At 40.5% G+C, this 288,358-nt stretch overlaps 3 protein-coding genes across 7 annotated transcripts; 2 read left to right on the plus strand and 1 right to left on the minus strand.

The window, feature by feature from the left end:
- Positions 1–8,419: 8,419 nt before the first annotated feature.
- Positions 8,420–9,164, plus strand: LOC126095218 (60S ribosomal protein L22-like). Its single transcript, XM_049909957.1, has 2 exons — positions 8,420–8,563; positions 8,647–9,164. The coding sequence occupies exon 2, from the start codon at positions 8,665–8,667 to the stop codon at positions 9,076–9,078; it is 414 nt and encodes a 137-aa protein (XP_049765914.1). The 5' UTR covers positions 8,420–8,563; positions 8,647–8,664; the 3' UTR covers positions 9,079–9,164.
- A 1,959-nt stretch (positions 9,165–11,123) lies between these two features.
- Positions 11,124–133,350, minus strand: LOC126095217 (serine/threonine-protein kinase ULK3). Of its 3 annotated transcripts, XR_007521930.1 has the most exons (10): positions 133,170–133,350; positions 92,432–92,583; positions 73,596–73,810; positions 61,813–62,039; positions 57,048–57,309; positions 56,626–56,781; positions 43,783–43,967; positions 40,177–40,264; positions 22,349–22,505; positions 11,124–11,566 (listed from the first exon to the last, which is right to left on the minus strand). XR_007521930.1 is itself a non-coding variant. In XM_049909955.1 (9 exons), exons 1-9 carry the CDS (start codon positions 133,254–133,256, stop codon positions 22,486–22,488), a joined length of 1,392 nt encoding a protein of 463 aa, XP_049765912.1. In that variant the 5' UTR covers positions 133,257–133,350; the 3' UTR covers positions 21,114–22,485. The 3 variants fall into 3 exon arrangements, 2 of the variants coding, with proteins under 2 accessions (XP_049765912.1, XP_049765913.1); XM_049909955.1 differs by lacking the exon at positions 11,124–11,566 and having other exon boundaries at positions 21,114–22,505; XM_049909956.1 differs by lacking the exon at positions 11,124–11,566 and having other exon boundaries at positions 21,114–22,505; positions 92,432–92,603; positions 133,170–133,301.
- On the plus strand, positions 132,914–233,794 carry LOC126095216 (E3 ubiquitin-protein ligase ariadne-1). 3 transcript variants are annotated; one of them, XM_049909954.1, is made up of 11 exons: positions 132,914–133,069; positions 133,749–133,992; positions 139,541–139,702; positions 170,712–170,780; positions 183,180–183,395; positions 191,401–191,622; positions 193,068–193,198; positions 197,047–197,251; positions 215,193–215,306; positions 215,831–215,943; positions 233,002–233,794. In XM_049909954.1, the coding sequence occupies exons 2-11, from the start codon at positions 133,780–133,782 to the stop codon at positions 233,081–233,083; spliced, it is 1,527 nt and encodes a 508-aa protein (XP_049765911.1). In that variant the 5' UTR covers positions 132,914–133,069; positions 133,749–133,779; the 3' UTR covers positions 233,084–233,794. The 3 variants fall into 3 exon arrangements, with proteins under 3 accessions (XP_049765911.1, XP_049765910.1, XP_049765909.1); XM_049909953.1 differs by lacking the exon at positions 132,914–133,069 and adding an exon at positions 133,519–133,649; XM_049909952.1 differs by lacking the exon at positions 132,914–133,069 and adding an exon at positions 133,562–133,655.
- Positions 233,795–288,358: the final 54,564 nt, after the last annotated feature.

The raw sequence follows: 288,358 nt of genomic DNA on the forward strand, positions 1-288,358 counted from the left end.
CCTGTGCCTTTTTCCAAGAACCAGGCGTGGTCTTTTGCTAGAGGGATCTACGATAGAGTACACCTACAGGGTGTTTCAAAAATTACCGGTATATTTGAAACGGCAATAAAAACTAAACGAGCAGCGATAGAAATACACCGTTTGTTGCAATATGCTTGGGACAACTGTACATTTTCAGGCGGACAAACTTTCGAAATTACAGTAGTTACAATTTTCAACAACAGATGGCGCTGCAAGTGATGTGAAAGATATAGAAACCAACGCAGTCTGTGGGTGCGCCATTCTGTACGTCGTCTTTCTGCTGTAAGCGTGTGCTGTTCACAACGTGCAAGTGTGCTGTAGACAACATGGTTTATTCCTTAGAACAGAGGATTTTTCTGCTGTTGGAATTCCACCGCCTAGAACACAGTGTTGTTGCAACAAGACGAAGTTTTCAACGGAGGTTTAATGTAACCAAAGGACCGAAAAGCGATACAATAAAGGATCTGTTTGAAAAATTTCAATGGACTGGGAACGTGACGGATGAACGTGCTGGAAAGGTAGGGCGATCGCGTATGGCAACCACAGAGGGCAACGCGCAGCTAGTGCAGCAGGTGATCCAACAGCGGCCTCAGGTTTCCGTTCGCCGTGTTGCAGCTGCGGTCCAAATGACGCCAACGTCCACGTATCGTCTCGTGCGCCAGAGTTTCACCTCTATCCATACAAAATTCATACACGGCAACCCCTCAGCGCCGCTACCATTGCTGCACGAGAGACATTCGTTAACGATATAGTGCACAGGATTGATGACGGCGGTATGCATGTGGGCAGCATTTGGTTTACTGACGAAGCTTGTTTTTACCTGGACGTCTTCGTAAATAAACTGGCGCATATGGGGAACCGAAAAGCCCCATGTTGCAGTCCCATCGTCCCTGCATCCTCAAAAAGTGCTGGTCTGGGCCGCCATTTCTTCCAAAGGAATCATTGGCCCATTTTTCAGATCCGAAACGATTACTGCATCACGCTATCTGGACATTCTTCGTGAATTTCTGGCGGTACAAACTGCCTTAGACGACACTGCGAACACCTCGTGGTTTATGCAAGATGGTGCCCGGCCACATCGCACAGCCGACGTCTTTAATTTCCTGAATGAATATTTCGGTGATCGTGTGATTGCTTTAGGCTATCCGAAACATACAGGAGGCGGCGTGGATTGGCCTCCTTATTCGCCAGACATGAACCCCTGTGACTTCTTTCTGTGGGGACACTTGAAAGACCAGGTGTACCGCCAGAATCCAGAAACAATTGAACAGCTGAAGCAGTACATCTCATCTGCATGTGAAGCCATTCCGCCAGACACGTTGTCAAAGGTTTCGGGTAATTTCATTCAGAGACTACGCCATATTATTGCTACGCATGGTGGATATGTGGAAAATATCGTACTATAGAGTTTCCCAGACCGCAGCGCCATCTGTTGTTGAAAATTGTAACTACTGTAATTTCGAAAGTTTGTCTGCCTGAAAATGTACTGTTGTCCCAAGCATATTGCAACAAACGGTGTATTTCTATCGCTGCTCGTTTAGTTTTTATTGCCGTTTCAAATATACCGGTCATTTTTGAAACACCCTGTAGAAGAGATGTTAACTCAGCCGCAAATTTAGTATAGAATCTGACAGGGATTCCATAGAGGCCTGGGACTTTGGTCAGATTGATTTCAGCTGTTTCTCAACGCCACTGACACTAATACTTATTTCACTCATCTTTTCAGGGTACGAGGATTGAATTGCGGCAAATCTCCTGGGTTTTCCTTAGTAAAGGGACATTTGGAAACGGAGTTGAGCATTTCATCACGCACTGCTCTCTTGATAGACACACGTGTTTCATTCAGTATCTCTCTATCTATAGACCTACGCTTTGTTTTGCACCTATTATGCAGTAATCTCTGTTTAGAAATTTCTTTACAGTCACTGTATGCCATGGAGGTCCCCCCCCCCCTCCATAATGAACTGTTCTACCGCGTACATATCTATCCAGTGCCTGGTCAACTATTCTTTTAAACTTGAACCATAGTTCCTCTACATGCTCCTGGCCTGTGCTCAAAGTTTCAAGTTTCTCATTGAGATATGACGCTACTGATTTTTTATTTAGTTTACTGAACATATATATCTTTCTGCTTGTTTTAGTTGTACTTTGATAATCGTTGTTACCACAACCGCGTTATGGTCACTAATACCAGTTTCGATGTGGACATCCTCTAAGAGGTCAGATTTATTTGTTGCCATTAGGTCCAATATACACTCATGGAAATGGAAAAAAGAACACATTGACACCGGTGTGTCAGACCCACCATACTTGCTCCGGACACTGCGAGAGGGCTGTACAAGCAATGATCACACGCACGGCACAGCGGACACACCAGGAACCGCGGTGTTGGCCGTCGAATGGCGCTAGCTGCGCAGCATTTGTGCACCGCCGCCGTCAGTGTCAGCCAGTTTGCCGTGGCATACGGAGCTCCATCGCAGTCTTTAACACTGGTAGCATGCCGCGACAGCGTGGACGTGAACCGTATGTGCAGTTGACGGACTTTGAGCGAGGGCGTATAGTGGGCATGCGGGAGGCCGGGTGGACGTACCGCCGAATTGCTCAACACGTGGGGCGTGAGGTCTCCACAGTACATCGATGTTGTCGCCAGTGGTCGGCGGAAGGTGGACGTGCCCGTCGACCTGGGACCGGACCGCAGCGACGCACGGATGCACGCCAAGACCGTAGGATCTTACGCAGTGCCGTAGGGGACCGCACCGCCACTTCCCAGCAAATTAGGGACACTGTTGCTTCTGGGGTATCGGCGAGGACCATTCGCAACCGTCTCCATGAAGCTGGGCTACGGTCCCGCACACCGTTAGGCCGTCTTCCGCTCACGCCCCAACATCGTGCAGCCCACCTCCAGTGGTGTCGCGACAGGCGTGAATGGAGGGACGAATGGAGACGTGTCGTCTTCAGCGATGAGAGTCGCTTCTGCCTTGGTGCCAATGATGGTCGTATGCGTGTTTGGCGCCGTGCAGGTGAGCGCCACAATCAGGACTGCATACGACCGAGGCACACAGGGCCAACACCCGGCATCATGGTGTGGGGAGCGATCTTCTACACTGGCCGTACACCACTGGTGATCGTCGAGGGGACACTGAATAGTGCACGGTACATCCAAACCGTCATCGAACCCATCGTTCTACCATTCCTAGACCGGCAAGGGAACTTGCTGTTCCAACAGGACAATGCACGTCCGCATGTATCCCGTGCCACCCAACGTGCTCTAGAAGGTGTAAGTCAACTACCCTGGCTAGCAAGATCTCCGGATCTGTCCCCCATTGAGCATGTTTGGGACTGGATGAAGCGTCGTCTCACGCGGTCTGCGCGTCCAGCACGAACACTAGTCCAACTGAGGCGCCAGGTGGAAATGGCATGGCAAGCCGTTCCACAGGACTACATCCAGCATCTCTACGATCGTCTCCATGGGAGAATAGCAGCCTGCATTGCTGCGAAAGGTGGATATACACTGTACTAGTGCCGACATTGTGCACGCTCTGTTGCCTGTGTCTATGTGCCTGTGGTTCTGTCAGTGTGATCATGTGATGTATCTGACCCCAGGAATGTGTCAATAAAGTTTCCCCTTCCTGGGACAATGAATTCACGGTGTTCTTATTTCAATTTCCAGGAGTGTATTTCCATCATGAGTGGGGTTCCTAACTATCTGATCTAGATAGTTTTCAGAGAACGCATTTAATAAAGTTTCACAGGATATCTTAGCACTCCCACCATTAAAAAAATTGGAATTTTCCCAACTGATTGTTGGATGTTTAAAGTTTCCACCAATGATTGCAGTATGGTTGTGTAACTTATGTACCCGTGAACTGAGCTTTTCTCTAAAGTTTTGGGTTACAGCAGGAGATGAGTCTTGTGTGCGACAGAAGGATCTAATTATAATTTCATGCCCACCCCTGATACTATGTGTTGTCCAAACTATGTCGCGTGCTGCTTCTATTTCTATCTCAGTGGATTTGAGTTTCTTGTCTTCTGCGACAAATACACCACCTCCATTTCTCATCTGTCTATTCTTCCAATATGCACTTAAATTTTCAGCAAAAATCTCACTCCTAACAATTTCAGGTTTCAACCAGCTTTCTGTACCGTGTATTATGTGAGCTTCACTGCTTTTCATGAGCGCTTCAAACTGTGGCACTTTGTTTCGAATGCTTCGGCAGTTTACCATTAGGCTTTTAAAATTCTCACCTGTAGGTTGGAAGCATTTCTTTCGCCCTTACGCTGATACTTCTGGGTTTCCTAGAGCCATCGTTATCCTACAATTATTGTCATCATTATCCTTACAAAGTTCCAGGAACCAGTATTAAGTGAAGAATGTAGTAATATGCTACAGTGTCTTACGTCTAGCTCTCATAGGGAACGCAAATACACGATAAGAGTGCACGTAAGCATTTAAACAATCACTTCCTGCACTCCAGACGTGCCCGGAATGGGAAGAAACACTAACATATTGTTCACTGGGAAGTATCCTGTGCCGTGTACTTCACAGTGGATTGCAAAGTATGGATGCTGATGTAGATTCTGCCATTTGAGCACCAGATGTGTAAAAGTAGATCTAGACTGAAGAAAACGCCGGCCATCCTTCAGAGCCTGGGCTGCACTGGCGGCTCCCTCATCTTTATCATTTATCAGATTGTTTAAAAACTGCAGTAATGAAATTTCGCCTCCTCTAATATTGCTATTGGCAGAACTAAATGACCACATCACAGTTTTTGAGCATTTTTGCGAAGGATGGGACATTGCTTCTCTGGCAAAAAGTGTAGATCCCTCAAAGAACCAAGATTTTACTCATTAACGTGACACATCGTAATGACATGAAATACAGCTGCAGATATTCTCAAGAACTGCTTCATGTCAGCGTTTCTTGGACAGTGTTCTGCACAACCATGGGGATCCGTGAGGATCACACAGGAGTTCCGTGAGACGTACAAGCCTTTTTTAATGACTTTCAAGAAAGTATTTTTGAAAAACAACAATTAAAATTAACGCTTCCACGAAACTAAAAAAAAAAAAAAAAAACAGACTATTCAAACTGTTACCGCCGGCCGTCACAGTAGATCCCATCCACAGCGGTCTATATGACCCTATCGTATTTCGTGAGAAAGATGAGTAGCTTTACACTTTGTAACTTCATACATAGAGGGTATGTTAGATTATCACAGAAATTTACAGTTTTATATCTTGCTTATGAAATGTTGTATACTTTATCCCAAAACAGGAAAGAAAGAAATGAAGGTCACTCTCAATGCACCATTAAAAAGAAATACCTTTTTCATAAATTTAACTAAATTATATAAAAGGGAATTGTTGTGTTTATAAGTAATTAAATGTTATCGGAAAACCTGTAACTGCCACTTTTGTTGCAAAGAATCATTTACTGAATGGTGCTGTAAAATAATTCTATACTAACAAACCTGGGGTTCGAAAATAAAAGTGGTTCCACTTGTCGACAAAATTAAGAAACGCTGATTTAGGTGATCTAACAGTAGCTCTTGTATAGGACTAACGCTCCCTTACACGAAAGTGATTTAGAGCACCTTTCAGATGGAGATCAGAAAGTAACTTCTGTGAAAGTCGTTGGATTATTGTATTTGTAAATGAGAGTGCAATGTCGACACTCATATACAGTCACGATGTTTCCTTGAGGCATTGCTCGAGTCCTTGCCCGTAAGAGACACTGTACTGCAAGACTGTTTGTCTTTTGCATTACATCAGGACGAAGCTAGTTGATAAACTGCTGTGGTAAAACTAACGTGAGGAGCTTGTGCATTTTATTGCAGCTCCTGCATACATAGGTGTAAATAAAACACGTGTACCGTACCGGTATTTCAAAGCAGTGGTTATGAAAATGTAAAAGCAGTTCAGCACTGTTATTGTTTGAGACAGAACAGTGGCTTCAATGGATGAGGGAGAAAATCGTCTGTGCCTTTCAAACCATTAATACAGGGTGATCAAAAAGTCAGTATACATTTGAAAACTTAATAAACCCGGAATAATGTAGATAGCCGGCCGCGGTGGTCTAGCGGTTCTGGCGCTGCAGTCCGGAACCGCGGGACTGCTACGGTCGCAGGTTCGAATCCTGCCTCGGGCATGGGTGTACGTGATGTCCTTAGGTTAGTTAGGTTTAAGTAGTTCTAAGTTCTAGGGGACTTATGACCTAAGATGTTGAGTCCCATAGTGCTCAGAGCCATTTGAAGCCATTTTGAATAATGTAGATAGAGAGGTAAAAATTGACACACATGCTTGGAATGACATGGGGTTTTATTAGAACAAAAAAAAAAAGTTCACAAAATGTCCGACAGAAGGCGCGTGAAAGATCTCTTGCGCGCGTCGTTTGGTGATGATCGTGTGCTCAGCCGCCGCTTTCTACATGCTTGGCCTCCCAGGTCCCCAGACCTCAGTTCGTGCGATTGTTGGCTTTGGGTTTACCTGAAGTCGCAAGTGTATCGTGATCAACCGACATCTCTAGGGATGCCGAAAGACAACATCCGACGCCAATGCCTCACCATAACTCCGGACATTTTACAGTGCTGTTCACAACATTATTCCTCGACTACAGCTATTGTTGAGGAATGATGGTGGACATATTGAGCATTTCCTGTAAAGAACATCATCTTTCTTTGTCTTACTTTGTTATGCTAGTTATTGATATTCTGATCAGATGAAGCGCCATCTGTCGGATATTTTTTGAACTTTTGTATTTTTTGGTTATAATAAAACCCCATGTCATTCCAAGCATGTGTGTCAATTTGTACCTCTCTATCTACATTATTCCGTTATTTATTCAGTTTTCAAATTTATACTGACTTTTTGATCACGCGGTACATCCAGCCTTTTGCGGGTAGGCTATAACTTCATCCAAGATTTGTGTTACGCTGACATGTAGTTCCCTTGGAACACTATGCAATATGCGTTCTGTTATATTCTTTCAATTCGTGATTTACAGGTGCATTACAATCCTAAATTCACACCTACGGAACGAATATCAGGCTAGATATTCCGTGTTGGGGGTCCTAAATCTAAATTTTCTATTGAAATCAGCACATGTCACTTCCCTTAAATATTCAAAATAATATTTTCATTTATACCATGAATCAACAACATAATCTCACATATACTGCAACAGAAATTGTAAAAAATAATGCTGAATAAACAATTAACTACAGTGCAAATACTAATTTAACTGCGAATGTCACCCTGTAATTCCTTACAACACTGATGAGAAACGAAAATCTTCTTGTATAATATTTATTATTCTCATTACCAAAGTTTCGTCTTGAGCACACACATACATACTTTTGGCTTCCCGTTCGTCAATGTGCTTTGGAGTTGGACGCATTACGTTTGCTGAGTAGTTGAATAGAATTCCCTGCAAGCAGTAAAATGATACGCCAGCACCATCTAGCGCGTAACCCTTTCACTACTTTCGTTCAGCAGTCGACTGTCGACATTCAGTTGGAAATCAGAAAGGCAGAGACGTAACGTTGGGTACAATGGGAAGGAAGGAAAACGCTGATAAATAACATACTACTGCAATCGGATAACTTCAAAAATATATTTTTATGATTTTCAACAGAAACTATTTTTTTTCATACGATGATTGCAGCCAGAAATCTAAATTTCGTGATGTTCAGCCTTCTAGGATGCCACAAATGTCAGCAATTTTATTTAACGAGTTCTTCCAGCGAAGTCACAAATGTGTAGCTTCGAGTGCTCCCACATTAAATTTCTGAAAGTTAATGACGCAACGTAAGTAAACCAATTGTGCTGAAGCTGCGTCAGCAGATTGTATAGTCGAAGTAGAGAGACCCAATAGTTTAGTTTCGAAGAAATGTTTCTAACTGTGTTTCAAATTTATCCGTTTCTCAAATTATAATGTTTGCGGTAATTCCTTGACGAAGAGCTAAACGGCGTTTACAACGCTACGCTTTAAATTTAATATTTCACTAGCAGGGTCACAATCATGCAACAAATGTATTTTACGTTCGCTATCCAACGAAAATCTACTACCTTCTGATGTGCCGACAGAAATATTCTGGGATGAGTCCTCAATCACGATATGTAGATAATTAATTTTTTCTGATCTCTATCCGGTGGAGAGTGTTGAGAGATTGTCTATGAAATTTTAAAGATTCCATGAATGAAGTGCAAAAATTATTATTTTAACACCTCCACGTCTTGGATATAGTAATTATTAGAATCGTTAAAAGCAACAAATGTTTACAGAATTTTGTTTGGTGAAATAAATAACAGAAATATGCTATTTAAAACATAAGCGTATGAATTTTTCTGCTCAATGTTGGCTGCAGCAAGCAGCAACTATTTCATTCATCTTTGTACACTTCCTATAGAACTGTATTTCCTGTAGCTCTTACGAAGGTCTTTGGAGTGGTGAATTTGTGGTGTGTCGGACACACGTGGTGGTTGATTGTGATTTGTGTTTCAACGCATTTTAATTTTTTGTAATTATTCTTCGTAAGAGCAGGTGAGTGTTTCCGCTAACAGGTTGAGGTAATTAATCCTAATTGTGTATGGAGGGATAACTAACGTTACATGTCTTTTGCTTAGTGTCAACACGTTTGCATAATGGCTGCAGTGTCTGCTAAGAAGCCCTCGTCAAAAAAACAACATATTCGAGGTAAAGGCATAAAGAAGAAGAAGGTTACTCTTAAGTTCACTGTGGATTGTGCCCACCCTGTTGAGGACAATATCATGGATGTCGCAAATTTCGAGAAGTACCTTCAGGAACGCATTAAGGTCAACGGAAAAACTAATAATTTTGGGAACAACGTGTCTCTGGAGAGAAACAAAGCAAAAGTTTCCATTAATTCTGATGTACCCTTTTCGAAGAGATACTTGAAGTACCTCACCAAAAAATACTTGAAGAAAAATAATTTGAGGGATTGGCTGAGAGTTGTCGCCAACGGCAAAGACACTTATGAATTGAGGTACTTCCAGATAAACAGCCAAGAAGACGAGGAAGAAGAAGATAACGATTAAATGTATGTGTAAATTTTTGTAAGATCAATATTGTGAGTGCCACGGTTTTCCCTGGCGTTAAAGTGGAATAAAGTATCTAATGTGAATCAGCTTCTTTACTGATTACTTTAGAAAGTTCTTTAGCGTTGTGCGAAAATGGAATTTTGTTCCTGCTATTTTTGGTACGTGTTGAATAATAACAGTATCTCTTGTTTGTGTCAGTAATGTCTCGTTGTTCTGGGTTTCATTAGAACTGTTTCCGGCATTCCTTTTATTTGGTCACACGTGTGTGTTATGTGGTTCGAAGGAAGATCAGTCAGCTTAGAGGAAGTAAGGTGTTCAATTCCATTCAATGTACAGGGTGACGTAGCTGTATAATGTGGTACAGTTTCATTTTGTTGTAGCCTATTACAAACTTGTTGCTGTGGGGTTGACCTGTATTTAAACGTAGAATTTAAGGCCATGGCTAACCACTTTCGGACATTGTTTTGTATTAAGATTTTTCGGCTTCAAATTAGCAGTGGCAGGAAAGTTATGATACAAATAACTCATTGAGCCCAAAAATTTGTGTATTCAAAATAGTTGTCAAGATAATACTATATGTGGCATCAAAATTTTGACCAAATGTGAGGGGTTTGTGATGGTGGTGTGTAAAAATTTGGATGAAATGTAAGTTGTGGGAATGAGACATTTGAAGTATAACCCTAGACATTTGGAAGAGAGAAGCTTTTGTTAGGAACCCACTTTCTGCATTAGTTTGCCCAAGTACTCCTAAAATGCTCTGCCTCTTTTAGTCACACATAGGCTATAGTGCAGGTTTGATATTGTGAACATTGATATTTGTTTATGCATTGTTAATTGAGAATATAAAGGTGTCTACAGTATGAGCATCCCTCTGCTTGTCCAGTGTTCTTTATAATTTATTTTCCATCATTGCTAGTTTGGAAATGTTGTATTGAACTGAATTTACAAATCATATACACAATGTAGATAACCAAAATAGTCAGAGAATTACAACAAAGTGTCACTTGCCCCTTGAATCTTCTGAAAAAGTTTATTATTGAAGCAGGTTGCATTTGAGATTGACTTTGCTTGGAGGAAAATGTCCTACAGTAAGTTATATTTATTTTGGCAAATATTACGTATAACATTGCAATATGGTTTTTTCCTATTCTGATGTGTAAGCTTGGTGGCTGTGCAGAAATAAGTTTAATCATTTACTCCATTGAGGTAATGTCCTGGTATCAGATTATATTTCAGAGAAATGATGGATTTATGCTTCATTCTATAAATTTGAAGATGGGAAACACTTTTGTTTTGGTATGTGTAAATTTCAGGACATATTAATTTAGTGGCAAGGCAGGAAACACACAGCCCCTTCCCCTCCATGAACTAATCTTGCGATACATTTAAAGGGTAGATGACCCATCACACTGGAACATTCGTTATGAACGTTTGGATGTGCTATGTTTGACACCAATACTGGGGAGAGGGAACAAAAAAAATCTAAAATAATTTTAAGGAATTCTACAAGAATGAAGAAGCCTGGAAGGTTTATGCTTGGTGTAACAGCCTGGTGTAAGTATGACACTTCTGCCATTTGGAATTGGAAATACTTTTATCTCGAACTATTTTAATGGAAAAGTTCATATCGTTTACTGTGTTTTATAGATATCCTCAATAGTTTATGCACATAACATTGCTCATATGTTGTATTAGCATAAGCAGTTGTTTGAAACCCAAGTGTCTTAAGATCCGTAACTTTGAACGCAAATTATAACCTTAACTGGCAGTGCTCGGTTGCTCCAGCTGAAGAATGTGGTATGTCGGAGAGAAAAACCTTTTATGATACGTATGATGGACAGCCAGGATACAACTTGTTATGGTTTATCCTGGTAAGTGAAAGCAATTTGTAGTTTTATGTTGTCAGGTGGGGATATGATTGATTTTAAATTGTTGTGAGGAAAAAAGTCTGGACTGGGAGGAGCTGATAACAAGTAATGGTTGGTAGGTCCTATGCAGTAACAAACTCAATTTATGCGATGAAAGCTTACAGTGGAATGAAGACACATTTATTGTACAAAATGTAATCCTACATGCTCAAATGATATAAATTCAGTTCATCCATGACTCTTGCAATTTGTTGCTAATAATTTTAATGCTTGAATTAGTCTGTGAATGACATTAATTTGTTCTAATCTACATGTATATACTCAAGCCACATTACAGGACATTTCCAGAGGTTTCCCACTCTGGTGGATGATTCTTAAAATGTTCTGTGTTTTTAGCACTGAAAAGAACATATTCCACCACTATTCAAAGTGTTGGCGATGGTAATACTTCTTCCAAAAGCTTGTTTTTCTTCGCATGGAGTGCAGCAGTGCAGAAGATTAAGCATAGCATAGCTAAGTGTACAAATACCAATGCGAAAGTGCTAGTGTTTCCATTTTCATTACTTTCCCTTCATGTTATTGTTGGGTTCATAAATATGTAAGTATTACGCAGGTACCTGAAGAGAAAAAGTAAACAAATTATTACTCATAATTGAAATTCCAGGATGCAAAATGATACACAGTATAGTGTGAAAGGTACAAGCTACCACTCACATTCTAGTGGTTTATTGGAAATATGTAAAGAACAATCACTAGCATTTTAAGTTAAATTTCTGTTCCTATTGTGATTAGCTGATTTTTTTGTACATGCCATTGTCACATAAGTGTTTCAGACTGAAGAAATACATTTAATGATAAACAAGATACTTGACAGTTAAAAAACGGCATACTAATTATGAATGCACACTGTAACAGTTGCCATTCAAAAGGGTATTGTACAAAATTTACTATTCTCTTAAGCTTTTTTAAATATTTTCTTTACAAGTCTTCAAGAAATTTGGTAAGTAAGTAAATAAAGATATCGGTTTCCTTGAAGTGGCCCAACTTTCTGGAATTAATATTGCTTTAATTTATAATAAGTGTTGAACAAATAAGAGCTGAGATTGTTAGTTTCTATTTAATGAACAGTGCAAAGGTTTCAACAATGTCAGTTATTTCTAATAATCATAGAGGTATATGTTTGTTGGAGAGGAGAAACTGTAAATAAGAGCAATTAGTTGCTGCTTTCAGGTAAATTTATGAATTCTGTCACTGGGAATGCAATACATAGCAATGCAAGCTTATACAACAGTCCTGCACCAGTTTCTTTGGTCTATACCACCTTCTATCTATAAGACTGACTTCAGTTTGATATATTTATTTAAAGAAGATAATGTACACAGTGGTTAGTCAAGTAAAAACTTGCAACCAGCCAACTGATTGCTGAATGCCAGATAGAGAGATTTGTAGTGTGATTGATACTTTAAGGCAATAGTACCAAAATATGCGAAGAAGGAAACCAGTGATCTGAAGATACCTTTGTGTCCAGTGTTCATACTGGAAATTTTACTTACTGAGGGGGCATAGTTTCAGGTAACAAACCAGTCCTTCCTAATTCCCCACCCTTCAACACTGTTACAGTAGATTTTAGCACAGCACATACTACCTTTGAAGGAAAGTCAGTGGTAACGTACTGCGTGAGTTCATGGCCTGTTTCATGAAAAGGAAAAGTCTTTTGGCTGAGGGCTCTTTTCAAGTTGTCTTGAAAGGATTCCATTGTTTAGTGTCACACTGTTTCAGAAGATTATTCTGGATCATAATTAGTAATTGTGAGTACTAGTTGCATACTCAGCCTTTTGTTTTAATGTCTAGTTTCACTTTCCTGAGGGCTCTGAATTTTGTGTTCTTTCTTTTTCTGCCTTAATTGCAGGGTTACCTGCTAACTGCATCACTGAAAGTGCTTCTTTGGCTCACAGCATTAAGACTTTCCATTATGCATTATTAATGATACAGTATTGTATCGATTGGTTTTGCTTTGACATGGAATTCCAATGCAACAACTAAAGGTCGCTTAGAGAAATTGGTAGAAGACCGAAAAACAGGGTACAAATGTGACTGCAACAGAATATCTGATTTTGATCAATAAATGTGGTATACTGTTTTCATGAGAAATTGCGACATAATAGACAGAAGACTGGGCTTTAATATTCCACCGATGTCAAAGTTGGATTCTAGTGGTAGGTGGGTAGATGATACAAAACATTCAGGAACAATATTGGAGTGGTCTGCTCACTCTTTTCCATGAAATTTCATTTCTTGTGCCCGAATTTTTACGTTTTTGTTTCTTGAGAAAGGACTACATATTCAGTCCCATACAAGAGCATGGGGACAAGTCATCTGTCGTTTCTTTACAAAATTCCTGTTTACTGTTCCTGAATTTTTTGTTCAATGTCTTGATCGTTCATTCACTCACTGTGTTCTGTGTTTCTCATAATGGAGAAACCTGGGATGCAAAGTTAGTCAAAATGTATACATTAACAAAATGAGACAGATGTTAAGCTTAATTACTAATGAACTATTGTTAAATTTATGTGCATTATTTGTGCTTACTAATTGTAAATTTAATAAAATTAAATTGGAAAAAAGAGCTGCGAGAATGAGGCTACTTGGATGACATATCGGAGAAATCTTAAGTCCTAGAATCTAAATAGATATAATCAGATAGTATACCTAAAACAAAGATGATGTGACTTACCAAATGAAAGTGCTGGCACGTCGACAGACACACAAACGAACACAAACATACACACAAAATTCAAGCTTTCGCAACAAACTGTTGCCTCATCAGGAAAGAGGGAAGGAGAGGGAAAGACGAAAGGATGTGGGTTTTAAGGGAGAGGATAAGGAGTCATTCCAGTCCCGGGAGCGGAAAGACTTACCTTAGGGGGAAAAAAGGACGGGTATACACACACACACACACACACACACACACACACACACACACACACACACACACACACACACACACACACGTGTGGATGGATATGTGTGTGGATGGATATGTGTGTGTGTGCGCGCGAGTGTATACCCGTCCTTTTTTCCCCCTAAGGTAAGTCTTTCCGCTCCCGGGACTGGAATGACTCCTTACCCTCTCCCTTAAAACCCACATCCTTTCGTCTTTCCCTCTCCGTCCCTCTTTCCTGATGAGGCAACAGTTTGTTGCGAAAGCTTGAATTTTGTGTGTATGTTTGTGTTCGTTTGTGTGTCTGTCGACCTGCCAGCACTTTCATTTGGTAAGTCACATCATCTTTGTTTTTAGGTATATTTTTCCTTCGTGGAATGTTTCCTTCTATTATAACCTAATCAGATAGTATGTTGGAAGAATAATTACAGGTTTTCATTTGCTTTTGAATTTTTTGGATTCATGATTTCTTGCTGTGAAGTCTCGTTGAAGGTTCATACCAGCATATAAAACCTGCAGATACTATAGTTTTTGAAGAGGTCGTATCAAGATGAGTGGGTACCTGTGTCGTACAGTATTCTTACTGCAGCCATTTTCTTCAAAAAATTATCAAGATTTGGGGATATTCTTGTTAGAAAATAACTGGATTTAATGTACAAGGGTGGTTTGATGAGTGTTACAAATTTCCAAGAAAGAATGGGACATTTTAATTATGACTTGGTATTTGGTAAGCTAGATTATTCCAAGGATCATATAAAGAGTTCCAATAATGTACTGTGTACAGTTCATTGTTGACAGCTGTCTGCCTGGTTAGCTGAATGGTAACACACTTGCTTCCCCTGCAATTGGCTCGGGTTCGATTCTCAGCCGGGTTGGAGATTTTCTCCGCTCGTGGATTGGGTGTTGTGTTGTCCTCATCACCGGCATGCGAGTCTCCAAATGTAGTGCCCAACTGAAATAAGGCTTGCACTTGACAGTTGAAATTCCCCGGGTGGGGCCTCTCAGCCAACAAGGCCATATGATTTTTTTCATTTTTTTCCTTGACAGCTGTCTGAGAATTGCTTAGTGTGTCAATTGTGAAAATGGAGAACAGTTTTGTGTTGTTATTCCATGAGGTTTTCATTGGTAATATAGTTCAAGAGGTGATTCTATCAAGTTTGCATAAAATTTTAATATTCTGCTAAATCAGTCATGCCCAAGAGACATCGCACTTTTTAGGGAAAAACTATTTGTGTTATATTCTTAGGAACTGTAGTTGTTTAATGGCGTTCACTGTTCCTCCTCCCCAGTTATGTATAGTAAGTGTTTTGCTGACTGCTTTTGGTTACAATGTTCCTCTGAAATAGTTTTCTTGCCCTGGCATGTGTACATTCCCTACCCCTGCTTCTGTTTAATTACCTTTGTTTTAAGGCAAAACAGGACTAGTTTTGTTATTTCATATCCTAAACTTTTTACTTGTCCTGTGGTTACATTGTCTTCAGCACCCTACAACATTATCAAGATATTGAAATATTATCACCTTCTTGTACCGCAAAATTCAGCTGATTATTGTAGAATGCTTTAAAAGACTGAAATAACCACAGAAGTGGAACATTTTAGAAAAGTGTATCTCTGCAAATCACATAATTATGAAAGGACAAACTATAGCTGACCTGGTGATAGTTTCCGAGGAACGTTTTAAAATAAGACAGGAAGAGTAATGTTTAACATTCTGTTGAGGCCACTGGAGACAGAGCACATGCTCGGATTGTGTGGAAGGCTGGGGAGGGAAACAGGTGTGCCTTTTCAAAGGAACCATCCCACATATGCCTAGGGTGACATAGGGAAATCATAGAAACCTAAAACTGGATGGTCAGGTGTGCATTTGAGCCACAGTCGTCCTGAATGCAAGTCCAGTATGCTAAGCACTGTGCAACCTCACTCAGTAGTTTTTTAAATGTCATATGAGCATACCATGTCTACTATGGACAAAACAAAGCTGCACAAAAACATGAACAGCATGTTATCCACATAGGTTGGTGTAAATTGTTCCGGATTTATGCAGTCCGAGTTCCCACTGGGTGGCTACTGGTTTGCAGAATAACTGCAAGAAGCCAAAGTCATAAAGTTAATATAATGTTTCAAAACAAGTAACACAATCAAACCACTGTTTTTCCGGACATTTTCATCAAAAGTGTAAGGAACCCAGTGATCCACATGAATTTGTTAACAGCTGGAACACATATCTCTGATTGCAAGTGCTCCTGTAAAGATGCACATGATATAGTTTACTTTAAGTTCTCAGGAAGTTGAAGATGACATTGTCCATGTCACTGGTTAACCCTCACGTCTTCACTAAACCAGAATGTAATTTTTTGGTGAATTGTAAGCAAAAATACACCCCCCCTCTCTCCCCCCCCCCCCCCTCCGCTCTATCTCTCTCTCTCTCTCTCTCTCTCTCTCTCTCTCTCTCTCTCTCTCTCTCTCTCTCTGGAGGGGAGGTGGCAGTGTTGCCATTCAACTGAGAAAAAGGTCACAAAACTAGAGTGTAAAAGAATGATGAAAGGAAACTGGTCAATGATGACTAGTGAAGGTAAAGGCCAGATGGACAGAGGGCATAGAAAATGTGCTAGAGAGAGAATTCCCATTGTCACAGTTTAATGGAATTAAAAGGGGTGTGATTGTGATGCAGGGGGACGGGGGTGCCAGGAATTAAAGTTGCTCCTGATGTCACAACTGGTGTAGTATACAGCTAGTTAGTTGCCTTCCCCAAACAGAATGTAGCATAGTAGCTGCAGCATAGCTGTAATACTATTTTAGGGAGTGCGGGTAGGGTATCCATCAGGTACTATGATAAGACAAGTGTTTTCTCGCAGCTTGGTTAGGAGTGGGGGAGCGCGCCATGCATGCACGTCATGGGAAGACGTGTTTGGAACTAATTGGGCTCTTGTTCAGTCAGTCAGTCATTGCTTTCTTTAGATCCAACCGAAGAGAATATGGAGTAAATCAATCTATACAGTAACAAATGATAAGGGAATCACACTTTTTTATACTGTATTAACAATAAAGTATCACTATACTGCTTAATGTCTATGCCAGCGAAATTTTGAAACTGGAGAGAAAACTGCTGACTCCTCAGTTATATTACATTGGTGACATCTATTGATATTCATAGTATTTAGTTGATTATTTGTGATATCTTTCAAAGACAGTAATTATCTACATGTGTAAATGCTGAGTCCTATTTACAGTACATTACTACTTGCAAATATGCTTCTCGGGTTTGCTGACGGATTGTATTGTGAACTCACACAATATTTCCATCAATGCAACTGCTCAACATCATCAGGTGGTGGTAGCTGCTGCGAGGCGCGACTGGTGATAATCGCTCAGCAGCGTCGATATTTATTGTGCCAAGACCAGGCAATATGCGTGTGCAGGGAAGATGCTCGTAGTTGGAGGGAAGTGGTGCTTCTGGGAGCCGCGGAAAAGCCATCCGCGCGTGCACTATGGGCAAGGACTGTTCTGCTGAATGCTCCTGCGGTTAGAGGCGGAATTAAATGTCAGTAGTGTGTGGTGTTACGTGATTAATCGGAAGTTCTTAATTTCCCTGCTTTGATTGAATGGAAGCCAGTGCTGGATTCCAGGCGGCGCTTAGTTGAAAACCTGCTTCCCTGTTGATAAGATTGTCCGCCTTATGGATAGTATGGCGTCCTTAACAACACAGTCTCAGAAAGATGACATTGGGGATAAAATTTCTGTCTGTTCGTAAAGCATACAATATCCTGTGTCCAGGCAGTGCTCCACTACCACTGATTCATCAGGTTGCTCCACGTGTATGATGCAATGTTCTTGCACGGTTCGGCATGTCTGTCCAATATAAGATTTTCCACATTGGCATGGGATTTTACATGTGCCACATTTCCTAAGGCCAAGATCGTGTTTGACCGAGCACAGTAAATTCATCAATTTATCTGGTGGCCAAAAACACACTTGATGTCATGCTTATTGATGAGCATTTCCATTCTCTAAGACATGCTGCAAAGATAAGGCAAGAATGCTGTTGCAGTGGGTGCCTCCGCATCTTCATTTACATCCCTGCTTAGAGTGTGCTTAGAATGGAATGCATCTGCCTATCAAAATAGCCATTCTGTTGGAATACCGTTCACAGGCATTGTAATTCATCTGGTAGACCGTCGGCATCTGAGACTACATGTGCTCTATGCACCAAAGAGCATAGGCCACTGCTGTGTTGCGCAGGATAACGACAGCTTGTGGCCTGCAAATATAGCTCCATATGAGTTGATCTGCAATAGACACTGTGTCCCAGTGTACCATCAGCTTTTCTTTTGACTATGACGCCCAGGAATGGTACGGTGCCATCCTTTTCCACTTCCATCGTGAACTGTACATTGGGATGGAGCGAGTTCAGATGCCAGAGAAACACATGTAATATCTCTATTCTGTGGCCACATCACAAAAGTATCATCTACATACTGCCAGAAACAGGAAGGATTGAGACTTGCCGACTGCAGTGCTTTTTGCTCGAAGTCTTCCATAAAATAGTTGGCCACAATGGGACACTCACATGACGGCACCATCCACTTGTTCAAAATACTGGGCACTGAATAAGAAATAAGTTGAGGTAAGCACATGTTCAAATAATGCCATGATGACATTGGCTGCTGATAAGCTCTAATGAGTCCTGCAGAGGTACTTTCATAAACAAAGATAAAAAGTCAAAACTTAACCAAAATATCTGACGCTTGTAGCTTAAGGTCTTCAGGCGTCCTATGAATTCTGGATATGGTTGATCACACTTGCCCCATGAGAGAGTTCCCAACAGTGTAGTAAGATGTTTGGTCAGAAAGTAAGTAGGAGCTCCAATGTCACTCACTATTGGGCAAAGAGGAGTCCCATCCTTATGTATCTTATCTTACGTAGGCCGTACAGTCTTGGAGGAACTGCAGCCTGTTGACGTAGGCTTTTATCCTCAGGGTCATCTATCTGGGACTGTGTTGTTAAGGAGGCCATAAATACATATTCATAAGGCGGACAGTCTTGTCAACAGGGATGCAGGTTTTCATCTAAGTTCCACCTGGAATCCAGCAAAGGCTGCCATTAAATCAAAACAGGGAAAATAAGAACTCCCGATTCATTACATGGTGCAATGCGCTACTGAGATTTAGGTCAGCCTTTAACCGCAGGAGTGTCCAGAAGCACAGTCATTGCCCATAGCGCATGTGCGTATGGCCTTTCCGCGGTGCCTGGAAGGGGGCATCAGGAGCACCGCTTTCCTCCAACTATGAGTGTCTTCCCACACACACGTGTTGTTGCCTGCTCCTGGCATGATAAATTTAGATTCTGCCGCGTGATTATCATCAGTCGCACCTTGCAGCAGTGACGGCAGCATGTCATCGAGCAGTTTCATCGATGATGTATAATGTGATTTACACAATATGATCTGGCAGCAAACCCAAGAAGCGTATTTGCAACAGATCTGTTGGGAAAGCGTGAAAAGTCACATTACTAATTGTCATCTTTTGCTAACAGAACTTCCGATCCTTGACACAGGATAATCTGTAGAAAGAGTGGTGAATGAAGAATGTTTTTTAGTTTCCTTTGAACTGGCCGGGTTTCCCAATTTCCTCATGGATGGGAGTTTGTTGAATATCATCTTCACACAAGAGTGCATAACAGTACTACAAACCTTAGTTAGGCAAAGTAGACATCAAAATAATTACATGTTATAGTTTGTGTATATCACAGCTCAGCAGAGACTATTATTGTCAGCAACAAAAACTACTACGGAGCATTTTTTTAGCAAATGAGTAAGAATTCCAACATCATTAGAAAGGCTTCAGCAAGGTGTAAAATATTTTTACTTCTCACTGCTGCTGAATACTTTGGGTATGTTGCATAAGACAACAAAGGGTGAACACATGTTTATTACTGTAAGCCAGCACTTTTGTTTTTGATTAACACAAAGAGGCTGCAAGACTGAAGTTGGATGACACAGAGTTATTGTTATGACATTTTGGCTGACAGTAGGGAGCCATCTTCAGCTGAAGCATTAAAACTGGAAATGGCTGGTGCATGCCACTAAGTTAATGCAAAAAACTGACTTGGCAGTACATGCACCTAGCTCTTGCTACAAGACCACCCTCTATTGAGTGTAGACCTATACATATTGGTATTATTGCACGTACGCCATCTATTGAATTATGGGTCACAGTTCATCAAATTGATAAAATTAATTGTTACTGCACATGGCAGTAGGTGTCAAATCAGCATTTTTAAGGATGCATTTGTGCGCCTTAGCTCGACTAATATTCAACACAGGAAATCGAGCAAGCAGTTATTAACATGTGCCACAGTCTGAAGTTTTGTATAAACCATGTAAGGATATGAAACACAATGATTACATTGGTCTATTTGTGGGTAAAGCAGCTGGTAGTCTTCGCTTTATTGATAGAATGCTGGGGGAAGTGCAATCAGACTACAAAGGAGATTGCATACAGATCGTGTGACTAATCCTAGAATATTGTTCAAGTATGTGGGACCCATCCAAATAGGACTTACAGGGGATATATACAGAAAAAGGTAGCATGAATGGTCACAGGTTTGTTTGATCTGTGGGAGAGTGTCATAGAGATACTGGAGGAAGTGGGCTGTTTGAAGATAGATGTAAACCATCCTGAGAAGTTCTATTAACAAAGTTTCAAGAACTGGCTTTAAATGATGACTCTAGGAATATACTACAAAACCCTGCATATCGCTCACGTAGGGATTGTGAGGATAAGTTTAGAATAATTACTGCATGCACAGAGGCATTCGATCATTCTTCCTGCACTCCATAAGTGAACAGAAAGGAAAGAAACCCTAATAATTGGTACAATGGGATGTATCCTCTGCCATGCGCCTCATGGTGGTTTGCAAGGTATAGATGTAGATATGCAGTTATAATCTCCAGTTATATCATCTCATCATGAAAGCTGTCATGCGAAATATGAAGGCAAGAAGTCAACACTATTTGGCTTCAATCCCAAAATCTAATGGAATTCTTATTACTTATGAACTGGATGCCAGGAGGGAGAATTACACGGTGTGTTTTGTTTAGTGTACAATGGATGATCAGAAGTTAAGAAAGAAGTGCTCATTGGTTGTGGTGAATGTATAGGAAATTATTCAGTTATTAGATCAATAATTGATTTCATTGCCATTTACTGTGACACAGCTGTAACTCCATTAACAGATTCTTTTTATTTTTCTCTGTGTCTCATATTACAAAGCATGTCTGTAAAGTAAGTAAACATTTTTTTTCATACCAAAACTTGCTACATACAGTTTTCTGCCTTGTCATTGTCAAAAGCGCCTTCCTCCAAAATCACACTTCAAGTTCAAAAACAAGTGGTAGTTAGGTGTGAGATTGGGACTGTACGATGGGTGATCGAATGAAGCAATGCTGAAGTTTTCTCAATGTTTACAGTATCGTATCGCATTGACAGTTTCACATCTTGAGAAGGAATTCAACAAGCAGAATGCCCTGTCTGTCACATCACTGTGCACAATTTTTTTGTGCTGACAATGTTTTGAATTTTTGTGTTTTGTAGTGTCATGACTGCCTCCACTCTGTTGTCTGTCTTTTTGATTCTAGAGCGACATTAAAACCCAAGTTTCATCACCGGTCACAATTATGTTTCAGAATTCGTCTCCCTCATCATTGTATCAGGTACTAAATTTCAAAGCACTGCCAAGTCACTTCATTTAGTGGACATCTGTAAGCATTCTCGAAAACCAACAGTACACAATTTGTGACAATCTCAAGCAAAACGATTTTTGAAATTTTAGGAAACTAATCACAAAGCATTCTTATTGTGAATAGTCTTATTTTCATGAATTTTTTTCATTCACTTTCTCAACCAAACCATCACTGATAACAGGAGGCTGTCCACACTGAGCTTAGTCGTGAGCACTGGTTCGTCCAACATTGAATCATTTCCCAGTTTCTCACCATTCCATCAGTCATTACATTTTCACCATAAGTGTCTACAAGCTGATGATAAATTTCAGCTAGCTTAACATTCTTTTTGTTCAAAAACCATATTACAGAATGCACTTCACAGTTTGTGACCTCAGAGACTGTCTTTAAACATTTTGAATGGTCTCTAACAAATGTAAATACAACACAATCCAGTTGTAATGATGCCAGTGGAAATACAATGAACCTGAGAGATACATGGAACTGCAACACTAGTGCTGCAGGGCAGTAGAAGGAAATGGCACTTGCTTGCCGGACACACCTCATAGTAATTTCTATAATATTTCAAATTCTTCATGAAACACACACAATCTGTTACCATTTATAAATAAAACTTTTAGTATTTATTAGTTTTGTATCTTGCAACACAGTGTAGGTAGAAGGAACAATACAGTTCAGCAAACTTCACTTGATAAGTATAAAAGAAACACTGCTTACAAAGAAAATTGTTGTCATCCCCAAAGAATTACCATCAGTGACAATTCTGAAAGCTTTATAAAGTGTCCTACTTTGTGGTATCAACAGAATGCTGGATGTAACTAGATAACACTCCATCGGTTCTCATCAAATGAACTTCATTGTATACTACAGGCTTCTGCAATGACAGAAAAGAAACAGATAAGACCACACAAAACAAATTATTAAAAAATCCTAATTTATCATATTCTTATTATCTTGGACATTAAAGAAATAAAACCCCATTGCAATATATAATATACTTCTTGGCATGTGGTTCATGTAATGAAACTAAGTGAAAAGCTGTTTTTATTGTGCCATACAAATTTCACTTTTTATTTGTGAAGTATCTTCAATTGTGATTTGCGATCTCATTAGTGTATATGTGCCATTCTGGAGTTTTACTTTGATAGTTTGCGTGCTCAGAATGTTTGGAAACCATCTTAGCACAACTGCAGGAAGATCACAAATTGCCACTGGAGATGCTTCACAAATAAAAGGTAGCAAAACACACATGGCACAATAAAAAACAGCTTTTCATGTAGTTGCATTAGATAAATCACATCCTAAGGAGATAGAAGCAACTAAGTATCATTGGAAAACATAAAAATATGATGATAACAAAATTGTACTTCACTTACTTGCTGAAATTTCTCCGAAAAATACAATAAAAATGTCAGTGTCACTGTCCAAAGTTAAAACACAAAGCACCACCACATTGTATCATGGATGATGACGAGTGCTTTGTGCGGCGCTCAACTGTGCACTTATCAGCACCCCTACAAATTCCCAAGCTTTGCTCAAATGATGAGGGCAACACAAACACCCAGTCATCTCAAGGCAGGTGAAAATCCCTGACCCCACCGGGAATCGAACCTGAGACCCCGTGCTCGGGAAGCGAGAAAGCGACCGTGAGATCACGAGCTGCAGTTGTGTCGTGGAGTGTGGATTAGTAACATCCTTACAGTTTCCAGGAATGGAGACATAAAACTCAGTAGATACTTTGTTGCTTTTCAAGAGTAGTAGGCTGCCTCTACTGGCACTATGTTTCAAATCGTATCTTCCTTTCAGTTTGTACTAATCCATTACAACAGTATACTGCATAAGCACTCGTCACAACCATTGACACAATAGAGATGCACACTTAACACTACATGATAGAACTGAGAAAGGTACCAGGAAAACACTTCATCTAGAACTGCAATGTGAAATATTTGCATTGTCTCCACACCTTACTGGTGTACAACAAGACTGGAGGTAACTTTTATTAGTGAACTGTGATTACATTCCAACTTGAGAGTCATGGTGAATGTCTCAAACTTACTTTATAATTAACAAAAGACATTCTTTGTTAATGTGAAATCTACTTTTATCTTTCAGAATAAATTTTCACTCTGCAGCAGTGTGTGCAGTGACTGGAAACTTCCTGGCAGATTAAAACTGTGTGCCACACAGTGTGTCTTTCATGAACACATGCTCTGCTGACAGCTATCCAGGAACGACCCACCCTCACAGTTTTACTTCTGCCATTACATCTTTCTGCCTTCCTTGTATCTTCCAAGGCTCTTCTTTTCTCAGCTCTTTTAGCAGGCTCCATTCCATTAAGTATCTACAGGGTGTTTCAAAAATGACCGGTATATTTGAAACGGTAATAAAAACTAAACGAGCAGCGATAGAAATACACTGTTTGTCGGAATATGCTTGGGACAACAGTACATTTTCAGGCAGACAAACTTTCGAAATTACAGTAGTTACAATTGTCAACAACAGATGGCGCTGCGGTCTGGAAAACTCTATAGTACGATATTTTCCACATATCCACCATGCTTAGCAATAATATGGCGTAGTCTCTGAATGAAATTACCCGAAACCTTTGACAACGTGTCTGGCGGAATGGCTTCACATGCAGATGAGATATACTGCTTCAGCTGTTCAATTGTTTCTGGATTCTGGCGGTACACCTGGTCTTTCAAGTGTCCCCACAGAAAGAAGTCACAGGGGTTCATGTCTGGCGAATAGGGAGGCCAATCCACGCCGCCTCCTTTATGTTTCGGATAGCCCAAAGCAATCACACGATCATCGAAATATTCATTCAGGAAATTAAAGACGTCGGCCGTGCGATGTGGCCGGGCACCATCTTGCATAAACCACGAGGTGTTCGCAGTGTCGTCTAAGGCAGTTTGTACCACCACAAATTCACGAAGAATGTCCAGATAGCGTGATGCAGTAATCATTTCGGATCTGAAAAATGGGCCAATGATTCCTTGGGAAGAAATGGCGGCCCAGACCAGTACTTTTTGAGGATGCAGGGACGATGGGACTGCAACATGGGGCTTTTCAGTTCCCCATATGCGCCAGTTCTGTTTATTGATGAGGCCGTCCAGGTAAAAATAAGCTTCGTCGGTAAACCAAATGCTGCCCACATGCATATCGCCGTCATCAATCCTGTGCACTATATCGTTAGCGAATGTCTCTCGTGCAGCAACGGTAGCGGCGCAGAGGGGTTGCCGCGTTTGAATTTTGTATGGATAGAGGTGTAAACTGTGGCGCATGAGACAATATGTGGACATTGGTGTCATTTGGACCGCAGCTGCAACATGGCGAACGGAAACCCGAGGCCGCTGTCGGATCACCTGCTGCACTAGCTGTGCGTTGCCCTTTGTGGTTGCCGTACGCGGTCGCCCTACCTTTCCAGCACGTTCGTCCGTCACGTTCCCAGTCGTTTATCCGTCACGTTCCCAGTCCGTTGAAATTTTTCAAACAGATCCTTTATTGTATCGCTTTTCGGTCCTTTGGTTACATTAAACCTCCGTTGAAAACTTCGTCTTGTTGCAGCAACACTGTGTTCTAGGCGGTGGAATTCCAACACCAGAAAAATCCTCTGTTCTAAGGAATAAACCATGTTGTCTACAGCACACTTGCACGTTGTGAACAGCACATGCTTACAGCAGAAAGACGACGTACAGAATGGCGCACCCACAGACTGCGTTGTCTTCTATATCTTTCACATCACTTGCAGCGCCATCTGTTGTTGAAAATTGTAACTACTGTAATTTCGAAAGTTTGTCCGCCTGAAAATGTACTGTTGTCCCAAGCATATTGCAACAAACGGTGTATTTCTATCGCTGCTCGTTTAGTTTTTATTGCCGTTTCAAATATACCGGTCATTTTTGAAACACCCTGTACAATAGAAGGCTGCAAGAGCTAAAACTTCACGTAATTCTTGCATTTTTCAGTCTTAAACTGTTTCCTCCTCTCTCACATCTTCCAATTTTCACTATTTTTGCCAGAGTGGTAACAGGTAATCAGTCAGTGCAGTTCCTGACTAAAGCTCATGTGACCACAAAATTCCCACACAAAATTTACCCCTTGAAGACAGTATGTATTTTGCACAATTAATAATTACTTGCTCCCCCCTTTGTTTTATATGTTAAGAATTCTTCAAAAATGGTGTTTGTCAGTTAAGCCTTTTTGCATAAGTAAATGAAAATTACAATCTTCCTTCTTCATAAATCTCAAGGCTTGTTTTCAGATGAAAGCTATTCTCCACAGAGGACCATCTGTTTCTGAAAACATTTTCAATCTCAAGTCAATGCTAGTCCTGTACCCAACCAGTAAGCATTGGTGACGAAACAGAAATCACAAAAATAATGGTGGGGTTGGCTACCAATGCCTTCACGCAACGTGTTCCGAAATGGCAAGTGAGTATCCACACTATGTGGACATGGGAGTAGCGAGAGGAGGGCCACAGTGAATGTTCAAACTCCCTCAGCCGAAATATTGACAAAACTAAAAATGTGTGTGTGGAAGGAGGGGGGAGGGACATGATCTTCAAATCAATTGCAGTGTAAACATTATTTCGAAATTACCGCATTTTTAAACTGCAGTTATTGCCAGTGTGGGTGATGAGCTAGCATTGGCCACAATGTTGGCACCATTGTGTGCACAGAGCCTCAAAGGAACTTTGTTTGTCTGGAGTCCTGGAAAGTCCAGGTATCACTATCCCTCCATGAGAATGCCCCAATTGCTACAGTTGCCGAGGGCTAGTGTGCGCAATATGATATCTATTCTAGGCAGTATAATTATAGTAGGAAAGTCCTGCTGGAATGTAAATACTTTAGAAGTAAGTATTTATATGATAATCTGTGTTTGATTGTATAAATTTAAATAATACGTGCAATATTTCAGAAGTGATCAATTTGACACAAAATTGTACAAGAGAAAAGTTGTATCAAAGCAAATTTTCAAAAAGTCTTGGCAAATATTGCCATGTATCAATTTAATAAAAATCATATCCATCTACTGCAAAAATTAAGGACTGAAGTAACTTTCACGTGATAAGTCCCAGCCAAGTAACCTAACTTGATGAGGAACCATACCTAAAAGAATTGCTGTAGTATAGTATGTAAGGTAACTGAAAGAAATATGCTATGAGATGAACAGATATGACTCTTTATTCAAAGAGAATAAATACTTTGAAGTCACTGTGATTCCCTGGATGTAAAAAAGGGTGGGATGTGGTTCCTAATAGCGTGTGTGACATCACGGACAACAGTGCATCCCCTGCATGTACTCCCATGCTGGCGACAAGGTTGGTAGAGGAGTTTTTGTGGTAGGATGTTCCATTCCTTCACCAGCGTGGTTGACTACTGCTGGCTGGTTGTTGGTGCATGTGGACCTTCTGCAATATGTCTCTCCAATGCATTTTGCGAGTGGTTGAAGGGAATTAAGTGAGGAATGGAGAGGTCAGTCCATTTGTCTCATTCCAAAAGCTCATCTGCTCATTCTATTTGGAGTAATCGTGCATTATCATCCATAAAAAGGAAGTCAGTGCCAAATGCACCCCTGAAATGACACTCATGGGGAAGGAATACAGTGTTGCAATAACACTGACCCAGTGACCGTATCGTGCAAAGATTTGGAGGTCAGAAAACCCACACAACATTACGCATCTCTCCACCATAACACCCGGAACCATCAAAACTATCATGTTCGGCAATGCCGAACGTACCCTCATAAGGCGAGTGGTGAGAACATGTAATAAGCTCAGGGACATTATTGAACATGATCATTTTAGTGGTCCAGGTGTTATGTTGTGGGGTGGCATAATGTTGCAGGGGCTTTCTGATCTCCAAATCTTGGAATGCTTTAGAATTTGTTGAACATGAACTAGATAAAAGAATTGTCTTGAGAGATGCCTACTGCTTTTTCCGTACCGAATACTTCTAAATTGTCTGATATCATTGTAGCGTTAATTCAAAAAGTGATAGCAGACATACAAGATCTCTTGATCCATATTTTTTGTATATCATTTTCTCAAGAGCTAGTTGTGTATTAGAAACAAAGGACCTCAGTCTTACAGCTGAAATAACAGAATGTGGAAGACCATTGACTGTCATCTTTAGCTTTGGACAAATGATAATTCTATGAAGTAATTTCAGTGACTCCGGATGTCATTTTCAGCTTAAATTCGTGATCTAATGTTCTTCAGGATTATGGCATCAGTTTCAACCATTCAGATGAGTTCCTGTTGTTGGCCTCTGTGTCTGGCCTCACTCTATGGAATCGCCAGTCAATAACATTTTAATGCTCTACAACTTTTCTCTCATAAATTTTTTCATAAAATTAACCAGTTCTCAGATAGTGCATGTTTTATGGAGATGAAACTCTTTTATTGACAGGTGAAAAACTAGCATTTTCTGATGTAGCATTGAAGGCAAGGAAATAACAATGTTTAATGTAAGCACATTATAGACATACTCACATTCAAATGTGGTGCTTATTTGTAGTAATGAGTATAAAGTTAAATTAATTCTGTCCAAACACAATTATTCAGTAGATCACTAAGGCTGGAGAGACTTGTCAGAATACAAATGACATAACGACTTCAGACTTCTACCGGCAAGTACTGATAATGAAAAAGAGGAGGCACTGCCAAGAAAAGTTGATAAACTTCATACAGTAGCCCAGTTATTGCCAACTTGAGTTATCTAAAATAATTAAAGCATGCTTTATTTCATTTCATATTCATTTTTATTAATAAGTACTACAATGATGAACGTAAGCGTTCCTATTCTGCACTTTCACAAAACCTTATAATTTTTTTTATGTGTTTTCCGTCCCCTCCGGAGATCCGAATGGGGGATTATTTTACCACCGGATACTGAATGAACATGAGAGGAAGCCATTTTTGTGAATAAAATGGAGACTGCATTATGCAGGGAAGAATCTGCCTTCCGCAGTTCTGGAGGCCGCCCGCTCCGGGTCAGATGCTGCCCTCGAAACCTAATAGCACCAGGGTTGGAAAAGAACAAGAGTTGGTCGAGGATGGCCAGTTACAGTCAGATGAATATGTATTGTACTACTCAGGAGGAGAAGAAAAGGAATGAATGGAGTAGGAATGGTTATGACAAAGGAATTGGCTAAATCTGTGGAACATGTGGACTATGCAAATGACTGGGTTATTGGTGTAAGGCTGAAAGGAGCACAAAAAGATTTACTGATTGTCCAAGCATATATGCCAACTTCAGAAAATGATCACCAAATTGTTGAGGAAATGTACAATGTAATAGAGAGAATAATGGACAAAAATAACAAATACTGCAAAATAGTAATGGGACACTGGAACGCCATTGTGGGAAAAAGGAAAGAGGGAAACATAGTAGACAGTCATGGTTTTGGAAAGAAATGATAGATGTGAATGACTAATTGATTTCTGCAGGGAAAGGCAGCTTATAGTGGCAAACACCTGGTTCAAGAACCACAAGAGGCGGCTCTATACTTGGAAATCACCATGGGATAAATACAGAAACCAAACTGAATTTATACTGGTAGAAGAAAGATACAGGAATGGAATCAAGAAGGTACACACATTACCAGGTGCAGATATTAAAAGCGACCAAAACTTACTTATGGCAGAAATAGAAATAGAATGAAAAAACTGAAGACGGTGACCTTGGTGAAGAAGTGAGATCTAGAGAAGATAAGATCCAACAAATTACAGAAATGCTGTCACTTGAGTTTCTAAACACATTACAAGACAAAAACCACCTGATGTCAACAAGTACTGGAATATGCTGAAACAAGGAATCATTAAAGCAGGACAGCAAAATATAGGACATGTAAAAGGGAAAAGGGCAAAAAACCATGGGTCACACAAGAAATGATTTACAAGATGGAGGAGAGAAGAAAATTCAAAAACAGGAACACTTAAGATGCAAGAAAGATGTACCTAAGATTAAATAATGAACTGCATGAAGAGAAACAGAGCAGGCTGGGAAAAAATGGCTAAAAGAGGAATGAGATGCAATAGCAGAACTGGACAGGAAGGGAAGATATGACTTACTATACAAAATTACTAAGCAAAATTATCCAGAAGTCAAAATGTTTGTATCTGTGCTGCAAAATTAATAAATCTAGTAACAAAATCAAAACTGCGTGGGAAGTGATAATGAGTGAGACTTGCGCAAATTGCCCCAGTAGGTCCCAAAACACTGTTCTCAATAATGAAGATAGACAGGTACGAAATCAAAATACTGTGGCAAAAATTTTCAATGAGCATTTTCTAAGTGTTGCTGAGAAAGCAGGACACAATGGCTCCTTAGAAGAAGCATTAAAAATTCTGAAAGGTCATTTCCCAAACTCCATAGAGCAGATAGGTATAGTCCCTATAACAGTACAGGAAGTAAGAAAAACCATTATTTCTTTAAAAGCAAAAATTTCAACTGGTGTTGACGACATCTCTAGCAAATTGCTAAAAGCCTGCTGCAATGAGTTCAGTGAAGTCGTAGCTCGTATATTCAATGCCTCTCTCAAACAAGGTATCTTCCCTGAAAGTATGAAATATGTTATTGCAAAGCCCCTCTACAAAAGAGGCAACGCCTCAGATGTTACAAACCATCAGCCTATATCTCTTTTGACTACATTTTCTAAAGTTCTCGAAAAGCTAATACACTCCTGGAAATTGAAATAAGAACACCGTGAATTCATTGTCCCAGGAAGGGGAAACTTTATTGACACATTCCTGGGGTCAGATACATCACATGATCACACTGACAGAACCACAGGCACATAGACACAGGCAACAGAGCATGCACCATGTCGGCACTAGTACAGTGTATATCCACCTTTCGCAGCAATGCAGGCTGCTATTTTCCCATGGAGACGATCGTAGAGATGCTGGATGTAGTCCTGTGGAACGGCTTGCCATGCCATTTCCACCTGGCGCCTCAGTTGGACTAGTGTTCGTGCTGGACGTGCAGACCGCGTGAGACGGCGCTTCATCCAGTCCCAAACATGCTCAATGGGGGACAGATCCGGAGATCTTGCTGGCCAGGGTAGTTGACTTACACCTTCTAGAGCACGTTGGGTGGCACGGGATACATGCGGACGTGCATTGTCCTGTTGGAACAGCAAGTTCCCTTGCCGGTCTAGGAATGGTAGAACGATGGGTTTGATGACGGTTTGGATGTACCGTGCACTATTCAGTGTCCCCTCGACGATCACCAGTGGTGTACGGCCAGTGTAGGAGATCGCTCCCCACACCATGATTCCGGGTGTTGGCCCTGTGTGCCTCGGTCGTATGCAGTCCTGATTGTGGCGCTCACCTGCACGGCGCCAAACACGCATACGACCATCATTGGCACCAAGGCAGAAGCGACTCTCATCGCTGAAGACGACACGTCTCCATTCGTCCCTCCATTCACGCCTGTCGCGACACCACTGGAGGCGGGCTGCACGATGTTGGGGCGTGAGCGGAAGACGGCCTAACGGTGTGCGGGACCGTAGCCCAGCTTCATGGAGACGGTTGCGAATGGTCCTCGCCGATACCCCAGGAGCAACAGTGTCCCTAATTTGCTGGGAAGTGGCGGTGCGGTCCCCTACGGCACTGCGTAGGATCCTACGGTCTTGGCGTGCATCCGTGCGTCGCTGCGGTCCGGGCGCAGGTCGACGGGCACGTGCACCTTCCGCCGACCACTGGCGACAACATCGATGTACTGTGGAGACCTCACACCCCACGTGTTGAGCAATTCGGCGGTACGTCCACCCGGCCTCCCGCATGCCCACTATACGCCCTCGCTCAAAGTCCGTCAACTGCACCTACGGTTCACGTCCACGCTGTCGCGGCATGCTACCAGTGTTAAAGACTGCGATGGAGCTCCGTATGCCACGGCAAACTGGCTGACACTGACGACGGCGGTGCACAAATGCTGCGCAGCTAGCGCCATTCGACGGCCAACACCGCGGTTCCTGGTGTGTCCGCTGTGCCGTGCGTGTGATCATTGCTTGTACAGCCCTCTCGCAGTGTCCGGAGCAAGTATGGTGGGTCTGACACACCGGTGTCAATGTGTTCTTTTTTCCATTTCCAGGAGTGTATATGCCAGAATAGTCAGTCACCTAGAAAAACATGCAATAATTAGTATAAACCAGTTTAGATTCAGAGAAGGTATCTCCACAACCGAAGCAATATTTTCGTTTACGAATAACATTTTGGAATACCTCAACAAAAAGACTGCCTGTGGGCATATTTTGCGATCTGTCTAAAGCCTATGACTGTGTTAGTCATAGAATACTGATAAAGAAAGCAGTGCTAGATGGTAACAATAGTCACGTAGGAGGGGTAGAGGCCGACTGGGGAACAGTAAAATATGGAGTTCCACAAGGTTCTGTCCTTGGTCCCCCTGCTATTCCTCATATATATCAATGACCTTCCATTGTCCTCAAGCAAAGCAAGCAATTTTACGATGTTTGCTGATGACACAGGTATTGCAATAGACAGTAAGATACCCTCTGATCTAGAATTAAATGCCAACCATTTACTTGAGGATGTTCTGAACTGGTTCTCAGTAAATTCTCTATCAATAAATCTCAGCAAAACTAATTATATTCATTTCCATCCTGGTGACGAAAGTCCACAGGAAATAAACATTATACATGAGAGCCAGCTGACAGAGAGAGCAGATTGTTTGAAATTCTTGGGCATATATATAGATAGCAGGCTTAACTGGGAACAGCACATCAACCAAACCCTGAAAAGGCTCAGCTCAGAGCAACAATTGCCATTCGGATAATCGCCAAAACTGGATACATCAGTGAGTGCAGGCTTTCTCGGTGAATTTCATATATGAAGTCTTCACAGGTTGTCAGCCGAGTAGCATCGTCATCTCGTAGCAACGTTTCGATGGAATACGTCTCCATCATCTTCAGGCAAAGTGTCGGGATATTGTCAGTCGCAGGCTGATATCTCTGCTGGACTGCTCTCCGCTTCCCGCCGCCGGCCAATCACATGCCTGCGGAATCGCCATATGCGCGTGGAGCAGCCGGTGGTGGGGTGGACACATGTGCAGGGTTCGTGTCCCAGTGTCCATCTCTGACTGCTCCTTCCATGTTCCTTGGTGGAACGGAATGTTCTTCTCTGATTTTCCTGATTGCAGGCTCCCAGGCTGTGCTGAGATGGTAGCCACTGTCGCGGTTGATTAAGTTGTCGTGTAAGCTTTGTACTTCATATTTTCTTTGTGTCCTTGAAATCGAAGGTGTGCTTCTTGTCAATACTATGTTCTGCCACAGCAAATTTGTTGGTCTGACCCAAGCGTACATGCCTGATGTGTTCATTGCGGCACTGTGAGATGCAACGCTGCGTCTGTCCTACATATTGCATCCCACATTCGCATCCGATCGCCGACATATGGTATTGCTAAGCATTTATCACAGATGCTAATACCTGTAGTGGGTTATGGCCCACACCATGTTAAAAACTCGGCTGAGTTTGTGAAGGTACTACAGGGCATGCGGCTGGAAAATGAAGACCTACTAGTCAGCTTCAATGTGACATCCTTATTCACACGAGTACCAATAGAAGACTCCCGGGCTTTACTCGAAGAACACTTTGAGGAGGATATCATCAAGCTTTTTCCCCATGTGCTAACCACCATCTATTTCAAATGTGGTGGGAAGTTCTGCGAACAGATAGATGGTGTAGCTATGGGCTCTCCTCTAGCACCAAGCACAGCCGACCTATACATGGAGCACTTCGAAAAGCTAGCACTGGACACTCCTAAACACAAGCCAAAAGGAGTAAGACAAGGATGGTGTCTATCACCTACCCTTTTCAACCTCTACTTGGAAAATATGATTGACCAACGCTCATTAGATGACAAAGGAGTACAAATTGGAGGAGGAAGAGTAGGGTGTTTGAGGTTTGCTGATGACATGGTCCTTCTAGCCACATGGGAAAAAGAATTGCAAGATTTAGTGGATACTATTGAAGATAATGGAAATAATTATGGAATGAAAATTAACACAAAGAAAACAAAAGAATTGGCACTAGGAGGAAATAAAAAAATAAAAATTATGCTGAATGGAGAAATATTAGAATAGGTGCGAAATTGTAAGTATCTTATAAGCAGGATAGACACTGACTGGAAGTGCAGCACAGAAATTAAAACAAGGGTAGCAATGGCAAAAGAGGCATTTTTATAAGAAAAGGAAAATTTTCTGGAGCAGTCTGGACAGAGAACCAAGGAAAAGACTCATAATATGTTTTGTATGGAGTGTTCTGTATGGTACTGACACATGGACTTTGAGAAAGAACAACAGAGAAAGGCTGAAGGCTTTTGAGATGTGGAGATGGCGGAGGATGGAAAGAATAAGTTGGATGGACAGAGTAAAAAATGAAGAGGTACTGAGAAGAGTGGGGGAGAAAAGACAGTTACTAGATGTAATAAAAAGAAGAAAAAGAAATTGGATTGGGCATATATTAAAAAAGAGCGATGGACTGATAGAAACAGTTTTAGAAGGTTATGTAGAAGGGAAAAACAAGCGAGGAAGGAAGAGATTTCAGTTACTGGATGACGTGATGGACGGTACAACATACAGCAGCCTTAAGAAGGAAGCAATGGTTCACAGAAAATGGAGAGGCAAGACAAAGGACCTGCTAATATAGCAGAAAACTGATGATGAGGAGGGTAGCGTAGTGCCTAATGCATTAGACTCACACGCGGAGACCTGGGTTCAGAGACAGAGATCCAGATTTGGGTTCTGCATAGTTTCCTAGTTTACTCTAGGCAAATGTCAGGATGGTTCCTTGAAAAGCCATACCAATTTGTTCCTCTCCAAGAATAATAGGAAAAAAACTGAGCAAAGACCTGTCGCTAATCATCAGACATAAAACAATGAATTTAACTTCCTGACTTCTACCCTATACCCCAGCAGATGATTGATGGGCCTACAACCATGAATGGGGGGGGGGGGCATCAGCTTTGAGCAAGATGGAAATTCTTTTCCATGTATTTCTCCTCTTTGTGACGATCATTGTGCTGCTTCCTCCACTCACTAACTCATTTTCATGCGGTCCAGACTTAAAAAGCACAAAATTGAGGGAAATTCTAAAAAACCCTAAAATATGAGCAAAACACATACATAATTAAAAATTGAAATCCTCTCCAGTACTTTGTATAAAATCTGTCTAAGTGAAGGAAGTTAAATGTACAATACAATCCAGAATGAGATTTTCACTCTGCAGCGGAGTGTGTGCTGATATGAAACTTCCTGGCAGATTAAAACTGTGTGCCAGACCGAGACTCAAACTTGGGACCTTTGCCTTTCGCGGGCAAGTGCTCTACCGACTGAGCTACCCAAGCATGACTCGCACCCCGTCCTCACAGCTTTACTTCCATCCCCCAGGCTGTGGCTAAGCCATGTCTCCGCAATCCTTTCTTCCAGGAGTGCTAGTCCTGCAAGGTTCGCAGGAGAGCTTCTGTTAACTTTGGAAGGTAGGAGACGAGGTACTGGCAGAAGTAAAGCTGTGAGGACGGGGTGCGAGTCGTGCTTGGGTAGCTCAGTCGGTAGAGCACTTGCCCGCGAAAGGCAAAGGTACCGAGTTCGAGTCTCGGTCCGGCACACAGTTTTAATCTGCCAGGAAGTTTCGTACAATACAATGTTTATACAGCAATTTGTGGTGCTGAATTTCAACAGTAATTAAAAAATCACAGCTGTGTAACAGCAAGTAAAAATTTATCAAAGAATTGAAATTGGTTTCTGGGTACAAGATGACTGAGCTGCTTTCTGACGTGCTGTGACTACAAATTATACTTTCAAAACACGCATTTTTGAGAGATCGCCCTTCGTGCTCACCAAGAAAAAAGCAAAAACTGATGAACATATTGAATTAAACCTAAAACATCACAGCAGGGCTCAGCAAATTTCTGTACACTACGTAAAACGTAAATTTGAAAGAAAGCTCAGGTGCTACAGTATCTCTTCATGCCCTCTATCACTGCTGCCAGTCTTTACGATCCACAATGTGTGATGTGTGTGGTGCAAAGTATGAGTAGTGTATGTAGTTGTTGCAACTGTAACACGTCTTTATAAAATGCGCTATCGCAAAACACCTTTTCTATTTCCGTGCGGCATCTCTGTCATAGCACATCATCAGGATGAAAAATATATTTTCAGCCCTTCACAAAATGCTTTCACCCCTATCTGCACTCCCATCGCTGAAGGGCCTCTACCCCTCTCCACACATCCAATAGATGAGCTCATTTTATGTGTGTTAGTATGGTGTGGTGGCTGTGCTGGCTATTTGGTGACTTAACAAGTCGCCAGCCGATAAGAGTTCACTAGCTGTAAACGGGTGACATTTCCTCACTTATGACCGAGCATATTCTTCAAGACTCAGGGTTTGAATTTGAAAGGTTGACGATTGATATTGTTGCTGAATACAATACATCGGAAATACATGCAAAAAGATGAAACTATGTTATAAGTGGTCCAAGTGAAGGTGGTGGCTGGGCCCCTTCGTCACATATTGGCTCAGTCTGGAACACATTGCTTTGACTGTCCTGTTTTTCCATTACCACTGCAACCTAGCAGTAGTTGTATCATAACTTGCGGTGAAGCTAAATGTTGCAAGTTGTGTTGGCAACACTGATTGTGGATTACATAAGCATTTCCTCTATCATGTTCCCTCTCACAATAGCCTAAAACATTCCCTTAATTCCACCACCACCCGTAGTGCGAACCATCTGTCTTTTGAGCCACTTACAACTTGTTCAGTCACATCAAATGTCAATATGAAGAAAACGGGACGAAGTCAAGCAAGATGTTGAGTAAGAACTTAGAATCAAGGTAAACTTTACTAGTAAGAAATGTAAAATCAGGGAACGGGTTTTTTACTGAGACTACAAATTTATTGTGTAGAATTGTGGGAAACATCAAATCTGAGAATGTAAAAGGTTCCATTGTATACTACTCGTTGGAAAAACATCTATGTGCAAATTTTCACTGCTATCTGCATTTTCTCCCATACTAAAACATATCTCCAGGGAGATTCAATCTACAAAATAATGTTACCAATTGATTTCTGCTTGATGATGAATGTTATAATTTATTAGCTAAATGACCCACAAGAACTTAAAGTTTTTCATAATCAAAGTCCAAGTTGGAATGTCAACAATTATGAAAAGAATAGATTGTTACACACTGTAAAGATGACACACTGAGTTGCAGGCAGGCACAATGAAAAGACTGTTACTCACTAAGCTTTCAGCCAAAGCCTTCTTCAGAAAAGAAAGGGTATTAAAATGTTCATTTGTTGAACCCCCTGGCTATGCCTATGCATGTGGATAACTGTGATTTTTACTTGTGCATTGTTGTGTTGTATTGTAATGAGGAGTATGGAAAGAAAGAAAGTGAACAGGTAAAACTCAATGCCAGCTCATAGCCTATCAAATAGTGTGAAGGGTATCACTCCCCCCCCCTCCCCCATCCCCACCCCTCCTCCACCACCAATGACAGGGTACATAACTTTAATCCATGACACCCTGTGGAGGAGTTGGGTTTTAACCAAGGACACTGCAAGGAAGAAAAATTAAGATGTAACATCTCAGTGACAAAAGAACATTGGAGTGAGATGTAATGATGAGAAACTTTACAACATTACCTCTCCTCCCTATGCCGACCAAGCATCAATAATGAAAATTTCTTCCACGATCACAATTTTCAGTGTCAGGCTCCCAAGCAATATCATCTGGTAACGATGGCAACATCAGCTATAGAGGTGGATTTATATAAAAAGAGATATGATTGTGAACTGTTTTAACTGTATGATTAATATATGTAATAACAAGAATGTATCGAATGAAAAGGTGATATCCTTCTGGTAAATAAAACACCATTATCACAGTAAGAAAAAGGTGTTTTGTTTATAAGAAATATCAATATAATTGCTGCAGAAAATAGCTACCCCACAAAGTTTGTTTTAAAATAGTTGGCCAGAAATGTGCAGTGCCCATAGTTATTATTTTGGAGTGCCATCTCTTCCTTTTCTTTGGGGAATGAAAGAGGAGGGGGGGAGGGGAGGTAGACAATGGTCGTGTTATAAGTCTTCTCTGAATGTTCCATAAAATTCTGCCTCCTTTATTTGGTCTTCTATAAAACTTATTAAAATGTTGTTTCTCTCTCTTCTGAATGCATGGTGGTTGTTGTTGTTCGAATACCTCCAGTGTTCCACGCTTTTAGCTACTTTTCATGATGAGTGACTTATGACTTAATGAATTTTTTTAGCACATATTCTTTTTCTTACATATGTAGTTGCCATGTGAATATGTTGTTCCTCCCTATTTTTTACTTGATGAAAATTTTGCTGTCCATTTATTCTGAGTTCTGATACAATTTTGCTAGTCATCATTGCAGACTGCATAAAATACATGTGTTATTAAGTCCTGATGGACTCTCAATTTTGTGCCCTTGAGAGGTTTTTGAAATGAATAAATAATTTTTTGTTTAAGTGTTTAAAAAGGCTAACTAATCTTCCCTCATATCTAACTACTATTTCATATGCTAAGTGTTCTATTAGCATCATTTTACATTTCTTTTCTTACTCTTTCTAGCACTGAGGTCTCCAACAGAAATTTGAACATTTCTTTGCAGGCTTATAAATATTTAGCTTGCAAGTATCTTGTAGAAGCTTTCTGCTCTCTTATTGCTCCTGTTGTTGCTTCATTGGTATAAGAGGACTGAAGTGTTTCATGAGCATGTGGTTTCTTATATTGTCCTATAATATGGAGAAACCACATACTCAAAAAAGTTATATACAATACATAACATACTTAAAGAAATATTTGTCTTCTGTAATACAGATACTGTCAGTGACAGGCAAATGCTCAAAACGAGTCTGATAAAATGAACTACCATCAAAAATCAGCTTATATCTGAGCATTCTATTTCAAATTTTATACTTAATTTTGTTCCAAATCTCACGTATAGTACCCAAGAGTCCACTCTTACACACACACACACACACACACACACACACACACACACACACACACACACCTACTTAAGTTATAATCTTCTTGCTCACAATATACAGGGATGTCAGGGAATGGTCTGATAAAACCTGTTACATTGAGAACTATTATGTTTATTGTATTGGGAATTACACAACTGGCAAGAACAAGTCACAGAGATCTTGACACAAGTGACATTGGTAGCACTGACTGGGTGTAGGCGAAACTTGATCTCTTGCCACACATCTGCATGCACCACCAGTGTGATAAATCCTACTGCTGCCTACTGCTGCTGTTATCCAGCCATGCAGATTTGCAACATTATTCATTTGCTCTTTCACAAACACTTTTAGAAGTAAGACCAATGCGCTCAGGTCCAGAAAATGTGTTGGCCATGACGTTCACTTCAAATGTGTTGGCCATGACGTTCACTTACTTCCCCAAATCCCTTGCTCAACTCACTTCCCCTAATCCCTTGATCCATAAATCTCGCTCAAAGTAAGGATTGTACAATGTTGACTAATGGGTATGGGCACAATTTTGTTAAAAAATTGTGTCCAGTGCTAACAGTGGACTGTAGTAATTCTTCAGTGTATTCAGGTAAGTGGCAATGGTCACTGTGGGTTCACGAATGAAGAATGGGTTATCCCACTCGCACATAACCATAGCGTGTAGGTTTCCAGGCCCCTCACTCTGTAGTTGTGTCTGTCTGCTCTTCCACAGACAGGAAGTGGGGCCTAACCTGGAAAGACTATCAACCAACAGGAGTCCAACAACAGCTTCACAAACTGTTTCTCATGAGGAAGACCATCTGGCCACATAGTGTGCAGCAGTAGCAGTTTTTGTACATAATCCTGCCCCCTTGGATTTTGGCCTGTTAAATGACATCATCTCGTGGATTGATATCCTAAGGCTACTAACAGATAACACCTTCATACAGCCAATGGCCATCTGCATAACCTGAGATTTTGGCATTTTCATTGATGTCACTCACTGCTACCCATCTGCTGAATTTTCTGGTTCCAGAGCAGCATACTGTTGTGAGGAGGAGCAGGAGGGGGTTGAACTCGGCTTTGCTCTTCCAGAAAAAAGCCACTGCGCACATGTGCCTGAGTGCATTTCAGCCAATCAAAAGATGCACTGTGCCCTCATTTTCACAAAAACATCCTTCACCCTGCTGCTCATAACTCAACTGCCATGAGCAGCTGTGACCCATGGGCATTGTATAAGCTGTGTGTCCAACCTACCACCTCACAAAACTTGCTTTCTCACACACAATGTGTTTTTCATGGTATAAGATGTTTAACTTTCATTTCTGTGCTGAAAGGTCTGTTCTGCTGCTACACACATGTGTAAAACTATGGATCTTTGATGTTCACACATATTTTACATTATAATTACATGGTAACCAAGACAGTTCACTGTGTCCTGTAACATTAAAATTCAATAACATATCATTACAGCTTATTAGCAGGTTTATCAAGAACAAACAGCAAATACCTTGAAGAGTGAAAAAGTACAAACCTTTAGAAAGTGCTGCTGTGTCATCGGTGATACTAATGAGATTTAAGAAAGACTTAATGTTTTCAGCTTGTGTTAACCACTGCTGCACCTGCAAAATTACCAAGACCAAATATCGCTATTAAGAGTAAGTATGAAAATACATTAATACTACCACAACAAAAAAATCTTCAGCATGTCTCTTACAGATCAGCATCAAACTATGAAGAGAACAGAATGGTTGGTTTACTAGCAGTTTTGGATACACAACATTTAAATCTAATATTGTCCAACTGGAATAATAAAAGAGAGCTGCCATGCTCATGTTACTGAACACATGCTTACATGAACATAGTGTGTAATCAGAGGATAAACTGCACACTTGATACTCTGTTCAGTGCAGACACACTCCAGTTTCTCCCCAGTTGTTTTCTTCGTATATTAGTTTACAAATGCAAGCAGTGCCCCTTCACTGCAAGTGTAAGAGCTATTTAAAATACATAAAGTAACTTTATCCTTGAAAATTAGTTCTGCGATGTAGTTATTGCTACCACTATACATAACCTTCCATGTAATGGGATACTGGAAAGTCATGGATCACACCCAAATGTTGTGTACCAGCAGTCTGGCCTCCATGAACAGCTTTGTGGTAATGCTGTGCCAGCCATTCTCTGGTAGTCTTGTTTCCGTCTTTTCTTTGGTGGACTTCTCAAGTGGGAGACTTCTGAGGAAAACAGCACATGGTATGTGGTTATCTCTATTCCTTCCATCTAATGGTTGTGACAACGCAAATTGCCATAGTTTTTAATAGTGCACCATAGGGAAAAAGGCACAAAATTCATCAGGGGATATAGTATACAGCTACTGATGTTGATTGAAAAAAGCACGTTATAAATATTCCATAATAGTCATTTTTATTGAGCGGTATAAACAAACAGCAGGCAAGAATAACATATTCAGTGCTCTAACATGAGAAAATTCTGAGAGTTGGTTAATACAAGGACTATAATTAAAATGATAATGAATCAAGCAGAATTTTCATAGTGATTTACCTTCCTGTCAACAGCAATATAATGAAAGGTGGGGCTGCATTTTATTTTTTGACATCTCAAACACTTCTTACACAAGAGTTGCAGTAACTTTTCTTTATAAATTGGTCCCCAATAAAAATACGTGAAAACGCTCACTTTCAGTTCATTGCAAACTCGCCCTATTGGAACATATGGCAGGTCTTTGTCGTTTCTATCACATCAAATGTAATAAGAGAGAAGATCAGATTACAAAAGAGAAACAATGTTTTATACATCTACAACTACATGACTGCTCTGCAATTCACATTTAAGTGCTTGGCAGAGGGTTCATCGAACCACAATCATACTATCTCTCTACCATTCCACTCCCGAACAGCGCACGGGAAAAACGAACACCTAAACCTTTCTGTTCGAGCTCTGATTTCTCTTATTTTATTTTGATCATTCCTACCTATGTAGGTTGGGCTCAACAAAATATTTTCGCATTCAGAAGAGAAAGTTGGTGACTGAAATTTCGTAAATAGATCTCACCGCGACGAAAAACGTCTTTGCTTTAATGACTTCCATCCCAATTCGCGTATCATATCTGCCACACTCTCCCCCATATTACGTGATAATACAAAACGAGCTGCCCTTTTTTGCACCCTTTCGATGTCCTCCGTCAATCCCACCTGGTAAGGATCCCACACTGCGCAGCAATATTCTAACAGAGGACGAACGAGTGTAGTGTACGCTGTCTCTTTAGTGAACTTGTTGCATCTTCTAAGTGTCCTGCCAATGAAACGCAACCTTCGGCTCGCCTTCCCCACAATATTATCTATGTGGTCTTTCCAACTGAAGTTGTTCGTAATTTTAACACCCAGGTACTTAGTTGAATTGACAGCCTTGAGAATTGTACTATTTATCGAGTAATCAAATTCCAACGGATTTCTTTTGGAACTCATGAGGATCACCTCACACTTTTCATTATTTAGCGTCAACTGCCACCTGCCACACCATACAGCAATCTTTTCTAAATCGCTTTGCAACTGATACTGGCCTTCGGATGACCTTACTAGATGGTAAATTACAGCATAATCTGCGAACAACCTAAGAGAACTGCTCAGATTGTCACCCAGGTCATTTATATAGACCAGGAACAGCAGAGGTCCCAGGACGCTTCCCTGCAGAACACCTGATATCACTTCAGTTTTACTCTATGATTTGCCATCTATTACTACGAACTGCGACCTCCCTGACAGGAAATCACGAATCCAGTCGCACAACTGAGACGATACCCCATAGGCCCGCAGCTTGATTAGAAGTCGCTTGTGAGGAACGGTGTCAAAAGCTTTCCAGAAATCTAGAAATACGGAATCAACTTGAGATCCCCTGTCGATAGCGGCCATTACTTTGTGCGAATAAAGAGCTAGCTGCGTTGCACAAGAACGATGTTTTCTGAAACCATGCTGATTACGTATCAATAGATCGTTCCCTTCGAGGTGATTCATAATGTTTGAATACAGTATATGCTCCAAAACCCTACTGCAAACCGACATCAATGATATAGGTCTGTAGTTCGATGGATTACTCCTAATACCCTTCTTAAACACTGGTGCAACCTGCGCAATTTTCCAATCTGTAGGTACAGATCTATCGGTGACATGATTGAAGAAAGACAGAAGGAAATTAAATAACAAATCAGACTGCATGGCTATCAAAATATTAGCTTGGAGGGACAGAAGTTTTATTAATTTGTCTCAGAATGCTTCCAAAAAACAAGAAAAGTAAAAGCTGCATAATTTATGCTTCCAGTCATCATCAGCTTTCAATACCCAGTCAGGATCAGGCAGTATATCCACAAGAAGAGAATAATTACTTCCAAAAAACTGATTACTTAGTTTAGACAAACCTAATTAAAATGGCTCTAAGCACTATGGGATTTAACATCTGAGGTCATCAGTCATCTAATTAATACGTGGGCACTTCCCAAAATCAGACATTATGAAATTTTGCTGATAGATTGCTTTTGAAGTAGAAAGTAGCATCCAGATTTCTCATTCATATGGGCTGCTATGAAGAAGCAGCTTGAATCAAGTACAGTTACTGAGTCTTCCAACTTAAAAAGTCCACACTGGAATAACAACAACATGTGAAGAATAGACTGTTATTCACTACATAGAGGAGGCATTGGGTTGCAGACAGGCGCTCTGAAAAAGAATGCTAGAAATGTTCACCTTTTGGGCCCAACCCTGCGTGCTCCCACAGACAACAGTAGCCTCTGCCCTCACTTCTACCCTGCTACCTTTCCACACCCCACACCTCTTCAATAGCCCCCACTATCTACTCCAGCTGCTCACCTCAGACACAGCTGCAGTCCGACCTTACTGTGTGTGTGTGTGTGTGTGTGTGTGTGTGTGTGTGCGCGCGTGCATGCCTGTATGTGTTTTGTGAGAGTGTGTGACTGTTTTCTCCTTCTGATGAAGGACATAATTTGAAAGCTGCACATTTCTAGCATTCTTTTTCATGGAGCCTTTCTGCAACTTACCGCCTCTACTATGTTCTGAGCAGAAAGCAGACTATCCTTTCCGTATTGTTGTTGCACAGTTTCATGACTTACTTGTGTATGTAAGAGGTCACGTCTTCTTCCTTTTGGTTCACTGCTCAGCAGTGGCACAAGTAAACCTAGACAAGACTGAAATTTTTCCAGTGCATGTGAGTAATGTCCCTCTTTCAAATACTGCTCTGCAGAAGCACCAATTTCCAGAGCGGTTTGCATTGTGGAGTTTGTCGCACACAATTGCACTGTAAGAAACAAATGGAGAAATGAAAAAGATAAATACTGTGCTTCAGCAAATAACATTCTCATAAAAGACAGATTACCTGCATCAAATATACCATCTAAGAATGGGAGACAGAACTGAAAGTAGATCACTAGAATATCAGTTTGGTTTTAGGACAAGCAGGTGCATTTGAGAAACAGTTTTAACTCTGCATCTAACAACCTAGGCCAAATTTAGGAAAAAAGAGGAAATATAAATTACAGTCATAGATTCAGAGAAGGCTTCATGATAATGTGGAATAGAATGATATGTTTTCCATTGTTAGGTAGTACTTATGATATTAACTGCAGGAATAGAAGGGTAATATTGCTCCATATTACCCTTCTATTCCTGCAGTTAATATCATAAGTACATAAGTAAGGATGATACAGGAAGCCAGAATCTACATCTACGTTATTACTCTGCTATTCACAATTAACTGCCTGGCAGAGGGTTCAAGGAACCACCTTCAAGCTGTCTCTCTACCGTTTCACTCTCGAACAGCGCACGGGAAAAACGAGCACTTAATTTTTTTTGTGATGATAATTTCTCCCTACATAGGTGGGTTCCAACAGAATGGTTTCACTATCAAAGGAGAAAACATGATTAAAATTTCATGAGAAGATACCGTCGCAACATAAAATGCCTTTGTTTTAATGATTGAAACTCCAATTCACGTGTAATGTCTGTGGCACTATCTCCCCTATTTTGGGATAAAGCAAAACGAGCCACTCTTCTTTGAACTTATCAATGTTATCCATCAGTCCCACCTGACGCAGATCCCACACCGCACAGCAATACTCCAGAATAGGGCAGACAAGTGTGGTGTAAGCAGTCTCTTTAGTAGACCTGTTGCACCTTCTAAATGTTCTGCCAATGAATCACAGTCTTTGATTTGCTCTATCCACAACATTATCTATGTGATCGTTCCAATCTAGATTATTTGTAATTGTAATCCCTCAGTATTTAGTTGAATTCACAGCCTTCAGATTTGTGTGACTTCTCGCGTAATTGAAATTTACCGGATTTCTTTTAGTACTCATGTGAATAACTTAACACTTTTCTTTATTCAGGGTCAATTGCCACTTTTCGCACCATCAGGAAAGATGCTAAAACACAGTTGTTGGTTGTCACCAATGATAATTAATTTATATGAGGAGGAGATCATGAAGGAAGTAATGATCTATCTCAATGTGGGAGTTACTTGCAATGGAAAGAAAATCAGCACAATACAGTTTGCTGGTGACAAAACAGTGGTCACTGAAGTAAATACGAATTATGTCATGTGCTTAATGAAATGAGACTTGCACTAACTGATAGCTATAATATGCAAATAAACAAAATAACAGTAACCAATGGTATGTGCAGCTGGTGGACATGCTGATGCCTAAATTATAAACTAGGACAAGAGACTCTTGAGTGATAGCAGAATTTTGCTATCTCAAAAGTATAATAGATAAAGGAGAAAGATGTTAATGACAAGGATAGTAAAGGGCAAAATGGCTTTAAATGTTTAAACATGGAGGCTAGAAAAAGGTTCATGAAAATCTGTTTGAAGCACAGCTCTGGCTGTAAAATATGAACAATGGGAAAGACAGAAATAAAACAGACTGAAACCTCTCAACTGTAATGTTAAGGAGCCTGTTGAAGATCAGATGGACTAACCAAGTAAGGAACAGAGAAAAAGTGTCTAATAAAGAATGTCACGAATCAAATCTTTCAGTTGACGAGCAAAGCATCAACAGATTACTTAATTAAACATGTTGTTGAAAATGGTGCAGAAAACAACAGTTAGTAAAAACACTTTATAGAGCTCTCTCAGACATGTAGTCAATTAACAATTCATTAAAACCTCATTAAGATGCTCCCAAGTAAGATCCTTTATCCGGCAAAATGGTCTTCAGAACCAGTTCTGTGAAGTCTTCCCTAATTAGGAAACATCACCAACCTGACCTCATAATTTAAAGAGAGAAAAGCATGCATGCAAGATATCAGCTCCAACAATGAATGTCACATAAAAATTTGGGCCATACTTCCTGCAGTACACAGTTATGACCTTCTGGAAGCACAATTTTTGGATTTTCATGTGCACCATTTGTTTATCACTCGCTCTGCTCCACCTCAGCCACCTAAAGCCCGAGCATGGAGTGCTGTACATTTGGAGTGACAACCAGTGCTCTTCCTATTTGTGGGATGTCAAAGGCTAAAGAAGAGGGGGAGGAGTACTTATGTGCCAAATGTGTTTAGAAATCTTGTTTGAGAACAGACATTATTTTACATGGACAGTAGTAAGTAATGTGAGTACATAATATATCAACCTCATGCACATATACATTCAATATTATTTTAACAATATTCTGATAATGACATTCTGCAGTTATAAATATGCCTCAAAATCAAAATGAATAAACTTAAGCAACCAAAGAATTATTGTGGAATGAAGTTAATGAGTTTAGATTTATAATTTATTCATGCCAATAAAGTTGAAAAATAGCGCATCTCCTGCATATGCACTCGTCTTTAACAGCGCCAGCTTTAAAATCCAAAGAAAATAATGCACAACAGCTTTGTTGATAGTTAAATTGTGCTATATTACTTCATTAATGACTCATTTATTTTATTTATTTACACTGCATTTGTGACACAAAATGTAGTGTTCTCCACAAAAAAATTAAGTTGTGCTATGTTACTTCATTAATGAATCATTTATTTTATTTATTTACATTGCATTTGTGACACAAAATGTAGTGTTTTCCATAAAAAAGGGAGCAGGTCACTTATCTGTCCCATATGCCGACATGGACAAGGTACAGCAGGCATTTGCAAGGAGGCTGACAAAATTGGTGCGTGTGGTGGCCAGAGAGTTGGAAATCTATACCGCACAATGTCTTACATAAGAGGTTATGGCTATATCCCTATAGCACGTTAGCTGCTTCAGGCATTAAAGCCTATGGACAAGCCTCAGTGCGAACAGTTTGCAGTGGATATGCCAGACAAGATGACTTTTTGAAAAGAATTTGTTTCTCCGATGAGGCATTGTTTCATTTATCCCACAAACTGAATCTCATAACATTCGTATTGGCATTCACAGCAACCTCCTATTACACGTGAAATGGTAAGAGACAATCATTACATCAATGTTTGGTGCAGGATCACTGGTGGTGTTGACGTGTACATGTTACAAGAGTGCTGTGCCACAACTGGTATACATGAATGCTAGTGTCATATTCCAGCAGGATGGTGCATTATCTGACTGGGCCCTAAATGTCCATAAATGCCATGATCCCCTGACCTCACACTACTAGACTCCTTCCCGTGGAGTTTCATAAGAGATCTGGTCTACAAGCTCAAGATTAGAGACCTACAATACTTGAAAGTGTGTATTCGGATTGGATCTGAACATTTGAGTGTGGAGATCTTGAATCATAAGTCGAGAGAAATGGAATTCTGGCTAGACATTATCCATGCCACAAAGGATGCACACATTGATGTGTATGAACGAGGAAACAAAACTTTATGAATTATCTTATCACATGTTAAAAACCACTTGTTAATGTCTGGTATACTTTTAAAGGCATGAAAATCTTAAGTTGTAAAGTTATTTTATGGACACCCTGTAGTTCACTCCACTGTACAGTACTTCACACTCAGGCATTAGGTGGCTGCAGAGGGGCAGACCGAGTTCAGGCAAACAGTGTGCACAAAACTTTAAAAGCTATACTTTCCAATGGTCATAATTGTATACTGTCAAAATTATGGCCCAAATTTTCACACAGGATCAATTGCTTGTGCTGATAACTTGCATGTGTGCTTCTTCCTGCTTGAAATACGCGATGAAGCTAGAGTGTTTCCTTGTAAGAGCCTATACAAAATGTTCCCCTTTAGTTCACTCCTTTCCCACATAAAACACACAGCCCTCTGACTACTCACAGAGACTTGCATTCGTTTTTCTACAGGTAATGGACAACTTAGGAGGCAGTACACAAAGGTAAGTGCCAGCCACTGTTGACAACTGGGCTGGGCATTGGTAACCTCCTTCCCAGCCCCCTTCCTGATTTCCTGTTGCCTGCCATACTTCTCACACCAGTTATCCAGCCACATGCCTAGTTGTGACAAACTGCATTTTCAATAACATTAAGTCTTTAGAGACTCACAAATCAATATGCAGAATAAGATGAAAGTACTTCAAGTAGAGATAAATTGCAAATCATATGGATGTATGAACAAAACAGGACCGTGAACAAAATTACTGGTAAGGACCAATGTAATGTAAGAAGGAGGAAACTGGAAGACATACTGCACAGGAAAATGTTTTAATTCACAAGATAGGTCAATACAAGGCTGTGCCAGTTTGTTGGAAGTGGGCTAATAATTCAGAAAATTACTCTGGAAGTAAAATAAAAGTATAAAATTTAATGTGCCTGCAGGTTGGATATAGAAGTTTAAGGGACACACTAGAATTCTTTATCAAAACAATTGAGAATGAAACTAATCCATTAACAAAATTGATTATATTGCCTGGAGAAATGGTGACCTATTTAATGCAGATAGGTTTGAGCTTTTTTTCAAACTGAACTCACGAGTCTTTCACAGTAAAACAGGAAATGAATTAGAAGACAAAATTACAGAATGGGAAGAGAAAGTAGATGAAGATGAGAAAGGATAATATGATACTGCTAGAAGAATTTCACAAAGTGCACTGAAAGACCTAAGTCAAAACAAGGCATCTGGTGTAGATGACATTCCCTCATCATTAATGAGATCCTTGGGATTGCCATCCATGACAAAACTATCCCATTTGGTTGCTAGGCATATGAGACAGGTGAAATACTCTAAGACTTACACAAAAATGTAAAAATCCCAATTTGAAAGAAAACAGGTGTGAATGCTGTTGAACAAGTCATGGTTTCAAAATACTAATACAGATTATTTACAGAAGAATGGGAAAACTGGTTGAAGCTGATCTTGGGGAAGATCAATTTGGGTACCAGAGAAATGCTGAAATACACAAAGTGATACTAACCAAACGGTTTATCTCAGAAGATAGGTTAAAGAAAAGCAAACCTACATTTATAGTGTTTGTAGATTTAGGGCTAGCTCTTCCAATGTTAACTGGATTGCACTGGTTCAAATTTTGATGTGGCCCAGATAAAATACAGGGGTGAAGTGTTGTCTATGAGCTGCACAAAAGACAGAGTGGAATTATAAGAGATGAGGGACATGAAATGGAAGCAGTGGCAAGAGAGTGGGACAGGATTGGATTCTATCCCCCATGTTATTTAGTCAGTGTATTGAGCAAGTAGTGCATGAAATCAAAGAGAAGATTGACAATGGAATTACAAATTTAAGGGGAAGTAACAAAAACTTTGAGGCTCGTTGATCACATTTTAATTCTGTCTGGGACAGCAAAGGACTTGAAAGAGCAGTTGAATTGAGTGGACTGTCTTGAAAAGATGTTATAAAAGGAACATCAACAAAAGTAAAACTAAGGTAATGGAATGTAGTCACATTAAATTAAGTGATGCCAAAGGAATTAGATTAAAAAATGAGATGCTAAAAGTATTATATGAGTTTCACTATTTGAGCAGCAAAATAACTGATATGGCTCAAAAAAGAGAGGGTATGAAATGCACACTGCCTATAGCATGACACTGATAGTAGTCGTGCAGAACACCACCACAGCCAATGATGCACCTCCTGAGGGTCTGGTCTCCACCGGCTGTTGACAAGAGCAACCTCTGTGGACTGGTTACAGGACAACCACACGGCAGCCAAGCATGATCGGTTCAGTTGGTTGCATACTGGAGAACAGACTACATCACATCCTGCCTCTCCTACTATGTGTTTAGTGTTGATGTATATTGCTTTCAACATTGGACTATGATATTGTATTGTACTTCAGAACTGATCAGAGTAAATTACAAATATATTTATATATTACTGATACAGATTAATTATTTCCCCTAGTGCAGATCTCTGACAGCGACAGTTTGCTGTTCCACTACTCCTGGCCACCTGTCTTCCTACACTGATATCCAACAGAGGGATAAAACAGTATTTTCTGAAGGTATCTGTCTGGAGTGTACCCCTGTATGGAAGTGAAACATGGACAATAAGACATTCAAGCAAGAAGAGACGAAGCTTTTGAAATGTGGTGCTATAGAAGAATGTTGAAAATTAGATGGAGAGATTGAATAACTAATCAGGATGTAGTGAACTGAATAGAAATTTATGGCACAACTTGATTATGAGAGAGAATCAGGTGATAGGACACATGCAGAGCCATCTGGAAATCATCAGTTTGGTGATGGAGGAAGTGTGGGGGGTAAAAAGTGAGGGAGGCAAAAGGACAAATACAGTAGGAAGGTTTAAGTGGATGTAGGTTGCAATAGTTACTCAGAGATAAAGAGGCTCACACATGATAAGAGTAGTGTGGAAAGCTGCATCAAAGCAAGGGTCCAGTCCAAAGACCATAAAAACAACCAGAATGTCTGAATACAATGTAATAATTTACACATACATTTATCATTATGGCCACTCAGCATGAAGTGTGACATTCTTTGATACTGGTAGAAATATTGTGGTGGATGGTGCAGGGCCTCACTGTGCTTTGCATCCAAGGAATATTAGGAACGCCATATAAAACTAATGACTATGGGACCTATGGTTGGCATTTTAAGAAAAGGACATCTGTGTCAGAGGAAAATATGTGGCTGATATGAGGAATGTTTATCAGGAGCCCCCAAAATTCACCACACCAGGCAACCCTTGAAAATTATCTAATGTAGTACATGATACAAAATTTCCTTAACGGAGAGTTGAAATTTCATTTGTGGAAGTAGCATTACTATCAAGAACTGTCTGCAAAAGATTGTGACCATCAGATGTAGTATGGAGAAATCATGCTAGGCTGGTTCAGAGACTTTCACCAGTTGTTTCCAAATGTAACCCAGAGTGAATAATAACAATGGAAATTCCTATGTGGAATAATATGTAAAATAAAGGAAAAGCAATCTTTCATGTATAGCTGACTGATGCACATAGAAACACTCAATACAGTATTTACATTGGCTTTTGCTTTCTCTAGAAAACACACACACAAAAACATATATTCACAGACACCCAAATGCTCTCATCTGAAGCCACAGTTCGAGTGTTAATGTGAATGTGTATACCTTTGCAACAGCAAGAGCTCGAAAGCTAGTTTAAATACTGTATTCTGTTGAGTGTTTCAATGCACCACACATCAGCTATAGGTGTGGTTCCCTTTATTATACATATAATCAGAGGGATAAAAATGTGTTCAACATGGGAAGATTTTTAAATTGCCATAATTCCCATTATTATGTACAAAATTCTACACGACACTGTTGAGAAAATGTAACATCACTGGATGAAAGGCTGTGTGGTTGTTTATACAGCAACACACAAATCAGAAGATGTCACTCAAAAATAACGGAATCAGAATACTTTCTGCAGCCACAAAATGTGTTCTCCCGCATGTGTGCAAAGGGTTGTACTAGCTTGCGCACAGAAGCGGGATACCGTATTGTGACAGCTTATGCAATAGATTATGCTATCTATTGAGAGCCCTGAAGACAGGTTACTGTGTTAATGGCCCAGAGTGGCTGTAAAAGAGTAAATCACACCTCAGCTTTTGGCAAGATCAATGTGTTTTATTTCTTAAAATTATGTATGCACAGCGCAATCACTGGTAGTGGTTTGTTGAAGTATAATATCAAAACAAATTTTTGATCTGTTCCTTCCTTGAAACACAATGAACTCGATCAGCACCTAGACCTACTGGTAAATCAGATTTGGCCAATTGTGTTTATGTACACCAATATCGTTGGCTTTGTCTTTATGCAACATGGTGCCCCAATACATTTTGCAATCATTGTATGCAGATGGCTCAACCATCATTTTCCATAATCTCAGTTGGTTCACAGCAGTTCTCATGAATGATTTGTGTGGAGCCCCTATCTTATGCCATGTGACTTCTTCTTCTGGGGATGGGCAAAGGGTGAAGTTTCTAAAGCTAACATCCTGCATGTTCTCATTAGTGTACCAGAACAGTTCCTTCTGAAGTCAGAGGAGAACATTCTCTAATGATTGGAGAAATTAGTGGAAAATGCTATATGAAATTTGCACTGTAAAAACACTTTGTACCATACTGCTAATCATAATAAATCTTTTTTAATCATTTTGTGAATCTAAATATTATTGTGATAGCATTATAATCCATTATTAATTATGTCACATGCAGTAAGAAATTAGCAGTGTTTTGAAGACAAGAAATAGAGTTTGATCATGACATACTCATATGCACTGTCATAATTAGACCAAAATTTTACAAAAGGAAACAAAAATCAGCTACCAAAACAATGGAATATTGGTATAAAGTCCATCTTTTACATAAATTTTCCACTTACTAGTTGTAGAAAATGTCAGATGCATTAATTAAAGGAAGGTGTGGAACAAGGATGGGAGAATACCAAAAAAACTTATTGAAACAAAAAGCATTCAAAAGTGTCAGCATGAAGGAAAAAAGGCACAGGAAAAGACAACTATGGAGTTGGGAGACAATTTAAAAAGATTAAATGATGGTAAACAAATAACATACAGCTAATAATACACAAAATAAACTGCTTTTGGAAACAAAGATGTTGCAAAATGGGAGGTTAGGAAACTTCACAGCAAAAATTGCGAAATGAAATTAGGTTGCTTTAACCTTTAAAGCATACTGGTAATTTGGTAGCTAAATAAACAGTAGAATTTGCAGTTTTGGCCACATGTTAGTATATTTGGAAAGGTAACCAATCAACAGCTTCACAGCCATCATCAGATCTTAAAACAATAGCAGCACAGACAATGGTAACATAGACATAGAGTTTAGACAAATACACACACACATTGTCCCAGCTGGTTACTCTAAAGGAGGACACTGTTTGAAAACTTAGTAACAACATTTTCAGACTTATTTGTGTGCCTGTCAACAGCTCAACACCTCACACACTAGCTGTTTGGCTATGGAAATAGATCATAAAAGTGTAGGTTCATTGTTTAGTCTTCTATTCTTTACATATCAAGCACAACAGATTTCTTTCATTGTCCTAGTCGAACAAGCAGCCTTCTTGCCAAAATGAAGCAGCACAGATCAAGTTCTGTCACTCACCATCTACAGTGAGGCAGGATTTGAAGACAAATGGGGACACCAACCAAAGATCCTAAAACGAAGATTTCGTGCTTCCCCCTAAATAATCAACTTGCTGGAAGAAATTTAAATATAAAGTTTGAAAACACTACACTTACTAACTACAAAACACCAAAGTAACTGAAGGTAACTCTTGACAGAACACTATCTTTCAGAGATCACATAACAAAAACAGCTGAAAAATTGAAAAAAAAAAAAGATCATCATCATTCAAACAATATGCGGAGAGCATTGGTATCCATTTTTCTGCTCCAAGTCTTATATCCTGTGCTGCTGAATATTGTGCCTCAGTCTGGCTAAACAGCCCTTATGCACAAAATAAATACATCCAACTAAATAATGCCATGAGAATGATCAATCGTGTCATCAAATCGACACCTATGTAATGGCTGCCATACTAATCCACATTCCACCCTCGCCTCCACCCCCCTCAACTATGGCACATAAATGTTCTTGTGGATGAGTACAAAAAGATCATGGATAATAAAAATGCACCAATCCAGCAAGATGTGTTCAACCTTACTAATGCATGGAATTACAGATGGAATGAACAACATAATAACAACATGCTGTGAATCACTCAAAAATCACTGGGATTTGTCTTGCCATGCAAACGTGATCGGTGAAAACAGAATTAGAACCTAACATAGCAGATGTGCCTTTTAAAAAAAATGGGGTATGCAGTCGTCCCCTCTTTGTGACTGCAGTGATCCACTGAACATCAGACACACTGCTGAAGAATGCTCCCTTCAGTATCCCTGTGTGCGGATGTCCCGATTGAGGCAATGTGCTGCCATGGGTAGAACACAGGAGTAGTTCAGAAACCTGCAATGGATGGCACACTCATAGTGTCATATGGGTGGACCCACTGACAGAAATGTTTACTTGTCTGCAGCAGTAAGTGGAGCAGGCCAGTGCCCCTGCGGAGTTAGAGTGCCACAGACCTAGCCTCGCACTCATGCCGACAGTTGTGTGCCTTGTCATCACTAGCCGCCCACACCAGCCACGTGCTGCGTGCGTTGTTGTGCATGTATCTACACGGGTTTGGATGCTCCGCTTTCCATAGTTCAGTTCACACGGTGAGTTTGTTTCACTTAGGGTGTTCCATTCGCCGGCTGTTACCGAGTCACCAGCAGCTGACCATGTTGAGTAGCTGCACTGTCACACTTTCTGCAGATACTAAACCCCACAAGATCATATGATGGTAGGCCAGAAGACTTCTTGCTGGTGAGTCCCAAGTTGATAGATTACATAAATGCTATACATGCTTTTTTTATAAGATTTTATACTGTAAGTATTATGCTGTACAATATATGTATCTCTTCCCAATGTGTCAAAAAACTACATGATAAATAAATAAATGATACAATATGAAACTGCTAGCATAAGTACAACTCTGATGATTTGGATTCACTCATCTGCTGCACAATAAAGCTTCTAAAGTAAAGAAAATCTCTTACAGTTTATCTCTCTTGAATCAGCTGCAAGCATCATTACTTTTGTGCAACCTTTCCTTTCTCTTATCAATTAATCTGCCTACTCAGCCATGTAATCTTCTTGTCATTACCAGTATCATACTATCAAGCCAAGATTCATGAGATTACAATTGCTTTATTACATTAGTCTCTTTTTTGGACACTAATAAAAAGGAGGGTATAGCAAGTGTAAGAAGCAAGTCCCACTAATACACATGCTGTCACAGGAAGATGAGTGGTGAGGAGGAGCCAAGTTATGCCTCACTCACGGTCTACAACTGCAATGGACTATGAACCACCTAATAATTCATTCCACAACAAAGAGAGTGAGAGTATTCCTGAAGAATGTTATAGTGCTGCTGTACTGAGTATAGTTTGGCACCAATGTTAATAGTAATAGGAGGCACAATAATAGCAACCTGAAGTTTTAAGATTTTACTGATTTATGTCACAAAGCTCGAAACAATGGGATCAGATACTAGTTGTGAAAACCAAAGTTAAGTGCTACTTCTCCTTTGCTTGTGTCAGTTAACTTAAGTGACAACAACACCCTAATTTAAAGACTTATACACTGATGTGACAAAAGTCATGGGATAGTGATACGCATGTATACTGATAGTAGCAGTATTGCATGCACAAAGTTTAAAAGGACAGTGCAATGGCAGAGCTGTCATTTGTGCTCGGGTGATTCACATTTAAAGGTTTCCGTAATGATTAGTGATTATGGCTGCACATCAGGCGTCAACAGACTTTGAACGCAGAATGTAGTTGGAGCTAGATGCATGGGACATTCCACTCCTGAAATCATCAGGGAATTCAGTATTTTGAGGATCCCATTGTCAAAAGTGTGTTGAGAATATCAATTTCAGACATTACACCTCAGCTAGGACAACACAGTGGCTGATACCTTCACATAACAACTGAGAGCAGTGGTGTTTGCGTGCAGTTATCAGTGCTAACAGACAAGCAACACTGTATGAAATAACTGCAGAAATCAATGTGGGACATACTACAAATGTATCTGTTATGACAGTGCAGCAAAATTAGGCATTAATGGACTACGGCAGCAGCAGACGACCAATGCAAGTGCCTTTGCTAACAGCACGACATTGCCTGTAGCACCGCTCTTGGCCTATGACCATATTGGTTGGACCCTGCTGGACAACTGGAAAACCATGGCCTTGTCAGATGAGTCTCAATTTCAGCTGGTAAGAGCTGATGCTTGAGTTCATGTGTGGCACAGACTCCACAAAGCCATGGTCCAAAGTTGTCAACAAGGCACTGTGCAAGCTTGTGGTGGCTCCCTAAAGGTATGGGCTGTGTTTACATGTAATGGACTGGGTCCTCTGTTCCAAATGAACCTATCATTGACTGGAAATGGTTATGTTCAGCTACTTGAAAACCAATTGCAGCCAATAAATCATGGAATTTTTATGGATGACTATGCGCCATGTCACCGGGCTGCAGTTGTTCATGACAGATTTGAAGAACATACTGAACAACCTGAGCAAATGATTTGGCCACCCAGTTGCCCGACACAAATCCCACCGAACATTTATGGGATATAATTGAGAGGTCAGTTCATGCACAACATCCTGCACTGGCAATACTTTCACAATTATGGAGGGCTGTAGAAACAGCATGGGTCAGTATTTATGCAGGGGACTTCCAACGACTTGTTAAGTCAAAGCCATGTCAAGCTACTGCCCTACATTGAGGAAAAGGAGGTCCCACACAATACTGGGACGTATTTCATAACATCTGTCACCTCAGTGTAGTTAACTCTTTTACAGTTTGTGTTTTAACAATTCCTTCAAAGACAGGAGAGGACAGAAAAGGAGAGAGGTGGTGTGTGCAGTAATGCATAGACAATAGATTCAACAGTTATAGTAGTGCTATATCTAATATATAACATGCAATAACAAAAACAAACAAATAAAATCAATTCATACTTAGTTCTTCTAAAGTTCCATCTGTGGTATGTTGGCCCTTGGGATGTTTACAGTTGTTTTCTTTCTCGTACAGAAGAGTTTTCAGGTCTTCTGCTCGTCTTATATATTCATTTACCTTATTACGAAAGGCTATTTTTTTCTTGGTATCATCTTCATCTGTTTAATGGAAAACTGGTTTGTGATTAGATTTTCTTTATGTAAACTATTTCAAAACTATAATAGTTTTTTCAGTTGTGCTTAGCAAAAGCACTTATAAAAATAATAGAAAATTTATCTGAAGCACATTTTCTTTGAAACTCATAAAAATATTGTACAGTATCTAGTAATTCTTAACCAAACAAAATGAAAAACAGTCTGAGTACAAAGAAAATGAGAATTGAACAATACAATTGTGAAGCTTCTAAGCAAAATTCGTTTCTTACCATTCACAAGAGGAACAAAATACCTCAAGGATTCACAATAAAGGTCAAATGCCTCACTGAATTTCTGTTCAGCATCACATTTCACTGCCTTTTGTACCAGCTCCACAGCTTTCTGATAGGATTCTGGTGATGGCATGTGTTCCAGGTCAAGGAAAGGATGATTAAAAAAGGACTCATAATCAATCCTCTCAGAGGGATTATGTTTAAGAAGTCTAACAAGCAGGTCTCTGCAGTCATCTGAAATGCACCCACCATGAGGAACCTGTGAATGAAGCACAGTTTAATTAGTCAAAAGACATATGGAAAGTGATCTCTTGTTGTAGTTTCTCTTTCATTCATATTTACTACTCAATACTCTTGTTGTAGTTTCTCTTTCATTCATATTTACTACTCAATATATAACGGAGATGCTGAGTCACAAATAGACTGTCACATTCCATCCTGGATTTCCCACTGTTTTGATATTTACTCCTCACCTACTGCTTCTCTATTACTGAGGCTATTAATCCCAAAATGAAATTGTTTCAGAAATCAAGTCTTTTTTCAACAATGCATTATCAAAGTCTCAGAAATTAAACTTGGAAACACTGAATTTTTGCTATTGATCTCATCCCATCGTACACTGTTATGAGTAATGAGTGATTGGTAACATAGCTGAATTTTTTTGGTAACAGAGTTGATTTTTTTGCTTGTCTGGCACAATACTGGAAATGTAAAGAATGAAGTACATTGATAAATCACTGCTCTAACAGGAATGCCAGTATGTATCCATTGTTTGTACCCTGTTTAAACAGTTTGTGAGACTTCTATTACTCCTAACAAACACAACTATCATACTCGTGAACTTCAGCCACAGATACGACCTGCCTGAATGCTCACCCATAAACAAAGAAATTCGTAAAATAAATGATAAACTCAAGAGCACGTGTAAGATGTTCAGTAATGTGGAACTAATAGATGTCAGCTCACTTGACAGAACATGCTTCACCAGACATGGACTTCACTTGAATCGTAAAGGAAAGTGCAAATTAGGAAAACTGATAAGTGAACTAATTAAAAGTAAGTCCCAAAAGACAGTCAGAGAACTAGGGTGGTATGAACCTTGTGTAAGATCAACAACAGCAGACCCTTCAACAGAGGACAACAGCAGTGCACCAGCTAGAACTGCGGATACAGACACATCAACAGCCACGAGGAACGATAGAGCTGCCACTTGCTTATCTACCAGCAGTAAGAATGTGAGTAGCTGCAGTGAAGATTTTTTTATGGACTATCATCCCCCAGCCAGTGCCACAAAAACTGTAAATATAGAAGCATCTAATTCTTTGCCTATCCTTCTCGAAAACAGAACTTTAATTATGGACCTAAATGTACAATCAATCAATCAAAAACAGAAGTCACATAAAAACAAAATAGATGAAATTGATGTGTTCCTAAATTCAGACCCATGCCATGTTTTCTGTGTAAATGAACACTGATTCACACCAGTTGAAATTGCTCTGTATACCACAGAAGGATTTGAATTAGCAAGCTCATATTGTAGAACCAAAAGTAGTCATGGAGGAGTCGCTATTTTTATAAAGAGAAACTCTAACATTTAATATGTAGCACAAAAAGCTGATGATTTTTGCAAAGAGCAACTTTTTGAAATTGCTGCATTATTGCTTCCCAAACTTAAATTAGTGATCATCTCTATTTATCATACTCCTAGCTCTGATATTCATCAGTTTATTGACCAAATGGAGACTTTAAATAAGTACCTGCTGGTAAAATACAGACACCACAAGATAGCATACATTGGTGACATTAATATAGACATACGACTAAAAACAGTAACTGTCACCCACTTTCAAAACATGTTAAGGTCTAACAACTTGTACTGTATGAATAACAAGCCAACCAGATTAAATGCCTGCCTAGATAACATAATCTCCAATTTGACAAAAGACGAGTGTCAGTACGGAGTGATAAATCCAGTATTATCCGACCATGACAGCCTATGGCTAATGGTCAACTGTGAAAACTATCCTACTCAGCAACCTGAACACATTAAGAGGATCAGATTATTATATCCTGACAACACTACAAAGTTAAGGCAAAAATTATCAGAACTTGAGTGGGACAGAGTATATAATTGTAATAACAATGATAATGCTTTTAACTTATTCATGAACATACTAACGAGCTTAGTTCAAAACTGTTGCCCACAAATAATCAAAAAGATGAAAATAGATGGTGCACCAAATAGAAAAAAGAAGCACAACTGGTTCACTCCTGAACTGCATGACCTGAGAAACACACTTATTGCCCTACATAAAATGGCTAAAACTGGTAACCTAGAATCGAAGCAGAGGTATAAAGAAGCCAGGAAGAATTATAGGACTGAAATACAGACAGCACAGCAGAGAGCCAATGATGCTTTCATTGAAAACTCCAGCAACAAATGCAAAGCAGCCTGGCAGGTAATAAACAAAATAGCAAGGAAGCATAAAAACAGACAAGAAATTCCAATAGCACCAGAAAAATTAAATGAATTTTTTGTTAACAGTACCAAGTTCGAAGCTACTGCTACCTATGCATCAGATGATGCAACTTCTGAAAGTTTTACCTACAACATTCCTGACCTAAATAACTTATCCTTTAAATGGAAACAGGTGACCTGCCAAACTGTATACAAAGTCGTCACAAACCTACATGGCTCATACAGTGAAGATCTCTATGGCATCTCCAACACCATCTTGAAACAAATAATTGACATTATTGTTGCCCCCCCCCCCCCCCCATACCTTTCTGATCAATAGTACTTTTACAGCTGGAAAATTTCCTGAGGTCCTGAAGGCTACTATTGTTATCCAAATCTATAAAAAAGGAGAAAAAAACAAACCTGAAAGTTACCGTCCAATATCCCTCATACCTATAATTACCCAAGATAATAGAATGTTGCATTAAAACACAACTTTGCAACTACTTTGCTGAACAAAATCTTTTTTCCTCCTCGCTCTTTGGTTTTTGGCCAGGATTGTCTACAATAAATGTAGTAGAAACTCTTGTTGACAGACATACTTGATGGCTTCAAGAACAATTCCATCACTTGTGCTGTACTACTAGATCTGAGTAAAGCATTTGATACTGTATCCCATGAAATACTAATAAATAAACTAGAGTGCTATGGTGTCAAAAATAATGAACTGGCACTAATCAGATCATACCTGACAAACAGAACTCAGGTAGTTATTGTAAATAGCCAGCAATCAAATGCCCTACCAGTTGTAAGAGGTGTGCCACAGGGCTCAGTGCTTGGACATTTTCTCTTCCTGGTATACATGAATGACTTGCCTACTTTCATGCTTCACAAGCTAATAATATATGCAGACGACACAACCCTGATTACCTCAGATAACAAATTGGAGGAAGTGAATAGACAAACAAAAGTAATGCTTGAAAAGACTGCCATATGGATCCACAGTAACAAGCTGATACTCAACAGTAGCAAGACTGAAACTATGTATTTCTTCTAGCACAATCTACAGGAAAAATTAAATGAGTCTGACTCTGTAAGACTTCTAGGAATCCACCTGGACCCGAAATTAACATGGAACACCCACACGGAACTGTCATGTACCAGACTACCTAGAGTAGTCTTTTTGTTAAGGAAACTAAAAACATTAGTTAGCAGAAAACAACTTTTATCTTCTTATTATGCCTTCTTTGAATCTCACTCACAGTACAGAATAAAATTATGGGGCAACTCATCTGGTGCTTAGAAAGTGTTCATGTGGCAGAAAAAAGCTATTAGAGCAATTACAGGTATTAAAAGCCAAGAATCATGTCGAAAGCACTTTAAGGAACTTAACATCTTAACATTACCTTCTCTGTATATAAAAACGTGTCTTCTTTCCATAAAAAAACAAATACGTACCTTACCTTCCAGAACAGATGTTCATTCACATGATACCAGATATAAAAACAATCTTGGTGTAGACTTTACTAGGCTGTCTAAGGTCCAAAGTAGCTTTAAACAAACAGGATTAAAATTATATAACAAGTTACCATGATCACTGAAAGACCTACAAGGTGATGCCTTCAAGAAGCAGCTGCACAAATTGTTAGCTGATAAGTGTATCTATGATGTAAAGGAATTGGAATGTAGTAGAAAGTAACTATGATGTTAAGGAATTGGAATGTAGTAGAGAGTAACTATGATGTTAAGGAATTATAATGTAGAGAATAACTCTTTATCCTCATGTAATGTGACCTGAATGTACATAGTTTCCCAATTTTAGATTCACTATCAAATGTAATGTCAAAACTGTCTATTTCAACAAATGTTGGCTAATGACAAGTAAATAAATAAATAAATAAATGGAATAGCAAATTCCTACCATTTTTTTCCGTATTGACTACCAATTATCATTAGCTGATAACATAACATTGCAGATACCAGATTTATATGGATCAAAAGCAACCAACATGTGTGAGACCTCTCATTTCATCCTGTATAATATATGCGATTTTATTTTAATGTGACTTTTAATGTTATGTATTATCATTTTTATAACATAAATAAAGTCTGATGGTCATTTAATGCACAAACAAATTCATTTCTACATATGTACTGGAAGGGTATTGACAGGATTTTGTTTTTAATTTTCGTATGAGTATACATTATAGAACTATAGCACAACTAATCATTTGTTATGTACACTACATTTAGCCATTACAAAAAATATATATTATGAAAAAGCACTCAAAATATAATGCCCACCTCAATAGGCATTTCGCTCTTTATCTTTTCTGCGAGCTCTTTAAAATTACTGGATGAATAAGGTGCACGTCCAAACAGGCACTCATACATTATGACACCGACTGACCACAGGTCAACAGAGGCGTCGTAGTGACGCTTCAGCAGCATCTCAGGTGCCATATACAGAGGTGAACCTCGGAGAGAGCTGTTGTAGTCTTCAGGTGACAAGTACTGGGCAAAACCAAAATCTGTGGAAACAATGAGATGCTTTGTGGAATAACACATTTTTGAGTTTTAAGAATTTCAATGTGCAGCATTATCTTTACATAAGGAAGTATGTAGCATTCATACATCAGCCACCATCATGTTGTGAAGATTTTGAGGATATCAAGGTATTTAAGTGCAATGCATGAGATACATACAGGATTGACTCCAATTCATAAAAGTTACTTTGAAGATTGTTACTTCTGAGAATGGCCTTATACACACTCCAAAGTAAGGCCTTTAATTTATTCCCTGCATAAATGAGCATATATGATAGATAATGAATGTGTGAGTGGGGTGTCCTGGTTAGTACTCCATCATCAGGCCACAAGTGGCCCATAGGGACCATTCGACCGCCATGTCATCCTCAACTGAGGATGCGGATGGGAGGGGCGTGTGATCAGCAAACCGCTCTTCCGGTCATTATGAAGGTTTTCTTTGACCAGAGCTGCTACTACTCGGTCGAGTAACTCCTCAATTGGCATCATGAGGCTGAGTGCACCCCACAGGTGTACTGGTAGAATGTAAATAATTTAGGAGTAAAGGTTTTCAAATTACCAAATAGTAAAGGCAATTAGTTGTCAACAGGCACAAAAACAAGACTGAAAATTTCTTGCTTTTGCCCCCCCCCCCCCCCCCCTGCAAATGCCAACATATGAGAAAGAGAGAGAGAGAGAGAGAGAGAGAGAAGAGAGTTCTACATTGTGCCAACTTCACACACATTGCTAGGACTGCTGTTCTGCAGCTTGACGATTGACTAGGTGGGAGATTGTGTAGGGTAAAGTTGGTGAGGGGAGAAAAGAGGCAGGTAGCAGGACAGAAGGTGGGGAAGGGTAGCTGACAGCTCAGAGGGAGAGGTAGGACTTGCACAGGATAGGAAAGCGACACACAGGCATAGGCACCGATGACTTCGTGCAGCAGACGATAATGAAGGTGGGAGCAGTAGAGTGGGAGAATGCAATAAAACTGTGGAAGGGGAGGCTGTGGGGAAGACAGTGTGAGCACAAGATGAGTTAAATCTGGGTCCTAGGGCTGGGTGGAGGTGGGTGTGGTGCATGGAGCTAGCATCCAGCTAACAACCAGGAGGAACCTCTGCTAGCACCTTGCACCATTCCCTCCTCCATCCACCCCCAGGACCCAAACTTCACTCATCCTAGGCCCACAACCTCTTCCCTAAAGCTCCCCCTTTCTTTGTTCTTTCACATCCATGCCAGTCCGTGTGCATTACTTTGCTACCCCTTGCATGTGTCGCCCTATCCCCCTTGCCGGCCACCCTTCCCCAGTCCTGCGTCCCAATTTCTGCCTCTTTTGTCCCCCTGCCAACTCCACCAGACAAGACCCCCACCCAGTCAATCTGCAGAACTGCTCCCCCAGCTTGGTCTCTTCAGCTGGAATAATGGCAAATTTTCAGTCTTGTTTATGTGCCTGTCAACACCTCTGTTATTCAGTGAGATAATAGTTTATGAGATAGAATGGCTGGTCAGTTCTTACAAAACTCTTAGTACTGCTGATAGACAAATACAAAAGTACAAGAAACAATCCTAGTTTCTAAAACTATTAATTCCTTCCTCAGCGAGAAAGAGGGATGTGCTGGAAAAGGGTAGAAAGGATTGGTACATTACAGAGACCACAGGATGAGAGGGAACCAAATGTTGCAAGGGCAGGGGGAGACAAAAATTAAGGTGTAAACTTGAGGGAGATAAAGAGGCAAACGATAGTATATTGCTAAGTACTGTGCCCACTTAAGTCTCGTGGTGATGACAACATAATAATAAGTAATAATGGATTAAAAGGAAACAAATTGAATACTACAGTTAAGAAGTAGGAGTAAAAGAATCAGAGAGTGAAGGAGAGGGGGTGGGGAATTGGAGAGCAAACGTGAAACAATGAAACTGGTTTGAGCTGGCAGAGTTGGTGGTTGTGTGTGTGAGGTGTGCTTGTTTGTGTGAATGAATTCTTTTTCTGATGAAGGCTGTGGCCGAAAGCTTATGTGTAAGCATCTTTTAATCATGCCTGTATGCAATTTAATGTGTTGTCTTTACGGTAAGTAGCAATCTATCTTTCCTATATTGCGGATATTCCAGCCTGAAGTTTCCATTGTTAGATTTTTTTTAAATAAATGACGTATTAAATAAAAACTATATACAATAATAACGAAAAACCATAAAATAATAAAACAATGTAAGTTAAGTTCAGGAGGGTTGTGGGGGATTGGGGGGGGGGGGGGGAGGAGGAGGAGGAGGAGGAGGAGGAGGAGGAGGAGGATGATGAGGTTATTAGAGATGGAGCACAAGCTTGGATTAGGGATGGATGGGGAAAGACATTGGCTGTGCGTTCGGCAAATGAGCCATCCCAGCATTTCCCTGAAATTATATAGGGAAATCACGGAAAACCTAAATCAAGATGGCCAGAAACTGACTTTGAACCACTGTCCTCTCAAATGTGACTCAACTGTGCTAACCAATGTGCCACATTGCTCATTAGGGTTATGGGATGAGAGGATATGCTGGAAGGCAAGTTCCCATCTCTATAGTACTGGGGCTTGGACAATCCAAGCAGCCCATTTGATGCACTCACTGAGGTCTCTTAAATCATGCTGCAGAACATCTTCAGCATCTGGATACTAAGTGCACCCAAGGTGGACAGTTCTTCTGTGTCTTTTCACCAGCTCAGACAATTTAGTGTTGGATAATTCTACATAAAACTCTGCAATGGAATTGTGACTTTGGTTTATTTGTCTCATAACATACATAATCTAAATCATTTGATTCAGGTACAGGAGACATGTCAAACTGTGGTAGTATTTCGCCATAAACAAACCTACCACGTATTACGGTCATGTGACGTACATAGTACAGTCACCCGTTGTTTGCGCAGCTGTGCTGTGTAAGTCGCATTGTGTAGTGCATCGGCGATAGATCGGTTAGGTATGTAATGTATGGTGTTAACTGTTCATACAAGTGCTCCTAAAAATGTCACACATCTACATTAATCAGGAATACGCAGATATGGTGTATGTTTATGGCTTCTGCGACAGTAATGCTACTGCTGCAAGAGAAGAATACCACAGGTGCTTTCTGACTCAATGATTGCCTGACAGTAGGGTGCTTACCAAAGTGTTTATCACTTTGCATGCAACAGGTTCTCTTCCAAGTAGACGTTTTTCGTACGAGTGTGCACGTCAACAAACTTCTCAAGAAAAGGAAGAAATTATCGCAAGTGTTGAGCAAAGTCCCAGTACAAGCATACGAAGTATGTCCCTGCGTATGAATGTCCCACAGACACATGTATGGGAAACATTACATGTGGAAAACCTATATCCATTTCACATACACATGTCCAAAATCTCCACAATGGCGACAACACCCAACGACTTCAATTCTGTCACTGGGTAATTGAGAATAGACATTTGCCTCCATACAAACTATTCACTGGCGAAGCCCAGTTTTCACAACATGGAATAAACAACACTTGCAATAATCATCAATGGTCACAGGAAAATACACATGCTTCAGTGGATTTGTTGTGATTAGTAATAGTGAGCAAGCAAGCTACTGTATGTGCAATAACATCAGCTGCCGTCACATGTCTTCCTCTTCTGGTAAGCATAGCTGGTGATGTGTGTCCTTCTCTCGCAACCTCTAAGCTGTCTCGATGCATGATGTGTCAGCATGTACAGTGTCGATACCGAGCAGTGCGTACAGAGGGGCATGGGTAGGAGCACACATCTACACATTGTGCTATTAAGTAGCTATACATCACGTAATTTTATGCAACAAATACTGTGAAATTATGGATGAAACACAATGAAGATAGTATAAGCATTGTATTCATTACTTTGAATCATATCACATAGTATATATCAACCAAAACAAGCATTTTCGAAATATGATCAAGATCAAAAGTCAGAGGAGCAAGTTGTTTTCTCAAAGTGTAAATATTTTTCCCTAATTCACATAATAGTCTTCAAATCAGTAAGTATCTTGTACTTCACACTCTACAGCAGCCTATGTTCTTCCTCAGAGTTCAACCTATCTCCACATCAAATTTCATAAATCAATGAAAACACAGCAGATAGAGCTACTTTCATATTTATAGTGTCACTGTGGATCGCTTGATAGGACACATTCTGAGGCATCATGGGATCACCAATTTAGTATTGGAGGGAAGTGTGGGGGCTAAAAATCATAGAGGCAGACCAAGAGATAAATATAGTATGCATATTCAGAAATATTCAATTACTTTTTTTTTCTTTTTCATGATTCAGATTTGATGAAATTAAGACTGCATGGTGCCCCAAGCTATGTTCAAATTAACTGTGAAAACTGCATAAAAGAGATTAGCATGTTCAAAAAGATGCAGGCATATATGGCAGTTTTAGATAAAACTTTAAATAATAACTTTTTTCCCTTGACCAGTATTTGATGAAATAAGGATTATGTGGTGCCTCGTGCTATATTCAAGTTACCTGTGATTACCCCATGAAAATCTGTCAACTATAGTTCAATTCTTTTATCTTGGCGGCTCGCGCATGCCCGCCCAGACGCAGGAGATTGCTGCATTGCCAGTTGCACACGACGCACGCGCCAATAGAAGCAGCACCATAGTATAGCATAGTTCGCAAGCTTACGTTTAGGGGAGAGCGCGCAGTTCATGAAGTAAAGCCACCACGGCCGCATTAACCCTTTCGCTGCTACAAAGACATGCTCCCAGCATTCCGCGCTGTGCGCGATTTTGTCACTGCACTGCTCGCCTGTGCAGACACATCGTGTTCCGACTGCTTTGACACTCTTATCAATCGATTCCAAAAAAAACTATTTGGCCCAAAAATTAGATTTTTACACATCTTCTTGACTGATACCTTCCCCCCATAAAGGACTTAATTTTGTTTCGATGTTCAACGCAGTTGTTATGCAGCATTAAATATAGTAAACCATTGCACGAAATTTTGAAGAGTTTGCAGAGGTAAAAGTCCATAGAGTATACCTTCCGTATGGTCGATTTTAGTTGCCACAATGTTGAGAATGAAATGTGGACAAGATACCTAAATTTCATATAAAATTTACTTTATAACAATAGCTCATTTAAGTACCACATAGGTGTGGTATGTAACATTCAGAAATATTCCGTTTTTCGCAACTGTAACAAAAGTTTTGTTTACACTGTGCATGTTTGGCTCTATTTTAAAGCACTTCAATCAATCAAAAGGAAGTAGACAAAATACATTAAACAAAACTGTGGACTTACAAAAACATTAGGACTTGAATATACCGTCTATCCGTGAAGTGCTCTGAGCTTTGCCAAATATAATTTTTGTGTGTGGCACACACAAACATCATTTATTTGCTAAAACACTGATCTGCCAACACAAACGTTGAATATTGTGTTACCGCAGCACAAAACTACGAAAGGTGACTTGGCAATGGAGGAGACAAAATACTGTCCACTGAAGATGCTTCAAAAGAGAGAAACGTGTCTGGTCTAAATAAGTCCCTTATTACAGTTGCAGAAGAGGAATATATTTCAGTACCATTGGTAAAACTGCGACTGTGGAACAAAAACAAGAAAGAGAACATGAGTACCATTGTGTATGTGGCATACCTTTCCTTGATTGAAGTGCTTTAAAATAAAGCCAAACGCGTCCGGTGTAAATAATACTTTTATTAAGGTCGCGAAAGACGGAATATTTCTCAATATTACATACGACACCTATGTCGTACTTAAATTAAATGAGATATTGTTATACAGTAAATTTTATATGAAATTTAGGTATCTTGTCCACTTTTCATTCTCAACATTGTGGCAACTAAAATCGACTGTACGGAAAGTATACGCTGTGGACTTCTACCTCTGCAAACGCTTCAAAATTTCGTGCAATGGTTTACTACATTTAATGCTACATAATAACTGTGTTGAACATCGAAACAAAATTAAGTCATTTATGGGGGGAAGGTATCAGTCAAGAAGACGTGTAAAAATCAAATTTTTGGGCCAAATAGTTTTTGTGAAATCGAATGATAAGTGTGTCAAAGCAGTGGGAACACCATGTGTCTGCACAGGCGAGCAGTGCAGTGATGATGCGGCGAGCACGTGTCTGCAGCAGCGAAAGGGTTAATGAAGAGACAAAGCACTAGAAATTTCAAAAAATTGCATTCAAACGAATATAATTTGTGAAGTAAGGCACTTCGATATTGTTTTTAAGTAATGAAAGTATTAAGCACCGCACAAGGTTTGAATTCATAACCTTACACGTAGCAGCCCAACACCTTAACAGTTACGCTAACGCACCTCATCTGATTACATACCGCCATGTATGCACTATAACACGTTACGCAAAATACTGACAAACACTGTTGGTATGACTATGGATTACTCACGCTTCGTCGAAGTACAATAGGAAATAAACAATTCCGCTGTTCTTTATTGCGAAAAAGCGGTTCATAAGAGTGATACAAACACCTTTCCTTGCTATCGCCTGAATTAGGAGTCTTATTGCTTGTTTGGTTTAATTAATTAATAGAATATGAAGCAATTGGTATAAAGAATGATCTTTCGAAACTTTCTATAAAAGAATGTCTGCTATCAAGACATTGCTTTTGTTCTATTACTTTATTTATGACTGAACGTTTCTAAAACTGAAGACACTCGTCCATGCGCTGCACTGCAGTCGAGATGTGGCAACGTCGTTCTCTGTTCATTGGCTGACTGCGTTTTGTGACGTCAGATGCGCAGAACGAACCTAAACTCGGCCGTCAACATAAATGACGCGCACTTTAGTTTTGAAGATTAGCACATTCAAACAGATAGACAAGAAAGTTTTAGTAAGACTTTAAATCACAATCCCCACCACTCCATGATCCAATTTTGTTGAAATACAACCTATATGGAGCCCCAAACTATCTAAGTTACCTGCAAAAACCCCTTTAAAATTCATCCAGTAGTTTCGGAGAAGTGTGTTTGAACATACAGAGACAACACTGTTTTACAATGGGAATGACTGCAGAGATATGAATCTTTAGGAAGGATAACGATTTGGGTAAGTCTTACGGTTCAATAAGAACATTAACAAGATTAGGAGTGGGACAGAAAGTAGCATTGGATTTTTTGTGGAAGACACAAAGGAGAGAGGATCTCATTTCATGGACTGACTTGAGAAAACCAAGGACTTTGTGTGGAGTAATCTTTTTGATACATTCAAAGCCTGACTGGTTCTGAGTACTTCTTAATTTTCTTTTGGGAAATGGTAGCTGCCTTAGTCAGAGGAGAATACTACCAAGAATATTTGTTTCTGGATAAAACTGTGACTTAGTTCCAGAAGAGGCTGTTGATGCAGGTGTTGAGGGATTCAGTGATGAAGCAGGTGTATTTGCCTCAGATGCCTAGGCTGCAGGGGAAGGAGTATTTGATGTAGGAAGAGTTAGAACTGTCAAAGTGTAGGTATTATTGCTTACTGGTTGGTTTTTTTATGGACTGAGGTTTGGATGTGGGCTTCATTGATGTGCACATCAATGTCAAGGAAGATGGCTATGGATCTGCATATAACGAAGTAAATTTGAGTTAGGAAAAGGAGTTACCTGTTGCAGGAAGAGGAGGAGTGCTTCCTCACCATTTCAGACCACAAAAATGTCATCCAAAAATCTGTACCATGATAAGGCACTGAGCTTCTAGGGCTTGATGAATGCCTCTTTCATGAGGTCTAATAAAAGGCTGGCATAGGAGGAGGCCACTCTGCTTCCCTTCTGATTTGTATGTATGTATGTCCCTCAGAGGTTGAGTAGCTATGGGTAAGTGGGTTAAAATCATCTATTCATTCACTCAGTGACCGTACTGGCACTGAAATGGAAGATAACAGAGAGAAGGCTGAAATACTGAATTCGGTCTTCTGAAATTGTTTTACCACAGAAGATCTTAACACAGTCCCTCCTTTCACTCATCATTCGAACATTCAAATAGCAGATACTGAGATAACCGATTTCAGAATAGAGTAACAGCTACAATCGCTTAGTAGTGGAAAGGCATCAGGACCAGATGAGACACACAAGATTCCACAAAGATCGTGTAAGAGAACTTGCGCTCCCTTTATTTATCTTAGATCACTTGACCAATGAAGGGCACCTAGTGACCAGAAGAAAGCACATATCATTACAATTTTTAAGAAGGGCCATAGGATAGATGCACACAATTATAGACCTATGCCACTGATGTCAACCTGTTGAAGAATTATGGAAGTTGTTTCATGCTCAAGTATTATGACGATTTTGGAGAATGAAAATCTCCTCTATAAAAACAACACTGGATACACAAACATAGATCCTGTGAAACTCAGCTCACTCTGTTCCTCCATGAGATCGAAACGCCATAGACAACAGCACTCAGGTTGACTGCAGGAGGCATTGGACACTGCCTTGCACTGCCATATAGTGAAAAAAATACAAGCTTATAATCAGAGCAGATTTGCAACTGGATTCAAGACATCCTAGCAAACAGAACATTACATGTCATTCTTAATGGAACAAAATCATCATATGTAAAGGTAATTTGCAGAGTAATCTAAGGAAGTGTGATTGGACCATTACTATTTACAATGTAAGTAAATGATATAGTAGAAAGTGTTGGATGCTCTTTAGGGCTGTTCATGGATGATGTGGTTTTGTATAACAAACTATCAACATCAGAAGATAGTAACAATTTGCAGAATGCCCTCCAGAGAATTGATGAATGGTGCACGATCTGACAGTTGGCACTTAGCATAAATAAATGTAAAATATTGCACATACCTAGGACAAGAAATCCACTGCTGTACAGCTACACTGCTGATGACAAACTGCTGGAAACAGTACCTACTGCAAAATATCTAGGAGTAACTATCCAGAACAACCTTAAGTGGAAAGACTACATATAACAAATAGTGAGAAAAGCAAATTCCAGACTCAGATTCATAGGAAGTATCTTAAGGAAATGTAAAGTCATCCACAAAAGAAGTGGCTTATAAGGTGCTTGTTCAACCAATTCTTGTTCATGTATCTGGGATCCCTACCAGGTAGGGCTGATAGAAAGATAGAGAAGAGTGACATGTTTTGTCACAGGATTGTTTAGCTGGTACGAGAGCATTATGGAGATGCTCAACAAACTCCACTGACAGACATTACAAGAGACGTTTAGTGCAGCATGGAGATATTTTCTATTGAAACTTCGAGAGAGCACTTTCCATGAAGAGTCAGACAACATATTACTACCGCAAGTTGCCGTTCTGGTGTCAAGCATTTAGTGTGTGCTGATGCATCAGCACAACAAGTTGTATATTTTAATTGTGTGTTATTTGTGACATGTCATATGTCCATGTCATATGTCCGTGTCATATGTCCATGTCACATGTCCATGTCATGTTTTATTTGATAACAAATCACTATGTGACTTTCAGTATGTTAACAAGCAAGTACAACTAGTAACGTTACGAGATCCAATGATGACAGTGTAGATATGCTGACACAGGTCATAGTGACAGAAAGAACTGCTACTGATCTTGGCTAGCTTGATTCCTCAAGAATAATATCCTCAATTATTTATTGGTTATATTCCAATCCCCATCTTCTCCTAGAGTTTCTGTCCTCTGTGGTTCCTTGTACCACCATGGAAGTTATTTCCTGATGTCTTAACAACTTGTATCATCCTGTACCTTCTTCTTGTCAGTGTTATCCACATACTGCTGATTCTGTTGTGAACCTTCTTTCTTACCTTATTACTCAATATCATTTTCGGCATTTTGTAGCACAACTTCTCCAATCCTTTGGTTTTCTTCTTTCCAGTTTTCCCAGAACCCATGACTGACTCCTGTGCAATGCTACACAGCAGACATACAGTCTCAGAAGTGTCTTCTTCAAATTAAGGCTTATGTATGGTACTAGTAGACTTATTTTAGCAAGTAACACACTCTTTGCCTTTGCTAGTCTGAGAGATATGTAGCCATGTGAATGAATGGTAAATGAACCACAGAAGTTCTTGGCTCCATTTCAAGAGAAAATGAAAGGCTGAGATGACAGCATGCTGAAAGGTGAGTAGAAGGGACTAGAAGACATGCAGAACAAACAAAGGCTAACCTCACTCCTCTCTTGGATGAATGGTTGTACTGCCCAAACATCTTGGAGAATGTTTAGGAAATTAATAGCTGCCATGTAGTTTCCATAAGTACCTAGAGAAATAGGAAATAGCTGACTTAAGCAAACCCCAACATATCTGAGAAAGATTAATACAACTGAGATGTAGCATGTGGCTCAAGGGTTGTTCTCTAATGACTGTTTAGCCTGGATAGCCATCCACCCCATCAGCAAATAGTGTATCTCGAGGTTGACAGTTGGTTTAAGAGGTTTGTGCTACACAAGAGCCTCATTTATCCTCATTAATCTGGATTTCCAGTTTATCCAGATAATAGCAAAGATCTGCATCGACTGATGTGGAAGCTGTGGCCTGCCATTTGTCACTGCACCACCGAAGTTTGTGAACTTATCAACATGTCTGAAGTCCTTTAAATATTATCAAACATTCCTGGTGTTCAGATGTAGACAACAGTAGATGCCTGGTTGCCGAATGACTATGATACTGGTTATGGCATGATAACTGAAGACAGAACTGTATTGCCACCTCTGTACTACAGGGAATGACAGTGATGGTGACATGTACAAATAATGTGGCATTTCAGGGAAAAATATAATGCCTCAGGTGGAGAAAATGACACAGTTGGAGAAACTAATGGCTGGAAACAACTCCTGCTGAACTGATGTTAGTGAAACATTTATGTGATTGTGCTACACTCAAATGCTACAGAAGTTTGAAACAAAAGAAACTTATATCTTATTCCAGCAAATAAAACTGAGCAGGCTATGATAACCATAAAGTTTAAGTATGAAAAAAGTGTTTTTTGTTAGTGCCAAAATAAACGGACTGCATATTGTAGTACATATTACTGTTTTGGCATTTAGTAGAATATTGCCAGATATCAGGATTTTTGGTAATTCAGATTACATCCAGTCCCACCTAGTCCAGATAAATGAGGCTCTTGTGTACATTTACTTTCCAGAAGGTGAAGCAACTATTACTGTTATTTGTGACAGAAACATTTTACTGTAGCACCGCATAGTGACTGCTGAGGTACGCCCACTGCTTATGGCTGTAGAAAACTTGCGGGGCTCATGAATCCACAGTTTAGAAATTCCACATTCACCAAACTGTTTCCAGCCAAGACTGCCATAAGGTTTCTGCCATTTAATGTGACCCATGAAAAAAACTTTCCCACTCCCCCCCCTCTCCTCCCTCTGTTAGCAACATAGGGTGCTGCTAACAGAATGTTGAATCACCACCTGAGAACATGACAGGTCTGTATTGTGCCGAGGAAGTTTTAGATTACACATCAGTGTTATACAAACCACCACAATGGATGCACAAAATATATAACAGCAAACAACTGCATGTCAGAAACAACACAAATAATCTATTTTATAAAGTTCTAAAGAATATCAATAAATCACATTTTTCTGAGTAAATACCTGCAAGTTTTAAGATTAATTTTGGAGTGGATGTTAGGAGAAGATTCTGTGGCTTCAAGTCCATATGACAGACATTGTGAGATCTGAGAAATTTTAGAGCTACAGCCAGCTGCTGTAGAAACTTCCTGCAAACTGTCTCTGGTAATTTTCTGCGTTTGCGTATGAAACAAGACAAGTCTCCACCATTGCAGTACTCCATGACAATGTAGATGTTCCTAGAGGGAGATAAATAAATTTTTCATCAAAGGAACACTGTTTTTATAAATTAAATCACAGAAAAACAAATGTTGTCAGCTTCCAGTTGGTACGTAGAAAAAACAGAATTAGTTAAAAATGTTATGAAATACCAATCCCGATGAGCTCAATATTTTGTATCTCCTACTTAATGCATACTTTTACCTCACACGATGTTTCTTTGCTATTGTGATTGGCCCAAGAGTACTGAAGGCATTTGTTTTTATTGTTTTTTATTCTGTTTTCATTGTTTTGTGTCCTATTTATGACTCTTAGCATGTGTAATGTGCCACTTACTCTATGCCATTTCCTTATAGAAAAATATGTCCTGCATAGTTAACTAAGAGCATTATTTGTTTAATAATGTATGGAAAGTTCTGGTTGAGAACTACGAATTATTTAGGAATAAAGGACATGACTCACTGAAAGGCACAAGTGCTGCATCATCAATGAGTACACAAATAAAAGGTACAGAGTTTTCCTAGCTTTTACATCTACATCTACATTTATACTCCGCAAGCCACCCAACGGTGTGTGGCGGAGGGCAAAAAAAGCTTTTGAAATGAACTTCCTTTTTCAAGCATGTAGGAGAAACACACACACACACACACACACACACACACGCGCATGCACATGTCTGTCTCCCTACATAGTGCTCAGTTGACTTCCAGCTCTTTCCTGGCCCACAATGTGAGGTGGGGGTGCAGGGTGGGGTGGGGTGGGGTGGTCTGAGGGATGAAGAGAGGTGAGAGGCAGGGAGAGGGTTGGTGGGAAGTGTTTAGTGGCTCGTGGGGGAGAGGGGAGCTGTCTGTGAGCTAGCTAGGGGCACAGGTAGAGGAGGCAGGTGGCAGAGAGCTGGGCATGTGATTTTACAGGCTAGGGCATGAGATAGCAGCACACAACTAGCTGACACGAATTGTGGAGGGCAGGGGTACTGAAGTTGGTACACACACACACACTATTGGGTGGGGGGACGGAGAGTCACCTTAGGTTTAGGCCAGGGAAGTTATGGGAGTGAAAGATGTGCTGAAAGGATAGCTCCCATCTGTGCAGTTCAGAAAAGCTGCTAGTAGTAGTGGTGGTGGTGGTGGGAAGGATCCAGATGGTGGCATGGATTGTGAGGCAGCCATTGAAATCTTTCATGTTGTGCTCTGCTGCATGTTGTGCCCCTGGGTGATCCACTTGTTTTTGGCAACAGTTTGGTGGTGGCTGTTCATTCTAGTTGAGAGCTGGTTGGTTATGATCCCAACATAAAACGCTGTGGAGTGGTTGCAGCAGAGCTGGTATATAAAAATGGCTGCTTTCAGAGGTTTCCCAGCCTCTGTGGGGTAGTATAAGCCTGTGACAAGACTGGAGTAGATGGTGTGAATGGATGGATTGGGCAGGTCCTGCATCAGGGTATTCCACAAGAGTGTGAGCCCTGTGACAGGGGATTGGGGGTGGGTGTGGCATAGGGATGGACTAGGAAGTTGTGTAGGTTGGGTGGGTGGATGGCAGAACACCAGTTTGGGAGGGGATGGAACTATCTTGGGTACGTTTGGGAAAGGGGAGGGGGGGGACTTCTTTGTGGTTGGTTCTTGGGATGGATGTGAGGATCAGGTGTGTGTGGGAATATGGCGCAGGAGATCTGTTTGTGAATTAGGTCTGGGGGGGTATTGCCTGTCTGTCAAGGCCTTTGTGAGGCCTTCAGCATATTGGGTGAGGGATTTCTCATCACTGCAACTTTTCTGAGATGCGCAGATGGGAGCTATTCTTACAGTGCATTATTTGCTCCCATAGCCTCCCTGGCCTAAAGCTAAGGTAACTCGCTGTGTGTGTGTACACCATCCCCTACCCCAATATCGCTGCCAAATCTGTGTCAGCTAAGTGTGTGCTGCTATCACGCCCTAGTGTCTGACATTGCGTGCCCAGTCATCTACCAACTGCACTCCCCCCCCCCCCCCCCCCCAACCTGCACCCCTAGCCAGCCCACAGATGGCTCCCCACTCTCTCACTAGATGCTTCCTTGTCAACTCTCTCTCTGTCTCCCACCTCTCCCCATCACTCATCCCACCCCACCCTGCACTCCAACCTCACCCCAGTACACTCATTGTGTGCCAGTAAAGAGCTGGCAGTCAACTGAGCACAATATGGGGAGACAGACATGTGTGTGTGTGTGTGTGTGTGTGTGTGTGTGTGGGCGCGCGCGCATGTTTCTCCAACAAGATTGAAGAAGGAAGTTCATTCCGAAAGCTAGCAAAGCATTGTGTGTTTAGCAGGTAAATTTTGGATAGAATTTCTACAAGGAAGAAGATTTCAATATATGCATTATGTCACTGGGACCTGAATTTGGCATGGAAAAATGTTAGATAGGACAAAAATAAAATTACATGTCATATTTTATTGTACATAATTACACTTGCATTTTATGTAGTTAATAGATAAACGTGCTTGACTTTGAAAAAACTGGCAATTATATGTCAAACAAAGCTTAATAAGATACAATGAACTTGTAATCTGAACTACTTTTTTTTTATTTTCTACATTCCTTTTGGAGAGAGGTGCTGGGCCAGTGGATAAGACTGACAAAGGGTGGAGATGGGGCCAACAAGAAATCCTGCTACAGAACCCCCAAGAAATCCTGCTACAGAACCCTAGCAAGAAAAGATGCAGGTATTCAGCTTTCAGTTCTACACAGTCAATTCAAAGTGAAAAATCACTCCTAATGTTTAATGCTAAAATATTTCCAGAAACAACAGCTGATTTTTGGACACATACAAATGATGTTAAATAGCAAACTATATACAACTGTTGACTCTGCCGATAATGTGCACACGGTCCGCTGCAGCAACATACAGGTTGATTACACATTTTCTGACGATTTCATGTGTTTAAATTTCTACAGTGAGTGACAAACATTTTGTCGCTCCTCCAGCACTGGAACAGTTGTGGAGACTCTCTCCATCAAAGAGTCTTTCTCACTGTTAGTGTTTGATAACTATAGCTCACATTTCTTTCCTCAGTTGTGTTGTCAAATGCCAAAATTTTATCAGTAATTTGTCAAAGTATTCATAACAAAGTTTCCTAATGTATTGCCCTGATGCCCAAAGCAGAGAGCTCTGAGATGCTTAGTGAGTCATGGAACATATATCAGAAAGACAGATTGGAGATCACAGGAGGGAGAATGTTCATTGCAGTTGACAAAACTATTGCCTCTAATTAGGTCAAATTTGTGTGTGACTTTTAAGTTATCTGGATGCGTATAACATGTCTAGATGAAGTCAAGTTAATTGTTGGCAGCTTTTACTGGCCACACAATTCTGCTGTGACAGTTTCAGTTTCAGTCATTCAAAGAAAGTTTATGTTCAGTAGCACGGAAATAACCATATCATGCAATATCAGTTGGAGGTGACTTCACTCTAACGAGTATAGAGAGTATAGTAAAGTTTGGAAGTTAGGAGATGTACTGGTGAAAGTAGAGCTATGAGGATAGGTTGTGTAGCTCAGTCGGTAGAGAACTTGCTTACGAAAGAACAAAGGTCAGCTGCAGAGTGAAAATTTGTTTCTGGAATAGGTTAGTTATTGACATTACAATTTTGTATTACAGTTAATTTATTTATGGGTCAGATAATTCAAGCTTTACAAAGTGTACCCTGTGTAATCTTAAGCTAACTAATACTATTTTAGTTGGCGTATCCATGCGTATCTGTCTCCTGTTGCCTTCTGCCATTTGAAGCCTATGATTTTCTTCAGTTCTTTTATCACATTGGTTGGGTGGTCACCTTTCTCTGGGATTCCACTATAGTATTGCCTTTGTCCATCTTCAGTCATTTCTTCATGCAATACATCCTGCCCATTTCCAATGTAGAACCTCTACCCCTTCCTTAACATCCTGAACTCCTTTCACTGCTTTTATGTCTTCACTTCCATTCCAATCTTTGTTAGTCAGACCTAGGAGTGACCTTTCTTTAGCTCTCCCAGTTGTTTGTATTTTTATGTTGAAAAACACGTTTAAAATCACAGCCATCTCTTAGTATGGGTGGAACAAACTGTTCAAAAACAACCCTTTTTAAGCTTGTTGGAATATCATATTTATAAATGCTGTGTTTCCTCCATAAGCCCTCCAACCTAGCTTGATTAGGCAAAAAATGTCTGGTTTTAAGTCTCCTTGGATATTAACTGACTGTCCCACATCAATGTATTCATTACTATTTTTAGAGAGTTGTTCTTCAATATTACTTGTTTTGCAGTTACCCACTTGTGCATATATTTGCTTTGGACAGATTTATGTTAAGGCCCACTTGTTTGCAACTATCTGATAAATCCCTTATAGGAGACTGCAATTCTATCATGTTGCTGGCTAGGGCTACTATATTGTCTCCTGACCTCAAGTTAGTGAGTCTTTTACCATTCATTCTAATTCCCTTTTCTTTCCAATTAATTCAGGACATAGCCATCTCAAGGACTGTTATAAATACTTTCGGGAATATAAGGTCATCCTGTTTCACTTCTCTTCCAATAGAAAATTCTCTCGTGTCGTTTTCTATACTGAAAGAAGCCATTGAGGTATCATAGATGTAATATAATTTAGTTTTGTACTTTATTTCCACACCCTGTTTGGTCAGTGCCTGTATACCAGGCATATGACTGACAGAATCAAAAGCCTTTTCAAATTCTATACAAGCTGTGCACAGTGGCATTTCATATTCATTTGCTCAGCTAATTACTTTGTGCAGCATGTGTATATGATCAACTGCGATATAACCACTTTCGAATTCTCCTTGTTCTATAGGTTGTGGATTTTCCACAATAGCACTAATGCGATTTGCTAAGACTTTAAAGAAAATTTTGTAGATCATGAACATTTCCTTTTTTTGTATAGAATGATCATCTTTGCTTTGTTCCAGGAGGCAAGGAGACTGTCTTTTTGTATACAAGAAGTAAAGATTTTAGCCAAATGTTTTTCTATTTCTTCACCAGTAACTTTAAGTATTTCAATTGTCAGACCATTATGGTCACCTTCTTGGTATTCTGCATTTCATTTATAGCTTTTTTTAGTTCTTTTGGGAGGATTTCTGGGGTTTTCTCATTTTCATTTGCATAAGGGGTAAAATATAGGAGTGAAAGGCTATTCACAATGAAAGACTGTTTACAACTTCAAAGAAATCAGACAACAGTTACAAGAGTTGACCAGTATGAAAGGGAAGTATGGCTGAGAAGATCCCCATACTTCTTTTGGAGTTTTAACTATCATTTCTACTAGTTTTCTTCTGTTGACTATTCTAATACCATCCAAAGAGTCCTCTGGAATTCTCTTTCTTTTTCACTTAATTTATTATTAATGTTGGTAGTTTCTTTTTTTCCTCCTTTCTACATGTTTCTGTCTGCTTTTGCTCTTACTAATCTGCAGTTGCTACCAGTATTAAACTGGTTTGAAAAAAAAAGAAAGAAAGAAAGTGTGGATGATGTATAAATTATTCCCTTTAGCCAACTGAACTGGTTCATTTTCTATTATGATGTTTCTTTTTTTTAAAAAAAAAAAAAAAAAAAAGAAAGAAAAGTGTAGATGATGAATAAATTATTCCCTTTAGCCCACTGAACTAACCTTTCACTTCTTTCATTTCTTTCACTGATTCCATGGCAACCCACAGAAACACCTCCTTGTGCTTTGATACCAACTTTGGTATTTAAATCCGCAGTGGTCAGTTTAAAGTGATATATATTGTGAAATATTTTACCTCATCATAAAAAACTTCTAATTCATTGTCAGAATGGCTTGAACTAGGAGCAGATTCTTGCACTATTTGTAACTTAATATTGCATAACCCCCCCCACCATGAACCATGGACTTACCATTAGTGGGGAGGCTTGTGTGCCTCAGTGATACAGATAGCCATACTGTAGGTGCAACCACGACAGAGGGGTATCTGTTGAGATGCAAGACAAAACTGGCTTTCTACGGACCAGAGCGTGGAATGTCAGATCCCTTAATCGGGCAGGTAGGTTAGAAAATTTAAAGAGGGAAATGGATAGGTTAAAGTTAGATATAGTGGGAATTAGTGAAGTTTGGTGGCAGGAGGAACAATACTTCTGGTCAGGTGAATACAGGGTTATCAATACAAAATCAAATAGGGGTAATGCAGGAGTAGGTTTAATAATGAATAAAAAAATAGAAGGATGGGTCAGCTACTATGAACAGCATAGTGAACACATTACTGTAGCCAAGATAGAAACGATGCCCACACCTACCACAGTAGTATAAATTTATATGCCAACTAGCTCCGCAGATGACAAAGAGATTGAAGAAATGTATGATGAGATAAAAGCAATTATTCCGATAGTGAAGGGAGATGAAAATTTAATAGTCATGGGGGACTGGAATTCGATAGTGGAAAAAGAAGAGAAGGAAAAGTAGTAGGTGAATATGGAATGGGGGTAAGGAATGAAAGAGGCAGCCGCCTGGTCGAATTTTGCGCAGAGCAAAACTTGATTATAGCTCACACTTGGTTTAAGAATCATGAAAGAAGGTTGTATATGTGGAAGAGGCCTGGAAACACTGGAAAGTTTCAGAGAGATTATATAATGGTAAGACAGAGAATTAGGAACCATGTTTTAAATTGTAAGACATTTCCAGGGGCAGATGTGGACTCTGACCACAATTTATTGGTTATGAACTGCAGACAAAAACTGATGAAACTGCAAAAGGGTGGGAATTTAAGGAGATGGAACCTGAATAAACTGGAAGAACCAGAGGTTGTAGAAAGTTTCATAGAAAGTATTAGGGAATGATTGACAGGAACAGGGGAAAGAAAGACAGTAGAAGAAGACTGGCTAGCTTTGAGAGACGAAATAGTGAAGGCAGCAGAGGATCAAGTAGGTAAAAAGACGAGGGCTAATAGAAATCCTTGGGTAACAGAAGAGATATACAATTTAATTGATGAAAGGAGAAAATATAAAAATGCAGTAAATTAAGCATGCAAAAAGAAATACAAACGTCTCAAAAATGAAATCGAAAGGAAGTGCAAAGTTCTGCTATACAAGGATGGCTAGAGGACAAATGTAAGGATGTAGAGGCATATATCACTAGGGTTAAGATAGATAATGCCTACTGGAAAAATAAAGAGACCTTCGGAGATAAGAGAACCACTTGTATGAATATCAAGAGCTCTGATGGAAAACCAGTTCTAAGCAAAGAAGGGAAAGCAGAAAGGTGGAAGGAGTATACAGAGGATCTATACAAGGGTGATGTACTTGAGGGCAATATTGTGGAAATGGAAGAGGACGTACGTGAAGATGAAGTTGGAGATATGATGCTGCGTGAAGAATTTGACAGGGTACTGAAAGACCTAAGTCAAAACAAGGCCCCGGGAGTATACAACATTCCATTTCAACTACTGATAGCCTTGGCAATCCCAGCCCTGACAAAACTCTACCATCTAGTAAGCAAGATGTATGAGACATGCAAAATACCTCCAGACTTCAAGAAGAATATACTAATTCCAATCCCAAAGAAAGCAGGTGTTGAAAGGTGTGAAAATTTCCAAACTATCAGCTTAATAAGTCAAGGCTGCAAAATACTGGCAATACAAATGAAAAATTTGGAGTAGGAATTAAAATCCATGGAGAAGAAATAAAAACTTTGAGGTTCGCCAATGACATTGTAATTCTGTCAGAGACAGCAATGGACCTAGAAGCGCATTTGAACAGAATGAACAGTGTCTTGAAAGGAGGATATATAATATAAACATCAACTGAAGCAAAACGAGAATAATGGGATGCAGTCTAATTAAATCAGGTGATGCTGAGGGAATTAGATTTGGAAATGAGACACTTAAAGTAGTAGATGAGTTTTGCTATTTGGGGAGCAAATTAACTGATGATGGTAGAAGTAGAGAGGATATAAAATATAGACTAACAATGGCAAGAAAAGTGTCTCTGCAGAAGAGAACTTTGTTAAATTGAGTATAGATTTAAGTGTCAAGAAGTCTTTTCTAAAGGTATTTGTATGGAGAGTAGCCATGTATGGATCTGAAACATGGACGATAGACAAGAAGACAGTAGAAGCTTTTGAAATGTGGTGTTACAGAAGAATGCTGAAGATTAGATGGGTAGCTCACATAACTAATGAGGTTACTGAATAGAATTGGGGAGAAGAGGAATTTGTGGCACAACTTGGCTAGAAGAAGGGATCGGTTGGTAGGACGTGTTCTGAGGCATCAAGGGGTCACAAATTTTGTGTTGGAGGGCAGCGCGGAGGGTAAAAATTGTAGAGGGAGACAAGAGATGAATACACTAAGCAGATTCAGAAGGATGTAGTGTGCAGTAGTTACTCGGAGATGAAGAAGCTTGCGAAGGATAGAGTTGCATGGAGAGCTGCATAAAACCAGTCTCTGGACTGAAGACGACACAACAACAACAACAACAACAATGTAGAATATGTGGGCAACCAATCAGTCATGCAGTGCTTATTTGAATGCTTGTTTAGATAACTCTTGGACAGTTTGTGAAAGCTTATTAAATAATTTTGACATCTTGGGTTCATAACTGTTAACTGGTTTTGACAGTCTGGGGTATGGAGAATAAATGCATTTATTGCTTCTTGTGTTGTAACAATGTATATTTTCTCTCTGTTTTGCTTTTGGTAACTACTACTTTGTACAAATTAAAACATATGGACATAAGTTTATTACCAGCATGATTTTTTGTTCACAGAACAAAATTTTACAGAGTGCTTTATATGAATTAACAGTAATTACTCTGACAGCTTTGCAATATTAAGATGTCATGCACACAACTAGAGTTTACTCATATATTTAGAGTGATGTAAATGCTTATCTTTACATAATGTGTGATATCTTATCCAATCAACTAATTGCTTGTTGTTGTTGTTGTTGTTGTTCGGGGCCCTTAGACTGGTTTGCTCTCTATCCTGGGCAAGTCTCTTCATATCTCCCTAACACTCTACATAATTCTTGCAACCTGCATTCATTTGAACCTGCTTACTGTATTCAAGCCTTGGTCTCCCTCTACAGTTTTTACCCTGACACTTCCTTCCATTACAACATTATCGATCCCTTGATGTTGCAGGATGTGACCTATCAACCAGTCTCTTCTTTTATAAAGTTGTGCCATCAATTATTTTCTCCTTGATTAGACTCAGTACCTCCTATCAATTACCTAACTGTATAATCTTCAGCATTCTTCTGTAGCACCACATTTCAAAAGCTTCTATTCTCTTCTTGTCTGAACTACTTTCATCCATGTTTCACTTCTGTACAAGGCTACAATCCATGTGAATACCTTCAGAAAAGAATTCCTAACACTTAAATTTATATTATAGGTCAACAAATTCCTCTTTTTCAGAAGTGTTTTTCTTATTAATACCAGTCTGCATTTTATATCCTCTCTCTTTTGGCTTTCATCAGTTATTTTGCTGCCCAAATGGCAAAACTCATCTACTTCCTTAAATGTCTCATTTCCTAATACAATTACCCATTTTTTATTTCTCTTGATGGTCATGTTATAACCTCTTTTCAAGACAATATCCAGTTTGTTCAACTGCTCTTCTAAGTTGGTTGCCATTTCTGAGAGACTTACAATGGCAGCAACAACCTCAAAGTTTTTATTTATTCTCCCTACACTTTTAATTCCCTTTCCAAATTTCTCCATAGTTTACTTAAACACTTGCTTAAAGTACACCAGGGACAGGCTACACCCCTGTCTCACTGTCTTCTCAAACAACGCTTCCCTTTTGTGTCCCTCACCTCTTATAACTGCAGTCTGGTTTCTATACAAGTTGTAGATATCATTTCGCTCTCTGTATTTTATCCCTGCTAACTTCAAAACTTCAATGAGTGTTATCCAGTTAACATTGTCAATAGTTCTCTTTACTATTACAAACACTTTAAACACAGGTCCCAGTCAAACTTAACCAATGCTCCCTCTTAAACTCTCAACAACCTCTGGTTTCTTCAATTTATTCAGATCTCATCTCCTTAATTTCCTATCTTTTTGTTTCTTCAGCTTTAATCTACCGTTCATAACCAATAAATTGTGGTCAGGGCCCACATCTATCACTGAAAATGTCTTAACAGTTTAAAATCTGGTTTTGAAATGTCTGTCTTATCATTAAATAATCAGTATTATACATTCTAGTGATCCAGCTCTCTTCACGTATACAGCCTTCTTACATGATTCTTAAACCAAGTGTTAATGATTATTAAATTATGTTCTGTACAAAATTCCAGCAGATGGCTTCTCCCCCCACCCAGTCCACGTTCTACTAATATTTTTCCTTTCCTTCACTTTCCTACTATTGAATTCCACTTCCCCATCACAGTTAATTGTCTGTCTCCCTTGTATATGAATAATTTCTTTTAGCTCATCATACATTCTTTCATTCTCTGCTTCACCGTCAGAACTAATATGAACCTGTGCTATTGTGAGTGTGTTGGCTTCGTGCCTATCTTGGATATAATGCCAGACAGGGCACACTCAGCAGTTACCATGTCACAAGTTACAGGGAGAAGGGGTCCACTGGTGCAACCTAAGCGTTATGCATACATGACGCGAAGCAGTGCACTTGGCAAAACAGAGGTGCACAAATGAGTATAAATAGGTGCCGCTTTCTAACGAGATTCATTCAAGTGTGGCAGCTCTCCTGGATGGCGAGGCATGTCACACTAGCAGCTTCACACAGCAGCAGATGGAGTGCCAGCATTCCAGTCTACAGTGGGTCATTGGTTTGACCCCCCTGAGGCCAATGCAGGGTCCATAGCCAGCCAGTGGCGGGCCACTCTTCAGCTCACTACCACGGGCAGTCGTCTCGGCTCCCGACACGAAGCGAGGGCCGCAGATTTGGATGCCTGATCACCAGCGCTTGTTGCCGCCGCAATCTCAGCAACATCAGCGAGGAAGAAGCAGCAGTGGCACTGGCCTATGGCTCCCGGTGGAGCAGCACGGAGGCAACGAGGACCGTGGCCGCTTAGTCAGCTGCTGGCACAACCATCCTGACATCATCGGAACTCAGCGGGCAGCTGGGGTGCTTCCTCAGCATTGCAGGGCCCTGTGATGCAGACTAAGAGGAACGAGTGCACTGTAGCTAAAAAACAATAAATCACTTGGAAAGTTCTCACCGAGTTTTAATACGGCACCTCCTGGCACCCACCCACTACATTTGGTGTCAGAATAGTGGACGTCGTCTGTCCAGTACAACGTTCGAGCCCACTGCCTGCATTACCGTCACAAGATGTGGTAAGTTTTTACCAGTTTTCTGTTGAGTATTGGAGGTTTTCTTTCTTGTTTGTGTTTTGGGTATGGCCTGCTAGAAGCCACATTTTAGATGTTTTGCATGGGCATATTATTTTGTTGTCAGAGTAAGTGTTCGTATGTTTAGGAAGTAACATTGTTGCGTAGCGTTTAATTACTTTTGTATTGGTTTGAGCATGATGTTACAGAGTGTGATGATGCGGAGCTGTAGGAAGTCGGGTTATTCTTGTACTAACTGGGAACGAAAGCAACACAATGACAGAGTCAAGGATGCAAGGTGTGTCGGAACCAGAAACGGTGCGGATTTTGGTGGAAAAAGTAGCACAATTGACAGCTGACAATATGCAGTTGAGAAATGAATTAACATCTAGAAGTGAGCGCGAAACCGCATCTGATCAGTCGTTGTTGCCTAGGGAACAGGAGATTGATCCAGCTGCTGTGAGTCTGATTATTCAGTTTTCTGGCAAGGCATCTGAGGATGTGCTATCGTTTGTGGAGGACTTGGAAATTTCAGCTGTGATGAATGGTTGGTCTGATGAACAGTTGTTACATGTAGCCAAGATTAGATTAACAGGTGAAGTGAAGACATATATAAGGTGTTCAGAGGCCTTAAGGAAGGCAGGACAGTTTAAGCAGTTGAAGGAGGAGCTTTTACAAAGGTACAAGAAACAGAATAGCGCTCAGTACTTTAGGGAGAGGTTAAGTACAAAGACAATGAGACAGGGGGAGACGGTGGAGAAATTTGTGGACAGGATAAGGGAAATTAATGAGTATACTTATGAGTTGGGTCAGAGCGATGGAGTGAATAGTGTTCTGTTGCGAGAGGCCGAGCAAAGGGCACTTGATGTATTTTTGAGATGGTTACCAGCGGCATATGTCATGGAAAGTGCGTGAAGGGACTCCGAAAGATTTGTATTCGGCCATTCAGCTGGTGTGCAGAGACGATGTACCCAGTCACCAAGAAATAGAGGAAGGGGTGGAAATCAGCAGCGTGGAGGATGGAGATGTGGAGATAGGAGACGTGGACAATCTTTAAATGGCAGAGGGGGCCCAAGACCCACCTAAGGGAGCTCCTGTTTAATTTCAATGCTACTAATATGTATGCAGAGGTGGAATGTTCAGTGGTAGGATCCATAGGACCTAAAAAGTTTAAGGTTTTGTTGGACACAGAGGTGCAAGTGTCAGTGGCTACTATGAATATAATGGGATGAAGGTAGTTAGACCCACCACATTTAGGTTGCATGGAGTGGGGGATAAGGAGGTCACACCTTTGGGGTCGGTGACAGTTGACTTTCAAACAGAGAATGTCTGATTTGATGCACACACGGAGGTAGTATCATGGGAAAGCGAGGGCTATGACATGATCCTAGGAGTAGATTTCTTGCAACAACATCATGCCAAAATGGACCTTGGACAACGAACTGTGGAACTTGGTGAAATGTTAGTTCAGCTAGGGGAAACTGTTGTCAAAATAGAGCTGTTGCGAGGGGCGTTCAACATAATGAACAAACCAATTGAACTGCATACATTAGCATTAAGGCTTAATTTGCATGAGTGTGTGTCTAGTCGTACCCGGAAGTTGCTTTGGGTAAGTATGGAGTCAAATCTACCTGTGGGTACAGTATGTGTTATTGAACCATTGGAGGATAATGAAGCTTTGGGTTCACTGGGTTGTTTTGTGAAACGTAGTGTTGTACGTGTACAGGAGGGGAATGACTGGTGAGCAGTTCTCGTGAACATGGATAATTTTAGTGCTGTAGATGCGAATTTGAGGACAGGAGTTTTAATAGCCAATTTGGATGTGCCAGATGACAAAGACTGGTGTTCGAGAGGTAGGCGAAGTGATCAACCACTAACTGCCAATACAACTGCATTGTGTGACAAACTTAAGCATTTGAAAGGAGGAGAAAGAGAGCATATGGAAGAATTATTGTGGGAATTTAACGATTTATTTTTTTCACAAGGGCCGTTACCAGCAACTACATTAGTTCAACATGGGCAGATGGTATTATAGAGCATAGTAATAGTTGCTGGGGAGTGGGCATTGTCATTGTGCCTAAAAAATCTATGGATGGAACTAAGAAATACAGGTTCTATTGTGACTACCAATACCTCAATAACAAGAGAATAACGGACGCATACCCGATTCCAAACATATTGGAGACTTTGGATCACTTATGACAGTGCCAATACTTTTCTACGATGGATTTGACAAGTAGTTATCATCGGTTAGAGGTGGCTCCAGAGGATCATCCAAAAACTGCTTTCTCTACACCTGGAGGCCATTACCAGTACATCAGAACGCCATTCGGTTTGAAAAACGCTCCAGCAACATTTCAGAGGTTGCTAGACAGTGTCCTGAAGGGTTTGAAACCACAGCAGTGTCTTGTCTATTTGGATGACATTATAGTGTTTTCAAGTAGTATGGAGCAACATAGACAGTGGTTAAGGGAAGTCTTTATGAGGTTAAGAGCAGCTCGTTTGACATTGAGCCTGGAGAAGTGTCATTTTGCATTAGAAGAAGTATAATATTTGGGTCATATTATCAGTAAGGACAGAGTGCGAACAGGTACGAGGTTGGTACAGGCTGGAAGGGTTTTTCGGGAACCGAAAACAGTTAAGGAAGTGCAGTCATTCATCAGAATCTGCAATTTATATCGAAAGTTTGTGAAGGGTTTTGCAGATTTAGTACAGCCGTTGATGCAATTGTTACAGAAGGATGTGAAATTTGAGTGGACAGGAGTGTGGCAGAAAGCGTTTGACAAACTGAAAGAAGTGTTAACATTAAGTCCGGTTCTTGTGTTTCCAGATTTTGAAAAGGAGTTTATACTAGCATGTGATGCATCGAATCAAGCATTAGGGTGTGTTCTTAGTCAGGAAATTGATGGGAAAGAACATCCTGTAACCTATGCATCTAGGCAGCTGAATGCAGCAGAGAGGAATTACTCACCAACGGAGAGGGTGCTGCTTAGCGTAATCTATGGAATCACATATTTTAAATGTTATTTATATGGGAGAATATTTCGGGTAGTGACAGATCATATTGCATTGAAGTGGTTGTTGAGGTTGAAGGATCCACCCACTAGACTCACTAGATGGGCTGTGAAGCTTAGTGAATTAAACTACGAGGTGGTGCACAAGCCTGGGAAGAAGCATGGTAAAGCAAATGCACTAAGTAGGAAGGTGGCAAAAATAGAAGTCATAGGTTATGACCTAGCAGTATGGCAAAAATTACAGGACACGGACAACAATTGTAAATTGTATTGGACACAGCCACAATTAAATATGTACGACGGTCTTCTGGTCAGGGAAACAAAGTTATGGCCAAGGGTAGTAGTGCTAGCGAAACTGAGGGATGAGGTTTTAAAGGAAGCACATGATCACGTGTTATCTGGTCATGGAGGGTGTAGAGCGATGAATAGGAGTGTGGCACAGAGGTATTGGTGGAGAGGTAGGAAAGCAGATGTGGATCAGTACGTCAAGAATTGTATACTATGTGCGCAGAGAGCAGATTTGAGCCGGAAACAGATACAGCTACAACGATTACCGGATGCAAAATGTCCATTCTCTTTGCTGGGGATTGATGTCTTAGGACTTTTCAGACGAACACCATTGGGGACCAGATTCATTCTCACAATAACAGACCATTTTTCGAGGGATGTGGAGATGGTGGCTATGCCAAATCAGCAGGCACAAATGGTTCTGCAAGTGTTAGTAAACAACTGGATTTTGAAGTTTAGTGTACCAGAGACAATAATTACTGATCAAGGGACCAACTTCATGTCAGATTTAATGAAGTAATTGTGTAAATTGTTGAACGTAAAGAAGTTGAGGATGAGCATGTTGCATCCACAGGCCAATGGAAGGACAGAACGGGTACACAGAACAATTGGGAAGATGCTGAGTTTTTATGTGGATTCTCATCACCATCAGTGGGACAAGTATTTGAAGCATACTGTATGCGCATACAATGCCAAAGTCCATACAAATACTGGTTTGTCTCCATATGAGGTAGTGTATGGGTGAAAAATGCTGTCACTGTTTGATTTAGTGAAGCTACACAAAGGAAGGACTGGTGAATCTGTACGTCAATTTGCAAGGACAATTCAGGATGTTTGGAAACGGGTACAAAAGGTGAATACAAAGGCTTTGGAAAGGCAGGAAGATGCAGTAAAGCAGAAAGGAAGTTTACCACAGTATAGAGTGGGGCAATGGGTAATACTGTCCAGTCCCTACGCACAAAAAGAGAAAATGAAGAAGTTCCTCACGAGGTATCAAAGGCCATACCAAGTTGTTGAAACCACATCCCCCGTTAATGTTAAGCTTCAGTTGCTAACTAGAACAACAATAGTACACACTGGGTGGATACGGCCATTTAAGGGTTGCCTTGATATGATTCCAGGTGTGTCACAGGAAGGAAAGAGGAAGAAAGAGATATGCTAAGCACAGAGAAAACGAGGATGATAGAGTACAGCATGAAGTACCATATGTTTTGCGATCCAGAAAGTAGCAGAGTATTTGTAGGTTTTCTGTTTTCGTGTCATGTATCATTGGGTTTGCATGGAGTAATTAGGCATTGTATTTTATATGTGTTTTCGGGTATTGTGAGCCTGCTAGGGACAGCAGGGTTTTTTTTTTTTTTTTTTAAGAGGGCGAAAGGGTGATGGTGATCCCTGTCCTCAGGTCACTGAAAAGGGAAGTGTAGCATCTGATGTATGTGGAGTGCTGTTGGAGGAGCAATCAAACAAAGTTCTGGAGAAATAAATGTGTCAGAGTAAATTTTGTGGCAAAGCCGTAATAAGTATGTGTTGAACGATGTCAGAGTCGTACGATTTCCTGTTTAAATTTTTAGTTATCGACAGTGCTGGGTCAGGAAAGTCATGTTTATTGCTCCAGTTTATATAATGTAAATTTAAGCATGAAAGTAGTCACACAATCGGTGTTGAGTTTGGATCACAAATAGTGAACGTTGGAGGAAAATCTGTGTAGCTTCAAATTTGAGACACACACACGGTGCAGTTATTTTTAGCCAGAGGGAAAGAAATAGACTGTCCAAGGGACATTGTGGAACCAAAATTGAGCTTGCAACAGGTCGGGATGCATTGGATATTCTCCACCTATGAGAATTTGGTAATAGTAGCAAGTTGTTTTGAGGGGAAGTATTTGCAGAAGTGAAACGTATAGAGCTTGAGGGGAGCGGAATTTTAATCAATGGAACTAAGTGTAACATAATAGGACCAACTTTCCATCTGCCAGTGTCAATTTCAGGACTCATGCAATTGAATGTTACAGAGCCACAGGTGTACTGGCCAGAAGCCACTTTAGAGTTTTTGCCAAGGCAGAATCTGGCCTTGTTAAATCAAACTCTGGAGCCAGGTCTGTTGAGATCCGTAAACCAGTTCATTTTAGAGCAAGAGGGGCACATATCAGCCGAGCAGCTTGTACAACATGTCGCTCAGTATAGGGAAAGGCAACAGCAAATAATGATCATTTTGAGCACCTCTGTGCCAAGTGTCATCGCAGCCTTAACTTTGTTATGTGTTGTTTTCTTTCTGATCAGGTGGAGAGCTAATTCCAAAAGGGAACCAAGAGCAGTCCAAGTCCCAGTGGACTGGATACCAAGGGCGTGAGACGAGTAGGTAAGGGGATGATCGAGCAGTGGCCGTCCAGTAAGAAATTTTTACGTTTTGTTTCATGTCACAGTTTTAAGAGGGCACTAGACCACATTTAAGTTTTCTGGTAGTAAAGAAATATGCCATAGGTGCCGACCCAAACAAGTTAAGAGCTAGATAAGGGTCGACCCGGGGACTGGGTACTTCCGAAGAGGGGAATAATGTAGCAGCACCACTATTTAGGATAGGGAAAGTTAGTTTTGTGCGATATTCTGAGCACAAGTTAAGCCAGGTGTGGGCCGAATTGCACCGAGTTACACATACCAGCAGTTGCGAAGGCAAATAGAGGCCACAGGGGTGTAGAACTGCCAGACAGGGCACACACAGCAGTTTCTATGTCACAAGTTACAGGCAGAAGGGGCCCTCTGGCGCAGCCTAAGTGTTATCCATACGTGACGCGAAGTGGTGTGCTTGGCAAAACAGAGGTGCACAGACGAGTATAAATAGGTGCCGTTTTCTAATGAGATTCATTCAAGTGTGGCAGCTCTCCTGGACGGCGGGGTGTGTCACACCACCAGCTTCACACAGCAGCAGATGGAGTGTCAGTTTTCCAGTCCACGGCGGGTCATTAGTTTGACCCCCTGAGGCCAACCCAGGGTCCCTAGCCAGCCAGCCAGCAGCAGGCCACTCTTCAGCTCACTACTGGTGGCAGTCGTCTCGGCTCCCGATACACGTCAGAGACATCCTGAGGTGAGGGCCACAGATTCAGATGCTGGACTGCCGGCGCTTGTTGCCGCCGCGATCTCAGCTATGCCAGAGAGGAAGAAGCAGCAGCGGGGCCAGCCTACAGCTCCTGGTGGAGCAGCGCAGAGACAACAAGGACGGTGGTCACCGAGCCAGCCGTTGGCGCAGCCATCGTGACATCATCGGAACTCAGTGGGCCAGCCAAGGCCGGCTCGACACAGCACTGTATTACACGGGCCTCTGGGGTGCTTCCTCGACATTGCAGGGTCCTGTGATGCAGACCAAGAGGAACGAGGGCACTGTAGCTAAAAGACAATAAATCACTTGGAAAGTTCTCGTCGAGTTTTAATACGGCACCTCCTGGCACCCTCCCACTACAGTATTCACTATGTTGTTCTAGTTAACTTACTGGCATTCCTGTTTTATTTTCTTATTCCTTATTAGACCTACTTCTGCATTGCCCCTATTTGTTTTTGTATTTATAGCACTGTATTAACCTGACCATAAATCCTGTTCTTCTCGCCACTGCACTTCACTAATGCTCACTATATCTAACTTCAACCTCCCCTTTTTCTTTCTTTCTTTTTTAACATACCTACTCAATCAAGGGATCTAACCTCCACACACTGTGCTACATAATGTCAGTTTTGTTTTTCCTGATGATAACAGCACGATGAGATCATATTGGTTAAAGTTGTAAGGCCACATCATCCAGACAGTTGCCCCTGCAACTACTGAAGATGCTGCTGCACTCTTTAGGAAGCATGGGTTAGTCTGGTCGCTCCACTGATACCCCTCTGTTGCAGTTACACCTATGTTACATCTGTCTGTATCGTTGAGGCATGAAAGCCACTCCACCTCGACAAGGTCTATGGTTCATGGGGGTAGGCAGTATACACAGCATTGAATATTTTAGGTAGTCCTAGTTTTGCCCATAGCCTGTCAGGTTTTGGAACTTTTAACAAAAATGTAATACAATCTAAAATTGAGTACAATTACCTTTCATCCCACATGAAATCTTTCATTTCAACAATATTTTTATGCTTCAGGACTTTCAGCAGTGATATTTCTGTTACCAGATTATCAATGGCAGATCCACTCAGTCTAGATTTATCCACACATTTCACAGCAACTACCTCTCTTGCACCAACCTGAAAAAGAGTGGAAATTGCTGTAACAAAATACAGATTAAGAAAAATTACTTTTGGGTTTGTGTAAGTGTTTGTGTGTGTGTGTGTGTGTGTGTGTGTGTGAGAGAGAGAGAGAGAGAGAGAGAGAGAGAGAGAGAGAGAGAGAGAGAGAGCAGCATAAAGTCAAAGAAATACTTTTAGGTTACGGTTATTATTATGTAGTAAACTTACATCCTAAAATATAATAATGAAAAAGTTATCAATATTTAACTAAATCAATAAACAAATGTATCATCATGTATCATCAGAGATAATAAGCAATTTGACCATCACACTGGAATTACTCTACAAGCGAAATGGATACTTCATTTTTTTTATAGTAGATGGATGGAAAAATGATTTAAACCCCTTATTTATGAGAAGAGTGAATTCTCTAGCTGAAGTTTACTGTAATGACATAAAGACGCTATCATGGATCTGTTTTGTGGGCTAAACCCTTCAGGCACCTTACAACAGGTCTGACATAGACCACATCCTCAACCAGTGTTGAATGTTCCATAAACAAAAGAAAGCAGAATTTTGGCATTGGTTCCAAAGCACAGGAAACACTTGCAGGCTTGTGCAAAGTTGACTTACAGTTACTATTCTACAACGGGACTGATACCTGGCATTAACTGCTTGATGAAATCTAACACACACTTTATGTTCCAGTCGCAGATAAGATAAAAACCGAAAAATGGAAAATCCAGGATGGAATGTAACAGTGTTATGAAAAGGAAAGTTGCTGCTCACCATATAATGGTAATATTGTAAGATAAAAACTGAGGAGACCTTTAATAGTGTTAACAACAAATAGTTAAGGTTAACTTTTATCTGTCTACAGATTTCAAAACTGTCCCAGGAGTTGCAGTTTCCTCACAAATTGCATATCAAAAGCTCAGAACAATTGTTCTGTTTGCAAGAGGTATCTTCCACTTGTGGCAGAGGAGACATGAGTACATTCACTATGGAGTTAGCATCACCAAGATTGGGCAATGAATGAATGAACTGTGAGATGTGCTCTTCAAAGATGAATCCAACTTCACTGTGAAAATTCTCACTGTAAGTTGTTGGTGAAGTGAGCAGGCTCGATTTGTAACATAAATAAGTGACAGTCTTAATGTGAAATACCCTTTGGCTTCACTGAATTATTTTTAATTTTTAGCTCTCTGAATTGATAGGTACTAATCATCTTGACTTTGTTTCTTTCATCTTTATTTTTCAGTTTAAGAGGAGAGAGCCATTAGTGCTAGTACCTTCAAGCTATGTACTTGTAGCTCTTTCTATGTGTTTGTAACAAAGCTATTGGCCACAGCCTTCATCAGTAAAAGAGAGGTGCATGTGTGACAGACACACACACACACACACACACACACACACACACACACACACACACACACAAAAGAGAGAGAGAGAGAGAGCAAGCAAGCACATGTCACACACACATATCAGTCACAGCCTTCATCAGTAGCAGAGAGACACATACTGTTCACACACACAAGCAAGCACACCTAACACACAATTTGAACTGATGAATGTTGTGGTCGAAAGCTTTATGTAAGTGTCTTATTTCTGCCTGTCTGCAACTTGACATGTCTTCTTTATGGCAACTGGCAATCTGTCTTTTTCTACATTGTTGATATTCCACCTGGAGATCCATTGTTCAATCTGTTGTTTGTAACTTAGATTTTTTTCTAGAGTTGTGTATTTCCTTTATTCACAGAAATATCTATTTAAATTTCATTCTCATTCTCCTCAGCCAGGGTAGTGTGGTTCTTGGAAGTACAATATAATTCTTACGCCGGCCAGGGTGGCCGAGTGGTTCTAGGTGCTACAGTCTGGAACCGCGCGACCGCTACAGTCACAGGTTCGAATCCTGCCTCGGGGGCATGGATGTGTGTGATGTCCTTAGGTTAGTTAGGTTTAAGTAGTTCTAAGTTCTAGTCTCATAGTGCTCAGAGCCATTTGAACCATAATTCTTACAAAAATAAGTATCCAAGTTTGAAGACTGTCTCTTGTTATGCAATGGTATTTGTCACTTACACACACTATACGTTCTAGATGCAGTTAAGATAAAAACTGAGCAGACTTGTAATAGGATAACAACAAATAGTTAACTCTTTATCAGTCAACAGACAATGTCTACAAACTGCAAACAATAGTGACTTACAAATCCTAAAGTTATCTATTACCATCACATACTAAATGAAGGTTCTAATGTCAAGTTTATATGTTTCCAGATCGATAACAAAATAAACTGAAGTCAGTACGCCACTTTGCTGAAATCATAACTAAGTTTGCTTTGCAGCTAGGAATATTTTTCAATGTGACACCTTCCATACAAAGGTCCTAATATATTTTACATACTTTCACTCTCTGCTGCTTTACACCATAATATTATGGGGTAATGCAGCAAAAAATCAATAAAGTTTTTGTGAATAAAGTTGTATTTATTAGTCAACAAGAGCTTTTTCATAAAATAAAACTTTATTCACCACTAACTTAGATAAAAAATATCTTAAGGAGACATAAGTTATTGCAGCAGCCTATATGGTATCATTACTCTTGTGTCAATAAAAATAAAATTTAAAAAAATCCTGTGTCTCTGTCAAAAGTATTAACATAGTTAAATAATCATAGCACACCGTACATATTCATGTTCTCTGTCATAAGCTGGAGTGCACTCTGCATACTTAAAACTGTACAGACCAGCTGCAGGCACATATGTTGGGGTACTTACAGCTGCATAGTGTGCCAGGGGCATTTTTGTCTACTTGAAAACCAATTTGCAGATTGTATGAGAAAAGAATCCCTCAGCATAGACCTAAATTTATCTAATTTTATAATCAATGTCATTATACAAGTTTTATGCTGGACAAAGTAGTTTGTCACTTTACTGATGTTGGTCCTCAGAATTTTAAGAGCAAGACTCTCTGCAGTACATGGCATCTCTTTTGTAGTGGCTCGCACTGGAGCTTTCTGAGTATTCCTGTGACTAAACAAACATGTATGCAGCATGAGAAGAATAATTGTTTGAATGCCTCTGTGCGTGCAGTAATTATTCTGATCTTATCCTCACAATCCCTACGTGAGCGATACATAGAGCATTATAGTATATTCCTTCAGTCATCATTTAAAGCCGATTCTTGAAACTTTGTTAATAGACTTTCTTGGGTTAGATTACAATTATCTTCAAGAGTATGCCAGTTCAGTTTCTTCAGTACCTCTGTGACACTTTCCCACAAATCAAACAAACGTGTGACACTCCATGGTGCCCTTCTCTTCTCTTCAATATCCCCTATAGTTCTATCTGGTACAGGTCCCACAAACTTGAGCAGTTGTATGAATGATTTTTAACCAATCACCTTTGTAGACTGACTGCACTTTCCCAGTATTCTACTAATAAACCAAAGTCTACCACCTGCCTTACCCTTGATTGAACCTATGTGATCATTCCATTTCAAATTCCTACAAAGTGTTACCCTCAGATATTTGTAGAATTGGCTGATTCCAACAGCGACTCATTGATGTTACAGTTTGAGGATGCTTAATCTTTTGTGTTACGTGCGCAATTTTCCACTGCAGTATATTTAAAGCGGATCTTGTCAGGATCTGATTGAATATTTATGCATGTTCTTTCAGAAAGTACTTCGTTACAGATAACTGCATCATCTGCAAAAAGTCTGAGGTTACTATTAATCTTGTCTGCAAGGTTATTAGTATACAACATGAACAGCTAGAGTAGCATCACACTTCCCTAGGTCAAACCCAACGTTACCTCTACATCTGATGATGACTCTCCATCTAAGATAACATGCTGTGTCTTTCCTACCAAAAATCCTGAAACAAATCACAAATTTCACTTGATATCCTATATGATGTACTTTTGACAATAAGCATAGGTGTGAGGCTGAGTCAAATGCTTTTCAGAAATCAAAAAATACTACATCTACCTGGCTGCCTTGATCCAAAGCTTTCAGTATGTCACTGAGAAAAGTGCAAGTCAGGTTTCACACAATGGATGTGTTCAGAATCCATGATGGTTGGCACTGAGGAGGTTATTCTGCTGAGGATATTTCATTATGTTTGAACAATGAATATGTTCTAAGATTCTATAACAAATTGTTGTCAAGGATACTGGACAGTAGTTTTGTTGGGCAGTAGGTTTGCAGATCACTTCTACAACCCTTGTTGTAGACAGATGTGTGTTTTTTTCCAAGAACTGGGGCACGGATTTTTGTTTGTGGGATCTATGCTAGATTATAGTTACAAGAGGGGCTAACTAAGTTGTAAATTCATTATATAATCAGACAGGGATTCCATCAGGATCTGAAGCTTTGTTCAGTTTTAATGATTTCAGCATTTTCTCAACACCACTGACACTAATAATTATTTCACTCATCACTCCTGTGGTGCAAGGATTAAATTGGGGCAGTTCTCCTGGGTTTTCCTTTGTAAACGGACACTTCAAAATGAATTTAAGCATTTCATGTTTTGCTTTGTTACCCTCAGTTTCAGTTCCCGTCTCATTCACTAGGGTCTGGACACAGGCTTTAGTGCCACTTTACATATGACCAGAATTTCTTTGGGTTCTGTGAAAGATCATTTGACAATATTCTGCTATGTTAATCACTGAAGCCATCACACACTGCTCTCTTCTATCTATCTATAGGCCTATGCTTTATTTTACACCTATTGTGCAGTAAACTATATCTTTAGAAGTTTCTTTACAGTGACTGAGGTTCTCTCCATTATGAGCTGTTCTGCTGGATACATATCTATCCAGTGCATGGTCAACTATTCTTTTAAAGTTGAGCCATAGTTCTTTTACCTGCTCCTGCCCAGTGCTGAAAGTTTCAAGTTCCTCAGTGTGATGTGATACTACTGATTTTTTATCTTGTTTACAGAACATACATATCTTTCTGCTTCTTTTAGCTGTTTTTATACTCGGTAATCATTGTTGCCACAACCCTATTGAGTCACAGACAGACACAACAAAAAGACTGCCATACATGTTGAACTTTCAGCCAGAAGGCCATAGTAGATAACATGCACACATTCATGCATGCATAATGCACAGCACACAAACACAAGATCACTGTGTTGGGCTACTGAGGCCGGAATGCACGCAACTGTGGCTGATAGGAGAAGCAATCTTGGTGGTGGTGGTGGTGGTGGTGGTGGTGGTGGTGGTGGTGGTGGTGGGGTGGGGGGGGGGGGGAGAGGGTGATGCAGGGTAGGGGGGGGGGGATGTAAACTGCTACTTGCGGGAGCATGTAGGGATGTGGTGGGGTCAGGGTAGGGCAGCTAGGTTAGAGGGTTGGGGTGGCAGGGGGAGCAGAAAAGAAAAGTAGTAGAGGAGGGGGGGAAAAAAGACGGTGGGTGCATGGATACAATAGAAGACTGTGTAGTGCAGGAGTGGTAGCGGGAAAGGTGATAGGTGGATTTTCCCACAGTTTATCGGTGGCCATTCAGGCAGGCAGACATCTTATCGATTTTAGCCGTGTGACTAGGGCCTCCCGTCAGGTAGACTGTTAGCCTGGTGCAAGTCTTTCGATTTGACGCCACTTCGGCAACTTACATGTCAAATCTTGTCGATTGTCATGCCCACATAGAACACAGCACAGTGATTTCAGCTTAGTTTGTAGCTCATGTAACTGCTTTCACAGGTAGTCCTGCCTTTGATGGGATAGGCGATGATTGTGACCAGACTGGAATAGATGATGCTGGGAGGTTGTGTGACACACACCTTGTATCTACATCTATTGCAGAGATATGAGCCATGAGGCTAGGGGTGTCTTATCTCTCGAGTCACCAACGACCTCCCAGAGTCCCACTATCTGACCACAAAGAAGCCCTCATCTAGTGACCCGGTACCACCCAGGGCTTGAGCAACTGAATCATATTCTCCACCAGGGATTGACTTCCTCTCGTTGAGCACTGAAATGAGGAATATCCTATCCACTGTCCCTCCCACAGTGGTATTCTACTGCACATCAAACCTACGCAATATCCTTGTCCATCCCTACTCCACCCCTGCTTCAAATCCCTTGCCTCATGTCTCACACCCCTGCAGTAGATCTAAATGCATGACCTGTCCCATACAACCTCCCATCACTACCTACTACAATGTCACAAGTATTACCTATCCCATCAACGGCAGGGCTACCAGTGAAAGTAGTCATCTCATCTACAAACTAAGCTGCAACCACAGTCCTGCGTTCTACGTGGGCATGATAACCGACAAGAAATATATCTGGACGAATGGCCACTGACAGACTGTGACCAAAAGACAGCTGGACCACCAAGTTGCTACACACAATATTCATTGCTTTAATGCCTGCTTCACAGCCTACACCAACTGGATCCTTCTTACCCACACCAACTTTTCTCCATTATATGGGTGGGAACTCATCTTGCAATATGTCCTACATTTCCATATCCCCCATGGCCTCAACCTTTGTTAATTCCTGTCCTTCCAAGGTGTGTGTGTGTGTGTGTGTGTGTGTGTGTGTGTGTGTGTGTGTGTGTGTGTGTGTTTTGTCTACTTTAGCAAAAGGCCTTTTTACTGAAAGATCAACATGTAGGGCAGTCTTTTTGTTGTATCTGTCTGTGACTCAACATCTCCTGTATACGAGACATGGCCACAATAAAAGAATGGAAAAAAAACACTGCCTGAAGAACTCTGGAATGGACAGAATCTTTCTTTTTCATAATACTGCCATTACTCCATCCTGTATTTTTCATTGTTTAAAGATCTGAGTAGAATACAAGGGACAGAGATGCACTCTCTATAAGGGGTCCTGACTGAGAAGGGACACAATAAGACATGAAACAAAAAGAAACATGCTTCAGATCAGTCACCTAAAAGAGACGATGGAGAGGAATAGATTGACATGGCCACAATAAAAGAATGGGAAAAGAAACGCTGCCTGAAGATCTCTGGAATGGACAGTATCTGAAAAAAGGCCAATTGGAAGACTACAAACAAGATGGAGAGACCAGGAGAATGATGTGAATCAGAGAGGACTACAATGCAAGGAAATGCTCAATGACAAGTCTTCGATAGAAAATAGAAGACTGAAAGAGACTTTGTGGAGGACCTGCATTAATCAGAAATGTTTTAGGAACTAGAAGAAGAATAGTAGTTCTCTTTAATGTCAATATACTTTGTGCAATAATTTTCGAGCCAGTAGATTCTATCCTCACAGTGTAGTTCTGGAAAACCTGATCTGATTTTTTTCCTTTGTAATTTCAGCCTTCTCTCATTTTTTAAAATAATGTTTTCCATGCAACTAGTCAAGACAAACTGCAGAATACCGTCAAATATTGTTTCATCCTTTCCAAGGTAACTAATCAGAAAAACCCTTTTTGCAATACTCACTCCCCCTCCACCAAAACAAAAAATTAAAAATGCTGTATTCTTTCCCTTCCAACACATTGCAGCAACTTTTCCTTTTACTGGTACGTAACTGCCGGCTTCTATCCATTGCTTTGATTTCTGTTACCTTTCTGATGCCAAATTGGTCCATTTATCATTCAAGGTAATAAATCAGGCCACAAAATTTGATGGATAAAAATAATGTTATAAACATTGCTGAGAAAAGTATTTTTGTATTTGCTTTGTCAAGAATTAGAAAGAAAATGCCACATATCTTGCTCAAAGGTTTCTTTTGGCTAATTCTTCATGTGAAATGGACAGTATGCTTCCTTCTTATATGCCTGTGGCACCAGCTACTCTATGCAACTTTAATCAGGAATTATCAAGTATAATACCTTGTTGATGTTTTTAACTGTTGTTGAAATTTTGAGATGTCCTTCATGTAGATTGTTCCTTTAATCCAAAAAAATGTACATGATTATTTCAGCCAGTTACTAATGTGGGCCAAGGAGTCTGAATACCAACCCAATCTGTAAAACCAACTTTTCAGATGGGTCTATACAATAATATGGATGGCACAGGGTCCTGAATTTTTATCCAGATTATTTTTGGACTTCAAGGTTTTTAAATCCATCTGATATACTAGAAACATTGTCCATGTTCTCTATGTAAAATGATTCTGGGTGTAACTGTGACCATATGATGCTCAGTAGATTCCAGCATGCAGACAACTCTGAGATCAATATTGTAAACATGATATGCCAATGCTAAATTCTGACCAGAGTTGCGGAATCTAAAGGACTAAAGAAGGAAATCAGTGTCACATAATGTTGTTATGTATTCAAAAAGCTGACTCGTGGGATATGCAGGACCAATAGAGCAAATAAGGGTAAAATAAAAGTCTGTTGTTTTTGTTAGGAGGGCTGAATTGCACAGTATTCAGGTACCAGTTACTAGCCAATGATAACACGTCAGCTTGTTTCTCCTGTACTCTTTCTAGCCAATATGAAAATGATAGAGCTTAAATTCTGTAGCACACTAATGACTAAAAGCCAAACATAACTGGGAAAAGAGAAAATGGTTGGAAAAAGGAGAGCAATCACTTTAAATGAATGTCAAGATTTTCCTATTAGAAAGTGGGCTTTTATGTATGGAAGGAGAACTTCCTGTATCAAACAGACATGTGAGTCGAAGGTAACAAAAAGCAGTTTCTTTATCATGTTTGTAATTTAGTTGTGAGCAGTGTGTAGCATCTTGGTGGAGTCTTAGAAGTATCAAAATATTTTACAGAGTACTAAAAAAATAATTTTGTGATTGTACTAGATAGTTCTGTGTTGCAAAAATACATATCACTTCATAGTCTGGTTATCTCGAAATGGAATCAAGAAAAGGTTCTTAATAACTGCTGATTTCAAGATAGATTTAGCCAGTGAAGCCAACAACTCAACAAAATTCACCGACATGATTCAAATATCAAGTTTCAGTGATAATTTAACTGATTTTACTCAAGTAAATGAAATGTCAGCAACATGTGTAAATAATATTTTAACCAATTACACTTATAATGAGACAAATGAATTTTATTTAGGTTTAGGACTTTCTGATCATTGTGGTCTATTTATGGAGTACCAAAAACAACAGAACCTTGCTTAAAAAAAACATCTGCATCAAACACTAGTTCTGCACAGAAAATATGGACTTATTCCATCATAGATTAAATAAGGTGGAGTGGGCTATAGATAACAGTATTTCACGTTCTAAAAATTTTGCTTCTTTCTTGGAAAACTTCCAGCACATTTTTAATGAATCTTTCCCCCTTACCATACATCATAAAAAAAGTATGAAATAAAGTAAGTGGATTATTGAGGGAATAAAAATCTCTACTGTAACAAAATGACAGATACACAAGGAACTGAAACATGGCTTTCGTTACCCATATAAAAAATTACAAAAACACTTTTAAAAAAGTTGTAAAGGCAGCAAAAGAACTGGCAAATAATAGATTTATTTTGGAAAGTGAAAACAAATCAAAGGCATTATGGTCAGTGATCAAAGCTGAAACTAGTGACACAGCTAGAGGTCATAATATTTATAAAATCATGATAAGAGAACAAAACTACTGTAAATCCTGCTTAAATTTCTAACAATGGAAAATCCAGGATGGAATGTAACTATATTATGAAGAGAAAAGTTGAAAAGGAAAGTTGCTTTTCATAATATTGCTGAATTATTTAATGAATTCTTCATAAACGTAAACAAGTCAAACATCAATGTGGAGAATTACTCAGATAAGGTAAATTTCTTTAACACTGAGCAATTTGAAGGTGGAGTTTTCAGTACATTTAGCAAAATTACTGTAAAATATTTAGAAAGAAGAAAAACATCAGCAGCATGGGATGAGATACCAACAAAAGTGTTAAAAACAGTCTCTACAATAATTGTACAGGCACTATCTACAATAGTTAACCAGGCCATTCAAGAAGGTTATTCTCCACACACACTTAAGTACACAGTAGTCAAGCCACTATTCAAAAAAGGCACAAAAGAACACATGGTAAACTATCGCCAAATCTCTCTTCTTCCAGCACTATCAAACATATTCAAAAAGGTAGCCACAATATAAATTCGAAATTTCAAAGAAAAAATTTAAAACAAGCTCAGAAAATCAGTATGGATTTCAAAAAGGCAAAACCACAGTATCTGCTATAAACCATTTTGTAGATAAAATTAGCTCCTCTCTAGACAACTCACTGTATGCCACAGGAATTTTTTGCAAGCTATCAAAGGCCTTTGATAGTGTGAATCATTCCTTGCATTACATTACCTTAATACTTATTCCATAGATCATGAATACAACATTTCATAATGATGTAGAACATGTCAATTTAAATGAGTTTTCATTACACACTTTTTTAATTTACTTATTTATTAATTTTTGTTATAGTTACTACTTCATACCTAAAAATTCATCTGATGAGTAGAAGGCATCATCATTTAGAAATTCTTTTAATTTGTTTTTAAATGTTGGATGGCTATCTGTCAGCCTTTTAATGCTATTTGACAAATGACCAAAGATTTTGTGGCAGCATAATTAACCACTTTCTGTGTCAAACTCCGATTTAATCCAGAATAGTGAAGATCATCCTTTCTGCTAGTGTTGTAGCTAGCTATGCATTTCGCTATGATTTTTGAATTGGGGTAGGTTACTAACAACAAATTTCATAAGTGAATATATGTATTGCAAAGATATAGTGAATATACCAAGTTCCTTAAATAAATGTCTGCAAGGTGATCTTGGGTGGTCTCCAGCTATTATTCTGATTACATGCTTTTGTGCAATGAATACTCTTTCTCTTAATGATGAATTATCCCAAAATATGATGCCATATGAAAGCAGTGAATGACAATAGGCTTAGTAAGCTAATTTACTGATATGTTTATCACCAAAATTTGTACTAACCCTAATAGCTGAACGCAAGTGTTTCAGCAGATCATCAGTGTGTTTCTCCCGATTCAATTTCTCATCAGTGCACACACCCAAAAATTTTGAACATTCTGCCCTAGCAACAGACTTCTATTCAAAGTCTATATTTATCAATGGTGTTATGCTATTTACTGTACAGTGCCCTGTACATATCTTGTTTTCTCAAAATTTAGTGGGAGTCCATTTGAAGAGAATGACTTAATAAGTTTCTGAAAGACATTATTTACAATTTCCTCGGCTAATTCTTGTTTGTTATGTGTGAATACTATACTTCTATCATCACAAAAAGAATTAGCTTTGCATTTTCATGGGTGGCAAGTCATTAACACATATTACGAACAACAAGTAACCCAAGACTGAACCCTGTAGGACACAGTTCTTGACACCTCCCCAGTTAGAGGACTATTGATTTCTGTAGACTATCTGTACTGTTAATTTCAACCTTCTGCACTCTTCCAGTTAAAAATGAATTAAACTGTTTGTGCACTATCCCTCTCACACTACAACACTTAAGCTTATTTAGAAGAATTTCATGATTCACATAGTCAAAAGCGTTTGGGAGATCACAAAATATCCCAGTGAGTGCTGTTATTCACAGTATTTAATATTTGATTAGTGAAAGCATACATAGCATTTTCTGTTCAAAAGCCTTTCTGAAAATCAAATTGACATTTTCTTAGTACTTCATTTTTACAAATATGTGAAGCTACTCTGGAGTACAAGCTATTTCTACTCTGTATACTGGAAAAGTGTGGAATTAGGGATACTTTATTACAATGTTTTAAGTCTTACCTAATCAACTGAAGACAAATAGTGGTTCTATCATCATAGAGAGGAATTTTCACTTCAAAATGGAAAACTATTTAACAATGAGCACCCCAAGGTTCTGTCTTAGATCCCATGCTGTTTCTGTTTTACGTAAACGATCTACCACTTAATATTGAGTGTCATTCAGTTTTATTTGCAGATGAAACACCTGTAATACTGAAAGCAACAGTACTGACCAAATTCCACAAACTGTATTAAATACTTTAGAAAAATTAGATACCTGCTTTGATTTACATGGGTTAAAATTAAACATGGAAAACACTTAGTTAATGCAGTATAAAACAAAACAAGCAAAATTAAATGATATTCAGATAAGTTACAAAAACCATAATATGCAGCAGGCTATGTGAAATTCTTGGGAATGCAACTGTATAAAAATCTATCATGGGGCTCACATATAAAGTACCTTGCAAATAAATTAAATACCCTAGCATTTGCAATAAGGAGACTGTACAATTCTACCAGTATGGACATAAGAAAATTGGTATGTCACAGCTACTTTGAGTCAGTAATAAGATCTGGAATTGTATTTTGGGGTAACTCAAACCATATGTATCAAATATTAAAACTTCCGAAAACTATCGTTAGAAATATGCACATTGTAGGGTGAAGAAAATCATGTCACCCACTCCTAAAGAATCTAAGTATAGTAAGTGTTCCCCCTCTATACATCTATGAGCTGATTATCTTTTTACATAGTAACTTGATCTATTTGTAGCAAATAATTTTCAACATGATTACAATACTAGAAATCAAAATAATTTTATCCTACCCACCCACGGTTTAAAACTTTATGCTCAAATGCCACAGTATATGAGTATGATAATTTATAACGAAGTGAAAGGAAGAGAATTGCTCAGTACAAATTTAGAAACACTGAAAAAACCTTGTATGAGAAACTAGTGCATAACTGTTGCCATTCAGTAGAAGAATTCATGGCTGACAACCTGAAAATTTGAGCAGGAGAGAGCACTTAGGACACTTAATTTTTGTAAGAAAAACTATTAACTACTTACTCAATTAATTACCCAGTACAGTACATTACATAAATAATATAATAAGAAAAATTGTGAACCAGTTTTTTGTGTTTTGTTGAGTCTCCTGTATATTAAATCAATGACTTGAAATTGTATGTTATGAAACAATAAGTTATATTCTATTTTATTCTATCCTATTCACTCCTCTCAGCAAATGTGAGCATACTCCAGCAATAAATAAACTATTATTCCCTGCAGTATGATACATCATGTTGCAGCTAGAAATTAGATCTATTAAGGATGTCATCTGGCAGTATCTAAGCCTGTTTCAAAAACAAATTAATAGAGAAAGACAAAAAAGTGCAAAATTATTTCCAAACTAAAACAATGTGTGGTATATAGTTAATTCTGGGTGACATGTCCTACTTCTGTAGCAATACTTTCCTTCTTCACAGTTTCAAAATTATTGAAAACACTTGCCATTGAAGGAAATGTATCTTGAACAAAACCAGTTGTAACCTATTAAAGTGACCAACAATAAGCTGTTTCTGCCCAACTCAGCCATGCATTCCTCCTCCCAGCCACACAGACAGGATAAGGCCCTTGTCACTCGTATTCACAAAGGGCACAGTTGTATGACACATGGCTTCTTGCTCCGGTAAGAGGACATCCAATGTGTAGTGCTTGTGGCGTACAGATCATAGTGCAACACTCTTTAGTAGAGTGTATTTTATATTCAGACATGAGGACAGCAATTCATTTGACGACAGCTTTTGTATTTTAACTGACAGTTTTAGAACATCTGCCCATTTTTGCGTTATCTTAAAGGATGTAAGCTAGTGTTTTTGTGCAGATGAGCACAATTAAGGATGAGAGAACATATATTTGTGTAAGACTTGTCTTTCCTTGTTTTATGATATTTCAACCATATTAGTCCTACTTACATTTGTGAGTATGCACATAGTATCACTGTTGAGCATCCATAAACCACGACCACACACACACACACACACACACACACACACACACACACACACACACACACTCTAAATTGGTCATGCAAAACTAGACGTTTCCAAAATAATGTCAGCAGAGACTTCTGTTGGTTCACAGATATGAAAGCTGTTCACGGAAGAAGCTCTCATGATAAGTTAGTTCATAATTCCTTCCTTCACATACTTCCAAACTTTCCTATGAAGTATAATATATGATTCTAATGGGAAGTATTAAGTGCTAAAACAGATTTGGGTGTAATGTATCTTCCAAGTAACACTTCTTATTTTGTCACTTAGTCTTCCGCCTAAAAGTAGCTTTGATTTAAGTGACTAGTATAAAGTTTTGATGATAGTGAAAAGTAAGGTGGAATGAATCAGTGTTAGCTGATTATCATTGGGCTTTCATCAGAGAATCACCAGTAACAGCCAAGCCTTCAGGGAACTCCCTTTGTGAGAGAACAATAAGATAAATATACACTGAGGTGACAAAGTCCTGGGAAAAGCACATATGCACATATACAGATGGCGGTAGTATTGTGTGTATAAGATATAAAAGGGCAATGCATTGGCAGAGCTGTCATGTGTACTCAGGTGATTCATGTAAAAAGGTTTCCAGTGTGATTATAGCACGAGGGTGGGCATTAACTGACTTTGAACTCGGAATGGTAGCTGGAGCTAGACGCATGGGACATTCCGTTTCACAAATCGTTAGGGAATTCAATATTCCGAGATCCACAGTGTCAAGAGTGTGCTGAGTATACCAAATGTCAGGCATTACCTCTCACCACGGGTAATACAGTGGCCAATGGTTTTTGCTTAACAACTGAGAGTAGTGGCATTTGTATAGACTTGGCAGTACTGACAGACAAGCAACACTACGTCAAATAACCACAGAAATCAATGTGGGACGTACGACAAACATATCTGTTAGCACAGTGCAGCAAAATTTGGCATTAAAGAGCTATGACAGCAGATGAGCGATGCGATTGCCTTTGCTAACAGCACAACATTGGCTACAGCACCTCTTCTGGGCTCACGACCATATCAGTTGGACCCTAGACAACTGGAAAAACATGGCCTAAGCAGCTGAGTAATGATTTTAGTTAGTAAGACCCAGGGTTCAAGTGTGGTGCAGACTCAACAGAGCCTTCGACCTAAGTCATCAACAAGACAATGCGTAAGCTGGTGGTGGCTCCATAAAGGTGTGGATTGTGTTTACATGGAACAGACTGGGTCCTCTGATCCAAGTGAACCAATCATTGACTGGACATGGTCATGTTCAGCTACTTGGAGACCATTTGCAGCCATTCATGGAATTCACGTTCCCAAACAACAATGGAATTTTTATGGGTGATAATGCGCCATGCCACCAGGTTACAACTGTTCACGATTGGTCTGAAGAACATTCTGGACAATTCAAGCAAATGATTTGGCCACCCAAATTGCCCAACATGAATCCCACTGAACATTTATTGCACATAATTGAGAGGTCAGTTCATGCACAACATGCTGCACCGGCAACACTTTCAAAATTGTGGACATCTGTAGAGACAGTATGACTCAATATTTCTGCAATGGACTTCCAACAAGCCGTGTTGAGTTGCTGCAGTGCGCTGGGCAGAAGGAGGTCCGACACGATATTAGGAAGTATACCATGACTTTTGTCAAATCAGTGTAAGCTTTTAACAGTAATTCTAAAAGCTGCAACAGCTAAAAAAAAAAAATAGAGGAAAATATCCATCTTAATGACCATTATCATACTCGGCACCATGAAAAACATGAAGATTAACTGGTATCATGAACATGCTGGGTTTGCAACCTACCTCATCTGCATCCTCAGCTGCCAAGCCTCCCTGCTGAATAAAGACAGTGAATTTGATCTCAGCAAGACTTGGGATTTGTTGCATGACAGAGGGCATACTATGAGGCAGGACACGAACCCAATGAGAGTACAGCAGCAATTGAGGAATTGGAGTACAGGCCCTCTCCCCACTGCTGCTGAGAATTGAAAGTACTCCAATGAATATAAAAGAACACACCAAGGACCAACTGATTATTCCTCACCAGTCACCTGAAGGCAGCAGAGTCTCATTACTGAAAATCTGTGCAGTATCAATGGCTATACCTAGCTGAACACTGGAGAAGAATTTTAATTTAGCTATTGTAATGTCTCTCCCTCTATTTATTATCCAATATTTTACAACTGCTTTCACAGCTTCTGCTGACGGCTGTATTGCATTTTCAGTTTTCATCGCCGCAAGCTGCTTCTTTCAGAACCATGGTGAAATAGGCACAAAAAAGATCAAAGAGTAAAATCAAAATTTGGGGAACAAAATGTTGGTGAATATGTAAAGTTGTACAATTACTGAAATAATCGTGAGAAGGCGGCTTAACATAACAATTTCTTGACCATGTCTGGCTACTATTCTTAGTCCTGTCATGTGTTCTTGTATGGGTAGCAAATTAGTAATTGTGTTTACAATATGCCCACTTTAGGTGGTGGTGTTTTAAACTATGTGGATAAATGTACCGTCACTTGAGCAAATATTTTAATGCATCTCTGCAAATCACACTTAAGTATCTGCCAGAGGGTTCAACAAATCTCCTGCACAATAGTTATCTATTATTCCAATCTCAAACAGCACTCAGAAAAAACTAACATGTAAATCTTTCCATGCGACCTCTGATTTCCCTTACTTTATTACGATGATCACTTCTCCATATGTAGGTCAGCACCAACAGAATATTTTTGCATTTGGAGGAGAAAGTTGGTGACTGAAATTTCGTGAGAAGATTCTGCTGCAACAAAAAACACCTTTGTTTTAATGATGTCCATCTCAAATCCTGTTTCATGTCAGTGACACTCTTTCCCCTATTTCGCGACAATACAAAACTTGCTGCTCTTCTTTCAACTTTCTTGATGTACTTCATTAATTTATCTGGTAAGGATCCCAGACCGCACAACAGTATACCGAAAGAGGACAGACAAGTGTAGTGTAGGCAGTCTCTTCAGTAGATCTGTTGCATTTTCTAAGTGTGCTGCCAATAAAGTGCAGTCTTTGGTTCCCCTTCCCCACAACATTTTCTATGTGTTCTTTCCAATTTAAGTTGTTTGTAATTGTAATCTCCAGGTATTTAGCTGAATTTGGGCCTTTAGATTTGACTGATTTATTGTGTAACTGAAGTTTACTAGATTTCTTTTAGCACTCATGTGACTGACCTCTCACTTTTCACCATTTAGGGTCAATTGCCAATTTTTGCACCATACAGATATCTTTTCTAAATCAATTTGAATTTATTTTGATCTTCTGATAATTTTTCTATATGACAAATGACAGCATCATCTGCAAACAAACTAAGATGGCTGCTCACATTGTCTCCTAAATCGTTTATAAAGATAAGGAACAGTAGGGGGCCTAACACTACCATGGGGAAGACCAGAAAATCACTTCTGTATTACTCGATGACTTTCCATTAATTACTACAAACTGTGACCTCTCTGATAGGTAATCACGAATCCAGTCACATAACTGGGACGATATTCCATAAGCACACAATTTAACTACAAGCCACTTGTGAGGTACAGTGTCAAAACCCTTCTGGAAATCTAGAAATACGGAATCAATTTGAAATCCCTTGTCAATAGCACTCAACACTGCATGTGATTAAAGAGCTAGTTGTGTTTCACAAGGATGATGTTTTCTAAATCTGTGTTAAATGTCTGTCAATAGACCATTCTCTCCGAGGTAATTCATAATGTCTAAACACAATATATGTTCCAAAATCCTGCTGCATACTGATGTTAATTATATTAGCCTGTAATTTAGTGGATTTGCTTTTTAATATTTGCAATTTGTATCCTTCTATCTGATTATGTGTCATCTGCTGCCACTTACGTTAGCAAGCTATACTACAATCTTCTTTTTTTAGTAATTCACCTTGTGCTCGATTGCATCCTTCTGCATCTACATACAAACTCAGCAAGCCATCATATGGCGCATGGCAGAAGGTACCCTGTACCACTACTAGTCATTTTCTTTCCTGTTCCAGTCACAAACGGAGTGAGGTAATATTGACTTTCTGTATGCCTCTGTACGAGCCCCAATTTCTGTTATCTTGTATCAGCACACTGCTGGGAGGCTTGTATTGGTGTTCATAACGACACTTTGAGACCAGATTGATCGCATGGGGGTAATGGTTTCATAATATAGGGATCCACAAAGTCCTCCCAATTCCCTCCAAAAAGAACACACACAATTTTGTTGTATTTTACTTGGGGAATCTATGAGCTGTAGCTTACAGGTAGCTAGTTATCAGTTGGTGCTGTTGACTCCAGCACCCACTACAAGAAAAATCAGTTTCTTATACCTCACAATAGTGGCCGAATGTTCAAATGACATTGCTGTGGTGTATACTGCTTTGGCAGGCAACTTTGTGCGCTGAGAACCCTTTTTGCCTTAAAGTGATAATGTACACATCTGTAACCCTAATCTATAGATCTACTGTGAAGTCCCCACAAGGCAGTTATTACAGCTTTTTCCCATTCCATTCACATACAGAGTGCAGGAAGAATGGTTGCTTAAATGCCTCTTGCGCACTGTAATTAGTCTAATCTCATCTTTGCAATCCCTATGGAAGCAATAAGTAGGGGGTTGTAATATATCCCTAGATTCATCACTTAAAGTTAGTTCTACAAACTTTCTAAGTAGGACAATTTGCGTCTATCTTTAAGTGCCTCCCTGTTAAGTTCTTTCAGCATGTTTGTGACACTCCCAGATGGACCAGCTAAACTTGTGACTGTTCATGCTGCTCTTCTCTGTATCCGTTCAATATCCCTTGTTAATCTCATTTGGTACAGGTACCACACACTGAAGCAATATGCTATGATTGCTCACACAAGTGTTTTCTATGCAGTCTGCTTTGTAGACTGATTGCATTTCCTTAGTATTCTACCAATAAACCATAGTCCATCACAAGCTTCCCCTATGACTGAGACTACAAAAAATGGATGTCTATGATACTGGACAGTAGTTTCGTGGGTCACTTCTGCTGCGCTTCTTGTAGATGGGTATGATCAGTACTCTCTTCCATCCACTGGGCACAGTTTTTGTTTGGGGTATCTTTGGTTTATTGTCTGAGGGTATCTTTGGTTTATTAAGGTTGAAAGAGGGCTTAAAACAGTTGCAGATTTGGTATAAAATCGGATAGGGTTCTGTTAGGTCCTGGAGCTATATTCAATTTTAACAGTTTCTGCTGTTTCTCGATGACACTAGTATTAATGTCTATGAAACTCATATTCGCAATGGTATGAGAATCAAATTGGGGCATTTCTACTGGATTTTCCTTTTTAAAGGAACATTTGACAGCAGAGTCAAGCATTTCTACTTTTGCTTTGCTACCATACGATTCAATTCCTGTATTGCCCATAAATGTCTGGACACTTAACTATGGTGCCACTAACTGCCTTTACATATGACTAGAATTTCTTCAGGTTTTGTGAAAGATCTTTTGTTAATATTTCGCTATGGTAACCAATTATAGCAGACAGGTTGTGCTGACTGTTACTGGGTGATGGGTACTATCTTGGTGTTCATAGGAGGCATTCGACTTCTGTCTGGGATATCCTGTGTTTGTGTGATGGCAAGCAAGACAGAGTGTAGTGGTGTAAGAACAGAAATGAAAGTGATCTTCATCATTCCATTAGGCTCGCTTTGATGCAAGTGTGGCCTGGCTTCATCCTGTGTTTTCCTTGCACAGGAGCAGTGAGTGTAGAAAATGGCCTGTGGCGTACACACACAGCTGGAAAGCAGGTTGCTTACTTGGTGAAAGCCAGCACAGCAATTGCTGGTGCAATGGCAGACGCTAGAGCACTTGACACAGCATTGCTGCAGGCGAGAGGCAGCCAGTAGCACCTTCAAGCGTGGTGGCCTGATGTCCCATGTTGCACCAGATGACAGTGTCACACTAAGTCAAACCCTGGACAGTTGGCTGGAGACCAGTGGTAGGCAGCTGGCAGAACCTGGTGGCCCAGAGCTGAGTGGTCGTCTGTCTGTGCCTCGGACCATGAGGTGGCGGCAGGTTACTCAGCGGTGGTCCCACAAATATGGCTGCCAAGCGCCTGGGTGATCACGCAGCAGTCTGTGGTCCGAGGCCTGGTGATCGCAGTGGTGGCTACATCATAAGTATGCAGTTGTCTGGCACAGTATTGCCCAGTTGTAGTGTTATGACAGTGTCAGTAGAATGTTATCGATCTCACGGCAGGTGTCGTAACTCAGGCCTGCTGTGCTGATTACCTGCTCAGGTGGCCCAGGGGTTTAAATACAGCTATCTAGCAGCTTACCAGGTGGAAAGAAAACTATTGCCACATTCCTCTTGTCACTGAACCATCTGGTTGTCAGAAGCTTCCCAAAAGGAGTTCAGTGTGCTAGGCATGGGTGTTGTCTCATGGAAACGGACGGTGTGGGAGTGTCTGCTTCTGTTGGGGGTGCTGTATCGTCAGATTGTTGACTGAGGTGGTCAGTGCCTGGAACTTAGTGCTCTGGACACTGCACAGGGCACTGGTTGTGCCATTACACACTGAAGGTTTCATAAATTGCCTCCTTGACAGCCAAACGTGTTTCATTCAGGATCTTTCTATCCCTTGCCCCATGGCTTGTTTTACACCTATTAAGCAGTAATCTCTGTTTCTTTTAGAAGATTCTTCACTGTGACTGTATACCACGGAGGGTACATCCCATTAGAACTGTTCTACTGGGTACAAATCTATCCAGCGCATTGTCGATTACTCTTTTAAACATGATCCACAGTTCCTCTACATGCTCCTGCCCTGTCTTGAAAATTTCAAATTTCTCATTGAGATATGACACTACTAATTCTTTATCTACTTTACCTAACACACAAATGCTTCTACTTGTTTTGGTTGCCTTTTGTATTCTGGTAATCACTGTTGCTACAACTGTCTCATGGTTACTGATTTCAATGTGGATGTCCTAAAGAGGTCAGGTCTATTTATTGTCATTAGCTCCAATAAATTTTCACAAAGAGTGGGATTTTGAATTATTAAATTTTCAAAAAGAGTGGGATCTAGAGCTATCAGTTCTATGTTGTTCTCAGAGAAGGTATTTAGTGATATTTCGCACAATGTCTTGTCACGCCCAACACTTTCAAAACTTTAACTATCCCCACTGATTGTTGGGTGATTTGTCTCCTCTGACGATAACAGTATGATTGGGCAACTTATGTACTAGCAAACTGAGGTTTTCTCGAAACTTTTCTGTTACATCAGGAGGTGAGTCTGGTGGTTGATAGAAGGATCTGGTTATAAATCTATGCCAACCTTTGATACTGAATCTTGACCAAACAATCTCACATGCAGCTTAAATTTCTATTTCAATGGATTTGAATTTCTTGTCTATTGTGACAAATACACCACCCTCATATCCCATTACCATTAGCCTATCCTTTTGACACATGTTTACACTTTCCCCAAGAATCTCACTGCTATCAATTTCAGGTTTTAACCAGCTTTCTGTGCCTAATGTTATGTGAGCTTCACTGCATTTTAGGAGCACTTCAAACTCTGAAACTTCGCTGCAAACGCCCTGGCAGCTAATCACTGGAATTTTAATATTCTCTTGAGTGGGATGCTGTTCTTTGGATTTTACACTGATACTTCTGTGTCTCCTCCAGCTATTACTATCTGAACTGGGTGGTGAGGTGCCTAAGAAAAGGCAGTCTTGTGTGCCACATTGTCTTACTCACAACTGTAGAGACACTGGACTACACTGAGAATGCAGGTTTATCTTTAACTCCATTATTTATGAGTTGCCTATTGTGGAAATAGTACTGAGAAACAGCTTTTGAAAGCCGATTGGAAGGGGTACCAAGAAGAAGGGAGTTGGGGCAGAGGGTTGGGTTGGGTAGGGTTGTTTTTGGGGGAGGAGACCAGACAGCGAGGTCATTGGTCTCATTGGATTAGGAAAGGACGGGGAAGGAAGTCGGCCGTGCCCTTTCGAAGGAACCATCCCAGCACTTGCCTGGAGCGATTTAGGGAAATCACGGAAAACCTAAATCAGGATGGCCAGACACGGGATTGAACCATTGTCCTCCCGAATGCGAGTCCAGTGTGCTAGCCACTGCGCCACCTCGCTCTGTTTGGGGCAGAGGGGAGGACAAAAAATGCACACTGGCAAGGGTGGTGCAAAGCTCTTTGTGAGTGGCATACATGGAGAACTTGCAGGGAATGCTCTCAGAGGAAAACAATCCAAGGTTATGCAGTTGATAGATTTGTCAAGTGGGAGAGTTGATTGCAGTTTCTGAAACATGATTTATTTCACATCAGACACATGCTAGGACCACATGCTACAGACAAAGCTTCGGACACTGGTCTTGTTTATCTTCTGAGTGTTTTAATACAAGGAACACTTGATCGTCAGGAGGACATGACATATTTAATGACAGCTGACAAATACACATGAGCAGCAGACATCCAAGATGGTCCTCTGCCAAACTTCAAATAGGTTTAATGAGGTTCTGTCAAATTGTGCTGTAAATCCCATTGCAAAACCAACAGCATTTCCTAATTATCGTAGACTTTCTTTTCCCCTGATAGGACCTACATGAGATGTACCCTTGTATAATTACACGTATGTGTGTGTGTGTGTGTGTGTGTGTGTGTGTGTGTGTGTGAAAGGGGGGAGGGGGGGGGGGAAGGATGTAAAAAAAGTGCACAGATGCACTGTAAGGAACATTCAGCTGGTCTTTCATATTCTGGTGCAAATTTCTCTCACAAACTGTCTCCATACTAATAATGAAAATCCTGAAATCCTTGCAAATTCAAAAGAAAGCAAAAACATATATTAAGTAGTCAATGCACATGCAAGCCTGATCACACACACACACACACAATGTAGTATTCCGTGGTTGGTTGGTTTAAAAGGGGAGGAAAGGGACCAAACTGTGAAGTCATAGGTCCCTTTTTCCCAGTAGAACAATTACCCAAGGGAAAGAAGAAAACAAAGAAGACGTATGGCACAATAACAGGAGAAAGGAAGAACCAGAAGAACAACAGAAGGACAACAAACACTACAATGGACAAAACAGGACAAGAAAACCACAGAGAGATGAAAGAAACAGGGAGAAGACATCAAAACAAAAGAGCAGATTACCATGGCTGGCTGACCGTGAGAATAAAAAGGAGAAGCCATCCACTCTGCAACATATTAAAACCTCCACCTTAAAATCCCTAGGGTGGAGGACACAGAGCGACAAAGGACATGCGCTAAAACTCAGATAAAATGATAGAATCCACCCTCACAAATAAAATGTAAAACTAAAGCTGCTGTTGAGGCATTGTCACCCAACACTGAAGGTAGGGTGCTGGGAAAGTTAAAAGTCTGTCGCAAAGCGGCTAAAAGTGGGCAGTCCAGTAAGAGGTGGATGACTGTCATTTGGGAGCCACAGCAACACTGAGGTGGGTCCTCGTGACGGAGGAGGTAACCATATGTGATCCACGTATGGCCAATGCGGAGCTGACAAAGGACAACTGATTCCCTGGAGAAGCCCACAGGGGAGACTTCCACACATTCGCCGTCTCCTTAATGACACACAGTTTGTTGTGCATACAGTTACGCCACTCCCCCTCCCAAACCCGAAAAACTTTGCTGCGTAAGACAGAACACAGGTTAGTTTCAGAGATGCCCATCTCCAGGAGCAGTTTAGGTGTAGCCTGTTTGGCCAGCCTGTCAGCAAGTTCGTTGCCTGGGATTCTGATGTGTCCTGGGGTCCACACAAACACCACTGAGAGACTGGACTGTTCCAGGGCAGAGATGGACTACAGACGTTCACTACCAAAGGATGGCAAGGGTAGTACTGGTAAATAGCTTGCAAGCTGCTCAGCTGAGAAGAAAAAACTCACCATAACAGGAACAGATGTACTAAGCGCACGAGATATGGCCACAAGCTCTGCAGTGCATACACTGCAGCCAGCGGGCAAGGAATGCTGTTCAATATGGCCTCTGTGGACATAGGCAAAGCCAATATTACCATCAGCCATCAAGATGTCAGTGTAAACCACTTCAGAGCCCTGGAACACGAGTCAAGAATCGAGAGGAAGTGACAGCGGAGAGCGGCGGGGTTAGCGGAGTCCTTAGGGCCATGCAAAAGGTCCAGAGAAAGCTTCGGCTGAGGTGTACACCATGGAGGTGTGTGTGAATGGACCTCAAGTAGAGGTGATGAAGGGAAGGACTCCAGTTTGGAGAGAAGGGATTGCATGTGAACCGCAATTGTGAGGCCTGACCTGGACCGCCGATGCGGGAGATGAACTGTCACGAGTGGGAAAAGGAGACGGTAATTCGGATGCTCAGGAGAAGTACGAATGTGTGCAACATAACTGGTGAGCAACTGTGCACGTCGGATCAGCAATGGAGGGACTCTGGCCTCCACCAGAACACTGGTCACCAGACTCGTTCTAAAAGCTCCCGTTGCTAGGCATGCTGCAGTGGCACACGGGGCTGAGTAAACACATTTCTGAGGGTGCCACCGAACTGTAAACCAGACTCCCATAGTCAAGGCGGGATTGAACAAGGGCTCTGTAGAGCTGCAGTAGCATAGAGCAATCTGCACCCCACTTGGTGTTACTCAGGCAGCGGAGGGCATTGAGGTGCTGCCAGCACTTCTGCTTAAGCTGACAAAGGTGAGGTAGCCAAGTCAATCAGGCATCGAAAACCAGTTCTAAGAATTGATATGTCTCCACTACAGTGAGTAGAGCGTCATTAAGATGAAGTTCTGTTTCCAGATGAACAGTACAACACCGATAGAAGTGCATAACACACAACTTTGCAGCTGAAAACTGGAAGCCGTGGGCTAGAGCTCATCACTGCACTTTGTGAATGGCTCCCTGAAGGTGCCACTTAGCAACACCAGTATGGGAGGAGCAATACGAAATGCAGAAGTCATCTGCATACAGAGAAGGGGAGACAGACAGCCCTGCAGCTGCTGCTAGGCCATTAATGGCCACAAAAATTGAGATACACACAATACAGAGTCCTGTGGAACACCATTCTCCTGAATACATGGGGAACTGTGGGAAGCACCAACTTGGAAATGGAAAGTATGGAGCGACAAGAAGTTTTAGATAAAAATCGGGAGTGGGCCCCGGAGACCCCACTCATACAGTGTGGCTAGGGTATGATGTCACCAAGTCATGTTGTACACTTTACATAAGTCAAAAAAGATGGCAACCAGGTGTTGGCATCTGGGATAGGCTGTTCAGATGGCAGACTCGAGGGACACAAGATTATCAGCGGTAGAGCGACCCTGGCAGAAGCCGCCCTGACATGGAACCAAGCCACGTGACTCCAGGACACAACCCAACCGCCGACACACCATACGTTCCAGCAGCTTACAGAGAACGTTGGTGAGGCTGATGAGCCAATAGCTATCCACATCAAGCGGATTTTTAACGGGTTTTAACACCGGAATGATGGTGCTCTCCTGCCATTGCGATGGAAAGACGCCATCGCACCAGATCTGGTTGAAGATGGCAAGGAGATATCGCTTGTAGTCGGATGAGAGATGTTTAATCATCTGACTGTGGACCCGATCCAGCCCAGGAGCTGTGTCGGGGCAATGTGCAAGGGTGCTGAGGAGTTCCCACTCTGTAAAGGCGGCATTATAGGGTTCACTGTGGCATGTAGTGAATGAGAGGACTTTACTTTCCATCCACCATTTGAGGGTGCGAAAGGCTGGGTGGTAGTTCTCTGATGCAGAGGCTCGAACATAGTGCTCAGCAAAGTGCTTGGCAATCGCGTCTGTGTTGGCAGAGTGTATGCCTTTGATGTTAACGCCAGAGATACCTGTTGGGGTCTGGTACCCAAAAAGACATCTGACCTCCATTCAGACTTGGGAAGGTGACATATGGCACCCAATGGTTGGCACGTATCTCTCCCAACACTCCTGTTTCCATAATTTTATAAGCAGGTGAACACAGGCACAGAGCCGGTTAAAGGCTATTAGGTGCTCTTGGGAAGGGTGCCACTTATGTCGCTGCAGAGCTCGCTGATGCTCTTTTAATTGCCTCAGCGACTTCCGGCAACCACTACGGGACTGTCTTTCACCAGGTGCACCCTAGAGAATGAGGTATCGCGTTTTCCACCACAACAGTGATCTCCGTATAGTCTGTCTGTAAACTCAAGAGCGAGCAGTGCTTTAGGTGGGGGAAGCGGCCTTTCCCAGAAGAACCCTGCCACTGGCCTACAGGGGCACCCAAAATCAGTTGCCCGTTACCTGCCTAGGGGTGTAGATCAGCGAGCAGTGATACACGTCGTTCTGTTTGTGGGATCTTAATTGCCAGTGTCAGACAGTTAATTTTGTATGCTTACTGATATACTTCGGTATCCGGAAGTGATGGATAACCGCCCTGCATTGCAAGAAAATGTGCAGAATATGGAGAAGAGGAGGTATTTATGGAGTAACGAGCGTTCGATTGTCTGTAACGTTACAACATCATGTGTTAAAGAGGCGGCACAAAAGAACTGTGGGCTAATATTACCAGTCCCAATCAGAGGGCTGCAATTTATGCAAACGTCAGCTTTGCCACAATAGGACGCATAAGGAAGAAACGCGAAAATAAACCGCGTGGTTTACTGGAACCGCCACGAAGGAAAACTGATAATTTTGGGAGGAAACTCTTCGTTATAGGCAATTTCACAAAATCGGTCATTCTACAAACGATGGAGGACTTTCACATAAACCAAAAAATAATGACGACATTATGGACATTGCTTACTGCCGTCAAAAAAAAAAATCTGTTTTCTTTGGAAGAAAGATGTTTTACGTAAGACACAGCGTAAAATGAGATTTACCTGGAAATTTCTAGCTTTTAATAGAAACATAAAGTAAGAACAAGGCTTAAATTCTACAGATTGATTGCACCATACGGGGTTCGTTTTGCGAATAGCAGTAGAGGGTACATACATTCACATGAACAGGCATTCGGTTCTGTATTTGTAGCAGAATCCTGACTTCCGTTCCTACGTTAATATTACTTACTCTATAATGTTGTGTTTCGGAAGAAGCTATCGTCTTTTGGATTCATTATGGTCTTAACGCATTTGTTTAAAAATAAACGCTGCCAGGACGTATCTGTACACGGCGTCGACAAAGATTTAAAACGCGCGCCGCGGCACGACCGGTACTAAATTGTGAAACAGCCTGTAGAAGCGCCTCGTGACGTAGCTGCGTAGGCAGAGTGGGGACTCGCTCGCTCGCTCTTCAGTTTACCGACAGACTATAGTGACCTGCTCAATCACAACATCGATGGCTCCATGTGGGGGAGATTCAATGGTGACAGCAGAGGTGAAGGCTACCTAGTCTGCCCATCTGAGTAGGCATCCATGGGCATGACGCCGGGGGAGTGACAGGAAGATGGGGAAATGGTCACTACCACACAGGTCGTCATGTGCTCTCCAGTTGATAGATGGGAGAAGTCCCGGGCTGCAAATTGATAAATCAATGGCCGAGTAACTACCATGAGCCACACTGAAATGTGTGGCGGCCTCAGTATTTAAGAGGCAGAGGTCGAGTAGGGACAGTAAATTTTCGATATCTCTGTCATGGCCCATCTGGAGGGAGGTATACGTTGCAGACAGTTATTACGTGTGTCGTCCACATCCTGACAGCCACAGCTTCAAGAGGAGTTTGAAGGGGCACAGGTTCACTGCACACCAAGTTCAGGACATAAACGCAAACTCCACCTGACACTCAATTATATTCACAACAGTTCTTGTAATATCCCCTGTAGTCACAAAGGGCAGGGATCCGCATTGCCGGGAACCAGGTTTCCTGGAGGGCAATGCAGAAAGCAGGTGTAAAGCTTAACAGTTGCCATAGCTCAGCCAGGTGATGGAAAAAACCGCCATAATTCCACTGGAGGATGACACGATCGTGAGACTGGGAAGGCATGAAACACTCAATGAGGCAGTCTGCACCTCAGGGTCACCTGCTGCCACCGACTTATTTCCTGAATCCTGTATCCATTGCGTCTGAGGATCTGGTGAGATCTAGGTCCTGAGCAGATGCCACAATCTTCACCTCATCCTCAGATGCAGAACTTATAGGCAGCGGTGGTGTCGTCGTCATTGCAATTCCCTGGGTTTTGGGGGTCTTCTTTCTAGATTTCTCTTGCAGATCCTTGGGTTTCTCTGGCTGGGAGGGTGTCATTGATTATGTGTCTGGGATGGAGGATGATCGTGAAGCCCTATGACCAGCTGCTTTTGGGCACTTCAGCCACTGGCTGGTATCATCTTCACCACTACCCTGGGAAGGGAGTGACCCAAGGGACCCCTTCCTAGCAAGAGGAGCCAAAGAAAACTTAACGCTTCTCCGGCTGAGAAGTGGGGACTGGTGTCCCCGATGGTTGGGGGGGGGGGGGGGGGACAGTGCTCCCGAGGTATTTATTTAACCTGATCAGATTAGGGCCATCAGGCCCTCTCTTACATCGGACCAGTGTTTCACACATGCAGCATTTCACACATCAGAGTTACACCATGACAATACTTTAAATAAGAAAATTAGATTACTCTAGTCACAATATGAATAAAGAATAATGACTAAGACCTAATAAAGTAAGTACTGGAAGTATTTTTACGACAGGTACTATACATACAAATTATGATAAAAGTAATGATAGTTACAGTAAAAAAAATTAAATAATAATGATAAACATGAGAAAAATTGGCAATAGTAATGAAGATTTGTGCAGATGTACATTAATATCTTGGTGTGTAAAGTAGATGTTTACTAGTATAGCGAGTTTTGGGGGAGGGAGACTTAAGGAGGGGGAAAGAGGGAAGTAATGAGGTGAAGTGCATTCGTGTACAAAGGAAATAATTACTGTTGCTTAAGTAGATACGTCATTAACTGTTTTTTGAAGCTGGATATGTTTTTAAGTTCTCTGACATACCGAGGGAGGTTATTCCAGAGTCGGGTTCCCGCTACTGTAAAGGACTTGGAGAAGGCGACTGAGCGATGCAGTGGAACAGAGAGGATTTTATTATGATGGGAACGTGTGTTTCTATCATGTTGTTCAGACATAAGCGTTAAGGACGAGGAGAGATATGAGGGACAGTGTACATTTATAAGGCAGTAGATGAGACAGAGTGTATGGAAATCTCTGCGTTTGTCTGCACGCAGCCAGGACAATTTTGCATATGCTGGTGAAATGTGATCAAAAAGTCGAATGTCACAGATATATCGGACACAGGCGTTCATGACCAGTTCCAGACGTTGCGAGTTTTCCTGAGAGAGGCCTTGTAGGATAATATCGCTGTAATCAATGATTGGGAATACAAGCGTTTGTACTAATTTCTTTTTCAGATCGAAAGGGAAGAGTTTTTTATATTTTTGTAGGACATGGAGGGATGCTGATGCTTTTTTGCACACTGCAGTTACGTGCTCTGTCCAATTTAGATTTTCATCTATTATTACTCCCAAACTCTTTGCCGAGGGAGAGAAGTTAATATTTGTTCCATTTAGGATAAGAGATGGTACGGATTCCCGATGTTTTGGGCTAATGAGCTTAGAGTGACCAACAAGTACCACTTGGGTTTTAGATGGGTTTAGTTTTAGTCCTATGTCCTGTGCCCATTTTGATAGTGCATCGAGATCAGTATTGAAGTTTTCAATAGCTTTCTTCAGATTGTTTGGTTCCGCACTTAGATACAACTGAAGGTCATCAGCATACATATGATATTTGCAATAAGTCAGAACCAATGACACATAATTGACATACAGAGAGAAGAGTATGGGACCTAGTACTGAGCCTTGGGGAACGCCTGACACTACCTGCCGCCATTGTGATTTTATATTCCCGGACAGGACGCGTTGCTGACGAGATGTCATGTATGAGCGAAACCATTGCACTGCACTTGGTGCGAAATTTAGACCGCTAAGTTTAGCTAGTAAGATGTCGAGTCTACAGTATCAAATGCTTTGCTGAAATCTAAGAAGCAAATGATAGTCGCTTCTTGTCTGTCCATGGCAAGTTTCAGGTCATCTGTCAACTTTATTAGTGCGGATGTTGTGCTTCGATGTTTACGGAAACCTGATTGGTATTCGTCTAGTAGGTTGTTAGTAGTTAGGTAGTTGGTGAGCTGGTCATGGACTATATATTCTAAGGCCTTTGATAGTGCAGGAAGAAGGCAGATGGGGCGGTAGTCAGAGGGTGCTGTGGCGATGTCCTTTTTAGGCAGTGGCTTAATTTGGCCCAGTTTCCAGGCCTCAGGGAAAACACTTGTGATTAATGAGTCGTTGAAAATGTCTGTTATAGAGGGCAGTAGTTGATCAATAATAAGTTTTACCATCTGGATAGTGATGCCATCATGTCCAGTAGATGCTGATCTAATCCGCATTATGGCTTTCTTGACGGTATTGCAAGTGACGTGCCGTAGATAGAATTTTTCTTTGCTACAGTCGTTCATCCCCATGAAGTAATCAATGATTCTCTGTTTTTTTTTTGCGGTTCAATTGTGGTTTCAGGTAATGTGAAGAATCGGTTTAGTTCTTCAGCTGGGACCATGGGATTTTCTGCAACTTTTATTTTGCCTAAACCGAGACTACGGAGATTTTTCCACAGGATAGCTGGTCTACATCTATTGTCAGCTAATGTACGGGCATGCCTGAGCTTAGCGTTTCTCACCGCTTGACTGACTTTGTTTCGCTTCTGCTTGTATTCAATGTGATTTTCAGGTGTAGGGTGTATCTTGTATGCTCGATGAGCAGCGTCTCTGAGATTCATGAGCTGTTTTAGTTCATCAGTCAGCCAAGGTGCAGGTTTCCTTTTTACTTTTCTGGCCTTTATTGGAGCGTATTTGTCATATAGTTTAGTAATTTTGGTAGTGAAATCTTGGAGTTTGTCATTTATGTCCATGAGGGAAGTAGAGGTCATCCCCCAAACTATTTCTTGTGCCTCAGTTTCGAGTTCAGGCAAATTTATGCGTTTGAAGTCTCGGTATGTAGACAGTTTTTGTTTTTTTCTAGGACATTCTAATGAATATGTCATGAAAATGATGTCATTGGCCGACATGCCAGGTGCAGATATTTTAGACGTGCAGATTATTCTGTTTGGAGATTTCGTTGCGAATATATCTATGAAGGTGTGACTGGTAGTCGTGTGATGAGTAGGTGCCAGCTGAAGTAGCGTCATATTTGAGGAAGAAAGCATCCTCTTAAATTTCCCAGTGGAAGGACTATTGCAGGTAGGTGGTGCAGAAGCAACAGAGAGGGAAATGCCCCCCCCCCCCCCCAATCAAGGGGGCAGGTGTAAAAGGTGCGACAATAATATAATGAGACTGATGTGAAAAAAAATGTAGCTTACTGTTTTAGTAAACTTTAGTGTTTTCTCCTTCAAAGTAGTTTCCTTCTGATTGCACACACTTTTTCCAGTGCTTCTGCCATTGATGGTAACATTTCTGTAACTCATCTCCTGTAATATCCTCCAAGACCCTCGTCACAGCTTTTTGGATATCTTGTGTTGTTTGAAAATGGTGTCCCTTGACCGCCGTTTTGATTCTTGGAAATAGAAAAAGGTCGCATGGAGCGATATCTGGTGAATAAGGTGGCTGTGGTAGTACTGAAATTTGTTTTGAGGTTAAAAATTGCTGTACTGACAGAGCAGTATGGGATAGTGCATTATCGTGATGCAGATCTTCAGTTATTATTAGACGAACCATTTCTCAACTGATGTTCAGTTCTTCTGCAATCATTTTCACGGATAATCTTCGAACAGATCGTACTAGTTGACATCCATCTGCGAGGTTGATGGTCATCCACTGCAGTCTTCATCTTCAACATTCGTTCTGCCTTCACTAATCATTTTATGCCAATGAAACACTTGAGCTCTTGACATAACCTCCTCTCTAAAAGCCTTCTGAAGCTTACCGTAAGTTGTTGCCGCGTTTTCACCCAATTTAACACAAAAAGAAATGGCATACCACTGCGCAATATTATGCGGTTCCATTTCCATGACACGAGACACAAACACATGTTAACTTATTACAGCACAACTCATGACTGAGCAGTTACATCGATGTACCGCTTGGACTAGAAGCAGCTTATACACCAAGGTCAAAGATATTGTGCCTATGCAAGCCTGCAGGGTTGCCACATTTTGCAAAGAAAATCAGTCTCATTACTTGTTGAACCTCATAGTCTTCTGGCTCTGAAAGCCGACTGGAATTCACAGAACTGATTGGGCTACAACTGTCCACATAGCAGTCGAATAAGAGGAGGTCACAGCCACAGGATGTACACGCTAAAATTTCCTCTTAGCCTCAGTGTAGGTCAGTTGGTCCAGGGTCTTTTATCCCATGATTTTCCTTTCCTGCTGTAAAATCCTGTAGTCTGGTGAGCAAGGGGAATGATGTTCTCCGCAGCTTACACAGATGGGAGGCGGGGCACATGGAGTATTGGGATGGGATGGATGTCCACAATCTTGACATGTGATGCTGGAAGTACAGTGGCAAGACATATGGCTGAACTTCCAGCATTTAAAGCACCACATTGGGGGAGGGATACATGGCTTGACATCACAGCGGGAGACCATCACCTTGACCTTCTTGGGTAATATGTCACCTTCGAAGGCCAAGGTGAAGGCACCGGTGGAAATCTGACTCTCTCTCGGACCCGGAGGAAACGAACTCCTTGTCGCTCTAGGCTGGCGCACAGCTCGTTGTCGGGCTGCAAAAGAAGGTCCCTGTGGAATATAATACTGTGAACCATACTTAAGCTCTTATGAGGCGTTATGGTGACAGAAACATCTCCCAGCTTGTCTTGTCACAAGTGAGTAATGCCGGTGACGGGCAGAGGATGCCGGTTTTATCAAGGCTGACCCTGACCGCATTTTGGACAAGCCCTCCACCTCCCTAAACTTGTCCTCTAAATTATCTATAAGAAACTGAGGCTTCATCTAGACAAAGAAGTCCCTATCAGCTCTCGTACATACGAGGTACTGGGGCGAATAAGGTTTGCTGCCATCCTTAGCCTGGCGTTCCTCCCATGGTCTGGCCAGTGAGGGGAACGATTTAGGATCATAGTTCCTTGCATTGTACTTATACTTGGAATGCTTAGAGACTGCTGGAGTTTGATCACCAGCAAGTGATGATGTGGTATGCTTCATCGCACATCATCTGCCCTTATGCCATCCATTCCAGCCAGGGGCCCTCCCCACAGGCACCACCCAGCCACAGAAAAGGCCACATGGCAGGATGACCATTGCCAGGGGTCCTGATACCCCAGGGTGACAGGCATCTACTCCTTGGCATACGTGGGGAGTTAATGGAGCAGGCATCAGCAGAATGATCCCTGTGTAGTCAGGGGGCTACAACCAACAGGATACATAGCAGCCCATCACAATGGACTGGCTACAGTGCTGGATATGAGGTGCAAAGAATTCCATGGTCATCGTCAGTGCAGGAAATGATACTGCATAGCGGGTGGAGGAAAACACACCTAGGAAGGCGTCCTTGCCGAGGAGATGGATGATGAGCGGGACTGCAATGCCTCGACCAGAAAGTGGGCTAAAGATCTCAATGCACGATGGACACGATGCAGCATGTAAGGCACTCTTTCCTAGTTGGCTTCCTCTTTGGGAAAATTTTGAAAAATGGAGGCCAAACCCCACAGGAGACCATCACAACAATGCCAAAAAGTGTGAGACTCCTTTTAGTCGCCTCTTATGACAGGCAGGAATATCTCAGGCATATCAACCTCTGGGCTCAGGGGGGGGGGGGATGTCGTGTTTAAAGTATCAGTGAAACAATGGAAAATTCCAGGATGGAATATCAACAGTTATGGAAAGGACCCACCCCCATGAACCATGGACCTTGCCGTTGGTGGGGAGGCTTGCGTGCCTCAGCGATACAGATGGCCGTACTGTAGGTGCAACCACAATGGAGGGGTATCTGTTGAGAGGCGAGACAAACGTGTGGTTCCTGAAGAGGAGCAGCAGCCTTTTCAGTAGTTGCAGGGGCAACAGTCAGGATGATTGACTGATCTGGCCTTGCAACACTAACCAAAACGGCCTTCCTGTGCTGGTACTGCGAACGGCTGAAAGCAAGGGGAAACTACAGCCGTAATTTTTCCCGAAGACATGCAGCTTTACTGTATGGTTAAATGATGATGGCGTCCTCTTAGGTAAAATATTCCGGAGGTAAAATAGTCCCCCATTCGGATCCCTGGGCGGGGACTACTCAGGAGGGCATCGTTATCAGGAGAAAGAAAACTGGTGTTCTACGGATCGGAGCGTGGAATGTCAGATCCCTTAATTGGGCAGGTAGGTTAGAAAATTTAAAAAGGGAAATGGATAGGTTAAAGTTAGATATAGTGGGAATTAGTGAAGTTCGATGGCAGGAAGAACAAGATTTTTGGTCAGGTGAATACAGGGTTATAAATACAAAATCAAATAGGGGTAATGCAGGAAAAGGTTTAATAATGAATAAAAAAATAGGAATGTGGGTAAGCTACTACCAACAGCATAGTGAACGCATTATTGTGGCCAAGATAGACACGAAGCCCATGCCTACTACAGTAGTACAAGTTTATACACCAACTAGCTCTGCAGATGATGAAGAAATTGATGAAATGTATGATGAGATAAAAGAAATTATTCAGGTAGTGAAGGGAGACGAAAATTTAATAGTCATGGGTAACTGGAATTCGAGAGTAGGAAAAAGGAGAGAAGGAAACCTAGAGGGTGAAAATGGATTGGGGGAGAGAAATGAAAGAGGAAGCCATCTGGTAGAATTTTGCACAGAGCATAACTTAATCATAGCTAACACTTGGTTCAAGAATCATAAAAGAAGGTTGTTTACATGGAAGAATCCTAGAGATACTAGAAGGTATAAGATAGATTATGTAATGGTAAGACAGAGATTTAGGAACCACGTTTTAAAATGTAAGACATTTCCAGGGGCAGATGTGGACTCTGACCACAATTTATTGATTATGAACTATAGATTGAAACTGAAGAAACTGCAAAAAGGTGGGAAGTTAAGGAGATGGGACCTGGATAAACTGACTAAACCAGAGGTTGTACAGAGTTTCAGGGAGAGCATAAGGGAACGATTGATAGGAATGGGGGAAAGAAATACAGTAGAAGAAGAATGGGTAGCTCTGAGGGATGAAGTAGTGAAAGCAGCAGGGGATAAAGTAGGTAAAAAGATGAGGGCTAGTAGAAAACCTTGGGTAACAGAAGAAATATTGAATTTAATTGATGAAAGGAGAAAATATAAAAACGCAATAAATGAAGCAGGCAAAAGGGAATACAAATGTCTCAAAAATGAGATCGACAGGAAGTGCAAAATGGCTAAGCAGGGATGGCTAGAGGACAAATGTAAGGATGTAGAGGCTTATCTCACTAGGGGTCAGATAGATACTGCCTACAGGAAAATTAAAAGAGACCTTTGGAGAAAAGAGAACCACTTGTATGAATATCAAGAGCTCAGATGGAAACCCAGTTCTAAGCAAAGAAGGGAAAGCACAAAGGTGGCAGGAGTATATAGAGGGTCTATACAAGGGCGATGTAATTGAGGACAATATTATGGAAATGGAAGAGGATGTAGATGAAGATGAAACGGGAGATACGATACTGCGTGAAGAGTTTGACAGAGCACTGAAGGACCAGAGTCGAAACAAGGCCCCGGGAGTAGACAACATTCCATTAGAACTACTGACGGCCTTGGGAGAGCCAGTCTTGACAAAACTCTACCATTTGGTGAGCAAGATGTATGAGACAGGCGAAATACCCTCAGACTTCAAGAAAAAAGAAAGCAGGTGTTGACAGACGTGAAAATTACTGAACTATCAGTTTAATAAGTCACAGCTGCAAAATACTAACGCGAATTCTTTACAGACGAATGGAAAAACTGGTAGAAGCCGACCTCAGCGAATATCAGTTCGGATTCCGCAGAAATGTTGGGACACGTGAGGCAATACTGACCCTACGACTTATCTTAGAAAATAGATTAAGGAAAGGCAAACCAACATTTCTAGCATTTGTAGACTTAGAGAAAGCTTTTGACTATTTTGACTGGAATACTCTCTTTCAAATTCTAAAGGTGGCAGGGGTAAAATGCAGGGAGCGAAAGGCTATTTACAATTTGTACAGAAACCAGATGGCAGTTATAAGAGTCGAGGGACATGAAAGGGAAGCAGTGGTTGGGAAGGGAGTGAGACAGGGTTGTAGCCTGTCCCTGATGCTATTCAATCTGTATATTGAGCATGCAGTAAAGGAAACAAAAGAAAAATTTGGAGTAGGTATTAAAATCCATGGAGAATAAATAAAAACGTTGAGGTTTGCCGATGACATTGTAATTCTGTCAGAGACAGCAAAGGACTTGGAAGAGCAGTTGAACAGAATGGACAGTGTCTTGAAAGGAGGATATAAGATGAACATAAACAAAAGCAAAACGAGGATAACGGAAAGTAGTCGAATTAAGTCGGGTGATGCTGAGGGAATTAGATTAGGAAATGAGACACTTAAAGTAGTAAAGGAGTTTTGCTATTTGGGGAGCAAAATAACTGATGATGGTCGAAGTACAGAGGATATAAAATGTAGACTGGCAATGGCAAGGAAAGCGTTTCTGAAGAAGAGAAATTTGTTAACATCGAGTATAGATTTAAGTGTCAGGAATGCGTTTCTGAAAGTGCTTGTATGGAGTGTAGCCATGTATGGAAGTGAAACATGGATGATAAATATTTTGGACAAGAAGAGAATAGAAGCTTTCGAAATGTGGTGCTACAGAAGAATGCTGAAGATTAGATGGGTAGATCACATAACTAATGAGGAGGTATTGAATAGAATTGGGGAGAAGAGGAGTTTGTGGCACAACTTGACAAGAAGAAGGGACCGGTTGGTAGGACATGTTTTGAGGCATCAAGGGATCACAAATTTAACATTGGAGGGCAGTGTGGAGGGTAAAAATCGTAGAGGGAGACCAAGAGATGAATACACTAAGCGGATGTTGAGTCACAGAGAGGCACAAAAAAAGAACTGCCCTACATGTAGATCTTTCAGCCAGCAGGCCTTTTTCTTAAGTAGACAAAACAAACAAACAAACACACCAAAATTCCTTGATCCTTATGATATGCCCTGTCGTCTTATCTCTTTTTGTAGTCAACTGAGCGATGTAACGCAGTGGTTAGCACATTGGACTTGCACTCAGGAGGACAACGATTCAAGCCTGCACCTTATCATCCTGATTTAGGTTTTCCATGATTTTCCTAAATCACTTACGAAAAATGCCGGGATGGCTCCTCCAAAAAGGCACAGCTGCTTTTCTTTTCCATCCTTCCCTAATCCAAGCTTGGGCTCCATCTCTAATGTCGGCGATGTTGACAGGATGTTAAACACTAATCTCCTCCTCTTCCTTTTTGTAGTCAAGTTGTGTCATAAAGTTGTTTTCTCTTCATTTCAGTGCAGCACCTGCCTCTTTCTTATTGTTCTTTTGTTCACACTTCATGTTCCATTAATCCCATCATGAAAGAGAGTACTCATGAATGTTGAAGACATCAAATTATGCACTAATGGGCACAAACAGGCACTGCATGATACTTCTGTAAAGTAAATATGGCAAGGAAAAGCTCTGGCAGAATGTAAATAGTTTAGGAGTAAAAGATAGTAGAAGTGTTGAGTTGTTGAAAAGCACACCCTTCCATTCTCCTCTGAATCTGCACCTCCATGTCATCATCTTTGTGCACCACACGAACTCACTGGCTCCAATGCCCATGTGTGGCCTTCCTAGCCTGTGCACCTGTTATCTCTCCCTCCCACATTCCATTCTTGCATACCTGCTGCCTCCCTCCGAGCTGCCAGTTACCTCTCCCAACAGCAATCCTGCCATTGTGTGCGCTAGCCAAGCTTTCATTGTTTTTGTATGCCTGTTGATGCCTCAATGCTTCTACTATTCAAAGAGTGGTCTCCTTTACTCCTAAATGAAAAAAATACTACGACTACTTAGAAAGATAATTGTGTGAATTAGTTATAGCCTATATTCTTTTACATATGATTATATACATTAGGAGCAAAACAGCTACTGTGAGAAAAGCTATTGTTCTGCACTACTCAGTTGCTATTATTATCTAATACTTCAAACACAGCAATTACATTACTTAACACACACCATTATCAGCTGTCTATAAAGGGTGTAACAAAAATTTCCTTTACCACCTTGAGGACAGGTTCCTCACACCAGGCCCATGTTTACTAGACTTTTTTCCCCTTGTTCTGGTCTGTAAAGGGAATTTATTCACACCCAGTATATGGCCAAAGATCTGTTTGAAATGAAAATTTCAAATTAAGCACAATTTATATACCTAAGAGCAAATGTTCTGACAGACTATTGAAGGAGCGACCAATGATGTTTTCTTTCCATTTATTTCTGAATATCTGGCAATTTTCCTAATACCACCAGATGTTTGTTAACAACCTGTTACAGACTTTTGCATCAGAATATAAAATTCCATTCTTAACAGGGGCACATAGCCTACATAGGAGTTACCTTTACATCTTGAATTATAGCTGTGAATTCACTCTTGTTATTACCCACAAATCTCAGTTAACTGAACCTACTGATACCAGATGTCAGCTTCATCCTGTAGCATAATTGTGTGGCATGTGATGTTGTGTGCAAAAAGCAAAAATAAAAAAAAATAAAAATAAATCAATAAAAATAAATAAATAAATAAATACTGAAAATATCGTTTTGCATCAACATTTTCGTGATGTGGGTTGTGGGGACAGACTGAACTATACCCACATCTATGCTCTGCAAACCACCGTCTGTTGCAAGACTGAAAGGTGACAATTTGGTTGCAAGTTGGCAAAGCTAATGTAACTGGTGGAGTACCCATTGCCCCTCAGATTGCATTGTAGGTGTTGCATCTTGTGCCTAATTCACCTTACGTGTATTACAAACATGATTTGTGACAGTATGTACCTGTACCCCATATTGCTACCTCTGACAAAATAACAGAACCATAGATTTTGGATATAGAATGATATAACTTTATTTTTCACCAGTACAAAAGTATTCACACTTTAAAAATACTCAGGAAAGTGTTAAAACAATGTTTTAAGAAGTCTAAAGTTAAAAAACACCTCATCTTACAGAGACATGCAAGTCATTTTGGCTTTATTCTTCATAATGCACTGCCAACGAACATAAAGAACATACATAACGAGGTTGAAGAAGAAAATGGCTCTTAGATTGGATATGAAAACATTTCTAATTGAGAAGTGTTTCTACAGTTTAAATGAATACGTTATCTTACAGCAGTCTTAGGTCTCATTTCTTGTCGAGTATTTTTTAATCTGTTAACAGGTGAACCATATATGCCATGCGTTTCTTTGCAAAACCTTCTTCGGGTCGTTTCTTGTTTCCTCTGTTTTATATGTAGTGCAATACACCTCAGATAATGGATCTGGTACAAGAATAGTTGTGATGGTTACAGTGTTGGAAAGTGTTTGTGTGTTTATACTTTTCAGCAGCATAATATAATGTGTTTACTTTCCTTCAGATGTTTAATAGAACAAGTTTCATGTCCTAGCTATAACACTGATTATACTTCTTGTGCGTGTTGTAGCCTACTTGTACACTAGGTACATGTAGTTTTCTTTCCAAATCACAAACCGAGTGAGGTGGCTAAGCCATTGTTAATGCACTGGCAGGCTTTGTACCCAGTCCAACAGTCCTGACTTGGGTTTTCCCATGCTGCTAAATGTGACTGCTTGGATGGTTCCATTGATAAAGCCATGTCATACTTCCCGGCCTATCCTCATCTAATCCTGTGCTAATTTGTATATGTGTTAAAATGTATATAATATTTCTGTTATGTGTCTGACAACCCCGATACTGTTTATTTCTGTAATGTGTCTGACAACCCCGATACTGTTACGCTCAACAGCATAAGTACAAATAAATAAAACAAATAAAAATAAATCTGCACAAAGATCTTGGCAAGGTAACCAATAAGGGTAGTTTCTCTTGCATATTTCATCCACAGTAGAGAAGACTTTACGTAAGCCACTTTTTCTTGACTCGCCCCACAAACTGGGACAATATTAGTATGAGAGAAAGGTGACTACTAACCAGACTACTACTAAAATTTAATATGGGTTTATACAACTTTTCCCACTTCAGTACTTAGTGCCCACCATGTTCAAGCATTGCTCTTAAGGTAATAACTGTCATCATCAAAATTGTTACTAAATCTCTTCTCCGAGTTCCAGTGGGCTTGCATGTCCACTAATATTGTTCTGTTTTCAAGTTTAGGCATGCATAGTTCACAGAATCTCTATTAAAAGAAACATTCGTCCTAAGGCTTTTCAATCTCCTCCACATACAAAAAAGTGTCAGAAGCATGTCCTTCAACTTTGCTTTCTCGCCGCAACAAAGGCGACAACTCTGAAATAACGAACAAAGTTGCAATGGCAATCTCCTCGCCGATATCGGAAGTACAGCACATTACATGTTGGTTTATCACGATGATTAGGGACGAATAATTACATTATTCTTGCGCAACATGAGAAATTTACAGTGGTGACGCGAGGGACAGTGGCGCTGCGCTCAGACACATGATTCATGCTCCCGGAAATCGAGAGCCTCAATGTAAGAAGAAAAATCAAGCGCTCACACTTGTTTAGCAACGACATATTAAAACACAGGAAGAGTTCCGAACGTACAGTGAAAGAACACTGCTAGCATCCCACTACCTCCAAATTACTACCTTCGTCTCAACATTTTTAAAGGTGCGTGCATACTTTCTTGTGTTTTAAAGAATCAGACTTAACTCTACATTTTATTAAAAAAGTGATGTGTTCAATTTATCGCATAGTTCTAAGTTCTTACTTTTTTAAACGCTTTATACACTGAAGCATAACTTCCAGCGCCTATTTTCTCAACAATGGCATAGCCCTCCACCTTCGGTAATGCCATATCACATTGCCACCGATTGGAAACAACAACAACATCAAACCTGCATCTCTGTCACAAACATATGTTTTGATTTTATTTCATTTACTGTCTAGTGTCTGGGCGTACTACTGCGGTGGTAGATCGTAGTTTGTTTACCAGAGATTCTAATATTTCACCCCGAATCTTCATATTTTGCAGTTATTTATATATTGTCTAAAAGAGCAAAACTTTCATTCTGCGCTCTGATTTTATAACATCAATAGGTGTGCCTTTCATCAATTTCTACGTATTTGCAGTGTCTGTCGGTTGTTATAGTATGGTAAATTTTAAAGTTGGGTGACTGTCAATACACTACCCAGCAGCCTTAGCCTCTGACCGACAGAAGCTGACGTCATGTACTAAACATCGACAGAAGTACTGGTGAACTATTTTGTGGATTGCTGACCCTGTCCAAATTGTAAGAGTGTAATTTTTCAACCAACTCTCAATATAAACTGTTTCGCGATTGCTCAGGTGGTGGACGTGGCTCGTGTACATCCAAATTATGGATTCAGAAGAGGAGACACTTTACGACGATGTCGACTCCGGGAATGAATCAAGCGGCGACGATGTTGAATTTGCAATGATGGAAGTAGAGGCTCCAAATCCGAGAGAGAGGCAGCCTGAAGTTGAAGAATATCCTTTTGAAGTTTTGTCAACAGAGGAGATCGTCCAGTACATGGTGGATTCTATCAAAGAAGTGAATACTGTTGTGGAGGTATGAAAGTTAAAATTTTAACTGCTTGTTAGACTTGTCAAATTCGACACTTGTGTGTTGTAATCTTGGTTCACTTTCAAGCAACGTGTTTTGTAATTGTGCACATAGGAGGTGAGAAAAGTGCTTCGAAATGCGGGAAAACTACAACATTTAACCACTCGTTCCTCGAGATAAGCTGTGTACATACTAACACATCCTTTTACGCTATTTAGTCGTTTCAAATAGGATTGTTTACATATTTTTATTTCGTCAGTAGTATGTGTGAGCGTTTTCACTGCAAATTTGGAAAATATAGGGATAGAAGTAAGGCTTGAAAAAGTAACTCAAAACACATACTTTCAAAGTCATTCCCACAAAAAATCAACGACGGAAATACTATTAATTAATAGCTAAACAAATAATAAATTAACAAATTAAAATCAGTGTTCACAAATAATTGACAACATGTGTAACAAAGCAGTTGACATGTAAACAATAAAAAGTATCTCATTGCGGTACTCTCCAACTCAACCCTCCCTTCACACACACACACAAACACACACAAATGATTAGGCCTAACTAGCCTATGTCTGCAGCTTGACATTTTTAATTTGCACTATGCCGTACATAGTGTTCTTGTTTATTACATTAGTGGCTGTACTGCCAACAACTATTCCAGTCACACTTACAGTGGTATCACATATAGGGCTAGTATTAATTTGTACCTTACTTCATTTTATGAATTCATCTAGGTAAAAATAATACAGTAATACTCTTTCAGCAGTTTACTATTTGCAGTATCACAAAGAATATGAAAAGTTCCAATTATCATAAAAATACGAAAACTTTTAACTCTTCTTGTAGTGTTTAGAAGTCATAGCTGTGAAAATTAGTTAGTGTCTAAATAGCACTTGGAGACACACTATGTTACATAACATAGTCTACTGCGAAGTCAACATCACAAACTGTTTTGAATGGAAGAAGATCAGTTTTCTTTGACCTTTTCAGTTTTGGGCTGTCATTGCTTTTGAATCATCTGTCTTTCAAATCTGGTATCAATCCCAAAATTCAGCAGCTGAGCCTCAAAAGATCATGTTGGCCAAGATGTCAGTAGACCACATAGAATTTGTACAGTAGTCAATGAGTGTTACTTAGTTGCTTTCATCAAAGCTAGACTTGATCCAGTCATCATTGGGTGGTGCTTGGTTGCTTTTATCAAAGCTGTAACCTACATGTATACAAAGAACCATACTGTAGAATACCACAACTAGTAACTTGAATGGAAGTAGATCAGTTCCCTTTGACCAGTTCAATTTTTGGCTGTCATTACTTTTCAAGCATCTGCCCTTCAAATATGTTATTAGGCCTAATCCAAAATTCAGCAGCTGATCCCCAGAAAGATAATATTGGCCAAGACGGCAGAAGAACAAGTAGACTTTGTCCAGTAGTCACTGAGCTTGTTCAATAGACAATGAGCAATACTTAGTTGCTTTTATCAAAGATGTACATGTATACAAAGTACCGCACTACAAAATACCACTGATAGTACAGTTTAATATATCTTGTTCCTCCATATTTAACAGTGTATATTGTCTGAAATGGTAGTAGGAATATCAAACGTAAAACACAGAGCTGTAGGGCCTATGTGTAGATTTAGTGTTTTACGTTCACATTTTTGTGATACGTCTTTGTACAGTTATTCTGTGTGATGAGTAAAACAAACATCATAATAAACACTCAATAATTTGCCAGCTGCTATAAAAAGTATAGCTACTAATAAATTTCAGTCTAAGAGGAGCTTATAATATTTATTGGTGACCATCTCCTACAACATTGAGAAATTACTTTGTAGAAGTAGTTGTCACACATATTATAAATAATATCAAATATTGTTTTATGTAATTTCTTTCTTCTGCAAACCTTCGGTACATTAATGTGATCAATGTAAATGTGTTCTGCAAACTGATTTGCTGTTTGTTGATGTGTGGCTACATGAGCCCAAGAATTATCATATACACTTCAGCGTATTATGTCTAGACATTTACAATTTGTGACAAGATTTTTATTACCTCTCAGACGAAAAAATGTTTGAGACTTATTACACATCCTAGAGGGCCATTTCACGTAGAATCTTTGGATGGAACTTGAACATATTTCTTTTTTGTAAATTATATTTTCGTGTTGTCAGGATTTTCTCACTACGGATCTGTGAAACAGAAAGTGAATGTAAGTTCCTGTAGTTATACATAAGTAGTATTTGTAAATGATAAGAAACAAAGTCAAGAAAATAGATTTGTAAATACAGTACTGCACCACAAAATACACTATGTCATCACACTGATTTTCATAGCAGTTTATATTGAATGGAATGATCAACAATTAATAGGATACGATATTAATTAGCCTATAACTCTTCTTCTGCTGTTAGACGTAAATTTTTCCTTTGTCTTATGTACAACTGTTATCACATGTATTGTTTACCAGTCACATGTGTTGATCAATATTGTTGTGTTTTCTATACATCAGAGGAACTCTTAACCTCTCGTGCGCAAGTAAATTCATTTAGATGCTTATTGCCAACATTAATTTAGTCATAATCGAAGTTGTTTGCAAAATAATTGTCCACAGTTTCAGTTGTTCATGTTTAATGTTCGAAGTGAGACAAAGCAGTTTCATGGGTATATTAAATAACTTAAAAGAGGCACAATATGACATAACTAATTTTTCCTAAAAATTCACTCACATGTATTTAAAGATGAAATCCAATCCTGCTACTATCCAAGCCACACTGCACCCTTTTGTTGTGCACTACAATGACGACAACACTAAAGCCACATGACTGAACTACGATATCTTTCATGGCTGCTTGTAGCACAGTGCAATGGCATTTAATGTTTCCCAGCTGAAGCCTACCTTAATATTCGAGGAAAATAAGATGGTCAAAGTTTTGAATTGCAGTGTGATATAAGGATCGGAAAAAACTCTTACATGCCTTCACAAGACTATAATACTGGTGTAGAAAGGCATTTTTTGCCACAACACTGGGTAAACATGCTTATGATGGATTTGGTGACACAGTCAAGACTTTCTGTTGAGCATATTTGCAAAGGCAATTTGAAAATCAAATTGTGACTCACAAAGAGCTGTAAAATTTTGCTTAACCTTCAAGTGGGTGCGCCATTTTTCATAACACAAGCGGGCGCATGGTGTACTTTGTATGCATGTAAAGAATAGGTGGCATTATGTTACTGTGGTAATCATTTATGAGCAAAAACAAAGTTTAACCTTAGTTTACTAAAACAATGATAAAATAAACTTACATTATATGAGCTAAACTACTCTTTAACTAAACAGTAATAAAATAAACATTCATAATGTCAATTTGTTGCCTTGTAAAAGTAACAAAGCAATTGAAGAATTAAACAGTGCAATTGGATGAGATCCAAGGCAACTGCTCTTTCAATTACTAATTATGTTGTAGACAACTGCCTGATTGTGGGGATTGTGCTGCTAGTTCGGAATTTGTGCCACTTTCTTGCACGGATCATACATTTTTTCTGGCCTAGCCTGCTGTTTATTTTATATTACTGCTGCTCACTTGGAAGTGTGAAAACACAGTTTATCACAGTGTTAGCTGGAGCAATCATGAAGGAATTAGGTAGAGGCTCACAATTGTAGAACAACAATGGACTAGTACAAGAAATGTTATTTGTCATTGGTGCACTTTATATGGAGGCACGCCCGCTGGAAGCCTCAGAAACTATTCGTAACATTGATTTTGATATCTGTACAGTAGAGAAATGAACTCAAAGTGATGTGAGATTTTTGCCCTGATTCAGTAATTCAAGGGACACACGAACTACACTCTGTCATTCCAATGTCAGAGTTCCATGTTGTAATTAAGCCATACTGTGAATGGTTAATAGAGTATGCAAACCATTTCCCAACATCATACTTGCCCAAAAGAATTGAAGCTGAGATTGGTAAAATTGCTTTTACTACTAGTGCCAGTTCTTAAAGTTGGTGGGCAGGTTTTTAGATTCTTGAAAAGGGCTACCAATCTAATAAATTCCAAGCCGGTATTAGCAGTCCAAAGGGACCTGCTGCATCACTTTCTTCTTGTCCAAACCCCATAGTATTTTCAGGTGTCAGTGTTGTGTATCCCAAGATATGCTGAACCCAGGGTGCCTACTGAGTCTACATGTTAACTTTAGCTGTGATCATTTAAAAAATCTAAATGAAAGGTGACTAGTGAGGCTTCAAGTAACATAATTCAGGTGACTGCTTTGTGCAGCTGGTCTTTAAAATCATCTCTCACAGTTTCTATTCCAGGTAACTTTTATTAATAAAATAACATTAAAATTCCTTTACGTAATACAATATAATTCTCTTAATTTTATTGCTCAAGAACTCATTCTTTCTTCAGCTCGAAATTTAAACCACTGATTGTAAACATAAATATGTACTTTTTTTTCTAAACAAATGTTACAGGATTTTTGTATAACATATCAAATTAAAGTTTAAGCAAAAAATTTTATAATGTCATCAGTTTGAGTCTCCTAGCTCCAATAGTTCTGAAGTTAGGGGCGATTTAGTTTCAAGACATTCTCAGACTAATGAGTAGTATTAATTTGTTTGTATTGGAAAACCACGAGTTCTGTACAATAACATTCACAATACAATGGGGTTAGGTGTACTTTGTGCCCACCTTTTGAAAATATTGTAATCCAGTCAGTTACTTTGTTTTAAAATGTCAGAAAAGAATGTTTATTACATTAAATGAATTATTCTATCAGATTTCCCTTTTTTTTATTTAGTTAAAAGTTAATCCAAAACTTTTAAGTCTTTGAGTTGATGTCACTCCCACAATGAACACCATGTTCAATATTTTTAGGTTCAGGAACTTATTTACACATCAATAGCCCTTTAAATAGTATGTCATGAGTGAAAATCAACAACTGTTAAGAAAATCTGCATCTTCAAATTTTTGTTTTGTTTAGGACGGGCATAAAGTAGCTCCCCCCCCCCCCCCCCTCCCCCTCTTCCTTGGTAATGCACCTTGTGGAAAATGCGCTGGTATTGCTAGGGTTAAAAGAGTATAAACTACCAATTTATGTATTTTTTACTTTACTGTGTGGGTATGGCCCACATACAGAAAATAAAAAATACTGAATGTGTAACGCAATGAGGCCCAAGGCCCAAACATTTGTTTTTCGTGTTTGATGTGGGGCACAGGGCAGTCAAAAAACAGAGAGAGAGAGAGAGAGAGAGAGAGAGAGATGGGGGGGGGGGGGGGTGAGGGGAGGGGGCATGCCTCTGGATTTCAGCAGTGATTATGATGTGTGTTTGAATTTTTCAGGTTGCAAAAATATATTATTTTTTGTGCTAGGTGACACATTTGTAATCATTGTTGGTTATCACACACACACACACACACACACACACACACACACACACACACACACACACACACGTAAGTTGAAGTTGCCACATTTTGTTAGATTTTAGATTATGGTCTAATATTAGCAAGATTTTTTTACGTGACATGTACCATTTCTTAATTTTACAGATACCAGCTACAACAACTAGGATTCTCCTGAACCATTTCAAATGGGATAAAGAGAAGTTAATGGAGAGATTTTATGATGGGGATCAAGATCAATTATTTGCAGAAGCTCGTGTTATCAACCCTTTCCGGAAGCCATCTGTTATAACAAGGCCAAAGATAAAGGTACATGAACACAATTCTTAATGAATTTTCCTGTTTGTTGTTAGATGAACCAATGTAATACAAAACTGAACCTACTGCTGCAACAATTTCCTGAAAGATTGTTAAACCATGTTAAGTTTGCTACTGTAAACTGTTATTAACGTGGAAAGTCTAATTTGGAAGTATAATGAGACATGAAAGTAGTTCTTCATGCACTTGACTCCAGACAGAAAGAACGTTTAAAGATTTGTTAGCTTATTTCCGAGTGCTAGTGATTTCAAGTTTCAATTAAAACCACAAGTGAACCATGGTATATAGTAGCTTGTGACAAAGATAGGCTGTATTAAGATCTTTCACTTTCCTTGTTTGTCAGAATGTCCTCAGTACATTAAAGTTCTTCTGGCATATAATTCATATTTTCCGTAGGACTTTTATTCTTGTTGTGGGGAGATAAGGGGGCATTGTACTTGCCAGTAATGGAAACTGGTGTAATTGTGTTGACTTCATGGTCTCAATCTGTGATTTTGTTGCTGATATTTGAGTTGTGTCAGTATATCTTAAAGGATTTGTTGAATTGTTCTTGTGCATAGTTCTCAATATTTGGCAGTTTTAGTTATGTCTATTTTTATTTTATATATGTATTCATCCTTTGTCCATTTGGTTCAATAGTATAGGACATGTCAGATACATTACAGAGATACTGTGTGCACATATACTGAATAGCAAAGGGTTAGGTGAGACTAGGGCAAGAAGTTGGCTGAAAGCTATAATTGTGTGAATCTCTCTCTCTTTTTTTGTTCCTATCGCGACTCAGCATCTCTGCTATATGGTGGATAGCAACTTTCCTCCTCTAATATTGTCACACCATTCACGTTAGCAGCTTGGTAAAACCCAAGTCAAGATGGTCGAATGAGATACTAACCCCACTCCTCCCAAAGCTGAGTCTAGTGCATTAACACTAGCTTACCCACTGCATCGGTATATGATTTGGAAAGGAAACCACATGTACTTAGTCCACAAGGATAGTTACAAAGTGCACGAGACGTATGATGAACGCTACAACTAGAACATGAAAATTTTGTTATATTGCACTTCTAAAAATGTAAACACTTGAACACATTTTTTAATGCCACTGAAAAGTATATGCACACAATCATCTGTCAACAATATTTCCATCACAACTATTCTTGTAACAAGTCCAGTTTCTGAGGAGGTCTATACAGTGTATCTGAAACATTTGGTTCATTTGTTACGAGATTAAAAAGTGCTCAGCAATAAATGAGGACATACTACTACTGCTACTGCTACTGTTACTGCAAGATAACATATTCATTTACACTGTTGAAACACTTTTCAATTAGAAATTAGCTTTGCTCTAAAAGCCATTTCATTCAACTTTTTTATGTATGTTGGCAGTGCATTATAAGAATGACACCAAAGTGGCTTACATATCTTTATATTGAAGATATTCGTGCATACTCTACATGGAGCAACCCACAGCTGGGAGTGTTAGAACAGTGTTTATTGCTGCAGTTTGCAGGTGTACAAGATTAGCTGTTGTCGTCAACACACTTAAACATGTGTAAAAGGAGGGTACTATAATCACACACAACTTTTTAAATAGGGTCTTTCAGTAAGTCCTTGTAGAGCTATGTGACAAGATTTGAATTGCCCTTTTGTGTATTGCAAAAATTATTACTAATTTGTTTTATTCCAAAAAGTATTCCATAAGCCACAAGACGTGGGAAGTAACCAAATAATCCATTCTAGCCCCGTCTGAGGAGCTTACTTTTCAAATCATTCTCAGAACAAAACAGGCCCAACTGAGTCTCTAGGAGATTTGTTAAATGATCTTCCCAGTTTGCCCTGGTCAACATACATTCCTGAAAGATTTGTATATTGAAATCTTTGTCGGTCATTTCCACCCAATGCCATTTCAAGAGCTTGGTTTTGATTCATGTTTCCAAACTTAGTACAATTTGTTTTATGCAATTTTATCAAATAAAGACATGTTTGGAGACCGAGGCTGTTACATGAAACAAATTACTGATGGTGTACAGAAACTAGCCACCACATATTGGTTTTAGGTTACTTTATTCGAAAAGCACCATTGCAAGTTTAGAATTTTTCACAATTCGTCAGATAGTTTTTTCATACTTTCATCAAACAAAGTCATACAATGTATACAAATAATAAAATGCATAGTTTGTTTTGATGAAAGGATGAAAAACTGTCTCATGATAAATTGTGAAAAATTCGGAACTGGTAATGGTACTCTTTGAATAAAATTACCTAAAACCAGTTTGTGGCTGGTTACTGTACACCATCAACAATTTAAAGTTTGTTTTATTCACTGTAAGGGTCAGCCTGTTGGTATTGAGTATGAATGTACGGGTATGAGGACTTAATCATTTGTTGTCGACAGATATTCCTTAACAGTGCTCACTATTACAGTAGTGTCATCAGCAAACGAAATGGTCTTAGCTGCAGTTTGTGACGAAAACTGTGTATCATCTATATGAAAATCAGGAACAGAAGGGGATCTAACACACTGTCCTACGAGAGACATATTTTGACTGTCTTTCCACCAGATATTAATCTGATTTTTTGGTTAGAATAGAACAAGCTGATGTGAGTTCCTTAGCCTGTGATTAATTTTACAAATAAGATTGGAACCACGTGTTTTCTATCCCACCTGTCCCCATTGCTTCCTCCTTACCTAAAATAAATTCATGATTAATGACACTGAAAGCTTTACAAAGATCTAAATTAACTCGTACTAAACTGTTGTTATTTTCTAAGTTTCTAATCATTGATTGCTGTTTCTTTATGTCTACCTATTCCAAAGTCATGTTGATTACTATTCAGTAGCTTGTGGTCATTTAAGTATTTGATTCTTCGTTATTTTGTTAATCTCTCAGATACTGTAGATAATGCTGAAAGGAGTGATATGGGTCAATAGTTTCCAACTTTATGCATATTACCAGCCTGGAATAAAGGTATCACTTTCAAAATTTGTAATCTGTGTGGGAACACTCCCTCAGTGTATGAGAAATCAGTCATATGAGCCAAGGGGTTTGTAATCTGTGAAGCAGTACAGATTAAATGTGAGACTGGTACTTCATCTAAATCTGCTGACACTTTGCATTTGAGGCTTTAATCGCCTTTGCTACTTTGCATTCACTAGCTGGAACTACTCTCTTGCTGTATGCAGATGTACAATACTGAAATTTATCCCAATATGTGAAATTTAAGCAGAATGTTTGGGAAGCCTTTATTATTATTATTTCTTGACTTTCTCAGACATTAAGTCTGGTTAAAAATGGAAAGTGATGCGGACCTTGATCAAGTGTCACTTCCTTTTAACTGTACGGTATATGTTACATTGCATTTAGGAACTGAACATGTATCAATAATTACAGATCTCTGCAGTTGTATATGTATGTTTCGATGTAGCTGTATTGCGCTGATGTACTGGTGGATATTGTGTGGTATGACTCCTGTAGTTGATAGTACAGGGTGTTTCAAAAATGACCGGTATATTTGAAACGGCAATACAAACTAAACGAGCAGCGATAGAAATACACCGTTTGTTGCAATATGCTTGGGACAACAGTACATTTTCAGGCAGACAAACTTTCGAAATTACAGTAGTTACAATTTTCAACAACAGATGGCGCTGCGGTCTGGGAAACTCTATAGTACGATATTTTCCACATATCCACCATGCATAGCAAAATATGGCGTAGTCTCTGAATGAAATTACCCGAAACCTTTGACAATGTGTCTGGCGGAATGGCTTAACATGCAGATGAGATGTACTGCTTCAGCTGTTCAATTGTTTCTGGATTCTGGCGGTACTGGTCTTTGAAGTGTCCCCACAGAAAGAAGTCACAGGGGTTCATGTCTGGCGAATAGGGAGGCCAATTCACGCTGCCTCCTGTATGTTTGGGATAGCCCAAAGCAATCACACGATCATCGAAATATTCATTCAGGAAATTAAAGACGTCGGCCGTGCGATGTGGCCGGGCACCATCTTGCATAAACCACGAGGTGTTCGCAGTGTCGTCTAAGGCAGTTTGTACCGCCACAAATTCACGAAGAATGTCCAGATAGCGTGATGCAGTAATCGTTTCGGATCTGAAAAATGGGCCAATGATTCCTTTGGAAGAAATGGCGGCCCAGACCAGTACTTTTTGAGGATGCAGGGACGATGGGACTGCAACATGGGACTTTTCGGTTCCCCATATGCGCCAGTTCTGTTTATTGACGAAGCCGTCCAGGTAAAAATAAGCTTCGTCAGTAAACTAAATGCTGCCCACATGCATATCGCCATCATCAATCCTGTGCACTATATTGTTAGCGAATGTCTCTCGTGGAGCAATGGTAGCGGCGCTGAGTGGTTGCCGCGTTTGAATTTTGTATGGATAGAGGTGTAAACTCTGGCGCATGAGACGATACGTGGACGTTGGCGTCATTTGGACCGCAGCTGCAACACGGCGAACGGAAACCCGGGGCCGCTGTTGGATCACCTGCTGCACTAGCTGCGCGTTGCCCTCTGTGGTTGCCGTACGCGGTCGCCCTACCTTTCCAGCACGTTCATCTGTCACGTTCCCAGTCCGTTGAAATTTTTCAAACAGATCCTTTATTGTATCGCTTTTCGGTCCTTTGGTTACATTAAACCTCCGTTGAAAACTTCGTCTTGTTGCAACAACACTGTGTTCTAGGCGGTGGAATTCCAACACCAGAAAAATCCTCTGTTCTAAGGAATAAACCATGTTGTCTACAGCACACTTGCACGTTGTGAACAGCACACGCTTACAGCAGAAAGACGACGTACAGAATGGCGCACCCACAGACTGCATTGTCTTCTATATCTTTCACATCACTTGCAGCGCCATCTGTTGTTGAAAATTGTAACTACTGTAATTTCGAAAGTTTGTCCGCCTGAAAATGTACTGTTGTCCCAAGCATATTGCAACAAACGGTGTATTTCTATCACTGCTCGTTTAGTTTTTATTGCTGTTTCAAATATACCGGTCATTTTTGAAACACCCTGTACAATTGGTATAATGTCAACTTTATCCTGATGCCACATGTCCTTGACTTCCTCAGCCAGTTGGATGTATTTTTCATATTATTATTATTATTATTATTATTATTATTATTATTATTTGCTTTTACGGCCACATTTGACCACTTTAGTCGATCATTTCCTGATCCTCTTCTTCAGTAAGTGCATGTTTTGTTCTTTCTTAACTGCCCAGTATCTTTTCATTCGTTCTGATCTTTCCTGTCTTTCCTCATCTGTAAGTACACTTTTCATTGTGTGTCATTTGTCTATTTTTGGTTTAAATCTTATTTTCTTGTATTTCAGTTTCTTGAATTTTTTGTCTTGTTTTGCATATCATCCAAGGTTATATCTAGTTCTCCCATATCCTCTTTAATCTCCTTGATCCACCCTACTTGTTGCTTCAGATTCCACAGTTTCTGCATAATTTTTATTGCTAATTTGGTTTCCGGTGTGGCCAAAGAAAGAAATCCTCTTTTTATGTATAGTATCTGTGATGGGCTCCAGTTCCCTGTACACTACTTCATTTGGCACTATCCGCCATTATCATTCCTTCTGGTATTTTTTATTTATGTATGTTGTTGCTGTTGTTCTCTCTACTTTTAGTATTTTGTCAATCTGTTTCACTGAATGACTTTAAAAAGAGCCTTGCTTGTGTATGTTACCCCTGGCTGAACCACCATCTTGTAGTGTTTTAATTTTGTTTGAATTTATAGACATTTCTTATTGTATGTAGACCATGTTAGTTTTTGAGCTTTTGTCATTTTATTGGTTCTTTCTTGCCAAGCAGATTTTTCATCCAAGTTGTGTGTTATAATCTCTCCAAGATATTTAAATTGCTTCACTGTTTTAATTTTTCTGTTGTCTACTGTTACATGGTCTATTAATAGCGGGTCTGTTACTATCATCTCATGTCTTTTCGAAAGGTATCTGGGTCCTACTTTTTGTGCTATATTTTGCAGGCTCATTATTTGATTTCTAGCTTCTTGTATATTATTAGCTAGTAACACCAAGTCATCTGTGAATGCCAAACAATTTAGGTTTATATCTTCTTTCTTGGCTCCTGTTGTTATGCTTTTAGGATTCTCTTTGTACCATTCTCTCATAAAGTATTCAAGAGCACAGTTGAATAGCAGTGGTGATAGACCATCTCCTTGTCTTAACTAGAGATGGGCAAAACTGTTCTTTTCAGAGATTGGATCAGAACTGTTCACTCCCTGAAATGAATTAGCTCTTTTTCATGACTCACCACTCATTTACAATAGAAAATAAATGGAAGGCACATTGCCCTTTAAACTTGGTTTATTCCAGTACTATACCTGTATTTTGATCTTATTTGATCCTATTTTGAAGTAACACAGATAATGAAGAATTTTGTATTGTTTATTGAAATTTCCACGATATGACAAAGTTTTTGATTATTGATTTATTTTGCACTATCGTGGTTTTTTGGGTGATCGGAAAATGTTGTAACTTGAGATTTACATTAACAATATATTTGGCTATAATGTATTAAAATTTCGTTAACCTCATACAAATACATCGCAAGCCATATATTTTTAAAGTGAACGTTTCCTTTCGAAGGCGCCTAAAATCGCAAAATCTGTACCAGAATACACTGCCAGTGTCTGTGTATATGCGGATGGATATGTGTGTGTGTGCGAGTGTATACCTGTCCTTTTTTCCCCCTAAAGTAAGTCTTTCCGCTCCCGGGATTGGAATGACTCCTTACCCTCTCCCTTAAAACCCAAATCCTTTTGTCTTTCCCTCTCCTTCCCTCTTTCCTGACGAGGCAACCGTTGGCTGCGAAAGCTAGAATTTTGTGTGTATGTTTGTGTTTGTTTGTGTGTCTATCGACCTGCCAGCGCTTTTGTTTGGTAAGTTTCATCATCTTTCTTTTTAGATATATTTTTCCCACGTGGAATGTTTCCCTCTATTATATTAACATAATAATGTAATATACATTGCGGTATTACTACGAAGAACATTATCCAGTGGGGACGAACTCCGATGCAGAGGCGCTGAGTCGAGCAGGTCGAGCCGCGAGCTGTATTACTGCGTGAGCTGAGACCGCAGAGACCAGAGTGACACCTGAGTCGCTTTGCTCGACGCTCTGGCTAGAGTCGAGACGGTGGGGTGAGCGTTGAGCGGGCGAGTTCCGAGGGTGGGGGGGGAGCGGTGAACTCACCCGCTCCAAGACAAATCGTCCGTTCCCTTGCGAGCAGGTTTTTGCAAGTAGTTCCTATGTTATCCGCTAGGTGGCTCTCTGTCCTGTTGCTCGCATCAACTGCCCAGAGGGCAGGACGTGCGACTGAAACGATCGCCGACAGAGTGCGATGCGAAGTTAAGCTGCGCCAGACACTGCACGCGGCAGACGACGCACAGAGACGGCACGGCATATGTGAAACACAAAATCCAATGGGGCACTGCACAGTGCAGGCAGCCAAGGTAGAAGCAAGGCAGAGGCCGGCGGTGGCTGTGTTGTGTGGCGTGCACTGTGCTCTGACCAGCAGAGGCGCTGCTGATAGCTCCGTCTCTCTCTCTCTCTCTCTCTCTCTCTCTCTCTCTCTCTCTCTCTCTCTCTCTCTCTGCCGCGGGAAACATTTGGAGCTACCGTTCTTTTTTTCTGAATCATTGATTGTTCACTCCTTTGAAAGATTGAACTCTATGAATTAGTTCAAGAGCGGATCCCCCATCTCTAGTCTTAACCCTGTTTTAATCATAAGTGGCTCAGATAGTTCTCCTGTGAATTTTACTTTGGACTTGGTGTTTGTGAGGGTTAATTTTATCATTTTTATTAATTTGTGATGGAGTCCAAAATTTCTTAATATGTATAGCATAGAAGATCTGTGGTTGCAAAGATCTGTGTACAAAGGTCATGACTAGTTGCTTCTGTCTCCTTTTGTAGGCATTCATTATTAATTTTAACTCGATGATCTGTTCCAGGCAGCTTTTTCAGGGTCTAAATCCTCCTCAATATATCTCCTAGCTCCTTTTCAAGTTGATCTTTACAGTGATTGTATTCTTGACAATATTTTATATGTGCAATCCAAAAGGTAAATCTCTCTGCAGTTGTCTGGATTTGATTTTTATCCTTTTTTGTGTAATGGGTGTATGATAACTGTAGTCCAATGTTCTGGTAGCTCTTCTGTGATCCAGATTTTAACTAGGCATTGATGTAATGATATCTTTGTGAGTTCTGTTGCATATTTACAGAGTTCTGCGAATGTTTGATCTTCTCCACTTGCTTTGTAGTTCTTGAGCTTGCTCAAAGCTCTGTAGACTTCCTGAATTGTCTGTGGGTTTATATTTTCTGGTTTGGTTTTTATTGGAGCTTCTGTGTTTATTTCAAGAAGCTCCGGAGGATCCTGACAATTTAGAAGTTCGTTAAATGTTTTTGTTAAAATATTTGAATTTCTTTTATCACTATGGGCCATATTATTGTTTTTATCTTGTAGCATTAGTGTTGGGTGGATCATATCTTTGGAGTTGTCTGCTACATGTTTTGTAGTAATCTCATGAGTTTGTTTTCTTACTATTTGTTTCTATCATAGAAAGTATATCTTTTTGATATTGACGTTTAACCCTCTTTAATGTTTTTCGAGTCATCTTTCTTTATTTTGTGATTTCCAAGTAAGATTCTTCTGTTGTTTGATTCTGATACCTTAACAAGGGTATCTTCCACTGTTTTATCACATTTGTCATTCCACCACTGGTGTTTTTTCCTAGGATTTATTGGGTCTACTTGTTCACTTATTTGTTTCAATTGGGGAAGTATTTCATCAAGGTTATTTTTATATTCCTAGTTTGTTCTTCATATTCCTTGTTATTTATTAATTTATGAGGGTCATAGGTTCTCTCCTTTTTGGGTGGGATTTTTTCTTTCTCAGTGGGGTGAATTTAATTTTTATTTTTATGAAGTAATGATCTGATTTGGTGTCAGTTCCTCTCAGGACTTTCACATTGCAGATTTCCTTGTGGTATTTCTTATCCATGCAGACATGACCCAACTGCCATTCTCCTGTTATCCAGTCTTGGTGTTTCCAGGTTTTAAGTTTATTTCGTCTTCTTGTGAAATATGTTGATTTTGAGATAATGTCATGGTTTCTACAGAATTCCACCAATCTCATGCCATTCTGGTTTGTTCTTCGTTGAGCTGGCCATTTCCCTACTACATCTATGTATCTCTTTTCCCTTCCTAATTGGGTATTAAAGCCTCCAATTAAAATTTTGGTGTGATTTTGGTTGATGTTTGTTGCTGTCAGATCCAAAAGCTCCCAAAATGCATCCACATCTCCTCTACGGTCTTTTCTATTATTTTTGTCATTAGTTGGGGCATGGGCATTTATTATTATGTTTGTTCTATTTGCCGCTTTTATAGTTAATGTGGAGAGCCTAGGAGATTGTGCTTTGAATCCTATTATGGAATCTATCATTTTGAGGTTGACCACGAGTCCCGTTCTGAATTGTGGGCATTGCTTCATTGCTCTTTTCTCTGGTATTCCCTTTTAAATTCTATATCCTTGTCATTCTATTGGTTCTTGAAATCAGGTTGTCAGAATCCCCTTTCGATCAGTTTCTTCTGTCAATATTTAGAGTTTACCTGGTTGAATGAGAGAATTTATATTGTACGTCACTATGGTACTTATCTGTTCTGTCTTTAGTCTAAGTTTCAGTCTGCTGTCAGTCTTGAGTATTTTCAGATGCTCCGGCTCATCTAAGTTATCTTTTAAGTGGCTGCCCACCATATCCAAATGCAGTCTTTCCTGGCTATTGCCACGCGGTGGAATTTTCTTTAAAAGATTTCCTTCCATGGTTGACTGTCAAAGGTGTTCAACCTTGTGTGGAGAAAGCTCTGAGCTACAACTATGTTTGTGAACCGTAGAGGGGCCTAGTTGTTCAGGGTTGAAGGGTAGGCATTTCCTCCATACCCTATAAATGCTATGGTTTTCCCGCCAATACTTGGGTGGCTGATTGCAGTGGTTTCCCACTGGGCAGTGAGAAGCCTTTATAAAGTAATCATTCATATATTTGGCAAGTCTTTTTTCTCAATATTAATATATATGGCATTTTAAGCATTATTTTCCTGCTGTTCATGTTTCTTTTCTGTTTCACTCTTCACAATTTTGTATACATATTTAGATTTGTTGTCCAGTGGCCTTATTATGCTATCGTTTCTAAGCAGCTTTGCATTTGCAACTACCTATTGATACTGTTTCTTATCAGTCTTTACATATTCTGTAAATTGTGGATCTTTTCATTTGGGAACTAGCCTTTTTAGAGTCCTATAGGAAATCTCAAGTCCTCCGTAACTCAGGTACCGTATTTAGCGATCCCAATGAGTATACACTGGTCAGTTTCTGCAAAAACACATTTTAAAATTGTTCTTGAATACTGAATAGAATTAATTGTAAGCATTGTTAGTACCTGGTTCTGAAAGCACATCTAACCAGGGTCCATATCTTAGACTGTTTGTAAAACTAGCACAGTCTTCTGCAGAGAAATTTCATCTATAGGAAAGATACACATTCATTTCTTCCACTGGTGTAACTGGAATTGTAAGGATAAAGGCGTTATGATCAGCTTACTCTAAATCAGGATTGATAATTTCTGCCCCTATGGTGACCATGTTTAAAAATTGCTGTCTAAAAGACTTTCAACCCTGTTTGTTATTCTTGTGGGACTATTTATAAGAGAAAACATGTTGGAGCTGTTCAGTACATTAACAAATAGCTCTTTAGATGCAGATTCATCCACATGGATTGTGTTGAGGTCTTCACAGACTATAGTGGTGGCTTTTTTAATAAATATAATGTCCAGCAGAGACTCTAATATTTTATTTATGTAGTGTATGTGTCCCAGACACAAAGAGTTTAGGAGAGTCCATTTACAGATACAGCGGGTGCCTTGAATATACTTTATAGTGGCACATCCTTGTAGAATGATGGTATGAACTGGGAAAGCAATGTTGGCGTTGTGTTGGCTTTGTTTGGGGAGGATGCTGGCAAAAGAAGTGTTTCCATCCTCACAAGGGGGAGAGTAGGTCTCTGATAAGACTGACATGCCTAAACTTGGGTGTGGGGCTGAAGGTGATGCCCTTTGGATAGGACTGAAACTTCCATGAGACAAATGTTGTTTGTGGAAAGTTCAAAAACTGTGTTTTGTTTGGATTCTGGATTTTGTGAGGTGTTGGGAGGGACTTTTGGAGGATGTGATAAATTAAAAAGGTCAGTTAGGCATTATATGGATGCTACGAGAGGTTGACAAGGGGGCTCCCTGTGGGTAAGATAGGTGGTGATGGACAGTGGTACCCCAAGGCGGGAGTAGGACATCACAGGTTGGACACTTTATGGAGATGGTGTCTGGAAAGCTCTTTCAGGTGTTGGAGTGCAAGAGTTTCAATCATAGAGATGTGGTGTATGTAGTAAAGATTGCACAGTAACAATATCTTGCAGAGGGAGCAGAGGTGATTCTGGGATGGCTGTGTCTGAAGATGTGTTTCGGCAGTACCAGGTTTGCGAGGAACAGGAACTGCCTTTATTTTTCCGAGGTGATAATTAAAACTTTGAATTGTAGTTTATGCTGTTAGTGCAGTTTGGGTAAAATCGTTGTGGTTGTATCTCTTGAAACTGTCATAGTAATTATTTTGTAAATGAGGGTCTGACAGCTTGTAATAGCAGCTGTGCATATTTACACAACACATTGTGGTTGGCTGGTTTTCCTGCTGTTTAATTAGACATTGTGTTTGCTTTTGCAGACTCTACAAAAGTGTCTTTATATTGCAAAAGATAGTGTAAAATTCTTGTTTATATTTTAGCATTTCCTCTTTTGCAGCACTGTGTGAAACTGGTGGAAAAGTTCTTGACGTGTGTTAAATATATGACCATTGTTAAATTCTGTAGGAAAGATGTCTAGGCTCATATGTAAGAAAAAATTGTTTTCCTTTGTTATCTTCTTCCTTCATTTTCTTCCATTTTATGTTACACAATAATAATAATAATAATAATAATAATAAACCAGATTATGGCCATTGTAATGGTTCCACCTTGAGCTGTTGGTTTATTAACAAGTACTTATTTTATTATGTTTTGTACAGTTGGCTCTCTTCTATCTTACAAGCCTTCCTCAAGTGCTATAGATGCCAAATTTCAGAACTGTCTTGTCTCCTCTTAGTATAAGGATATATTACAACACGATGAAAGTGTTAATGGTTGAACAGGTGGTATTGGTTTCCAATAGGCATAATATTTTGGCAAGCAACTACGTTGCTATCATCAGGTGCACAGACGAACTAACCACCAAGGCACTAGTGCGGGGCCTTTATCTTGTCCCCCCCTCCAGGTGTTCCCAACGTGGTCCTGGGGTGTATTTTCCCCTCTTAATTGGTTTGCGTTGCACCTTTTCTAAATTTTCCTCTTCCGCTAATAACCAATAGTTAATAGGTGATGCACCTTTTCTAAATTTTCCTCTTCCGCTAATAACCAATAGTTAATAGGTGATATTTTACTATAAACGGTCATTTTACTTATATATGGGCTGAGTATTGTTCCATGACATCCTGGAGTCTAGCCCTTGACCCAATATTGTTCTCGTTTTGTGTCACTATGACCAGATACCGCTTGGAAATTACTTCAATAATACGCTGATTTACTTCTGTGTCATTATTTCGTTGCATATTAATTTGCTGGTTTTGAAGTGAATACACCTGTGAGTTTATGAGTCTGATTTCTTCCCCCTCAATGGTTATTGTTATTTAGACCGTTATCCCTGCTGTGAACAGTTTCATTACTGCTTACTCTACAATAATTGGATTCCTTCGACCATGGTAAGGAATTAGGAAAGGATTTGTTATTCCTGTTCCCTGAATTTCAGTCTTTCACTGAATAATTTTCATTTCTTTCAGTATTCAGAGTGTCTAAACGTTAATAACTCATTCTCGGTTTTCCACACTCTATACAATATTTCTTGTCGAGCGTGGTATGTTAAACATCTAATGAATACTTTTACTAAGTCCATTTCATGTATTGGATCATCTAAGTACTTAGATTTTGTCAAATGTCATTCTATGTACTTTTTATATGTGCCCCATGAATTGCTGTATGGAGTAGGGTCTAATAACTTTAAGATTAATTTTTAGCATCTCCTATTGGACATCCTAATGTGAAATCTATTTTGTTTAAGTCATCCCACTTTTTAGGTAAAGATCTGGCAAACACTCTCAAAGAATAAATTGGGTGTACATCACCATCTGGTTTATACTTTGTAAATTGCTTTGCTAAATTATACCCATTTCCTATATATAAATCCTGTATTACATCGTTAGTTGCTCCTGTCATAGTTTCAGGTTTACTATTTTCTAATTTCTTTTTAGTATCGTCTGTTACTTCCCATATTGTATTAAGTTCTTGTTTACTGTTAATTTTACCTTCCCCCAGAAGTGATTTTGTCATTATTTATTTCTGTTTTGTGTTTTACGTCTTGCTCTACAAATAAGTGTAAATGTTTTTCCAACTGTTTTATAGCATCAGGTGTCCTAATTACAGCATTTTTCTGTATGGACATGATACATTTATTTGCATCTGAAATACTGGCTCGTACTGCTTGGAATTGGGAATTCACATTATCTACATAGCCCGTCCACTGTCGGGTTGTTATTCTATGTACACTTTCTTGTAAATCATCTGTTAACACTTGTTTACCTACTTGTTGTACCTCTACTGACACTGATTCTCGTAAATCATTTACTTTAGAGTTTATTTCCATTATTTTAATGTTTTGATTATTAATTTGTGTGTTAAAGTTAGATTCTGAGTTATTTTTAACTTCTTGTATTTTACGGCTTAATACGCCATCTATTGATTCAGTAATTTGTTCCTTAATGGACTTAATTAATTATACTTGTTCCGCTTTCCATCCTTCCGTATCCTTCTCTGCTTGTTCTTTAATTATATCTTCCAGTATCGATCTTAACTCCTCGTTTTGCATTGCCGTTTTTCTTGTGATCAGCATGCACTATTTATTACTAGTCGACAATATTAACATTAAACCCTATACTCACAGAACTGTTCCTACTTTTTAAATGTTCATGGCTCATCCTTCTGCTGAACTGTGAACTGCATGCTGGTTGTAGAACAGCCAAAGCCGACTTCTGTCTTGTGCTGTGTGCTGCCATTGACTGGACTACACAACACCCCGTACTCGTGTAACTGCTCGCTGTTCTGCGTTGATAAATCCCGCTGCAACGATGTCCGCCGTATGCGTTATTCAGTTGAAACAATTTTGTTAAGTTTTGAACTAATTTCATGCACTCATTGCTTATAATATGAGTGCACTTTCTGCTGCCACTGTCTTCTTTATTCTTTCTGTTTCAGGTTTGTGACAGTAAATTATATTTTCCATTCATATATCTGTTTAATATTTGTTCTTTGACAGTTCGTTCAAAAGAAGCTCTTAATTATTTTAGATTTATTGTTACGTGCGTTATAAGGCACTGTTGTTGATCCCTAGTTGCCAGAAGCAACTTCTCTATCTTCTATTCTTTGGAGCCGTAATTCTGACTCAAATAATTTTCTGCACTTACTTGCTGGTGCATTCTCCGTTCGCGTTTACCAGGGTTGCCGTATGGGGTGCATTTTTCCATCTTTTCCTGCTGCTATTTATTTTTTAAGATTTGTGGTGAGTCTTGTACCAGCAGTAGTGAGAAGTTGTGTCCCTAGCTGATATAACAGGGCAATATTTTGACAACCCTAATACACCATCAGATGAAAGTAGTAGTACCTTTATCCTCTCTTCTCAGACAGGGTGTATACGGCCCGGGACAACCGGGAGATCCGGGAAAAACCTGGGAATTTTTTGATCCGGGAGAAAACGCAGAAAAGCCTGCGAAGTTTTCGTTGTTTTAGTTTTCAGTGAAATTTTTGTAATTTTGACTGGTAAGAATCGCTACTCTAACAGAAGATATTACTGTATCCTGCTACTGCAGAATAATACTGCAAAAATAAAACCTGAACGAGAAAAAAACGAAAATAAAACATAAATTGCGAAGGAAATGTGCCATATACAACAAAAAAACACAGAGCTCATACAAGCGTTTGCCAACAGCAAAATGTGTCAAAGGCTTTAGGAAGACTATGCAATGCTTCATAACAACAGATTGCCTCTGATGCGTGACGTCGCAACTGTTTACATTAGATTCATTTTAGCAGTTACGAGCAGGCTCATGTGCGTGCGCAATTGAGTGGTGTACGAGTAGTACCTTCTCCCACTTCTGGCTACAGAAATGTGGCTGTTGGCTATGGAAGCAGTCACAGCAAGCAGCTAGATGCACCCGGGGTGCGGCAGTATCTTAGTATTGCCCCGGTTCGGAAATATCGAGATCCGAGGCTGATGTGCAGAGCAGTCTGAATTATAGTGGGGAAGTGTGTAGCCTGCACGTGACCCGTGTTTACATTTAGTGATTTTGCTGTTTCCTCTCACATCAAATGAAAACAAGATTGATATTTATGTCCAGGAGCTATCAAATGAATTAAAATACATTTACATAATCACGGGAAGCTAATATACGTTGTTAGTTTCAGATTTTATTTCCACTTCTCTGACAGCCATGCATTTATCGCCTTGTAGAACAATGAAGTTTTTTTGTCGGTTTTCTAAAGAAATTTGGTTTTTATTAATCTTTAGTTCGACACTATTGGCTAATTTCAACTGCTCACTGCATTTCAAGTGCACGTTATCATCTTCTAGCACGTATGGCACTATGCCATAATAAAGAATCAAAAATGAGTTAATACAGTACTGGTACTGAAAGAAAATTTACATCCTGAAACCCACACTGAAAAGCTTAATATCAGGTCGAGGTCTTCGTCATTGGGAATCTGGGCATACAAATGTGCTCTTTAAGCAAGCACTTTAAATGTGCCATTTTAGTATGGTTCACAAAATTCCGATGCTCTTGGAGTATCCTCTGATGTCTTCTTCTTCTTCTTTTTTTTTTTTTTTTCGACATAGTGTAAGATCTTTTAATGTTTTACATGTACGAATGTACAGGCTTTCTGCATCATAGCAGCTGCCAAATTGCAGTGGTGCCTGTTATCTGGTGCTCTCTGACGACTACTGAAACGAACCTATTACTAACAGTTCACAGGACAATATTGCCCTCCTGCGGGTCCGGGGATTAGAATAGGCCCGAGGTATTCCTGCCTGTCGTAAGAGGCGACTAAAAGGAGTCCATCCCCCTCACGGGGGTAGTTAGCGCCTGCGTCCGGAGACGGATGGTTCCACGACCTATAATTGTGGTCTTTTTGGTTTTTCACTTCTCGTTTCTTCCTTCCTTTTGTTGGTTCCTTTCTTTGCTCTTCTCCACCTCACTGTCTTCCTTACTCTTTCCCTTGACTTCTCCTTGCCTTCTCATTGCCTTCTTCTCCTTGCCTTCTCATTGCCTTCTTCTCCTTGCCTTCTCATTGCCTTCTTCTCCTTGCCTTCTCATTGCCTTCTTCTCCTTGCCTTCTCTGGTTTCCGCCTCGGCGTTTGAGACAGTCTGTCCTCTTTCTCCCTTTCTCTCTTCTTTTTCCTCTTCTTCCTTCCTCCCTGTGCGTGCCTGAAGGCCGACCCACGCGTTCGCACGCGTAGCCAGTGACGGGGTAACGCGTAAGTACCCGCCCTGGGTAGACATGTAAGGCACGCGCGTACCCCCTGGTAAAGGCCAGGCCCGGGGAGGGGTGATTGCCTGAGCTGATACCTTCTGACCATGCCGATTGGTCCCTCCGTCTGTTTCTCGGGAGGTGTGACCTGAGGTGTAAACATTCACCTAAGGCGGGAGTGCCCTCTGAGAGAGTCCCCACAAGGAAGGAGCGCGCCATCGGAGACGCTGGCAATCATGGGGGATTCCTCCGCAATGGATTCTACTCCATCGCTTTCGACTTCTGCCCAAAAATGGAAACGTGACCAGCCACCAGTGACAAAAGTACTACTGTCTGCCCCACAGTTCCTCGTCGTTTTTCGATCTGAGGACGGAAAGGATTTTTCCTCTGTCAACCCTTTCGTTGGACACTCACCCCCTGTCTGTAATGGATTTTTAAGCATTCTTTCTACTTTTAGTTTCTCCAATTTTATGAGTTTGTTCCCATTGCTGCTGGTTTTCAATTTCGGTTTTTTACTGTCTTAAGTCACGGGCTGGGCGCTAATGACCATAGAAGTTTTGCGCCCTAAAAAAAAATAAAAAAAAATAAAAAAAAATAAAAAAAAAACCTTTCGTTATCCAGAAGGGCGTAGATGCCATAGCCGGATCTGTCAAATCTTGTACCAGGTTGCGTAACGGTACCTTATTACTAGAAACTGAGAGTGCCTTTCAGGCACAGAAACTGCTTCGGGCCACACTCCTGTACACGCTCCCTGTCCGGGTGGAGGCCCACCGAACTTTGAATTCGTCTCGTGGTGTAGTCTATACTAGCTCCCTCGACGGATTGACTCACGAGGAGATTCAATCTTTCCTCGCTGAGCAGGGCGTGACGGCTGTCCATAGGGTCATGAAAAAGGTCAACAATGACCTTGTACCGACCCAGACACTTTTATTGACCTTCGATAGTGTTAAGCTGCCATCGCGCATCAAGGCGGGCTACGAGGTTACTTCTGTTCGCCCCTATGTCCCGACACCTATGCTCTGCTACCAGTGTCAGCGTTTCAATCACACTCGACAGTCTTGTTCCAATGCGGCTAAATGTGTCACTTGTGGCAGGGATGCCCATGAGGGTGACTGTCCACCTCCGTCTCCTCGTTGTGTGAACTGTCAGGGTGACCATGCCGCATCCTCCCGCGACTGTCCTGTCTATAAGGAAGAACGCTGTATCCAAGAAATTCGGGTCAAAGTGAAAGTGTCCACCTCGGCTGCTCGCAAGCTATTGGCTAGTAGGAAGCCCGCGCTGCTCCCAGCGGGGAAATACAGTACTGTCCTCGCCTCTCCTCGGACTACCAGGGAGGTAGCAACCCAGACATGCGATCTGACCTTCAGCACCACGGTCGTCCGTTCGGCCAGTGCTAAGATCGCGCGGTCGACGTCTCCTCTTCCTCCCATCACCCCACAGACACCAGCCCCTTCATCAGCTTCTGCTAAGACGAAGACCCCGAAGTCAGATGCACGGGCCTTCAAGAAGGAACCATCCCGTGCAGACTTCCTACGTACCTCGACCTCCCAGCCTTCGACTGGTACTTCCACCAAACGTCCTTCCAAAAAGGCTCATAGGAAGCACAGTTCTCCTTCTCCGCCACGGCGCATTTCTTCTCCTGCGCCACCCAGCGGTTGCCGCCCCAGGCCGTCATCCGTTTCGCCTGGCCGCACCGCTGGTAGCCGAACATCTGGCCGTTCACCAGCGGAGGAAGCTCCCCCTCCCGGCCATCCTCCCGAGATGGCCGATGAACCTATCGACCCAATGGACGATGACTGTCCGCCTACTGATAGCGGCGGCAGTGCTCGCTCGAAGCCAGGCCCTCAGCGGCCTTCGAGGTGACCCCTTCTTTCATCTTCCTTTTCTTACGATGGCACTTATTCACTGGAATATTCGCAGCATTCGCTCCAACCGAGAGGACTTGAAGTTGCTGCTCCGCTTGCACCGTCCGCTCGTCGTAGCCCTCCAGGAAACGAAGCTACGCCCATGCGATCAAATTGCCTTGGCACACTACACCTCTGTGCGTTTTGACCTACCCCCTATGGTAGGTATCCCAGCTCATGGAGGGGTTATGTTGCTGGTCCGGGATGATATTTACTACGATCCCATCACGTTGCACACCGGCCTGCAGGCAGTTGCCATCCGCATTACTCTCCCCACTTTTACGTTTTCCTTTTGTACCGTTTACACTCCATCGTCATCTGCCGTTACCAGGGCAGACATGATGCAACTTATTTCTCAGCTACCTGCACCATTTTTGTTAACTGGAGACTTCAGTGCCCACCATCCCCTTTGGGGCTCTCCAGCATCCTGCCCAAGGGGCTCCTTGTTAGCAGACCTTTTCAACCAGCTCAATCTTGTCTGCCTCAATACTGGCGCCCCTACTTTTCTTTCGGACACATCTCACACCTATTCCCATTTAGACCTCTCCATATGTACTCCCCAACTTGCACGCCGGTTTGAGTGGTATGCACTTTCTGATACATATTCGAGCGACCACTTCCCGTGTGTTATCCATCTCCTGCAGCATACCCCCTCTCCGTGCTCCTCTAGTTGGACCATCTCCAAGGCAGACTGGGGGCTCTTCTCTTCCAGGGCGACCTTTAAGGATCAAACCTTCCCAAGCTGCGATCGTCAGATCGCCCACCTCACGGAAGTCATTCTCGCTGCTGCTGAATATTCCATCCCTCACCCTACTTCTTCTCCACGTCGCGTACCGGTCCCCTGGTGGTCCGCAGCATGTAGAGACGCTTTACGTGCTCGTCGACGTGCTTTACGCACCTTTAAACGCCACCCTACAGTGGCGAATTGTATCAATTATAAACGATTACGTGCTCAGTGTCGTCGTATTATTAAAGAAAGCAAGAAAGCCAGCTGGGCTGCTTTCACAAGCACCTTCAACAGTTTTACTCCTTCTTCTGTTGTCTGGGGTAGCCTGCGCCGGCTATCTGGCACTAAAGCCCACTCACCAGTTTCTGGCTTGAAGGTCGCGAATGACGTCCTTGTGGCCCCTGAGGCTGTCTCCAATGCCTTCGGCCGCTTTTTCGCAGAGGTTTCGAGCTCCGCTCATTACCACCCTGCCTTCCTCCCCCGCAAACAGGCAGAGGAGGCTAGGCCACCTAACTTCCGCTCCTCGAATTGTGATAGTTATAATGCCCCATTCACCATGTGGGAACTCGAAAACGCACTTGGCCGATCACGGTCCTCCGCTCCAGGGCCTGATTCTATTCATATTCAGATGCTGAAGAACCTTTCTCCTGCGGGTAAAGGTTTTCTTCTTCGTACATACAATCGCATCTGGATTGAGGGACATGTTCCCGCATGCTGGCGCGAGTCTATTGTTGTCCCGATTCCTAAGCCGGGGAAGGACAAGCACTTGCCTTCCAGTTATCGACCTACCTCGCTTACCAGCTGTGTCTGTAAAGTGATGGAGCTAATGGTTAACTCTCGATTGGTTTGGCTGCTCGAGTCTCGACGCCTACTTACCAACGTACAATGTGGATTTCGTAGGCGCCGCTCTGCTGTTGACCATCTGGTTACCTTGTCGACCTTCATTATGAATAACTTCTTGCGGAAGCGCCCGACCGCGGCTGTGTTCTTTGATTTGGAGAAGGCTTACGACACCTGTTGGAGGGCGGGCATTCTCCGCACCATGCATACATGGGGCCTTCGCGGTCGCCTCCCTCTTTTTATTCGTTCCTTTTTAATGGATCGACAGTTCAGGGTACGTGTGGGTTCTGTCCTGTCCGACACCTTTCGCCAGAAGAATGGGGTGCCACAGGGCTCAGTTTTGAGCGTCGCTCTCTTCGCCATCGCGATCAATCCAATAATGGATTGCCTCCCAGCTGATGTGTCAGGCTCCCTTTTCGTGGTCGATTTTACCATCTATTGCAGCGTGCAGTGTACACGTGTCCTGGAGCACTGTCTTCAGTGTTCTCTTGACCGTCTTTACTCCTGGAGTGTCGCCAATGGCTTCCGTTTTTCTGCTGAGAAGACAGTCTGTATTAACTTCTGGCGCTACAAAGAGTTTCTCCCACCGTCCTTACGACTCGGTCCCGTTGCTCTCCCAATCATGGAGACAACCAAATTTTTAGGCCTTACATTTGACAGGAAACTTAGCTGGTCTCCACATGTGTCATATTTGGCCGCCCGTTGTACCCGTTCTTTAAATGTCCTCCGTGTTCTCAGTGGTATGTCGTGGGGAGCGGATCGAACCGTCCTACTTCGTCTATATCGGTCAATCGTCCGCTCCAAGCTGGATTATGGGAGCTTCGTATACTCCTCTGCACGGCCATCCATCTTACGCCGCCTCAACTCCATACAACATCGGGGTTTACGACTTGCGATCGGAGCATTTTATACTAGTCCCGTAGAGAGTCTTCATGCTGACGCTGGTGAATTGCCACTCACCTACCGGCGCGATATACTGCTTTGTCGGTATGCCTGTCGGCTACTGTCAATGCCCGACCATCCGTCTTATCGTTCCTTTTTTGACGACTCTCTCGACCGTCAATACGGGTTGTATGTCTCTGCCCTGCTACCCCCTGGAGTTCGCTTTCGTCGCCTCCTTCAACACCTTAATTTTTCACTCCCTGCAACCTTTCGAGTGGGCGAGAGCCACACGCAACCTTGGCTCCAGGCTCAGGTCCGCGTTCACCTTGACCTCAGCTCGCTCCCAAAAGAGGTTACCCCCGGTTCGGTCTACCACTCCCGTTTTTTGGAACTTCGTTCGACGTTCATCAACATGACTTTCATTTATACAGATGGCTCTAAGACCAATGACGGGGTCGGGTGTTCCTTTATTGTCGGGGCACACAGTTTCAAATACCGGCTCCATGACCATTGTTCGGTCTTCTCAGCTGAGCTCTTTGCCCTCTACCAGGCTGTTCTTTACATCTGCCGCCACCGATATTCTGCTTATGTCATCTGCTCCGACTCCCTGAGCGCCATCCAGAGCCTCAGTGATCCGTACCCGGTTCACCCTTTTGTACACCGGATCCAACGCTCTCTTCAGCAGCTGGTGGACATCGGTTCTCCGGTTAGCTTTATGTGGGTTCCTGGCCATGTCGGTATCCCTGGGAACGAAGCTGCAGATGCCGCGGCCAAGGCTGCGGTCCTCCAGCCTCGGACAGCTTCTTGTTGTGTCCCTTCGTCCGATTTTAGCAGGCTCATTTGTCAGCGCATTTTATCGCTGTGGCATGCCGATTGGGCTGCACTTACAGACAACAAGCTTCGGGCCATAAAACCTCTTCCCGTGGCTTGGACGTCCTCCTCACGCCCTTCTCGGCGGGAGGAGGTAGTTTTGGCCCGGTTAAGAATTGGACACTGCCGGTTCAGCCATCGCCATCTGCTGACGGCTGCGCCGGCGCCGTTCTGCCCATGTGGGCACTTGCTGACGGTTCGACACATTTTCATGTCCTGTCCAGAATTTAACACACTGCGTCTAGATCTTAACCTGCCAAGTACTTTCGAAACCATTTTAGCGGATGACCCACGAGCAGTTGCTCGTGTTCTTCGTTTTATCAATTTGACCAACCTCTCTAAGGACATTTGATGATGCTGTTTTTTAATCCTATGCCTGTCAGTCTGTCTTTTATCGTGTTTTCCTTTTTAGTTGTTGTTTTAAACTTGTGCCTCGCGGTGCATTCTTAACGTTGTCAGGGCGCTAATGACCATTGAAGTTGTGCGCCCTAAAACCACAAAAAAAAAGGGACAATATTGCAAATGGTGGTTTGAAAAGTGTTACTTTCAAAGTAAATTTCCTTTTACGCAATTTAAACTATGTGCAAGAATATACGATGAATTTCTTAAATCGCATAGCGTTTTATGATGAGCCATTTAGAAGTATTTCGAGCCTAGAAGATCAGACACTCATGTCGTTATTCCTTTTTGTATATCCTTAACAGTGATGTTGCTTTTAGCTGACATCACGTGTCCTGTGGTCTGAATATCCGCTGTCATCGGCTAGTGGGATCATGTGACATGAGCTATGACTGGCTTACAAAAGCGCATCACAATCTCGATTACAATGGTTCGGAAAGTAACATGCGGTGTTTGGTGGAATTCGAATTCGAATTTATACTTTCGTAATACAAAAATATGCAGCGTACATGTTACTGCACATCAAAAAGCTTTCCAAAAGGAGTTTTCTTCATTGAGTTTCGTTTTCTAAAGTGCTGGGGAATTCTATGCCCGTGTATAAAAACATAACTGTTCAAAGGATTGATAAGTTTTACAGTTCCGAGGGAAAATAAACTGTCACTTAATAAAATGGGAAAAGTGTGTTTTCATCCAGGAGTATTCTTAACTGGGAATTCCGGGAAAAATCCGGGAATTTTTTTTCCTTGTCCGCATATACACCCTGTCAGAGTAGTTTTTTTGGTCATCCAAATCCTTCCATGCCGTGTCACCTCCCTGTCAATTCAACTGAAGTGAAGATTCCTGGAATGCTTCTGCAAATTTTCTTTGTTGTGCTACCAAATAAATAGCAACACTTCTCACAAACAGGGCTATATTTGGCCCAGCATTTTCACTATTACTTTCCACAACACAACTAACAATTGATACGGTAATACCACTCTCTTGAGTACATTCAAACATCCGTACGTGTGTACTGTAAGACCTGGGGGGGGGGGGAGGGAGGGGGGGCAGAAAAACAAACTATCGCCCTTCAGTTGTTCATTACAACCTTGTTGGTGTGTCGTTTACTCCATAGCTCTCAGATCAGGCATTTGCTGCACCATGGCACAAATGACTCCCGGACGACCAGTGGCTGTAATACCATTTTTACTGGTCCCCTTCTCACTGGCTCCACCACTGCTCCACCTTCACTGCATACAAGAAAGGAAAACAAACAGTTTCTCTTTCCCACTATATTTATCCTTATTCAATTTACTCATGAGCATCTCTTATCGACAGCTTTGCAATGGAGTGTTGGGATGTTTACAAATATCCTGAAACAGTACATGTTCCGCCATTCAGACAAGAGATATCTTGCTTAAGTCTCAAGTTACATACATGTTCTTTTTAACAATTCTATTATCCTACTCTTACATCTTTAAGCTACCTTTACATAATTTCTCCAACATAACTTTTTATAATCATTAATGATCACTCTTGACTATGTTTTCTTAATTACTTAACTACTTTGTTCCTGTTTGGTAGGATTCATTCATTTTCTTGATATTTGTAATATTATTTCTCATAGCTTGTTACTTTCTTTAAGAGTATGGCTATCTTTTCTCGATCAGCCGAGGTATCTGAGGAACATGCATAGTAATACAAACATATTACTTGTCATAGGTCAACTTTTCTTAGGTGTGCTTACTGCCTTTTATTCATCATTCCTAATTAGAGAGTACACTCCACATTTCAGATGTATTTATATCTTCCATTACCTTTCCTTCTTCTTTCTCCCATATTACTTTGAGGTTCCCTTTTGACTTCCATGTCTTTACTCTATTTCAGGTGTTAAGTTTTTCGCTTACTACCTACTTCATATTTAAACTCATTACATGTCTAAGTATTCTTAATTTCACTCTATCCTTTCTTTTGTTCTCTCTTTTCTTAAAACCCAAGCTCCAGCTAGCTTAACGATTCAAAACATTACTGTTTCTACTGCCCTCTTCTGTGAATCCATTTTCTGTACCTCTATCCTATCTTTCTATTTGTCATCCTACTGTTATAGTCATGTCAAATACTATTTAGTACTTGTTTGCTTGTCCTTTCTCCCCTCCTAATTTATGATGTGAGTAAATAGATATATTCTCTATGAACCATAAATTATTTCTCCCATTTAGTCCTGGACAGTGATCTGTCTTAAATAAGATCTCTTTATTATAGTTACCTAGATTGCACCTACAACCACCACTGTGAAAGTCTATTACCACTGCATATTTCATTAACCAATCTATTCCTACTAATACTTGCATATTTATTTTAGGGGCTATTAACATGGTTTGTTCAAACACCAATTGATCTATTCCAAAAGTAATCATTGTTTCCCATTTCACTACATTACTCTTAGTACCTGTAATACCTACAGTATGTACTCCCTTAACAGGTAACTTAGGAAATTCCTTTATTTTTCCACTTAACAGCCATTCCTCTGAAATTATTGATATGCCATTTCCTGGATAAATGTAAATTTCCACCCCAATATTTTGCCGGTCCCAATACATCACCAGATGAAAGTAGTATTACCTTCATCCTCTCTTCTCAGAGTAGTGTTTTGGTGATCCCCGTGTCGTGCCACCTCCCTGTCAATCCAACTGAAGTGAAGATTACTGGAATGCTTCCGTAAGTTCTCTCTATTGCGCTACTTGAAAGTAGTATTACCTTCATCCTCTCTTCTCAGAGTAGTGTTTTGGTGGTCCCCGTGTCGTGCCACCTCCCTGTCAATCCAACTGAAGTGAAGATTCCCGGAATGCTTCCATAAGTTCTCTCTATTGTGCTACTAAATAAATAGCCACACTTCTCACAAACAGGGCTGTATTTGGCCCAACATTTTCACTATTACTTTTCACAACACAACTAACAATTGCTTCAGTAATACCACTCTCTTGAGTACATTCAAACTGTGGTGTCACCGCCAGACACCACACTTGCTAGGTGGTAGCTTAAATCGGCCGCGGTCAATTAGTACATGTTGGACCCGCGTGTCGCCACCGTCAGTACTAGCAGACCTAGCGCCACCACATGGCAGGTCTAGAAAGACGGACCAGCACTCGTCCCAGTTGTACGGACGACATTGCTAGCGACTAGACGTACGAGGCCTTCCTCTCATTTGCCGAGAGACAGTTAGAATAGCCTTCAGCTAAGCACATGACTACGACCTAGCAAGGCGCCATTAGCCTTACCTACTTTGAGAGTTATAGTATAAATGTCTCAAGAAGAACGCTGTATTCATCAGAGAATAAAAGTTAAGTATAAAGCAACTACGTACTTTTCTTGCTACCATTCAATAGTTATCCTGTTCCAGAATTCACGCCCGTCTGCATTACATCGCGTGCCTTTCGGCTACCTCCGAGTGGCGTGGCTCTTGCTACGCCACAACACAAACATCCATACATGTATACTGTAAGACCTGAGAGAAAAAAACAGAAAAACAACTACCGCTCTTCAGTTGTTCATTACACCCTTGTTGATGCATCATTTACTCCATGGCTCTGAGATTCAGGCACTTGCTGCACATGGCACAAATCACTCCCAGACAACCAATGGTTGTAATACCATTTTTACTGGTTCCTTCATGCTGGCTCCACCAGTGCTCCACATTCACTCCATACAAGAAAGGAAAACAGGCATTATTTATTCTTATTCAGTTTACTCACGAGCATCTCTTGTTGATGGCTTTCCAGTGGCATGTTGGGATGTTTACAAATATCCCGAAACACTACAGTCGCCGCCCAGGCGCAGTGTGTCCAGCACCCGTTCCATTTGTGTTTCGCACCGAGAGGCACGTGCCGGCGGTATCTTCTAAATACCTATGCCTGCTCTTGAAGTCAGTTCGTGGTGGGATGTCTTCTCTCTCCTTTTAATCAGATTCAGAGTGTGTTGCCAGGTCTTACTAAGGATGTAACTGCTGTCTCGATTGATCAACAGTTCCTGTACTCGAATCTTGATAGATTCTTTAATGACACAGTCCCAATATTTGGATCTCAGTGTCAGAACCTTCGTCTGGTCGTAATTGATTATCTGTAATTCGGAGAGTCAATGTTCAGAAGCCGCCAACTTGTTAGGCTGCTGCAGTCTGGCGTGCCGTGGATATTCTTGGCAGCGATCTTCGATAGTACATAGTATACATGGTTTGATATATGTAAGTCATGCCACATTCACAGGGGATCTGGTAGACCCCGGATTTCTGTAGTCCTAGATTTTCCATGGCATTATCAAGCAGTGCTTGTGTCTTAATTGGTGGGCGGAAGACAGTCTTCACTTGATGTTCTTGAAGATTTTGACCATATTTCTCGATAAAGCACCACAGAACAGAATAAATGCTATGCCCCCATCCTGCTGAGTTTCCTCTTCTGTTTCCTCCAGTTGTACAGTTGGTGAGGGACGTAGAGCTGTCCGAATTTGCTTCTCTGTGTAGCGCCATTTGTCTGCAAAACTGACCTCAGACGTTAAAATTCTTGGTTAAGGCTCTCATTGTCAGTCAGGATGTGGGCCCTGTGGACCAGTGTTTTGATGACACCGTTCCTCTGCACTGGATGGTGGCAGATTTTTGCATGTACTTAAAGATCAGTGTGTGTCTTATGGTACACGCTGTGGCCCAATGTGTCATCTGCTCTTCTTTTAACGAGGACACCCAGAAAGGGGAGAACTCTATCCACTTCAACTTCCATGATAAACTTGATGTTCTGGTGTTTAGAACTGAGATGTGTGAGGGAACCATTCAGCTTGATCTACCATGTGGCCATATGACAAAGGTGTCATCAATGTAGCAGTACAAACAGGTAGGTTTCCACTGCCCTGAATCAAGGCCTTCCTCCTCGAAATGTTTCATGAACAAGTTGGCGATATCTGCTGAAAGTGGACTCCCCATGGCTACTACTTCCCCGTCTGCTTGTAGTATCTGCCACTGAAGAAAAAGTATGTCAACATCAGGATGTGCCTAAAAAGGTTGGTTATCTCTGTGTCAAATTTCTGACCAATAATTTCCAAGGATTCCAGCAAAGGCACCTTCATGAAGAGAGAGAACATCAAAATTCACAAGGATGTCTGAATTACGAAGTTGTTAAGATGCCTGACAAAATCCACTGAGTCGCGAATATGATGTGGATGTTTTACAACATAAGGGCTAAGTGTATCCTTCAGGTACTTTCCAAGTGAGTACGTCAGAGCACAAATGTTGCTGACAATCTGACGCAAAGGCGCTCCCTCTTTGTGTGCCTTCGGGATCTGTAAATTATTGGTGGAACACATGCTCTCTGTTGCAGCTTCTTCACAACATCGTCTGGTAAGCCGCATTCCCTGAGAAGAGCCATGGTCTTCCCTTCCACTCTCTTGATAGAATCAGTGTTGATCCTCCAGTATGCGATGTCTTCTAGGAAGCCCCACATTTTCCCAATGTAATCCTGATGAGGTAAGATCACAGTTGTGTTGCCCTTGTCATCTGGTAAGACTACAGTGTGGACGACAGGTTTCGTGATGTACTTCTTGAGCTGCAAGTCACACAGATGCCTGCTCCACTGCACTGATGATATCCATGATAGATGTGGATTTAGGAGTTGGTGCAAAGTTGAGTCCTCTCTTAAGAACTGAGAGCGCGTCGTCATCCACTTGCCTCGCCATGATATTGATTATAGTATTGCAGAGAGCCTAAGCAGGTTGTCATTCTGATAAACACTCGAATTTTGATGTCTGATGTCCAGCGGCCTTTCTTTGCGCAGAGTCCGCTGTGGCTCATGTGACACCATCAATCCATTGCCACATCCAGGACTTGACCTGGTTGGCTGGCACGCACCCCTGGGCGTGGATCGCTAATGGAACGGATGCTGCACACACTCCACACCGGGGTGCGGACCACGTTGGGGACACATAGCGGGCGGGGGGGGGGGGGGGGGGGGATAAAAGCCCGGTGCCTCAATGGTCAGTTCATCAGTACACCTGATGATGATAACGTGTTCACTTGCTGAAATATTGTGCCCGTTGGACATGAACACCTGGCTGTTCACTTGTGAACTCTTTCATCGTGAAGTACACTGGTATAAATTGAATAATCACATATTACAACATGTTGTTGGCACTTACAGCATTTGGGAATGCCGTGTAAGACCAAAACTTGCTAATTGTGCAAAATGTAATAATATAAATACTTGGCAGCAACCAAGATAGAACCATTACAGTGTCCTTTAACAGCTGTGGCATGCTACATAAAGAAAATTATTGAAACACAGAAGTTGCTCTGAAAGTGTGGTGAAAGAAATGTTAAGTTGTTGCCAGTTTACAAATTTACTTTTACATCTGTGCAGCATTATCTCCTTCATGTTGTACACACTAGTACACAGTGTCTGAAACACTCAGCACTGCTCTGTACATCTCCCTGTGGAAATTGCTCAGAAACAATTCATAGGCAGACACAACTGTTCCCAGGGCAGAGCTGGGATGTAAGGTGAATACAGGTTTGTGTTCCGCACCCTCAGAGAAGTGCTCGTGTTTTGGCTAACCCACACAAGACAAGTTAATCCAACCCCAGTTCTACCTTGTCTTTGTGTGCTTGCTCGAGTGCTTTTCAGTGTGTTCAGGATGGCAGAATACTTCTGACAGACTGGTCTGTTGCTTCTGTTGTACATCCTTAAAGGGTGCTTTTGAGGCAGTTATGAAGTTGCCCACTCACCTTGTTTATCTTCATTCCTGTATGTAATTTCCTCAAGTCTGAGGACTGAGGAGAATGATGACAGTGACTTTTTTGTGGTAATGAGTATGTTAATCCCCCAGGTACATTCTTCACTTCTGCTCGATCCACACACGTTGGATCAGCAGGGAAAATCCATACTTGTGATTGCTCTTTGGTCTCAGTTTAGATATAAACAATTTTGCTAATTACAGTATGGAACATAGATTTTGATCTGTTTACCTTTCCGGCACCAACAGGAAAAACTCAAAAACTGTGGGCCTCCCGCATCTCTGGATTGTACAATGTGGTATCTGTTGACTTCAGAGTTTGGCAACTTGTAGAATCTTGTATAGGATGTCAGTAAAGGTTGCTATTTGAACCTTAAGACTACAACAAATAGATAAGTAAATGTGGGAAACATTGTCATTGTTCTCCAAACATGGAAATCTGTAATCTTTATTAGTAAATTAGCAACAGTTTCTGGTGATTAACTGTTATCTTCAAGAGGATATAGTTCATGTTTTGATTCATTGAACCAGCAAAAGACAGTGGCTGTGGGAAGAAACAAATCCTCAGATGCCCAATGTGTTTGCTTGAAGCTCAGTTTGAAATTGTAATAATCATTTTTATATAAGTGTTGTCCAATTTCATAATATCATAGTACTATGTTTTGTCATAATTTTTGACACTGATCACTGACAATTTTAACAACAGTAAAATTTCAATGAAGCAAGACTTTCGAGATAAGTGTACTCAGTCACAATCTTGATTCATAATGAGTTAGGATTAACTCTGGAATGTATAAACTGAATACTGAATGTAACAAAAGTTTGTATAAAACATGCCTCTTTCTGGTGTTCAAAGTGGAGTCTTATATTTCAGATAACAAGTTCCTGGTAGATATCAAGCAGGAAATTGAAAATCCCCAAATGTTCCAAAACAAAGTAAAAATAAAAACCTTATTACCCACTCTTATATTTAACAAAATATTGAACTTGGAGATGTATATATTTGGCTTAACTAGTGTTTGTATTAAATGGATTTTGACTTTTGACAGTGTATAGAGAGCTGATAGCACTTTGTGTACTGGTATTACACTGTTGTCAGGTGATCTCATATATGTTTGACATTCACACTGGGTGCACTGAAGAACGGGCATATTTTATGATTGCAGTAGAGCATGTAGTGGTTTTGTAGCTATAGCTGTAGTGTTATTGATTTTCAGTGTGATTACTTTTTTGATAACTTAATATACAGTGTTCTTTCAGTTGAGTTCTGCCACAATCACGTCTGAAGATGAAATTGTATACTTTAAAAATTGATTTTGTGAATTAAATACCATCATAAAACAGCTGAATGGATTATCTAGTAATGGTATATTAGTGAAATACAGTTGAACATGCCGTAGATTCCACCCACAAAGATGAATTACACAAAATGTTGTAGGTGTAGTTACATAAATGCTTTGTTTCAATTATTATATGCAAATGGCCGCTCAATAATGTAGGAGGGGGAGCAATGGTTTTCAAAGTATAACTTGGCTTCTTCCACATTTTTGAAAGCACTCCTTCATGATGGGATGCACAATCTGACAGAGTGTGTGAATAAACAACTTGAGATTGTAACTCACGCCCAGACCCTTGCCTTTTGTGACCACACTCATAGTAAGTTATTGGAGCATTTCCTATGGTCCAAATCAAAGTATCAGTCTGACAGTACATTTCCAAACTCTACAGCGACTCATCCATGTTTCTTGCTGAGCTTGCAGTTGTAAGACTTATGACATTGTGGGAGATGCCATGGTTGTTTCTGTAATGAAACTCACTGGCAGAGTATAACTTTATTTTAGAGGTAATGTTTGTTGCTGTTAATTTATGCATTGTAAAAGATGAGACATTTGAATCAGATTTACATGCATTCTTTGTCATCATTTGATAATTGAAATTATTTATTTTGCAGTTGCCAAGGAAGGGGTCAGCAACAGGAACAGAAGAATGTGAGATATGTTTTTCAGTCTTGCCATCTTCAGTAAGTTGTACTTTGTGCCTCTTTATGGTCAGTGGTGAACTGTTCGTGTGTTTATTTGTGTCAATTCTAAGGATACATAATTTGTTGAACATACTGTAAAAGTCTGTTCTGCATTTATCAGAAGGTTGATCCAGCATTAGAATAAACACACATTTTCTATGATTCAATTAATACTTCTCATTGCACTTGTACTCACTACAAAATATAACTGATCCTTCTTGATAATTTAATATCTGTGAAGTAAAATATATTGGTATGTTATGTGAAATAGCAAGAAACTTTAAAAAGTAAAGAAACTTTTAAAGTTAAAAATTTAAACATTCTTGATTGCATAAAAATGTTTACATTGGTGACTAGTTTGTCTATTTGCAGAACACCTTCAGATCTTTCTCCAGTGGTGTAGCAGATATTCTTAACTAACATATTGTTTTACATTTAGTTTTCCTTCTAAAGGAGTATATATTATCTACATTTATCATACATTAACTCTATTTTAGAGTTTGTTAGAGGCTATAATTAATCTTTACGCAGTTTAGAAAACTAGTGGTTTTTACCACTGGTCTTTCAGTATCCATAACAGAAATCTCTTTTTGTGTATTTGCTTCAATTCTTGCAGGGAGTTAGTAATTTTATTAGCTCAACAAATTAAACGATAGTCGGCAGGCTTAGTTTAAAGTTATTTGTTCACTGTGCTGTAATACACTGCACCCAAACACAATGCAGCCCCACTGTGAATGCTGTTCTCGAACAGGAGATGAGTTGGCTGTAAGCACCTGGAAATTCCCCTGACAACTGTCAAACGATTGGCAACTGCTGCCAGCTGGTATATTGCAAGAGCTCCCGAGAATCATGTTCCTGTGGTACTGGTACCAAAGGTACCTCAGGTACTATTCTTATCTGTGGATCCTGTCTCCTTTGTAGGAACTATGGGATCTGTCATTACTCTTCCACTTGAGTGTGAGTGGCATGTCAATGGTAGATCTAGGCATCCTGTACACGATAGATGGGGGACAGAGGACTCAGGGTGTTGCACCAATCCCCCTAACCAACAAGCTCAAGGTGTTGTCTTTCACTGAAATGTAAACTGAGCCAGTGGAATTCATTTCACCTGCTTTGTACACAAAAGGTAGGGGTCTATTAAAAATTAGCAGTTCAAACATATGGTGAATAATGATACCCCTTAGGGAAATGGCAGCAAGGGACGGCAAGAAACATGGAGGAGGACACTCAGTGTATGTCTGGAGGCCTCATTCAGCATGTTGGAGAGGCTGTCTGGCAGCCATTGACAAAACAGGGTGCAACCAACAAGAGATTGTGATGCACATTGAAACAAACAATGCTTGTTGTCTGGGCTCTGAGGTCATACTTGAATCATTCCAGCAACTAGCAGAGAAGGTTGAGAAGACCAGTCTTGTGCACAAGTTTAAACAAAGCTCACAATTTGCAGCATTGTCCCCAGAACTGATTGTGGTCCCCTTTTTCTGAATCAAATAGATGGACTGAACCAAATACTTTGAGGGTTCTGTGATAAGCTAGCCTAAAACCTCCTGGACTTTCACCATAAGCTTGAGAACAGTAGGACCCCTTAAATGTTTCAAGTATGTGCTGCACATCAGAGGCTGCTACCTAGGTAGCTGACTGTGTATGGAGTGCACAGAAGAGTTTTTTTTATACTAGGCGATACTGTATTCACTACAGATAACGATAGCTGTAGGAGACTAAGTATAACTGTAAGGTCCAAAAGAAAGCCCCCCCCCCCCAAGGCAAGAGTACAAAAACCATAGTAGTTAACTGACAAAACATTTGCAACAAAGTGTCAGAGTGAAGTGCTCCTGAAAAACAGTGAAGCTCACATATTAAATACAGAAAGCTGGTTTGAACCTGAAATTAATGGCAGTGAGATTTTTGTGGAAAATTTAACTATGTAAGAAGGATAGGCTAATGAGGGTAAAAGTTAAAGCTACATGTGAGATTGTGTGGGCAGGACTCAGTATCAGGGGTGAACGTAAAATGGCTATTGGATCAGTCTATTGCCCATGAGAATCATCTGCTGATGTAACTGAATATTTCAGAGACAACTCCAGTGTGCTTGTACTTAAATTCTCCAATAATAATGCAGTTGTCAGTAGAGACTTCAGTCATCCAACAATCAATTTGGAAAATTAGTGTTTTGTTAGTGATGGAAGAGACAAAAGATGCTGTCAAGCATTACTAAATGCCTTCTCTGAAAGCTACATAGAACAGATAGTTTGGAACCCCACTCATGGTGAAAATACATTGCATTTAATGGCAACAAATAGACCCGCCTCTGAGGATGTCCTCATCAAAACCGTATCAGGGAACTTGATGCAGCTGTGGCAACAATGAATACCAAAGTACAAAGGACAACTAAAACAAGTAGAAATCAAACAATGGAAAATCCGGTATGGAGTATAACAGTATTGTGAGAAGGAAAGTTGCTACTCACCATATAGCTGAGATGCTGAGTCACAGATAAGCACAAGAAGACGGCGCTTTCGGCCAGTAAGGCCTTCGTCAAAATTAGACAACAAACACACATACACATTCATGCAAACGCAACTTACACACACGACGGCAGTCTCAACCAACTGAGGCCACACTGCGAGCAGCAGCATCAGTGCATGACGGGAGTGGCGACGGGTAGGGGTAAAAAGAGGAGGCTTGGGCAGGGAGGGAGAGAGATAGTAGGGTAGGGGTGGCAGACAGTGACATGCTGTGGGGAGCACACAGGGTTGAGATGGAAAGAGGTTAGGGCAGCTATGTGCAGTCAGGAGGTTAGACAGAGGGCAATGGAGAGGTGGGGACAGGGAAGGGGAGGGTGGGAGGGAGGATAGTGGAAAACAAGAGATGTAAAAAGATTGGGTGCAATGGAAGAATGAGGGCTGTGTAGTGCTGGAATGGGAACAGAGAAGGGGCTGGATGGGAGAGGACAAAAACTAACTAATGTTGAGCCCACTAGGGTTACGGGAACATAGGTTATATTGCAGGGAAAGTTCCCACCTGCGCAATTCAGAAAAACTAGTGTTGATGGGAAGGATCCATAAGGCACACGCTGTGAAGCAGTCATTGAAATGAAAGATATCATGTTTGGCAGCATGCTTGGCAACAAAGTGGCCCAGTTGTTTCTTCGCCACAGTTTGTCAGTGGCCAGTCATGTGGACAGACAGCTTGTTGATTGTCACGCCCACATAGTATGCAGCACAGTGGTTGCAGCTTAACTTGCAGATCACATGGCTGGTTTCACAGGTAGCCCTGCCTTTGATGGGATATCTGATGTTTGTGACCGGACTGGAGTAGGTGGTGGTGGGAGGATGTATGGGACAGGTCTTGCATCTAGGTCTATTACAGGGGTATATTTATTTATTTATTTAACCTGGCTAGATTAGGGCCATCAGGCCCTCTCTTACATCTAACCAGGCATTCTACTTATTTTACATTAATATGTTTTAGTAGGCATGTTAAACTACATCTAGTACAAAAAGTGAAATAAACAATTAGAAAGTTACACCTGGAAAAATACATACATATAGAGTTTATATTCGTAGATCATAAGCTCTGTTATAATTAGACATTAATGAAGAGACAGATTTTAGATAGGAGTGCTGGCAGCAGGGAGTATGAGGGAGACTCATGGTGAAGGAGGAGAAGAATAGAGAGACATGATGGAACATAATTAAGGAAATATAAAGGAAAAGAAGATTGCGTAGCTAATAGAGATAGATGAAGAGGAAGGCATCTCAGGAGCAAGATAGGAGACTCTAGCTTTGACAGATGAGAGGATTGGCCTTGTACATTAATTTTGTGGAGAACTTTATGAGGATGATAGTAGGAAATGCTTCAACTTCTTCTTAAAAGCAGCAGGAGATTGAATTTTGCGCAAGGTAAGGGGCAGTTTGTTCCAGAGGCGGACAGCGGCAACTGAGGAGGAGTTTGCAAAAGTTTTTGTTTTGTGAGTGGGCACAGTTAGGATACCAAATACCAAATAAGCCATGAAGTAAGGAGTTGGGAGCAGTGGTTGTGTAGGGATGGACGAGTATATTGTGTAGGTTCGGTGGACTGTGGAATACCACTGTGGGAGGGGTGGGGAGGATAGTACGCAGGTCTTTTCTCATTTCAGGGCACTAGGAAATAAGAGATGCAGGCAGACTCATAAAAGTATTACATATAGAATAGCAGAAATACCGCTATAATGGTTTGGGCATGTCAAAAGAACAGATGGAGAGATATAGCTCAAGAGAGTACTTACATGGCAACCATTTGAGAGGAGAAGAGGAGGAAAACCGTGGAAAGTGTGGCTAAGGACTATCCAAGAAGCTACAGAGAGAAGAGGAATAAAGGAGGATTATGAATATTGGCATGATCGAGGCGTCTTGTGACATAGATGTGGAATGTGGCGACAATTGTGGGATCCCTGCTATTAGATGAAGATACTACAATTTTTTCATTTTGTGAAGTGCACAATTTTACATTTCTGAACTTTTAAACCAAGGTGCCAATCTTTGCCCCTCTTTGAAATTTTATCAAGATCTGGCTGAATATTTATGCAGCTTCATTGAGACAGTACTTCATTAAAGAAATTGCATCATCTGCAAAAAGTCTGAGGATACCATTAATATTGTCTGCAAGGTCATTAATACGCAGGGGTCCCAACACACTTCGCTAGGGCACACCCGAAGTGACTTCTACATATGACAGTGACTCGCTATCTCAGGTAACTTGCTGCATCTTCCCTACAAAAAAAGTCTTCAATCCAGTGGCAAATTTTGCTTGATTCCCCATACAATCATATTTTCATAATATGGGTAGAGGTTATACTGATTCAAATCCTTTATTAGGAATAAAGGTACTCCATCTACTTAACTGCCCTTCAGTACGTTGTACGAAAAGTGCGGGTTAGGTTTCACATGATCGATGTTTTTGGGATCCGTGCTGATTGGAATGGAGGTCATTCTGTTTGAGACACCTCACTATGTTTGAGCTCGGAATGTGTTCTACGATTCTATAACAAGTCGATGTTAAGGCTGCTGGATGGTAGTTTTGTGGCTGATTTCTACAGCCTTCTTGCAAATGGGTGTGATTTGTGTTTGTTCCAGCTACTGTGCACTTTTTTTGTTCGAGGGACATTTGATAGATTATAGTTAGAAAAGAGGCTAACTCAGGTTCAAATTTGGTACAGAATCTGACAGGGATTCCACTGAGATCTGGAGTTTTGTTCAATTTTAATGATTTCAGCTGTTTCTCAACACTGCTGACATTAACACTTATTTCACTCATCTTTCTAGTGGTACAAGGATTGAATTGGAGCAATTCTACTGGGTTTTTACTTTTGGAAGCAACATTTGAAAACTAAGTTAAGCATTCTACGTTTTCATTAGATATCCACAATTTCAGTTCCTGTCTCATTTGCGAATGACTGGGCACTAACTTTGGTGCCACTAATAGCCTTTACATATGACCAGAATTTCTTTGGGTTTTGTCAAAGATCATTTGACAATATTCAGCTACAGTAGTCACTGAAGGTTTCATACATTGCTCTCTTCACAGCCAAATGCATTTCACTCAGCATCTATGTACTGACCTATGCTTTGTTTTACACCTATTCTGCGGCAGTGTGTGCAGTGAAGGAAGATGAAAATTTAATAGTAATCGGGGACTGAAACTAGTAGGAAAAGGAAGAGAAGGAAAATTGGTAGATGAATATGGAATGGGGGTAAGGAATGAAAGAGGAAACTGCATGATAGAATTTTGCACAGAGCATAACTTAACCATAGCTAACATTTGGTTTAAGAATCATGAAAGATTGTTTTATTCCTGGAAGAGGCCTGGAGACACTGGATGGTTTCAGATAGATTATGCAGGATGTCCCACTCAAACCTCCCTGATTTCAAGGACCCAGGAGAGAAAAACCACAGTAGATACAACAATGAAAAATTCACCACATTGTAGAGCATCTTAAAGAATTTATATTCCCATGTAAGAAGTGCCAAGTGTTATTGCCAGAGTGCAGCATAGTTGCAGGAAGTGAAAATGGCAACTCCACAGCAGCGCACACAAGCAGTAGTGTAGTTTGCAGAAACAAAATCGCTGATTACTGTGCAAAGAAATTATCATTGTGTGTATGAAGGTGATCCACCTGATGTGAAAACAATTAAGAAATTGTATAGGAAGTTTCTGGCAACAGGAAGTGTTCTGAAACATTCTGGCGATGCACGTTATGGAGTTTCAGAAGAGACAGTGGAGGACGTGAGACAAACGTTTCTCAGAAGCCCACGTAAGTCAATTCATCAAGCATCTAGGCAACTTGAAGTACCTCGATCAACATTGCATCGTGTAGTTCACCAGCGTCTTCATATGTGTGCTTACAAAGTGCAAATTCTGCAACATCTGACATGAATGACAAACCATGCCGACAACAAATCTGCAGATATGCTGCTGCATATTGATGTGGATGCAGCTTCCTGGAAAGATGTTTATTTCATATGAGGCAATCTTTCATCTATCAGGAATGGTTAATAGGCATAATGTTCGGATTTGGGGTTCGCAAAATCCACATTCATTAACATGTTCGTGATAGCCCTAAACTAAACATCCGGTGCGGGCTAATGCACAACATGATTGTTGGACCGTTTTTCTTTGCAGAACAATCAGTGAATGGGTCAGTGTATCTGGACGTGTTGGAGCAGTTTGTGTACCCACAGATACAAGACTTGCAACCCAATATCATTTTTCAACAAGATGGAGCTCCGCCGCATTGGTCAACGGCTGTTCACAAGTTCCTAGATAGGAAATTTCCCAATTGTTGGATCAGACGTGGAGGACCCATTGCCTGGCCACCACGTTCACCTGACATTATGCTGCTTGACTTCTTCATGTGGGGATTCGTGAAGGACCACGTGTATGCGACCAGAGAGGACGATATTTCTACGTTGCGACATCGTATCACTAATGCAATTGCAACAATAACAGAGGAAATGTTACAGAGAACTTGGCAAGAAATTGAGTATAGATTTGATATTCTTCATGCTACAAATGGTTCACATGTACAGGTGTATTGATGATAAATAAATAAATCCTTTGAGATGCTGTACAATGTGGTGCATTTTTCATTGTCATATCTACTGTGGGTTTTTTTTCCCTGGGTCTTTGAAATCGGGGAGATTTGAGTGGTACACCCTGTATAATGGTAAGACAGAGATTTAGGAACCAGGTTTTAAATTGTAAGACATTTCCAGGGGCAGATGTGGACTCTGACCACAATCTATTGCTTATGAACTGTAGACTAAAACTGATGAAACTGCAAAAAGGTGGAAATTTAAGGAGATGGGACCTGGATAAACTGATAGAAACAGAGATTGTAGAGGGTTTGAGAATTAGGGGACAATTGACAAGAGCGGGGGAAAGAAATACAGTAGGAAAAGAATGGATAGCTTTTAGAGATGAAATTGTGAAGGCAGCAGAAAATCAAGTAGGTAAAAAGATGAGGACTAGTAGAAATCCTTAGGTAATAGAAGAGATATAAAATTTAATTGATGAATGGAGAAAATATAAAAATGCAGTAAATGAAGCGGGCAGAAAGGAATACAAATATCTCAAAAATGAGATCGACAGGAAGTACAAAATAGGTGAGCAGGGATGGCTAGAGGACAAATGTAAGGATGTAGAGGCATATATCACTAGGGGTAAGATAGATACTGCCTAGAGGAAAATTTGAGAGACCTTTGGAGGAAAGAGAACCACTTGTATGAATATCAAGAGCTCAGATAGGAAACCAGTTCTAGGCAAAGAAGGGAAAGCAGAAAGGTGGAAGGACTGTATAGAGGGTCTATACAAGGGCAATGTACTCGAGAGCAATATTATGTAAATGGAAGAGGACGTAGGTGAAGATACGATGGGAAATACAATACTGCATAAAGTATTTGACAGAGCACTGAAAGACCTGAGTCGAAACAAAGCCCCGGGAGTAGACAACATTCCAGTAGAACTACTGATAGCCTTGGGGGAGCCAGCCTTGACAAAACTCTACCATCTAGTGATCAAGATACATGAGACACGCAAAATACCCTCAGACTTCAAGAAGAATATACTAATTCCAATCCCAAAGAAAGAAGGTTTGACAGGTGTGAAAATTACCGAACTATCATCTTAATAAGTCACGGCTGCAAAATACCAACATGAATTCTTTACAGACAAATAGAAAAATTGGTGGAAGCCGACCTTGGGGAAGATCAGTTTGAATTCTGTAGAAATGCTGGAACACATGAGGCAATACTGACCCTACGACTTATCTTAGAAAATAGATTAAGGAAAGGCAAACCTGCATTTCTAACATTTGTAGACTTAGAGAAAGCTTTTGGAAATGTTGACTGGAATACTCTCTTTCAAATTCTGAAGGTGGCAGAGAGAAAATATAGAGAGCTAGGACTATTTACAATTTGTATAGAAACCAGATGGCTGTTATAAGAGTCGAGGGGCACGAAAGGGAAGCATTGATTGAGAAGTTAGTGAGACAGTGTTGTAGCCTATTTCCTATGTTATTCAGTCTGTATATGAAGCAAGCAATAAAGGAAACAAAAGAAAAATTTGAAGTAGGATTTAAAATCCGCAGAGAAGAAATAAAAACTTTGAGGTTTGCCGATGACATTGTCATTCTGTTAGAGACAACAAAGGACCTGGAAGAGCAGTTGAACAGAATGGACAGTGTCTTGAAAGGAGGATATAAGATGAACATCAACAAAAGCAAAACAAGGATAATGGAATGTAGCAGAATTAAATCAGATGATGCTGAGGGAATTGGATTAGGAAATGAGACACTTAAAGAAGTAGATGTTTTTTGCTATTTAGGGAGCAAAATAACTGACGATGGTCGAAGTAGAGAGGATGTAAAATGTAGACTGGCAATGGCAAGGAAAGTGTTTCTGAAGAAGAGAAATTTGTTTACATCTAGTATAGATTTAAGTCTCAGGAAGTGTTTTCTGAAAATGTTTGTAGAGAGTGCAGCCGTGTATGGAATTGAAACGTGGGCGATAGATAGTTTAGACTAGAAGAGAAGAGAATAGAAGCTTTCGAAATGTAGTGCTACAGAAGACTGCTGAAGATTAGATGAGTAGATCATGTAACTAATGAGGAGGTACTGAATAATTGGGGAGGAGAGAAATTCGTGGCACAACATGACTAGAAGAAGGGATCAGTTGGTAGGACATGTCCTGAGGCATAAAGGGATCATCAGTTTAGTGTTGGAGGTGCGGAGGTAAAAGTAGAGGGAGACCAAGGCTTGTTTACACTAAACAGATTTAGAAAGATTTATGTTGCAGTAGTTACTCGCAGGTGAAGAACCTTGCACAGTATAGAGGAGCATGGAGAGCTGCATCAAACTCTGTGGACTGAAGACCACAACAACAACAACAGCAACAACAACAACAAAAAATCCAGTACCTTCTGCACATTCATCTTATAGGTGTGGGAGACAGATACCATCCTTGTTTCAGTTCTCTCATTATTCTGAAGGCCTCTCAAGAAATTTCTTTCCCCGCATTAATGTCATGTTCTGGAAACTTGTAGAGTTTGATACTTTTTATGTAAATTTTTGGGATTTCCTCTGACCACAGCATCTCAAACAATAGCTGTAGTGGCACTGTGTTATATGCTTTCTCAAGATCTATGAAGACCAAATGACTACTGAGATTCCTTTCAGATATCTTTTGCGTGATCTTAGCGTTAAGATGTTATGTACACATGAGCTATGTCTTCTAAAACCACTTTGTTTTTCTACATCATTGATGTATTTTTCATTCTTGATTTTAAAATTCTCCCATAGAGCCTGTTAATTGAACTTGTAACACTTATGCCACAATAATTGCTACAGTTTTTCTTGCTTCCTTTTGTGTGTTTCTGGCTTAGATACACCATTGCTGGAATTTCCTCCCCATACCACATACATTTATTAAATATTAAATAACTTGCTTAGATGTTCTTATAGAGTGATTGGACCATACCTTACTAACTCTGTTTGTACATTTCCAGGCGCTGGTGATTTCCTAATTTTCATTTGTGTAGCTGTGTTCTGTACCTCTTTCATAGTTGTTTTCTCTACCTCCTCACCATCCTAGTTCTTCTGTATCCCCACTTCATTTTGTATACTCTGTCCTTCCTTCTGTTAGCAGGTCTTTAAAATGCTTCTCCCTCTATACCAGACTGGCAGATTTGCTCTTTCTTTTACTTCTTTCCTCAGCCTTGTAACCATTTTCCATGTCACCACCACTTTTGTGCTACCCATGCATCGATTGATTTTCTCGTTTTTATTTTAGCAGATTTCATTCTCCTCTTTGGACGTGTCCTTCTTTACTCCTCTGTTCATTCTGACATACAAGGCTCTCAGGTGTTTGTCCTCTGTTCTCTACCAATTATTATAGAACATCTTTTTTAGGCTTACTTTTTCTTTAATGCTGTGAGTCCATTATTGTGGTGGCTGCTTTCTTCCTTCTATGTGCTGCCCCAGTGCTTCAAATGCTGCTTCGTGCATACATTTTTTAATTCCTTGGTACATATGCTCCATTGTTCCATTCTCTAAGTGTCTCAGTTTGTTAGACAGTTGTAAATTGTACAGACTCTTGTTTCAAGCTATCCATGTTGTATTTCTTAGTATCCACTGTCCTCATGGGAATATTTGCCTCTTTACTTTGTCTTTGGCCCTTGGATGTTGCTATCATCTTTGCACCTAACAGGAAGTGATCTGAGCCACGTTCTGTACCACTTTAGATGCTTAACGTCATTTGTTGTTAAGTTGGAATTTTTCTTTTGAATAATATAGTTTATTTTTGACCTAATATTTCTGGAAGGACTCTCTCATGTGTACTTGTGGATCTGCTTGTGGGGAAAGAAACCATTTAGAATCTTGAATGACAGTGTCTCACACATATTCACTAATCCTTCCCCATTGTCATTTACTGTGTCATCTCCATATCTTCCCACTACTCCCTATAAGTGGCCACCCTCTACTTTTCCATTAAAATCTCCCATTAAATGATTTCTTTGTAATCTGCTATATTTTAATTTCCCTTCCCCTTGACCTTTGCTTCACTGAAATACTTCTCTTTTCTTTACCCACACGGGCATTGCTACAGTAAGGCAGTGTCTCGTTAGAAGGAAAAATATGGTATCCTATGACTATAATATCAGTGAGTTACTTTTGGCCTCAGCCAACTCGTACAAATACCTGGATGTACACTTTGTACAGATATGAAAGGGAACGATCACCTAGGCTCAGTCATGAGTAAAGCTGTTGCTAGGCTTAGGTTTATTGGTATTATATTGGGGAAGTGCAATCAGTCTACACAGGAGAGTGCCTGCAAGTCACTCATGCGACCCATTCTAGAATATTGCTGTAACGTGTGGGATCCATACCAAAAAGGACTAACGGAGTATTGAATATAGACAGAGAAGGGCAGCACAAATGGTCGAGGTTTGTTTAACCTGTTGTAGAGTGTCACAGAGATGCTGAAGAAACTGAACTGGCAGGCTCTTGAAGACAGGTGTAAACTACCCCGAGAATGCCTACTTTCAAATTTCTCACATAGGGATCGTAAGGAGAAGATTAATTTAATATGTGAATGCATTGTAAACAATCATTCTTCCCATTCTCCATATGTGAATGGGAAGGAACCCTAATAACTCATACAGTGGAGCGTGCCCTCTGCCGTACTCTTCACAGTGGTTTGCATGTAGATATAGGTAGCAGGCGGAGGTGCTATAAAGAGCAGGTATTGCCTGTTGAAAGATGAATGTCTGATGATGGTTTACAAATTGACCAAAGCTGGTCACCATTGTCATAAATGTTTTTAAGTGATCAAGACTTTAAATTTTTGTACTGAGGTTACTGTTCTTCCAGTAATGTTTTGCAAAAATGATTAAGTAACTTTTAATTAGTCATACAATACATTGACTGATTAAGATCTGAAGTATTACTACAGTTAAACAACTGATGCTGTCATTTACCCGATGATTGCAACTGTTGGTGAAACAACCCCAGCAGGGCATTAATTGTTGTGGCAAAACATGACAGTTAACAACTTGCTTGGTCTTCCCCATCATGCAAACATGACATTGTTTCAGAAACACCACTAGATACACTGCTTATGTGCCTCAGGAGCATTTATTTTGTCAGGAATTTCTAAAAGAGCACACTGTTTATTGCCCAACATTTGTACACATCCAACAGTCTAATTATTCTTGTTGTTCTCATTAAATATTTGGATGCTGTTACTTTGATATGTCACAACTTTAATGTGGTGCCATAGGCACTGAGTTTTCTCTTGTGGAATATGAGTTTTCTAGAACTGACTTATGGCATAACTTAAGAAACATCTTGTGCTGTTCTCACAGATGATGACTGGCCTCGAGTGTGGTCATCGTTTCTGTGTCCAGTGTTGGGCTGAATACCTCACAACAAAGATAATGGAGGAAGGCATGGGACAGACAATAGCCTGTGCAGCACACGGCTGTGATATTTTAGTAGATGATGCAACTGTGATGGCTCTTGTCCGGGACTCGAAAGTAAAGTTGAAGTACCAACATCTTATAACGAACAGTTTTGTTGAGGTGAGTAACTTGAACTCGTTGATGTATTGTGTTAGTGTAAGTGGATATTCATATAAAATAACCACAGCATCAGTTGCTGCAGAAAAGACATTGTAATGAATGTGTATGTTTTCTGAAAGTGAGGAAGGTGGGGAACAGGGAATGAATAATTACAAAGAATCTAATTCTCAGACAATAGAAAGTCCAGTTTGGAATATTGGTAACAAATTGTGTCATACATAGAATTTAGAGGAAGGGTAAACAGACAAGTAATAAATGAGTATTACTGATTTTGTGTAGTCAGCAATATTAGTGCATCATTGGATACCCTATACATTGAAATTGTCTCTCTAACTTGCAACTCCGATTTTTATCCCATCATTAGTGTATATCTTTAAAGTGACCAAGTCTTGTTATAAGTTTCTCACCAAGTGCAGTGGTACAGCAGCAAAACTGAGCAGTCATAATCATTGGATGATAGCTTGTTTCTTAGCTTTCTTAAACAAGTTATTAGAAATTAGCATGTCAGTATGAATTTGTTGCCCCTACCCTTGGCAATAACTAAGGTACTGCTTCTTTTCTAATGAATGCAACATTGCTATGAAGTTAAACACTTCCTGCCTTACACTGTGGTTCCTGATCGTGGTAAAGCAGAGAGGGGGTTAAGAGATTCTGCAGAACTGTGTTGAGAATACTGTTTCACAGTACCTACTGTTCACATATTGGGTTCTTTCAGCTGTGGCCCATAGATACAGAATCTTTTATACAATGTTTTGAAATTATGGTACTCATTTTATTTCTTGCCATTCTGGGTGTGAAAATTGTATGCCAGTTTTGATCCAGTGTTGTAAATGTGGTAATCTTCTTATTACAGTATTCCAGACCCATCTTTGAATGTATTAAAAGGATGTGTTTTATGGGAAAATATATACACATTTTTTATTAGTTGAGAAGACATTTGAAATACCTTAAATAATTGCACAACAATGTAAAGAAAGGATAGATAGCTGCTTGTCATAAAGATGACACGTTATGTTGCAGACAGGCACAATTAAAAGACACTTACACATTAGCTGTCGGCCACAGCCTACATCAGAAGAAGAAAGAGAAATGCATACTAGTCATTCGTACAAGCAAGCAAACACCATAGGCACACAACCACCAACTCCGGCAACTCAGATCTTCCCACCTTTCAGGGTGAATTCTTGTGTTTCATAGCTCCTGTACAAGGTTAAATAAATTCAACAATTCTGAAAAGAATAGAATGCTACTCACTTGAAAGATGACACATTGAGTTGCACAATAAAAAGGCTGTTAAGAACTGAGCTTTCGGTCAAAGCATTCTTCAGGAAGGAAAGGAGCAAAACACACCCATGTGCGCCCCCCTCCACCCCCCACACACTCACAAAGTGAGTGAGTGTGAGTGTCACACAAGGAGATACACCTCACACACACACACACACACACACACACACACACACACACACACACACACACACACCTTCGTCTGCTCTAGCTGGATTGCAACTGTTGTGTTGAATGAAAGCAGTAATCTGGAGTGAGGCAGGAAGGGGGGATAGTAGGGTAAGGGTGTAGACTAGTGAGTACACTGGTAGAGAGTAGTGCACAATGAGAGTGAGAGGACATGAATTGGAAAGAGGTGATAGGATAGAGGGGATGGAAACCATTGGGTGAAAGTGTGGAGGCAGTAGGTTATCATAGGTTGAGGTCGGAATAATTTAGAGAGCAGAGGGTAAAGATAATTCCTTTCTGCACGTTTCAGAAAAGGTGGTAGTGATGGCGAGGGTCCAGATGGCCCTGGTTGTGAAGCAGCCATTGATGTCAAGAATGTTATGTTCAGCTGCCACAGGGTGGTCTACATTGCTCTTGGCCACAATTTGGCAGTGGCCATTCATCCTGGTGGGTAGCAGGTTGGTAGTCGTACCAATATCAAAAGCTGTGTAATGATTGCAGCTTGTTTCAGGTGGAGGGGGAAGAATCTTCAGTAAGATGCTTCTCATTACAGGGCATGATGAAGAATGTGTTGTAAGTTTTTCCATCTCGGGGTGATATTGGGTCACTAAGGTGCATTCCTTCATAGCTGGTTCCTGTGGGGGGGGGGGGGGGGGGGGCTCAGGAAACTGGTTAACAAGCTAGTTCTGGGAGTTGGTGCCTGTCTGTGAAGGTTTTTGTGATACCTTCAAGACACTGGGCACAGTAGTTGTTGTCAGTGCAGATACGCCAGAACCAGGTGGCCATGCTTTAAGGGAGGGATTTTGTGGAAGGGATAGCAGCTGTCAAAACACAGCTACTGTTGATTGTTGTTGGGTTTAGTGTGGACAGACGTGTGAATGGAGTCATCAGAGGGGGGGGGGGGGGGAGGAGGTGGTGGTGGTGGTGGTGGTGGTGGTGGTGGTGGTGGTGGTGGTCAACGTCCAAGGAGGTGACACACTGGGTTGAGGAGGAAAAGGTGAAGCGAGTGGGAGAGAAGGTGTTGAGGCTATGAAGGAATGAGGATAGATTGTCTTAGCCTATGTCTAGATCATGAAGATATCATCAGTGAACCGGAACCAGACCAGGGGTTGGGTGTTTTGGGAGTCTAGGAAGGTATCCTTTAGATGACCCGCAAACAAAAAAAGTTGGCATAGGGGGGCCACTGTGCATGTGCCCAGTGACTATGCCATGGATTTGTTTGTATACAAGGGTGTATATGCCCCAGGAAATTTGGGAAAAACATGAGAGTTTTTCACCTGGGAAAAACGGAAATTTTCATTGTTTTAATTTTCAGTTCAATTTTTGTGATTTTGGCTGGTAAGAGCTGATACTGTAACAAAGAATTTTACTTTACCCCACTAGTGCAAAATAATTCTGCAACAATAAAATGTAACCAAGTGAGTAACACCAAAATAAAAATTTAGTTCCAAAGAAAATGTCTCATTTAAAACACCAAAACACACTGCACACACAAGCATCTTCCAACAACAAAATGTGTCAAAGGCTTTAGGATAAAGAGCATACATACACTTCATAACAACAAACTGCTTTCTACGAGTGTGACATCACAACTGTTTGCATTTGTAACAGGTCGCAGGAAAACGTTGTGAATAGTTGCTTGTGAAACATTACCTTCAAAGCAAATTTCCTTTTATACAAGATGAATTATGTTGTGTGTTAGTATTTGTGATGAATTCTTTAATTGCAGCACATTTGACTCTCATTCAAAACTTAATACTTTGAGCACCAGCTGCTTGGAAAAATTTCAGGCGGAGAACACCATCCATTTATGCCATTATTTAAAATTTTAATGGCACATATGCATTTGCTTTGTCTTAAAGGATAACACATGCTAAAAAATACCAAGAATAAACATTAGTTTTCCATATTTATTGCAGTTCTTTCATAAATTACAAATTAAAGAACCTTCAACATGGCAGTGCGTCAGCAGTCGTTGGTTAATATATTAAAAAACTAAAAACCCGCCGTGATTGTGAAAAAAGCCCCTAGTGTTAAGTGTTAACCCAGGTTTCAGCGTAGATAACTAAACCTTCTTGAGAACAACAATAAAACCCACAAGTGCCTAACAAGACCTTTGTCAATGATTAAAAGCACACCATGGCTATACATTTATAAACGAAAAAGAAAAGAAAAACACAAACCGTACATATGTACATGATTAAAAGAACACCATGGCTATACATTTATAAACGAAAAAGAAAACACAAACAGTACATATGTACAAAGTCAAAACCACTACTTAACTTGCAGTTGCAGTTTATGGCGGATCATGCCCCATCGAACATAGGCCGGTGTGAGGTGGAGCGTACACCATTAAGTTAAGTAGTGGTTTTGACTTTGTACATATGTACTGTTTGTGTTTTCCTTTTCTTTTTCATTTATAAATGTATAGCCATGGTGTTCTTTTAATCATTGACAAAGGTCTTCTTAGGCACTTGTGGGTTTTATTGTTGTTCTGAAGGAGGTGTAGTTATCTATGCCCAAACCTGGATTAACACCAAACACTAGGTGCTTTTTTCACAATCGTGGCGGGTTTTTAGTTTTTTAATTACAAATTATGCAGTAACGATGGAAAAACGTGTACTGTGGACTTCTTGAGCAATTTCCCACAAAATTGGATTTTCAGTGGAAAAGTCGATGTGCTTGACAAAATGTGTTCAGACAAATAACCCATGAAATACTTAGTGCACAGCAGCAAAATTTGTAATTTTGCTTGTCAGAAATATGCAGCTGCTGCAGTTTAAGCTGTGCTCTTAGGATCCTGCCTAACCACACCATCAGAGGAAAAGCAGCAGAAGATTTTGATGACCAGTATTACATGTAACATCTTAGCTTTTCTTGTAGCTGTACTGCATGCATATTAATTTGAACCATTAAGTTTTCCTATTTGTGTGTTTGTCCTACTTAACATTGATGTTACTATTGGCTGACTACAACACATGACCTATGCCCAGAATATCTGCGGTCATTGGTTGATGAGATCACGTGACATGCGCTGTGATTGACTGACAGAAGCAGAGTGCTCAGTGCAATCTCGATTTCGGTGCTCTGGAAACTACTGTACTCTGTGCAATTTGTATTTATACTTTCGTAATACAAAAAAGAAGGTTGTATACATGGAAGAAGCCTGGAGATATTGACAGGTTTCAAATAGATTATATAATGGTAAGACAGAGATTTAGGAACCAGGTTTTAAATTGTAAGACACTTCCAGGGGCAGATGTGTACTCTGACCACGATCTATTGGTTATGAACTGTAGATTAAAACTGAAGAAACTGCAAAAAGGTGGGAATTTAAGGAGATGGGACCTGGATAAACTGAAAGAACCAGAGGTTGTACAGAGTTTCAGGGACAGCATAAGGGAACAATTGACAAGAATGGGGGAAAGAAATACAATAGAAGAAGAATGGGTAGCTTTGAGGGATGAAATAGTGAAGGCAGCAGAGGATCAAGTGGGTAAAAAGACGAGAGCTAGTAGAAATCCTTGGGTAACAGAAGAAATATTGAACTTAATTCATGAAAGGAGAAAATATAAAAATGCAGTAAATGAAGCAGGCAAAAAGGAATACAAACGTCTCAAAAATAAGATTGACAGGAAGTGCAAAATGGCTAAGCAGGGATGGCTAGAGGACAAATGTAAGGATGTAGAGGCTTATCTCACTAGGGGTGAGATAGATACTGCCTACAGGAAAATTAAAGAAACCTTTGGAGGAAAGAGAACCACTTGTATGAATATCAAGAGCTCAGATGGAAACCCAGTTCTAAGCAAAGAAGGGAAAGCACAAAGGTGGAAGGAGTATATAGAGGGTCTATACAAGGGCAGTGTACTTGAGGACAATATTATGGAAATGGAAGAGGCTGTAGATGAAGATGAAATGGGAGATATGATACTGCGTGAAGAGTTTGACAGAGCACTGAAGGACCTGAGTTGAAACAAGGCCCCGGGAGTGGACAACATTCCATTACAACTACTGACACGCCTTGGGAGAGCCAGTCCTGACAAAACTCTACCATCTGGTGAGCAAGATGTATGAGACAGGCGAAATACCCACAGACTTCAAGAAGAATATAATAATTCCAATCCCAAAGAAAGCAGATGTTGACAGATGTGAAAATTACTGAACAATCAGCTTAATAAGCCACAGCTGCAAAATACTGATGCAAATTCTTTACAGACGAATGGAAAAACTGGTAGAAGCCAACGTCGGGGAAGATCAGTTTGGATTCCATAGAAATGTTGGAACACGTGAGGCAATGCTGACCCTTCGACTTATCTTAGAAGAAAGATTAAGGGAAGGCAAACCTACGTTTCTAGCATTTATAGACTTAGAGAAAGCTTTTGACAATATTGACTGGAATACTCTCTTTCAAATTCTGAAGGTGGTAGGGTTAAAATACAGGGAGCGAAAAGCTATTTACAATTTGTACAGAAATCAGATGGCAGTTTTAAGAGTCGAAGGGCATGAAAGGGAAGCAGTGGTTGGGAAGGGAGTGAGACAGGGTTGTAGCCTATCCCCAATGTTATTCAATCTGTATATTGAGCAAGCAGTAAAGGAAACAAAAGAAAAATTCCGAGTAGGTATTAAAATCCATGGAGAAGAAATAAAAACTTTGAGGTTCGCTGATGACATTGTAATTCTGTCAGGCAGCAAAGGACTTGGAGGAGCAATTGAATGGAATGGACATAAGATGAACATCAACAAAAGCAAAACAAGGATAATGGAATGTAGTCGAATTAAGTCGGGTGATGCTGAGGGAATTAGATTAGGAAATGAGACACTTAAAGTAGTAAAGGAGTTTTGCTATTTGGGGTGCAAAATAACTGATGATCGTCGAAGTAGAGAAGGTATAAAATGTAGACTGGCAATGGCAAGGAAAGCATTTGTGAAGAAGAGAAATTTGTTAACATTGAGTATAGATTTAAGTGTCAGGAAGTTGTTTCTGAAAATATTTGTATGGAGTATAGCCATGTATGGAAGTGAAACGTGGACGATAAATAGTTTGGACAAGAAGAGAATAGAAGCTTTTGAAACGTGGTGCTACAGAAGAATGCTGAAGATTAGATGGGTAGATCATATAACTAATGAGGAAGTATTGAATAGGATTGGGGAGAAGAGAAGTTTGTGGCACAACTTGACTAGAAGAAGGGATCGGTTGGTAGGACATGTTCTGAGGCATCAAGGGATCACCAATTTAGTATTGGAGGGCAGTGTGGAGGGTAAAAATCATAGAGGGAGACAAAGAGATGAATACACCAAGCAGATTCAGAAGGATGTAGGTTGCAGTAGGTACTGGGAGATGAAGAAGCTTGCACAGGGTAGAGTAGCATGGAGAGCTGCATCAAACCAGTCTCAGGACTGAAGACCACAACAACAACAACAACAAGAACAACACAAAAATATGTAGTATACATGTTGCCATGCATTAAAGAAGTTCTACACCTGTGTTTAAAAACCCTTGCCATTAAAAGGATTGATACATTTTACAGCTCTGACAGAAATAATGTACTTTCACCCAGTGTATAGTGTATTTTCACCTTTATAACTGGGAAATTTTGGAATTTTAAGTTTTTATCTGAAACCTATCTGTGTAACAGTCTTTTCGTTGTACCAATCTGCAACTCAACATGTCACGTGTCATCCTTACAGTGAGTAGCAACCTATCCTTTTCATAATTGTACAGCATACAGCAGTTTGATTTCTTCTATAGCTCCTAAATATTCACTGTGTACTGTGGCTTAACTTCAATTCACACTCTTCCAGCTGTGTACTGTATGTCAGTAGGGTACTACACTTCTGCAGATACTCTGTTCAGAATCCCAATGCTAATGTATTTTAGATATTCATCTAGCCAAAATTAATTTAGCAATCTTCAAAGTGTAACAATGTCAGAGTGACATTCTTAGATACACACAGTATTTGAAGTACCCTGTGAAAGTAAATACCGTACAGTTATATTGAAAGAATTTGTGACAAGCAATTTACGACACATTCATTAAACAAATAGGTATGTGGATGAACTTGTTATTGTGGATATATATTTTGCAAGGGGTTTGAGTATGCAAAATAATTTTGGCAGTTATATCATAGGCAGAACAGTTAGAGGAGGCAGTATCTAATGGAAGATTTTGTGAAGCTGTTGTATACCATATACTTGACCTAAGAAATACATAGCAAGTTCATAATCTCTAAGTTAATTAAAGTTATATCCAAGATGATAACCTGGCCATTTGTCAAAATCGAAATAATAAATTTTGTCACACTAGATACAATTAATAAAAGTACGTAATTTATTTCAAAACTCATTAATGCATTATTTGATGTGTTTTGTAAAATAAATGTCAAACTAATAGGTGAACTATCTTGAGGATTCTTAAATGCAAAAGTATAAGAAAGTAACTGATTAAAAGGTCTTACTTTTGTTGACTGTTCTGGAGAATTGGTCCACTTTAGGTTTTTAATTCTATGCAAGGTTAGAAACATTAATTGTATTTTTGTTGATTATTTACAGTGCAATCGTTTGCTGAGGTGGTGTCCCTCTCCAGATTGCAACAATGCAATCAAAGTGCAATATGTGGAAGCCAGGCCTGTAACATGTAAGTGTTCACACACGTTCTGCTTCGCATGTGGCGAGAACTGGCATGATCCTGTCAAATGCCACTTGCTGCGTAAGTGGATAAAGAAGTGCGATGATGACTCAGAGACTTCTAACTGGATAGCAGCAAACACAAAGGTTAGCATCTACATCCATATCTATACTCTGCAAACCACCATGAAGTGCATGGCAGATGGTACGTCCCATTGTACCAGTTATTAGGGTTTCTCCCCATTTCATTCATGTATGGAGTGCAGGAAGAATGATTGTTTGAATTCCTGTGTGTGTGTGTGTGTGTGTGTGTGTGTGTGTGTGCAGTAATTATTCCAATCTTATTCTCATACATTCAATATTTCCTGTTAGTCCTATTTGGTACAGGTCTCACACACTTAAACAATATTCTAGAACCGGTCACACGAGTGATTTCTAAGCAATCTCCTTTGTAGACTGATTGAACTTCCCCAGTATTCTACCAATAAACTGAACACATGCTTTACCCACAACTGAGCCTGTGTGAACATTCTATTTAATATCGCTACAAAGTGTTACACCCAGGCATTTGTATGAGTTGACTTTTTTTGTGAAGTACACATTTTTATATCTTTGAACGTTTAAAGCAAGCTTCCAATGTTTGCAGCACTTTGAAATGTTATCGAGAGCCGACTGAAAATTTATACAGCTTCTTTCAGGAGATTAGATATGAAGTTGTTGCAGTAAAATAAATACTCAGATAAGAACTCTTGCTGAGCTATTTGACATTTGACATATTAACTGCAGATTTCATACAAAGATAACAATTTGCACAGTGCATTAGGAGTTCACACTCATCGCCGTAACTAAACTTCCAATTCCTGTACTCACCCTACTCTTACCGAGTAACAATGGTGTGAGAATTAATAACTGCTCACACTGTGTACGAAAGGTGTGGAATATTCTTGTTCACTTAGCATGCTCACATTCTTCATAAGAATATGTGCATGTGTACTATATAAAGCCATATGAATAACAAATTTGGTAAAGGCAATATGTACTTACTGTGAAATATTTGAAAATATGTATGGGACATTGTGCATTGTAAGTAAGGAGTCTGAACTGAAACGAAAGTGGATGCGTGGGAAGCAGCTCTCACTCCTCATTTAGAAGGGCGTCTGGCTTATAGAAGGCAATAAGACCAGTGATGGGACATTGGCTGCTGGACTCGCATTTGGGCAGACCATGGTTAAAATCCCCCTCCAGCATTACTGATTTAGATCTTCTTTGGTTTACATCAGTCAGATGTAAGGATGATTCCTTTGGAAAGGAAGCTGACATCCTAGCCCCATTGTAATCCTATGCAAGCTTCTGCTCCATCTCGAATGACCTCATCGTCAATTGGATGTCAAAACATAATCTTCCTTTTCCTGTGCTGAATCTTGCGTTTTGTTTATTACATGCCACTTTGTATATAACATTTTGAGAAACAAAATTTGACATGTATAGAACACAAAATCTTTCATATGGAACTGTAATAGGTAAGTCACCTGTTTTAAAGAACCAGACAAAGTAAGAAGTAACTTGTAACACATTTTGGCAATTATTTTCAGGAGTGTCCAAAGTGTAATGTCACAATTGAGAAAGATGGTGGTTGCAATCACATGGTTTGCAAAAATCAGAACTGTAAAGCAGATTTTTGTTGGGTGTGCCTAGGTCCTTGGGAACCTCATGGATCTTCATGGTAAGTTCTATCACCATAAGTACCTGCAACTAATTCTCTGTGAATTAATGTGTTCTGGATATCACTAACATTCATTAGAATACAAGCAGTATCCATTTTCCATTTTCCATTAAGTGATTCTAGTCACAGTAAAATTACTGACACTCACCTGTGGATAAAATCACAAATGATAAAATATGGCATACTCAGGAGATTGAATTAGTTGTGTAGCTTTTCTTACTTAAACTATCTCACTTTAATAAGTAAAAATGCAGTAAACAGATACAGAATTATTTTAGGCCAGAAAGAAACAGTACTACCAGTACCTTTATTAAGATATTAAACAATGGAAAATCCATGATGGAACTTAATAGTATAATGAAAAGGATAGTCTCTACTCACCATATAGTGGAGATGGTGAGTCACAGAAAGGCACAATAAAAAGACTGTGACAAAGTTAGCTTTTGACCAACAAGGCCTTTGTGAAAAGTAGACAAAACACACACACACACACACACACACACACACACACACACACTTTCGCACGAGTGTGTGCATGTGTGTATGTTGTTTTACTTTTCACAAAGGCCTTGTTGGCTAAACCCTAACTTTCTGACCGTCTCTTTGTTGTGCCTTTTGGCAACTCAACATCTCAGCTATTTGTTAAGATTTTTTTTCTCATCTTTTTATTATTAATAGTGTGTTCTCATTTCTGTGCCTATTTCACTTACATTACCCATTCCAATACTTACTTTTTTACTGTGTTGCTATAGATCACTTCAGTGTAGTTCCTTAAATAGGCCATGACTGCTTCCTTCCCTAATTTTTCCCCATTTGAGGTAACTTTCTAATTGCCATAGTGCCAGTTGGGCTTCTTTCATTACCCCCTCTTCCACCCTTGATAGCCTCCTCCTCCTCCTCCTCCTCCTCCTCCCCTCCCACACACACACACACACACACACACACACACACACACACACACACGGTTGTACAACTAATTACTCAAAGTTTGTTCATGTGCCGTGTCTTTGCCATATTCTGTTGTTTGCGCTTTGGTTTTACAATATTACATCATTCCAGTATCTTCCCTAGGCTGTTTTATTGAAATAAAAGTTAATTGTCTGTTTATTGTATTATTTTGCCCTTTGTTTCTGTAAGCTGTTGAGTGTTTCCGAGATGTGCTAAAAACTTGCTGTTGAAGACCATTAGTAGGTTAGGAGATGGCTGTTTTAAGTACAGTATAACCCCACTTTTACATTCCCAGAATTAACGTTTTCCCGCCATTTACGACATTTTTTATCGGTTCCATCAAATTTCCTATGCCCACAATGTTAATTTGCACCTGATTTTGCATCAACATATTTATAATTTTCCTGTGATTTACGTATTACGAAAAAATATTTGTGGAGAAAATATGATGCTGGTATAATGTTGGCTGTCCAGTAGTGTTTACAAATATTAAATGGTTAAGTTTCTTGACACCAGTGCACTCTATTCAGCAGATTTGAACGGGTAAATGAGTAAAAGCTGTAACAATTATTTGTGCCGTATCTCCCGCCGCTGCCCAGCTCTACTTGTCGTGGTAGCTGATGGGAGTAACTAGGTTCATTCGAATGAAGATATCACGACCAATCACAACCATTTTTGAACTGTCTCTACTGCGCAAATGGAGTTTTGTGATTATTGTGATCGTCGTGACACCTTTCTCGAACCATATTTAGCATGTTTCAGCGTATGGCCACGAGGAGTGCTAGTTGACACTGTCATTCACTTTGTTTTGCTCAAATGTTTTGAGTGTAAACACAGTGCCGGTTACGTATTGTATTCATGCTGAGCAAAATGTGTTTCAAGAATTTATTCTTGTTGTCAAGTACAGCATTTATGTATGTATTTTTTGTGATGATACACAAACAGACAAACAATGTCAATGATAGTTTGTGCACGCTTGTGTGTGTGTGTGTGTGGGGGGGGGGGGGGGGGGGGGTTTCTACATGAGGCACAGTATGTACCTGATAACCTTAAAAAGTGGGTACAGTGCAAGAGATGCAGAATAACACTATACAAAATACTTATTTACATATTCTCGAATTGCGTCATGCTAAGCATTAAAAAATACGTAATTAGTGCAGTATTTCATTATTTAAATAATGAATGACAGCTGCAGGCTTTCCAAAAACATCGGTTATGACATTTGAAATTAAGTCAGATGTTTCCACTTCCCAAGCGGTTATCAATTCCAGTTACATTAGCTGTTTTTGTTAGATAATAAACCTTTATTTGATAGTGAAAAAAGCCCTGACAAGTCTTTTGATGCCTGTTATGTACTTACATCATACATAAAGTACAAGGGGCTATCCTATACAAACTTTTACAGCCTAAAACATTATTTCCCACATTTTACATTTTCCCACATTTTATACCATTTTTTTTAAGTCCCTTGAAAAGTGTAAAAGCGGGGTTTTGCTGTATGCTGCAGGTCTTCACCAGCAGTGCACAGCTTACAGCTTTTTGAGAAGAGCAGGGATAAGAACAAATGGTATTGTCAGACTGGCTTTGAACTGGGATATCGCATGATGAAATTTGGCTGGAGAATCATAGGTGTCAAACATGTCTGGGTGAATAAAAAGAAATAAGTAGTTTTTTGCATAAGGTGGAGTTTGAAATAAACCAAATTGCAGGTGAGGCCATGATAATTTTCTGGTAAGAGTTACCTAGTGCCCCACACTCATCAATATTGATGTGAAAACATTTATTTTCTCTCCTTCATACTTTCTTATACAACAAAGTACCATCAGATTGCTAATAACAACAAGACTAACAGTGCATAAACAGTGCTAGAGCCTACAATGGATAGATCGTGTCTGTATGTGTTTGTCATGAAGTATTGGTTTTGCTTGTGACATCTTTGGACCGATGTAGGTGTATGTACATGATTATTATGGATTAGCCTTGTGTAAAAGTTATAAATTGTGTAGGGTGGAAGCACATTTAGGGAAGACATTGATTCAAGTGCAGTTGTGAAGAGCTTTTGCAGCACTAATAGTACCCAAAGCGAGACAATAAAAATACTCACAGGAATAACAGTGAAACTCGGTATTAAATTAGCAAATTACTAATTAATGTAAGATACTGTGTCATATAACTTGCAAATACGCTCAGAATTATGAAAAGTGCAGCAGAGGAAAGCTCGTGTCAAAAGGAATCTAAAATGCCTAAAAGGTCCAGAACCGAGTAAATGTGAAAGCTATGTTAGTGTTGAAAAGGAAATGGAAAAACTGCGCAAAGTGATTATGTAGCTGGCCCATCAGGCATATAGCAGTCAGCAACAGTCCAAACTTGAGATTTATCTAGTCTGCGACCATTGTATCAATAAGATTGATAACTAAAGTAAATATTAATATGAGAAACCTGTCATGATTTTACCCTGCATATGCAGGACTTTTTAGTTTGTGCAGTTTTAGTTTTTGTAATGAAAATTGCATTAAACAAGTCACTAATATAGATATCAGGCTATGCTACAGATCAGTCTGTTACCAGCCCCGTACTTCTCATCTATGTCAGTCATTGATGTAGTAGACATGCAACTGGGTTGTCGCTTTCCATATGTGTATAGTGTCACACTTCCAACTGTTTCGCTAGTATTCTCTTGACACATAGCAGCCTTTTGTCTGAAAAAGCAAACTATATTTCGTATGAAAAAAACAAGATATGTTGTTTGGTAATTTGTTCATTTACTCATACTGTGCTCCCCTTCCTCTAATGGATTCAGTGTGTTTATATATTATAGTGTTCAAGTATTTTATTTTTCAACTGTTAATTTCTTATGTTGGCCTTTGCATGTAATTGCAATTATTTACTTTTTAATGTAGGTATAATTGCAATCGCTATGATGAAGAAGAAGCAAAAGCAGCAAGGGATGCTCAAGAAAGGTCACGTGCAGCTCTCCAACGGTACTTATTCTATTGTAACCGGTACATGAACCACATGCAGTCTCTCAAATTTGAACACAAGCTGTATGCCTCAGTGAAAGAAAAGATGGAAGAAATGCAGCAGCATAATATGTCATGGATAGAGGCAAGTTTTTATGCAGTAATAATTTAACAGTTTGCAGATGAAATGCTGTGTGTGTGTGTGTGTGTGTGTGTGTGTGTGTGTCTGCAATATCCTAAAGAACTAAAGGAAGTAATTAAAGAAAAAAAGGCACTATGGAGTATAAAAATCATTTACACTTCAGTGAAATCTATTCAAGTTTGAAATGAAGGTACACATAATGTGAAAAGAATTATGAAGTCAGAAAAGACTTCTGCACAGAGTGAGGAATCAATGGGATTATTGTCAGTTCCTAGGTTTAGCATTAGTGATTGTTTCATCTGGGCAAAAGACAGACAGAAAAATGTATGGCTAAGGATGTGCATATAATGTAAAGAGAAAAGGAAAAGTCACTTTCAGCTAAAGACGACTTGCATTGTTTGGTGCACTATCATGAGGTCGATACAAGTCAAGATGACGGGCACACCTATCAATCTGATTGTAAAAATTTAAAAGATTCATAATGTGCATATTAAAAGTATCCATCTGCTCTCAGAATTGTGTCTTCGACACCCCCATACACCTCTACCACAATTGCCTTTTTATTTTTCCTCTTTTCTTTCTCATTTATCTCTCTATCTTGCATTTCTTTACCAAATTTAATCCTTACCGCTGATTTGCCGTCTTTCTGCATCTCATTATGAGTTATGTGGGATTTGAACTTCAGCTGCCATAATCCATTATTATTTTTGGGGTCTTTTCCTGCACTTAGTCTTCCCTATACCACTTGTGAATCTTTTCATGGACTTCCCTTTTCACCTTAATTTCCTAATGATAATGAAACTTTTAAGCTTTTTCATTGTTTTTGGTTCTGTAGAGCCTATTCCAGTTGTTATTTTAAAAGCTCATAATCTGCCTTCTTTTGTGCATTAAACATGTTCCATGTTTAACAAAAATGAAAATATCATCTCTGTTTTAAACAAACTAGTAAAACAGAAGTATAACAAAATATTAAAAGGACAACTGCATTGTCAGTATTATAAGCAACCATAGGAAACGAAATGGTTACGTCAAAACTGTGACAAACTTTTGGTTCCCTGCAGTGTTTCCTTGTGTATGACTGAGTAAGGTGACACAATGGTTAGCTCACTCAACTCGCATTTGGGAAGGCAACAGTTCAAACCCGTGTCTGGCCATCCTGATTTAGGTTGTCCGTGATTTCCCTAAATTGCTTCAGGCAAATGCTGGGATGGTTCCCTTGAGAGGGCATGGCAGAGTTCCTTACCTAATCCGATGGAACTGATGACCTCGTTGTATGGTCCCCTCCCCCAAATTAATCAACCAACCTTGTGTATGGCTAACATTTGGTACTTCAATACACACTGTATCTCTTTAGATAAAAATCTACAAAGTAAGACGCTATCCTGTTTTGTCGGAACAGTTAAGTTACTCTCGATTATCACCATCATTGCAGGATGCAAATGCTGTAGCGAAGCTGGAGAAGGTGCATGCCCATGCCACACAAACTTTTGATCCTCGACATAACCCATCCCCCCTCCCTCTCTCTTTGCTTATTGCAACACACACACACACACACACACACACACACACACACACACACACACACCTCATCGTTCATTTTCACCCACGTTCCTGTACGTTTTCAACATATTTCTATGTTGTTTCATGCAGTTTCATTGTAATTTTGCGTATTTTTATGTATTTGTGCATATTTTTACATGTGTGTGCATATTTTTGCTTATCTGTGCGTGTTTGTGTGTGTCTTCACATGTTTTTTATGCTTCTTTTTGCATCTTTTCGCTTATCCAGCTCCTCTCACGACCATAAACACCTATTTTGCCCATTTCTGCATCTTTCCCATTTCCTTTACACCAGAAAAGTATCCCTTTCCCTGGCTAAAACCCTGTCCAACATCCTGTTTCTCAAATGCTGCCTAAACCTTGGAATCTCCCCAAATGACCTACCTGTAAAGATTCCTCTCTCTGTATCCCACCCCTCCATTCACAATGACTTACACCTTTTCAGATTCCATCAATCCCTGGCCCTCACAAACCTGGTACTGTACAAACACATCTCCATGGCACAGACATCCCAGAACCACCTCTGCTCCCACCACAAGACACTACTACTCTGCAATCCCTACTTCATACATCACATCCATGAAATTGAATCCCTTGCTCTCCAGCACCTGGATGAGCATTCTAGACAACACTTCCGTAAGTTATCCAACTTGCTGAAATCTTACTGCCACCTTGGGGCACCATTATCCAACCCCCATTGTACCCACAGTGTTCCCCCCATGGGGCCCACAGTCCTTTTGTGGGTACATGTGTGGTGCGCACGGGGCCCCGAGCTATTGCAGTCTCTTTTCCTTTCCAGGCTGCATTCACGTCCCTGTTCCTCTCCCTCCCTATCCTTGCTCCTTTGTCCCTGCTCCCTCTTTTCCCTCTTAGTGGACTTCTTTAGGTCGACCTGGCTGTTCTCCTGGCTTTGTTTTGGTCTGTGCTATTTGTTAGTTTGCTGTTTCCATCTCCTTTTCAGTGTTTTTTGGTCCTCTTGGGGTTTGACCTCCATTTCCAAAATTTTCCATTCAGTGTGAGCCATTTGGGGATGAACTCCCTACCTTGCTTCCATGGTACAGGTTCCTTTCCCCCTCCCCTCCCCTTTTCCCTTTGCACCCTGGCCCCTTCCTGCTAGATCACCAGCATGGTAACCAGTCCGTGTGGCGGGGCTGTTAAGTACCCACTTCACTGAGCCCCCTGAAACCACAGGGATCAAACTGCTAGTACTTGAGCTGTTAACACCTCGTGTATGCCCAGGAGTCGATGCTCATCACTTTGGGGCACCATAACGCCCGGCAATCGCCGCTGTGCCAGACGGCCCTTGCTGTGGCTGGGTGGCACCCACAGAGTGAGCCCCTGATCAGAGTGGGTGGTACTAGGGCGGACGCCTTGTGCATGAAGCGACAAAAGCTTCACTATCCTGGCCATTCTGTGGCCGTCTCTAAGAGTGGTAGCAGACGTGATACTCCTCCTGATTCTTCGGCCTTCCCCTTCCTGGCTACCCCCTGGAGGAGGGTCTAGCTTGCCGGCTTGGGTTGAAACCTTTCCCGCGGTACCTGGTTTGTACCAGGACAGATGGCGAAAGTTTTGCCATGACGAAGCCTTTGTTTTTTGTGGAGACGATTGAAGATAAGTATGGTGAAGTGGAATCGATGAGTAAAATGCGGTCCGGTGCTTTGCTCATAAAGACATCTGCTGCCCAATCAAATGCCCTGCATGCTTGTGACTGTCTTGGTGACGTCCCAGTCTCTGTCACGCCCCACCAATCTTTGAACTTGGTACAGGGCATTATTTTCCACCAACATCTTCTTCTCCAAACTGACGGGAAGCTCCGTGTTAACCTGGAGCAGCGAGGGGTTCGTTTTATCCGCCGTGTGCGGCGAGGCCCTCCAAACAATCGCACCGCTGTGAGCACCTCTATCCTGGCCTTCAAGGGGGATGTTCTCCCAGAGAAGGTCAAAGTAATGGTGTATCGGTGTGATGTAAAACCTTATATTCTACTACTAATGAGATGCTTTAAATGCTTATGGTTTGGACACATGTCGTAATGCTACACCACTGATCCCCTCTGCAGTGACGGTGGGCGGCCCCTCAATGAGGGGAGTGCCTGTGCTCCGCCACCAGTGTGTGTAAATTTTCATGGCCAGCATTCACCCACGCTCACCTGTATGCCCAGTGTTTGTGAAAGAAAGGAGGATTCAAGAGTACAAAACCTTAGATCGGCTCACCTACACTGATGCTCATCAAAAGTATGACCGGCTCAGTGTCTTCTACTTTTGCTTCAGTTACATCCATTCACCATCCTACCCCCCTTTTCTTTCCAGCACCACTCCATTCGCCCCATGCCTTCAGCCTCCTCCACCCTCTCCCCCTCCCCCTTCCCCTTCCCGTCAGTATCCATACCCACCCCTTCGGGTGCTGCTCCCCCTCCCCCGCCGGAGAAGTACTCCCCTCCGGCAGCCGCCGGTACTGGAGCTCCCTCCCAGGGCTCCTCTTCCTGGCACCCTCCTGAAAGGTGATCTACTGCTCCACATCGGCAGCACGATGCGCGGCCAGTGGGCACCAAGATTGCCTGTTGTAATTCTGTGCCACCTTCGCTGAAGTCTGCCCTTCTGTTCCTTCCCAAGAGAAGAAGCAGAAATGCAAGAACAAGGGCAAGGCCCCTCCGGTACTCACTGAGGTGCAGCCTTCCCCTCCTCCAGTCAATGAACCAACAGAGCCTGACCCCACCTATATAGATATTACCCCATCCCTATCGATGACGGATGGCAACTCGGTGGCGTGACCGACTCTGGTTCCTTCGCTTCCTCTTTGGACTCCAGCTTGAGAATCCTCCAGTGGGATTGTAAAGGGTATTTGCGTCACCTTCCAGAGTTGCAGCCCCTTCTTTCCTTCTACTCTGTCACTTGTATTGCCCTCCAGGAGACCCATTTTGTTAATTCTTACTCATGTGCTCTTCATGGGTTCCATGCTTCCTGTCAGAACCGAATTGGCCCTTTACAGGCTTCTGGTAGTGTCTGCACCTTGGTTCACAAGAACATTGTTAGTAAATGGGTTCCCCTCCACACCACTCTGGAAACCATTGCTGTCAAGGTCCATCTGGCCACTCCAATCACAATCTGTAATCTTTACCTCTCACCTGACAGGCCGCCTACATCCGATGCCCTCACCACCTTTCTTAACAACTCCCTTCTCCCTTCCTGCTATTAGGGGACTTTAATGCCCACAACTCTCTTTGGGGTAGTGATACAGCTACTGACCTGGGAAGGACAGTTGAAGTTCCTCTGGCAGGGCTTGACCTCTGTTTACTAAACACAGGCGCTCCCACACACTTTAGTGTGGTGCACGGCACTTTCTCTACCATTGACCTCTCCATCTGCAGTCCTGGCCTTCTTTCCTCCATTCAGTGGGAAGCCCACGATGACTTATGTGACAGCGACCATTATCCGATTGTTTTGATCTTCCTTCAGTGTCTCTCGCTTCATCTCCCTCCCAGAAGGGCCATATATAAGGCTGATTGGGGTGCCTTCTCCTCTGCTCCCATCCCCCCTGTATTGCCACACGACAGTGTTGAGGAATCTACTCAGACTTTGACTGCCGCCATCCTTTCAGCAGCTGTTTCAGCAATCCCTTCTTCCTCAGGTTCCCTACGCTAGAATTCCACTTTGGTGGACTCTGGAAATTGCTGCGGTCATAAAAGACCACCACTGTGCTCTTCAACACTTCAAGCGGCACCCTTCTACTGCTCTTCTTCTGGTCTTTAAATGACTCCGCACCTGGGCCCGCTACCTAATCAAGTTTCAGAAACGGATTTGCTGGGAATGATACGTAGCTGCCATAGGACCACACACCCCCTCTTCACAAATCTGGGTGAAACTCAGGCGAATTTTTGGCCACCGTTCTCCCATTGGGGTTGTAGGAACTTCTGGCATGGTGTTGTCCTTACCAGTCCAGACTTTGTAGCAGAAAATTTCGCTCAGCACTTTGCTCAAGCTTCGGCATCGGATCAGTATTCGACCATGTTCCTTCTCCTGAAACAGCGCTCAGAACGACTGCTTTTGTCTTTTGTTTCTCGCTGGTCAGAGCCATATAATGCTCCATTCAGCGAGTGGAAATTTGCCAACACCCTCACCTATTGTCCCGACACAGCTCCTGGACGAGGTCGGATATATAACCAAACACTCCAACAGTTATCAGTGGCTGGCCACTATCGTATACTGACCCTCTTCGACCGCCTGTAGACTGAGGGAGTCTTTCCTACCCAGTGACAGGAAAGCATTGTTGTTCTGGTGTTGAAGCCAGGGAAGCTGCCTCTTCAGTTGGATAGCTATTGTCCAATTAGCCTTACAAACACCCTCCGCAAGCTCCTTGAATGCATGGTGAGTAGGTGGCTGAAAATTAAATTTGTGAAAAAATTCTTGGAAGGGGAAGCTTTGACTTGGGCAAACCAGATTGTAACTGCGGGGATGACCTTTTCAGAATTTCAATCAAAATTTCTGGAAAATTTTTGGGATGATCTTAAACAAACTAGAATCAAAAGTGAATTTTTGAGTGGGAGAAACTATAGAAAATCAGATGGGAGCATGAAACAATTTTGCAAAAGTGAACTTCAAAAACTTATTCATTTAACAAAACCTTTGGATGACGTGATCAAAATTGATACCTTAAAGAGAAGATTGCCATCAGCAATGCAGTTGAGTTTAGTTCATTGTCCTGATAGTAATGTCTCTACAGTTTCTCAATTATATTGAAAAGTTGGATAGGGTAACAACAAGAACACACAGTGGGTTTACTCAGAAAGGTAATTGTCAAAATTGGGGAAATGATAACTTTCAAAAAAGGGAACAAAACAATTATCATGGTGTCAGTCAAAATTTAGGGGGATATAACAATTTTCAAAAGAAGGACCTTAATTTTCATCCAAAACAAGAACAACATTTTCGCGGAAATAATCAACAAAATAGAGAACACTTTAGGGATCAAAATCACAGAAATTTTGCTAGAGATCAGTACAACAGAAACTACCAACAATCAGGTAATGTTTGTCATAGGAATGGGAATAGAAATGTTGATCAGAGACATTGGCAGACCCGCAATCAGCAATTCAAACAGGAACCAGTTGTAATTCAGGAAATAAAAAACGAGTAGACACCCCCTTGAAGGTCTGCAAGATTGAGGCAGAAGGTGAGCATGATGAAAGGACCAATGGATGTGACAATCATAAACCCAAACATGACAGTTCCAAACCTGAACTATCACAGGAGGTTATTAGTTGTTACTTATTGAAGAAATTTCAAGAGGAAAATAATGATGATATTGATAAAGATAAAATTTTCAGTACACAAGAACATACAGTAGATAAAAGTAATTGTGATTCATTTAATATAACAGAGTTTTACACTTGGGCAGAAAAGAACAACACTTTGTCAGATGATGTAATTTGTAGTAGTTCAGAGACGTATGTGAATGAAAGAGAGAATGTATGCTGTGAGAATGAAAATATTGGTGAAAGGGATCTGGTAACTTCAGAAAAGGGAAATAATATTTTATGGGATAATTTGAATGTGTATGACCTGAATAAAATGATAATGATGTTGATGATAAAGTTGATAATGATGGTGATGGTATTGATGATGATGTTGAGGAAAGATGTTTCATTAGTTTAAATAGGGAGTTGGGTATACACATGGTTGAAAATGGATTAAATAGTGAGAATATTATAGAAATTCCCAGGGATGTTACCAGGATGAATAAGGCTCGCAAGCAGGGTGTATGTGAAAGTGTGAATTTTGATGTTGTTGGTAAAGAATATGACTACACAAATAATGATGACACATGTATAACTTCTAGCCTAAGTGAAACATTTACCGATACTAATGACATACACACATTTCTTATGAATCTATGGCTAAACAGTGAAACTATTTCTTTTGCCAAGAACTTTAGAAAGATGCTTATTAATGTATGTGAAACTATATGTCCTTAGTGGTGGAAAAAGATGAGATATTTTATTTTTGAAAAGCTGAAGGATAAGTACTTCAATAGTATACAATGTGATTTGGATGAAAATTCTTGGCTATTTGAGATAATAGAGAGTACTAATGACAATTTTGTATCTTGTGCAAATTTTATAACTGTGACAAATAATACATATAATGGTATACCATATGATTTTGATAAGTATAGGTTTGGGGAAATTGAAAGTGAGGATACAGGTTCTGAGGAAAGTGATCAATTTGGCAGTCCTTATATAAAATTTCAAATTGGGTCATGGATTGGTAAATGTTTAATTGATACAGGAAGTGAGATCTCGGGAATATCTGAAAGGTTAAGCAAGAAATTGAAAGTGGGGAAAGATTATGTTGAAATGAAATGCCAGTTGTTGGGGTAAAGATAAAAGGTGCTACTGGGAAGAGCAGTAAATTGGTAAAAAGCCAGGCTTTAGTGACACTTTTAATTGAAGGCAAGTTGTTCACACATGGATGTTTTGTAATTCAGGAATTTAATGAGGATTTTCTTTTGGGTATGAATTGGATAGTAAAAGTAAATACAGCATTTGATTGGGTTGGAAGAAAACTTTTTATAGAAACTAGTGAAAGGGAATACATTCAGACAAATTTTGCGAACACCCTTGGTGATCAGAGTAATGGAAATTTTGACAGTATCAATTTACTAAATGAAAATAGATTGGAGAATATTGAAATTCATAGATTTGATACTGATGACGTTGAATTTGGGAATTTAGTAAACTTGAAAATTTGAGAAATACAAAATTTATCAGGGGAGCAAAAAACAACAGTTAGAAAATCTGCTGTGGGAATACAGTGATGTTTTCAGTGACATACCTGGTAGGGTAAAGGGTTATCAGTGTGAGCTACAGGTAAAACCTCATGAACCATTTTTCATAAAACCATACAGTATTGCAATATCAAAAAGACCTGCTGTTGAGAAAGAGCTGAAAAAGATGGAAGGATGTAATATAATAGAAAGGAGTATCAGTGCATATAATAATAGTCGTTTCGAAAAAAGATGGTGGGGTAAGATTGGTTTTGGACTCTAGACACTTAAACAAAATTTTGTTCAGACAGACAGACCATCCCGAAAATATTGATGAGTTACTGTATAAATTTACAGATATAAAATATATGTCAAGTTTGGATCTAACTTTGGATTTTCATCAGGTACCACTTTCTGTTAATTCTAGAAAATATACTGCTTTCTTGTACAATGGTAAGAGTTACCAATATTGTGTTGTGCCATTTGGGTTAAATTCTTCTGTTTCCGAATTTATAAGAGCTTTGGATCATGTACTGGGGCAAGAACTTGCATCTAAACAGATAATTTATGTAGATGACATTTTAGTTACAGGGCAAAATTGAGAGGAACATTTTTCGATTTTGAAGTCAGTTTGTGAAAAACTTAGAAAAGGGGGGATGACATTGAAATTAGAGAAATGTAAGTTTGCAGTTTCTGAATTAAAATTTTTGGGTCATGTTGTCACAGACAAGGGAATTTTGGCAGATCCAGAAAAAATTAAAGCAATTTCAGAAATTCATGTTCCTGAGACTAAAAAACAATTAAAGTCATTCTGTGGGTTATGTGGTTATTACCGAAAACATACAAGTGATCAGAGTCTGAATGCACCATGTTTAAGTCAGTTACTTAAGAAAAACACTGTTTGGGTTTGGGATAAAAGTTGTCAGGAAGAGTTTGATAAAATTAAGCAAGAGTTGAGGAAGCAGCACGTACTACACAGACCTGATTTTAATTTACCATTTTGTTTGAACACTGATAGCAGTAATTATGGGCTTCGAGCAGAGTTATTTAAAGAAAGAGTAGAGAATGGAGTTAAGATACATTGTACCATAGCATTTGCAAGCAGAATGTTGCTCAAGCATGAAAAACATTATACAGTCACAGAGAAGGAACATTTGGCAATTCATTGGGCTTTTACAAAATTTAGAATTTACCTTATTGGACATAAAACCATAGTATTTTCGGATCACAAAGTTTTGAGTTACTTACAAGAGTGGAAATTATACCACAGTAGATTGACCAGATGGGCAATATTTCTGCAACAGTTTGACTTTGAAATCAAGCACATAAAAGGTTCTTAGAATGTAGTAGCTGATTCACTTTCAAGGTTACCAGTTGGGGGAGAAAAGGAGATTTTTGAACAAGAGGAGGAAAAGCAATTTAAAATTAGATACCTGAAAGGGGTGGAAAATGAGAAAACAATTAGAACTATGTGTAACAAAATTAGGAAAAATCAAAATTTAGATCAGAGTTGGAAATTAATCAAAGAATGTTTAGGCAAGAAGGGGTGTGAGAAACTTGATACATTTTACAAATTACATAAGGGGATTTTATTTCGGAGAACAGATGTAGATTCTGATAATTGGAAACTGTGTTGGTCAGAGGCAGATGCTGAAAAGCTGATCATTTACATACATGAAAGTTCTGGTCATTGTGGGATACAGAAGTGCATTCAATAGACACAAGAAAATGTTTATTTTTACAATATTGGAAAGAAGGTAAGAAAAGAATTGGCAACCTTTGACAAATGTCAGAGTGTTAATGTGAGAAATCAAAGATGTGGTGGAGAGATGCAAAACATTATTCCGGAAAAACCTTTAGAGCTTATCGCTGTGGACTTATATGGAATGTTACCAAAGAGTAAAGGTGGTCACTGTTACATATTTGTTATGGTAGATGTATTTTCAAAATTAATTAAACTATATCCAGTGAAAAAAGCTACTAGCCATGAAATTATAATAAAAATTGAGAGAGATTATTTCGCACAGGTGGGTAAACCAAAAGCTATATTATCAGATAATGGTTCACAGTTCACCTCTAAAATTTGGAAAAAGTTTATTGAAAGATCAAAATTGAAGCGTATACTTATATCTGTTTATTCTCCATCCACCAATCCTGCAGAAAGATATATGGGGGAAATTGGGAGACTTTGCAGAACCTATTGTAGCCATAAACATCCAACCTGGTTTGAGCACATTCGAAATTTTGAAGATATTATGAATAGCCTACAACATAGTTCCACAGGATTTTCACCGTATGAGATTATGTTTAATATCAGACCTCCAAATCTTATATCAGAACTTATTGAATTTCCTAAATGTACAGCTTTAACTATGCAAGAGAGAGAAGATATTGTCAGGGAAACTATGAGGAAAGAAGGGGAAAAGAGGAATAAAAGACATAACAATAGGGTAAAATTAACCACTTTCAAAATTGGGGATCTTGTTCTGGTCAAATCTCATGAAAAATCAAAAATGTTAACTTCAGAAATTAAAAAATGCTTTGATATCTATATTGGGCCTTTTGAAGTCATAGAAAATCCACACCCTAATGCTTATCGTTTGGTATACCCGAAGCCAAAGAAATTATTTGGTCTCAGGAATGTTGTCTCTTTGAAACTATATAAACAGAAATCATAATTTCAAAAATTTACATAACCTATTTTCATCTAAAACAAAAGTCCTCCACTGGAATATGCTTGTTAGAACAAAACTACCTGTACAACCAAGTATGTATATTTGCATGTATAAATTAATAATTTGAAGTCACATGTTAACTGAAACTGATGAAAAAAACACTGTTCTAACAAAGAATGAGAGAAAGATTTATTTTTACTTTTTTACAAAAAAGAGAGTCTCCATAGTGAGCATTTCTGAATTTTTCTAATTTTTGGAAGCTAAGTCTTCCCTGTGGGTGAAGGCATGCATGTGAGGACATGCATGCAAAGGTATAAGTTTCAAAACCAATTTTAGATAAAGCCTCATGATATATGAGCAATTTATTGTTCTTTATAGTGATGTTGTGGGGAGCGAAAGTACTCTTCACAAGAATGTGACTTGTAGTAATATTGTATTAGAGAGGCAAGTGTACCTAAATAATTGTTAAAAAAGAGTAAAAAATACATAAAAATGAGTAAATACATAAAAATGAGTAAAATACATAAAAAATTCAAAAAGAAAATTGGAAGTAAAAATATATAAAAGGCAAATAGAAAAAAACACTACACTATATATGTCCAGTATCATTTTTTATTGTAAAATATGTAAGCATAATGAAATTAATATTAATATGGGGAACAAAAAATTTAATTATGAGAACCAGTTGGCACGGTGAGACCAAAGAAGTGGTTGTAGATATCTTATCCTAGCAAATTAGTTTTACCTTACTATTATTTTCAATCTGTATCTTGTATTTTAGAATATTTCTCATGTATGTTTTATGCCATGTATATTTGTCATGTTAAATAATTTCTTTACTTGAATTTTTTGTGTATGAGATTGATGGGGAAGGATCATTGCAACAACAGCCAGTAACAAGTCCACAGATTCAAAGAGTCCAAATTTGGAAGAGGTTATCAGACTGCATCATTAATGTACTAATTGTGTAACACAGATCCATTACTGAGTGTGGTCGGGACTTTGTTGTATATGTTCATAACAACAAAAGCCCTGGGGAGCAGTTGTAATGGATCTGGGAGATGTGGTATTTTCTACCGGATTTGTCGATACCAAATTGTAAATGTTTTCTTATATTTTTGTCAGAAGTTTTTTAAATTGTAATTTGCCTTAGTTTATGATAATTTACTTATAATTTTGAGAGTGAAAGCATATTGATTACTATTAGTAGATGTGACGAAGAATATCAAAGAGACTGATTACAAGTGGAATCTTGTGTGTTGTGTAAAATGTCTTTGACGCTGGAGTCATCTTTGACTGTAGTCACTCGGCAGTGAACTCTTGGTGTGTGTTGACAATAGAACAATGTGCAGGTCGCTGTCATAATAATTTGCTAGTGAACAGAAAAAATAAATTATGTTACTACCTTTTTTTATATAAACTTTAAGAAGAAACCACATTCGAAGAAATGGTATTTGAAGCACCAAAAATGAGGCAAATGCATTGAACCAGGTCATTTCTGCAGCCGACGAAACTGCATTGTGGAATCATACTTCCACTAGACGACTGAAGCCAAGACAAATATCATCTTGTAAAAATTTCACGGAAAAGGTACTGTCAATAAATATGCCAAATTTAAGTAAATAAAAATAGTGAGCATATTTCAACTGGGGGCTCAGCCGGGATACCATAGTTCACGCTGTGCCCATTTTTATCCATAACTTCCTTTCTTGTCGCTCTTTTCGGGTCCAAGTTGGCTGCTCCTACAGCACGGCACTCCCCATTGGCAAGAAAATGGGGTTCCACAGGGTTCTGTGCTGAGCGTCTCTCTCTTTCTCATACCCATTAATGGTTTGGTGACAACTGTTGGGCCGATAGTGTCCCCCTCTTTGTATGCTGACGATTTTTGTATTTACCTCGCTTCCTCCATAATAGGCGCTGCAGAATGCTGTCTCCAGGGGGGAAATCTGCCAGGCACACTCATGGGCTCTCTCCCATGGCTTTCAGTTTTTGGCGGCCAAGACGTGTCGTGCATTTCTGCCGTCGCCGTACAGGCTGTTCCCATCCGTAACTGTTCCTCGATGGCCAGCCGCTTAAGGTAGTGGACACCCATCACATTTTGGGTCTGCTCTTCGATGCCCGGTTGACATGACTCCCTCATCTTCGCCAGCAGAAGAGGATGTGCTGGTGCCATATCAGTGTTCTTAGGTGTCTGTGCAATACCGCTCTGTTCTCCTGCGATTGTATCAAGCGTTGGTCCAGTCTTGTTTAGACTGTGGAAGTCCTCTGCGTCACCTTCGACGCTGCAAATACTAGACCCCATCCACCACTGTGGGATCCGACTTGCGACTGGTACCTTCTGGAGTAGCCCCGTACTTAGCCTTCTCGCAGAGGGAGGGATTCCACCACTGCGAGCTCTGCACCAACAACAGCTGATATCTTATGCAATCCGCATTACTGCACCCCACAGCACCTTAATTATGGCCTCCTTTATCCAGACAAGGAGATCACCCTGCCACAGCGGCGGTCACGATGTGTGCCTACCATGGTTGTCCAGCAATTCCCTTTACCGCCTCTTCTCTGCTCACGTACCCCTCCTTGGTGCGTCTCTTGGCTGCAGCTGTGTCTTCACCTCTCAATTGATTCAAAGGATTCTGTCCTTCTGATAGCTCTTAGCCACCAATTCTACTGTCTCCTCAGTTCATTCCAGGGTTCAGAAGTGATTTATACTGATAGCTCCATGGTTGCTGGCCACTCTTGGTTTGCTTACACCTATGCGATGCACAGAACTTCATTCCTTGCCAGATGGTTGTAGTGTTTTTACTGCAGAATTGGTAGCCATCTTGTGCGCACTGGACCATATCCGCTCCTGCTCAGGACTATCCTTCACTATCTGTAGTCTATCCTTCACTATCTGTAGTGACTCATTGAGCGGTTTGCACTCTATCGGCCAGTGCTTCCCTCACCACCTGTTGGTTCTCACTATCCAGGACTCCCTTTCTCTCCTCGCTCAATGTGGATGCTCGGTGGTTTTCATTTGGGCCCCAGGCCATGTTGGGATTCCTGGCAATGAACTTGCCGATCGACTGGCTAAGTTAGCTACTATCAGGCCATCTCTTGCTTTTGGCATTCCGGAAATAGTCCTCCGCTCGGCATATATTGTCAGGTTTTGGGCTTTTGGGATGCAGAATGACACACTCTTTCTTTGCCGAGAAGCTCAGGGCGATTAAGGATTCTACAACTCCGTGGTGGTTCTCCTCCTGGGCCTCTCGCAAGGCCTGTGTCATCCTATGCCGGCTCCGCTTCGGCCATACTTGGTTGACTAACAGTTATCTCCTCCGTCGTGAGGGCCCCCCTCTGTGTCATTGTGAATCGATGTTGAATGTGGCTCACATCTTATTGGACTGCCCCAACATAGCCACCCTGTGTCTGACTTTTAGCTCCCCCAAAACTCCCTACCAACTCTCCACCAAATCCAGAGCCAAAACATTCTTGTAACACTGTCTTAAGCTTTCCACCAAAACCCTCAGCTCCAAAGATGTTTCAGTCATATCCAAAAGCAGCCCTATACCCAAATTTAACCATACTAGACTTGTCAAAGACGTACTCTCCTTCTCCCGATCCTTGCAATGGAAGCTCTTCTTTGCTGACAATCGTTGCAACCAAAACCACTGTAATTCCAACATTGCACCCTGCCTTTTCCACTTCATAACACCACCCAACCATGATCCTTGCCTCCCACCTAATCACCTGCTGGTCACCTTCCAGGTATTTCTTACCTCCAACTTAGCCTCGCTTCCTTCCCAGGGCCCCTTCTTCACAACACCAACCTTTCAGTAGAAGAAAGAGCAGTCATACACAACCTCAAAACAAATCCTGACCTAATCATCCTATCTGCAGACAGAGAGTCTACCAATGTTGTTATGAATCACTTGGCAGAATGCCTCCAACAGTTACCTGACTATTCCACCTACAAACTCTATCAAACTGATCTTATCACACAAGTCCAACACAAACACCAATCAATCCCTGCTTAAAGTCTTAGGCCCTTCCCAGAACATCTCCCCTGAATTCATTTCCCTTCTCACCCCTATGGCATCCCACACATCCACCTTCTACATGCTGCCCAAAATCTATAAACCCAACAGTCCTGGATGCCCCATTGTGGCTGGTTATTGTGCTGCCACTGAAAGAATTTCAGCCCTTATTGACCAACACCTCCAACCAGTTGCCCATAGTCTAGCCGCCCATGTCAAAGACATGAACCACTTTCTTCGCTGTCTCTCCACCACCCCCACCCCTTTGCCTCACGGATCCCTACTTGTCACTGTTGACGCCACCTCCTTGTGCACAAACATCCCTCATTCCCATGGTCTTACCACTATTGAACACTACCTTTCCCAATGTCCTTCAGACTCCGGACCCACTACCTCATTCCTCATACTCCTTACTGACTTTATCCTAACCCACAACTACTTCTCATTTGAAGGCAAGGCATATAAATAAATCTGTGGCACAGCCATGGGCACCCACATGGCATCCTCCTATACCATCCTTTTATGGGCTGTCTAGAGGAGACTGTCCTAGCCTCTCAAACATCAAACTCTTAGTCTGGTTCCAGTTCATTAATGATATCTTCATGATCTGGACCCTTCATTCCGCCACAACCTTGACACCATCACATGGTGGTACTCAACTCAGCATGCCACCTTCCTAGATGGTGAGCTGCTTCTTGCCGATGGCTGCATCCACACCTATGTCCACATTAAACCCACCAATCACCAACAGTACGTGCATTTTGACAGCTGTCATCTCTTTCACACCAAAAAATCCTTCTCTTACGGACAGCCTGGCCACCTGGGAACAGTGTATCTGCAGTGACAAAAACTCTCTTGGTCAGTATACTGAGGGTCTCACCAAGGCCTTCCGACACAGGCACTATCCCCCAGATGTAGTCTGCAAACAGATCTGCCGTGCCATTTCCTCTCACACGCCCAATCTTCCCACCACCCCCAAGAACCAGACACATAAGAGTGTCCTCTTCAGACAGTACCACCCTGGACTGGAACAACTGAACCACTTCCTTTGCCAAGCCTTTGATTACCTTTCATCATGCCCTGAAATGAGACATCCTACCCAAGATACTTCCCACCCCTCTATCACCCACCATACCTCCACAACATCCCTTCCATCTCTATGCCACCCCCAATGTCACTCTCTTGCCACAAGGATCATATCTCTGTGGAAGACCCAGGTGCAAAACCTGCCCAATCCACCCACAGGGCACTTCGCATTCCTGTCCTGTCACGGGTTTATCCTACCTCATCAGGGGCCGGGCCACCTATTAGATCAGTCATGTCATTTACCATCTTTGCTGTAATCATTTCACAGGTTTTTATGTTGTTATGACTACCAAACACCTGTTCACCAGGATGAATAGGCAGTGCCAGACTGTGGCCGAGAGCAAAGTAAATGTGACGCAACACGAAGTTGAACATAACACACTTGATTTCAGTGGCTACTTCACTACCAGAGCCATCTGGATCCTCCCCTCCATCACCATCTTTTCTGAACTGCGCACTTGGGATTTATCCTTACAACACATTCTCCACTCCCATAATTATCCTGGCCTCAACCAATGGTAATTTACTGTCCCAACCCCCTCCACCCAACAGTTTCCATCCCCTCAGTCCTGTCACCACCTTCCCATTCTAATCTCCGACACTGTTTATTTGCAGCCCTCTGCCAATGCATCCACCTGTCTTTCCCTGCTCCTTTCCGTTTTTGTTCCTTTTTTCCTCCCACTCCGTACCTCACAACATCCTGACACTGTGCCAGTTGGTGGTCCAGTCCCTGCACCCTTCACCATACAGCATTCGTCTCTCTCCCCACCCATAGACTACCATCACTTCCCCTTCCCTGCCCCCTCCAAATAGATGCTTCCATCCCACATCATGTTGTATTCTGGCCGAAGATGCTGGAGAGTTGGCGGTCATGTGTGCATGAGGTGTGTCCTTGCTTGTGTATATGAATGGCGTGTGTCTGTTTCTTTCACTGATGAAGGCTGTGGCTGATAGCTTCAAGCAAGTGTATTTTAATTGTGCCTGTCTGCAACTTGATGTATCTTCCTTACGGTAAGTAGCAGTTTGTCTTTTCCTACATTGTTGAAGATGCATGTTAGCTAGTTTATTGTATGCACTAATTTGAGTGCAGTCCTTGCCCTGATGCAGTTTTCATATCTATAATTTTTAAAATTGTCTTTTATAGTTCATTTTCCCCATGAAAAAAATTAAAATTGCTCCTCTCTCTCTCTCTCTCTCTCTCTCTCTCTCTCTCTCTCTCTCCCTCCCTCCCTCCCTCCCTCTTCCCCTTCCCCTTCCCCTTCCTCTTCCCCTCCACGTTTTCCGTTATCTAAAAAGTACTGTCCATTTTTTTGTTAAAATGAATATATTCTCTTCATTAAAGTTACAAACTACTCAGTGGAGCTTATTACATGTTTTAACCAATACTTTCCAAGAAAACGAAGAACAGTGAAGAGAGAGTTATTGATAGGAAAAGTACCTACACAGTGTAGTGGAACTATCCTTTCAACATTTTTGGTCTGCACTGCAGATGCAACAGCAGCCAGTTTATACATAGCGGACTAATCTCAGTTCGATATATGCATTTCCCAGCAGTGTGCTATCATCAGCTGACTCAGAGGTTCGACTTTTCATTACTCCTGTCCTTTCAGACTTCACAGTCACACACACATACACAGTTTTAATTTGGTACAAATTTGCATTGAAAGAATGTGCACATTATATTTTATTACATGTTAAAGAAAAGACGACCATAATTACTGCACAAAATGTCAAAAATTTAAGAGACCAGAAATTTCTTACTGTGATAATAGCTTAGATTTCATTGCATCGTGTCTCTCCCATATGATTTGACTTAACAATAGGTATATGTATGTGCATATTGTTCCAGGTTCAGTTCTTGAAGAGAGCTGTCGACATCCTGTGTCAGTGCCGCCAAACTCTGATGTATACATACGTATTTGCATATTATTTAAAGAAAAATAACCAATCAGTTATTTTTGAGGTACTTATTTTTTCACTTGTATATGATAAATGTTGTCTGTTTTTAAATTTGGGTTATCATTAATTAGCGGGAGTCTGTGCCTTAGTTGTTTGCTGTGTTAGTCTTAGAAAGAATATTCCTAGTTCAGAACTTGGCTGATCTTTGATACAGTTTCACATCTGTGTGTGTCAGAAAAGCACAACCACAACTAATTTCGTTATGTAACTTTTTGTTTGTTTTTGTTTTTCCTTAAATTCTATAGGCAACAAGATGGCAGTTAGATATGGCAGTCACACAAATAGTTCTGTTTCCTACATTTGAAACTCTAGATTTTATTTAGTGAACAACCTCCCATATCCAGGACACATCAGTCTGAGTTCTTTGTACAATAATGATAACCTGGTGACTAACAAGAATTACATTGTACTTACATGCGGTATTAAACACTGGAACATATAGTTTGGTGTAGGGATGTTGTAGTATTCAGTAACTAATTAATCAAAGTGTATGCTAAGTTCTCTTAAAACCTGTTTACTTCTTCCTAGGATAACCAAAGGGATTTGGAAAGTGCCACAGAAACATTATCAGAGTACTTGGAGAGAGATATTACATCTGAAAATTTGGCCGACATAAAGCAAATAGTCCAGGATAAATACAGGTAGGAGAACCGCTAAAAGTTTGTTGCAACTTCTACTAAAAATTTCAGTAGATACTGAGCTGTTGTTAAACATCATAAATTCCCTCACGATGTTTCCTTGTATTAGTTCTGCAAGGTAAGTTTGCTGTCTGTGTAAGTGCAAATCCCTTAAAGTCTGCAGGAAAACATTCTGCTAGGAGGTTGGTATTGACACACCTCCTCAGTACCCTTGAGATGACTAAGTAAACCTGTCACGAGGTGTGCAGCTTATTTTGAACTTAACAGATTGTTCAGTCAAACAATGGAAACTCCGGGTTGTAATATCAATAATATAAGGAAAATGTGGCAGGAAAAGGGAAGGCCTAGCAAGGTAAGGCCGGGGGGGGGGGGGGGGGTTGAGCGGGCAGGGACTAGAATGACATTAGGCATAGCACCAGATAGCTGTGGGGCAGGGAGGGGGGAAACAGGCGGCGAAAAAGGAGAAGAGCAGGGAAGGGGAAAGATGGGCGGTTGCGATGGCAGAGGGTGGAACACAAAGAGGGTAAGGGGATGAGAATAGGGAGGAAGTGATCACACAGGCGGGATGGACACTGTTAGGTGGAGGGTGCAGGGACTGTAGGTTATGGTAGATTGAGCCCAGGATAATTTTGACAGCGGAGAATGTGTTGTAAAGATAACTCCCAGCTGCACAACTCAGAAAAGCTGCTTGTGGAGGGGAGGATCCAGATGGCTCAGGTAGTGAAGTAGCCATTGAAATCAAGCCTATTATGTTTAGTTGCATGTTGTGCCACAGGATGGTCTGCTTTGCTGTTGGCGATGACCGTTTATCCTGGTTGAGCTTCTTCATCTCCCAGTACTTACTGCAACCCACATCCTTCTGAATGTGCTTAGTGTATTCATCTCTTGGTCTCCCTCTACGATTTTTACCCTCCACGCTGCCCTCCAATGCTAAATTTGTGATCCCTTGATGCCTCAGAACATGTCCTACCAACCGGTCCCTTCTTCTTGTCAAGTTGTGCCACAAACTCCTCTTCTCCCCAATTCTATTCAAAACCTCCTTATTAGTTATGTGATCTACCCATCTAATCTTCAGCATTCTTCTGTAGCACCACATTTCGAAAGCTTCTAGTCTCTTCCTGTCCAAAGTATTTATCGCCATGTTTCACTTCCATACGTGGCTACACTCCATACAAATACTTTCAGAAACGAATTACTGACACTTAAATCTATATTCGATGTTAACAAATTTCTCTTCTTCAGAAATGCTTTCCTTGCCATTGCCAGTCTACATTTTATATCTTCTCTACTTCGACCATCATCAGTTATTTTGCTCCCCAAATAGCAAAACTCCTTTACTACTTTAAGTGTCTCATTTCCTAATCTAATTCCCTCAGCATCACCCGACTTAATTCGACTACTTTCCGTTATCCTCGTTTTGCTTTTGTTGATGTTCATCTTATATCCTCCTTTCAAGACACTGTCCATTCTGTTCAACTGCTCTTCCAAGTCCTTTGCTGTCTCTGACAGAATTACAATGTCATCGGCAAACCTCAACGTTTTTATTTATTCTCCATGGATTTTAATACCTACTCCAAATTTTTCTTTTGTTTCCTTTACTGCTTGCTCAATATACAGATTGGATAACATCAGGGAGAGGCTACAACCCTGTCTCACTCCCTTCCCAACCACTGCTTCCCTGTCATACCCTTCGGCTCTTATAACTGCCATCTGATTTCTGTACAAATTGTAAATAGCCTTTCGCTCCCTGTATTTTACCCCTGCCACCTTCAGAATGTGAAACAGTGTGTTCCAGTCAACATTATCAAAAGCTTTCTCTAAGTCTACAAATGCTAGAAACGTAGGTTTGCCTTTCCTTAATCTTTCTTCTAAGATAAGTCGTAGGGTCAGTATTGCCTGACGTGTTCCAACATTTCTACGGAATCCAAACTGATCTTCCCCAAGGTCGGCTTCTACCATTTTTTCCATTCATCTGTAAAGAATCTGCGTTAGTATTTTGCAGCTGTGACTTATTAAACTGATAGTTTGGTAATTTTCACATCTGTTAGCTCCTGCTTTCTTTGGGATCGGAATTATTATATTCTTCTTGAAGTCTGGGGGTATTTCGCCTGTCTCATACATCTTGCTCACCAGATGGTAGAGTTTTGTCAGGACTGGCTCTCCCAAGGCCGTCAGTAATTCTAATGGAATGTTGTCTACTCCCGGGGCTTTGTTTCGACTCAGGTCTTTCAGTGCTCTGTCAAACTCTTCACGCAGTATCCTATCTCCCATTTCATCTTCATCTACGTCCTCTTCCATTTCCATAATATTGTCCTCAAGTACATCGCCCTTGTATAGACCCTCTATATACTCTTTCCACCTTTGTGCTTTCCCTTCTTTGCTTGGAACTGGGTTTCCATCTGAGCTCTTGATATTCATACAAGTGGTTCTCTTTTCTCCAAAGGTCTCTTTAATTTTCCTGTAGGCAGTATCTATCTCACCCCTAGTGAGACAAGCCTCTACATCCTCACATTTGTCCTCTAGCCATCCCTGCTTAGCCATTTTGCACTTCCTATCAATCTCATTTTTGAGAAGTCTGTATTCCTTTTTGCCTGCTTCATTTACTGCATTTTTATATTTTCTCCTTTATCAATTAAGTTCAATATTTCTTCTGTTACCCAAGGAGTTCTACTAGCCCTCGTCTTTTTACCTACTTGATCCTCTGCTGCCTTCACTACTTCACCCTCAAAGCTACCCTTTCTTCTTCTACTGTACTTCTTTCCCCCATTCCTGTCAATTGTTCCCTTATGCTCTCCCTGAAACTCTGTACAACCTCTGGTTCTTTCAGTTTATCCAGGTCCCATCTCCTTTAATTCCCACCTTTTTGCAGTTTCTTCAGTTTTAATCTACAGTTCATAACCAATAGATTGTGGTCAGAGTCCACATCTGCCCATGGAAATGTCTTACAGTTTAAAACCTGGTTCCTAAATCTCTGTCTTACCATTATATAATCTATCTGATACATTCTAGTATCTCCAGGATTCTTCCATGTATACAACCTTCTTTCATGATTCTTGAACCAAGTGTTAGCTATGATTAAGTTATGCTCTGTGCAAAACTCTACCAGGTGGCTTCCTCTTTCATTTCTTAGCCCCAATCCATATTCACCTACTATGTTTCCTTCTCTCCGTTTTCCTACTCTCGAATTCCAGTCACCCATGACTATTAAATTTTTGTCTCCCTTCACTACCTGAATAATTTCTTTTCTCTCATCATACATTTCTTAAATTTCTTCATCATCTGCAGAGCTAGTTGGCATATAAACTTGTACTACTGTAGTAGGCGTGGGCTTCGTGTCTATCTTGGCCACAATAATGCATTCACTATGCTGTTTGTAGTAGCTTACCTGCACTCCTATTTTTTTTTATTCATTATTAAACTGACTCCTGCATTACCCCATTTGATTTTGTGTTTATAACCCTGTATTCACCTGACCAAAAGTCTTGTTCCTCCTGCCACCGAACTTCACTAATTCCCACTATATCTAACTTTAACCTATCCTTTTCCGTTTTTAAATTTTCTAATCTACCTGCCCGGTTAAGGGATCTGACATTCCACACTCCGATCCGTAGAACGCCAGTTTTCTTTTTCCTGATAACGATGTCCTCTTGAGTAGTCCCCGCCCGGAGATCCAAATGGGGGACTATTTTACCTCCGGAATATTTTGCCCAAGAGGACGCCATCATCATTTATCCATACAGTAAAGCAGCATGCCCTCGGAAAAATTACAGCCGTAGTTTCCCCTTGCTTTCAGCCGTTTGCAGTACCAGCACAGCAAGGCCGTTTTGGTTAATGTTGCAAGGCCAGGTCAGTCAATCATCCAGACTGTTGCCCCTGCAACTACTGAAAAGGCTGCTGCCCCTCTTCAGGAACCACACGTTTGTCTGGCCTCTCTACAGATACCCCTCCGTTGTGGTTGCACCTACAGTATGGCTATCTGTATTGCTGAGGCACGCAAGCCTCCCCACCAACGGCAAGGTCCATGGTTCATGGTTGATAGTCATAACCAATGAAAAAAGCTGTGCAATGATTGCAGCAAAGCGGGTATATGACATGGATTAGCCTGTGACAGGACTGGATAGGAAGTGTTGGCTGGGTGTATTGGGAAGGTCTTGCATCTGGGTCTCCCATGGGGATATGATGCCACTCCCAATCCCAATCCCTTACTACAGTTCAATGCCTTACTTTTTTCCTTGTTCGTAGTAGGAAACATTGAACGTTTTTGACAGAGCCTACTGGATGTCAACCCTGTGGTTACAAATTGCTGGAATAGGCTGTGAACGTCAGAATAATTTCTCACCACCTTTCCAAAGTAACCATGTTACTAATCTACTCTTGGCTTTCTTTCACAGTTAACCCATTTGGTGCCATCTTGATTCCACTCAGCCTCACAACAGCAAATACTATTAGGCTCTCAAATACGCTGTTGTCTGACATGCCCAGATTGGCCTAGTGGATAGCATTGCAACTAGTTTTGTATAGTACCTAATTTCAGCAGTCAGTTCTTAATTTCATAATATTTTCTGGATGTATTGCTGTTCTGTGGATTTTTGCCAAATTTATGGAATCCATTGAATTCATCCATTGTAATAGATACATTCGAGTCACAGGCAGGCCAATGAAAAGATGTTAAACATTTAAGCTTTTGGACATAAAGTTCTTCTATGAAAATAGAAAACATACATGCATTCCCACAAGCACAACTTACACACAAATGGCTATTGTTACTGGCTGCTGTAGCCTGACTGCGGACTGCAACTGCGTTTGATGTGAGCTGCAATTTGAGGTGGGTGGTGAGGGCATGATACAGGGAGGGGGAGGTTTGTGCTCCCTGTGAGAGCATGGTAACATGGTGGGGCAGGATAGGGCAGCTAGGTGCAGCAGAGTCAGAAGGACAGGACCGAAGGATACCTTGTAAAGCGACTTCCCGCCTGTGCAATTCAGAAAAACTGTTGTTGGTAGGAAGGATCAAGATGACACAGACAGTGAAGCAGTCATTGAAGGAAAGCATGTTGTGTAGGGCAAATTCAGCAACTGGGTCATCCAGCTGCGTCTTAGCCACAGTTTTTCGGTGGTTATTCATGCAGACAAACAGAAATGACTGTCTGTATGCCCCCGTACAGGTCCATATTTCGGTTACATTTGTAGTCCTTACACTAAATCTATGTAGATGGCAGTAGAATCATTCTGCAATCAGCTTTAAATGCCACTTCACTAATTATTTTCAGTAGTGTTCCTGGAAAAGAATGTTGCCTTTGCTACATTTGAGTTCCTGAAGCATCTCGGTAATACTTGTGTGTTGATAGAACCTGCTGGTAACAAATGTAGCAGCCTTCCTTTGAATTGCTTATATGTCTTCCTTTAATCTGACCTAGTGGTGATCCCAAACACTCGAGCAGTACCCAAGAGTAGCTTGCATCAGCATACTATATGCGGTCTTGTTTGCAGATGAACCACACTTTCCTAAAACTTTCTAAAAAAAAAACCTAAGTCGACCATTTGCTTTCCCAGTACAGTCCTTAAATGTGTGGTACATTACACATTGTTTTGCAAAGTTATACCTGGATACTTAATTGACCTGGCTGTGTCAAGCAGCACACTACTAATGCTGCATTCGAACATTGTGGGACTGTTTTTCGTACTCATCTGCATTAATTAAATTTTTCACATTTAGTGCTAACTGCCATTTATCACAAAAAATAGAAGTTTTGTCCAACTCATCTTGATCCTCCTACAGTCACTCAATGAAAACACTTTCCCTTACACCACAGCTTCATCAGCAATCAGTCACAGATTGCAGCTCATCCTGTGTGCCATATCGTTTAGCTATATAGAGAATAATAGCTGTCCTATCACACTTCACTGTGGCATGCCTGATGATACTTGCCAGGTATAGATTGGGGAGTGTTATGCCATCAAAACTGGTGCCAGAGACAGGGAATCGTGTGGCATTGTTCTGGATGTCTTGTCCGAAAATTACCTTGAGCAGACCTGAACTTATCGAATCAGTTAACGGAGAGGAAGGTATCAGTGATCATAAGGCTGTGACAGCATCTGTGACGGTGGGTCCTGCAAGAAATGTTAAGAAAGGCAGGAAGATATATTTGCTCAGCAAGGCTGACAGGATACAAATTTCAGAATATTTGGTGATGAGGACGCAGATGTGGAGAACAAATGGAAAAAATTCAAAGGCATCGTTCAATATGCCCTAGACAAGTATGTTCCGAGTAAGGTTTCAAGGGATGGGAAAGATCCACCATGGTTTAATACCCGTGTTAGATAAGCGCTACATAAACTCTAGTACCTTCCGCCGCGGAAGTCGAACACGCGGAGTAACAAATGGACGTGGTCAGCCCATAGAGGGCTCCACCTCCGCGGCGGCTATTCCGCGCAGTGGTTCTCGCGCAGCGAGGGCGCCACCACTAAGCCACGTGCAGACAGCGGCCAATAGCCGCTCCCTCCGGTTTCGTATATAGAGACCCACTCTGCACTAGTCCAGCCAGTCTGGTACTCGCTCTGGATTTCGTTTCTATCTCGGCGGTACTGCGTTCTGGTCGTTGCTTGTTGTTGACATTTGCCTGGCTCTGGTTCCGAGTGGATTTACGTTTGGTGTTTGGTGTTGTGGTTTCCACAAGCCTCCATTGTTTATCTCTTCCTTTTTGTGTCGCTCATAGTCGGTTGTGGTCGGTTGTTGTCAGTTGTCGTCGGTCTGTCGTCCGACTCGTCCTGTGTTTACCCGGTGGTGCGTGTTCCACCGCTGGCAGCTTCCCCGCCCGGCGGCTCCGATCCGCGGCCCAAGGCATTCCCGCTGGTGGTTGTGGTTACTACATAAACAAAGCACACTTCATCTCAGATTTAAGAGAAGTATAAACCTAGTTGACAGACAAAAGCTGAACGAAGCGAAAATGAGCATAAGGAGAGCAATGAGAGAAGCACTCAATGATTTTGAAAGTAAGACATTTTCAACTAACCTGAGTAAAAACCACAAGAGATTTCGCTCGTATGTAAAATCACTAAGTGGGTCAAAAAATCATCTATTCATTCTCTCAGTGACCACACTGGCACCGAAATGGAAGATAACAGAGAGAAGGTTGAAATACTGAATTTGGTCTCCCAAAGTTGTTTCACCGCAGAAGATCGTAACACTGTCCCTCCTTTCAATTGTTGTGTGAATGTTGAAATGGCAGATAATGAGATAGCCGATCACGGAATTGAAAGCAGCTACAGTTTCTTAGTAGTGGGAAGGCATCAGGACCAGATGAGATACCTATAAAGCATCAGGACCAGACAAGACACCTATAAGATTCTATAAAGATTATGCAAAAGAGATTGCTCTACTTCTAGCAGTAATCTATCATAGATCGCTTGAGCGATGGAAGGTTCCGAACAACTGGAAAAAAGTACAGGTCATTCTTGTTTTTAAGAAAGGCCGTAAGACAGATCCACACAATTATAGACCTATATTGTTGATGCCACTCTGTTGTGGAATTATGGAACATGTTTTATGTTGAAGAATTATGACGTTTTTCGAAAACAAACACCTCCTATATAAAAATCAACATGGATTTTGTAAATAGACATCCTGTGAGGCTCAGCTCGCTCCATTCCTCCATGAGAACCACAGCACAGTGGACAATGGTGGTCAGGCTGATGCCATGTTCCTCGATTTCAGTAAGGCATTTGACACCATCGCGCATTGCCATTTAATTAAAAAAAAAATGAGCTTATGGAGTTCTGAAGCAGACTTCTGATTGGATTTGAGACTTTCTTGCAGATAGAACTCAACAAGTTGCTCTTGACTGAACAAAACTGACAGCTGTAAAGATAATATCTGGAGTACCACAGGGAAGTGTGATAGGACTGTTGCTGTTTACAATATATATAAATGATCTGTAGAAAGCATTGGATGCTCTTTAAGGCTATTTGCAGATGGTGCAGTTGCCTACACCAAATTAGCAACGCCAGAAGATACTAAGAATTTGATGAATGACCTAAAGAGAACTGATGAATTGTGCAGGCTCTGGTAGTTGACCCTGAATGTAACATATTGTGCATACATAAGAAAAGAAACCCACTATTGTACAGCTACACTATTGATGACAAACAGCTGGAGACGATGTAACTATCCAGAGCTATCGTAAGTGGAATGACCATATAAAACAGATAGTGGGAAAAGCAGACACAAGGCTCAGATTCATCGGAAGAATCTTAAGGAAATGTAACTCATCCACGAAAGAAGTTGCTTGTAAGGCACTTGTTCGCCCAATTCTTGAGTATTGTTCATGTATCTGGGATCCCTATCAGATAGGGCTGATAGAGGAGATAGAGAAGATGCAACGAAGAGTGGTGTGTTTCATCACAGGATCTGTTATATGGTGTAATGTGTTGGCATCCTCTTGGGTAAAATATTCCGGAGGTACATCCCCCCTCCCCTGCAGGTGTGGATTTCTGACTGGGGCCTGCATGGGAGAATCACATCACCAGGTAAAAAACTAAACTGGTCCTCTATGAATTGAGCATTTACTGTTAGAATCTTTAATCAGATAAGCAGGTTAAACAATTTAAAAAGGAAATGGATAGGTTGAAGTTAAATATAGTGGGAATTAGTGAAGTGCAGGAACAACAGGACTTCTGGTCGGGTGAGTACAGGGTTACAAATAGAAAGTCAAATAGGCGTAATGCAAGAGTAGGTCTAAAAATGAGTAGAAAAATAGAAATGTATGTAAGGTAGTGTGAACAGCATAGTGAATGAGTGCCATGCCCACCATACAGTAGTACAAGTTTATATGCCGACTAGCTCTGCAGAAGATGAAGCATTGAAAGAATATAGGACAAAGAAAAATCAATTATTGATAAAATTAATTAATTAGATAGATAAAAAATCTACTCACCTAGCGGCAGCAGAACACACACATAAAAGACCGTTGTGATTGGCAAGCTTTTGGAGCTAGTGGCTTCTTCAGGCAGAAGGGTTGAAGGGGAAGGAAGAAGGGTGAAGGAAAAGGACTGGAGAGGTCTAAGAAAAGGGGTAGATTTTGGGAAAGTCACAGTTAACTGCAGTTCAGGGGAGATTTACCATATGGGATGAAAAGGAAAGACTGGTTGTTGGGGACTGCTTCGGACAAATTTGAAAACCTGAGAGCTTAAAGATGGAAAAACAGAGCAATATGCAAGACAGAGATTACTACTAAAACATTGTGCACGAATGAATAATAGCGAGAAGCTGAGTGCATTGTATGTAACAAAGGTGGGCGGGGACGGCGAAAAATAGATGGAAAAGACAATGAAAGATGTAAGAAATTAAAACGGAGTGAAGCAAAGAGTAGTTACAATGAAGAAAAGCTGAAATGGAAGAAATTAACGTAAGTTAAGGTCAGGTGGGTAAGGACATGTAGTGCTAGTTCCCAGCTGTGGAGTTCTGAGAAACTGGTGTCTGGGGAAGAATCCAGATGGCACGTGTGGTGTGAAACAGGCACTGAGGTCACAAATGTCATGATGCTCTGCAACAGGATATTGTGAGTTGCCAGTATATACCTTCCGCCTATGCCCATTCATCCTGATTGATAATTTGGTGGTAGTCATGCCGATGTAGAAGGCTGAACAGTGTTTACATAATAGCTGGTATATAATGTGTCAATTTGCAGGTGGCTTGCTCTTTGATAGTTTTTGTTTTGCCAGTTACAGGGCTATTAGAGGTGGTGGTAGGAGGGTGCACAGGGCAAGTCTTGCAGCGGAGACGGTCACAGGGGTAGAAGCCATTGTTTCTATTTAGATACTGAGAACCAGAATGCGGTCGATAGTTTTCCCATCACTAGCGCCACAATGGTATCGGCTGCTGCTGTGGATCCTGTACTTAGTTGAGTCCTCTGTTTTGTTCAGCACAGTTTGCCGGTAAAATCCTTGGGGCCATGTCTCGAATCCCTTCCATAATTACTTCTCCGTCGGTAAGTCTCCGCTTACCCATGGTTCTGGGTGACTTTCCCAAAATCTACCCCTTTTCCTGGACCTCTCCAGATTCTTTTCCTTTACCATTCACCCTTCTTCCTTCCCCTTCAACCTTTCTGCCTGGAGGAGGAGCCACTGGCTCCGAAAGCTTGCCAATCACAACGGTCTCTTATGTGTGTGCTGCTGCCGCTTAGAGAGTAGATTTTTTATCTATTCAATTAAATAATTGAAAGAATATATGATAAAACAGAATTATTAAGACAGTTAAGAGAGATGAAAATTTAATTGTGGTTGGAGACTGGAATTCATTAGTAGGGAAAGTAAGTGAAAGGGAAAATAGTAAGAGAACGTGGGCTGCGGGATACAAATGAAAGGGGAAGCTGTCTGGAAAATTTTTTCACAGAGCATCATTTGGTCAAGGTAGAAACTTGATTTAAAAATTGTAATACAAAGTTGTATGCATGGAAAACACCCTGGGAGGTTTCAGATAGATTATATCATGGTAAGACAGTAATTTTGACATCAGATTTTAAAATGCAGAAATATTTCCAGATGTCAGCGTGAACTGTGGCCATAATCCATTGGTTAGAAACCACAAATTAAAACCTTAGAAACTGAGACATTTTTGTTGTTTACAACAACAATCTCTCAATTTATCCAATTCTTATCTCTTAATATTACCTTTCTGCAATTTCTACAGCTTTAATCTGTGATTCACAACAACAAAAAGCAAATGAAGCAGGCAAAAGGGATTATAGACAACTAAAACATGAAATTGACACAAAGTGCAAAATGCTTAAGTAGATACAGCTATAACACACATGAGAGTGTGGAAGCATTTATAACTAGGGAAAAGATAAATGTTGTCTACAGGAAGATTAACGAGACCTTTGAAGAAGGGAGCAGCATCTGTATGAATATCAACAGCTGAGACGACAAACCAGTACCAACCAAAGAAGGGAAATATGAAAGATGGGTGGAATATACTGATGGGCCACAATGGTATGACCATCTGCTTAGTAGCTGTTTGTCCATCTTTGGAACACAATACAGCAGTGATTCTGCTCAGCAAGATTTAAAGAAGCCCTTGGGAGGATTCTGGAGGTATGCTGCACCAAATGTCTTTGTACAAGTCAATTAAATTCAGCCCAGTATATTTTCGGCATCCCAGTTCTGTTCCATTGGGTTCACATAGCCAAATTAGTTGATAAGACATGAGCTTGAGTTCAGCGCCTCACTGCTCGACTACTGCAGCACAGTTCTTGCCTTGTGACACACAGTTACCCTGCTGGAACATGGCATCGCCATTGGAGAGAATGTTGAGGATCGAGGTATGCATATGGTCCACAGTAATCTTACAAAGTCCACGGCTGCTATTGTGCTCTTTAATTACTAGCACAGGTCCCACAAAATCCCAGGCAACTCTCCCCCATAGCAAATATTGCCCTCACTAGCCTGCATCTGTGACCTAGTTCACATTTCAAGCAGCCTGGATGGTGATGAATCCGGACATTGTGTGCTGAACAGTGTGTACTGAAACACGTACCGGCACCAACATTGTACTCTGTTGTAAGGTCTTCCACAAATAGTAGCCTGTCCTGCTCCAGGGAGCAGGCAACTCGCCAGCCTCTGTTTTCTTTGACAAAGTGTAGCTTCCGATATCTAATCGCATACACAAGGCTTCACTGTCCTTCAATTCCTTTCCATAGGTGCTCATGGCAGTAGCACATGAACAGGCACCAGCTTCGCCATTTCTGATAAGCTCATTCCTAGGTGCTGAGCCAGAACAATCTGCTATTTGTCACAGTTGCTCATTGGATTTCCCAATATGCAGACTTCTTTGTCACTAGAATCATTCCTTTACATCTACATATATATTCTGCAAGACTCCATACACACTACTGGTCATTTCCTTTCCTGTTCCACTCACAGATAGAGTGAGGGAAAAAATGACTGTTTGTATGCCTCTGTACAAACCCTATTTTTTTTGCATCTTATCTTCGTGGTCCTTACACAAAATGTCTGTTGGTTACAGTAGAATCGTTCAGTAGTCAGTTTCAAATGCCAGTTCTCTAAATTTTCTCAACTGTGCTCCTCTAAAAGAATGCTGACTTCCCTCCAAGGATCCCCATTGGAATTCCAAAACATCTGTGTAACACTTGTGTGTTCAAACCTACCAGTAACAAATCTAGCAGCCAGTCATTCAATTGCTTTGATGTCTTCCTTTAATCTGACCTGGTTCGGATCCCAAACACTTGAGCAGCACTCAAGAATACATCGCACTAGCATCCTATATGTGGTCTGCTTTACAGATGAAGTGCAGCTTACCAAAATTCTCCCAATAAACTGAAGTCGATCTGTTGCCTTGCCTACCACAATCCTCACATGCTCATTCTACTTCACATCACTCCCCTTCACTTACGTACTTTCCTCAGAAGGGCTGTAGAATAGAAAGGGACTTCAAGAAATATTTTAGAAAGGGAAGAGGAAGTAAATGAAGATGAGGAGGGTGATAAGATATTGCAAAAAGAATTTGATAGAGCACTGAAAGACTTAAGGTGAAATGCGGTACATGAAGTAAATGACATTCCATCAGAATTATTGAGGTCCTTGGGAGAACCAGCCATGGAAAGACTGTTCCATCTAGTGAGGCACGTGAAATACCTTCATACTTCCAGGAAAATGCAATAATTCAAATTTAAAAAAAAGACAGGTGCTGATAGGTGTGAATATTATCAACCCATCAGTTTTAATAAGTCATGGTTGCAAAATACAAAAAAATCTGGGCTAATGCCAACCTCAGGAAAACTTTGAGTCCCATAGAAACATATGAACATACAAGACAATACTGACCCTGTGATTTACCTTAGACAGTTAAAGAAAGGAAAATCTACATTTATTGTGATTGAATATTTACAAAAAGCTTTTGACATTGTTGACTGGAATACTCTCTATGTAACTCTGAAGTTAATACAGATAAAATACAGGGAGCGAAAAGCTGTTCACTACTCGTATAGAATGCAGACAGCAATTATAAAGAGTCGAAGCATATGAAAGGGAAGCAGTAGTTGAGAAGAGAATGATTTAGTGTTGTAGCCTCTTCCCCATTTTGCTCAATCTGTGCTTTGTGTAAGCTGGAAGGAAACTAGGAGAAATTTGAAAAGGGAATTAAAACTCATTGTTATTTTGTTAGTGATGGCAAAGGATTTGGAATGGAATGGGTAGCCTCATGAAAAGAGATTATAGAGGTAACAAAAAATAAAACAATGGTAATGAAATGCAGTTTAATTAAAGAAGAAAGTAGTAGATGAGGCTTTTATTATTATTATTATTATTATTATTATTATTGACATTTTTTTCTCAGACTGTTAAGTCTGGTTAAAAATGGAACATGACGCGGACCTTGATCAAGCGTGACTTCCTTGTAACTGTATGGTATATGTTATATTGCAGTTAGGAACTTTCGGGTAATTGAACATGTGTCAATAATTACAGATTTTTGTAGTTGTATATATATGTTTGGATGTAGCTGTATTGCATTGATGTACTGGTGGATATTGTGAGGTATGACTTCTGTAGTTGATAGTATAATTGGTATAATGTCAACTTTATCCTGATGCCACATGTCCTTGACTTCCTCAGCCAGTGGGATGTATTTTTAAATTTTTTCTCCTGTTTTCTTCTATATATTTGTTGTGTTGGGTATGGATATTTCAATTAGTTGTGTTAATTTCTTCTTTTTATTGGTGAGTATGATGTCAGGTTTGTTATGTGGTGTTGCTTTATCTGTTATAATCGTTCTGTTCCAGTATAATTTGTATTCATCATTCTCCAGTACATTTTGTGGTGTGTACTTGTATGTGGGAACGTGTTGTTTTATTAGTTTATGTTTTGTGGCAAGTTGTTGATGTATTATTTTTGCTACATTGTCATGTCTTCTGGGGTATTCTGTATTTGCTAGTATTGTACATCCGCTTGTGATGTGATCTACTGTTTCTATTTGTTGTTTGCAAAGTCTGCATTTATCTGTTGTGGTGTTAGGATCTTTAATAATATGCTTGCTGTAATATCTGGTGTTTATTGTTTGATCCTGTATTGCAATCATGAATCCTTCCGTCTCACTGTATATATTGCCTTTTCTTAGCCATGTGTTGCATGCGTCTTGATCTATGTGTGGCTGTGTTAGATGATACGGGTGCTTGCCATGTAGTGTTTTCTTTTTCCAATTTACTTTCTTTGTATCTGTTGATGTTATGTGATCTAAAGGGTTGTAGAAGTGGTTATGAAATTGCAATGGTGTAGCTGATGTACACTCCTGGAAATGGAAAAAAGAACACATTGACACCGGTGTGTCAGACCCACCATACTTGCTCCGGACACTGCGAGAGGGCTGTACAAGCAAAGATCACACGCACGGCACAGCGGACACACCAGGAACCGCGGTGTTGGCCGTCGAATGGCGCTAGCTGCGCAGCATTTGTGCACCGCCGCCGTCACTGTCAGCCAGTTTGCCGTGGCATACGGAGCTCCATCGCAGTCTTTAACACTGGTAACATGCCGCGACAGCGTGGACGTGAACCGTATGTGCAGTTGACGGACTTTGAGCGAGGGCGTATAGTGGGCATGCGGGAGGCCGGGTGGACGTACCGCCGAATTGCTCAACACGTGGGGCGTGAGGTCTCCACAGTACATCGATGTTGTCGCCAGTGGTCGGCGGAAGGTGCACGTGCCCGTCGACCTGGGACTGGACCGCAGCGACGCACGGATGCACGCCAAGACCGTAGGATCCTACGCAGTGCCGTAGGGGACCGCACCGCCACTTCCCAGCAAATTAGGGACACTGTTGCTCCTGGGGTATCGGCGAGGACCATTCGCAACCGTCTCCATGAAGCTGGGCTACGGTCCCGCACACCGTTAGGCCGTCTTCCGCTCACGCCCCAACATCGTGCAGCCCGCCTCCAGTGGTGTCGCGACAGGCGTGAATGGAGGGACGAATGGAGACGTGTCGTCTTCAGCGATGAGAGTCGCTTCTGCCTTGGTGCCAATGATGGTCGTATGCGTGTTTGGCGCCGTGCAGGTGAGCGCCATAATCAGGACTGCATACGACCGAGGCACACAGGGCCAACACCCGGCATCATGGTGTGGGGAGCGACCTCCTACACTGGCCGTACACCACTGGTGATCGTCGAGGGGACACTGAATAGTGCACGGTACATCCAATCCGTCATCGAACCCATCGTTCTACCATTCCTAGACCGGCAAGGGAACTTGCTGTTCCAACAGGACAATGCACGTCCGCATGTATCCCGTGCCACCCAACGTGCTCTAGAAGGTGTAAGTCAACTACCCTGGCCAGCAAGATCTCTGGATCTGTCCCCCATTGAGCATGTTTGGGACTGGATGAAGCGTCGTCTCACGCGGTCTGCACGTCCAGCACGAACGCTGGTCCAACTGAGGCGCCAGGTGGAAATGACATGGCAAGCCGTTCCACAGGACTACATCCAGCATCTCTACGATCGTCTCCATGGGAGAATAGCAGCCTGCATTGCTGCGAAAGGTGGATATACACTGTACTAGTGCTGACATTGTGCATGCTCTGTTGCCTGTGTCTATGTGCCTGTGGTTCTGTCAGTGTGATCATGTGATGTATCTGACCCCAGGAATGTGTCAATAAAGTTTCCCCTTCCTGGGACAATGAATTCACGGTGTTCTTATTTCAATTTCCAGGAGTGTATTTATATGAGTGATTGCTTTGTGTATTTTGCTAGTTTCTGCTCGTTCTAGAACGAATTTTCTTAAATTGTCTACCTGTCCATAATGTAGGTTTTTTATATCTATAAATCCCCTTCCACCTTCCTTTCTGCTTAATGTGAATCTTTCTGTTGCTGAATGTATGCGATGTATTCTATATTTGTGGCATTGTGATCGTGTAAGTGTATTGAGTGCTTCTAGGTCTGTGTCACTCCATTTCACTACTCCAAATGAGTAGGTCAATACTGGTATAGCATAAGTATTTATAGCTTTTGTCTTGTTTCTTGCTGTCAATTCTGTTTTCAGTATTTTTGTTAGTCTTTGTGTATATTTTTCTTTTAGTTCTTCTTTAATATTTGTATTATCTATTCCTATTTTTTGTCTGTATCCTAGATATTTATAGGTATCTGTTTTTTCCATCGCTTCTATGCAGTCGCTGTGGTTATCCAATACGCAATCTTCTTGTTTAGTGTGTTTTCCCTTGAAATTATTAAATTATTATTATTATTATTATTATTATTATTATTATTATTATTATGGCAGCAGAATAACAGATGGGAGGTGTTGATAAGTTTATAGTTCTTTTGGTGCACTAAACAAAAATATATTTAAGATCTCATTAATATTAATATTCTTTCAGTAGATTATGGTACATTTCATTGTCCTTCAGGCGTGTACGTATGCACTCAAGTGCTAATAGTTGTATGAATATCATACCACCTATACTTAATTCTTTTGAATAAATGGTGTGATGAACTTTCTTTTTTCAAAAATCATACTTATAAGTCTTGGAGTTCTAGCTGAGGTAAAAGACACCAATGTGTGTGATTGTTTTAGAGGGATAGTCATTTGAATACTAAAAACTATTCATTGGAAAACATCTTAAGTGCCTTTTGATATGTTTAGAACTCTTGTCAACTAACATGAGGTAGTGGTACTTGGGGAGAAAGGGTTTCAATTTCAAGTGTGGTATACCGGTCTGCAGTTTTCCGCAGTTCTCTTAAATCATACCAGACTAATGCCAGGATGATTTCTCCAGAGAGGATTTGGTTGATTCCTCTTCCATTCTTGTCCAGTCTGAGCTTATTCTGTCTCTCTAATGAACCAATGTTGACATGATATTAATTCCAAACCTTTCTCCTTTCTAGCTCGGATTTGGAATCCTTTATTTGATAAACTTCATCATTATATAATATTCTGTATTTTTTTGTAAGCTTAAGCCTTGTGTATTGAAGAAAAATATTCTGTATAACACTTCAAAGCCATTCAGAATATTTTCAGATTGAGTTGCCACTGAAATTCTAATTTTTCTATTTGTTGGTTTAGGTATTGTGATGGAAGACGGAAAGCGCTGCTGGAGCATGTTCATGAGGGGTATGAGAAAGAATGGTGGGAGTACACTGAGTAATCAAAATGGCTGGCACATTCCTGTGACTAGCTAAAAATGCCTGAGAGAATGTAGCAAGCATTGAAGTGGAGCACCGAGTCCCTGAGCTTGTGAAAATTGCAGGATAAATGTTCTCTCGCTGAGCAAAGTTTTCCTTCGTAGGTCCTTCAGAAGGACCTTGGCAGCCTGTGAGACTAAGTTGTATAAAGTGGTCCAGGTGTAGAGAAGAGAAATAAAAATTCCATGTACAGTAATTTTCCTAAGAGATTGTCTATAATGAGACAACAGAAAGGTTACAAGACTGGGAAAACTCACAGTCTATCTATCTCTCTCTAATGTCAGGTTTTCAACTTTTTCATTCAGCCACGTTTTTAGCCGATATTAAATTGTACATAACATTTGTTTCCATTAATTCTACAGCTTCTTTTGGCACCGTTTTATTATATAAAATTTATATATACACATACACACAAACATCAGATTGTTTAGTTTTCATGTGGTTGAGTGGTGTCGTGTAGTATGTTGTACGGTGAATCATATTAGTGCTTCAAGAGTACCATAGCTGAAGTCAGTTCAGCAGTTGAAGTGTGTGGAATCATTGTCACGTCAAATGTGTGGATATGCAACACCAGTGTTTGCTTTGATACACAACTGATCCAAATGACTGAATAGAAATTAAAAAAAAAAAAAAAAACTACCATCATGTTAAGCTCAGAAGCTCTCATGATTTAAGTCTTCCTGAACTGAAGCCTAATTGTTATGATGGTGTATTGTACCATGTGTACTCTACTATTACTATGGCAACATCTTAAATGTGTTGCAAACTGTATGGTTTTATAAACCGTATGAGCAGAATGGAACACATCTTGTGTTTCCCTCCACGTGCTTTGCTTTTAAATTGTGTACAGTAAGAGTCCAGTATATTTCAGATTATGCAGTCTGCTGTATTGCTGGTGTGTGTGTGTCTAGCATTTTATTAGAATGTTTTGACAGCTTGGTGACATTTCAGTTTTAGATCATAAAACTGTGATTACCTATTTTATTAATTCTGTATTTATTTCTTATCACAATAATTGCTTTCCAGATTTTTGTCAGCATTTCTGGAGCACTGTATGGAAGTGTTTTTGAATACGTTTTGAACAGTACTGTGACAGTGTAGGTATTTGTGAAAGGTGACCTTCACTTAGAGGATGTTTGATTCAGTAGGTACTACTGTAGTAGTACTGTGTAGTGAGTGTGCATGTGTGCAGGCTTTCCATTTTATGATAAAAAGAAAAATGATTGGTCCTCAGATGATTGTAGTCCTTGAAGAAAAAGATTTAAAAAATCTATTTATACACTAAGCAGTTAATATTTTTGGCTCAGATCATTCGTATGTATATATTATTGTTAACACGCAACGGCTGATGTTACTGTTTATAAAAGTAAACTTTTTAAAACTGATTTACTCAGTTTGAGCATTAGCTAACATGAGTACTGTTTTCACTCTAGGTTGACTCAGAACAGTGTGATATTAGGCAGCGTACAAGCTACCTTTTACTTAAGGTATTGAAGTAGCAGTGCTATGATGGTGTTGATATGAATGAGCAACCGACAAATATAAAGAAAACAAACTTCTTTTCTCTTTGTTGAATGGAGACTGTTTTATTTGGAATCACTTGTAATTATTGATGAACCGTGTATTATGTTTGTTAATTATTGCAATAATATGATGCTTTCTTCTTAAGCAATATTAAGTATCTATGTCTTTTCCATTAATTTTGTTATATTTTAAAATCCTCTTCATAAAATCACAAAAACCGTTTAAATAATTGCGTCCCAGAAATTTGCATCTGTCACTGTAAAAACTTTCCAGAAACTAAATGATCAGAATTAAAATTTCTGATAAGTTTTAAATGTTTTTTTGTCATGATTTACCACAATCCTAGTGTGTTTTTGAAGGAACATCTTAATATTGTTTTGAATTTGCTAGTATGTTTTGAGAAAGGTAACTATGGATGAAGATTCTGGTCGTACTGTTTTACTTCTCTATGTATGTTACTTAATACCTGCTGTGCATCACCACTGAAAACCTTTCCAGCAGTGCTGCAGAAAGAAGTAAGTGTCATAAATTGCAGCAGTTACCAGCAACCTGCATAAAGAGATAGTAGAAGAAGAAAATTTTTCCCAGTAACCCTTGTATTTGTTAGTAAGGATCACTACAGCAAATATCCTGCTTAGAATATGCTAAGACCAGAATGTTCACAATTTTCTAGTTCTTAAGGTAAGAAGAAACTAAAAAGTTGCCACAGTAATGGGATGGTAAATTATAATTACATCTCTTCAATTGGCAGAAGTGCTGTTACATATGACTGTGTTTCTGGTGATAGTTTCAAAGAAAAATAACTGAAAAAATTGAAAACTGGGTTTTAAAATTGAAGAAAATTAAAATAAGAAAGTGTAAGGCATACAATGTTGCCAAGATTTGATTTCGGGAGAAAAAGCCATCAAGTTACAAATTACATTAATTAAAAGTGCATAATATATATGAAATAAGAACTTACAAAATAAATAATTCAAGCAGATAGGTGTGATCACAACGAGTCAGGCACATTCTTGTGTAAGGTTTTAGATTTCCTGAATTTAATTCTATTGGACCAGGCATATAGGGGAAGAATTATACTTGATGTATGTGGACACAAGAGCAATGAACATGCAGCTCAATGTTTGTAAAGATTTCACATGTAAAGAGCTGACATGATGATGATGTAATAGGTTGCATAACGATTGTCATTAACCCTTGTACTATTAGTAGTATGTGCTGTTGTATAAGCAGGTACCCTGAACAAGTACAAGCTTTGATGAAGCTTCTCCAGAAGGGTAGTGGATAAACTTCAAAATAATTTTGTTAAATATACATGGTCTGTGAATCAATAACCAGACAGGATTAAGGGGGTGGGTGGGGAGAGGTGGCAGGCACAAATAAAGCACATGGTAGCAAAGGCACAACATTATAAATGCATCCATCTTTGTTGCTCTTCAAGAATAGTCCCACTTGTACGTATTTGGAGTGAAAGAAAAGCACACGTTTTTCAGTTGCTCATTCCTTAGGACAATATCTCAATTTGCCAGTCAAGTCACCTTCCATATCACTGGTGAAAACCGTTAAATGGTGCAAAAGCTGTTATCTTCTTTTCTTTTGAAGTTAATATCCATACACTGATGATAGCAAGTAAGAGTTTTTCTTGTATCCAACCATCAAACAATTTTCAGGGCTCTCTTTGAATGCTATCAGTGACATTTTGTCACCTTCTGTATTCTTACTGACAGGAGCCTGAAATTCTCTACAAGTAACAACACATAAAAATTTCCTCATGTTCCTTTCATAGAATTTCTTTTCTTTACAAGGTGATTCAGAAAGAAAGATCTGATTTCAGTTATTTATTACATAAAAAAAAACTATGAAAGATAGAAATACATTGTGCATCTCACCGGATAGGAGGAGGTTCAAAGTTTTATGTTCACACATACACTGTACTCTACATTCAACAAGAGCACCGTGTGTTGCTTGAGATGCATCAAAATGGTAGTCCATTTCATCTACATCTACAAAATATTCCGCAAGCCACCTAATAGTGTGTGGCGGAGTGTACTTTGATACCACTATCTGATCCCTCCAACCCTATTCCACTCGCGAATAGTGTGCAGGAAGAATGATTGTCGGTAAACCTCTATAATGGCTCTAATTTCTCAAATTTTCTCCTCATGATCAATCCACAAGATGTATGGGGAGGGGGGGAGTAATATGTCGTCTGACTCCTCTTGAAAAGTGCTGTCCCAAAATTTCAATAGTAAATCTCTCCATGATGCGCAATGCCTCTCTTGCAACGTCTGCCAGTGGCGTTTGTTTAGCATGTCCATAATGCTCTCTTGCCAGCTAAACGATCCCATGAGGAAACGCACCACTCTTCATGGGATCTTTTCTACCTGATAGGGATCCCAGTTAGATGAACAATACTCAAGAATCGGACGAACAAGCACCTTATAAACCACTTCTTTCGAAGATGAGTTAAGTTTCCTTAAGATTCTTCTAATGAATCTGAGTCTGGTATCTGCTTTTCCCACTATCTGTTTTATATGGTCATTCCATTTAAGATCGCTCTGGATAGTTACGCCTAAATATTTTACGGCAGACGCTGTCTCCAGCTGTTTGTCATCAATAGTGTAGCTGTACACTAGTGGGTTTCTTTTCCAATGTATGCACAATATGTTACATTCAGGGTCAACTACCAGAGCCTGCACAATTCATCAGTTCTCTTTAGGTCATTCATCAAATTCTTAGTAAATTCTGGCGTTGCTAATTTGGTGTAGGCAACTGCACCATCTGCAAATAGCCTTAAAGAGCATCCAACGCTTTCTACAGATCATTTATATATATTGTAAACAGCAATGGTCCTATCACACTTCCCTCTGGTACTCCAGATATTATCTTTACAGCTGTCAGTTTTGTTCAGTCAAGAGCAACTTGTTGAGTTCTATCTGCAAGAAAGTCTCAAATCCAATCAGAAGTCTGCTTCGGAACTCCATAAGCTCTTTTTTTTTTTTTTTTTTTTTTTTTTTTTTTTTTTTTTTTTTTTTTTTAAATGGCAATGCGCGATGGTGTCAAATGCCTTACTGAAATCGAGGAACATGGCATCAGCCTGACCACCATTGTCCACTTTGCTGTGGTTCTCATGGAGGAACGGAGCGAGCTGAGCCTCACAGGATGTCTATTTACAAAATCCATGTTGATTTTTATATAGGAAGTGTTTGTTTTCGAAAAACGTCATAATTCTTGAACATAAAACATGTTCCATAATTCCACAACAGAGTGGCATCAACAATATAGGTCTATAATTGTGTGTATCTGTCTTACGGCCTTTCTTAAAAACAGGAATGACCTGTACTTTTTTCCAGTTGTTCGGAACCTTCCATCGCTCAAGCGATCTATGATAGATTACTGCTAGAAGTAGAGCAATTTCTTTTGCATAATCTTTATAGAATCTTATAGGTGTCTTGCCTGGTCCTGATGCCTTATAGGTATCTCATCTGGTCCTGATGCCTTCCCACTACGAAGCAACTGTAGCTGCTTTTCAATTCCGTGATCGGCTGTCTAAATATCTGCCATTTCAACGTTCACACAGCGACTGAAAGGAGGGACAGTGTTACGATCTTCTGTGGTGAAACAACTTTTGGAGACCAAATTCAGTATTTCGACCGTCTCTCTGTTATCTTCCATTATGGTGCCAGTGTGGTCACTGAGAGAATGAATAGATGATTTTTTGACCCACTTAGTGATTTTACATACGAGCAAAATCTCTTGTGGTTTTTACTCAGGTCAGTTGAGAATGTCTTACTTTCAAAATCATTGAGTGCTTCTCTCATTGCTCTCCTTATGCTCATTTTCGCTTCGTTCAGCTTTTCTTTGTCAACTAGGTTTTTACTTCTCTTAAATCTGAGATGAAGTGCTCTTTGTTTACGTAGCGCTTTTCTGACATGGCTATTAAACTATGGTGGATCTCTTCCATCCCTTAAAACCTTACTCAGAACATACTTGTCTAGGGCACGTTGTACGATGCCTTTGAAATTTTTCCATTTGCTCTCCATATCTTCATTAACAAACTAATCAGCAGGTCCCTGTTGATTCAATAAACAGCTTCAACAATCCAGTGTCTTAGCTCTTGAAAAGAAGTTGCCACAAGTGGGACAGAGACACCATCTTTTATGTTACCCAACAACAAAAAATTTGGAGGTGAGAGGATTGGTGACCTGGAAGGCTAAAAGTAATGAACAAGATCTTGTTATCCACCTATTGCAATCCATGTTGTGGGATGGTGGTGTTAAGATAATACAGCATTTCAAAGTGAAAGAGAGGCGAGGCAATTTAGTGCATGAAAATGAAATTGTTGGAATCTTTGTGAAGTTGAGGAAACAACCAGTTTTGCGACATATCCAGGTATGACACTCCTGTCACAGTGTCTTCTGCTAAACTTTGTGAGCAGAAATGGCACAAAAAGATATTCAGTTTCAGTAAGTCTCTTTCATGTTCAGCACCAGTGCCAGGATTTTGTCGATCAAACATTCTTACATTATGTCGATTTACTTTACTCCATAGATGAACTATTATGTTCCAAAGATGAGTTGTTTGGAAAAGTGTCGTCTGCCCTATCCTGGAGAACTGAAATGCAAAATTTGTACCTTCTGTTGCAGTTACCAGGAAGCAATTGCCGCAGTGACTCAGACACGTAAGGTATTATATGACGGCTTCGTTTCAGAACACGTCGTGTCATTGTTTGACAAAATTGAAGTTGCTGGCCTGTCTGTCTTGCGGACGTCCTAGGTCTCCGTGTGACTGCATCTTGGGTATGGTCGACATTTTCATCAGATGTGGGTGGCTGACCACTGCTCTTCTGTTTGCGTATGCAACCAACTCCCACAAATTTTGTTTGCCAGTCATAAATCTGCTTGTGCAGATGCGGCTTCTTGCTGAAGCAAAAGCGGAATGCACATTGAACTTCAACAATGGATTGGCTTCCCATAAATTCCAACACACAAAATGATCTTTCTTGTGGTGTAGTCGCCATGTTGCAACAAACAAACAAACAAACAGCAGCGCAACTGTGTCGAAACTTCTGAACCTTCATCTGTCCAGTGATATGTGCAGTGTGTTTCTACATTTTATAGTCTGGCTGTAATAAACAGTTCTTCTTTTGGTATGCAGTTAGTGTGCCATTTGTAGGGTAGTTACCATCTCGTGAATAGATTGTTTATTTCCTGGAGTGGTCTTTGGGTATAAATATCTGTGTTTAAAAAGGAAAAAAAAATTGAGAGCCATTGATACTACCTAGAATTGGTGTAATGAAAACAAAGCTGACTATACATCAAGCACAACATACAGCTGCACCACTTCACTATTATGTTCATATCTCCAGTTGCCTACTGTGGTGAATTAACAATTTGTTTAATTCATTATTGGATCCACTTGGTTACTACCAGTTAAATTTATGAAATATGGTGGACATTATTTGTTCAAATTTTGCCACATCTAAAAGTTTGTCAGATTGAATTCATTGTGTTCTCCCTTTCTTTGGCGCTTCCGAATGTTCTGACATATGCTGTTGTCAGTCACTGATGCTGCATAATTATTGGCTACATACATTTATCTCATCATTCCACTTCATTTCCAGAGTAACTAATAAACCACTCTCTGGAAGGTTTTTTACTTGTACTTGGAATCTCCAACAAGAATATCCCCATGTGTGGACTGCCTTATACGTTGCCGGAAGACTGAACGGTGTTAACATGTCGACTGCCACGATTCCGTGATGCCACGTGAACACTGGCAGCCACAAGCTCCACTTTGTTTAGTACAGTATGTCGTGGTGTGGTTTGTTTGTAATGCATTTACACTCAAATGTGGCTTGTTGACAAAATGTAACTGTCAAAGAAAGTGGCCTGTAAATGTAATCTCAGGTTGGAGACATTTTATCAGTTTAGCCTTAGACCTAGTTGTTGCTTCTTGCAGTTCTATGTGCTGTAGATTTGTTGCGGTATTGTGCATTATTTTGTATTTCTCCATCAAACTGACACCAATACACAGAAAATCATACAATATCTTTTTTGACATTCTCTAGGAGCCGAAAAGATTACCACAGTTATCGTGGTCCAGTATTGGAAAATACAAAAGACCTCTGCCTGACAGCCACACGAGAAAAATATAACAGAAATAGAAAAGTACAAAAGAGGTGCCAAGAGTGTTACTTGAAGTTGGCTAAAACTGCAGAAAGGTCTGAAGCTTTGAAATGAGGGATAAAGGAAGTCACACTTAGTCAGACAGGCAATAAATGGCTCTTCCCATCTTGTTATTCTAACACTTTTGTTTCTAATTTTCACTGTGGGGTAACTAACTTGCAGGAGTCAGCATCCCCGTGGTGCATTGAGTTGACACGTTACACTGAGACACGATGCTTCCCAGGGTATCTTAGATTGTTCTAAATATTGACCTATTAATGGATGTGTGTAAATAAGGATGGAGTAAAATATTTTATGTGATATCCATATTTTTTTTTTTTTTTTTTTTTTTTTAACGTGTACTGGCCTGGACTGAGTTGGCGGCAAGGCAGCTGTCTGGCACAGTGCATCATGTGCGAGGCTCTGCTGTGTCTGAGGGCAGCCCCGAGGCAGTCAGTGTGTTAACAACCTATGGCAGATCAAGTATTCAGCTGAACACCTGCTGCTCGTGAACAGGGTTCTTCAACTTGTGTCCTCTAACTATACCTAACAGATTCGGTTAATTGGAACAGAAAGCAACTAGCAGAAAATAGACTTTGAATGGCTACAGTTCCATATTCCAGGCAACATTTTGAACCATTTTCTGTATTTACTTGAGTCCAAATATTTAATTATGAAGAATTTGTTTACTGCTCTGAATTTAGTTTAACCAAAAGCACATTTCTGTTTTGCTGTTCAGGTCAGGGCTTTTTATTTTATTATTATTATTATCATTATTATTATTATTATTGTGCAGTACAACACATCAAGGTTTATAATCTTATTTTGCACTATCTAGATACTTGTCCTTCAAGGTGAAAAGTTGATTATACAGTAGTTCACGTCTCACTGTTGACACTTATATTGGTCTTTAGATCCTTGTCAAGCTGAGAACCTGCTGCTGCTGCTGCTGCTGCAGCATGCAGTGTCTTCTCTGTTGAAAGTGAACTACTCCCCACTCACCCTCCCACACAATGTGGTAGTCCAGAAATCATCAATTTGCTATGATGTTAAAGTACTTCCCTTCATAGTGTTCCTTCTAAATACACTTAAAACATTTGATAAAATACAAATGCTATTCATTGTAGTTAATTATTACAACGTGAAGTAAGCTGTAAAAGATCAAATAGGTTGTCAAAAATGTGATTAGCAGCTAAATTTCAAATGAGCTAGAAATTCCTTTTAGTGATGTCATATAAATGGCCACCATCTTGAAATGACGAAAAATTTCAAATCAACAGTAGACCAGTTTTTGGCTTTGACACATTTCAGCACAATTAATTCAGTAGAATATCATCATTTAATAAAATTAGTACTTAAGAGTCCATTATGAAGAAGATCAGTGGATTAAGTATGCTTGAGTATCCCACAGACACCACTGGCAGACACCATTTCACTACAGTAGAGATTATAAGGGTTCCTGGGAAGTAAAGGTATAAAACAAGCAGAATAGTTCTAATGCACGGTATTTTCATACGAACTTCATGTGTGTTTAGAATATACATTTAGCTACTTTTTATGTAATCACCAATGAGCTTGTACATTTTATAGGTTGACAAGGTTCCCAGCGGCAGGATCAACATTTTGAAATCACCTATACAGTGACATAGGTTATGGTCCCTTGTTTGTGAGTAACCGATCAGAAACAATTTTTAAATTCTCAGAGATGTTCTACAGCTTTGAAAATGGGATATTTAACAGACTGGTTGACAGCATAATGGTTAGTATACAGACATAAAATGCAAAAGGTTCGTGGGTTCAAATCTTGTGAGGTGCTTTGAGTGTTTTCGTGTTTAAATCTTTATGAAATGATGTTTGTGATTGTTTTGAATTAATTAATTGATTTAAATGTAATTTTTAATTCCAATGCTTTCTCACATCATTTTAATCATTCAGTCTCCATTTTACTTGGATATAATCCCTTTGTTCATTTAAATCTTCTTCTGTGTAACTTTTGTCATAGTGCAGTAAGGATTTATGTTTGTGTGATGATTAAGATCCAAAAAAATATACATCCTTTAATGAAAAAAATGTTTTTGGCACCATTGTACTGTTAATATAAGGAGATTACTTTGTTGTTTGTTTTTTAACTGATACATCAGCAGTTTCAAATGTTTAAATATTACGGTAGATAAATAAAAAGAATTAAATTCACATGCATGTAGGTTCCGTGAGAAAAGAATTATAGGAAGAAAAAATGAAAGCAACTGAAAAACGTTAATATGGTGATTAAAGCGATGTGACAAAGGAATAAAAATAAAAAGTTACATTTAGCCCAAGTAATTTATCAAAAATAATGACCAAAGTCTTTTTGGAAAAAAAAAAATTCAAAGCATCTGATGAGATTCGAACTTGCAGACTTACCTTAACCATTACACTGCATAATCTATCTGTTAAACATCCTTTTTTCAAAGCTTAGACCATCACGCAAAATTCCAAAATTTTTTTCATCAATTACTTGCAAACAAAGCCCACCAGGCTGAAAAGGTGCAGGGTATGGAACCTGGGACCCTGCATCAGTGTATAGGTGATTTCAAAAAGTCGATCTCACTGCTTGGGACCTCTCCTTGTAAGCAGGAACTTAATTATTCTTTAGTCAGTCCGTCCCTTACCCTGGCAGTGAGCACTGGAAACACTGTAAGCATCCTGCATCACTGCCGAGGCTGAGTTTGTAGCAGAGATGATGTTTACATTGCAGTCATACGATTTCAAACACTGACTTAGAAGAAACAGATCAGTGAGCAAAAGAAATGGAAATTTTCCACTAATAACATATGTACCTACAGCGTAATAAGGGGGAAATGATTTTCTAAGAACATATTGTTGCCAAAGTTTCCAGAACACAAATCGGTAGCTCAGCTTTCTGTGGAATACATTATGCGCAACATTTGCAAATATCTGAAAATTCCCAAAACGTCTTTTCTCACATAAAAGCACTATTAAATTAGGGAATGATTGTATTTGAACGTGAACTCCATTGCCAACAGTTTTTAAAAAGCGCAAATGAAGTATTCAGTTCTCAATACAATATGATTTTTTTGTGCGACACTCGCAAATGTTCGAAAATACAAAGTATATCACAATGCAAACAAGCGTTGACACAGTCAATGAAAGATGATGTGAAAACAACACGAACAGTAAAATATTAGAATGTAGAATTTCGATTCAGACCTATCTGGCACACACACGATCTCGCCCAAAAGAAAATCTGGAAGTTGACATATATATGTAAATAAATATGTGAAAACAACAATAGTTACACTTTCTGACAAGCCCTCTTCAACTTCCTCATTGTCTGCTTGTGCTTTTTCATTCAGGTGTTCCTCCAAATTTGAGAAAATGAAAGTTGCTAGGTTTGTGATCAGGATTGCATTATGAATATGCAAATTTTTCTAATCAGAAGACTTGGCATCTGTGGCAAATGTAATGGGTTTGAGGCATGATGTGATGCAGTGAACAATCTCCAGCAGCAACACTCCGCTTTATTTGGCTGGGATAGCCAGTAACATCCTAAAGCAGGCATCAATATTGGTAGTGTATCCTCAAGGCAAAACTCTGATGTGAAGTAGTAGTAGTATTCCCAAGCTAAGAAAAGAGCCATGAGTCTTACAGGTGACTTCATTCTACTGTGTCACATGTGGGTTGTGGGCTCTGCATTTGTACTCAGAAGAGTCAAGATACTGATTGATTTATTCTTCCTTCTCCAGTTTGAAACCGTGCTCAGTGTGTTACATTTCGTCAGTGGGACATTGAACCTTAATCCTCTCTCTCCTTTGTTGTTGTGTAACTGAATGACTACACAGCCTGACAAAAAAAAAAGTGAGCCACCCAGAAGGAGGTAACAAAGTGAAACTTCACCGGTCGATAGAAGGTGTGCGATGTTATTTCAGAGATCACAGTGTCGAGTCAAATTTATGAAGAAGTTAGCAGTATGAGCACACTCAGTATGACGTTGCACCATCTCTGGCCTGGATGTGTGCACCGATTCAGTCGGGGAAAGTTGTCAAAGTCGTTTTATCCTCTCCCGAGGCAAGCTGGGCCACAACTGTTGCAATTGGTCCTTGATATCTGGATACTGGCACTGGAATAGGATTGGTGTCCTAACTGAACCCAGACGTGTTCTATTTGGATCAGATTTGGGGATCTTGTTGGGTACAGAAGTATCTCACGATCACACACATAGAAGACACGTGATGTGTGGGCAAGCACTGTCATCAAAAAATGGTAGCACAATACTGTTGCATGAAGTGTAACGCGTGAGGATGCAGGGTGCCCATCACGTACTGTTATGCCGTCAGATTCCCCTCGGTCACTGCCAGCCGCGACCTTAAGTCATACCCGATGGCTCCCAACGCCGTGAGTCCAGGAATACATCACTTTTCCTCTCTTGCCACCACACTCACTGACAGTGGTCTGCCACATTAGTGCGTATCTGCGATACATCACCAAACACAATGTGACACCATTCATTGTCAGCCCGTGCTTCCTGGTCACGGCATCACTCAAAACGAAGCTGTTTTTGTTGTGTCTTAATGGCAGCCTATTCGTGGGATGTTAATTCCTTACTCTACCTGCCACTAGTCTCTAACCAGTGGTGGGGGATGATGCAGAATGTTGCTGGGAATCCTTTATTTATTCCCAAATGTGAAGGGTTTATGACGTGCTCAGCACACAGTAGGGTGATCGTCCCTCTCAGTGGTAAGTATCAAAGAGTATACCTGCCCTCATATTTCTGCGCAGTCCACTGTGAGAACACTGCCGTGTCCGAATGCCCCACAAATCTAAATACTGAATGATTCGACCAGCCAGGCAAGTGGAGAAGCCACTTTCAAATTCTGTCGGGTGCTGATTTCACTGTCACAGTAAGTGGCATCGCTGTCCTTCACAGTTGTCACTCGACATCTGATGCTGTTCATGCTACCAGGCCTGGAAACGATGCTAAACACAAACAACACTACTGCAATCTGGTAGTCATTCTACTTGTCAGAGATAATTGCAGCTCTAAACCATTTACATCTATGTCTTCTGAGTGCTTCACTCTTTTCCTCGAGCAGTATACAGGTGTTTCAGTACATCTACAACTACACCTACATGTTACTCTGCAATTCACACTTAAGTGCATGGCAGAGGGTTCATCGAATCATTTTCATACTACTTCTCTACCATTCCACTCTCGAATGGTGTGTGGGAAAAAGGAACACCTAAATCTTTCCGTTCGAGCTCTGATTTCTTTTATTTTATTATGATGATCATTTCTCCCTACTTATGTGGGTGTCAACAAAATATTTACGCATTCGGAAGAGAAAGGTGGTGATTGAAATTTTGTAAATAGATCTCGCCGCAAAGAAAACCGCCTTTGTTTCAGTGACTGCCACCCCAACTCATGTATCAGTGACACACTCACCCCTATTGCGCGATAACACAAAACAAGCTGCCGTTCTTTGCACTTTTTTTATGTCCCCCATTAATACTATCTGGTAAGGATCCCATTCCACACAGCAATATTCCAGCAGAGGACGGACAAGTGTAATGTAGGCTGTTATCCATTTAATATTAAAAAAGAAAAAAATTATGTGACAGTTGCACTTGGGTGAATATGGATGCGAGTAGCATTCTGAACTCTTCTCTCGAGTACAGTAGTGTGATGCTTCAGATCTGCTGAACTGTGGCATCTCAGTCAGACAATAGAGGATGTGGAAATGTCATCAATTGTGGAAAAAAAGTAACGTCTTAAAATTTTGTTAAACTTGTATCTTCGCTTCACAGATGACCCCTCATAAGGTTAACCGACAAAAAATTTGTCATGATTTTCCTAACAAGAGTGTAATACAGTTCACTTTGCCATGGACTGGACAAGGTTCCAGCGATAGGAGGCACAATGTCCAATGGGCCCTGCTACTGAATCTGATGCAGGTGTCCCGGAATCTGTGGGTGCTTATTAGTTTGTCCATGTCTGGAGAGTGCTGATTCCGCAACTGTTGTTCTGTTAATGAAAAGCCACTCTAGTTGCTTAATTAGAATTTTATTGAATCCACACAGTCAGTTTTGGCCTTTAAACACACTCCAAAAGTTTGCAACTCTTAATTGTTTGTAAACATACTTTCGTAAGCAGTCAACAAACCACCCAAGCTACATTAGAGCTCTCAACAATTCCCAGTGGCTTAAATTTTGCTCATTAGAGAACATAACTTTATGCTTGGCTTGTAAGCTGCACCTATTTTATTATTTCATTAAATCCAAATAATTACTTCCAGCATCTTATGTGAAAAATTTGCAATTCGAAATTATGAAACATGCTCTTGAAAAAGTTGTTGAGAATGGAGAAAAGCAGGTGCACCGGCACACAGACTGAGACCAAAACGTAAGGGCATAGAATTAGACTGTTTAGTATTTGCTGACGACATGGCATTGATCGCACAAGACATTACCAATGCACAGAAACAGCTAGAATTATTACAAGAGCGGGCAGCAAAAATAGGATTACAAATTTCATTTGCACCTTCTGATCTCAAAATTGGTAATAACTATATTTCTCGAGTAAAAGAATTTAAATATTTAGGTGAATGGATTGCAGAAAATTGTAATGAAAAGAAATCTGTCAGATCAAGAGTCCAGAAAATAGAGACAGCATTTCAGTTAATCATAAACATTTACAACAAAAAGAGTCTCTCGTGGAACTGCAAAATATGACACTACACAACAGTAATTAAACCTGAAGCTCTCTACACATCTGAGACACTAAACCTTCAACACAGAACACTAAAAGGGGAATTAGAAGGAAAGAACGTAAAATAATGAGGAAAATCCTAGGACCAAGAACTAAAGATGGTGTGCATTACCCAAAACCCAATGCAGAAATGTATAAAAATTTCTCCAAAATAACAGACACGATGTGCTTGAGAATAATCAAATTCATGGGGCATTTAGAAAGAATGGACTCAAACATGTTAACTCACAAAATCCGTACATGTTTAAAGAACAAAATTACAAGACCAAACTGGTACAAACAGGTGGAAAAAGACCTGAGAGAATTAGGGTCTCCAAATCTACATGACAGAAATGAAATGAGGAAAATCACAAACACTCGGGGTTTTGAGGATGAAGAGAGAAAATCTAACTGACATACGTGGTCTACACAATGAAAGCTAGCCCATTCGTTGGTTATGAAGGAATACTGGGCGAAAAGGAACGCCAACAGATGTTGATTACGCATGGTCATAAGTCATCCATCCACGAAGAAGAAAAGGAAGAAGAAGAAGAAGAAACACGTTGGGTTATAACGTTTCTTAAACTAAAGTTTGCTAATGGTTTTGATGTATTGTATTGTACAGTTTTTATAATTGTGACACGCCCATTTTCCTTGTGATGTGATTGGGCATGAAACTTTCACTGTTTTTATTATTTTATGTTGCTCCTCTAGGGGATAATATCAGTTACATATTTCTTTGTTTGCACTGTACATATATAACCATTGTCTCCCATCTCCTATTATATAAATATTTATATATCTTCACACACTGCTGAAAAAAATAAATAATTTAGTACACCTGAAAAGAAGTCGTCAATTTCAATCTGATGATGGCCTCTGCCACATGTGGGATAGTACATGTACTGACAATGGTTTCAACATCGTTTGCCAACAGATTGCGCAGTGGCATAGCTACCAGAGCACAATCTGTCTCTACCTTTTAATAAGGAATGCTCACAGCCACAAGACTCAGTGTGGTGCAAATGTATGAAGCAAGTAGGCACCCATTCCAAGGAGACACATTCATGTTTCTTACAGCCAAGTGAGCGAGTTTGAAAGGGGTCAAATTGTGGCCTTCTGAGTGGCAGAACAGACTTTTCAGAGAACTGCCACACAAGTCGGATGTGGCTGTTTTAGTTGTGCAGTGATGTTGGTATCAGTGATCTCTCAAACATTTTCTCGGCCATATACAGGGTGTTACAAAAATGTATGGCCAAACTTTCAGGAAACATTCCTCACAAACAAATAAAGAAAAGATGTTATGTGGACATGTGTCCGGAAACGCTTAATTTCCATGTTAGAGCTCATTTTAGTTTCATCAGTATGTACTGTACTTCCTCAAGTCACCGCCATGATTTCATACGGGATACTCTACCTGTGCTGCTAGAGCATGTGCCTTTACAAGTACGAAACATGTGGTTCATGCATGATGTAGCTCCTGCACATTTCAGTCGAAGTGTTTGTACACTTCTCAACAACAGATTCGGTGATCGATGGATTGGTAGAGGCGGACCAATTCCATGGCTGTCCTGACCTCAACCCTCTTGACTTTCATTTATGGGGGCATTTGAAAGCTCTTGTCTACGCAACCCCGGTACCAAATGTAGAGACTCTTCGTGCTCGTATTGTGGTCGGCTGTGTTACGATACGCCATTCTCCAGGGCTGCATAAGTGCATCAGGGATTCCATGCGACGGAGGGTGGATGCATGTATCCTCGGTAACGGAGGACATTTTGAACATTTCCTCTAACAAAGTGTTTGAAGTCACGCTGGTATGTTCTGTTGCTGTGTGTTTCCATACCATGATTAATGTGATTTGTAGAGAAGTAATAAAATGAGCTCTAACATGGAAAGTAAGTGTTTCCGGACACATGTGCACACAACATATTTTCTTTCTTTGTGTGTGAGGAATGTTTCCTGAAAGTTTGGCTGTACCTTTTTGTAACACCCTGTACAAAGTTCTGGATGTCCATGGCACAGATGCTTTCCAGGACTATCGTATTGTAAAGACAGCAGTGGCAGGTTGTACAGCTACCAACACAGCACAGAAAAGAGGGCTTTTGAGACCAGATGAATCGGCACGAACTGGTTATTAGGAGGTGAACTACGGGCATGCACACCTCTAGTCCATCTTCCATCCAAGAAGCAGTGCCCCACCCCAGACCTTATGGTCTGGGGTGTGGTAAGCTACAACCCTTACTCATCTTTGGTGTTTCTGGAGGGGACACTAACCAGCACTTGGTATGTGCAAAATATAGTTAGACCAATTCTTTTGCCATTCTTGCAACAGGAAGGTGATATGTTGTGCCAACTGGATAATGCTCGCCCCCATACACTGCTCATGAAACTCGATGTGCTCTGCAAGATGCGTAGCAAATCCGCTGGCCAACGAAGTCTCCGGACTCCACTCCAATCGAGCACATTTAGCATATGATGGGACGAGAAGCATCTTGTGACTCGTCAACCAACAACTCTTACGAAACTACGGTAAGAGGTTGAGTAGACTTGGCATGGCACAACATAACCCAGGACAGCATTTGCCACCTTTACAATCGACTGGATGTCAAGAGTCAGTGCCTGCACTGCCACCCATGGAGGCTACAGTACATACCAGTACAGGTGTTTCAGCATGGGTCAACACATGGTAGCTCAGGACCACTTCTGTTACTGGTCTGTGAATGTAAGCATATTATATACTCCATATGCTCTGCTGCAGCAACAAATCTTGAGTGAATTGGAAACCTCTGAAAGGGTGTACTAATCTTTTTTCATGCAGTGTTTTATGTATTAACAATGATAGTTTCAGACACACTTGATAATGGCTTAACATAAAGGCCAAAACCTGTTGAATGGATGTAATAAAGTTCTAATTAAGCAACTAGAGCAGCTTTTCAGTAATCTGTGGGTGCTGTTTCTGATATAGGCAAACATTCCCAGGGGTTTCACTGGGTTATAAATCTGGGGACTTCATGGTCCAGAATAGATGTTTGGTTGCTCCTGAATGTCGTTGTGGCAAATCAGAGTTTCAGCCTTGTGTGCACATGAATTATTATACTGGATGACAAGGCTGGTAATGATATAGTACGTAGAGATCCTTACCACATCAATCCAAGGATCCAGTCCTATGAAAAACTGCCACAGAAACACTCACATCGTGTTCTAGCTCGCATCACATTTTTTACACAGTTATAGGGTAAGGCTTTCTGAGGTTTTGTATTGACACAGGTGTGTGTCGCCCATATGTGAGTACCAATATGATTTGTCAAACTAACCAATATATCTCCACTGATCTCTGGTCCGTTGCTTGTGTGCCTTCATCTGCAATGCTCTCCATACCATACTATACCACTCAAAAAGAGCTCTTGAAGCTTTGACAAATTAGGTGGTCATGCACATAGTATTCCATTCAGTTTGATTAGAATGTTGGCTGGTGCAGGTGCGTATTGAGGCAGTGGAGGAGTTCTGCCATATACAGACTGCTGAGGCAGTCCAACCTGCAATGTGCCTTGGAAGAGGCCGCGATTTCCATGTTACAGTCAGGACAATATCCAGGTGGATAAAGCAATGGTGTGAGAGGTTCTGTAACTATCTTGAAACGTAAGGGACCCAAAATGACAGTTCAAATGCTCGAAAATATCTCACGAGTTCATGCGGCTCTCACCAAAGCCCACAACGATCTGTCCATCACCATTCCAGGACATTGGAAATAATTCCTATGTTTTTTTAGAGGAGTGTGAAGCAGGATTTAAAGTTTCATCCTTGTAATCTGTAAGTGGCTCAACAACTATGACTGAGAGAGAAAGTTAGTAGGTGCAGTTTCTGCATATTACTGGACAAAACAGATCTGGATGATGAATTTCTGACGAATCTTGTGATGTCAGAAAGGGGAACTTTCAATTGAATGGGTTAGTCAATAAACAAAACTTCCAATAGTACTCAAAGGCAAACCTGCAGCTTACTCATGAAAAGGCCCAGCATCGACCAAAGGTCGTCGTCTGGTGTGCTGCTAAACAATGCATTGCAAATGTGGATCATATTTTTCCTGAAGACAACAGTGGTCAGCCAGTGAGTGTCAATTTTGGGCTGTAAGCAGCCATGATTATCACTTCTTTAGATCAACAGCTGCAGGGTCTCTGCTATCTAAATGCGCTACAGTTTCAGCAATATGAGGCTACATCTCATAATTCAATGAGTACACTGGGACACCACTACCCACATTGATTACCGTGACAATTTGATGATACTGTGGGATCGATGAGATCATCTGGTCTTTCAGCCCCTGATCTTTGGTGTTATCACAAGTACAATTTTTTTCACGGAGATTTCACAATACTGACGAATTGAAAGCAATAATCTGGGAAGAGAGAGGCCATTCCTCAAGAAAAGAAGAAGGAAGGAAGATTGGGTTTAATGTCTCGTCGATATCGAGATCATTAGAGATGGATCCACTCCTCAAGAAATTACTGGGTACATTATGAGCAGCAAATGCAAAATCTTCAGCAGTGCATCACCAATTATGGCAGCCATTTGTGGGGTGTACTTTTTAAGAAATGAACTTGCCTTTGGCTATCCATTAATGGCGGTGTGTGTAAAACAGTTATATGTAAGTTACAGTGATCAGCCAGAACATTATGAGCACCTATCTAATAGCCAGTATGTCCACCTCTGGCACAGATAATAGTGGCAACTCATTGTGGCATGGAAGCAATGAGGCCTTGATAGGTCGCTGGAGGGAGCTGGCACCGCATCTGCACAAACAAGTCACGTAATTCCTGTAAATTCCAGGGAGGGAGGCAATGAGTTCTGACACCACGTTCAGTCACATCCCAGATATGTTTGATCACATTCAGATTTGCTGAGTTGGCAGGCCAGACATCAATTGGAACTCGCAACTGTGTTCCTCAAACAACCCCTCACATTCCTGGCCTTGTGACATGGAGCATTATCTTGTTGAAAAATACCACTGTCGTCAGGAAACATGATTGTCATAAAGTAAAGGGGTGTACATGGTCTGCAACTAATGTGCGATACTCCTTGCCATCATGGTGACTTGCACAAGTTCCACTGACCCATGGATACCCACCTGACTTCCTCAAAGCATAATGGAGCCGCCAGCAGCTTGTGTCATACTGCGGCAGGTGTCAAGGAGCTGTTCCCCTGGAAGATGATGGATTCATGCCCTCCCTTGCATGATGAAGAAGGTATTGGAATTTATCAGACCATGCAACACTCTGCCACTGCACCAACATCCAGAGCTGATGGCCACATGCCCATTTCAGTTGTAGTTCCCGATGTTAACACAATAACATTGGCATATGTATAGATCGTCAGCTGTGAAGCACCATTGTTAGAAGCATTCGGTGCACTGTGTGTTCAGACACACTTCTACTCTGCCCAGCATTAAAGTCTCATGTCAGTTCCACCACAGTCCACAGCCTATCCTGTTTTACCAGTCTGCCCAGCCTACGATGTCCAACATCTACAATGAAGGGTGGCCACCCAACCCAACTACATGTGGATGTGGTTTCACCTTGGTTTTGCCACCTGTTGAAGACACTAACCACAGCACTCCTCAAACACCTGACAGGTTGTGCAGTTTCTGAAATGCTCATGCCGAGACTCCTGGCCATCATAATCTGCCCTCAGTCAAACTCAGATAGATTGAGCGTCTTCCCCTACACACAGAAAGAGTGTTCACTAATACTACATGCATCATGCGTGTGTCTGACTAGCAGTCATTTCTCACCAAATGATGTTGCTATCACCTGGACAGGTTTATATTGATAGTAGGTTGGTGGTTGTAATCTCCTTTGTCTGATCAGTGTACATTGGTGTAAATAAACGCTAAAACTAATTATAACTAAATGAAAAAAACACTACTTTCTGTGGGCCACCCTGTACACTCTGTACTTACTTATACTTACTTCCCAACTCTAATTCTTTTTCAGACAAAAAAGTGTAAAAAACACGTGTTCGTGCACGTGCGCTCTCAATTTTTTCAGACAAAAAAGTGTAAAAAACATGTACACACACACACACACACACACACACACACACACACACACACACACCAACTTCTGTGGCTGTTGTCACAATTACAAGGATAGCATAACAAGTATATCCTTTAGAACAACATAGAACAGCAAATATATGCATCAGAACAACACAGTAGCAGAAACATGTTACAAAGTGAGCCACAGGAGTTTCTAGTGAAATTGCCTGGAGCTAAAATATGTGGAATTCTGGAACAATGGAGACTGGAAGTGAGAAAAGGTTTGGGAAAGAGAGCAGAAACAAAGTGCTTATTTGATCATTAGTGCTTGAAGTATCGAAGGAAAAAAATGCCACAGTGTGCAAGAGGAAAGTAGGAGAGATGAAGCAGTCAAGAAGAAACCTACATATGAATAGGTAAGAACTCAATAAGCAAAACAGGACTTACTTTGAGTATTATTAGTTAGTTAGGTGTGTGAAGAAGTGAGGTGCCCTAAAAGTGTGGAAAAGAATGTGGTTACCCTTACTACAAGATATACTGCCTGTAAGAATAGCTTAACAAACAAATATAAGTAATTTTCAAAAGTTGATTGTTTTCATTGACAGACAGATAGTTTGCTAAATGGAATAAAATCTGACTATTTTAAAAATAAAATGACTAAGACAGGGAGATGCTCTGTCTCCTCTTCTTTGTACTGTGGCCTTGGAGAGAGTTGTGAAGAAAGTCAAATTAATACCTGCTGAGATGATAAAAAAAATGAACTTAATGTTCTAGCATATGTGGATGATATAGTGCTCATTGAAAAAAGTGAAACAGAGAGTAGACTGTTATTTGTGGAGCTCACAGAGAAGCATCCAAACTTTGCCTAAAATTAAACAATCAAAAAACAAAGTGTGTGGTAGTTCAGAGATGCAGAGACAGACAAAACCACCAACTGAACTTAATAATTGCCATACATAAATTCAAACACATTGAATAGAGTTATGTGAATCAAGATGTCTGTTCTTTCGGACATATCCAAAAGAACAGACACCACACGGGTTCCGCAGCTGTGATACTATGTAAATTGAAGGGGGGAGGGGGGAGAGGAAGTAGAGAAAAGGGAAGGGATTACTGATGTCAGCTGCATAGGAACTTTATGCAGAATCAGTCACAAATGTGAAATGAAAAGTGAAAAAGTGTGCCAGACTGGGGTCTCCTGCTTGCTAGGCAGTCGCATTAACTGCTGCGCCACCCAGACACAGTGTTTATCGCAACTGCGCAGACTGTCTCAGCATGCCTGTCAGCTGACCCACGTTCCCACCTCGCACCATCTCTCTACAATCTCTGTCCATGCTCGCTGATTTTAGATTTCTGCTTGAGGTCGAATGTCAATGTGCTATGGATCCCATGAGGTGTCTGTTCTTTTGATGTGTCCGCATTCAGATAATTCGTATAATTGATTTGTCTTGATGGGTGATGAATCTACCACCGTCAGTGCAGATGCACAATTACGCCCGACATCCTGCCAGAATCTCGAAGTAGTGAGCACGGAGGACGTGAACAGGGACTGGTGGATAGGTGGTGCTAGATGGGAATGTGGGTCAGCCGAGAGGCGTACCGAGATAGTCCTCGCAAATGCGGTAAACATTGTGTCAGGATGGCACAGTGGTTAACTCCCCTGCCTAGTAAGCACGAGATCTTGGGTTTGAATCCTGGCCCGGCACATATTTTCACTCTGCGCCACTGATTTCACATAATGGCCCACCTGGGTTGGTGCCCTGATGCACTCTGGTGAGATGCCAACGAAACTGTTATTTAAGCAATTGCCGATGAGTGCTCGACCTATTACTGTTGTCCAGTCAAGGTATTCAGTGCCATGCACAGTCTGTATTTCATTGTATCTTACATGTTTCTCTGTGAAGTACTACATTCCATAAATCATGTTTGTTCTTGCTATAATAAATTTGGCAATGAATGAGAGTTACGTTTTCTCCACATGTTAGTGTCAGTGCTCAGTCACCTGGCAAATATCTCAATGGAAGAAATACTCCAACTGCTCATTGCCCAGCAGCAAGGTTCCGGGGAACGACAGCAGGCTCTCATCACTGCTCTTGCAAAGGTGGCATCTGTGTGTTTGCGGCATGTTGTTCTCCTGTCAGTGCAACAGTCACCCTTTCCGGCATATGATGAATCGGCTGAAGATTTGAGACTCCTACGGGACATGGTTACTCCAACATTTCCAAGTTTTTTGTGTGGTCAATGCAAATCTGTGTAGGGCTTTCTTTCTTTCGTGGCTTTTGTCATGCATTTATCAGTTCTTGTGCTGACATGCGCCTTTGCAAGAACCAGCCAGCTTATCAGTTGATGAAATGTGCAAGCTTTTCTCACCCTATTACTATGACAGAGTGCATGTCATTGTGAAGTGTGAAATTTTACTATTGTCAGAAATGCCCAAACCAATCTTACAAAGCCTGGGCTGCAGAATTACATGGGGCTCAGCCACCATCGTAAATTTGTTACTAGTACCCACCGTAAATCCTCTGCTGATCGCTTGGTGCTTGACATTGTTATTCGGCGGGCCCCAGATAGAGAAGTTCATGGAGAAGCACTTCAATTCCAACACTTGTGAATGTACTCAATGTACACTTTGAAGTGCCATGGGCTGCAGGTGATCAGATTGCTGCATGGGGAGAAGTATCAGAAGTTGTTCGGTCAACCCCTGTTAGGTATGCTGGAAGTGTTCACGATGACGGAAAGCCATTGCAACAGTACAACCTTCGTCTCAACATCACATAGGGCAGTGTCGGTTATGGCCACAGCAGCAACAGGCCGTGTGCCCCATTCTGTCTTGCCCATATTGCTTTGTTCAAAATGAGGATACTGCATGACATAAGTGTTGGGCTGTTAGCAACAAGTGCTGAAAGAAAGGCCACATTCCTCGACATGTAAGTCCTCTCCAAATGTGGCGGATGCAGTAGAACTAATGGACATAAACAGTATCTCTGCAGTGACTGTCTCCCTGGACAAATTGTCTATTGACTTGCATGTGTTTAATAACCCGATAAAACTGCAAGGGGATACAGGAGGTTTCATGGAAGTTGGTTAGCTACACTGAACAGCATATTTAAATCCTAGGTCAGTTCTCTACTCCTGTCTTTTACAAATCTTTTTAGTTCAGCCCCTCACCTTCTTTGTTGTGGATCATTTCCATACTGAAGACCTATTTACGTTAGTTGTGTTTAACACTTTTGCTTACTCCATTGTCAATGATGTCCATTTAATGTCAGATCAAGCTCTGTACCAGCAACTGGAGCACTCTGCTCTGAGTTTTCATCTCTGTTGCTGCTGGTTTTCAGGCCCACGATACCATGAAAGAGTCCACCTGCTCTCGTTTTTTTTCAGGCACAGCAGATTCTTGTCACATCGCATGGCTCTGTCAAGGCCAAATTAGACCATTTGATATCGCTCTACGTCATTTGACCTATTTATTTCAGTGAATGGACTACATCAGTGATCATCGTTGAGAAGGTGACGGGTAAGCTTCACCTGTACAGCAACTTCAGTGTCAAGATTTATACACAGTCTGTGATAGATACATACGCTTTGCCCCACCCTTATGAGTTGCTCACAAAATTATCAGACAGCCACTACTTTTGCAAGACTGATTTGTTAGAAGTGTACCTCCAGCTCGCCTTTGATGAGGCACTAGCTGCTTTCTCACTGTCAATATACCTTTCGACCTATAGCAATATCAACACCTGCCTTTTGGCATCGGTAGCGTACCCACAATTTTTCAGAGGTTTTTAGAACAACTGACAGCCTGTGTGCCCAGCTGCATCAATTACCTTGACAATATCATGTTTCAGATTCTTCCACTGAAGATCACCTTAGTAATCATCAATTGTTTGTTTTCTGTTTTCCAGTCTGTGAGTCTCGAGTGTAATCTTCTCAAATCTCAATTTTTTTCAGTTGTCAATTGAGTATCTTGGTTTTGTGGTTTCTTGCACAGGGGTCAAGACATTGCTTCACCATGTTGACACAATTGTGGCTTTGTGGTGACCAACATCCATTAAGGAAATGCAGGCATTTCTAGGTAAAGATGCATACTACCATAAGTTTTTACTGGATGCATCCACTGTTGGTCAGCCCCTGCACATTCTTTTGCGTAAGGATGTGCCTTTTTGTGTTCCCCAGCTTGTGACTAAGCATTTGGTTTGCTTGAATCTAAGCTTCAATCTGCCCCATATTTGGCCATTTTTCAGCCAGATCAGCATCTCATATTGGCTACAGATGCCTCTCAGCGTAGTCTTGGTGCCATGTTGGCACACAAACACACAGACTGGTCTGAACAACCCATTCCTTACACTTGTAAGATTTTAACTCCTGTTTGGTATAGGTATTCTCAGACTGAAAAGGATGCTTTAGCGACTGTGTTCATCCTCAATAAATTTCATGTCTTCTTATATGGTTCAAAGTTTCATTTAATCATGGATCACAAGCCACTGGTGGCTATTTTTAACCTTTTGGCTTCTGTGCCAGGCAAGTCAGCACTTGGTTTGCAGCTGTGGGCCTTTTTCTCTCCTCTCATCATTATCAGGTCCACTACTGGCTAATGGCTCAACAGGCCAACACCGATGACTTATCTCCCCTTCAAATTGGGCCATACCGGGAGTCCAATCAGGACTGAGAACCAGAATGCAGTCGATAGTTTTCCCATCACTAGCATCACGATAGGATCAGCTGCTGGTGTGGATCATGTACTTAGTTGAGTACTCTGTTTTGTGCAGCGTGGAAAGATCCCTGGGGCCTTGCCTCAGATCCCTTGCATAATTACTTGTCCCTCAAGTGCCGCCTTTCTGTGTTTGATGAGATTCTTTTCTTAGCTATGGAGGATGCTGCTCCATGGGTTGTGATTCCCATTTGCTTCTGTCAAGATGTACTGCGGCATATGCATGTTGGTCGTTGGCTATGGTCTGCAAGTGTGTGAATTGGCTGGGCATAGATGGGGACATAATGCACCTTAGCACTGCTTGCACTCATTGTATTCAGCAACAGGTAGCCCCATGGGCATCTTTTTTTCCCTGGCCAATGCTGCAGCATCCATGGGAACATCGACATGTTGATTTTGCTGGGCCCTTCCTAAATCGGTATTGTATTGGGTGCCTATTCCAAGTTTCCCTTCATGGTGTGTTGTCCATTCACTTCTGTGGCAGCCACTATTTTGGTTCTGTTTTAAAATTTTGCAATTGAAGGACTTTCGTATACTATGGTTACTGATAATGACATCCAGTTTGTTTCTGGAGAATTAGCATTTTTTTGTCAGGTTAGTGGCATTCACCATCTCACAGCTCCCCCATTTCATCCTCAATCTAATGGTGTGGCCAAAAACATGGTTCAGATGTTTAAAACTCAGATGTGGAAGCTTGAGTTTGTACTGTTTTATTCTCATGATGGACAAGAGCCTGGCAGAGCTGCTACATGCACGCCAATCACGGACCCTCCTTCACCTGGTGCATCCAACACTGTGACCGTCAGCTCCGTGACGGTTCCAGCTGGTGTGCCTGTCTTGGGCTCGTAGTTTTGACTGCCGGCCAAACTGGGGTCCTGCCCTCACCAATCATCACCAGGGCCAGCATCTGTGTGTTATCCACACTCCTGACAGGTGGAGGTCCCATTTCTTCAAACAGTGGCTGTGCACCAAAGGATCTGTCCCAGAGTGAGTCACAGATGGTTCATTTTGCACTGTAGTGGGTGTTGCTGCCTGGTCACTGTTTGGGATTTCTGCCTCTGCCTCCACTCCTCAGCTGCCGTCGCCAGTGCAGCCCCCACATCCGTTACTGGGTTCCGTGTGGCCGCTGTCTTTGACACCTCCGGTGACACATCTGGTGTCAACCACAGATGTCAACGAGGATGTTGCTATGGAAACCCCATCCCTGGTCCAGCCATACAGCCTCTCATGAGACAAGAGCAGGCATGCCAACATGCCCCCTCATCACTTACGCCACTACTCCTAGGTGCCTGCCTGCCACTTGCTGCAGCAGCTGCTGTCTATCAGGTGATGAAATTGACACCAGTGCTGTCATTGACGCTTTCTGTGACTCATATTCACAGTGCCTTGTGAGATCAGTGCTTTTGACATGCAATTTCAGAGATCACACGTCCGTACAGTTCACAGGTCCCCCTATAGAGGTCATCTAGGCAGGCCCCTGGCATGCTCTGGTGAGCCGCCAAGGAAACAGTTTTATTTAAGCAATTCCAAATGAGTGCTCAGCCTATTCTGTAATCTGTATTACTGTTATCCAGTCAACGTGTTCAGTGCTATGCACAACCTGTACTTAATTGTATCTTACTTGTTTTACTATAAAGTACTACATTCCATAAATCACAATTGTTCTTGCTATAACAACCCCTCACCCCCACCTTCAATTTACATAAATCTGAATAGTTCAAATTTCTGGGTGCAATAATAGGCAAAGAAAATCAGAGACAAGCAGAAGTGAAAATGAGATTGAAAAATGGATACAAAAACTTCTAGGGTCTAAGCTATTGACAAGAAAATATAAAATGAAGCTACATAACATAATAATCAGATCAGTTCTTACCTAACATGCAATTTAACTAAAACAGAAGAATGCCAATTACAAGTACCTGAAAATGAAGTTTATAGAAAAATCTTTGATCCATACTATGATAATGAATTGCAAAACTGTAAAAGAAGAGATAACACAGAAATCCACATGCTGTCACAAGAAGCAGCAATAATGCTCATAATAATTTCCCGAAGACTTCAATGGACAGGTCATATGGTGAGAATGAAAGATGATCACTTGGTTTCAAGAATATTCATGGAGTCATTTGGTAAGAGACCCAGGGGGAAATCCAGAAGTATGCAGGTGAATGAAATTAAAACAATATGCAGCAGGATGGATGTAAATAAGTGGCAGGAAGTAGCACAAGATAGCAGCAATTTTAAGCAACATGTGAGGTCAGCATGGGAACTTCAAGACCTTAGAAGCTAAGAAGAAAAAACAAATAGTTTTTGTAAACCAAATAGGAGGAAAGATAAATATTACCTTCTAATTAACTGTGGGAGGCACATGTAAAAGGTAAGAAAATTGAACTAGCTTTTGCGCGTTTGATCTTTTTTATGTAATTACAGACATGCACACTGTCCCAGTTAATTGGTCCCAAAGATGTTTGTGGAGGCGAAGGAAATGATTTCAGCAACTGGAAGGGTGAAAGTCATGTGTGGAAGTATTGGAAGACAGGTAGCTCTCCGTAGCAATGGACAATGGGACTTACCTATTGGAAAAAAATACCAGATAGGATAGAAATCAAACAATGGAAAATCCAGAACAGAATATAACAACATTATGAAAGTTACTACTCACCATATAGTGGAGATGCTGAGTTGCAGATAGTTACAATAAAAAGACTGTCACAAATAAGCTTTTGGGCAACAAGGTCAATGTCAAAAATAGACCACACACACACACAAAAATGCAACTCTCACACACGTAACTGCAGTCTCTGGCAGCTGAAGCCCCACTGCATTGTGGGCAAGAAAGGGGTGGGATAGCAGGGTACAGGTGGGAGAGGCGAGAGGCTGGGGAGAGAGAGAGGTATGGCCTGGAAGATTATGCAGAGACTAGAAAGTAACAGAACAAAGCTGCCAGGTTTGTGCCTTGGGAGGCTGTGGGGGGAGGGGGGGGGGGGGAGGGCTGGAAAGTAGAAAAGTAGAGGAGCACGTAAAAGAAGAGGGTTGAGGCTATGATGATTTTGGGTGTGGAGAATGTGTTGTAAGGATATCTCCCATCTGTGCAGTTCAGAAAAGCTGGTAGAGGATGGGAGGATCCAGATGACCCACAAGTGAAGCACCCACTGAAATCAAGCTTGTAATAATGTTCTGCTACATATTGCTCCTGGCCATAGTTTGGTAGTGGCCATACATTCTGGTGGAGAGCTGGTTGGTAGTCATACCATTACAAAAAGTTGTGCAATGATTTTAGCAGAGCTGGTATATGATATGGCTGCTTTCACAAGTGCCCTGGCCTGTGATGGAGTTATAAGATACCTGTGACAGGATTGGAACAGGAAATGCTAGGTGGGTGGATTGGGCAGGTCTTGTACTTGGGTATTCCACAAAGATATTATCCCTGTGACAATGGGTAGGTATTATGAGGTGGACTAGGATGTTGTGGAGGTTAGGTAGGTGACGGAAAACCACTTTAGGAGGGTGGGAAGGGTCTTGGGTAGGATGTCCCCCATTTCAGGGTATGATGATAGATAATCATAGCCCTGATAAAAGATGTGGTTCAGTTGTTACAGTCCATGATGGTACTGAGTGACAAGGGGGGCACTCCTTTGTAGCTGGTTCTTGGAGGAGTGGGAAGATTTGGGGTTTGCGGGGATATGACATGGGAGATATGTTTGCAGACTAGGTCTTGGGGTAGTGCTCATTTGTGAAGACCTCTGTGAGACTTTCAGTATACTGGGCAATCTAATCATTGCACATATGCCGTCTCCAGATGCCCAGAGGGTATGGGAGGCATTTTTTGGTGTATAAGCAATGGCAGCTGTCGAAATGCACAGGTACTGTTGGTGGTTAGTGAGTTTAATGTGGATAGAAGTTTGGATGGAGCCATCACAATCCATTTATCTGTTTCCCCTCTTCAACAAGTGACTTTGTGCTCCTCTATTCTATTTTCTATTGTTCCCTCCATGGTAACCATATAAACTTGTCCACAAACTCACCCAAATGGCATGTGTGTTAAAGTACACACTTCCAAGCAATGGGGAAGCAAGACGGTTCTGGTTCAAGTCCAACTGGTACATTAATAATAAGGGCCTGTGTGCTGGCCAGCCCAGACGTGGTTTTTATGTGATTTCCCATATCCCACTATGTGAGTACCAGGTTGATACCTATGTTCCATCTCAGATACATGCTATCCAAAGATTTAGATAACTTTCGTACAATTGTTTACAGAATTTACTCTAGATGCAGACAGATGGGTATCATACACTGATTCTATCCTAGGGATGGGACGAATATGAGACTGCTGAGCAGAGACTGGAAGTTTAGCCATTATAAATTATTAAAAAAAGGCAAGCAAAAAGGCATTTTAAATAGCTAAAGCAGGCAATAAAAAGCAGCATAGAAAACCTTACATTACACCTATTTATTCTCTAGATTGTATTATTCAGAAAATGGCACACTCAGCATATTTATAATAACATCATGTTGTATCATATTTTTAAAATAACACTAAACAAAATGCTAGTTGTACCCAATAGGAAAATGAAAATGCTTCTTGAAAGCCTATGCATTAAAATGATTTGCCAGCTTGTTGGTTGCAAATTTTGTGGATTCATGTTGAGCCTCCTGTCAGATAATACAATACTTTTCATAAGTGAAAATAATCACTTAACGTCTAGAGAAGTAATCTGAGCCAATTTAAAACACTTAACTGTTGTAGGGTCCATTTCTACTGCAGTAGAACTTTAACCTTATACAATGTTTGAAATGCTTCGAAGTTTGTTAAGAAAGGCCTTTTTAAAAAACAACATTTTACGCTTTTCCCTAACTAGTGAATCTTGTTTCCCTGGTACTCTCTCCAATCTTTGCACTGGATCATCCAAAGTTTTCACTGACTTCATCAAAGGGTGCTTGGTTCTTGAGCCCGGCATGTCATTGGGGCAGAAAACTGAACTCGGCAGCAGTGAAAGTTCTACCACTGCAAAATGCATGGCAGAGGGGTACATCTCATTGTACCAGCTATTAGGGTTTCTTTCCATTCAATTCACATATGGAGGGCAGTGTGGAGGGTAAAAATCGTAGAGGGAGACCAAGAGATGAATACACTAAGCAGATTCAGAAGGATGTAGGTTGCAGTAGGTACTGGGAGATGAAGGAGCTTGCACAGGATAGATTAGCATGGAGAGCTGCATCAAACCAGTCTCAGGACTGAAGACCACAACAACAACATGGAGCTGAGGAAGAATGAGTGTTTGAATGCACTGTGTTATAATTATTCTAATCTTATCCTCATTATTCTTACATGAGAAACAGGTAGGAGGTTGTAGTATATTCCTACAGTCATCATTTAAAGCCAGTTCTTGAAACTTCATTAGTAGACTTTCTTGGGATAGTTTACATCTCTCTTCGAGAGTCTGCCAGTTTAGTTTCTTCAGTATCTCTGTGACACTCTCCCATGGATGAAATAAACCTATGACCTTTGTGATGCCCTTCTCTTTATACATTCAATATCCCCTGTTAGTCCTATTTAGTATGGGTCCCACACACTTGAGCAATATTCTAGAATAGATCACATGAGTGATTTGTAAGCTATCTCCTTCGTAGATGGATTGTGCTTCCCCAGTATTCTGCCAATGAACCGAAGTCTAACACCTGTTGCACCCACAACTGAGCCTATGTCACCACTCCATTTCATATCCTTATGAAGTGTTACACCAATTGTGTGAAGTGTGAAGTGCACAGTTTTACATTTCTGAACATTCAAAGTTAAGTTGTCAGTCTTTGCACCACTTGAAATATTATGAAGATCTGATTGAATATTTATGCTGCTTCTTTCCAACAGTACTTCATTACAGTTAACTGCATCACCTGCAAACAATCTGAGGTTACTATTAATGCTGTCTGTAAGGTCGTTAATATACAGCACCAACAGCAAGTATTCCAACACACTTACCTGAGGCGCACCCGAAGTTACTTCTACAGCTAACAATGACTCTCCATCTGAGATAGCATGCTGTGCCATCCCTTCCAAAATATTCTCAATGCAGTCACAAAAATTCAGTTGATGCCCCATATGATTGAACTTTTGGCAGTAGGCATATGTGTGGTACTGAGTCAAGTGCTTTTCAGAAATCAAGAAATATTGCATCTACCTGATGGCCTAGATCCAAAACTTCCAGTATGTCATATGAGAAAAGTGTGAATTGTGTTTCACATGATCGATGTTTTCATAATCCATACTGGTTGGTGGTATAGTAATTTTGTTCAAGATATCTCATTGTGTTTGAGCTAACACTATGTTCTAAGATTCTACAACAAATCAAAGTTAAAGATGTTGGTCAGCAGTTTTGTGGACTACTTCTGCTACCATTCTGGTAGACAGGTGCTACCTGTGCTTTTTTTCCACAAATGGGCAGAGATTTTTGTCTGAGGGATCTGTGATGGATTATAATTAGAAGAGGGGTTAGCTCAGCCACAAATTCAATTTAGAATCTGGCAGGGACTTCACTGAGCCCTGGAGCTTTGTACAATTTTAATGATTTCTGCTGTTTCTCAACACCACTAATATTGATTTCACTCATCTTTTCAGTGATATGAAGATTAAATTGTGGCGATTCTCCTGGGTTTTCCTTTATAAAGAAACACTTGAAACTGGAGTTAAGTGTTTCAGCTTTTGCTTTGCTACCCTCAATTCCAGTCCCTGTCTCATTTCCTAGGACTGGAGAGTTACTTCGGTGCCACTAACAGCCTTTACCTACATCCAGCATTTCTTTGGGTTCTGTGAAAGATCACTTGACAATATTCTGCTATGGCAGTATTCTGATATGGTAATCATTGAAGGCTTTTGCATTCCTCTCTTGATGGCCACACATGTTTCAATCAACTTCTCTCTAGCTATAGTCCTACACCTTGTTGTACACCTATTATGCAGTAATCTCCATTTAGAAGTTTCTTTGCAGTTACTGTATACCATGGAGGTCCATTATCAACTGTTCTACTGGGTACATATCTATCCACTGCATTGTCAACTATTTTCTAAAACTTGAGCCAGAGTTCCTCTATGTGCTCCTGCCCTGTGCTTAAAGTTTCAGCTTTACTGAACATATATATCTTTCTGCTTGTTTTAGTTGTCCTTCGTAGTTTGGTAATCATTATTGCCACGACTGCATCATGGTCACTGATACCAGTTTCTATGTGGACATCCTCAAAGAGGTTAGGTCCCTTTGTTGGAATTAGATCCAATATATTTCCATCTTAAGTGGGATTTTGAACTGTCTGTTCTAGGTAGTTTTCAGAGAACACATTTAGTAAAGTTTCACAGGATATTTTATCATGCCCACCACTAACGCAACTGTAATTTTCCCAATTGATAATGTTGGATCATTAAAGTCTCCACCAATGATTACAGTATGATACGCAGACCTACGTACAAGTGAACTGAAGTTATCTCTAAATTTGTGGGTTACATCAGGAGATTAGTCTGATGGGTTGTGTTGAAAGATCCAATTATCACTGTATGCCCACCCTTGATACTGAGTCCTGCACAAACAATCTGTCATGCAGCTTCAATTTCATATCTCGACGGATTTGAGTTTCTTCTCTACTGCAACCAATACAACACGTCAATTTCCCATTTGCCTATCCTTTTGATATACACTTAAATTTTCCACGTAAATCTCACTGCTGTCAATTTCAGGTTTAAACCAGCTTTCTGTACTATTATTATGTGAGCATCACTGCTTTTCAGGAGTCCTTCAACCTCTGGCACTTTGTTGTGAATGTTCTGGCAGTTGACTACTAGGATTTTCATACTCTCACCTGTAAGATGCATTTCTTTTGATCTTTCAGTGATACTTCTGGATTTCCTACAGCTATCGTTATCTGGATTGGATGGAGAGTTGTCTAATCTAAAAAATCCTTGTGTTCACCTGGGTAGCAGCCTCTGATGTGTAATGCACACATGACCCATTTAGGGGCACCCTACAGTTCACAATCCTATGGTGCAAGTCCAGGAAGTCACAGCCTAACTTGTCACAGATCTGGTTTAGTGCTTCCGCACGACTCACAACCAAGGGGACTTGATTAGTTCTGGGGACAATGCTGCAAATTGTGAGCTTAATTGAAACTCCATGCACAAGGATGGTTTTCAGTCTTTCCTGCCAGTCGCTGGAGTGATCCAAGCATGACCTCAGAGCCCAGACGACAGGCATCATTAGTTCCAATGTGCTCCACAGTCTGCAGTTGCTTGCACCGTTCCCTCAATGGCCGCTGGAATAGCCTCTTCAGTATGTTGAATGAGGCCCCCTGGTGTACTCCCTGAGTGCACTTGGTGTGCTTTCCTTTCCCTCACTGCCATTTCCCTAAGGGTACCATCATTTGGTGTACGTTTGAATTGCGAATAATTAATAGACCCTACGCTTTTGCATTTGCTTCTTCTTGACACTTTGCACAATGGGTTTCCCCAAAACAGGTGAAGTGAGTCCCATTGGCTCAAGTTTCAGTTTCAGTGAAGGACAGCAACTTGGACTTGTTTGTTAGAGGGATCAGTATAACAACGTAAGTCCTCTGTGGTCCCTGTCCACACTGTACAGGATGGCTAGACCAATAATTGAAATTCTGCTCACAATTCGAGTGGATGAGTTAAGTCATTTCTCACTTCTGAGAAGTTCTTCACTGCTACAGTAGAAGAGGTGCTCCAGAGTGATGAACACCTTACTATACCATGGAAATTTGAATTTTAATATGCTGCTGCTGAAATGTGTGTCCCACATCTCGTTATGATAGGTTGACGGGAAAGAGATATACTTGGTGCAACATATTTAAATGTCTGAAACCTTTATGGGTATTTCACAAATCGATCTTGTTAATTCCAGAAATCAATTTGTCAATATCTGGAAACAAGAACTGTATTCCCCCTGACACATTGTGAAAACCACATATAAGGATGATTCAAATCAAAACCTTAAAAGTTCCATAAAATTTCAAAAAATTATGTGATAAGTTGGTAGGTGGCAGCAGTGTGCCTTGTGGATCAGAAAGTGCAGACAGGTGACAGAGTGAGGCTACAACAACACAGGAGAAGGCCATCCTGCAGTCAATGTGCTCCACGATTTGGCAGTGATCTGTGATGTGTTTTTTGTGTAGTGAAGGTGTCAAACTAATCAAAATTCATTGCAACCAATTGAAATTGATCGGAGAATGACAGCGCAGTATAGTGATTCATGTTTGTAATTCCAGCAGGTGTACTAGTGGTGTAGGGAGTTTAAAACTGGTGTAACTTCTGTGCAGGATGCCCCAAGGCGAGGGCAGTCTCACCGTGTAGTGATGGACGAGAACATTGCGTTGCATTAGTGGATTTGTTCACAGTGCTTGTTCATAATGTACTGCACTCCAGTAAGATTCTGCAAGATGGGTGCCATGTCAGTCAACTGCCAAACTGGAAGACTGTCGCGTCGATAGCTGTGAAGAACTTTTCCGTTGTTTACACATCGAAGGTGATGCATTTATGGGAAAAATTTTACACGCAATGAGACTTGGGTCTACTATCACCAATCGGAAATGAAAAGCTCAAGCAAGGAATGGTGCCACAGCTCATGCTGAAACCAAAAAAAATTGTCCACTCAACCATTTACTTGAAAAGTCATACACACTATCTTCCAGGATCCAAACAGAGTAATACTAGAACATTACATGGATAGAAGAGTGACAGTAACCAGTACATATGAAGATAAGCTGAAAAATCATCTTGACTCTACAATCAGGAGTAAAAGATGAGGACTTCTGACTTCAGGAATACTGTGTACAGCCTATAAGACAGTTGAGACTATTCAGGAAATTAAATCTGGGTGCCTGGTACATCATCCTTATTCACCAGAACTCACTCCCAGTGACTTTTATCTGTTCGGTGCACTCAAAGAAGCAATGGGAGGGAGGCATTTCAGAAGTGACAGAGAGGTTTAAACGGCAGTACATGGCTGACTACAAACACAACCAAAAGAATCCTTTCAGCTTGGTATACATGCACTTCCAAAGTGGTGATGTATATGCATTCAACATCAGAGAGACTACGTTGAAAAATGACATGCAAGTTTTTTGTCCATGTTTACAATTCAGAGTATTATAGCACTTTTAAGGTTTTCCTCTGAATCACCCTCATACTATGCAGCTCATGTAATGCGTGCTCAGAAATAGCAGTTTTAAAGTCATCTCAGTGTTTTTCATACATGGCATAGCACATGAGATGAAAAGTAGTAAATACATTGTCGTATTTATTTACTTTATTTAGCAGCTTTGCATGAACATGTAGTAAGGACAAGATCCAACTACACATTTACATTGGCAGTTTTACAAAATAATAATCACATTCACCATTTAATTATCATAGATATATAATTTTAAATACAGCAATGCCATACACAATAACACATTCTGAAGCTACTGTAAAATCTACCAATACAAAATTTTATTCTGTTACACCGTACAGAAGTACACATCTTGAAACTACTACTATTCTGCCTACAGACATTTTAGTTCTATTACACTGTACACCTACTTCCAATTTTTTATATTTAGCATGAATTATTGACTGAACAGAAAGCATTTTCTATAAGGAACAGTTTTATTGTTTGTTTAAATTTATCTTTAAAGTTAATATTTGAAATATAAAGCAGTTAACAATTGTACAGATTCATTGCCATATAAGCAATACTTCTTCCAAGTTGTGATGAAGCAAGCTGGGATTACTTTACTTCCTCTCTACTTCCTCTCTTGTTTTACCGTCTGCCTCTTTAAATTCATTTTATTTCCATTTTTGACTAATTACCATTAACATTCATGAGCATAATCTGCATTTCCATAAAAGAGAAAGGTTGGCCTTCAGTCTTAAGAAATATAGCACCAGATCTAATTTTGTGCTTAGTTTTGGGTATGTACCTAATTTATTTTAGCTATTCCTAGTTAATACCTTTGTTATAGGGTGAAATCAGTAATTATTTCTTGACTTAGATTTTATTGTTGACTTATAAACAAATATAAATTCTGTACTAACTATGAGCATTTGGAAGAAGAACTAGTAGGATTCTTTAAGTATTTATTTGGCTCTATTTGAAAACATGTTAGCAAAGCCAGCCCTTAATTAATTCCAAAATGATTACCTGGTTTGTCAAAAGCATTGTTTGCATAACTATACCTGTTAATTTCATTATTTAAACAAATAATTTGGTCTAATCTTTGTGATAGAAGGAACAGTTAAAGACGAGGAATTTTTCAATGGATTAAATTAATTGAATAAGTTATGTGTTAATTGTAATTTCTGTAAATCAAACATTGACCATGTATAGTTTCAGTGCCCATTATTGTGAGGATATATAAAGGTCCTGAGACAGTCAGTCCACATCCAATTTTCAGACGGGGAGTCTGTATCGAACCTTATTATTCTGCAAGAACTGTGGGGTATTTACTGCTCATAGATGTTCAACAGCAAACTATTGTAGAAGTCTGCTGATGTTTGCCTGCAAGCTATTAATGAGGCTTATCATTTACCAATAGTGAACTGGCCATATAACTGTGTAATATTGGAGGATGGGAGGGGGTTGGGATCAGCGAAAGTACAGAATTGTGAAACACAACTGTGCAATTGTCAACTATGCCATTTACAGTAGTCAGTGTAGACCTCCCACACCCCATCTTTTAGGCCAGTATAACAGTGCAGTACATCGGAACCGAGGACTATCAAAGAAGAAATAAAGCAGGTGTACATCACAAAGTTTAGCCATATTGTGTTGAGGAACACTTAACTTTGTACAGTTCCTGGTATCATGACTATGTATTCATCATTCTTGTTGAACTGCTTCTTATTTTCCCATGCGTGCAATAGTTTTTGCATATATACGTACCGTAGAAAGTTAGAATTTTAAGTTTTTTGAATAGCAGCTTACAGGTGTCTGTTCTTCTTGTATTAGGCATTATTCTGATTGTTGTTTTTTGCAGTCTGAAGATTTTAATTGCACCACTCAACTGACCCCTTATTTCTATTGCACAGCTTATGATAGCATGAGAAATAATCATTCACATAAAATTATCTGCTACTAGTGGTATAATGTTTTGGAGGACAAATAAGGCAGAAGTTCGCCTGCAAGTTATGGTAGCAATGTGGTCTTTCCACAGGAAACAGTTATCTACAGAGTGCTCTAAGAATTTTATGTTTTGTATTACATTTATATTTAGTGTTTGGAATTTTGAGGAGTTTCTGCTATTTGTCTTCTGTTATTTTTCCTGAACAGTATTGCTTTACTTTTCTCATGACAGAGAAGTAGCCTGTAGGTTTCATACCACTGAGTGATAGATTCAGGTATCTCTTTCCTTTTTGTTATGGTAGCCTGTAAATTTATGTCAATAGCTGTGACAGTGGTATCATTTGCGAAAAGAATCACTTCCCTTTCAGTGTTTAGAGGTACATCCTTTATACACCATGCAGTCACATTAATGTGGCTATCTGTCAAAGGCCTGAAGGTAGTGACAGGAATGTGGAGCAATGCTGAATCCGGTGCCATGGCCATCTGCACTAGGCTTCTCTGCTGAGGATCTATGGCATGTACAGCCTCATTCAGATGGTCCCACAGATTCTCAATTTGGTTTAAGTCTGGGGAGTTCGGTGGCCAGTGGAGTATGGTAAACTCATCCTGGTGCTCTTCGAACCACACATGTACACTGCAATCTGTGTGACACGTTGCATTGTCCTGCCTGTAGATGCCATTGTGCTGAGGAAAAACAAACTGCAGGTAGGGGTGGAAATCCTCCCCAGTGATAGATGAATACTTGTGTTGATCGACTATGCCTTCCAGAATAACATCACCCAGGGAATGCCATGAAAACGTGCTCCCTCCGCTGGCCTGGACCATTCCGACGACTGTTGCAGGGTGGCTACTTTCAGACATTTCATGCCACACATGCAAACAGCCATTACTCTGATGGGGGCATAAAACATTATTCATCTGAAGGGGCCACCTGACACCACTCCGTGGACACCCAATTGTGGTATTGGCATGCAAATTTCGCTTTTGTTGCTGATGAACAGTGGTCAGCAGGGGTGCATGAACCAGGCATCTGCTGCAGAGGCCCACACACAGCAATGTTTGTTGAACAGTCATTGAGGGGACACTGTTGGTATCTCCTTGTTACAAATGCACAGTCAGTTCCCAACAGGTGCATGTCTGTTCATCTGTACTTATCTCCACGGCTGTTACCAACCCCTGTCATCTACTGTTTTATTATCTAATTTATTTATAACTTTTACTGTCTCTTGCTCTGTAGTCAGATACTAATGACATGAGTTAATGGTGTAGTCTTGCTTATTTTTAATCAGCTGTAGGGCTTGCAGATGATCATTTTAGTTATTTTGTGTAATTCTCTGGCATATGTTTGTAAATAATTTGTTGAAAGTATTGCTAACAACTACAGAATCTTCTATTACTCTGTTGTTTACTTTGAGCTTTAGGCTTTTGCTAATTTTGTCTGATGAATTCCCTGTTTCTGTGTTAATTATCTTCCATGTGCTCCTGACTTTGTTCAATGACTGAGCAATGATGTTTCCCACAAACTGATTTCTTTTTTTTTTTTTTTTTTTTTTTTTGCATCTTTTAGTGTCTCGTTTAAGTCTACTTGTAAACTTAATAATATTCACCAAAAAGGTCAGGGGTGTATGGATCTTTGTTAATACTATAAAGATGTTTTAGTATTTTACAGGATATAGGTTTATACTCTTTGTCAATAATTGCACATGGCCCCCCTCCCCCACCTTCTTCAGTGCCCTTGCTCCTTGTTTTACTCGGTAGATACTCTTCTATAACCATTAAGTAAGTACCCAACAAAATGTTATATTTATCATTTATGTTATCAGAAAGAAACAGTTCTGACAAATTTCATTATCCAGTTTTTTCTTTTGAAACTGAATGTTAAAGATTCTGATGTCTCTATATTGTTGTTATGGTCTTCAGTCCTGAGACTGGTTTGATGCAGCTCTCCATGCTACTCTACCCTGTGCAAGCTTCTTCATCTCCCAGTATCTACTGCAACCTACATCCTTCTGAATCTGCTTAGTGTATTAATCTCTTGGTCTCCCTCTATGATTTTTACCCTCCACGCTGCCCTCCAATACTAAACTGGTGATACCATGATGCCTCAGAACATGTCCTACCAAGCAATCCCTTCTTCTAGTCAAGTTTTGCCACAAACTCCTCCCCAATTTTATTTAATATCTCTTCATTATTTATGTGATCAACCCATCTAATCTTCAGCATTCTTCTGTAGCACCACATTTTGAAAGCTTCTATTCTCTTCTTGTCCGAACTATTCATCGTCCATGTTTCACTTCTATACAAATACTTTCAGATACGACTTCCTGACACTTAAATCTATACTCGATGTTAGCAAATTTCTCTTCTTCAGAAACAATTTCCTTGCCGTTGCAAGTCTCCATTTTATATCCTCTCTACTTCGACCATCATCAGTTATTTTGCTCCCCAAATAGCAAAACTCCTTTACTACTTCAAGTGTCTCATTTCCTAATCTAATACCCTCAGCATCACCCGATTTAATTTGACTACATTCTATTATCCTCATTTTGCTTTTGTTGATGTTAATCTTATACCTTCCTTTTAAGACACTGTCCATTCCGTTCAACTGCTCTTCCAAGTCCTTTGCTGTCTCTGACAGAATTACAATGTCATCGGCAGACCTCAAAGTTTGGATTTTAATACCTACTCGGAATTTTTCTTTTGTTTCCTTTACTGCTTGCTCAATATACAGATTGAATAACACCGGGGAGAGGCTACAACCCTGTCCACTCCCTTCCTAGCCACTGCTTCCCTTTCATATAACTACCATCTGGTTTCTGTACAAATTGTAAATAGCCTTTCGCTCCCTGTATTTTACCCCTGCCACCTTTAGAATTTGAAAGAGAGTATTCCACTCAACATTGTCAAAAGCTTTCTCTAAGTCTACAAATGCTAGAAATGTAGGTTTGCCTTTCCTTAATCTTTCTTCTAAGATAAGTCATAGGGTCAGTATTGCCTCACATGTTCCAATATTTCTACGGAATCCAAACTGATCTTCCCCGAGGTCGGCTTCTACCAGTTTTTCCATTTGTCTGTAAAGAATTCGCGTTAGTATTTTGCAGCTGTGACTTATTAAACTGATAGTTCAGTAATTTTCACATTTGTCAACACCTGCTTTCTTTGGGATTGGAATTATTATATTATTCTTGAAGTCTGAGGGTATTTTGCGTGTCTCATACATCTTGCTCACCAGATGGTAGAGTTTTGTCAGGACTGGCTCTCCCAAGTCTGTCAGTAGTTCTAATGGAATGTTGTCTACTCTCGAGGCCTATAAGAGAAATAGTAGTGAATATCTACCTCCATAGCATGTTTCATAATTGTAATCTGTGAGTCGTGATCTGACAGACTCACTTCATTTGTCAGGTATTTATACCTAATTAATTTACCATATGTAATTATAGAATCAGTGACACACTTTGTATTCCTGCTTATTATAGTAAAAAACTGAACAGTATTTTGAAAATCATTATGTTGTAAGTAGTGTGTCAAGCTCTACTTTGGATCTTGTGTCTGATGAAAAGTTAATGTTCAAGTCCCCACATAAAATAAGTTTCATCTTCTCGAAGTATTATAGTACCCTGTCCATGATTTGTATTGTAACTGAATAAGACTATAGGAGAACTTAAAGCAGAAGTCAGAGTCCAGAACTGCAATGAGGACACAGCCAGACAGGAACTGAACTGTGTGATCAGCTCCTGTGTCATCAAGCCACGAACGTCAAAATCAGGCCACAAACCACAGACATTGGATGCAGGCAGCCATTGTCCATCCTCGGTCAGCACCATTCAGCATCAGCAAGACTTCTGTGACGCTGTTCCAGGTGTTAGTGCCCGGAGAGCAGCCTCTGAGAAACCACTACGGCCTGATTGACTTTACGTCATCAATACATACTGCCCATTATGCCACACGCCGGACTTTGTCCTATTCCAGATGGTTCACAGTGGTCCACAAATGCAGCCCTTCCATGAATTCACTGTCAAGAACCAGTATTTCAATGTCGCCAAGCAAAGTACGTCATGTTTTGCATGGCAGTGCTATGCACAGCACCTGCCGTGTGTCAGCTGGGGGACTTCACCATAAACTCAGCTGCCAATAGATCATGAATGAGACACTTCTGCTCTTCTGCCCAGCCCAGGCAGCCAACACCATGAAAGGTGCCAGACTCTGCTGTTCGGCATTGGTCCAGACTTCAACTCTGGGCAACACCATTGTTGTGCCACTGGGATGACATGACCTTCCACTGCCGAGAAGATATGATGACTGCGGCATGGGCGCATACTGCCGTCTCAGCTCTTCTCACAAACCAGAGATGCCAATGCAGTGTTCTGTCTCCCAGGCAGTGAATGCATGCTGCTCACTGTATGACTACACAGGCCACTCAGTGCAGAATATTATGTGAAGAAGAAAATGCACTTGAATGACTGTACTAGCTGGATGGAATAATTATAAAGACTTGTTTATGTTTATGGAGGAATCAATTTGAGTGACTGAATCACCCTGTTTACATGGGGCTCTAAACACCGGATTTTGTAAACCAATTTCCCAATACTGCTTCTGGGCGGTCATATAAATACTTAAAAATTGATTCTGGAAATCCACTTCTGGTTGCCAGTTTTCCAATTCCACAATTGATTTTTGCTACCATATAAATGCAACCAGTTTTAAAACTTGCTTTGGTGGTCAGGATTCATCTTGTTTTTAAAAATTTTCGGTTAGTATGGATGGAATGGCTTTTTGTACAGTGAATAATAAGTAGAAATATTAGACTGAAGCTGTTTACACCTCGTCTAATTGAAGTGAAATAGCAATTCTGCTGACTAAATCATAAACTATATCAGCTGTTTTCCAGGTGCCATATTTAACTAGGCTAGAAAATCTGTGTCAGACTTTAACATGTAAATATGACAGCGAAAAACAGTTTCCAAAATTCGCATTTTGTCTTTCAGAAGATGTCACATGTAAACGTAGTGAATAAAGGACTGTGTATATCTACCTCTGGTCTCTCTGCAGTTAATGTTATCCCTCATTATTATGCAACTGCCTCCATTATTGAACTGTTTTGAATCTGTATTAAATTTCTTCAGGCCACAGTAACTAATGAATTGGTAAATAACTGTGCGATAGTTGAATTGTTAACTTTTTCCAGACACTCTGTTGTAAGCAGCAGCAGCGCTTCTGTTGATTCACCTTATGAAGGATCGAATGGTCCAATAATGACATTGGCAATAAAATTACCTGTAGGATCAGTTGTCTTGTTGATGAAATTAAGATCATTTTATTTTTCACTTCATCTTTAATGATTTTTATTACTTCATTGAAACATTCAGCTCCATAACTTTCTCGCAAACTTGACTCACTGGGCACAGATTCATCCATACACTTCTCCAAAATCCTTCTTAATGTGCAATTCTGTAATTTCTGAAAAGGGCTCCAGCATCAGTAAAAGCTTTGCATAATTCGAATACAAACAGCAATTTTCAACTTGATGTTGCAATTGCCATTGGAAGCAAAGGAATCTTCTTCCCAGTGTCCATGGAAAGTGCATTTTTGGGTTTGATTGTATTGATAATCGAGAAATGAAATATTTATTTTTGAAGATCACTGACAGCTCGTATTTTTCACAGAAGTATTTTACCACCAGTCCAAGGATGTCAGATCCAAAAGTATAAATGTAACTTTGCATTTTACTAAATAAATGAACATTTAATTTCAGCATGTTACTCACTAGACTCCACAACAAGAAAATTGATAGAAAGAGAAATTTAGAATAATTATGAAACCATGTTTCAGCTCTGGCACTGACTGTCCCTTCTGAAGAAGGTATGACCTGACATGAAGCTAAGTAAACACAAGCCATAATTTAAACCCATACCTAACATTACCACTTTTCATGGAAACATTCATAGTTGTTTTTTAATAACGGAGGAATAAATAATAATAACAAGGCAACAAAAGGCCTTTATTTTGACGATTAGGCATTTATATTAAAAAAAAAAAAAGGGCAGAAAAGGACAACATAAAACTACAGTGTTTCAATCACAAAGGTGTAAATTGTACAGAATCACTTTCAAATTGAAGATAGATTTAACACAGTTAAAAAACATTCTGCCAAAGCTCCAGTCTGTGTTGATGACCGTAGATGTTTAGTCTCCAAGATATTTAGTCTCGTTAAACTCATCATCAGCAGTACGTATACAACTACACGGCATTTCATGAGGTTTCGGGATTGCAACCGGATCACGTTGACTTATTGCCACAATATTTTGGCTGTCAATCATCCAGCCATCTTCAGATGAGTGTCCACCACTGGAGACTGCAAGTTACCGGCATTGGTTTTATAGCAAAAATTGGTGTGGAAATGCATGCCCATTGTTGGCCGTTACAGGAGCATCCTCTATTGAAATCTGTACCCTCTGTAAATACTGTTCTATCTGTGGCGCTCAGGTACATGCATAAAGGTGAAACCACATGTCTGCCCTCTGTTGGAATGTGCACTCACATCGCTAAAACCAGACGTCAGATGTCGCCAGACACGTCATTATGAATAAACAGTTTTCTCTCAGTACAAATTAGAGAGATCAACAGGTCCCAAGCCTCGTCCTGTTGAAAGCTGCCATCATGATTTATAAGATTTTGTGGTAGATGTATTTCCACAGATTCTTTAACTATTGAATCCCAAAAAGTTCTTGATGGGGCCAAGATTTTTGTGGCAGAAAAATCCATAGAGTGTCCTGTGATAATACAATGTTCAGCTATGACTGACTTACTGGGCTGCAAAAGGTGGATGTGGCACTCATGTTCAATGCACCTTTCATGTACTGTGCGTATTGTCTGAACTATGTAAGCTTTGCCAAACTGGCAAGGAACTCTGTAGATCCCAGCCTTCTGCAGACCCAGATCATCTTTTACTGAGCCGAGAAGGGCACTAATCTTCGCCAGTGGCCGGAAGGTTACTTTAACTTGACATTTCTTTAGGATCCTGCCTACCGGTACTTTAGAGGAAAGATTGCCAACATATAGAAGGAGTGCCCTGGACTTGAACAGCTCCTCATCTTCTTGATGTTTGTGGGTGGTCAAGTTTCTTCCCACTTAGCACTGTTCTGGTGCAGAGAGCAACCATTATCTTTGAACACTGACCGTAGATCTTCCAGTCCTTTGTAAGGCTGTTTCCATCAGAAACAACATGAGCCCAGTGCACCAACATTCTAAGGACACCAGTAGTATGTGAAGGGTGATGGCAACTCGACGCTTGCAGGTAAAGGTCCGTACATGTGGGCTCGAAAGACCACATAACCTGGTCGGCACAGAACTACGAGGTCTCAGTCCAAAGATTCATAAAAAGAAATTCCACTACGGCCAATCGTCAGTAATATCGATGCCCCCACGAATGATTTGGTGATACATCTTGCCTCTCTACTGAGAACTTTTGTGGGGAAATGTGTGCGTCATGTTCGCAACTCGACTGACTTTATCAACAGACTGAAGTCACTTCAACTCAGTGAAACTGACTTACTAGTGAACTTCAATGTCATCTCACTTTCACTAAGGTTCCTCTTACGGACTCTCTGGCCCTCATCAGTAATAAGTTCACGGCCAATATAACACCACTTTTTCATCACGTCCTTTCCTCAACCTACTTTTTATTTAACAACGAATATTTTGAACAGACTGATGGTGTTGCCACAGGCAGTCCCCTCTCCCCTTTGGTAGCAAAATTTTTTATGGAAGCCTTTGGGGAAAGGGCAGAATGATTTGGCAGAACTTAAACCGAGAGTCTTCTGGTGATATGCAGATGACACTTTTGTAGTGTGGCCCCATAGTGAAAAACAACTGTCACATTTCTTGCAACACTGAATACAAACCACAAGAACATCCTGTTTACAATGGAAATAGAGAAGGATTATTGCTTATCATTTTTAGATATCTTTGTTACTAGGAGAGTGGCATTCTGTCCATTGTTAAGCCCACACATATGAACCTGAACCTGCAAGCGTTGAGTTGCCATCACCCTTCACAAACTACTGGAGTCCTTAGAATGTTGGTGCACTGGGCTCATGTTGTTTCTGATGGAAACAGCCTTACAAAGGAGCTAGAACATCTACAGTCAGTGTTCAAAGATAATGGTTACTCTCCGCATCAGATTAGAACGGCACTAAGGAGGAAGAAACGTGACCACCCGTAACATCAAGAAGATAAGGAGCTGTACAAGTCCAGGGTGTTTCTTCCGTATGTCAGCAACCTTTCCTCTAAGGTACACAGGATCCTAAGGAAACATCAAGTTAAAGTAATCTTCCGGCCACCGGCAAAGATTAGTGCCCTTCTCAGCTCAGTAAAAGATGATCTGGGTCTGCAGAAGACCATGATCTAGAGTATTCCTTGCCAGTGTGGCAAAGCTTACATAGGTCAGACGATACGCACAGTACGAGAAAGGTGCATTGAACATGAGCAACACACTCACCTTTCACAGCCCAGTGAGTCAGCCGTAACTGAGCACGTAACAGGACACTCTATGTCTTTTCCTCCTACAAAAATCTTGGCCCAGCGAGAACTTTTTTGGGATTCGATGATTAAGGAATCTGTGGAAATATGACTACCACAAAATCTTATAAATCATGATGGCGACTTTCAACTGGACAAAACATTTAACCCGTTGATCTCTCTAATTTTTAATGAGAGTAAACAGTTTATTCATAATGACATGTCTGGTGACATCTGACATCTGGTATTAGCGAAGCAAGCACACATTCCGACAGTGGGCAGACATGTAGTTTCACCTTTATGCATGCACCTGCACGCCACAGATGGAACAGTATTTGCAGAAGGTACAGATTTTGATAGAGAATGCTTATGTTACTGCTGCCAATGTGCATGCATTTCCGTGTCAATTTTTGCTATAAAGCCGATGCTGGTAACTTGGCAGTCTCCAGTGGTGGAAACTCACCTGAAGATGGCTGGACAATTGCCAGCTGAAATACTGTGGCAAGAAGTCAACATGATCCAGCTGCAATCCCAAAACCTCATCGAATATTCAGTAAGCCAGGAAAACTTCCAAGAATCAGAACTACATGTTATTCGTACGCTCCTGCTTGCTCCAGAGGTTGACGAACGTCCTTGACCAACTTTAGATAGCCACTAATCTTCTGTCGGCCGCTGCCTGGCCGAGCGGTTCTAGGTGCTTCAGTCCAGAACCACGCTGCTGCTGCAGTCGCAGATTCGAATCCTGCCTCGGGCATGGATGAGTGTGATGTCCTTAGGTTCGTTAGGTTTAAGCAGTTCTAAGTCTATCGGACTGATGACCTCAGCTGTTAAGTCCCATAGTGCTTAGAAACATTTTTGAACTAATCTTCTGTGTGGTTTATATATTAAGGGAATGTTCCATGTCTCTGTGATCTTCTCTGGTGGTCAGTACCATTTTTAATGAAGGGCAAGATGATCTTAGAGGATAGGGCTTGGAATATGTGCAAGCCAAATTTGCTTGGGGAGAAGATGGAATACCTCACTTCCTCTGTGTTGAAGAAAGGGTACTGGTCCACGGACATAAGCAGGGTGCTGTGATGGTCATGAAGAGGCCACAGTGACATTCACCCATCCCCTAAATTCCTCTTGAGGAATCATCATCCCAGCCTCTCCACAGATACTCACCTAGAGTGGTTGCACCTACCATATAATTGTCTGTATCATTAAGGGATGCAAGTCACCCCACATTGTCAATGTGCATGCCCATGTCCATAGGGGGGGGGGGGGGGGGAGAGAACTGGATAATATTTTACTGCATGACAAATGTGACAGAACACTGAAAGAACTAAGTTGAAACATGGCACCAGGAATAGATGATATTCCTCTGAATTATTAATATTGTTGGGAGAGCCTGTGATGTCAAAACTGTTCCTCTGATAAGTGGGCTATAGTAGACAAATGAAGTACCCCTAGACTTCAAGAAGAATGTAACAATCATACAAGGGTAATCCCAAAAGCAACGTCTCCTATTTTTTTATAAGTACATAACTCTGCTTGTGTGGCAGTTGGTCACACTGTTATGAAGAGTGCTCCACGCACTGTGTGTAAACATGTGCATGCCGCACTGAGGCACTCAGTCTTGGCTTGGCAGCCATTGAGAATGGAGCTCCTGTTGGATGTTACCGCCAAGTGCGAATTGCGCCCAGTTATTTGGTTTTTGAATGCAAAGGGCACTGTGCCGATTGAAATCCATCGCCAATTGATGGTAGTGTATGGTGAGTCATGCATGGATGTCAAAAATGTTGTAAGTGGTATAGAGAGTTCACAGCTGGTCAGACTGAAATTCACAACAAACAAAGGAGTGGGAGACAATCAGTTTCAGAGGAGATAGGCTGAGCAAAGCATGCATGAAGATTGACGGATCACCCTGGATGATCTCTGTACATTGGTTCCTAAGGTTTCCCGAAGCACCACTCACAGAATTTTAACGGAAACATTGAACTACCGGAAGGTGTGCACAAGATGGGTGCCACGCATGCTGACTGAGGACCACATGTGGCAACAAGCTGATGCTTCCTGTGCATTTCTTCACCACCTTGCACCGAACAGGACAACTTTCTGGACTCAATTGTCATGGGTGATGAAACCTGGTCATACCACTTAACATAGGTACAGAAAGCTGGCTGAAGCCAGAGATAAATTCTGCCAAAATTTTTACAAAGGTACAGATGGTGTTTAGAAAGGATAGATTGCATGCAACTGGTGGTGGAGTGTTCGTCGCTGTTAGTAGTAATTTATCCTGTAGTAAAGTAGAAGTGGATAGTTCCTGTGAATTATTATGGGTGGAGGTTACACTCAACAACCGAGCTAGGTTAATAATTGGCTCCTTTTACCGACCTCCCGACTCAGCAGCACTAGTGGCAGAACAACTGAGAGAAAATTTGGAATACATTTCACATAAATTTTCTCAACATGTTATAGTCTTGGGTGGAGATTTCAATTTACCAGATATAGACTGGGACACTCAGATGTTTAGGACGGGTGGTAGGGACAGAGCATCGAGTGACATTATGCTGAGTGCACTATCCGAAAATTACCTCGAGCAATTAAACAGAGAACCGACTCGTGGAGATAACATCTTGGACCTACTGATAAACAGACCCGAACTTTTCGACTCTGTATGTGCAGAACAGGGAATCAGTGATCATAAGGCCGTTGCAGCATCCCTGAATATGGAAGTTAATAGGAATATAAAAAAAGGGAGGAAGGTTTATCTGTTTAGCAAGAGTAGTAGAAGGCAGATTTCAGACTACCTAACAGATCAAAACGAAATTTCTGTTCTGACACTGACAATGTTGAGTGTTTATGGAAAAAGTTCAAGGCGATCATAAAATGCATTTTAGACAGGTACGTGCCAAGTAAAACTATGAGGGATGGGAAAAACCCACCGTGGTACAACAACAAAGTTAGGAAACTACTGCGAAAGCAAAGAGAGCTTCACTCCAAGTTTAAACGCAGCCAAAACCTCTCAGAGAAACAGAAGCTAAATGATGTCAAAGTTAGCATAAGGAGGGCTATGCGTGAAGCGTTCAGTGAATTCGAAAGTAAAATTCTATGTACCGACTTGACAGAAAATCCTAGGAAGTTCTGGTCTTATGTTAAATCAGTAAATGGCTCGAAACAACATATCCAGACACTCCGGGATGATGATGGCATTGAAACAGAGGATGACACGCGTAAAGCTGAAATACTAAACACCTTTTTCCAAAGCTTTTTCACAAAGGAAGACCACACTGCAGTTCCTTCTCTAAATCCTCGCACAAACGAAAAAATGGCTGACATCGAAATAAGTGTCCAAGGAATAGAAAAGCAACTGGAATCACTCAACAGAGGAAAGTCCACTGGACCTGACGGGATACCAATTCGATTCTACACAGAGTACGCGAAAGAACTTGCCCCCTTTCTAACAGCCGTGTACCACAAGTCTCTAGAGGAACAGAAGGTTCCAAATGATTGGAAAAGAGCACAGGTAGTCCCAGTCTTCAAGAAGGGTCGTCGAGCAGATGCACAAAACTATAGACCTATATCTCTGACGTTGATCTGTTGTAGAATTTTAGAACATGTTTTTTGCTTGAGTATCATGTCGTTTTTGGAAACCCAGAATCTACTATGTAGGAATCAACATGGATTCCGGAAACAGCGATCGTGTGAGACCCAACTCGCTTTATTTGTTCATGAGACCCAGAAAATATTAGATACAGGCTCCCAGGTAGCTGCTATTTTTCTTGTTTTCCGGAAGGCGTTCGATACAGTTCCGCACTGTCGCCTGATAAACAAAATAAGAGCCTATGGAATATCAGACCAGCTGTGTGGCTGGATTGAAGAGTTTTTAGCAAACAGAACACAGCATGTTGTTATCAATGGAGAGACGTCTACAGATGTTAAAGTAACCTCTGGCATGACACAGGGGAGTGTTATGGGACCATTGCTTTTCACACTATATATAAATGACCTAGTAGATAGTGTCAGAAGTTCCATGCGGCTTTTCGCGGATGATGCTGTAGTATACAGAGAAGTTGTAGCATTAGAAAATTGTAGCGAAATGCAGGAAGATCTGGAGTGGATAGGCACTTGGTGCAGGGAGTGGCAACTGACCCTTAACATAGACAAATGTAATGTATTGCGAATACATAGAAAGAAGGATCCTTTATTGTATGATTATCTGATAGCGGAACAAACAATGGTAGCAGTTACTTCTGTAAAATATCTGGGAGTATGCGTGCGGAACGATTTGAAGTGGAATGATCATATAAAATTAATTGTTGGTAAGGCGGGTACCAGGTTGAGATTCATTGGGAGAGTTCTTAGAAAATGTAGTCCATCAACAAAGGAGGTGGCTTACAAAACACTCGTTCGACCTATACTTGAGTATTGCTCATCAGTGTGGGATCCGTACCAGATCGGGTTGACGGAGGAGATAGAGAAGATCCAAAGAAGAGCGGCGCGTTTCGTCACAGGGTTATTTGGTAACCGTGATAGCGTTACGGAGATGTTTAACAAACTCAAGTGGCAGACTCTGCAAGAGAGGCGCTCTGCATCGCGGTGTAGCTTGCTCGCCAGGTTTCGAGAGGGTGCGTTTCTGGATGAGGTATCGAATATATTGCTTCCCCCTACTTATACCTCCCGAGGAGATCACGAATGTAAAATTAGACAGATTAGAGCGCGCATGGAGGCTTTCAGACAGTCGTTCTTCCTGTGAACCATACGCGACTGGAACAGGAAAGGGAGGTAATGACAGTGGCACGTAAAGTGCCCTCCGCCACACACCGTTGGGTGGCTTGTGGAGTATAAATGTAGATGTAGATGTAGAACACCTGAGACCAAGCAACAATAATGCCAGTGGCGGCATCCTTCTTCACCAAAGCCGCAGAGCTGGCAGCGAGCTGGTATGACATGGGCATACAAAAACTGTCACAGTTCCTACAAAAATGCATCAACAGAAATGATGATTATGTCAAAAAATAGCTAAATGTTCAAGCTGTAAACTGATGTAACCATTGTAGAAATAAACAGGTCTATGTACTTATAAAAAATAGGAGACCTTACTTTTGAGATTACCTCATAATATCAATTAAGGCAGGGGCTAACATCATGGAACCATCAGTTTAATAAGTCATGCTTGCAAAATACTGATACAAATTATTTACAGAAGAATGGAAAAACTGGCAGAAACTATAGTTGGGGTAGGTAAGTTTGGGTTCCAGAGAAATGCAGGAGCATGTGAGGCCATATTGACACTTCAAGTTATCCTAGAAGATGGCTCAGAGGACAGCAAATCTGTGTTTATAGAATTTGTATATTCAGAGAAAGCTCCAGGAAGGGAAAGCTTTGAGGGGACATGCATTGTGATACGTGTTGCTGAAGTACTATAAGAGGAATACTTATGATTTGATCAAAGACTGCAGTTTGTTCTGAGTTGTGTTCATGACTCAATAAAGTATATTTATATATACCTGCCTCGCATATATTAATGGAAGACTCCCTATTATCAAAGTAGGGACATAGTCCACAGACGTGATCCCAACAATATGCAAGAACTGGATATGGGGCAATTTTTGTGCCCGACACAGTTATTACACAAAGACAATGCAACCAATGCATAACTGACATGTGCCAAAACTGTGAACAGTGCAATGCTTCTCAACCAACTCCCTGACCATCTATATACATCAATTGTGCAAGCAATGTGCTTCAGCACTGTCACTCAATGTACACTGGCAGTACTGAACAGCTGAAAGTAATGAACAGTTTACTGTGGAACCTCATTGACATTCCTATCATGCAGAAATACCACACAACTGCTGAGCTGAAACATTTTATCTGCTCAGATTTGCACTTGTTTGCCATAATTCAATGCCCTCTGTGGACTGTGAATGATAAATTACATCAAGAACATTTCACCAATCACCGACAATGCACTTATACCACTGACAACAATGTCGGTGACCGAGTGCCACAGTCTCAGCCTCTAGACGCTTACTTCCACATAGCGGCCCGACCAACTCCGCCCGACTGCCTCTGTCTGTGATATCACTGCCACCACACAGCACAGTGACCTGCACCCAGTCAAAACAACTATCACACCAAGCACTCATGCCCAATTTGCTGCCACAATTGCATGGGAACTATTCCATAACACTGTGCATGACTGTTGCCTGTCATGTCACTACTCGACGTTGCCCAAAGCTGCTCACCAATTCCACAAGACTTGTTATTGGACTTCCAATGGGATTGTTCTACAGCTTCACACCAGTGTCGGCATATCTTTCAAATGGAACTGGTCCCACACTTTGATGTGTCGCATGAGACATCCACGTATTCTGTGACATGCGTGGTGTCTTGAGTTTCGCTCACTACGAAAGTCTTCTCACAACTGGACACATCACATCCATTTCCGAGAATCATGTTTTCAATTGTCCCACCTGGTTCATCCTCTCCAATGGACCACCTTTTCATAGACATAAGTTAAGACACCGATCCTCCATTTGCCAACTCGTCGACAAAAGACGATCCTACGGCATTGCAACTGCATGAAGCTGCCATCTCAGATTGCAGTGTACTAACCCACGACCCAGACCCTACACCTGTCACCATCTCTCCGCCTAACATGGACATTCTCTGTTAAAGGCTTTATAAAACCAGATCTATGGATGCACGTTTTATGTTACTTTCATCTCTCCCTGGTCTTTCACCGCATCACTCTCCTGTACACTGACGTGAGCTGCACCTCACAGTCACTCTGGCATTTACATGCCTACCTGGTACATTGACTGTTCAGGACAGCCAACATGAAGATAGTCGTTCATCCATTGATACGTTCACGGGGTGTGACTCCTCAATTGACAAGCTCTCGGTGGTTCACCAACACTACGTCAACTGCCATCTGTGAACGGATGCACTCTGTAGGACGAATACATTGCTTCCACAACATAATAAAGATATGTCCACTGCCCTCACCCTGTCGTGCAGGCAGCTCATGGCCTTGACACTCAACCATCATGATGACACAAAAGTGGGAGTGTTTGTGAGGTATCAATTCCACTGACCGGACATGCTATCCATGTCTGACCAAGTCCACTCCCTGCTCAACCCAGCACCTGTACTATCATCGAACCACTATACATAGTGAAGCACACACATCAGTACAACACAACCTACCTCCCCACCTAGCTATTCTGCCTATGGCATCATCGTGCACATCCCTCCACCTGGACAGCACGTCATTGCCACACATCTTCTGTGTGACTCACCACTGCACAGCTCGTCTGCCGCCCACAGCCGATCTTCACACTACAGCACGGACCCCACCAGCTATGATTACCTGGTCCCACATTCAACTACAGAACATGTACCACAGATTGACAATTATCTGTGACAACTCATTCAGTATACTTCAGAGGCATTTAAAATCACATGACATCTTTTCCATCATCTTCAGTTCCACAATTGATCTCCTCTGACAGCTTTGGCACCTCTTCGCAACATGAATTCAACACAACGGATCCAGACTCTGTGATAGCATCTCTCTCTACACAAACTTCAACCACAACCTGAAACATCAGGTACTCAGTGTTCCTGCCTCATCATGGCCCTCTGTCTGTCACACGTGGCCACAGCACAGACCGCGTCCATGAAAGCTCGTGCCGGCAGATAAATTACTAACTGGTGTCAACTGCACTGTCCCTCCAACATACACTGTTCCTTTCATCAGATCAAAATCCCTCTGGTGTGGTCCCCAAGTGCCAACTTCCTCGCCACTGACTCCCCACTTCCATCTCTCTGGTTGTACCGCCGACATCCCATGTGGAAAGACTGGATGCTCCCCATGACAACTAAAACTGTACTACCACCTGTGCAGTGCTCATACCATGCCCACTGTGACTTCAAGAAATGGTCTGGTCATGTCTCACAAAAGACACAGCCCTGATACGACCTGTCATATATATCTGTACCACTACTTCAGGAGTCATCAACATCACTCCTGTCTTCCTGTCAGTGCTGTGCACTCTGGAAGGGCACTCACTGCAATACACATTGCTGGCGTACTATTATGGGAATACCTGTGGCTTGTACTATTACGGGAATACCTGTGTCTTGTACTATTACGGGAATACCTGTGGTTCGACCGAAGACTGCAGTGTGCTCTGAATCATGTTCGATGTAAGACATGTCCCTGCATCTCGTGATTCAATAATGTATATTTAGCTATACCCACCTCACGTATGTTATTGGGACACACCCTATTATCAACATAGTGACTTTTTCCACAGGTTATTTACATCATGAACAGAAGTCTGGCTGCAGTTATAAGATTTGAAGGACATGAAAGGGAAGGAGTATTTCAGAAAAGAGAGAAGGTTGCAGCTTATTCAATCTGAGGATTGAGAAAGCAGTAAAGTAAGCCAAATAGAAATATGATGGAAACACAATTAAAGTTCAGCAAGAATAAATAAAGGTTTTGATGTTTGTCAGTGACACTGAAACTCTGTTGGAGATGAAAATGGGCTTGGAAGATCAGTTGAACAGAATGAATAGTTGTCTTGTATGGACCTTATATGATGTGAACAAAAATGAAACAAGTATAATGGTGGCACATAGTCAAATGCAATTGGGAGGTGCTGAGGATATTAAATTAGGAAATGAGACACAAATGGTAATAGATGAGTTTTGCCACTGGAACAGTGAAATAACTGATAGTGGCTAAAATAGAGATGATATACAATACTGAATGGCAATAGCATTAGAAATGTGCTTCAGAAGAACGTTGAATACTACTTGGGCACATCAGATAATTAATGAAGAAGTGTAGAATCAAATCTAGAAGAAAATAAATTTAGGACTAAAGCATCAAGGGACAGTTAATTAGATAATAGAGGGAAATGTGGAGGGTAAAAATTGTAGAGAGAGACCAAGGTTTGACTACAGTAAGCAGGTTTACTTGGATGTAACCTGCAGTGGTATGCAGAAATGAAAGATACTTGCATAGGACAGACTGCAGTTTAGAGCTGCATCAAATCAGAAGACCACAATATCAACAAAACAACAACAACAACAAACACAACAATAGCAACTAAAGTAAAGGCTGCAGGAGAAATTATTGTATTGTGTCCTTGTACCATGTGATGATATGTAACAATAGATATTTAAAAATACTTCATCCATGTCATATGAAAGATTAGATGATACATAGCCCTTGTGATCTCTCAGGTTTTCTTGGTACAGTTGATTAATAGTGAGTTATAAATGATGAGGCAAGTTTTTGATTCCATTTTCTGCACAATATTTCAACAATAAACCCAGCCATCTTCTTCAGCTGTTGTGAGTTTTACTATTATGTGTATCACATTTCATGCAAATGTGGCATGTTGTATGTTGGGCAGACAATGAGAACAGTCAAGGA

This window comes from Schistocerca cancellata, chromosome 8, assembly GCF_023864275.1.
Source record: "Schistocerca cancellata isolate TAMUIC-IGC-003103 chromosome 8, iqSchCanc2.1, whole genome shotgun sequence".
Lineage (NCBI taxonomy): Eukaryota > Metazoa > Arthropoda > Insecta > Orthoptera > Acrididae > Schistocerca > Schistocerca cancellata.

Bases quoted from the DNA above. Each gene is read 5' to 3' on its own strand.
- LOC126095217 (XM_049909955.1), bottom strand. From the start codon at position 133,256: ATGGCATTACCGAAGGTGGAGGGCTATGCCATTGTTGAGAAAATAGGC. The intron at 92,584-133,169 runs GTAAGAACTTAG...ACTCTTTTTCAG, and splicing joins TGTATAAAGCGTTTAAAAAA to GTTGGTGCAAGAGAGGTAGT. The intron at 62,040-73,595 runs GTATTTACTCAG...TTGTTTCCACAG, and splicing joins ATTAATCTTAAAACTTGCAG to ATTTTGGTTTTGCCCAGTAC.
- LOC126095216 (XM_049909954.1), top strand. From the start codon at position 133,780: ATGGATTCAGAAGAGGAGACACTTTACGACGATGTCGACTCCGGGAAT. The intron at 139,703-170,711 runs GTACATGAACAC...TTTATTTTGCAG, and splicing joins TAACAAGGCCAAAGATAAAG to TTGCCAAGGAAGGGGTCAGC. The intron at 170,781-183,179 runs GTAAGTTGTACT...CTGTTCTCACAG, and splicing joins TTTCAGTCTTGCCATCTTCA to ATGATGACTGGCCTCGAGTG.
- LOC126095218 (XM_049909957.1), top strand. From the start codon at position 8,665: ATGGCTGCAGTGTCTGCTAAGAAGCCCTCGTCAAAAAAACAACATATT.